The 288,358-nt window shown below is 41.0% G+C and overlaps 2 protein-coding genes across 4 annotated transcripts; one reads left to right on the top strand and one right to left on the bottom strand.

The window, feature by feature from the left end:
• Positions 1 to 110,143: 110,143 nt before the first annotated feature.
• LOC124607388 (UV-stimulated scaffold protein A-like) lies at positions 110,144 to 237,067 on the top strand. Of its 3 annotated transcripts, none has more exons than XM_047139705.1 (14): positions 110,144 to 110,414; positions 110,604 to 110,847; positions 122,311 to 122,439; positions 153,601 to 153,711; positions 153,900 to 154,119; positions 154,379 to 154,499; positions 167,054 to 167,323; positions 186,144 to 186,272; positions 186,358 to 186,641; positions 189,769 to 190,082; positions 199,209 to 199,401; positions 207,296 to 207,442; positions 235,974 to 236,122; positions 236,918 to 237,067. In XM_047139705.1, exons 2-14 carry the CDS (start codon positions 110,726 to 110,728, stop codon positions 237,018 to 237,020), a joined length of 2,292 nt encoding a protein of 763 aa, XP_046995661.1. In that variant the 5' UTR covers positions 110,144 to 110,414; positions 110,604 to 110,725; the 3' UTR covers positions 237,021 to 237,067. The 3 variants fall into 3 exon arrangements, with proteins under 3 accessions (XP_046995661.1, XP_046995660.1, XP_046995662.1); XM_047139704.1 differs by having other exon boundaries at positions 110,144 to 110,332; positions 110,453 to 110,847; XM_047139706.1 differs by lacking the exon at positions 122,311 to 122,439 and having other exon boundaries at positions 110,147 to 110,847.
• A 23,799-nt stretch (positions 237,068 to 260,866) lies between these two features.
• Positions 260,867 to 266,831, bottom strand: LOC124607389 (ubiquitin-like domain-containing CTD phosphatase 1). Its single transcript, XM_047139707.1, has 5 exons — positions 266,600 to 266,831; positions 266,277 to 266,458; positions 265,700 to 265,888; positions 261,908 to 262,066; positions 260,867 to 261,823 (listed from the first exon to the last, which is right to left on the bottom strand). The coding sequence occupies exons 1-5, from the start codon at positions 266,757 to 266,759 to the stop codon at positions 261,500 to 261,502; spliced, it is 1,014 nt and encodes a 337-aa protein (XP_046995663.1). The 5' UTR covers positions 266,760 to 266,831; the 3' UTR covers positions 260,867 to 261,499.
• Between the last annotated feature and the right edge of the window lie 21,527 nt (positions 266,832 to 288,358).

Here is a 288,358-nt window from a genome sequence, read left to right on the forward strand (position 1 = left end):
CACTCAACAACCGAGCTAGGTTAATAATTGGCTCCTTTTACTGACCTCCCGACTCAGCAGCATTAGTGGCAGAACAACTGAGAGAAAATTTGGAATACATTTCACATAAATTTTCTCAGCATGTTATAGTCTTAGGTGGGGATTTCAATTTACCAGATATAGACTGGGACACTCAGATGTTTAGGACGGAGCATCGAGTGACATTATACTGAGTGCGCTCTCCGAAAATAACCTCGAGCAATTAAACAGAGAACCAACTCGTGAAGATAACATCTTGGACCTACTGATAACAAACAGACCCGAACTTTTCGACTCTGTAAGTGCAGAACAGGGAATCAGTGATCATAAGACCCTGAATATGGAAGTTAATAGGAATATAAAAAAAGGGACGAAGGTTTATCTGTTTAGCAAGAGTAATAGAAGGCAGATTTCAGACTACCTAACAGATCAAAACGAAAATTTCTGTTCCGACTCTGACAGTGTTGAGTGTTTATGGATAAAGTTCAAGGTAATCGTAAAATGCGTTTTAGACAGGCACGTGCCGAGTAAAAGTGTGAGGGACGGGAAAAACCCACCGTGTTTCAACAACAAAGTTAGGAAACTACTGCGAAAGCAAAGACAGCTTCACTCCAAGTTTAAACGCAGCCAAAACCTCACAGACAAACAGAAGCTAAACGATTGCAAAGTTAGCGTAAGGAGGGCTATGCGTAAAGCGTTCAGTGAATTCGAAAGTAAAATTCTATGTACCAACTCGACAGAAAATCCATAGAAGTTCTGGTCTTACGTTAAATCAGTAAGTGGCTCGATACAGCATATCCAGACACTCCGGGATGATGATGGTATTGAAACAGAGGATGACACACGTAAAGCTGAAATACTAAACACCTTTTTCCAAAGCTGTTTCACAGAGGAAGACCGCACTGCAGATCCTTCTCTAAATCCTCGCACAAACGAAAAAATGGCTGAAATCGAAATAAGTGTCCAAGGAATAGAAAAGCAACTGGAATCACTCAACAGAGGAAAGTCCACTGGACCTGACGGGATACCAATTCGATTCTACACAGAGTACGCGAAATATCTTGCCCCCCTTGTAACAGCCGTATACCGCAAGTCTCTAGAGGAACGGAAGGTTCCAAATGATTGGAAAAGAGCAGAGGTAGTCCCAGTCTTCAAGAAGGGTCGTCGAGCAGATGCGCAAAACTATAGACCTATATCTCTGACGTCGATCTGTTGTAGAATTTTAGAACATGTTTTTTGCTCGCATATCACGTCTTTTTTGGAAACCCAGACTCTGCTCTGTAGGAATCAACATGGATTCCGGAAACAGCGATCGTGTGAGACCCAACTCGCTTTATTTGTTCATGAGACCCAGAAAATATTAGATACAGACTCCCAGGTAGATGCTATTTTCCTTGACTTCCGGAAGGCGTTCGATACAGTTCCACGCTGTCGCCTGACAAACAAAGTAAGGGCCTACGGAATATCAGACCAGCTGTGTGGCTGGATTGAAGAGTTTTTAGCAAACAGAACACAGCATGTTGTTATCAATGGAGAGACGTCTACAGACGTTAAGGTAACCTCTGGCGTGCCATAGGGGAGTGTTATGGGACCGTTGCTTTTCACAATATATATATAAATGACCTAGTAGATAGTGTCGGAAGTTCCATGCGACTTTTCGCGGATTATGCTATAGTATACAGAGAAGTTGCAGCATTAGGAAATTGTAGCGAAATGCAGGAAGATCTGCAGCGCATAGGAACTTGGTGCAGGGAGTGGCAACTGACCCTTAACATAGTTAAATGTAATGTATTGCGAATACATAGAAAGAAGGATCCTTTATTGTATGATTATATGATAGCGGAACAAACACTGGTACCAGTTACTTCTGTAAAATATCTGGGAGTATGTGTGCGGAACGATTTGAAGTGGAATGATCATATAAGATTAATTGTTTGTAAGGCGGGTGCCAGGTTGAGATTCATTGGGAGAGTGCTTAGAAAATGTAGTCCATCAACAAAGGAGGTGGCTTACAAAACACTCGTTTGACCTATATTTGAGTATTGCTCATCATTGTGGGATCTGTACCAGATCGAGTTGACGGAGGAGATAGAGAAGATCCAAAGAAGAGCGGCGCGTTTCGTCAGAGGGTTATTTGGTAACCGTGATAGGTTACGGAGATGTTTAGCAAACTCAAGTGGCAGACTCTGCAAGAGAGGCGGTCTGCATCGTGGTGTAGCTTGCTCGCCAGGTTTCGAGAGGGTGCGTTTCTGGGTGAGGTATCGAATATATTGCTTCCCCCTACTTATACCTCCCGAGGAGATCACGAATGTAAAATTAGAGAGATTCGAGCGCGCACGGAGGCTTTCAGACAGTCGTTCTTCCCGCGAACCATTCGCGACTGGAACAGAAAAGGGAGGTAATGACAGTGGCATGTAAAGTGCCCTCCGCCACACGCCGTTGGGGGGCTTGCGGAGTATAAATATAGATGCAGATGTGATACGCAGTAGGTAGGATTTTATCATCCCACATTCGTATCTAGATTATCGAGTGTTCGAGACAGTAGAAGGCTGAGTAGTTCTAGAACCATACGCGACTGGAACAGAAAAGGGAGGTAATGACAGTGGCACGTAAAGTGCCCTCCACCACACACCGTTGGGTGGCTTGCGGAGTATAAATATAGATGTAGATGTGATGCGCAGTAGGTAGGATTTTACCATCCCACATTCGTATCTAGATTATTGAGTGTTTGAGACAGTAGAAGGCTGAGTAGTTCTAGAATTTACACAGTAATTCGCGAATCACTACACTACCACACTTTTGTTATTTTCTAAATTACTGACAATGTCTTCCGTTTAGGTCTGTATAGCTTTTTTCGTGCTTTGCCCACTATGAAAACCATGTTGGTAATAACTCAAAAGATTGAAGGTGTCCAGGCAGCTTATGAGTCTGATTTTCATCAGTTTTTCAAAGATTTTTGAAAAAAGATTGAAGAAGGGATATAGGTCTGTAGTTTTCTATCTTACACGCATCTCCACTTCTGAATAGTGGTCTAATATTAGAAATTTTCAGCCTCTGTGGGAACACGAATTTACTAATTCATAAATTGGCAATGTTTACTAGTTGTTTTAAACTTTATGTGGCAAGTTTTTGTATTAGTAGCATTGGTACTTTATCCATTCCTGCAGACCTTTAAGTGCTTTCAGCATTTCATGTTCGTAAGTGGGACTTGTTCTCATACTGCTGACTTCTTTTGGTGCTGTTATTTTCTTTTGTTTGATAAATTTCATGTTTAACTTCTCAGGTACACTTAGAAAGAAGTTATCACTGTAATTGGGCAAGGCTTCCTTCTTTTTCTAATGTTATCAGTAGATTTAAGTACAATGACCTGCTCTTTACAGCTTTTTCCTTTTCTCTTTTAACAATTTCCCATGTAGTTCTCGATTTATTGTCTGACGTCCTTAGTAATATATCTTTACTTAGTGCTTTTGCTGGATTCATTGTCTTTCTACATATATTTTTTGTAATCTCTTACATATTTTTTTAAATTAGGGTCATCCAAGTTTTCATTTCAGAGTTGAGTCTTTCATAGTCTTGGAATAATTTTTTATGCTAGATGTAATCCATGAATTTATATGTCTATGCCTCGATGAGCTGATTTTGACTTATCTTTTTGGAAAGCATACTTCAAAATTTATCATGAAAAGAGAAAAGGAAACATTCTATGCAGCATTTGTTTTCGCTTGTGACAATTCTTCTGTCCAGGATTGGTTAGTCAATGTGACAGCAGACTGATTGCAATTTTCATAGGGGTAAAATTCTTCTGTTCATATGATTGGACTTGTGAGAACTTTAATGATAATTGCAATGTGATCATATATTGCTAGGTCAGTATTCATATCTTTTGAATCTGAGTTTTGTATATTGGAAAATATATTGTCTGTGAGACTTTTTAAGCTGTTTGGGACTGTTTTAGGGCAATTTGTATTGGAATATAAGTTGTAACTGTGTAGAATATTGAGGAAGTGAATATTAATTGAACTATCTACCTACATACTAACATTAAAGTCCCTACATGGATCGTCTTGTTCATGTTTTCTGATCATTATCAGATGTTGAGCAGTGCCTCAACCTTATTTAAAATAATTTCTGGGTCACCATATGGTTATCTATACAGTCACATGACATTCAGTTGAAGTGCTGTAACCTCAAAATGTTTTTTTTTTACACTCAGTGATTCGACATTTGCTTATTTTTTCACCTTAGTCCTTGATTGTACATAAATGCAGACACCTCCATTTTTGGCTTCCTTCCTAGAAGAGCCACTAAAAAAGCTACATGGTGGAATACTAATGTTTTCTAGTTCATAACTTTTGCATCAATTTCTTTGAATACAACACAAACATAAATGGCTTCTTCTCAACTTCTAGAACTTTATTTTCGAGACACTGTAAAATAAAGGTAAGTACTTTTAAGTTCTTACAGCTGGGTTGAGGAAAGTTCATACTTGCATTGTCTAGCGTTACTAGCTTCTTCGTGCTGAGGCTTCATACCAAAAATCCGTTTGGAACAGAGGTTTCCTGCATCTCGTATTTCTTCCTGCTAGATGTGCTGATACTGGAATTCCTGTTGAATCTGATGACATGGTGACTGTTGGCACATCATTCGACATTCTTCTTGTTAGTGATGTAGTTGTGTGTTACGTAGCTGCTTCTGATAGTGATGAAGCACTTGCGGAGGCCCCTGTCCTAGACGAATCATTTCCTTCAGCTGCTTTTGTGGGGAGTGAAGATTCTTGTGCTGGGCCTGTCGTCGGTGATTAAGTTTCATTTTCTTGTTGGAAATTTTCAGTTGCTGGGTTTGGCGGTGGAACTACCATGGTCAGGTTATTGTTGTCTTTAACTGCTTTCACTATATTGAGGATTTCTCAACTCGTAAATGATTTTCCTAGTTTATTTCTGTATAGCCCATGCCTGGTAAAATGACTTCTTCCTGCAGTTGGTACTTTCACATATGTGGCGTTCAGGAGATTCGGCAAATTTTCTATTGGTAACTGTTATTTCTTTGTTGACACACGAGTTTTCTATAAGATCATGTCTTTGTGGAACGCCAGCAATAGAGAAATTAACATTTGTAATTTTCTGTAATTTACTTCTTAGTGCTTTTGTGGTGAGCGTGCCCTAAGTCCTTCAAACATCATTAGCACTTCCTATTATAATACAGTTGCTTCCAGGATTCAGAAAATTTTCATAGTTTCTTAGAACTTCATGTAAGGGGCCACCTGTTCGTTATTCCATTAACCTTCGACACAGTTTTTATGTTACACATAAGGTCAGTTAAGCCCTTTCCATGATCACCCAAAACATTATACATTGTTTAATTAATGGCTGCCACTACCCAAAAACTTCACCAGGCGCTGCTTTCGGTCTTACAACAACACACAGCTTCATTTCTTTGTTAATATATGCAAAATGTTTGCACTGTGGTAAAATTGATTTTGTCTTCAACTACATAAATGTTCTTCAACTCATTGTAGCCATAAACAATTCTTGCAATCACATATTTCTATAAACTTAGTTCAGCATCGTATGCACAATTCAACCTATCCCAGAAATATTGTGACAGATGTGACAGTGAATATGAATTTGCAGGGTTTAATACTACTACAAAGATATTGAATATATTTTAAAACTAATGTTTTCATTATAACGATAATAGATTTTTGCTTTTGACTTTGAGTGCAGATGGATAGTTTCATGTTCCATGGATCATTTTCACGGTACAACTACATCTACATCTACATGGTTACTCTGTAATACGCACTTAAGTGCCTAGCGGAGGGTTAGTTGAACCATTTTCATACTACTTCTCAAAAATTGTGATGATGTGGAATAAGTCATTTTGCAAATTAGTTTGCAAATGTGCCTACAAGCTGATCATTTACATGTGTTTTTTGTTTTCTGTTTTTTGTTATTATTATTATTATTATTATTATTATTATTATTATTATTATTATTATTATTATTAAATATATGAATGTGAGTTACTGATTCCTATCCACCACCTTTTTAACATTACACTAACAGAAATTCTTCTGTGGAATGGAAGGAACAATCAATGAGAAACTTTCTCAGTTCGTCTTCAAATTTTGTTTTGTTGCCTATCAGACATTTTAAATCACTGATTAAGTGACCAAAAAGTTTAGTCACAGCGTTGTGCACCGCTTTTTGCGCTAAAGATAACCTTGTTGTGGAGTAATGAATGTCACTGTTTCTGCTGGTATTGTAATTATGTACATCATTATTCTTTTGGAACTGCAGTGAGTTATTTACAACACACTTTATGAGAGAATAAATACACTGAGGGGTGAAAGTCATGGGATGCTTGCTAATATAGCGTCATATCTGCTTTTGCACAGAATAGTGCAACAGCTTGATGTGGCATGGGTCAACAAGTCGTTGGAAGACTCCTGCAGAAATACTGAGCCATGATGCCGCTATAGCCATCCATAATTTTGTGCATGAACAAACCTCTTGAGTGCATCACATAAATGTTTGAAGGGATCCATTAGGGCGATCTGAGTGGATAAATCATTTGTTTGAACCTGGTGACATGGCGCATTCTCATCCCCAAAATTTTTATCATGGTTTGAGAACAAGTAGCCGAACATAACCATTTCCAGTTAATGACTGGTTGAGTTGGACCAGACGACCCAGTTCATTTCATGTAAACATGCCATATACCATTATGGAACTGCCATCAGCTTGCACAGTACCTTGTTGACAATTTGGGTCCATTGCTTCATAGTCTCTGTGCCACCCTCCAACATTACCATTAGCTCTTACCAACTGAAATCTGGAGTCATCAATAAGGTTATAGTTTTCCAGTAGTCTAGGATTCAACCAGTGTGGTCACAAGCCCAGAAGAGGTGCTGCAGGCGATGTCGTGCTGTTAGCAAAGGCAGTCACGTTTGTTGTCTGCTGTCGTAGCCCATTAACGCCAAAATTCAATGCACTGTCCTAACGGATACGTTCGTCGTACATCTCAATTGATTTCTGCGGTTATTTCATGCAGTGTTGATTGTCTGTAAGCCATGACAGCTCTACATAAACGCCATTGCTCTGCCATTCCGTTGCCTGTGTTGATAGGTAATGCCTGCAAATTGGTATTATCTGCACAATCTTGACACTGTATATCTCCGAATATTGAATTCTCTAGCGATTTCCGATATGTAATGTCAAATGGGTCTAGTTCCAACTATCATTCAGTGTTAAAAGTCTTTTAATTCCCATCGAGCAACCATAATCACGTCGGAAACCTTTTCACATGAATCGTCTGAGAACGAATGGCAGCTCACTAATGCACTGCCCTTTTGTACCCTGTATACACGGTACTGCTGCCATCTGTATGTGTGCATATCGCTATCCCACGACTTTTGTTACCTCAGTGCATATAGCATTCGAAGTTGGAAGACCATTGTGAGAAGATTTACAGATCTAGTTCTACTGAACAATCATGATGTCAAACTGTGCTTGAGAAACAATGTAATCAAGTTACAGTCATTAGTACATAATCAGTTTTCTTCGCCAAGATTTCCATTGTACTTAAATGTGCCTAATACTAATCAGGATACTTAGAGCATCGCCTGGCGCAATTTGGGCACCCTGCTCAATATTGTTTTATATTGTGCTGTCCACTGCGCGTATTATGTGAAGAAATTTTTTCTGCATGGCATAAAACAGCATTAGGTTTTAAGTATTTCTTTACAGATAGTCATTACTGTAATGAATTTGTATCATAACAATGTGTTATTTCACCCCTGTGTATATTCTGCAGCAGCGCAGCCACAATGCCCAGTACTTTAAATAGATGTCTACATGACGATTGTGTGTGAGCAACATATATTATTCTTACTGCACGTTTTTGAACAACGAAAACTTTCTTAAAGGCGAGTCACTACAGAACATTATTCCATATGAGATTATTGAATAAAATATGCAAAATATATCCGCTTATTGATTTGTCTCTCCCCAAAACTTTCAATGATTCTAAATTCAAATGTGGCCAAATAAGTTGTTTTGGGAGTTTGTTTCCACACTATTTATTATTCTTTCATCTCATGTTACAATCGTCGTTGGTTTAGTTCATCTAGATGTGATGAACTGAATATGTTGTGGCTCTTGCAGTTTAAAGAAGAAGGCCATAGTAAACAAAAATAATTTTTGGTTGTTAATGTAACGAAGGCCACAGTGGGCAAACGTTGTCAGCAGTATGATTTGGTTGCTATTAAAAAAAATGAAGTCAGTCATTCCTTGTAACCTTGTGCTTTAATATACTCTTTTAAATAGAGGCAATCTCCAGATTTTACGAGTTACCTTGGGTTATGGGCCCAGTTGTGCTGTATATATGGAGAAACTGAAAAATGTTAATTTTCGAGTTTAAAAAGGGTGTACTTTTTTTCCGGAAGAAGGTTTTTGTTATCGTTTGTTGAAATATGGCTTCAGCAGCAGAACATATAGTATTAAACAGTGTGCTGGAATTAAATGATGCTACAGGTCTTCCATTATGGGACTAGCAAATAAATGTTATCTTCACGTCAAAGAGCCTTGGCGTTTACATTACCAGGAGCATCAAGAAAGACGAAAACGGAGAACACTCCATAGTGAGAACAAAAACACACATTTTCAAACTACTATATTTTGAGAATCGTAGATATGTATGTTAAGACATTCGTCCTTACCTATGAAACGTCTAAAGAAATTTATGATACACCTAAAGCAGGTTTCCACATGCATGAATTTCTTACATGCACATCTTCCCACCATCACCTGAAAAAGTCAGCTTACCTGTGGAAACACCCTACTTCCGCACTGGCATATCAATCTATACATGAAGGTGGGTTTCCACAGGCATGAATTTCTTATGAGTGTGTCACCCCTTCACTACCCTTACATGCACATCGGCATTTCCACGTGCGTCTGCTGGAAACACTACTTACGCTACTTTCAGGATGGCAACAAGCGACAACATTCGGACAAAGGTGTGCAGCTCTCAGACAAAGAGCTTATAGAGGTGTTGACAAAGAAAAAAATTGATCCACATTTATTGGATATGGAAATGGCCATCTCATAGGAATCGTTTAGGAACTTCAAAAACGCTAATAAGCATTTGGTGGGGACGACTTACATGTAAGTTGGCATGACAGTGTGCAAATATGGTGTTTCCACATGTAAGTTGACTTAAACAAGTGGTGAATGGGGATGCAGGTGGAAGAAATTCGTACCTGAGGAAACCTGACAGAAGTTGCTAAAGTTGAAAGGCGTTCTAGTTTCCTGCACGATGTCGCTTCCCGCACCATCACCTATGAGGTTCAACAATTGCTGACAGGTAGATCTGCTCTCATTCTACTCTGGTTTGTTCCAAAACACATTGTTGTTGTTGTGGTCTTCAGTCCTGAGACTGGTTTGATGCAGCTCTCCATGCTACTCTATCCTGTGCAAGCTTTTTCATCTCCCAGTACCTACTGCAACCTACATCCTTCTGAATCTGCTTAGTGTATTCATCTCTTGGTCTCCCCCTACGATTTTTACCCTCCACGCTGCCCTCCAATACTAAATTGGTGATCCCTTGATGCCTCAGAACATGTCCTACCAACCGATCCCTTCTTCTGGTCAAGTTGTGCCACAAACTTCTCTTCTCCCCAATCCTGTTCAATACTTCCTCATTAGTTATGTGATCTACCCATCTAATTTTCAGCATTCTTCTGTAGCACCACATTTCGAAAGCTTCTATTCTCTTCTTGTCCAAACTATTTATCGTCCATGTTTCACTTCCATACATGGCTACACTCCATACGAATACTTTCAGAAATGACTTCCTGACACTTAAATCAATACTGGATGTTAACAAATTTCTCTTCTTCAGAAACGCTTTCCTTGCCATTGCCAGCCTACATTTTATATCCTCTCTACTTCGACCATCATCAGTTATTTTGCTCCCCAAATAGCAAAACTCCTTTCTACTTTAAGTGCCTCATTTCCTAATCTAATTCCCTCAGCATCACCCGACTTAATTAGACTACATTCCATTATCCTCGTTTTGCTTTTGTTGATGTTCATCTTATATCCTCCTTTCAAGACACTGTCCATTCCATTCAACTGCTCTTCCAAGTCCTTTGCTGTCTCTGACAGAATTACAATGTCATCGGCAAACCTCAAAGTTTTTATTTCTTCTCCATGAATTTTAATACCCACTCCGAATTTTTCTTTTGTTTCCTTTACTGCTTGCTCAATATACAGATTGAACAACATCGGGGAGAGGCTACAACCCTGTCTTACTCCCTTCCCAACCACTGCTTCCCTTTCATGTCCCTCGACTCTTATAACTGCCATCTGGTTTCTGTACAAATTGTAAATAGCCTTTCGCTCCCTGTATTTTACCCCTGCCACCTTTAGAATTTGAAAGAGAGTATTCCAGTCAACATTGTCAAAAGCTTTCTCTAAGTCTACAAATGCTAGAAACGTAGGTTTGCCTTTCCTTAATCTTTCTTCTAAGATAAGTCGTAAGGTCAGTATTGCCTCACGTGTTCCAGTGTTTCTACGGAATCCAAACTGATCTTCCCCGAGGTTGGCTTCTACTAGTTTTTCCATTCGTCTGTAAAGAATTCGTGTTAGTATTTTGCAGCTGTGACTTATTAAGCTGATAGTTCGGTAATTTTCACATCTGTCAACACCTGCTTTCTTTGGGATTGGAATTATTATATTCTTCTTGAAGTCTGAGGGTATTTCGCCTGTTTCATACATCTTGCTCACCAGATGGTAGAGTTTTGTCAGGACTGGCTCTCCCACGGCCGTCAGTAGTTCCAATGGAATATTGTCTACTCCGGGGGCCTTGTTTCGACTCAGGTCTTTCAGTGCTCTGTCAAACTCTTCACGCAGTATCGTATCTCCCATTTCATCTTCATCTACATCCTCTTCCATTTCCATAATATTGTCCTCAAGTACATCGCCCTTGTATAGACCCTCTATATACTCCTTCCACCTTTCTGCTTTTCCTCCTTTGCTTAGAACTGGGTTTCCATCTGAGCTCTTGATATTCATACAAGTCGTTCTCTTATCTCCGAAGGTCTCTTTAATTTTCCTGTAGGCGGTATCTATCTTACCCCTAGTGAGATAGGCCTCTACATCCTTACATTTGTCCTCTAGCCATCCCTGCTTAGCCATTTTGCACTTCCTGTCGATCTCATTTTTGAGATGTTTGTATTCCTTTTTGCCTGTTTCACTTACTGCATTTTTATATTTTCTCCTTTCATCAATTAAATTCAATATTTCTTCCGTTACCCAAGGATTTCTACTAGCCCTCGTCTTTTTACCTACTTGATCGTCTGCTGCGTTCACTACTTCATCCCTCAAAGCTACCCATTCTTCTTCTACTGTATTTATTTCCCCCATTCCTGTCAATTGCTCCCTTATGCTCTCCCTGAATCTCTGTACGACCTCTGGTTCTTTTAGTTTATCCAGGTCCCATCTCCTTAAATTCCCACCTTTTTGCAGTTTCTTCAGTTTCAATCTGCAGTTCATAACCAATAGATTGTGGTCCGAATCCACATCTGCCCCTGGAAATGTCTTACAATTTAAAACCTGGTTCCTAAATCTCTGTCTTACCATTATATAATCTATCTGATACCTTTTAGTATCTCCAGGGTTCTTCCATGTATACAACCTTCGTTCATGATTCTTAAACCAAGTGTTAGTTATGATTATGTTGTGCTCTGTGCAAAATTCTACCAGGCGGCTTGCTCTTTCATTTCTGTCCCCCAATTCATATTCACCTACTATGTTTCCTTCTCTCCCTTTTCCTACACTCGAATTCCAGTCACCCATGACTATTAAATTTTCGTCTCCCTTCACAATCTGAATAATTTCTTTTATTTCATCATACATTTCTTCAATTTCTTGGTCATCTGCAGAGCTAGTTGGCATATAAACTTGTACTACTGTAGTAGGTGTGGGCTTCGTGTCTATCTTGGCCACAATAATGCGTTCACTATGCTGTTTTTAGTAGCTTACCCGTACTACTATTTTTTTATTCATTATTAAACCTACTCCTGCATTACCCCTATTTGATTTTGTGTTTATAACCGTGTATTCACCTGACCAGAAGTCTTGTTCCTCCTTCCACCAAACTTCACTAATCCCCACTATATCTATCTTTAACCTATCCATTTCCCTTTTCAAATTTTCTAACCTACCTGCCTGATTAAGGGATCTGACATTCCATGCTCCGATCCGTAGAATGCCAGTATTCTTTCTCCTGATAACGACGTCCTCTTGAGTAGTCTCCGCCCGGAGATCTGAATGGGGGACTATTTTACCTCCGAAATATTTTACCCAAGAAGACGCCAACATCATTTAATCATACAGTAAAGCTGCATGCCCTCGGGAAACATTACGGCTGTAGCTTCCCCTTGCTTTCAGCCGTTCACAGTACCAGAACAGCAAGGCCATTGTGGTTAGTGTTACAAGCCCAGATCAGTCAATCATCCAGACTGTTGCCCCTGCAACTACTGAAAAGGCTGCTGCCCCTCTCCAGGAACCACACGTTTGTCTGGCCTCTCAACAGATACCCCTCCATTGTGGTTGCACCTACGGTACAGCTATCTGTATCGCTGAGGCACGCAAGCCTCCCCACCAACGGCAAGGTCCATGGTCCATGGGGGGGTAAAACACATTTGTTTATGTAAATGGACAGTTAGCGCTGTGCCAAAATCATGGGCTCAGTCTTAAACTAAGTAAATAAATACTCTCTACAGTGGCAAAAATGTGCTTAAACAGTTCGATAGGAGTATCATTCTAGCATTCAGAAACTCCATATTATCTCTTATTTATAACGAAGTAACAAACCATCATCTGAAGTGACAAAATGGATTAAAAAGTACTTTACAGGTTGAGTCACGAAGATATGCAGATATTTTAATATGTTATTCTACAAGTAAAACTAAAAAAAAGGTTCATATAATAATAGGTCCACAAATGTTTAGTTACAGAGCTAGGGCTAACAAAAGATTTTGCCTGAAACTTAACACCTTCGCTAATATGAAGCTATCACAAAAATGTATGAGGTTAAAGTTAAGCACGATTTCAGTCTATTTTGTTGTTATTGATCTGGTGACCCTAATAAAACATGTCCCAGACGTGTATCTGCAGTAGTTTTCCAGAACATCCAGAGAATCAAAGATTATTATACAAGTAAATTTGTTTACTTTCAATTAAGAAGTAGAAACATTTATGTCATTGTTGGCAACTGTTAGTGAGTTGTTTCAGTCGTTTCCTAACCTTGAAACGAGCTAGTTTTCTGTATTTTTCAGTGAAAGAACATAATAAGAACAGTGTATTTAAGTGAAACCACATAGTAACTATTGAAATTTGTGGATCATTTATGACATAGGGATGCCTTTGAAATTTACGACGGAGAAATATGACGATGTGGTCTTTATTTATGGCAAATGTGATGATAATGCTACGCCTAAGTTAACGAATATCGCATACATCATTCAACTCGAAGGATTCCGAATGCACAAGCCATTAGTGGTGTATTTCGAATGTTACGGGAGACAGGTTCTCTACCTAGCGTTCGTAATCAGTACAAGGGCTCGATAAGTGAAGACGATCATGAGGATATTATGGATGCTGTTCAAGGTAGCCTGAGTAGCAGTTCACGATGTATCTCTCAACGATTAGGCATTTCTCAATCTAACGTATGGCGTACACTGAAGTACAATAATCTGTATCCTTCCCATAAACAAAAGATGCATGATTTACATCCATGAGATCCTGCCCTTCACTTGGAGTTGTGCGGCTGATCAAATACTAATTGGCAGATCAATAACAACAAAATAAATGGAAATTGTGTTTTAGTTTAACATTGTACAGTTTTTCGATGCTTTCATATTAGTGAAGTTGCTAAATTTCAGGCAAAGCTTTTATTAGCTGTAACTCCATAACTAAACATTCGTGGACTTATGTTTGTATGAACTTTTTTCTTTAGTTCTATTTGTAGGATAACACATTAAAATATTTCCATATCTTCGTGAATCACTCTGTATTGACACTGAGAATGTTAGCTTACTGAGGTTCATGTGAATGCAGAACAGTCAATGCTGTACTAGTATTTTTTACTTCAGTATAATTAAAAGACCACAGGTTGAAAATACCACTACAGTTGTAAGGTTCTTTTATATACAACAAGACCATTTTCGGGCACTTTTACACCCATCTTCAGGTGTCATAACTTGGTGCTGTGACTCCGAGCGCAGTAGTGGGCGAGTACAAGACGAGTTACAGCACTAAGTTAAGACACCTGAAGATGGGTGTATAAGAGCCTGAAACCGGTCATGTTCCAACTAAAAGAACCTTAAGATTGAAGCGGTATTTTCAACCTCTGGTATAATGCTCAGCTGCAGATATTCCTCCAACAGGATTGTTCATAATGAAACTAATTTTTTGCTCTAGTGTTTGAGAGTATGCATTGCTATGAAATGGAAATTTATTAGTGGCTTTAGAGATTTAAAAATACTCTTGACCCTCATTAAAATCCTCTGTAAGTGTAACAGTTTTCATATTGGCACTGTCATTGAGTAATGACAGTTCTGCACTGAAGTACAATGCTTGGTTACGAAATTAAGTACCATACCGGTAAAGCAAACAAATATATATATAACAGCACCTGTGACCTGTCAGAACCTTGACTAACTCTGGAAATAAAAACAAAGCTTAACTGTTGAGACAAAAACTTTACTTTCTAATGTATCTTCAATGTATTTCACATAACACTAATATTTAGAATTAGTGCTCTTCAGTATGCAATACGAATACTGCAGTGACTCCAGTTGTCAGATACTTCAGTGTTACTTGTAGTTTTAATGTGAGCTACCGTGATATTTCGCATACTTCTATTACGCCTTATTACAGAGCCAGAAATGATGTTCAAAAAGATTTCAAAAATTATGTTAGTGATTCAAAACTGATTTTCAAACGAAACTTCGTCCTCGTCACGTAAAGCCCTTATTTTAACGTATTTTATGTACCCAAACAGTACCTACGAGACACCCATTTCCATATGCAACATTTCACATGCCACCTTCTTGACAGTCGCTTGTCATTTCCGAAACAGGCGTGTGGGAACGCTAACATACATGTAAGGATCGTGGTAGGGAATGAACATGAAAGAAATTCATGCCTGTGAGAATCAAGCTTTATGAACATACATCAGAATAATACAAGCCAACAAATGACACAAGTATTTGAAGAGTTCTATAACACTGAACGTGACAGAAATCTAGATATGATGTCCAATATTGATAAAGTGCAAACCTTATCATTCAGATTGTACTGCCTGTGGGAGAATATTGACGAAACTGCATTGATCAAAAGGATGACAACAAAGCTGTATGATTAATATAAACATTTTGGAAGTACTTTGAACTCTACTAGCAAGGAGGAGAAAGTGTTGGAAAACATGAAATCAAGACTTCAAGCTGCAGAAGACAGAATGAAGAAAAAAGAAGAAATACGTGTTTCGTTCAAAACTGCAGCCTACAAGAAGAAGATAAAAACATAATTTAAAAATAGCGATATCAGTAAAGTGCTTTGGTTGTGGATGTGAGCGTAAACAAAAACTTACAAAACTTTAAGGGATGTAAATAATCGAACTTGATGAGATTTAATTGGATCTGGAGGAGTCAAAGTAATGTAATACATATAATTTTGTTTTTGTCCTGTTACAATTGTAAGGAGTAAAACGCACCCCAAAAGGTAATTTGGCATACTAGGTGTATAGGGAATTTCTTTGAAACCATGATATAGACTGATCGAAAAAAATCGCTACACCAAAAAGTAATTAATGTGGAGTAAAGAAATTTTGTGAATGTATTTGTCTATGTTGCGTGTTTAAGTAAACAACATTGAAGATCACAGGTTAATGTAAGCATGAGATAAGCTACTGCACATGTGAAATGCTGGTACTTTAATAACACTGAAATGGTTAATATTGAACAAAGTTCCAGGGCCCAATGGAATCCCGGAATCCCTATCAGATTCTATATTGAATTTGCAGCTGAGTTTGTTGCTCTTCTAACTATAATCTATCGTAGATCGCTTGAACAAAAAACTACGCCTAGTAGTTAGAAGAAAGCACAGGTAACACCCATCTACAAGAAGGGAAGTAGAAGTGATCCACAAAACAACTGAAACAACTGTCCAATAACTTTAATATCGATCTGTTGAAGAATCTTACAATGTATTCTGAGCTCAAGTACAAACAGATATCTTGAACAGAATGGTCTCCTTCATGTCAACCAGCAACGATTCCAAAAGCATCGATCATGTGAAACCCAACTCGCACTTTTCTCACATGACATACCGAAAGCTTAGGATCAAGGTAGTCAGGTAGATGCTGTACTCCCTGATTCCTAAAAAACTTTTGAGTCAGTACCACAACTAGGCTTATTGCCAAAAGTTCGATCGTATGGGGTATCAAGTGAAATTTGTGACTGGATTAAGTACTTTTTGGTAGAGAGGACACGGTATGTTATCTTGGATGGAGAGTCATCCTCAGGTATAGAAGTAACTTTGGGTGCACCCAAGGGAAGTGTGTTGGGACCTTTGCTGTTCATGTTGCATAGTAATTACCTTGTGGACATTATTACTAATAACCTTAGACTTAACGTAAATGATGCCGTTATCTATAATGAAGTACTGTTTGAAAGAAGCTGCATAAATATTTAGTCAGATATTGATAAGACTTCAATGTGGTTCAAAGACTGCAATAGCTTTAAATGTTCAGAAACATAAAATTTTGTATTTCGCAAAACAAGAAAAACATAGTAGCTGTGACTGTAACATCAATGTGTCATAGATGCAATTAGCCAACTTACACAAATACCTGCGTGTAACACTGAAGGGATATGAACTGAAATGACCACATAGGGTCTGTTATGAGTGAAGCAGGTACAGATTTCGGATTATTGGTAGAATGCTGAGGAAATGAAATCAGTCTACAAAGGAGACTGCTTATAAATCACTTGTGCAACACAGTCTAGAACATCGCTCAAGTGTACATGACCCATATCACATAGGACTAGCTGGAGATACCGAATGCGAACAGTGATGGGCAGCACGAATGGTCACAGGTTTGTTTGACCTGTGGGAGAGTGTTACACTGATGCTGGAAACGGTGAACTAGTATGCTGTTGCAAATAGACATAAACTATTCCGAAAAAGTCATACATGAATGTAACGAGGACGCTAATAACTGATACAATAGAGCATATCTTCTGCCATGCACTTTGCGGTGATTTGCAGAGCATGGCAGTTCCATGTCTGTTGCACTTGATTGGTCAATACAGGAACAGTTATTGCTGTTTGTGGATGACGCTGGACTTGTCGTGCGATGATATCCCATATGTGCTCAAATGTAGACCGATCTGGTGATCGAGCAGGCCGAGGCAACATGTCGACACTCTTTAAAGCATGTTGGGTTACAAGAGCAGTATGTGGGCGAGCGTTATCCTGTTGGCAAACACTCTTAAGAATACTGTTCGTGAAGTGGAGCACAGTAGGTCGATCACTAGACTGATGTACAAATTTGCAGTCAGGGTGTGTGGGATAACCACGAGAAAGCTCCTGCTGTCACAGGAAATTGCGCACCAAACCGTAACGCGAGGTGTGGCACCAATGTGTCTAGCACACAGACAGATTAGTTGCAGGCCTCAATTGGCCTTTTCTAGGCAACACACGACCATCGTTGGCAGGAGGCAGAACTAGCTTTCATCAGAAAAGCGAAGAGATCTTCACCCTGCTCTCCAATATGCTCTCGCTTGACACCACTGTAGTCGCAAATGGCGGTGGTTTGGGGTCATTGGAATGCACACTACAGGGTGTCTGGCTCAGGACTGCCTATGAATTAACTGATTTGTAACAGTTCGTTGAGTAACTGTGGTGTCAACTATTGTTCAAATTGCTGCAGCAGATGTAGTACAATGAACCAGAACCGAGTGCCAAACATGATGGTCTCCCATTTTGGTAGTGCCACGTGGCTGTCCGGAACCCTGTCTTCTTGTGGCCATACATTATCGTGAACACCGCTGCCAGTAATCATGTAAATGGGTACATTCATGCATAGTCTTTTTGCAGTGTCGCAAATGGAACATCCAGATTCTTGTAAAACCGTTAGATGACCTCTTTCAAACTCAATGAGTCTTTGTTGACTTAAAGGCATCCTTGATTAAAATCAACTCACCACATTCAGTCTCAATGGTAACAAATGCTCACGACCGCTGCAACGTGATTTAAAGAAAACCTGATTTGCATTCTCATAGACCCGCCACTAGCTCGACTCTTATGCAACTGGCGCGAAATTTGAATAGACATCATCTTTCACATGCAGAAACACACCAAACAACTTTTGTTTATGTAGCACGACTCCTTCCGGTGTTTCGAAGTTTTTTCCATCAGCATATAAAAAATGTGTTTCACATAAAAGTCGAAATTTAATTAACATTTTTGAAAACTGTAATCAACTTTTGTAATAATGTGAAATTTTGCGAAATACCTGACCACAATTAATTAATTATGAAAAATGAAACATTTGTTGCAGCATTAATTAAAGAAGCTTCCCAACAAATCCATCCATTGAAATAAAAGCTGCTTTTTGAAATAAATTTTTGGAAAATAAGCTGCGCAATATGTACTTGGGTATTTTTAACATACCTGTATTTTGTTAACTGAATTAATAAGTAATTCATTAGTATGATGCAGAGTCATTATAATAATGACCATCTGTAAAGAAATACTCAAAACCTAGCTATATGAAATTTCCTCACACAATACACACACTGGACAACACAACATAAAACAGAATTCAACAGGATTCAAGGTATCCTGATTTGTATCAGACACATTTCAGTATATTATAAAACCTTGGCGAAGACAACTGATTATGTACTAGTGACTGTAGCTTGAATATATTGTTTCTCATGCAGTTTGACATCGTAATCGTTCAGCAGAATTAGATATGTAAATATTGTCATAAGTTCTTCCAACATCGATTGCTATACACACTGCGCTAACAAAAGACGTGTGATAGCGATAGGCACATATACAGATGGTGGTAGTATCACGTACATGGAGTATAAAAGGGCAGCGCATTGGTGGAGCTATCATTCCTACTCCAGTGATTCACGTGAAAAGGTGTCCAACATCATTATAGTTGCACGACACGAATTAACAGACTTTGAACAAGGAATGATAGTTGGAACTAGACGCATGGGCCACCCCGTTTTGCAGATCGTTAGGGAATTCAATATTCCGATATATATAAAGTATCAAGAGTATGCCGAGAAGACCAAATTCGAGTCACTACCTCTCACCATGGACAACACAGTGACCGAAGGCCTTACTACCGAGAGTAGTGGCGTTTGCGTATAGTTGCAAATGCTAACAGATGATTAACACTGCGTGAAATAACCGCAGAAGTCAATGTGAGACTTAAGACGAACGTATCCATTAGGACAGTACGTTGAATTTTGACGTTAATGGGCTATGGCAGCAGACGACCGACGTTACTGCCTTTGCTAATAGCACGACATCACCTGCAGCCACTTTCTGGGGCTCGTGACCGTATTGGTTAGAACCTAGAGTACCGAAAAACCATGACCTCGTCAGATGAGTCCCGATTTCAGTTGGAAAGAGCTGATGATAAGGTTCGAATATGGTACAGAGCCCACAAAGCTATGGACCCAAGTTGTCAACAAGGCACTATGCAAGCTAGTGGTTGTTGCATAATGGTATGGCTGTGTTTGCCTGGAATGAACTGGGTCGTCTGATCCATCTGAACCAATCATTGACTGGAAATGATTATGTTCAGCTACTTGGAGACTTTGCAGCCATTCATGGACGTCTGTTCCCAAACAAGGATGTACTTTTTACGGATGATAATGTCCCATCTCACTGGGCCACAACTGTTTGCAGTTGGTTTGAAGAACATTTTGGACAATTCGAACGAATGATTCGTTCACCCAGATCGCCGAAGATGAATCCCATTGAGCATTTATGGGACATAATTGAGAGGTTAGTTCGTGTACAAAATCCTGCAGTGACAACAATTTCGCGATTACGGATGGCTGTAGTGCAGTATGGGTCATTATTTCTGCAGCGGATTTCCAACGTCTTATTGAGTCCATGCCACTTTGAATTGCTGCACTACACCAAGCAAAAGGAGGTCCGGCACGATATTACAAAGTATTCCATGACTTTTGCATCTCAGTGTACATCCAAAAGCTGTACCTCTCCTGTGGAGCGTTTTGGGATCAGCAGATGAGCAAGTTCCTTGTCCCTAGGTATGATGACCAAAACGCTTTTTTCACTAGACCACCGCATGAATCTAAAAATAATATTTTTTTTTTCTTTCTCCAGAAAAGAAAACTTGTCAAATATCTTTTGACAGGGTCAAACGTTAGTTTAACAGATACCAACGCAGTCACAAGACCATTTGGGACTTCAAAAGTAGATTTCCGAATTCTCAGTCCAAGCTCAACATTGGCTCCTTTTAAAACTCTGAAAAGACCGGTGGTCAATGTGAAAGTACTGTTTTGAGCCTTGTATATGAGGAACTCAACAGGATAGATAGAAATGTTATATATATATATATATGTTGGGAGAACTTTGTGAGAAGATTTTCAGATCTAGTTCAATTGAATGATTACAATATTAACCTGCACTTGAGAAACAACATAATCAAGCCTCTTTGCTGAGGTTTTGCAATGTACTGAAAAATGCCTGATACTGATCAGGATATTTACAGTATCAACTGGCAGAATTTGTGCATCCTACTAAATTTTGTTTTCTATTGTGTTGTCCACTGTGTATATTATGTGAAGAAATTTCGTTTATTTCATTTTCAGGTGTAAAAATAGTGTTATTTTTTAAGTATTTCTTTACATATGATCATTATTGTAATGATTTTGCATTATAATAATGAGTTACTTATTATTTTCAGTTAACAAAGTAGAGGTATGTTGAAAATACCAAAGCAGTACATTGTACAGCTTATTTCCCAAAATTCGTGTATAAGAAACTAGCTTCATTTCACGTGAATGCCTATGGCATGGAACCTTTTTTGATTTATTCTGTAACAAATGTTTTCCATTTTCAAAATGAATGGTGGTGGGATATTTTGCACAATTTCAAATTATCACAAATGTTGGTTATATAGTTTTCCAGAACGTTAATTACATTTAAACTTTTGTGTGAAACACATTTTTATATATCGCGAGTTCGAAGATATTCCCTCTAAACCTAACATGCCAAATTACCGTTTTGGTTGAATTTCATCCCTTAAAAATGGAACAGGTCAAAAATGAAAAAACACTTGCTGCATTGTTTTGACCACTATATATAACCGAAAAGTTTCATCAAGATGGTTTATTTACACATGGGAATGATCCCTTGTTACCAGTAACAAGAAAAGAAAATGCTCTACATGTGGTAGATACCTTCTGGGAGAGTGATTGGCAATGAAGGAACTGCCTCCATGTACATACTGCAAAAACACAAATCATGCATTTGAAAAATGTTACTACAAAGAGGAGCATCAGAATCTGAAGAAAGCACCAACAACAGTTTTTCTTTCAGAAGTACTTATGCAGGAAATCAAGAACAGAAGATTAATAAAAAAAGACATTAGGTGTGCTCTGAACAGTAGAAGTAATGAGCTCATGTCACATGAAAGGGAATTATGTCAAATATGAAGAGCTGTGAAGGTATAAAAATTAAGATTGCAAACGAAATTTCATGTGTTCTAACGTTGCTGGAAAACTGTCTTACAAAAGGTATTATTGAGAAATGTTTAACATGTGTTCCTGGAAAATCAAGACAGCTATTGTCAGCAAATGCCGTTATTAACAGGAGGAAGTAGCAATGTTTGAGATGGTAAAGGTGAATATTGTAAAAGATGGCGATGTTGTTTTGGGAGACAACAAATCGGGAAATGGATTGTACATTATTGACATCAAAAGTTACTGTTCAAAGAAGCACTAATGACACAAAAGAAGGAAACAACTCAGTGGCAAAAAATAGCACATCTAGATTTCAGTTACCTGAGGAAAATAGCAGAACTATGTGATGCTGTGGACAAAACTGTGTCAGTAGAGAACATGTTTTACAAACATGTATCATGCCAAAATAAAAAAGAAAACCATTCAACACCATGCTGCATAGAGTAGCAAGACCTCTGACAATAACTTTAATATGTTTTCTAAAACTATCTTGAACTAGTTAGACAACCAACATACTATGGAAACATTTTAAACCTTGTAGGTACAAACAGGCCCTTGTCATTGTAGAAATAGGCATTAGTCATCAGAGTCATCATGATGTCATCACAGCAACGATGGTTACTAAAGTTAATAAATCAGTCAAGAATGGCAGGAGAGTGTTTACGATAGGAAAAGCAGACAAGCAATTGTTAGCATCCTATTTAGATGGTAAATGGACACGATTTAGCTCTAGTATGACAGATGTAGATGGATTATAGGCGAAGTTTAAACTGATAGTAAATCACGTTATGGAGAAGTAGGAGCCAAGTAAGTGGAGCTAATTCGGAAAATGCTGAGGAAATAGAGACTGTTGTATTCTCGGTTCAAAAGAGTGAGTGCAAATGTTGACAGGCAAAACTTAGAAGAAATTCGTGCATACGTAAGAAGAGCAGTGCACGAAACATACGAGTATATAACCAATATGGCACGACTCCATCACTCCCTTACGAAAGCGCATTCCAATGAAGATAAAAATAAATAATGTCAACTCACAACCAGCGAGAAAGATTCACAAAGAAAAACAGGTAAAGAAAAATTAATAAAAGCAACAAGATCAAATAACACAAATAGAAACTTTAATAGAGAAAGGAGACCTTTAAAAAGCAACAGACAAAATAGAAGACCTTCTAAAAAATTAAGTGATACAAACAATCCCAAAAATAAGGGCAGCAGAAAGATAGTTCGCTGCTGAATGCTATAGCAAAAGGAACACTGTTCTAAGAATGCTCCACAGATTAAGAAACCAGCATGACGAGGAAACATGCAAACTATACTCAGAAGAGAGGAAAATCCACAAAAAACTAATTGAAGAGAAAAAAAGAATACATAGAAAGAGATGCAAAAAGAAAAGGGGATGAAGCAGCGAAAGACCCATTCATAGCAGTAAGACCAAGAAGACAGACTCATACGCCAAATATAGAGATGAAGGAATGGGAAAACCACTTCAGTAAGATACAGAACAAACGAGGAATCCAAACACCCCCAAAGAAAGAGGAACAGCATCAAACAAAGGAAAAAGACAATGTATGTAAAAGAAGTAATAAAAACACTGGACCCAATAATATATATAATGAACATATACAAGATGCGAAAGAGTCTCTCCGACACATATGGATCAAACTATTCAACAAATGCCTGGAACTTGGAAGAATTCCGACCCAATGAAGACACTCGATAACAAAAGTTGTCTACATCATTGGAGGAGACCCAATGGACACAAACAAGTACAGAGGCATACCCTAGAAAATACTCAGTTCAAGATGTTTTCAAAGATAATTACATAAAAAAATCAAAGCCTGCATGGACAGTCACTTTGAGAACCACAAGTGGGCTTCATATCTGGAAGATCAATACTTACAGCAGTCAGACTTCTTCTAAACAACATTGACTAAGTGCTACGAAAGAAATGAACGTTTTACACAGTGTTCATAGGCTTTACCAAAGCCTTTTACATACTGGAAAGAGATCTCATAGTCCGAAAACCGGAAAACACAATAGGAGAAGATAGTGTATGGGCAAGAATAATCAAGTCCAACCATAAATACAACTTAGTCACAATATCATACAACCGCTCCTTTGCAAACCTCATTTTGCAATCAGATGAAGTCTTACAGGGTGCCCAATGAGCTCTTTGCTGTACATTCTTGCCACTGAATAAGTTCTGCAAATTGGAGAAAATTAAGGTGTATACATATATGAACATGCTGACAACATAGCTGTAGGATCAACAGATAAACAGAAGCTGCAGAAAATCATTGAGAAAATAGATAAATGATGCAATGAACAAAAACTACACATACACATAACAAAGAACGAAATGATGATTTTCAGAAATGGAGGCAAAACACCTAAGAATGCGGAAATCAACATCAAGGGCAAAAATTAAAAATCTTTAAATACCCAGGGGTGACACTGCAACAAACAGCCAATTGCTTCACAAAACATACAACAGAACGTGCAGCCCGAGCGGTAATAGCAGTACAGTCTAGAAATGGCCATAAAATTATTGAACGCAAAAATCTTGCCAATCCCGGAATGCGGATGGAGGTTATATGGGACCACCTGACAGAAAAAAGTCTAGAAACGCTAGGAATGGTAAAATCGACTTACCTAAAAAGATCACTAGGTCTCTCAAACACAACAAGATCTAGACTAGTGTACCTGCTAGCGAGGGAGACATTCGTAATTGAAGACACCAAACTTCGATATATGATGCCACACACCAAGGCTTCCAGAAATCAACTGAAGATCATGGAGTATAAACGAGAAAAAGTATGACCAGAATTCTATGACACTGAAGCAATGACGAACCACTCCATGGAATGCACCAAACTTCGAACTGCGACATGCCATAACTAGATTATCTATTCATGGCTTTCATCATCTAATTTCCAAAAACAAAAATTATCATGATTCAACCACAACTGTGAACTGTGTAACGAAACCTGTGAATGATATCACTTAGAACTGTGGAGTAATAGAGTGAATTGTATAAATGAATATGCAAAAATGAAACTGTAAAATGTTAAGCAAAGTAGCTGTATGTGGCTATTTGGCTGCAATTTTATTAAATAAAATAGAGCATTAGTAGGGTGCAGCATGACACAGCCTCTTCGATTAAACGTCTAGATGTTATGTTGCAAAGTGATGTCAAATAAAATGAGCATATCAGTTTGGTAGTAGGCAAGGTGAATGCTCAACGTCATTTTATTGTGAGAATTTTGGCAAAGTGTCATCCATGAAGGATATGGGGTATAGAACACTAGTGCGACCCATTCTTGATTACTGTTCAAGCGTTTGGCATACTACCTGATCGGACTGAAGGAAGACACTGAAGCACTTCAGAGGTGGGCTGTTAGGTTTGTTACCGGTAGGTTCAATCAATATGCAAGTATAACAGTGATGCTTTGTGAACTCAAATGGGAGTACCTGGAGGGAAGATTATACTCTTTCCACAAGTCACTGTTGCTCAGATTTAGAGAAATAGAGTTTGAGGCCGACTGCAGAATAATTCTACTGCTGCCAACATACATTTCACATAATGATCACGAAGATAAGACACGAAAAATTAGAGCTGGTAAGAAGAATTTTAGATAGTCCTTTTTCCCTTGCTCTATTTGCGACTGGAACAGGTAAGGAAATGACCAGTAGTGGCACAAGCTACTCCCGCCATTCATCATACAGTTGTTTGCTGAGTATGCAAGCAGATGTAGTTGTAGATGTTGAGATTATTCACGTCTATTAATGTGGCAAGGTCCACCAACTTATCTCACGGATGAATATTTTTTAACATGTCTTGATGATTGCATACATTTCTTAAAACAGTATCTTCTGCACGCAAAAGTTGGAACAGAAGACCATACCAACGAATATGTAAGTGAAAGTGAATCTCATTTCAGTCAAAGACGGATAAAGTATGATATGGCAGAGGAGGAGAGTACAGAAGTATTGACTTAGAAAGGTGTAGTGATCAAATTGACAATTTAAAAAATCTCCTGAACTGAACGGTAAGGCAGGAAGAATAACTCTTACTATCATGAACAAAGTAAGGGCCCTGTTGATTGAGTGAAAAGTTGTAAAATGTGGGGCTATGCAGTCTTGACTATCGCTTATCTCATGAACAGAGGTCCTACAGCTGCAGTTGATGTGACTCCAGCGAAAATTTGTTGTGAAAGAAAACTAAATTCGTCATGACTGATGATCTTTGGATCTGTTGTTTTCATAAATCAATGTGGATATTTAAAACAAAAAAAATGTAAGAGGAGGAAGAGGTGTTCTTGTAAGATACACAGACGATGGCTGTGTTATATACCACCCTAAGACTGGAAAATTTTCTGAAGCAAGACCTGTTGAGTTTACTCATAATATGAAGAAAAAATAAGAAACCAAATAGGAATGAATAAATCTAGCTGTAGAAAACCATATTTTTGAAAGGGGATGAAAGAAGACAAGTCTTTGAAGAAGGAAGTAGACTTTAAAGAACAAGAAGACAGATGAGAAGATTTTGAAGATGAAGAAGAAAGACGAATTAGAAGTAGGAAGGAGAGAGACTTCAGAAGAAGATAAAAAATGTATCAGAAACCATGTTGTCAAATAAATTTGCCAAAGAAATATGATGATTAGCTCATGCTCACATACAAGGAATGCACTGAACGTGAGGAAAAGGACAATTCATCAAAGGCTATAAACAAATAGAAAAAAATCATTGAAGAAAAATGAAAGATGGAGTCTGATGGACAAAGAAACAGCCTGTGGAAAAGATGTAATTACAGAAAAATGGGTTGTCAAGAAAAAGGATAATGGGAGGTACAAAGCTATACTTGTAGCAACAGAATGTCAACTGAGTCAAACAAAATTGTATTTTAAATTTATTTTTAGTACTTTGGTAAGAAACTAATTCCTTGGAATAACTATTTGCGCTTGCTGCAGAAGAAAATTTGATAATTATGATGATTACGATTGATGTCCAAGCAGCCTTTCAATGTATTCAACAGAAAACAAATTATATTTACAATTTAACGATAATTTGGTTTCAACAGTAATATTTACAATAACTATTTAATGTTGAACAAATAAGAAACAACATAGTAAATAACCAAGACACTGATCATGATATAAAAATTTAAAAAAATACTTGACAAGTCGAACCTTCCTGGCTTTTGCTTGTGCAAACTCTTTCACACGATCTGTGTAATTTAAGTCCTCCAAGCTCGTGCTCAATCGATATTGTTGCAAGATCATTCAAACGAGTTTGGCTCATCATTGATCGGAGGTATCTCTAATCAATTTCAGTTTTGAGAAACTCCTCCCTCCACTCGCAACTGTCACCGGGAGTGTTAGGAGAATTCTCAGTGTAATGTTAACATTAGGGCAAAAATTATGTCTTCCTATAAACTTCAGAGTCTCTTTTGGACCTATTTCAGGTTTCAACAATGTTGAAAGCACTTTTAGTTTTTCCCTCAACTCCAATGCATCAATGTCGCTTGACTCATGATCTTTCAAAATCGCTGAGAGCTTGTACACTTTGCGTCCAGGCTGTCAGTAGGTGCATTCTTCAGCTTGCTGATGTCGTAGAGAAAATCAAAATAATCACAATGAGATTTCAGTTGATTGAATCTCTCGTCCAAAGATGTGGTTACTATATCTAAAAGATAATAGTATAATTCAATCTTGCAGCGTTTTGTTGGGTCATCTATTGTCTCATACCTTCCTTCATAGGTAAAGTGTATTGGTTTTTTACTTCGTTGCCGGGAAACACTTATCTGTAGCCAATTCTTTGGAATCCGTCAAGAAAGACACAAACGTTTCTTCTGTTCTGCAGGTCTCAAAATATGCTTTCGTTTTTTCAAGCATTTCCACGGCCTCAGAAACATTTATGTCAATGGTCTGGAGGGTCCTAGTGACTACACTGATGTGAAGCAGAACGTCGCACCAGATTACCAGAGAAGTGAGAAAGGTGTAATTTTTTATTTGATTCGCAAGTGACGTTGCTTCGTGAGCGGTCATGCCATCGGATTCTTCTGATACCTGAACCAGTGCATCATAAACGCCTCCAATTTGAAGGCTCAGGGGAGTAAGTGCATCGATGCGACTTTCCCACCTAGAATCGCTCAGTGGCTTCAGCGACAGATTAGACATCCCAACGTCAAACGGAGGACGAGAAGAAGTCATACAAGCTATTCACTGTCGAAAACATGGAAACAGCATACTTAGAAGACACAGCAGCATCGTTTACATCAAGATTCAATGAGTGACTGCTACATGGTACATAAAATGCTCTCTTGTTCATTTCTGAAATTCTTTTCTTGGGACCAGACTTCTTTCCTTTCACGTTTGATTCATTGTCGTATCCTTGCCCTCTCATATTACACAATAGGATTTTTTATCTTCCACAGAACTGAGTACGACCTGCGTCAAAGTGGAGCCTGAAGAATCGGACACTGGAAGAAATCCCAGGAAATGCTCCCGAATTCGGACATCGTATACCCCGTCGAGTCTTTTCTCCTTCACGAAATGTACCACAACTGTCATCTACTCAACTTTTGAAATATCTGGTGTGCAGTCTAGAATTATACTGTAATACTTTGCAGATTTCATCATGAATAGAATGTTGTTGGTTATAGATGATCCAATAAGACGAATTATTTCATTCTATGTTTCTTTTCCAAGATAATGATGACCCTTGTTCTCACCTTGCTTTGTTTTGTGCAGGTGCTCCATCATCACAGTGTCGCACATTCCGAATAATTCTACGAGTTTCAAGCAGTTTCCGTTGTCAGGCTGAATGAGTGTATCTGTACTTCCTCTCAAAGGCAGACACTGCCGACCCAGGAAATGAACTGTTGCTATTAAGCGCTCAAGAACATTTTTCCAATGTTCGCTTTCAGTATTCAGAAGCCTTTGATGATGGGCGTCGACAGTTCGTGACTTTTTCAGTCCATCGGAAAACACGATCCGCTTTTTATGTGAATTCAAATGCTTCTACATCTACATCTACATCCATACTCCGCAAGCCACCTGACGGTGTGTGGCGGAGGGTACCTTGAGTACCTCTATCGGTTCTCCCTTCTATTCCAGTCTCGTATTGTTCGTGGAAAGAAGGATTGTTGGTATGCCTCTGTGTGGGCTCTAATCTCTCTGATTTTATCCTCATGGTCTCTTCGCGAGATATACGTAGGAGGGAGCAATATACTGCTTGACTCTTCGGTGAAGATATGTTCTCGAAACTTTGACAAAAGCCCGTACCGAGCTACTGAGCATCTCTCCTGCAGAGTCTTCCACTGGAGTTTATCTATCATCTCCGTAACGCTTTCGCGATTACTAAATGATCCTGTAACGAAGCGCGCTGCTCTCCGTTGGATCTTCTCTATATCTTCTATCAACCCTATCTGGTACAGATCCCACACTGCTGAGCAGTATTCAAGCAGTGGGCGAACAAACGTACTGTAACCTACTTCCTTTGTTTTCGGATTGCATTTCCTTAGGATTCTTCCAATGAATCTCAGTCTGGCATCTGCTTTACCGACGATCAACATTATATGATCATTCCATTTTAAATCACTCCTAATGCGTACTCCCAGATAATTTATGGTATTAACTGCTTCCAGTTGCTGACCTGCTATTTTGTAGCTAAATGATAAAGGATCTATCTTTCTGTGTATTCGCAGCACATTACACTTGTCTAAATTGAGATTCAATTGCCATTCCCTGCACCATGCGTCAATTCGCTGCAGATCCTCCTGCATTTCAGTACAATTTTCCATTGTTACAACCTCTCGATACACCACAGCATCATCCGCAAAAAGCCTCAGTGAACTTCCGATGTCATCCACAAGGTCATTTATGTATATTGTGAATAGCAACGGTCCTATGACACTCGCCTGCGGCACACCTGAAATCACTCTTACTTCGGAAGACTTCTCTCCGTTGAGAATGACATGCTGCGTCCTGTTATCTAGGAACTCCTCAATCCAATCACACAATTGGTCTGATAGTCCATATGCTCCTACTTTGTTCATTAAACGACTGTGGGGAACTGTATCGAACGCCTTGCGGAAGTCAAGAAACACGGCATCTACCTGTGAACCCGTGTCTATGGCCCTCTGAGTCTCGTGGACGAATAGCGCGAGCTGGGTTTCACATGACCGTCTTTTTCGAAACCCATGCTGATTCCTACAGAGTAGATTTCTTGTCTCCAGAAAAGTCATTATACTCGAACACAATACGTGTTCCAAAATCCTACAACTGATCGACGTTAGAGATGCTTGGTAGACTTCCCGTGACTTTCGAGATACGAGGCAAGGTGCCCCCAGTCGCTTATACCTGTAAAGGATGAGCCAGACAATAAGGGATTTTACTTTATTATATGAGCCTCCAACTAGTAACTTCATTACTCCATTACGGCCAAGCCACGGCCGGCAGTGTTAGCTGCCTGTAAATTCTTTCGTCCCACGGTCTAGTAACAGGAAGTCAGCACCGAGAAAGGGCACCTTGTTCACGCGCCTCTCTCGTGTGCTGACGAGGTAACGCCACCCCAGGCGTCGCTTAGCAGGCAACGCTCTGGGAAGTTCCATGCCGCCCGCACGGTTTGCTCGGTCCTGACCAATCACGGTGGAGGAAGCCGCGTGGTGTGTCGAACATACCCGGCCGCCCGTCGCCGGGCCCGCTCTCTTGTATTCTTGCTCACCCGCGAGGCGGATGCGCGCCCTGTAGCATTGAACATCTCCCGCTTCTCCCGGTGCTGCGGCACTGTGGACTTAGTTTTGGCAGACAACAACTTTCGGTAGCTTCGCGAACAATGTTCGCCAAATTGTAAGCTCTGGCTCACCCTCACCTCCCTAGGCCTATGTAGCCCCTTTTCATCATGCTTTAGCCAATAAATGGCCTTTCTCTAAAAATTACTCTACTATTCCATAACGCCCACCGCCTGCCCATACCCGCCATCCTGTACAATTGGTGTCAGAAGTGTGGATCCGTTCCCGTAGTGACTTTGTCGCTACACTAAATTTCTCCCGGCAAGACGCCGTACACTTCGCGCATGGAATGCGCCAACCGGCCGCCACGTGGGCCGTGGCTGCTCCACTAAACACGCACAGGGCGCGCGCTGCAGCGAGGCAGCCCACGCTAGTCAGCCACGTGAGCCGCACGCCGCCGCGCTGCCCGCTGCCTGAGTTCGAGGGGCCTGCGCTGCGCTGCGCGACCTGCCGGGCCGCCGTCATCCGCCGCTGTCACCGACGCGCCAGGGGCTGCCGCCATCGCCGACCGGCCGAGCCAGCGCCGTCCGCCGCCAACACATTTGCCGCCGCCCACGGGTCCGGACGCCGTCGCCGCCGCCCGCCGACCACCGCTCGCCGCCACTGCACCATGCCGTCGCCGCCACCAATGCGTCGCACCATCGCCATCACCATGTAAGTCGCCGCGATGCTTACAACTATATCTTCGACGATCTTCCGCCGCTGGATTGAGAATCTTTGTGGCCGTCCTTTTTTTGTAACAATCATTACTTTTTTCTGGTCACTAGCGTCCCATAAAATTGTAAACATGCCGATAGGGACACGAGCGACGGAACGGGATACCCCCGTAGAGGCATCTGTCTCGCAAGACCCGCTCGAGGCCATAAATGCACAAATGCGCCAGTTATTCGCACAAAATCAGGAGCTACTTGAGCAAAACCGCGTCTTGAAACAGACGCTGGAAGCTAGTGCGCGAACTTCCATACCTGTGGCTAGCTCCACCCCTGTAACTAATGCTCAAACAGAGGCAACTAACACTAATTCTGTCTCTAATACAAACGCCACAATTTCTGCTAACATGGCGACTGTAAGCAATTTTCCTGCGGCTGATTTCATTCCCACCTTTTCTGGGAAGTCCCACGAAAATGTAGCTATGTTCTTACAAAATATTCGTGATGTGGGTCGCACGTGTGCCTGGCCGGATGATCTATTGGTCAATGTAGCCAGACTCAAGTTGACAGGGGAAGCCCGAATGTTCATAGAAACAGTGGACGATTTGCGTGACACGCACGAATTTGAAGTATTGGCCCGCGGATTGACTACGCGTTATTCCGATACCAGAGGTACCACATATTACAGAGATCAATTATCAACCCTTAGGCAGAAGCCTAATGAGGATTTTGATGCCTTTGCAGATCGCATACGAGCAGTGTCTTGTCGTACCTACAAGCTAGGTGAAAATGCCAGTGAAAACAGAATTTTGCGCTCAGAAGCCGAAGCGCGTGCAATTGATGCATTTGTTCGCGGTATTGACCCCCGCATCGGAGGAGAAGTCAAAGCTGCCTCCCCCACTTCTCTGTTTGAAGCTGTTCGTTTGGCAATGCTTCGCGAAGAGGTGTTGCGTTTTTGCGCTGCCGCCCCGCGCCCATCGGACCCAGTACCGGTCCTAGCAAAAGAAGTATTTTGTCAGCGTTGTGGGAAGCCCAACCATACGGCAATGCGCTGTCGCGCGCCGTATTGCACTATTTGCCAGACAGTAGGTCATGCTAATAATGTTTGCTCCACAAAGTCACTATTTTCAAATCAGATGCGCGGCCACCGCCGCAACGCGGGGTCGAATCAGGGAAACGCTTGGGGGGCAGGTTCCGCCACCCACCCGCGCCCCCGACAAAAATAATACACCCGGTTAGGACCGAAAAATGTAAAGAGGTGGAACACGTTAGTCTATTTGGCGTACTCGGGAACAAATCAGTTAGAATTTTAGTTGATACTGGTGCTCAAGTTAGTGTATTGTTTGTGGAGAAAAATGATCGAAGGGTGTTACAGCCACCCCGGTACCATATCAGTGGCCTTGAAGAGTCATGCTCCACCCGCAAGGGCATGTACCTTACGTGACGCGGCTGGCATCCGCGCGGTCCCTTAGCTGTCTGTGTCGTTTCTTCACTTTTCCGTTTCGCGACGTAGTCCATCCTACCCACTTTGATCTGTCAACTTTCAACAGACACAAAACTATTCAGCCCAGACTTTGATCTTCCATCTCGAAGAAGAGTTCACGAGAACAGTGTTCCGTGCTCTCTGACGACAGCTGATCAGGCAACGTCAGACGCGAACCGCGTCTAGCCCGCAGCTAAACGCCAGTAAGCGGAAATCTCTGTTCAAAACCTTGAGCCTTCTTTGTTTTCCCGTTGTATTTTCCGAAGGAATACCGACTATTGAAGTAGTAGCATTTAACTGTATGACGTGTCCCAGGACACTGCGATACAAGCAAGGATAGACGGAGTTTTAAGCAACCAGCTGGGCCCGAGGAGGCCAGCACTACGGAGTTACAGAGACGGCGAGTTTAGTCGCAAAATGATGAAGACGGCGAATTTGGTCGCAAAGTAAAGTTAGTCGCAAGATGTTGAGAGGATAAAGACGGCGAATTTGGTCGCACAGTAAAGATTTTTTTTTTAAGTGAGAGAAGCCGTGTTTTAGGAAGAAGTAAGTAGCAGCTATCTTGCAGTCGCAGCATTGTCATATACACAGTTAAGTAGGCGATAACGTCGTGTCAACGATGCGCCGTGCGCTAAACCTTCATAAAGGAAAAGTCCTTCAGAAATTACGCTCAAATTATATTGTAATCCAATTTCTTACGCTTTCTGTCTCCACTATGGAAATCTCTAGATTCCCTTCGAGTTTTGTTTCTCTCCTTTCGCTAGCAACAGCGTTGACATCCTACGACACAATCTATGTCCCACCTGCACCAAACTGGTGTCACTTTTCTTTGTCACTCTCACTTTATGGTGTTTTGCAAATGTATTGATGTATGAGAAACTTCCTCTCACAATGTAAATGTTATTACACGTAGAGGGTCAGCCCAAAGACGCACTTAACTTTCTTTGTTTACCGATATGGAATATGCAGTAAATTTAATATGATATTTGTGTACCTCATTTTTATATTTCCATGTTTATGTAATAATTATGTTTGGGCTAAAATGGATTTCATAGGACCTATGTTACGGGGTTGTGAGTTATCTGTCACTTATAAACCAATTTACTATGGCATAAAGTAATTTTAAAAAGTAGCCGCTGTAACAACGCATCTAACATGATGTCACGAGTAATCCCACTTCTATTTTGTTGGTCATTGTTGAAAAAAAAAACATATCGATTACGCATATCTATTCCCCTTTATTCAGTAATGTTATACCCCTTTTTGTGACATTTGTATTCATCACCTCTCACTTCGAAGCAGATAAATACGCTCATCTGGCGCAGGAGCCCAAGAACATGTGGAGAGAGCGTAAAATACAGACAGCGCAGTGAACAGCGTCGGTAAGCTTCATCGTTCTCTCTCGCTCTTACACCTGACGCTTGCTTCCTGCACGTAGCCGCCTCGGCTTCGCTTCTCAGCTGCCGCGTGCAGCCCCGACGCCGCGCTGGCCTTGGAAATTATCTGCCGCGCGCCTGCCTGACGTAGCGCGAGATTGGCCTTGCAGTCAGCTGCCACTCTGACGTAGCCTCCGCGCAGATCTTCAGCAAACGGTTCCTGTTGGAACACCATTAATAACCTTTCATGCCACTACGGCTTACTTAGTATTCACACCCCTTTAATTATGTTTTTTATACCTGAAAGCCTATTCATGGTTCCTCTGTCAGCTAACTTGCCAGCTTTATCTAATAAATCAAATGATCACCTATCGTCAATTGATAACTTGCTAAAACATGAAAAGGACAAATTTCTTACGTTCGCCTGTTGGCACTTAAATGAATGGTAAACAGCCACAAACTAAACTCAACAATAAAGAGAAAACAAGAACCTATCAGGCATGTGCCCTCCCTTAGTTTTAAGAGTTCAATACTAATATTGGAGAAACTAGTGTAGTGTAGTGAAGTGTTTCCTTAGTAATAACTCCCTTTTCAACTGTGTTTTGAAACGTGTGAATCTCCCCTCACACTCCCCCTGCGCTGAGTTCCAGTGCACGGACCTGGCCACGGCCACGGCCCCTTCCCGCCGACAGCCTGCGCGCTGCCCGCTGAGGACAACACACCACACCGCCTCGCGCCAGGCGCCCCCGCCGTGACTCATCAGTGGTGATGTGTTTAAATTTTCAACTTATTCTAACAAAAGCAAAAAAAAAAAAAGACATTTTTACCTCAACTTAACAACAAGAATACTTGACATGTTTATCTAATTCACACTGCTAGGTTTTGTTCTAATTTTGTTTTGATATTTTATGATGTTTTGATATTCTATGATGATTTGATGTCTTATGATGATTCTTGCATGCACACAATATTATTGATGTAAGTCCCTTTGTGACCCTTAGGAGGTCTTTAGAGTCTCTACATCCTCCCGTAGGTTAAGACCCCTGCCGTCTTCCGTGAGGGCTATTCTTAATCAAGTAATGTTTACTTTGTTTTGCAAGCTAAATTTGTTTACATTCAAATAATAATTACATTGAGCGAATTCACATACGTTCTCCGCTCCCACGGAAGGGGGAGGAATGTAAAGGATGAGCCAGACAATAAGGGATTTTACTTTATTATATGAGCCTCCAACTAGTAACTTCATTACTCCATTACGGCCAAGCCACGGCCGGCAGTGTTAGCTGCCTGTAAATTCTTTCGTCCCACGGTCTAGTAACAGGAAGTCAGCACCGAGAAAGGGCACCTTGTTCACGCGCCTCTCTCGTGTGCTGACGAGGTAACGCCACCCCAGGCGTCGCTTAGCAGGCAACGCTCTGGGAAGTTCCATGCCGCCCGCACGGTTTGCTCGGTCCTGACCAATCACGGTGGAGGAAGCCGCGTGGTGCGTCGAACATACCCGGCCGCCCGTCGCCGGGCCCGCTCTCTTGTATTCTTGCTCACCCGCGAGGCGGATGCGCGCCCTGTAGCATTGAACATCTCCCGCTTCTCCCGGTGCTGCGGCACTGTGGACTTAGTTTTGGCAGACAACAACTTTCGGTAGCTTCGCGAACAATGTTCGCCAAATTGTAAGCTCTGGCTCACCCTCACCTCCCTAGGCCTATGTAGCCCCTTTTCATCATGCTTTAGCCAATAAATGGCCTTTCTCTAAAAATTACTCTACTATTCCATAACGCCCACCGCCTGCCCATACCCGCCATCCTGTACATACCGTTCTTTGCAGTGTGTACTGTAGATGTCGAAAAAAGTTTGCAACAAAAGCAGAACACAGCGTCCTTGCTCTTTGAGTACACCAGCCAATGTCTATCTGCTCTTTCTAAATTCTTCAAAGAACAGCTGTAGCGCAAAGGGCTGAAACGCTGGTTCTCCGCGTTTTTAGGAAAATTTTCAGGTTCCTTGATGCTCTCAGGAGGACCTCGCATGAGCAAAGTCGTTCAAATGCAGTCGGTAATAACTTCTGGCCATCTTCCAGGATCTGAGTCAATTGTATCTTCCAGTTTAGGCTCGCCTTCAATCCCTTCTCCGATGGTGAGTACCTCGGCTGATGTTCCTCCGGTATTTTCCGAATCGGGTCGCCTAATTTCAGTTCTGCCTGATGTTTCAATCTCGGAGCTTTCGTCACAAAGCAGATCTTGAGTCCAGACGAGGTCTGTTGAACATGTTGTGTACGGCCCACCTTCAGCATTGCTACTGTATGCGGTGGTCGCAGTACTGTGTTCGTCATCTTTCTGCTCATGTCCAGAAGATAAAGATGTAGCTGCAGTAGCTCCACTAAATTCTGTACTTTCAGAATCTATTTTTCCAAGCGCCCGTCTTTATATTCACTGCCAGACAGTCTTTCTCTACCGTCGGACATGTTTCGATCCAGCCGGTAAAGAACGCTTACCTGAAACTAACTGTTGATGTCAGTGAACTAACTTTATTTGCAACAAACTTCGCACACAATTTCCTGATATTCCACTGCACGTAAACGGAAAATTATATTACTGTAGGATACACTATTCAGGATATGACGTCATAAGAATTGAGCCGCGTGAAATTGAATTTCAGGCCGAATTTCACTACAGACGCATGTGAAACGGTCAAAGAGTGAGGCGGAAGACAATCGAGAGAGGAAGAATAATAAGGTGATGGAGTAACATAATAATGCAATAAATACACACCCAGGCATCGACGGGTAGTAACGCTAGTCGAAATACACTCCTGGAAATGGAAAAAAGAACACATTGACACCGGTGTGTCAGACCCACCATACTTGCTCCGGACACTGCGAGAGGGCTGTACAAGCAATGATCACACGCACGGCACAGCGGACACACCAGGAACCGCGGTGTTGGCCGTCGAATGGCGCTAGCTGCGCAGCATTTGTGCACCGCCGCCGTCAGTGTCAGCCAGTTTGCCGTGGCATACGGAGCTCCATCGCAGTCTTTAACACTGGTAGCATGCCGCGACAGCGTGGACGTGAACCGTATGTGCAGTTGACGGACTTTGAGCGAGGGCGTATAGTGGGCATGTGGGAGGCCGGGTGGACGTACCGCCGAATTGCTCAACACGTGGGGCGTGAGGTTTCCACAGTACATCGATGTTGTCGCCAGTGGTCGGCGGAAGGTGCACGTGCCCGTCGACCTGGGACCGGACCGCAGCGACGCACGGATGCACGCCAAGACCGTAGGATCCTACGCGGTGCCGTAGGGGACCGCACCGCCACTTCCCAGCAAATTAGGGACACTGTTGCTCCTGGGGTATCGGCGAGGACCATTCGCAACCGTCTCCATGAAGCTGGGCTACGGTCCCGCACACCGTTAGGCCGTCTTCCGCTCACGCCCCAACATCGTGCAGCCCGCCTCCAGTGGTGTCGCGACAGGCGTGAATGGAGGGACGAATGGAGACGTGTCGTCTTCAGCGATGAGAGTCGCTTCTGCCTTGGTGCCAATGATGGTCGTATGCGTGTTTGGCGCCGTGCAGGTGAGCGCCACAATCAGGACTGCATACGACCGAGGCACACAGGGCCAACACCCGGCATCATGGTGTGGGGAGCGATCTCCTACACTGGCCGTACACCACTGGTGATCGTCGAGGGGACACTGAATAGTGCACGGTACATCCAAACCGTCATCGAACCCATCGTTCTACCATTCCTAGACCGGCAAGGGAACTTGCTGTTCCAACAGGACAATGCACGTCCGCATGTATCCCGTGCCACCCAACGTGCTCTAGAAGGTGTAAGTCAACTACCCTGGCCAGCAAGATCTCCGGATCTGTCCCCCATTGAGCATGTTTGGGACTGGATGAAGCGTCGTCTCACGCGGTCTGCACGTCCAGCACGAACGCTGGTCCAACTGAGGCGCCAGGTGGAAATGGCATGGCAAGCCGTTCCACAAGACTACATCCAGCATCTCTACGATCGTCTCCATGGGAGAATAGCAGCCTGCATTGCTGCGAAAGGTGGATATACACTGTACTAGTGCCGACATTGTGCATGCTCTGTTGCCTGTGTCTATGTGCCTGTGGTTCTGTCAGTGTGATCATGTGATGTATCTGACCCCAGGAATGTGTCAATAAAGTTTCTACTTCCTGGGACAATGAATTCACGGTGTTCTTATTTCAATTTCCAGGAGTGTATGTTTACTCACTGCACTGCGGTTGTCCATTTCAAACAACTGACACTCGACATCTGTCGTAATTTCCATGTGTCACTTCTCGTGTCTGATTATGGAATAAGGGGTAACAAATTAGTCATCGCCGTATCACTTCACTTTTCTTCTCTTTATTTTCATTCTAGCTATTGGGACGACGGGTGCCGACTTGCCAATTTTTGAAATAACGGTCATAAGGAAAATAAAATTTCCTATTCTGCAATCTTGAAGGAGAAAAATTCTAACTAATGGGTAACGTGCACGCGCAATACTAATTGTACGTTATATGGAAAGCACCTACCTACTACATCCCAAGTTGCAAGAAATTCGGATGCACCAATTCTTCCGTTCTTACGAAACGCATTGAAAGTGCTTCTGACCAATCTTGATTCCCTCGGCCAACTACCGAAATGAATTCTGTAATTTTCGTTCTAGAGAACGCGACAATACCTATTGCCCGGAAAGGCAAAGTGGTGACCCGGCAGTGCCACGAACTAAGTCACGTGACGAGGTACACCGAGGCTACGGTTAAACTAGCGCCCAAGGAGAAGAAGCAAGAAGCTCGCAATAAGTATGTGATCGATGATATGGATAAATGTATTGTCAGGCAGTAATTTCTGTGGCATTGCGAACAATAGAAACAAATACGAACTTGCGAAAATTGCACAACTTTTGTCAAACAGAAATGAGTTTCAAAGCTAGCAAGGAAACCATTAGAAGCAATGTTCTGTCTATGGATTTTCGATTTAGAATGCGTCAAAAATAGCGTTTTGTTTTGTGCGGACGAGAGGGCATTGTTGCTAAAAGGCCATACTTTGTCAGGTTTTCTACATCTACATGACTACTCTGCAATTCACATTTAAGTGCTTGGCAGAGGGTTCATCGAACCACAATCATACTATCTCCCTACCATTCCACTCTCGAACAGCGCGGGAAAAACGAACACCTAAACCTTTCTGTTCGAGCTCTGATTTCTCTTATTTTATTTTGATGATCACTCCTACCTATGTATGTTGGGCTCAACAAAATATTTTCGCATTCGGAAGAGAAAGTTGGTGACTGAAATTTCGTAAATAGATCTCGCCGCGACGAAAAACGTCTTTGCTTTAATGACTTCCATCCCAACTCGCGTATCATATCTGCCACACTCTCTCCCCTATTACGTGATAATACAAAACGAGCTGCCCTTTTTTGCACTCTTTCGATGTCCTCCGTCAATCCCACCTGGTAAGGATCCCACACCGCGCAGCAATATTCTAACAGAGGACGAACGAGTGTAGTGTAAGCTGCATCTTTAGTGGACTTGTAGCATCTTCTAAGTGTCCTGCCAATGAAACGCAACCTTTGGCTCGCCTTCCCCACAGTATTATCTATGTGGTCTTTCCAACTGAAGTTGTTCGTAATTTTAACACCCAGGTACTTATTTGAATTGACAGCCTTGAGAATTGTACTATTTATCGAGTAATCGAATTCCATCGGATTTCTTTTGGAACTCATGTGGATCACCTCACACTTTTCGTTATTTAGCGTCAACTGCCACCTGCCACACCATACAGCAATCTTTTCTAAATCGCTTTGCAACTGATACTGGTCTTCAGATGACCTTACTAGACGGTAAATTACAGCGTCATCTGCGAACAACCTAAGAGAACTGCTCAGATTGTCACCCAGGTCATTTGTATAGATCAGGAACATCAGAGGTCCCAGGACGCTTCCCTGGGGAACACCTGATATCACTTCAGTTTTTCTCAATGATTTACCGTTTATCACTACGAACTGCGACCTTCCTGACAGGAAATCACGAATCCAGTCACACAACTGAGACGATACCCCATAGGCCTGCAGCTTGATTAGAAGTCGCTTGTGAGGAACAGTGTCAAAAGCTTTCCGGAAATCTAGAAATACGGAATCAACTTGAGATCCCCTGTCGATAGCGGCCATTACTTCGTGCGAATAAAGAGCAAGCTGTGTTGCACAAGGACGATGTTTTCTGAAACCATGCTGATTACTTATCAATAGATCGTTCCCTTCGAGGTGATTCATAATGTTTGAATACAGTATATGCTCCAAAACCCTACTGCAAACCGACGTCAATGATATAGGTCTGTAGTTCAATGGATTACTCCTACTACCCTTCTTAAACACTAGTGTGACCTGCGCAATTTTCCAATATGGAGGTACAGATCTAGTGAGCGAGCGGTTGTATATGATTGCTAAGTAGGGAGCTATTGTATCAGCGTAATCTGAAAGGAACCTAATCGGTATACAATCTGGACTTGAAGACTTGCCCATATCAAACGATTTGAGTTGCTTCGCAACTCCTAAGGTATCTCCTTCTAAGAAACTCATGTTAGCAGCTGTTCGTGTTTCAAATTCTGGAATATTCCATTCGTCTTCCCTGGTGAAGGAATTTCGGAAAACTGCGTTCAATAACTCCGCTTTAGCGGCACAGTCGTCGGTAACAGTACCATCGGCACTTCGCAGCGAAGGTATTGACTGCGTCTTGCCGCTTGTGTACTTTACATACGACCAGAATCAGAACGACCAGTAGTTTACTAAGATGAAACATGGATTCACACGCATTATACAGTAAATAAATGTTGTCAAAGTGATACTGTGCGAGTAGTATTGTCAAACAAAAGTGCTGGTCAGAGTTTAATTGTTGTTAATGCAGGCGGAGACAGGTGTTTCATGGCTCATAAACCAAAACATCCGACTATCACTCAGAAACGGATAGCAAAAATTTTCAAAAATTCGTCGATACACAACTTATTCCAGGCTTATTAGCAGTGCCTTTATCCCTTATAATTACTTGCAGCGTATTTACCTATTCGGAATACTTCTAGCCATTGTAGGTGTAGGACATGATTGACTGTTGTAATGTTCAGCAATTTTTTTCCATAATGTGGGAAGGATAAAACACTCATAAGCTGCCATTGAAGGGCTTAGCAAAATTGCTTCAGGCTTAACATGTAACCGCAGTATCGAACATTGCATTCGAATTTCCAAATGAGATTTCGTCTTCTGCAAAACTAGTTGTGAGTAAACGCATGGCAGATAACAGGCTGGCAGCGCTCCACTCAGAAGAATACTGGCGTGTAAGCCAGACTGCTTCCCCCTCTCTGTCCCTCCGGCATAAACACGACAGTGCTGCCACAGTGGCGAGGAAGAAATTAGTCCTCCTCCCTCCCCTTGTTGAACAGGGGCAGCCAGCAGGTAGTCGAGGTACCACGGCACAGTTCCCGAAGCCCCTCCCTCCGAGGTTTGGTTTGAAATCTCCTCTTGGGGATAAATGTTGAGTTTGTCCTATAAAAAAGGGGGGAGTCAGATTTGCCGCCCCCCCCCCCCCCTCGGTAAGTGCCACCCCGTGAGGCCACACGTTTTGCATGTGCCTTGTGCTGGCCCTAGGTGTAGCACATGTTTTGAAGCTTTTATGAAGACAGTGGGATTTGGTACAAGTTTATCTGGGAGAGAGACTTGGAACTGTCTGTCCTTAAACTTTCTTCTACCATTACTGAAAATAATATAGGCACTACTCTCATTACTGAAAATAATATAGGCACTACTCTGACTTATATGGTATATAGCTTGTTGGCAAATCATTGGAATTAAATCCATTCCTATAAGTCACATGATATGTGGCAGGACTGCTGTGACTATCATATACTTTATCAGCCTTTGACTGTGTGCCTTGAACTATGGCCATAACTGCCAATAATCTCTGTTGTACTGTCATTGTTTGTGCAGTCACCTGGAGTAGGGGGACAAAGCCGCCGCCACCCCACGTTATATTGTTGCCAAATTTATTCAAGATGGCGGATCCAAGATGATGGTGATAGATGTGGCAATGTCGCTATGACGTCATGGGAGAAAGTTCAAATTTTGGCGGTAAAATGGGTCAGTTAGGCTACCTACACTAACCTAACCCCCTCCCCTCAACCCTCCCCTTCTCCCCCTCCCCAAGAAAAGGGCTGGAAGTTCAAATTGTGGTGGGAAAAATGTTCAATTGGGCAACCTTCACTAACCTAAGAAACTGGCACGAAAGTAAGTCACTTGCGCTACATCCGCTAACCTAAGTCATCCGACCACCACCTCTTCCTTGGAATTGGCAGGCAAAGGACTCAGCCTGTACTGGGCTGCTGGATAGGATGGATGTAAGCCTTTATTTTTCATGCAGTGTTTATTTAAACAATTCGAGTTGTCGTAGGCAGTAGCTCCATCCAATGTGTTCAGCATCAGGTCCAGAGTCCTACTAATCTAGTACGCAGTACCGCCACCAGAGAGCATTGTCATCCCACGGCGGTCTGGTGAAAAATGGCGGGAAAAGGACTCAGTCTATGTCCAGCAGCTAGGGAGAGGAAGGAGAGTACTTCGATTATTTTGGAACAACTTATTTAGGAGTGAATTTCATATAGTTTATTTATTTTTTATTATGCTAATACAAAACACTCACCCTGACGTGTTGGGAGTCACAGCACATAGTCTACAGACTTGCAAACTACTCGCAAATCGTTGAAATAAGTACACTAATGTACAGACACGAAAACAACTCGTAAATTGTTAAAATAATGCTTGTACAACTCTATGCAAACACGCTCACTAATTATAAACTGTTGAAATAATGCATTGCGCAGCCCACAGACATATTAACTAATCATAAAATTGGCGAAATAATGCATGTATAATGCTCTGCAAACATGCTCACAACGCTTAAAGAGCCAAAATAATACAGTGCACAAACACTCACTGCATGTAAGAACGCTGTCGAACCATCGTTAAGAAAATCAACCGTGACATAGCAGCAAACTGTTCCCTACAGAGGGCCCAAGGGGCACATGCCTGGGCAATGTGAACAAGTCAGTCCAGCCTGTGAGATGCCTCCAGCCGCACACGTGTTTACCTAACCACCATTGCTAGCACGATGACGCAGAGATGTCTGACTAGTGACTCACCATCTGAAGCGCAGCTAAAAGGTTATCAGTGTTATACTGACGTCACATGTCTATGTAAGTAAGAACCAAGTCTCCCTCTGGACGTGCCATAAAAAATCTTTATCAATGCTTTCAGAAACTGTATACAAAAGTAGCCCAGAATAACACAGGTCGCATTCTTCCTAGCTGTCCTAAAGGGGCAGCCAATCCATTGCATATCAGCCCCTTCCCAGAAATCGTAAGTGTCACAGAAATAGTTGACGGTTGTTTTTGTTGTTGTTGTAGGAGCTTTCCCGATGTCACTGCTTGTCTGCAAGGAAATTCTTGTCCTAACAGAACCTGTCTACGAAAATAGCCCAGAATAACACCAAATGCATTCTTCCTGATGGTCCTAGCGAGGCATGCCATCCATCACAGGTTACCCTTCCTGGAAATCGTGACATCATGCTTTCAATAAACGTCTCTGAAATGGTAAACGTTCTCACCGGTATGTAGAGGCTCCTGTGACCCAGAACAAAGGATGTCTTGTGAATGAATGGAGCATTTTGATTGGCTCTTACTGAATTTACCTGCAAAATTACAGATGCTACTGGTGTGGTAGCACTGTCTACCTTTTTTCCTGCAGACAAGACTTTCAGTGGCAAGAGTGTTTTGCACAGATCGACATATTGCACTGACAGTTAAACCTCACAAAAGTGGTCTACGTATCCTCAGATACGGAAAGACACTTCCTAAATTACACTGCTCGGTCACTGATGACAGAAGCTTGAATATTTCAATGTGAAACTAATCTCCAACCCGGCTATATATCACCACATACCGTTTCAATGTAGTAATCACACAATTCGTGTCCTGCACCATACAAAATCACCACTTCTGCATCTTGCGTTTAGCCATCAACCATCAGACAGTCGTACATATACCGCTAAGACAGACAGCATAAGCACATGCACCATATGCAGGATGATCGGCGTGGAAAGATCAATATTTTACACAGTTATGTTACATGAACATAGGTCCGCAAATGCTTCATTAGGGAGAGGTATGGGAGTATTGGGATAACAGGGGTACTGGGGCACTCTGCATTGTTGCGAGATGTATCCAAGATGCCGGCAATGACGTCATCAAAGTTGGCGTCATGTAGACTTGGCAATAGCGCATGATGTCATCCAAGATGGTGGCCGCGACGTCACTCAAGATGGATGATTTTGGCGGGAAGTTTGTATTTTGGTAGGAAAGTGCCACGATCCCCCTCCCCCCGAAAAAATGCAGGAAGTTCATATAGGGAAGAAATGGGGGTTACTATACTTTCAACTATCTAGTTTCAACCACTTTTCAAGGTCATCTGTATTCTGAATGGAGAAAGTAGGATGACCTTGAAAAGTAGTTGAAACTAGGTTGTTGAAAGTATAGTAACCCCCTTTTCTTACCTATATGAAAATTACAAGTCATTCCATCACTAACTCTGTAAACAGCACATCTGTCGGACAAATGTGTACATGGGGATTGCAACGCAACACAAACTCCTATCACTAGCTTAGTTATGATGCTGAAGTCTCGATTTTACAACCTACAAGCGATAGGGGGGATGGAATACATCACATAAATCTAAGTTCGTTTAGAGGACTGTGTCAAGGTTCATCAAACATGAGATGGAAGTCCTCTGATGACCAACAGGTTTACAGTTAACGATGAGAGGCACCCACATGCCTTGCTCATACTGTGGCATCAAGCAGTCAGGCCTGCAAGATGAGTGGTCTGCCAAGCGAGTGGATTCATTCTTATTTATCGAGTAACATGAACTCTAGTACTCACACTTAAGTTACAAGTTATCCTCCTATATGATTAATACGCAACGGAAACACACATCTGACTATCAGTAATTTACAGAACTCTGACTGGACACTACTGGCAATACCACATTTTCTTTTTGTCTTTTATTTAACAGCTTTTATCGACACGTGACCACCGCACTGAATATGAATGGCGCACACATTATAAATTCGGGACATTATTACAACATACAATTCGAAGGATAAGTCACCAATATTTTTCTTTCCGCTATCTTATTTATTCCGATAAATTCTCTAACCTAAACACACAAATTCTATAACCTACAACAATAACACGTGAGAAATTCCGCCCAGTGGGCATGGCTTTACAATGGTGAATCTCTATATTATGGTCTCGTAGTTATTTTTAACGCTACAGTGCACTTTCTGGATAGGATGGTGGATCTTTTATTATACCTCACGCTTCGACTCTCACAATCATCATCACTAAACTTTCCTCCAGACCGAGCGGTACCAAAGGAACAAGCATAACCCACTAATCTTTTGAAACTACCTCACTACTCTCCCATGCAAACCACACATACCCAAATTACATGACATACACCACACTACAACATGAAATACTACACAGAGAATAGTCACAACATTATCACTTTCAGCTTTCCCACTTCAATTAGTATTTATCCCAGTTTCACACGACACTGCTCCACTTTCTAATTCTACTTTCCTACTATGAACTCCGGAGATATTTGCACACCTTCCTGTGCAATGCAAGCCAAGTGGCGTTGCTGGTTAGACGGCCGACTCACCTTGCTTCTCTCTCAGAGTTTGAATCAAGCGTCACACGGAATCATATCACGCAAAGAAATATTAAGAACATCACACACGCGAGTCCTCAAGTGATACCATGGACGAGTACTTCTCTTTATCTTTTGTCTCATACACAGTTTGAGACTCACACAGTACTCACCACATGGAAGTATTCGTCTCTAATTTCAAGTCCTGCACACGCCATTTCCTAAATATTTCAACTTATGGTACACACGCTATTTCTTAAATATTTCAACTTATTGTACACACGCTATTTCTTAAATATTTCAACTTATTGTACACACGCTAGTAATTCAGCTTAACTTAAGCACACGGAAGTATTTCAACTTAATGCTACACGTGGTTTCATTGTGACCGTTGGTCACTTCCGAAGATTCCTACAATCCCATTAATATTACCTGCCTGACATTTAATTCTCCCCACAAAAGTTCCTGAAATAGAGAAATTAATATTTCAAACTACTCTTAAATATTCCACATGCATACCATGTCTCCACTCTTTCGTCATTACGGAGCACAACTAAAACAGGTCTTAACAGCACAAGATCCAGCGGCAGAGTGCCGAAACATGGCCATTCTCTGGGTCCTCTCCCATCTCTGTCGAGGTGGGGGAAGCACCTTGCTATCGTATTGGTCAGCCACATTTCAGGCGCTCAAAGCTCTGTTAAATTTCATCTCTTTGGTCCCACCAAAGGTGGCCAAAGGATCGACTCAAAGATGATCATATATTCACATTCACTATCTGCGGTTAGCAGACGACCATACATTCATTCATTTCACAGATCTCACCAAACTGGATGTAGGGATTTATTTTGTGGGAGTGCACATGTGATCAATTAAATAAATAAATTGTCATTCTCTCCCACACTGGTATCCGGCTTCGCTGTATTAATTGAAATTGAGTTATTTTACAAAAAAATGTGTTGTTCTGACAAAAATAATGAAGTATGTTGTACCTATTTTCAATGTCGGGCGGTACTGTACCCTTTCACCACCGGCTACCCATGCAGAAAAAAATGGCACGGTACTATCTTTGCAATGCGAGGGTAGTTCCGAACATTTTTTTAAGAAAGCTGTATTAGAACAAACTTAGCAAGTCATCAAAATAACCAGGAGGAGACCTTAGCCCCTGGTGACCTCAAATTGACGACCAAATGTTGTTACTTTACCAAAGTATTGACACAGTTGTTCCATTATTGTACTCTCCACAATCCGGAGTAACGTACACATACAAGTTTGCAACAATCCACATGACACATAAAACATTGCATCACACAAATAAAAAATAATGTTGAAATAAAAATTTGCTTAGTTACTGGGATCTTCGTTATTTTTATGAGTAATCCAAACTTCACTAATTCTATGACAAAAAATAAAAAAAATACTAATTGTACTCATGAAATTTTAAGTAGCTCACCGTCCAAACACAGAACAAGTAATCTGACATTCATAAATTGCGTTGTAATAATCTTTACACGGCAATGTCTAAATACAAAACAAAATCAACAAAAGGAAAAAAAATTGCGTACACTAGTTACACGTAGAAGTCAGGCTCCATATCAATACACGCAATAAATAGTTAGCAATAAGTGCTTGAATCCACCAGTAGGTCTCGTATCTTTCTCTAGTGCTCATTTCTCTGTTGTCACACATTTAGACGACAAGAACTTGCATTTCGACTAGCCTTCGTTACACTTTAATGTGAAATATCACCACTGTGACAATAAAATAAGTGGCTTCAGTCAACACACCAACAAGATCATTACTGTCCACGACATCAAAATGAATCAATTAATTCCGATATTTGTTGTGCAATGCAAACTCTTCTCCCCTGTGACAACTTTACTGATCAATGCTACAAGAGCCACTACGTTAGTATTATGCCACTGGCTAATAATTAAAGCATCATTGTACCAAATATTCTAATAAACATACTATGTGAACTTGATAACCCAGAACAAACAAAAAACAAACATTAACTATTCTAAACACTAATGTTAATGAAATACAATTACACTTGTTGTCCCTTCAGGAATGAAACATATATAAAAAAAAACATTTACACAATTACAAATACATTATTCCCTATCTTGCGAGTCACATGGAAACATTTCATTCTGTGATTTTCTTGGGGTCAAAAAGTCGCTGATAGTTTTCCTAGAAACACTGTCTCGGTGTCAAAGCTCTCCCATGGTTTCCCAGACGAAAGTCTTTAAGTCACTCAAATCGGCATTTTGAACACGCACTGAACAGTAAACTGTATCTCACATTAAACACAAATGTCATAGTCACTCTCAGCATACCATCCTCACGAATCTGTTCGTCCAGAAATGGTCCTACAACTACTATTACCCACGGTTCTGTCCTTTCAGTTCATGGTGTAATTAAAAGTCGTAAGTTCCAACAAACAGCACTTATTCCCGCACCAATTAAAGAAATGTCTCCTACTACAGACGCAAATGTCAATGTCCCACTCTAGTTTCTTGCGTTCATACAATAATTAGTCACCAGACGACAACTGTCCTCTTCAAGAATACCAAGCGTCCCACATGCAATTCACAAAGCACACTTAACAAGTCACTGCCAAAAGTTTATGGATCCCACCGTTCAGTGGTCAAGACAAAACAAAACAACAAAATCTTTTCCACCACTCACAACGTGGGAACACCAGTCTTTCACTTTCCACCTTATGGAGACATACGAGCAGTCATCTTGCTTCACGGCTCCACAGTCCAGTACTAGTTAATAGTTGCTGGTAACAAATGCCCGCCGGGCTCTGCCGCGCATCGTCCTTTCTGCCGTGGCGCCGCTGCGCGCGCTGTTGAACATAAGAAACCACCCGCTGTTGCCTCCGCGGGATACTTTCCCCAGTCGTAAGGGTGGCGGAACTTATGAATGGCCAGTGGTACGTGCGTGTCGCCCCAGGCCGTTGACCTGCTGTAGCGGGCGTGTGGAGTGTACCCCATCCGGCAGTGGAGTGGGGAGTGCCGCGGCTCTGCCGCCCGTCGCCATGGCTACGTCAGCTCGGCCCGCTAGCGGTATGGGCGTTACGACACCCAATCAATCAGACCCTTCCATGCATCTCGCAACATTACAGACAAAAGGATATATTTAAATACTCATTGATTAGATGTATGATCTATTAGATACATTGGTAATAAAAGAATCTTTGTTCTAAAAAACATAAAACTATACACCCTAGTTTTCTACACGTACATCAACATTTATCCCTTTTCTATATACAGCCCACACTTGCGCTGCTGATTGTACCTGTCGTCCCTCATACAAAACATGAATGTGTAAAAAAAAAAAAGGAATAATAAACAATCTATACAACTCATAATTACAATATAAAATAGTAGACTACTCTAACATCCTATCACAATAAACATTTTAGAAACTGGTGACTCTAAATCTACAACATACAATGCACCTTTGTGCTTGTGACAGACTGAAATTAGTATCTCTTTATATATTTTACCTTTTTTTATTATATGTAACAACATTTCTAGGACACGTATGTACCATCCACATGATGTCAGATCCTGACCTGCCATCGAGGTTCATCCAAATCAAACAATACACAATAATGTTTTAGTTACATATTGGTAGCATCCCCTTTACAGGAGTGTGCGCATTGATCACACTACTCTACGACTCTCACTCACCAGACATCACATTTTCCTTCTCATTCAATCCATTAATACACTAACAGAATAGGTCTAGAAGTCAGCTAACCTTAACACCACCACACTCACGACAACACACCATACCTTTGCGCCCTTATACTCATAACACCACCACACTCACAACATACCATACCTTTGCTCCCTTATACTCAACCACATAACACATGAAGCTGTTTCGGAGATAGCATTCCAGTCTCCGAATTCGTCCTTTCACTCTGGCACCTCTCTCCATTGGCTTACCTCTGCATTCGCTTTACCGACTATTCCTCCTGCTAAATATCACTTTAGAATTGCGACATTTCATCTAAGAACAAAAATACACAAATTATTCAACCTGCAAAATAACTGTACACATTCTTGGTACCGTTTTGATTAGTTACACTGGTACCAGGCTTCAACAACAACAACAACAAATATTATTTTTGCCAAATCGCAAATGTTATGCTAAGAATTAGATCTACACTTATATTACATCTTACGTCAGTATTCCACAACGTTCACCATCTGGATCTCATACTCCCTTTATGTCCTTTCACATTGTGCAGTTGTCCTCATCTCTTCATTCGTATTTCGGCTCTCCGTCCGTCCATTACTCCATCATTTCCTGGTCTTCCTTCGCCATTGACATCAATCTCTATTGCAGCATACACAGGCCTCTCTGTAACATACAGCTAAGACATCTCCACATTATTAATTCTACTCACCTTTATTTACCACTGTTTCATCACGTCGAATCTCTATTTATTAATCACACTGCTTCACGTCGCTTCTCTCCTTAAATATCACCTTTATCCACTACTATTTACCACGTCGCTTCTCTATCTACCATCTTTATCCACTTATTAATCATCATGTCGTTTCTGCTTTATCCTTATTCATATGACAAAAAATACGTACATACACCACTCTGTTGACTCCTGTTCATGACTCATTCGACCAGTCTATTCCTTCATACTTCCTGACATCCCGCCTGAAAATTTTTATGTTCGATTTGACCCTGCACAACGTTACACACCACAAATAAATACACTGACTATCTACCATAACTTGCCTACTTTCGATCTATCCTTCACTTTTCCATAATTTGATGTTAGAAATGTGATGAAGCCCACGAGATTGTTTTCCCTTGATCGTCTCAATCAGTACAGCATTTCCATGGACAATCCGCCTCACTCTGAATGGTCCACTTTACACAGTAAAGGATTTGTTAGTTAGGAATCTGTGCTAACATGAAAATTAAATGTGTGCAGAGAATATACAAGCAGGGAGAGATGGGCAGCCCAAGTGTTAGTAACTTTGGTGCTAGTGGCCTCTTTCACTAACACCAGATTCCGAGCAACCATACGCAGCACCTCATTATAAATGTCACCACGACAATGACATCTGATGGCATCTAATTTAAAAAACTTCGATCACATTACTGATGTTACCTGTAACAGCAGTATAAACGTACCCTATTCCATACAGATCACAATGTTTACTTTTTACATTACGTGCTAGGTACCTGCAATAGTCAAACCGCACTAATTAAACTGGACTCATTGGCATTATTACATAACATTTTAGCAGCTGGTTTCTTTGAGGAAACAGTCTTTTTACTTTACTGTTCCAAATAAAAATTTTCAAATTTTGCTCTGAGAGACCAGCCTAACAGATGCCATTACTGGTGTTTTATTCCCTGATCAGAAGTATGGTATTTGCATTCCTACATATCAGTAGAGTATGTCTGCTACATAGACAATTTTCAGTGCCAGCTGCATGTGTTTTAAGGCAAGATGCTAAGGGCTGATATGTTGGATTAGTTTCTCCTATCCTTCAATCCATTATGACAAGAATGAAACGCCAGGATTCCATGCTCTCCTGTAATTCTGATAGTTTCTGCCGTTCCTATCCTCGACACTATGTGACCTATGAGTCGTGTCTCCGTTCACAATGTTGCTCTCATTACCCAGTTCCTGTAACATGTGCTGAAATGACGCGGAATCATCTAAGCCTCTGCCTGCTATCACTATATCTCTGCGCAATTTCACTGGCAACTTCGCTATACAGATCCTTATGAACTCCCCAGGTTCGTATGGCACATCCAAATACCTATTTAGTCTCAGCATTTCCTGATAGCACGACACTGGATCTCTTATACCACCTTCGTTACAATTTGGCATCATCAATATGCTTTGCGTAACCTGGTCCTGCTTACTTTTCGAGCAGAATTCATTTAAATAGCTACTACAGTCTTTAATAACTTCCTGCATTTTCGCTTTAGCCTCGTCCCTCAAATGGTTACACACAAACTTCATTTTGAGGAGCGGTCTCCACGATGAAGGTAATGAATCTTGAAATTGAGACAGCTTTGGACTATACCCAGTTGGGTCTGCCACCTGTTTTATCCGACACAACCGTTCTTCTGACTCTCTGAATTCGTCTTCCTCTTTCTGCCTATTTTCGTTTTTTGAATTTATCTCACTCTCCCTCTGCAGTCTACCTGGTGGTGTTTCACCTTCGCTTCTGCACGCTAATTGCAACTGTGCTAGTTCTTCCCTATGTTTCCTATTTGTTTCTAATTGTGCCTCTTTAAACTGTAATAGTGATTGTACCTCCTCCTGGTCGGCATAAACCTCTCGCTGCATACTGTCAGAGCCTGTCTCCCCTCTTATACTGATCTTTTCTACATCTGCACTAATCGTATTCATTCTGACCACTACCTCTTTGATCCGCTCATCCGGCAACACGTCCCTACGCTCAGTAGTATCACTCTCTATTGCAAATACTTGTACCTCCAAATTATTAGCTTTTCCTTTCACGGCGTCACATACTTCTTTCAACGCACCCAGATTCTTCTCCCCCTCATCTAACCGATTATTAACTGCGGGCAGACGCTCATCGATAACTGTGTGTAGCTTCCTCATTGCCTCTTTATTTCCCTTATCCAATGCCTCCATGCTTTCCTCACTATCTTTATCCATCGCTTCCCATCTTTCCTTATTACCTCTACGCATCGCGTCCACCATTTCCTTAAACTCCCTATCCATCTTCTGTAAAAACTGCAGTATCACATTGTCATTTGCTACTTTCGACGCGCTCACCTCGTTCGCCTGTGAAACCGTAGCTTTGCTAAGGGTAGCTGCACTTTCACTGCATACCTGACCTAGTCCCGGCTCGCCCGCGTCGTCGGGAAAAGCCCGCGTTTGTGGACAAAGCCCGCCGCATAAAGGATCACCCAGCAGCGGTCCACTGAACAATTCAGCCCCTTCGGAGTGTTTGTCTTTCTCGCTCATTAACCCATGGTCAACAGCTACTTCCTGCTGCACTGCTACGTTCACCCCAGAATCACTATTCTCCATGGTGACTACACTTTTCGACTGCGACCTAGTTACTACGGACATTACGCAAAAAAAATTATGCAACGATCTTCCAGCCTCGGACGATATAGCAATTAATTACATAAAAAAATAAAAGATCCTCACCAATCCAGAAAGAAATTGCAAACAGAGAATATTTAACTTCTTAGTGCTATCACAATACATTCCTTAAAAAGAAATCTTAACAGCAAACCCTAACAGCAAAATATCCTGGCAAAAAAAACATCCTGGCCAAATTATCCTGGCAAAAAAATATCCTGGCAAAAAAAATATCCTGGCAAAATATATCCTGGCCAAATTATCCTGGCAACAAAATATCCTGGCAACAAAATATCCTGGCAAAACATCCAGGCAGGGTCGAAATTATGAGAGGCACCCACATGCCTTGCTCATACTGTGGCATCAAGCAGTCAGGCCTGCAAGATGAGTGGTCTGCCAAGCGAGTGGATTCATTCTTATTTATCGAGTAACATGAACTCTAGTACTCACACTTAAGTTACAAGTTATCCTCCTATATGATTAATACGCAACGGAAACACGCATCTGACTATCAGTAATTTACAGAACTCTGACTGGACACTACTGGCAATACCACATTTTCTTTTTGTCTTTTATTTAACAGATTTTATCGACACGTGACCACCGCACTGAATATGAATGGCGCACACATTATAAATTCGGGACATTATTACAACATACAATTCGAAGGATAAGTCACCAATATTTTTCTTTCCGCTATCTTATTTATTCCGATAAATTCTCTAACCTAAACACACAAATTCTATAACCTACAACAATAACACGTGAGAAATTCCGCCCAGTGGGCATGGCTTTACAATGGTGAATCTCTATATTATGGTCTCGTAGTTATTTTTAACGCTACAGTGCACTTTCTGGATAGGATGGTGGATCTTTTATTATACCTCACGCTTCGACTCTCACAATCATCATCACTAAACTTTCCTCCAGACCGAGCGGTACCAAAGGAACAAGCATAACCCACTAATCTTTTGAAACTACCTCACTACTCTCCCATGCAAACCACACATACCCAAATTACATGACATACACCACACTACAACATGAAATACTACACAGAGAATAGTCACAACATTATCACTTTCAGCTTTCCCACTTCAATTAGTATTTATCCCAGTTTCACACGACACTACTCCACTTTCTAATTCTACTTTCCTACTATGAACTCCGGAGATATTTGCACGTCTTCCTGTGCAATGCAAGCCAAGTGGCGTTGCTGGTTAGATGGCCGACTCACCTTGCTTCTCTCTCAGAGTTTGAATCAAGCGTCACACGGAATCATATCACGCAAAGTAATATTAAGAACATCACACACGCGAGTCCTCAAGTGATACCATGGACGAGTACTTCTCTTTATCTTTTGTCTCATACACAGTTTGAGACTCACACAGTACTCACCACATGGAAGTATTCGTCTCTAATTTCAAGTCCTGCACACGCCATTTCCTAAATATTTCAACTTATGGTACACACGCTATTTCTTAAATATTTCAACTTATTGTACACACGCTATTTCTTAAATATTTCAACTTATTGTACACACGCTAGTAATTCAGCTTAACTTAAGCACACGGAAGTATTTCAACTTAATGCTACACGTGGTTTCATTGTGACCGTTGGTCACATCCGAAGATTCCTACAATCCCATTAATATTACCTGCCTGACATTTAATTCTCCCCACAAAAGTTCCTGAAATAGAGAAATTAATATTTCAAACTACTCTTAAATATTCCACATGCATACCATGTCTCCACTCTTTCGTCATTACGGAGCACAACTAAAACAGGTCTTAACAGCACAAGATCCAGCGGCAGAGTGCCGAAACATGGCCATTCTCTGGGTCCTCTCCCATCTCTGTCGAGGTGGGGGAAGCACCTTGCTATCGTATTGGTCAGCCACATTTCAGGCGCTCAAAGCTCTGTTAAATTTCATCTCTTTGGTCCCACCAAAGGTGGCCAAAGGATCGACTCAAAGATGATCATATATTCACATTCACTATCTGCGGTTAGCAGACGACCATACATTCATTCATTTCACAGATCTCACCAAACTGGATGTAGGGATTTATTTTGTGGGAGTGCACATGTGATCAATTAAATAAATAAATTGTCATTCTCTCCCACACTGGTATCCGGCTTCGCTGTATTAATTGAAATTGAGTTATTTTCAATGTCGGGCAGTACTGTACCATTTCAACGATCGGAAGAAGACAGTGCTTTAAACTGCATCAGAACACACAGCTGTATACGAGTAGAGTGCAGGCTATGTCACGTGACTGATGCATCCGGATAGAACACTGGAAAAAAATTGATATGCAATAACTTCTCCTTCTCTAGAATGAATCAGTCAACAATTAACTCATACCTCGTTACAGCTCTGTCTCAATCGATCACCCCGTCCACTCTCTGCTATCCTTTAACGCACATACAAATAAGTTTAGAGGTGAATGGTTCTCTATCCTCCTGAAACGCATCAAATACAGTAGTCAACTCGCATGTATCACTGGTGCCTCAACAGACATACAGTATAATACTGCCTAGACGGAAAAAAATGGACTACCTCCCTGATTCCCTTCGTTTCTATGTCACCGTTTTCCCAGATTCCTCCTGATGCCTCATACTTGTTCCCATGTACAAATTGTTCTGTGCGAACCAGAAGATATGCAAGTACTTCCTCAATTTTCCAGCACTTCGGTGTATATTCCGCCAATTTATACCTATTACCTCGTCATTTTTCGCAATTGTATCCATTTTAGGGCAGGCCTACCCATGCAATCACGACATAACATCTCGTTCTGTGTTCTAAAATTGCATGTAAATGTAGCTCAGCTGCCAACACATAGCCCAAATGCCTGATCGGGAGGCATAATATAGCACTGTACTCGGCTGTATCCAGTCAACTCCACATTCAGAGAGCGTTTGCTCTTTTTTCTGTATGTCTGTGTACATGCATGCCTCACAGACGGCTCCTGGGATAGCGGATAGCGTAACACTAGAGATCTGGGAAGCTAATGTACATTTTTCTTCTTATGACCTCAATCGGCACATCATCTACTACTACTGTTTGTGTTCTTTCTCAGTCAGTCATCGCCTATAACTCAGTGGATATATCGCAGGACCTCTGATATGGTATCGAGACAGAATGCGCTAGAAGTACTACAGAATTATCTAGCTTGGGCGGTGTGAGGGAGTCGCAAATACCGCTTACATACCACGTTACTTAGCGGAATCACCTTGAAAATGCGGTAATTTTATCACGAAGTTGCATCGTAGGCTTATAATACACATTCCTATGATCACAGTCGCGGTATTTGTCCGGAGAAAACCACCTCATTCAGAGGTAATGTCGTACCTCGATTCGTAAAGCAGCTATAGCTTTTAACATGGATACCTGTATGCACTTGTAGAACCAAGATCGCTTGTGACAGTAACATGCAGTAGTTGTTGCGATCGGGTTTTTCTTTAATATATCCCCGATTACATCTCTCTTTCTAAGACACAGTGGTCGCACTTGCAAGAAAAACATAAGAGATATGCGCACCTGTCATTGATTTTCGGTCAGTATTATTTCGTGTTGTAGGCAATGAGTTATTGATGAAGTATTATACTTACTAGTAAGGGATGCGTCATATGTTCACATTTGAGCATCAGGTTTTATAAAGTATGTGTTTATGGGAAGGAAATGATTATGTCCAGTCGTAAGGAGGGTATGGATTTGACTTGGAGTACTGTGATAGCAGGGTGTATTTCCAATACTTCACTCATTGTCGAATGCTGTTCAGTTGAGACTGCGATCGTAACAGTTCACTGTAAGTATAATGATAAAACATATATGTGATGGGTTTTCCAGAATGATTCCATGTATGCATTGCCTGTGGTGGTAACAATTAACGTTTGCCATTAACGGCAGCACCTGTCCGAATACATAGGCCTGTTGGAGGAATGTATCTGAGTTAACTTTGCACTCCTCTAGACTAATACTTAGTATGTGTTGGGCGGCTTTCGTGATCAAGTGGAAATTTGACAAGATGGTGCAATTGCCCTGGACCGTTATTCCCTCCCATGTAAATTGTTTGGTTGACTGCTTCTGCACATTTCGTGCCTTTATTTAGTTGAGAGAAGATCGATTGTGGTGTGTGAAAGACGCATTTGCCTGTTCTCTAGACATGGGAAAGACCTTAGTTGGCTTGTAAATTATAGGGATGATTTGGGCTGTGTTACATCACCGACTTCGGTATTCGAGAGTGGAAATATGAGTTTTCTCTATTTGTTTCTTGTTACTCAGTGGTTTACATCACGCTGCACCTCGCTAAAGTTTGGGGTTTGTAGAGAAATAATTTCCTGTTTATATCTTGGGAATTATATTGCGTTAGCGATCGGTAGGAGGCCGCCTGGTGCTGGATATCGAGAAATACCGCGAAAATCGTATAATATTGTGATGAACCATGCGAAAATACGTGTGTTCTTGTAATCCTCGAGTCTGGGGATGTCTGTAGAAAACCGAGCAGGTTCGGAGCGGAAACAGTAATGCATTTGTGCCGAAGGTAAACGATCACGAATTTGCAGAAGAGTTCTGACATCGACTTTGTTCCACTTAGGGTGCTCTGATGTAAAAGGGATGATTTTGTATTGTGCTGAATGTAACGTCTGTAGAAAGAAAGAAAAGGCTGATGGTACTTCCCTAGGACTGGGAAGCATCGTGAAATATAGCCTGTGTGAGAGTAGGCATACCATAATTTTTTCAGGTGCTGTACAGATATACAAGATAATTACACTGTTTGTGTAAAATGTGTATATGTTGTATTGTTAAGTTACTGTAGCTCACTTTGTGTAAAATGTGTATATATTGCATTGTAAAGTTACTATGGTTTGTGTTATGGCATGAGTAGAGAGGATGACTGTGTGTCCTACGGTAAGAATCTTTCCGTATTTGATGATATAGTATGGCAGTTTGTATGATTCAATTGTCAGTGCAATATGGCGATCTGTGTAAAATAACCACTGAAAGCTTCATCTGCAGAAGGAAAAAGAAAAGGCAGACAGTGCTTTGATATTGGCAGTATCAGTAATTCAGCGTGTAAATTCGATAAGAGCCAATGATAATGCTCGATTCATTCACATCCTTTGTGTTGGGATATATGAGGTGTGACAACAAAGTAATGAGACTGATTTTCTTTGCAAGATGTGGCGACCCTGCAGGCTTGTGTAGGCACAATGTCTTTGACCTTGGTCTATAAGCTGCTTCTAGTCCAAGCGGCACATCGATGCAATTGCTCAGTCGTGAGTTGTACTGTAATAAGTTAACACATGTTTGTGTCTCTCGTCACGGAAATGGAACCGCATAATATTGCGCAATGGTATTCCATTTCTTTTTGCGTTAAATTGGGTGAAAACGCGACGGCAACTTACGGTAAACTTCAGAAGGCTTTTGGAGAGGAGTTTATGTCAAGAGCTCAAGTTTTTCATTGGCATAAAATGTTTAGTGAAGGCAGAACGAATGTTGAAGAGGAAGACCGCATTGGACAACCATCAACCTCACGGACGGATGTCAACTTGGCCAGGGTGTGTGAACTCGTATGATCTGATCGAAGATTATCCCTGAAAATAATTGCAGAAGAACTGAACATCAGTCGAGAAACGGTTTGTCTAATAATAACTGAACATCTTGGTATGAGAAAGATTTGTGCAAAAATTGTCCCCAAAAATCTCACACCACAACAGCGAGAAAAATGGGAAAATGTGGTAGCTGATCTGTTAGAGCAAACGGAATTCAATCCAGAATTGTTGAGCCATGTTACCACTGGCGATGAAAGTTGCTTGTCCAGAGACAAAACGCTAAAGTTCGCAGTGGTGCTCAAAGGGATCATCCAGACCAAAAATAGCATGCATGTCAGAGTCAGAAGTGAAATGCATGCTTGTGTGCTTCTTTGATTCCAAGGGAATTGTTCATAAAGAGTGGGTGCCTCCTGGACAAACAGTTAACCAATATTACTACAAAGAAATTTTAGAAAGATTTCGTAAAAGAGTTCTTCGTGTCTGTGTCAACATTGTTGATAATTGGGTTCTGCATCACGATAATGCGCCATCCGATTCTGCTCCGTCAGTACAGCAATTCTTAACCTCAAAACAAATTTCAGTACTACCACAGCCACCTTTTCACCAGATATCGCTCCGTGCGACTTTTTTATATTTCCAAGAGTCAAAACGGCGGTCATGGGACACCATTTTCAAACAATACAAGCTGTCCAAAAAGCTGTGACGAAGGTCTTGGAGGATATTACAGAAGATGAGTTCCAGAAATGTTACCATCAATGGCAGAAGCCCTGGAAAAAGTGTGTGCATTCAGAAGGTAACTACTTTGAACGAGACAACTAAACTTGACTAAAACGGTAAGGAACATTTTTTTTTGGTTAAACGGGTAGTGTCATGTCACACTAGGAGCAATGCGACCAGTGCTATTCTGTCATCTGTGGTGAAGACATCTGCTGCTCGGAGGTGTCTCGTATGAGCAAGTCTTGGAATTCTGCGATGTCAGTATAAGCGTGACTGTATAAACGAAAATACAGGCAGATGACTTTCACCTGTGTTCAGCAGCGGCTCGCAGCTGTGTGCGCCCCTTGGTGCATCTGCGGTTCCACGTGGTTTCTAATTGAATACGTATTTAGATACGAATTTCTGAGGTGTCAAGTATGAATCAGATGTCGCCGTCTCATTCTTGCTGGACCCGAGCGGGGGACGGTGCGCAGTTTGACAGCTGACGGCCACGTCACTTGACTCTCTAGTTGACAGGGTGTGTGTGAGGGGGAGGTGCTTGCACACGTTGATTGCATTATTTTGCGAGCTGGCCTGTAGGCTGTGCCGTGCACTATTTGGACAGTTTACGAGTACTGAGCGCCGGCCGCAGTGGCCGAGCGATTCTATGCACTTCAGTCTGGAACTGAGGGACTGCTACGGTCGCAGGTTCGAATCCTGCTTCGGGCATGGATGTGTGTGATGTCCTTACGTTAGTTAGGTTTAAGTTGTTCTAAGTTCTAGGGGACTGATGACCTCAGATGTTAAGTCCCATAGTGCTTAGAGCCATTTGAACCATTTGAAGGAGTACTGAGTGTGTCTACACATCACCGTGCTGCATTATTTAGGAGTAATTTGCAGGTCTGTACTTAAATTATTTCGGAAAATTAGGAGTTGTTTGCGTGTCTGGAGAGCGTTATTTAGAAGTAGTTTACAGGTCTGTGGGCAGTGTGAAATGACCCCAAGCATGTCAGAGCATGTGTTTTGTGTCAGTGTAATAAATATACTCCATCCCTAAATAAATTGTTTCAAAATAAATAGAGTGCGGCCCTTCCTAACTCTATACAGCAACCCAGAGTAGGCTGTGTCATTTTCGCACCATTTTCCCCCTCCAGACCACCATCTTGTTGGCAGTGCTGTGCACTAGGTCAGTTGGAGTCTAGATCTCGTGGTGGAGAAGCAGCCTGCAAAATAAAGACTTATGTCCAGAGTTGTTTGTCCCAGCATTCCCCCCCCCCCCCCCCCCCGCAGCCCTCCCCCCCAACCATCTTGGATTAAGGATGACAGCACCCTTTGCTGGTGGTACTGAGTACTAGGCCTCGTGGTGAACACATTGTATGCCACCATCTTCCATAACGGTACTTGTGTCATCACTGACGTCACGACAGCGCCCTCTGGCGGTGGCGATATGTACTAAGTCAGCTGGAGTCTGGATCTCGTGGTGAACATATTGGGTGTCGCCATCTTGGATTACAGTGCTTGTGTCATCACCTGACGTCATGGGAGCGCCCTCTGGTGGTGGCGATGTGAACTAAGTCAGTTGGACTCTGGACCCAGTGGCAAACACACTTGCATGAAATTGGTTAAATAATAAAGACTTACGTTCAAATCCTTTTCCCGACGAATCCTAGGAGAAGGTGGCAGTCAGGCGACTGAGGTTAGTACAAGTGTACTTTCTTTCACCCCATTTTCTTAGCTTAGTAGAGATACGCGAATTGACCTTTTCTTATGGCCAAAATTCAAACTTGGTGCCAGTTCGTGGGAAGAGGTGGTGGTCGAGTGACTTAGGTTAGTAGAGGTAGGCCAAGTGAGCCATCTTCCCGCGATTTTCTTTGCTTAGTGGAGATAACCGGGGTGTGACGAATTATTGTGTTGAAATTTGAACTTCCCGCCATTTTTCTGGGGGGAGGAGGGGGGTGTGGCTCTTTCCCACCGAAAAGCCGCCATCTTGGATAACGGTACTTGCGTCATCAACTGACGTCATTGTCGCCATCTTGGATGACGCCATATGCTGTTGCCAGTTCTATACACTGCCATCTTGGATGACATCATCGCCGCCATCTAGGATACATGCAGAGTGACGAACAACGAATGTTGTCCCAATACTGTATTGGGGCAAAGAGATTATAGAAACAATTGCGTTGTTGCCAGATGTATCAAAGATGGCGGCGATGACTTTAGGTACCCATGTTAGGTCCGTGAGGAAGACTGCGTTCGATGTTTATGTGCATTATTTTCGCAAAGAGGTTCTGTTAGGGCAATAATTTCCGTGCATACAAGCTGAGACAACACGAAAACTCCTACAAAATTGGACGTTACGTATTTTTTTCTGGGGGTGGGGGGGGGGGGGGGGCTGTGCAATTTACCAGAGTTCGACTTGGCTATTATTTTAGATAGCAGTGTGGCTTCAATATAACATTGTGAATGTTGCTAGATGTGCTTGCGATGGTAAGTAGATATGCATGGCGAAGCGACAACCACATGTCATGCATGGTCTGGTAGAATGGCTAAGGAGAAAGCAGCTTGTGCTATTCTGGAATGGATTTCTGCAGCATATTTGCTGGACCGCTGTTAGAGCGAGTGTAGCTACTAACCCATGTGCACAGCCAAGTTTGAAGCCTCTCAGCTCTGTAAATAAGTCTTCGCTCCTGTCTGATTGCGTCATCAATGGCACTTAGATGCAACTTTCACCTGCGTTCGGCGGCTCACAGCTGAGCTCCCGCCCGATCATGTCAACATGAATGTCTAGGTGAACATGTATTTAGATATGAATTTCTCAGAAATCAAGTATGAAAGGGATGTGGCTGCCTCATGCCTGAGGGCACCTGTGTGTGGTTTGACAACTGATGGCCGCGTCACTTGGCAGGGGTTACTGCTAACCTCCTATGGGCTCTAGTGGACAGGGGGCGATGTCTGCGTATGTTGTTTGCATATCTGTTGCATTATTTTGTGAGCAGGTCTGTAGGCTCTGCTATGTGTTATTTGGACAGTTTACGAGTACTGTGTGTGTTACACATCACTGTGCTGCATTGTTTAAGAGGAGTCTGGATTTCTGTACTTAAATTATTTGGGTAAATGAGGAGTTGTTTGCATGTCTGGAGAGCGTTATTTAGGAGTAGTTTACAGATCAGTGGGCTGTATGGTGTGACACCAAGCATGCGTTTTGTATCAGTGTGATAAACATAATGCATTCCTAAATAAAATGTTCCAAAATAAATAGAGCGCACTCCTTCCTTACTCTTCCCAGCAGCCCAGCGCAGACTGAGTCATTGTCGAGCCGTTTACCCCCTACAGACCACCATCTGGGATGAGGTCACAGGAGTGATGACAGTACCCTCTGGTGCCAGTAATGTGTACTAGGTCAGTTGGAGTCTAGATTTCATGGTGGAGACATTGCCTGCAAAATAATAAAAACTTATGCTTAGCATAGGCAGAGTCGTTTTCCTGCCATTTTGCCCCACCATCTTGGATGACGTCATGTACTGTGCATGTCATGCACAACATCGGTTGGTAAGGGGACGTGGCGGTAGGTTGAGGATCGTGGTGACAGGTGGGCGTGGCGTTTGCAAAAATTCATTCCAAGTCCACAGTAGCGCACTCTGGTGGTCTCAATATGTACTAGGCTTTGTGGTGAACGCATTGTATGCCACACTCTTGTATAACGGTACTTGTGTCATAACCTGACGTCCCAGTAGCGCCCTCTGTACTAAGTCAGTTAGAATCTGGAGGTCTTGGTGAATACACTGGGTGTCGCCATCTTGGATTACGTCACAGGTGAGAGCGCCCTCTGGTGGTGGCGATGTGTACTATGTCAGTTGGAGTTCAGACCTCATGGTGAACACACCTGCATGGAATTGTTTAAATAAAGACTTATGTCCAAGTCCTTTTTCCCACAAATCTTTAGGAGGAGGTGGCGGTCGGGTGGCTGAGGTTAGTACCAGTGTCTTTGCTTTCATGCCATTTTGTTAGGGATATGCGAATTGACTTTTGTTTACGACCAAAATTCAAACTTGGTGCCAGTTCTTAGGAAGGTGGCGGTGGGATGACTTAGGTTAGTACAAGGGACCTATCTTCCTGCAATATTCTTAGGTTGGTAGCGAAACCCCAAGTGACCTTTCTTAGTGCCAAAATTCAAACTTGGCACCAGTTCGTAGGAAGAAGCGGCGGTCAGGTGACTTAGGTTAGCGGAGGTAAGCCAAGTGAGCTATCTTCCCACAATTTTCTTTGCTTAGTAGAGGTAACCAGGGTGTGATGCATTATCCTGTTGGAATTTGAAATTCCTGCCATTTTTCTGGGGGAGGGTGGTGTGACACTTTCCCACCAAAATTCAAACTTCCTGCCAAAATCGGCCCATGCGCTGTCGCCAAGTCTACTTGCCGCCATCTTGGATAATGTCATCGCCGCCATCTTGGATACATCTGGCAACAATGCAGAGCGTTCCCATAAACTCTTTGCCCCAATACTTATGGGCACTGAAAGGAACTGTAATTCTGCAAAACTGATGTGCACAATGTGAACGTATACGCAATACAACTGGAACATAGCGTGATATTCTTGAAAACAACGTTACAGACAAGCTCAGTTATGTTACACATTTTTACATAATGTTTATTTACTTTTCATTTAGTACATAATGCATTACAGCACACATGTTACATGTATACATTTGATAAAGTCGTACCATGTCGTTTACAAATGTCTTTAACACTTATCGCACAACCGGTGGTAGGCAGAAAACATCTTCCGAGATTGTCCTAAATGCTTTCTCCGAAAATTATTTCGAGCAGTTAGTCCACGAACCCACGCGAATTGTAAATGGTTGCGAAAACACGCTTGACTTCTTAGCCACAAACAATCCAGAGCTAATTGAGAGCATCAAGACTGATACAGGGATTAGTGGTCACAAGGTCGTTGTAGCTAGGCTCAATACCGTTTCTTCCAAATCCACCAGAAACAAACGCAAAATAATTTTATTTAAAAAAGCAGATACAGTGTCACTAGAAGCCTTCCTAAGAGACAATCTCCATTCCTTCCGAACCGACTATGCAAATGTAGACGAGATGTGGCTCAAATTCAAAGATATAGTAGCAACAGCAATTGAGAGACTCATACCTCGTAAATTGGTAAGAGATGGAACTGATGCCCCATGGTACACAAAACAGGTCCGGACGCTGTTGCAGAGGCAACGGAAAAAGCATGCGAAGTTCATAAGAACCCGAAATCCCGAAGATTGGCTAAAATTTACAGACGCGCGAAATTTGGCACGGACTTCAATGCGAGATGCCTTTAATAGGTTCCACAACGAAACATTGTCTCGAAATTTGGTAGAAAATCCGAAGAAATTCTGGTCGTATGTAAAGTACACAAGCGGCAAGACGCAGTCAATACCTTCGCTGCGAAGCGCCGATGGTACTGTTACCGACGACTGTGCCGCTAAAGCGGAGTTACTGAACGCAGTTTTCCGAAATTCCTTCACCAGGGAAGACGAATGGAATATTCCAGAATTTGAAACACGAACAGCCGCTAGCATGAGTTTTTTAGAAGGAGATACCTTAGGAGTTGCGAAGCAACTCAAATCGTTTGATATGGGCAAGTCTTCAAGTCCAGATTGTATACCGATTAGGTTCCTTTCAGATTACGCTGATACAATAGCTCCCTACTTAGCAATCATATACAACTGCTCGCTCACTAGATCTGTACCTCCAGATTGGAAAGTTGCGCAGGTCACACCAGTGTTTAAGAAGGGTAGTAGGAGTAATCCATTGAACTACAGACTTATATCCTTGACGTCGGTTTGCAGTAGGGTTTTGGAGCATATACTGTATTCAAACATTATGAATCACCTCGAAGGGAACGATCTATTGATAAGTAATCAGCATCAGAAAACATCGTCCTTGTGCAACACAGCTTGCTCTTTATTCGCACGAAGTAATGGCCGCTATCGACAGGGGATCTCAAGTTGATTCCGTATTTCTAGATTTCCGGAAAGCTTTTGACACTGTTCCTCACAAGCGACTTCTAATCAAGCTGCGGGCCTATGGGGTATCGTCTCAGTTGTGTGACTGGATTCGTGATTTCCTGTCAGGAAGGTCGCAGTTCGTAGTAATAAACGGTAAATCATCGAGAAAAACTGAAGTGATATCAGGTGTTCCCCAGGGAAGCGTCCTGGGACCTCTGATGTTCCTGATCTATATAAATGACCTGGGTGACAATCTGAGCTGTTCTCTTAGGTTGTTCGCAGATGACGCTGTAATTTACCGTCTAGTAAGGTCATCTGAAGACCAGTATCAGTTGCAAAGCGATTTAGAAAAGATTGCTGTATGGTGTGGCAGGTGGCAGTTGACGCTAAATAACGAAAAGTGTGAGGTGATCCACATGAGTTCCAAAAGAAATCCGATGGAATTCGATTACTCGATAAATAGTACAATTCTCAAGGCTGTCAATTCAAATAAGTACCTGGGTGTTAAAATTACGAACAACTTCAGTTGGAAAGACCACATAGATAATACTGTGGGGAAGGCGAGCCAAAGGTTGCGTTTCATTGGCAGGACACTTAGAAGATGCAACAAGTCCACTAAAGAGGCAGCTTACACTACACTCGTTCGTCCTCTGTTAGAATATTGCTGCGCGGTGTGGGATCCTTACCAGGTGGGATTGACGGAGGACATCAAAAGAGTGCAAAAAAGGGCAGCTCGTTTTGTATTATCACGTAATAGGGGAGAGAGTGTGGCAGATATGATACGCAAGTTGGGATGGAAGTCATTAAAGCAAAGACCTTTTCGTCGCGGCGAGATCTATTTACGAAATTTCAGTCACCAACTTTCTCTTCCGAATGCGAAAATATTTTGTTGAGCCCAACATACATAGGTAGGAGTGATCATCAAAATAAAATAAGAGAAATCAGAGCTCGAACAGAAAGGTTTAGGTGTTCGTTTTTCCCGCGCTGTTCGAGAGTGGAATGGTAGGGAGATAGTATGATTGTGGTTCGATGAACCCTCTGCCAAGCACTTAAATGTGAATTGCAGAGTAATCATGTAGACGTAGATGTAGATGCAGAATGTTGTACAGTTCACAGAACAGGTTCGAATATTCCACCGTGAACGTCAATGCACTTTTGTGTCCTAGCGATGCAAGTTGTGTTGCTTGTTCAGTCGCCTATGGTTGGTTCCTAATCAATTCAGCAGCGTCCATGATGCGACAAAGCAGTTCAGCTCGTAGATTTACTTTCACTTGGTGCACCTCTGATTTCATCCAACCCCATAAACAGAAATCAAAAGGTGTAAGGTCAGGTGATCCTGGAGGCCAGTCAATAGCACCACCATGGCCAATCCAGCGATTATGGTAGGTGCAGTTGAGATGGCCCCACACATGTAAGGTAACATGTGGAGTGGCACCATGATGTTGAAAGTACATTCCATTCGCTTGGCTAAAGGAAAGTCTTCCCATAGTTCCTCAAATGAATTTTCCAAAAAATGCAGGTACTTCTCTCATCTCAATCTCTGATTGATAATAAATGGACCTATCACTAGATTACTGATCATGCCGCACCAAAGATTTATTGCAAACGGAATTTGGAAAATGTTATCCACTGAAGCATGTGTAATTTCCCGTGACCATAGATGATTCTTTACTTAAAACTTCCGGGCTGATAGGCCGTGTTCGAAGTTCGCCGCTTTGCCTCCGAGGATGTCTCCCGCAGTCGGAGACGAAACGTCAGGAGACAGTTTTATACTTCGACCACGGCCTATCAGCCCGGAAGTTTTAAGTGAAGACAATACCGGCCGTGAAAGCTTACATTGCATAGATGATTGTTGCGTGTGCTGTTTATTCCATGTTGTGAAAACTGGGCTTCGTCAGTGAATAGTATGTATGGAAGCAAATGACTATTCTCAATTACCCAGTGACAGAATTTAGTCGTTGGGCATTGTTGCCAACATGGAAATTTTGGACGTACTGTATATGAAATGGATACAGGTTTTCCGCATGTAATGGTTCCCTCACACGTGTCTGTGGGACATTCAATGCAGGGACATTTTTCGCATGCTCATACTTGGACTTTCGTCAACACTTGCGATAATTTCTTTGCACGCTCGGGTGAAAACTGTCTACTTGGAAGAGAGCCTGTTGCACGCAAAGTGATAAACACTTTGGTAAACACCCTGCGATCAGGCAATCGCCGAGTCGGGAAGCGCCTTTGGTATTCTTCTCTTGCAGCGGTAGCACTACCATCGCAGAATCTATAAACATACACCATATCTGCACACAGCACAATCAATGTTCTCTACACCAAAAAAAGACAGGAAATTTGTAGAACCAGTCAACCGGATAATTAACATGGGAGGGAATAACGGTGCAGCACAAACATACGTCCATATTGAATCTTCTCAAATTTCTGTGGGGAGCACATATGATAACGAAGGCTGTACAACACATACTGAGTATTAGTTCGCTATTGAGCCGTCTATAGGACGACACAGTTAGGTCAGCTCCTTTCCTGCACCCCAAGAGGCCTTTCCATTCGGACAGCTCCTGCTGTTAGCCAGAAACATGAATCTTTCACGCCACAGGCCATCACCGCCGCGTGCCACGCAAACCCCAGACAGAATCGCCCTAGGAAACCAGGTACACACATGACTACGAAGGCTTTCCCGGCGTAATAATTGATAATATTCTTCTCGGGTATGCAGCCGGATCATAACGTCTTCATGACACAATATTTCCGCGGTCTAACTGGCCGCCATCTTCAGGTGAGAGCGCTGGTGCACAATCTCGCCGGAAACTGACTTCCCAGCGCAAGCGGCAGCCCCTATATAGGCCGCAGAAGACCCACAACGCGTGCACGAGAAGGTACCGTAGCTGCCCTCTAGCGCAGTAAACATGCCGCGCCGCCAGTGGTGGAAAGAGGCGAAATCGAGATATCGCTGTCAAAAATAAAAGAAAAAAATTTTTATTCCGACGATTGAAACACAGACCTTTGTTTTTTGATGTCAGATAACACCGGGTCCCAAGTCTTACTTAAAAGATAACCCTTGTCTCTATTAATAAGATTGTCAGATAAACGAATCTCTATGGATTCTTTTAAAAGACAGTCCCAATAGCGAGATGCAGGGGCAACCATTTGTGTCGCATCATATAGCATTCTGTGTCCCTCGGTGAGACAGTGCTCTGCCACTGCGGATTTCTCAGGTTGAAGCAGCCGTGTGTGCCGCTGATGCTCAACACATCGGCCCTGAAAGGTCCGGATTGTCTGACCAATATAAGCCTTCCCACAGTGGCAAGGGATCTTGTACACACCGGGCTTCCTCAAACCCAAGTCATCCTTAACAGAGCCAAGAAGCGCTCTAATCTTGGCTGGCGGACGAAAAATACTTTTGATATGATATCTTTTTAGAATTCTTATGCTCCCAGCAAAAGGCAGAAATAGTCGCCAACCTTTTTATGGAAGATTTGGAGGACATGGCGCTGAAGACGGCGTCCTTAAAACCAACCTGTTTCTGGAGATACGTTGACGACACGTTTATGGTGTGGCCTCATGGGAGAGAAGCTCTTGACCGCCTCCTAGATCATTTTAATTCCCTGCATCCTAGCATCAAGTTTACCATGGAGGTGGAAAGTGATGGAAAGCTTCCTTTTCTGGATGTTCTGGTGTACAGAAAGGATGACGGGACACTGGGACACAGTGTTTATCGAAAGCCTACGCACACGGACCGTTACCTGCATGCTTCTAGCTGTCATCCATCGTTCCAGCATACGGGGGTCCTGCAGACGTTGGCGAGAATAGCTTATGCCATTTCAGATGGAGAAAGCTTGACACAAGAATTGGACCACCTTAAGGTTGTGTTCAAGCAGAATGGCTATACAGATAAACAGATCCGTCGTGCTTTCCAGTTTGGACCATCGCCTGAACCACCAGAAGATACCTGCAAATCGGTGGCTTTTCTGCCTTTTGCTGGGAGCATTTCCTCGAAGATAGGAAGAATTCTAAAAAGATATCATATCAAAAGTATTTTTCGTCCGCCAGCCAAGATTAGAGCGCTTCTTGACTCTGTTAAGGATGACGTGGGTTTGAGGAAGCCCGGTGTGTACAAGATCCCTTGCCACTGTGGGAAGGCTTATATTGGTCAGACAATCCGGACCATTCAGGGCCGATGTGTTGAGCATCAGCGGCACACACGGCTGCTTCAACCTGAGATATCCGCAGTGGTGGAGCACTGTCTCACCGAGGGACACAGAATGCTATATGATGCGACACAAATGGTTGCCCCTGCATCTCGCTATTGGGACTGTCTTTTAAAAGAATCCATAGAGATTCGTTTATCTGACAATCTTATTAATAGAGACAAGGGTTATCTTTTAAGTAAGACTTGGGACCCGGTGTTATCTGACATTAAAAAACAACGGTCTGTTTTTCAATCGTCGGAATAAAATCTGTTTTTCTTTTATTTTTGACAGCGATATCTCGATTTCGCCTCTTTCCACCACTGGCGGCGCGGCATGTTTACTGCGCTAGAGGGCAGCTACGGCACCTTCTCGCGCACGCGTTGTGGGTCTTCTGCGGCCTATATAGGGGCTGCCGCTTGCGCTGGGAAGTCAGTTTCCGGCGAGATTGTGCACCAGCGCTCTCACCTGAAGATGGCGGTCAGTTGGACCGCGGAAATATTGTGTCATGAAGACGTTATGTTCCGGCTGCATACCCGAGAAGAATATTATCAGGTACACATATGTTTGATTACTATACTTACAATTAAATATTACGATTGCGATCTCAATTAGACGATATTTGACAATGAGCGAAGTATCGGAAATAGCCTCTGCTTACAACTGCGTCACTGTAAATAGAAATGTCTGTACCATTCTTATGACTTGACATACTTTTAAAAGTAAAATAAAAGCCTTCCAGTCCCTTTGCTACCACAGTATTCCACGTCAAATCCATACCTTCCTTGTAACTAGACATACTCATTTTCTTTGAACATGTCAGAACACACGCACATACTTTATAAGCCTGTTGCTAAAGGCGAACCTATCACACATCCCCTACTACTAAGTATAATACTTTACCAATAACTGATTACTGACGATATGTAACAATACTGGGCGAAAATCAGCGATGGGTGGACATGTCTCATAGGTTTTTCCTGCGAGGGGTACCACTGTGTCTTAGAAAGAGAGGCGTAATAGTCTTACAAACCACCAGATGTTAAAAACAAGATCGCAACGACCAAGTTACTATCACAATCGGTCTTGGTTCTAGAGGTGCTCACAAGTATCGCTAACGATATCCATGTTAAAAACTATACAAGCCTTATAAACGCAGGTATGGCATTACCTCCGCATGAAGACGTTTTTCCAGACAAATACCACGATACTGAATGTGGACTGTGATCGCCAGAGTGTATATTATCAGACCAACAGTGAGGTAACGCGTCGCCGACGGGTTCAAACTCGTAATAAAATCACCAAATTTATAAAGTGATTCGGTGAAGGAATGCAGTATGAAGCCGGTTTTTGCAACTCCCTCATGCCACCAATAGATATGTCTCCAGTACTTGTAACGCATTCTGTTTCGATGGCATGTCAGAGGTTCTGTAATATATCCACCGGGTTATAGGCGATGGTTGATTGAGAAGGATCACAAAAAGTAGATGGTGTGCTGAGTGAGGTCGTAAGAAGGGCACACAGGCTTTTCCAATCTCTAGTGTTACGCTCCCCAGTAGAAATGCTGTCTGCGATTTGGAATCAAGTCTTTCCATTCAACCACATACCTGCAATGTATTCTATGGAGAAGTCCTTTAACGATTATAGCCACTAATGAACTGTATTTGAGCATCTTATATCTCGATAAAAGTAACCTTTTTCAAATCTGTCTGTTACAGTGAAATTCCAACGTGGCTTTTTAGGCAGTCCCTACACCTCTTGCAACTGCTGCCATTCCTGCAGCTTTGCACATATGATCGTTCCAATTGAAGTTGGAACTCAGCAAAAGTCGGAGAGAACTACATCTACCAACTTCTGCAACCTGTGTAGAAATAGAGTGACCTGAGTTAGTGTCACAGGACTGTGTATTGACCATTTGGTGGAACTGGGAACATGATGTCAAAGCTCCACCAAATGTTTATGATGTGGAAGGTCAGTGCAGATCGAAGCCTGATCCTGCAACATGAGGTACTATAAAAGACATTACAGGAACTGGGAGAAGGACGATGATTTTGCTACTGCCTTGTGGTGCATCTCCAAACTACACACAGTACTGCAGTCCAAAGCAGATCCACATCCTTCAGGGCCCATTCACGTCTATCACCCCAGCATGCTTTCATCGTTATTCTGTACCATCCAACAGAGAAAAATTACGAACTACGAGGGCCACTCCAAAAGAAATGCACACTATTTTTTTTTAAAAACTCATCTCTTATTCTACATGTTTGAAAGTTTTACAGTGTGTAGATACATCCTTTAGGAACAATATATTCATTTCTCCAGATAATTACCATCCCTCTCAACTGCCTTACGCCATCGTGGAACCAGCGCCTGCATACCCGCACGGTAAAATTCTGGACCAACCTGTTGAAGCCACTGTTTGGCAGCATGCACAAGGTAGTCATCGTCTTCAAACCTTGTTCCACGAAGAGAGTCTTTCAGTTTCCCAAAGAGATGATAGTCACATGGAGCCAGGTCAGGACTGTAAGGCGTGTGTTTCAGTGTTATCCATCCGAGTTTTGTGACCGCTTCCAAGGTTTTTTGACTGATATGTGGCCGTGCATTGTCGTGCAACAGCAAAACATCCTGCTTTTGCTGATGTGGTCGAACACGACTCAGTCGAGCTCGAAGTTTCTTCAGTGTCGTCACATATGCATCAGAATTTATGGTGGTTCCACATGGCGTGATGTCCACAAGCAAGAGTCATTCAGAATAAAAAAACACCGTAGCCATAATTTTCCTGCAGAAGGTGTGGTTTTGAATTATTTTTCCTTGGGTGAATTTGCATGATGCCATTCCACTGATTGCCTCTTCGTCTCTGGTGAAAAATGATGGAGCCATGTTTCATCACCTGTCACAATTCTTCCAAGAAATTCACCTCCACCATTCTCATACTGTTCCAAACGTTCGCTGCATACCGTTTTTCTTATCTTTTTGTGAGCCACTGTCAACATCCTGGGGACCCACCTGGCACAAACCTTTTTTAACGCCAACACTTTCAGTATTCTGCAAACACTTCCTTCCCCTATCCCAACGTAGCGTGACAATTCGTTCACTGTGATGCGTCTTTCAGCAGTCACCAATTCGTTAACTCCCTGCACATTGTCTGACGTGTGTGCAGTACGAGGTCTGCTGCTGTGAGGACAATCCTCAATATTGCCGTGCCCGCTTTCATCACGTAACCAGCTTGCCCCCGACTGTACTGTGATCGACAGAAGCATCTCCATACACCTTTTTTAACCTCTTGTGGTTGTTTCCCACTTTCTCGTTTTCACAGCACAGGAATTCTATGACAGCACATTGCTTCAGACGAACGTCAAGTGTAGCAACCATCTTGAAGACATGCTGTGAGGACGCCACTCACGGGAACAGTTTGAACTACACTACTGGCCATTAAAATTGCTACACCAAGAAGAAATGCAGATGATAAACGGATATTCATTGGACAAATATATCATACTAGAACTGACATGTGATTACATTTTCACGCAAATGGGTGCATAGATCCTGAGAAATCAGTACCCAGAACAACCACCTCTGGCCATAATAACAGCCTTGATACGCCTGAGCATTGAGTCAAACAGAGCTTGGATTGCGTGTACAGGTACAGCTGCCCATGCAGCTTCAACACGATACCACAGTTCATCAAGAGTAGTGATTGGTGTATTGTGATGAGCCAGTTTCTCGGCCACCATTGACCAGACGTTTTCAATTGGTGAGGGATCTGGAGAATGTGCTGGCCAGGGCAGCAGTCGAACATTTTCTGTATCCAGAAGGGCCCGTACAGGACCTGCAACATGCGGTCGTGCATTATCCTCCTGAAACTGTTCAAAGTGCCATCAATATGAACAAGCGGTGACCGAGACGTGTAACCAATGGCACCCCATACCAACACGCTGTTGATACACCAGTATGGCGATGATGAATACACGCTTCCAATGAGCGTTCACCGCGATGTCGCCAAACACATATGCGACCATCATGATACTGTAAACAGTACCTGGATTCATCCGAAAAAATTACGTTTTGCCATCGTGCACCCAGGTTCGTCGTTGAGTACAACATCGCAGGCGCTCCTGTCTGTGATGCAGCGTCAAGGGTAACCGCAGCCATGGTCTCCGAGCTGATAGTCCATGCTGCTGCAAACGTCGTCGAACTGTTCGTGCAGATGGTGGTTGTCTTGCAAACGTCCCCATCTGTTGACTCAGGGATCGAGAGGTGGCTGCACGATCCGTTACAGCCATGCTGATAAGATGCCTGTCATCTCGACTGCTAGTGATACGAGGCCATTGGGATCCAGCACGGCGTTCCGTATTACCCTCCTGAACCCACCGATTCTATATTCTGCTAACAGTCATCGGATCTCGACCAACGCGAGCAGCAGTGTCGCGATACGATAAACCGCAATCGCGATAGGCTACAATCCGACCTTTATCAAAGTCGGAAACGTGATGGTACGCATTTCTCCTCCTTACACGAGCCATCACAACTTTTCACCAGGCAACGCCGGTCAATTGCTGTTTGTATATGAGAAATCGATTGGAAACTTTCCTCATGTGAGCACGTTGTAGGTGTCGCAATCGGCGCCAACTTTGTGTGAATGCTCTGAAAAGCTAATCATTTGCATATCACAGCATCTTCTTCCTGTCGGTTAAATTTCGCATCTGTAGCACGTCATCTTTGTGGTGTAGCAATTTTAATGGCCAGTGGTGTAAGTTTGAAAACAAGAAGGAAGGATGTATCTACACACTGTAAAACTTTCACACATGCAGAATGAAAACTGTATTTTTACAAAAATAGTGTGCATTTCTTTTGGAGTGACCCTCATATAAAAGCTCCACTAACTTCGTCCGATAGAGAACTTGATTAGATTTTTACCGCATTTCTCTCTTCCCATGTATCAGAAACAAATACCGTCTGCACGCTGACATCGAACACATAAGGCGATCCTGTTAAATCTACAGGTATTGATCCATTGCACAGACGAGTGTAAAGTTTCATTGCCACTTACTGTAGGAGGATCACAGACTATACAATAAGTCGCAAGAGACGCTCCCTGTGACATTGTGTCATTGTTTGAAACATTGTTTTTTCTGGCTTTGTACACTGCCATACATTTTGTTTTTTCAGCCACGACTATGAGGTCTGTGTCAGGTTCTAAACTGATATTAACACATTCTGATCCATTGCCTCTCACAGAAAACTAGACATTGCTGCAGCTACCAAAACGCACACACACACACACACACACACACACACACACACACACACACACACACACACACACAGAATGATTTTAAAGAAAAGACAGTTACAACATAAGGAAACTGGAATAGTTTTGCGACGTTATGGAGTGTTTCCAAACTGCTCTCCGAAGGTGATTGGCGACCCCTACATTTGAACTTATCTGTCACAGTGACAGGATAGTTGGTGGCTCTGTGTTCCGTTTCGATTGATTCCTCATACTGCAGGCATATACACGACCACTATTTCGGTGCTAGCCATCCCCAGAAGGTGTTGCCCCTCCATCAACACTCTTTATCCATCTCAAACAAGTGATGTCAGTCAATCATTATGTGGTAACCAACAGCGTGGAAGGATGAGATGGAAAACAAACCGTCGATGTACTGTAATAGTAAGCATCACAGTTGATAGTGTCAAGCAATTTTACAGTAATTTCAACACCGACCAGTGATGTGATAGCATTCTTCCCAGTTTCAGTATCATCGCTAAACTGCCCCCCTCCTCTGCTTTGCAAGTACCATTCCGAATATAGACAGATGACTGTGCAATACATCCATTCATTGTTAATTATCGAACATATACATCATGAAAGTATACCAGACAGCGATCTACATATTTCTAGCGCATAGTGCTTGATTTACGATCGCCCTCTATGCGGATAGAAGTCACAAGGCATTCTCGCATACTTAGGATAAAGTTAGACACTGAAAGCCCCCCTCGCACTGTCTTTGTCCAACCCGCCCTGCAGCACCGTTACTGATTTAATCTGCAGCTGACGAGAAGTAGACTGCTACATTCCGTGTCTCGTGAATAAATGGAGCTTGCTGCACCCATCCAAGTGCATAAGATTTTTCTGCACATGCGTGCACGTCGAGGGGGTTAGCACCTCTTATCTGTGTGTTGTAGTAGATTTGAAAGTGTTGTGATGTAATGGCAGAGAGTTAAGAAGAACAAGAAATGGCTGGTTTTTATGCATGATGGAACTCCAAACAGATGGAGCTTAAAGCATTTATGTAAATCAACTACGCTATCAATTCTAAAGTATTGTTCTAATGTCTGGGATCAGTACTGGGAAGGTACTGACAAGAGAGAGCATGAACACATGCACTCCTAAGGCTATACAATTCTGCACTTAAAAATAGCTATAATGTTTGATCGCATCAGTTTCCGACATATTAGTCATATGAATGTAACGCTGTTAATATTCCAAAAGTGCATGACATACACCCTTCTTGCAGGTTTCTCTCCGATAAACTATGGTAACAAACTGTAAAATGAAAAAACTACTTCCTTAAAATATCAGTTCTGTGTGATGCAAGCACAATGTAGCTTTCCAGAGGTGTATAGCGTCCATTGTTCACAACCAACCACAGTTCAGAAATCATACTATGCTCACAACAGTCCTTTATAAAATGATCGTTAGTAATGGAGAATACCTCTTACAGGGAACAGGTAAACGGATAGCAGAGGCGTTTGACAAGTGAAATTAGACATCATGCCGCCACTAACTCTGTAAACAGGACATCTGTCAAACAGATGTATACACGGTGATTGCAGTTTCTTATAAACACCTGCTAAGTTAGAGTCACCTTAGTTATGAAACTGAAGTCTCGATTTTATACCCAAGATGCGACAGGGGAATGGAGTACGTCACATAAATCGTCGTTCGTTCTTGTAGAGGAATGTGTCGAATCAGGATGGTCACGTTTCATCAGACATGAGATGGAAGTCCTGTGATACTGAACGTTTGCTGTTAACAATCGCAAGTTACACACAGAACACGTGGTTGTTTATGAGGCTATGCCACACGACTGATGCATCCTGACAGAAAAACGGAAAAAATGGTCAAATGATCTGCAGCGCCGGTCTTAGTGGCCGAGCGGTTCTAGGCGCTTCAGTCCGGAACCGCGCGACTGCAGGTTCGACTCCTGCCTCGGGCATGGATGTGTGTTATGTCCTTAGGTTAGTTAGGTTTAAGTAGTTCTAAGTTCTAGGGGACTGATGACCTCAGATGTTAAGTCCGCAGCTCGTGGTCGTGCGGTAGCGTTCTTGCTTCCCGCGCCCGGGTTCCCGGGTTCGATTCCCGGCGGGGTCAGGGTTTTTCTCTGCCTCGTGATGACTGGGTGTTGAGTGATGCCCTTAGGTTAGTTAGGTTTAAGGGGCTCCGGAAAGACTCAAAATCATGAAAAGTTCAATTTTTACTTTTCTGAATCTGCAGACTATTACCTTTTAATAGATATATAATTTATTCAATTCCGAAGACTACAACTATTTTTAATTTTTTTTTTTTGAAATGTGTTCTACATGGGCGTGACCCACTGTGGCGCTGTTAAACTGCTGTCAAATGGTGTTATTATTAACGTCCGTGTTCATCAGGTACATTTTAGTCTGCCTCATGCAATAATGGAGGTGATAAAACCTATTTTCAGAGACTTAGCAGCACCTGAACTGTTGAAAAAGTGTATTCACGGAAAAACTCAAAACTCCAATGAAAGTGTAAATAGTGTTATATGGTTGAGAATCCCCAAGACTGTATTTGTTGGAATAGAAACACTTCACTTTGGTGTGTATGATGCTGTTGCGACTTTCAATGATGGCAACATTGTAAGGTGCAAGGTATTTAGAAATATGGGAATGAAGATAGGTTCTAACATGGTACGAGCGATGCTTGCTTTAGACAAGGAACGCCTTCGGGCTGCAGACAGGGCTGTAAAGAGTCTAGAAATACAAGCAAGAGTAAACAGGAGGAGGAACAAGAGGAAGCTGGAGGAGGAATTTGCAGAGGATGAAGATAATCCATCCTATGGACCTGGAATGCACTAAAAAGTTAATCCAATCTTTGTCGCTCGATTCCCAAAACTTTTATTTTCTCATACTAATTAAATGTTTTCTAAGGATCTTCCAAACATATTTGTTTCAAACTTTCAGTAAATGTTACACAGTACCTTCTGCATAATTTAACACAGCCTTTTTCCAAAATACTGTATATTTTTGAATATATAAATAAAAAATTGCAAAAAAATGTTGTGAATTTTCATTACAATTGAAAAAAAATCACCTTTAATAACTGAACTAAAATTTTGTAAAATCCCTGTGTTAAGTTGTAGCCCATATTCCAATAAATAATCTGTAAAAAGTTCAACTTCCTACCTCATATACTTTGTGAGGAAAGGTGTGATTTATAAGCGTTATTTTAACATTGCAAGTATAGGGCGTTCCGGAGCCCCTTAAGTAGTTCTAAGTTCTAGGGGACTGATGACCATAGATGTTAAGTCCCATAGTGCTCAGAACCGTTTGAACCATTTCAGATGTTAAGTCTCATAGTGCTCAGACCCATATGAACCATTTTTTTTAACTGCATCAACATCTCCCTCCCTCTCCAGAATGCATCATCAGTCTGCCATTAAATCGTATCTCGTTACAGCTCCATCTCAACCGATCGCTCCATCCACTCTCTGTCATTCTTTAACAGAAAAATTTGGAAATTTGTGGTAAGGTCTTATGGGACCAAACTGCTGAGGTTATCGGTACCTAAGCCTACACACTATTTAATACAACTTAAACTAACTTACGCTAAGGACGACACACACCCATGCCCGAGAAAGGACTCGAACCTTTGACGGGGAAGCTGCGTGGACCGTGACAAGACACCCTAGACCGCACGGCTACAACGTGCGGCATCCTTTAACGCAGATGCATGTAAGTTTATAGAGTTAGATGGTTCTATGTTTTTCCTGGAAAGCGTCAAATACAGTAGTCAACTCGCGTGTATCACTGTTACCCCGACAGACATGCAGTAGAATGCTGCCTCGACGGAAAAAAGTGACTGTTTTCCTGTTCCTGGTGCTTCCATGTCAATGTTTTGTCGGATTCCTCTTGCTGTCGCATACTTGTTCCCATGTGCAAGAATTGTTCTGCACCAACCAGAAGACACGCATGTACTTCCTCAATTTCCTCCAGTGTATTTTCCCTCAATTTATACGTATTTTCCGTCATTTTTCGTAATTCTGTCGTTTTAATGTCACCTCTGCCCATGCGAACATGACATCACTCCTCGTTCCATGTTCTAAAATTGCTTATAAATATAGTACAGCTGCCAACACCTAGGGCAAATGCACTATTTTTCTGATCGGTCTCAAAAATCGTCGTATCTCATAAGCGGTTCAAGATATCCAAACGACGTTTTTTAGGAAATGACAGCACACAGAAAGGACTATATTATCATATGACTAACAATCGATATGTTTTTGTCAACCGCGTGAGCAGAGCGAAAACAAGACTCCCTATAAATTACACCATGACCTTTTATCCGAATTTTCAAAGCCAAACAAAGAGAGAGAAACTGGCAAATGGGGTATCAAAGTTACCAGCATGACGTCTAGTTATGCATGAAAATACTTAACTGCTTGAAAGTAATCAAGGTAATTAAAGCAAACTTAATTAATGAGTCGAGGAAAAATTGAAATATTGCACCAAAGGCTGCTGCCAAGCTATGTAAATGAAGTGTCGAAAAGTTCATCTGTTCGAGGCCTAGCTATTTTGCACATAAAGAGATGCATTGGTGAGTGTTTAAATGTCAAAAAGGCTTTCTTGGTATCAGATGCCAAAGTTAGGATTTTCGAGAACAGAAGGCGTTAGGTGTTAGGAAGGCAAATGAGGTGTCAGTAAGATCATGCTTTCTGAGTAAAACATGAAAATAAAAAATGAAAGAAATCGGTCATATCTTTTGTGAAATGGTTTGTGTAATAGAAATAAATAGATCAGAGAAACATTCTACGTGTCTTTGAATGGTGCTCGAAATGACTCTACTTACGAATACGAATGACCTGTGATGGTAGTAGACTATGAAAAGTAATGAACTCTCTCAGGTGAGTGTATATGCAGAGTGATGATTCGTTGAACAGCGTTGTCAAACAGATTACAAAAAACTGTACCAACGCCGTTCGAGGGAGCTATATAATCGAAAATTGTGGAAGAAAATCTATAGATTCCCGAGATCTAAAGTGAAGTAGAAATTACAGCCTCTGTGAAATATTTGCGCTTTGTTTTGTTCTAAAACAGCGAACAGCTCTCACTGACATTATTTTTTATCACTTACTTCCTGCCGTCTCTCTTGTCTGCATGGAAAGCAGAAGGTGAAAGCATTCGTCGATGTGCAACTTAGATTAATTACACGTAATTCAAAACTTAATATACTTGGTTGAACAATACTATTATTCCTGCCCTGAACTTGTTTTGGCTGTATTTTACAGGGTTGTAATCGGAGAGCGAAAACGACCTTAGTGTTAGTATTCAGTGACACCGTTGATCGGCCGCCGTTGCTGCATCCTGAAATGCATATTCCATGGTCAATAAAACGAACCTACCTTTTTTCAAAATTTGGTTTTCGAAGACCGATTCATTTAAAGAAACATTATGTTACAGATCTCCTAGCAACAAACAGACCTGAGCTTATCGAATCAGTTAAAGTAGAGGAAGGCTGTGATAGTATGACTATGGGTTTTACAAGGAATGTTAAGAAAGGTACGAAGATATATTTGGTTAGCAAGAGTGACAGGTTGGAAACCTGCACAATATTTGAGTAGCCAACCTCAAATATTCAGCGACGAGGACGAAGATGAGGAGCACAAATGGAAAACATTCAAAAGCATCGTTCAATATGCATTAGACAGGTGTACTCTGAGCATGGTCTCAATGTTTGGGAAAGACCCACCGCGGTTTAACAGCCATGTTAGAAAAATGCTATGTAAACAAAGAGAACTTCAGCACAGATTCGAGAGAAGTCAAAACCTAGCTGACAAACAAAAACTGAACGCAGCAAAACTGATCGTGTGGAGAACAATGAAAGACTGTTCAATGGCTTTCAAAATGAAATTTTATCAGCCGAACCCTAAGAGTTTTGGTCTTCTGCAAAACCAGTAAGCAGGTCGAAATCTGTTATTTAATCACTCAGTGACCATATGGGCACCGAAACGGAAGATAACAGAACGAAGATTAAAATAATGAATTCGATCTTCCGAAATTGTTTCACTGCGGAATGTCGTAACAAGGTTCTTCCTTTCAGTCATTGTATGATCACGAAATAGAAAATCATCTACAATCGTTTAGTGGTGGAAATGCATCAGGACCAAGATGATATACCTGTAAGATTTTACAAAGATTTTGCGAAAGAACTTGCTTCCCTTCTAGCACCAGTTTATCATAGATTACTGGACCAATGAAGGGTAGGTATGTATGTATATATTGAACTGGGGACCTAGAAACGACGGAGAGGCTTCGTCCCCGCCGAGGCAGATGGAAATCCGCCTTAAAAGCCATCCACAGGGTGGCTGGTGCACCGGCCCTCGACGCTAATCCGCCTGGCGGATTCGAGCCGGCGACCGGCACGCCTTCCCGCTCGGGAAGCAGTGCGTTACAGCACACGGACCGTGCTGTCGAACGTTAACGTTGAGCGTGCCAAAGTTCAACGTGCTGCTGAACGCTCAGGAACGATGCTACTTGTGCATACGGTACGTGGGCGCCAACGTGGTATACATGATCGCAACGCACTCCAGCGGCAGTTGAGGGATGTTTGTAGTTCGTAAATCACACTGTTTACTCAACGGGCCCGCATAAAATTCCCACGTTAGCTCTATTAAAACACACATTTCTTCCATCGTCCACGAAAAGGAAAGTACCATGTGCAATCAATAAGAACACAGGCTTATAAAAGTTCCATTACAATCAGCGCGGTACAAAGTTGGAATACTTCTCCACTTAAGAATAATAAATAATGTTTATTATATCATCATTCCCACATTTTAGTAAAACTCCAAGGTCAGTCTTACTTGATCACTGTTCCTACCCAGTAGCTGAATCTTTGTAACATGTGAATTACGAAACGTAAAAGAAAAAGGAGCAAAATATCTTTATACAACTAGCGCATGCTGTCTAGTAGATTAAGCCAATCGAACAAAGTAACCCCTCAAAAAAAGGTGAACTTATATTTACATAACATCTAATATTATAGTATATACTTATATTAAACTAATAATAAAGTATCAGAACCTAATAAAAACGTTACTGTTAGGGAAAAAATTTGGTGGTGTGAAGACGCGAACCACTACCCCGACAAATAACTCACTACAACACAGTGACTCTACTCATTACGCTTTTTTAAAAAAAAAAATCTCATTTTGTTCGTTTTCGTTCGTTGTATCTGCACGAGACGGACGTCAAAAGACACCCGTTTCAGTTCGTTGTTGACCCATTAACTCAGTTTTTTTTATTACAGAGGGCAGCTAGCCCTTGGACCAAACACGCTGAGTTACCGTGCCGGCTTACGCTCAGCCAACGACGTAGCCATTGTTTCTAATCATAGTACGTTAACCCTTGCTAAAAACCTTAATCGTAGATATGTTACTAATTGAAATTTAAATATAACAAGTTGTACAAAGAACTATGCGTTTTGAGTGAATCTTCAGTGTGTCGCTGCCTTCAAATAGCCTACTCTCATAATACATAAGTTACAATAATTCTTTTCCAGGAATATGATTTTTCTCATTATTATATTGGAACGAATCGCACAGGTAACAACGGGTTTTCCAGTGATTCTCAATTTGCTGGTGCTCAGAAACGGCATATATAACATATAGGCTTGAAATGAATGCCAATATGGCGCCTCAAAACTGTTGACTCTCTACTGAAGAGAGACGGCTTGCGTGTGACATAGGTGGCGTTGTGCCATCTCATTGGTCAACGCCCAGACGCACGCTCAGAATATCTGACAAGCCAGATATTGCTCTGCACGCTTGGAAAGACTCCCGAACGTGCTATTGCATGCTATGACGTCAGAAACTCGGCACGCTCAACGCTCAACGTTCGGATGCACGGTCCGTGTGCCGACGGCTTTAGACCGCACGGCTAGCCAGGCGGGCACCAATGAAGGGTAGCTAGCTACAAGAAAAAGGCACAAGTCATTCCCATTTCCAAGAAGCGCCGTAGGCCAGATGCACGTCATTATAGGTCTATATCGCTGACGTCAATCTGTTGCAGAATTATTGATCAAGTTTTAAGCTAAAAAATTATGACGTTTTTGGAAAAATCTCCTCTTTAAAAACCAACATGGATTCTGCAAACAGAGAACTTGCGAAACTCAGCTCGCTCTGTTCCTCCATAATTACCATAGCGATGTAGACACTCCGGCTGATTCCGTTTTCCTTGACTTCAGGAAAGCATTTGACATCGTCCCGCGCTGCAAATTAGTGAAAGAAATGCGCGCTCATGAAGTACTGGACCAGAGTTGCGAGTGGACTCAAGATAGAACTCAGCACGTAGTCCTTAACGGATCATCAGATGTAAAGTCAATTTGCCAAGTATCCCAAGGAAGTGTGACAGGACCGATACTGTTTATGTAAATGATCTAGTGGAAAGCGTCGGAAGCTCTTTAAGACTGTTCATAGATGATGCGGTTCTGCATAAGAAAATAGCAATGCTAGGAGACAGTATCAGTTAGTGAATGACCTGCAGAGGACTGATGAATGGTGCAGGCTGTAGCAGCTGACCTTGAATGTGAACAGATGTAACATATTGCACATACACAGAAAAAGAAGCCCAATATTGTATAACTACCCTATGAATGATGAACTGCTGGAAATAGTATCTACCATAAAATATCTAGAAGTAACTATTTAGAGCGATCTTAAGTGGAATTACCACATAAAACAAACAGTAGGGAAAGGAGATGCCAGGCTGAGATTCATAGGAAGAATCTTAAGGAAATTAACTCATCCACGAAGGAAGCTGCTCATAAGGCTTTCGTTCGGCCAGTTATTGAATAATGTTGATTAATATGGGATCCTTACCAGATAGGACTAATATGAAGAGCTAGAAGGGATCCAACGATGAACAGTGCGTTTCATCACGTGATCGTTTAGTCCACAAATACCAGAACACATGGTAAGGGTCATGTGCAGGTGGGCTGTGAGCTGTAATGTCACTGTGAACCCTCCCACCATGCTTAACTGAATTGAAGCTTATAGGCACATGACGCACACATGTGTAACTGATACGCAGTTACGAGTGTATCGAGATTTTCCAGGTTTTAGTGTATTATTATTGTTAAGCTTTATGTTAGTGATACTACTTTTTCTATGATCTTTTACAAATTTTGTTAATAACTTCGAGTTTTCAAAACACTGAGGCTTAAATCAATGAAACTTGGTAGGACGCTAAATTTCCTGACTCTTCTTTTTAATAGTGACGTCACTGGGAAGAAGATGTTTCAATACCTCTCTGACAACATTTTATAAGAGAGGCAACGTAAGATCACAGCCTTTGCAGTATCTTCAGATGACCACTAAGTACACTGTCATTTCATAACCACTTGTTATTGATAGTCAGATAAAGTGCCCTGAACCACTTCTTGAACTTGTTTTAATTTCATGTAACTCAGCGCCGCATCAAGATAGAGAGACGATCCTGTAAATATGCGTTCGTTTGCCTCAGGTATTTTGTTTCTGGCTCCATAATTTCTAACTGTCGGCGTAAGCACGCACTGTCGCATTTACAGCAGTGTTTGTTTTCACCGTTAATGTTTTGTCTAGTAGTTGGTTGGTTGGTTTGGGGGAAGAGACCAAACAGCGAGGTCATCGGTCTCATCGGATTAGGGAAGGACGGAGAAGGAAGTCGGCCGTGCCCTTTCAAAGGAACCATCCCAGCATTTGCCTGGAGTGATTTAGGGAAATCACGGAAAACCTAAATCAGGATGGCCGGACGCGGGATTAAACCGTCGTCCTCCCGAATGCGAGTCCAGTGTGCTAGCCACTGCGCCACCTCGCTCGGTTGTCTCGTAGTAATTTCTTCATTAGTTGGTTATCTATTCACTTATTAAATATCTTCTACTTCTTTATGGTAGCTTAGTTTTTGCGCCCATATATTTCTTTCATTATTAGGCTCATTACTAAACCCTAAATCAGCACTGGAGGAAGCTAGATTTAGAGTTAGAACAACATGAGTTTTCAGCTTGCGTTTAGAAGGAATATTCAGCGGTTCACTTTCCAAATCCCTTTCATAATCTGAATCAGTAAAATATACCGAGCAGACACAATCATTTTCAACTGAAAGCGAATCTGCACATTTACAAGCATTTATCCGTTTTCGTTTCGTCTCATTGTTTTTAGCGAATATAAGAAACTTAGTTCCTAAATTACTTAGTTGTCTGCTGTGGTTAGTACAACTGCTAATTGCACACCAAACGTTATGACAAATGAGGGCTACTGAATGCTGGATAGGTGCACTCTATCAACAGCGACGCGTCTTGCTACTACACATATGCCTCGTGACCATTACATTTTATTCTATTAACCGTCATTTAGTCGGTGCGAGAGCATTACAGAGATGCTCAGCGAACTGCAGTGGTAGACGTTACAAGAGATACGTTGTGCGTTACAGAGAGGTTTGCTACTGTAATTTCGAGAGAACACTTGCTGGGAAGACGCGGACAATGTAGTACTTTCTCCCACATGCATCTCGCGACATGACTACGATGAGAAAATTCGAGAAATTAGAGCTAATACGGAGGCTTACTGATGTACGCATGTAATCGCCAATCGCGACTGGAGTAGGGTAGGGGAGATCAGTTAGTAGTACCCAAAGTACCCTCCTCCACAAACCGTTTAGTGGCTTGCGGCGTATGATGTAGATGTCAATTATACTGATTCATCTCATTACTGTGATCAAATTATTGCAATATAAAGGAAAGATTTTGAATTGGAAAACATGAAGTTTGCCGCATAACAATTACTTTTATTCATGTAATCGAAATGTATTCAGATACAGCAGAAGTGTTTTCCAGTAAGGAATTAATTTCAAATTGAGAATAGCTTGTGAATGACTTGGTTGTATAGACTGAAGATCGTTTAGCTTGCAAGCTACATTGCATATATTCAGCACAGCGCCAGGAATCTAGCTAGGAGAATTCAGTATTCAGGAAGGCTCAGTACAGCCTGTGAAAAGCACACGTTTAGCAATGAAAGTTTAAAAATTTGTCTCCTTTAGCTTGATCTCAGCATACCAGAAATTCTGAAAAATGGAATACTGTAGTTCAGAAGACAATCTAAATACTCACAGGGAAAATTGTTCAAAAAATGAACCAGTTTAAGTTATAGTACCCAGTGAAGGTGAATACATATGATATCTATACCATAAACAAACAATGCCTGTCCCATTTTCAAACTGTGCTCATTCTGAAAGCTTGCTTTTGAAGATGGATACTTGTAAGCCAAATCCAAATGTATAATATGCAATGAAATATTAAGAACATGAGCCATCAAGTTTTAATTATATATATACTAAGATGGTATCCGTTCTTTCAGACATGTCCGAAAGAACAGATACCATCGGTGACCATGCAGCTCGTTAGAATGAAATTACAATGAAATGAACACCCTTAGCTGCTTACAGGCGTTGATATATGTCAATGGGGAGAGATGAAAATGTGTGCTCCGACCACGACTAGAACCCGGGATCTCCTGCTTACATGGCAGATGCTCTATCCATCTGAGCTCAGATGGATAGAGCATCTGCCATGTAAGCAGTAGATCCTGGGTTCGAGTCCCGGTTGGGGCACACATTTTGATCTGTCCCCGTCAACGTATGTCAATGCCTGTAAGCATCTGAGCTCAGATGGATAGAGCGTCTGCCATGTAAGCAGGAGATCCCGGGTTCGAGTCCCGGTCAGGGCACACATTTTGATCTGTCCCCGTTGACGTATGTCAATGCCTGTAAGCAGCTAAGGGTGTTCATTTCATTGTAAGTTTTAATTGATTTGTGAAATATATTCTTGGTCGTTACTAAGGTACAACGTTTTATAGGGGTCCTCATGCACATCAAGTGTTTACTCAATTAGTAAAAAAAGATGTTGAAATAACTGGACATGTATACTCACAAACTGAGCCAATAAACGAGGTAACAACAGCGCAATAATCAGTTCATTCCAAAGCAACAATGTGCAATGTGTGTAGCACCATTTATGTCTGAGAATAAAAATATACTTGATCATGATCACCTCACTGGGAAATACACAACTCAATTGCGAAGTGAGTGTAATTTTAAACTTTAACAACCAACATTTCTTCCTATCTTCCTACAGATCTCACTAACTATGATTCACATGTGTTTGTATAAAAGCTTAGACAAGATGAGACAGAAATTTATATGATAGCAAATAGTGAAGTAAGTAAGCAAACAAGTAACTTAGAGATGAGTTTTATTGATACCTTTAGATTTGTAGGTCATCAATGGACGAGCTATCATCAAATTTATCAAAAGAGCAAATGATTGACTAAACAATTCCTTAGTGATGACTAGTGATTTTTGAGAAAGGTGTGTGCCATATGAGTATTTGGATAATTGGAATAGATTCAGTGAAACGCATCTATGAAATAACTCTATAACAAACTGAATAAATGTAGTGTGCTGATGATGACTTCAAGCATTCATAGTTAGTATGGAATAAATTTAATATAAGAGATGTGGGTGAATACCATGATTTTTATCTAAAAACTGATGTTCTGTTCTCACCATATGTATATGAACAGTTTGAGATACCTGTGTGCAGTCATATGGATTAGATCCTGCATGGTACCATAATGCACCAGGATCACCATATGATGCAATGTTGAAAATGTCTAGACAACTACTTGAACTTTTACGTGACTATGACACGGTTTTAATGATTGAAAAGGCAGAAAGAGGTGGCATATCACAATGTTATAATAGTTATGTTGAAGCAAATAATAATTATTTAAAAGATTGTAATCATAACGAAGCATCAAGTTATTTGATGCATCTTGATGCAACTAATTTATATGGTTGGGCAGTATCACAGGCTCTACCTTATAGTGACTTCAAATGGCAAGAAAGATTATATATTGATGTGACAAAGTTACCTGATGATCCACATATTGGATATACATTTGAAGTCGACTTTGAGCATCTAAAGGAGCTACATGATAAAAATAAGGATCTAACATTAGCAACAGAGAGTGATCACAAATTACTATTCACTGCAAGGTGTCAGTTGAGCAATTTAGTATACTCCTGAGATGCTATTAAACTATTGCAGGTGACATATTTATAGAAACCTCCCCAAAAGAACACACAAATGAAAAGAAAACAAGGTTGTACAACGGATAACAGCTTGTCTAATGAAATTGCAAGGGGTAGTCCAATTAAGCTCAAAAGTATGGGTACCACACCTCATGCAGACATAGTGATAATGGGATCCATCAAACTATGGAAGGAAAGTAAAGATCACTATTACAGTCTGATTTATTAGCAAAAAAAATAAAATAAAATGAAAATGTGTTATCCATTAACTCAAAAATACAGTCAATTATTAAGCCAAACAGGTGAGTGGATACATGATAGAAACAACATAAAACTGTGTCATGAATATGATCAATGCTTGTGGAGTAAGTTAATGAGTTAAAGAAAGGCCTTGGAAAACCAAAAACAACCACCTGTACTCACGCCTAAATGCTTGGTGGGAGCAGGTACATGGCTGTGAAAAATAGAGCAGCAAAACGAAACCCTGATGCAAGATAAATGACTTTCTGCTGGCCTCGTCTTGGTGGATGCATGTGCAACTCATGCTTACCACTCTATGATACAGTAGAAGATGTCTTCAACAGTGGCTGCAATAAGTTGGACACATCTCACTCTGCAGCTCTAAGACCAGGCATACTGTCTCAACATATGCAGATTGTGTTGTATGATGTCGCTGAAGCAAGTGTATTCTATGATGTTCCAGAATAAAGTGCATTCTTACTCGCCTCTACCAAATTTAGCTGGTTCTACCAAAATCAGAATCAAATGGCTCTGAGCACTATGGGACTCAACTGCTGAGGTCATTAGTCCCCTAGAACTTAGAACTAGTTAAACCTAACTAACCTAAGGACATCACACATATCCATGCCCGAGGCAGGATTCGAACCTGCGACCGTAGCGGTCTTGCGGTTCCAGACTGCAGCGTCAGAACCGCGCGGCCACTTCGGCCGGCTAAAATCAGAATCTTTCCACCCAATTTACTTCAAGCCAATCTCAGATCTCCTTACAAAATTTTGAACAAATATTCCAGCCACCCTCCTCTGGGCCTAATGGCTGGTCTCACACTCAGAGCATCATATTTTCTCTGGTTCTTTAGGTTTTTATCTTTGCTAAAAGAGATTCTTTTCACTTCATACACGGTGAAGTTTATGACGTTCTGGCTACCTTCGCCAGTCGCTCGTGTTGTGCTCAGTTGTCAGAGCATTGTTCCCTGCAATTACCTGCCTGAGACTCTGGCTTTCAGCAGAAACATCTTTACGATTCATGTGGTTCCCCCTAGTGACTCTTTCCTTTCACCAACTAGCTAAAAGCTTGAAGGCTCCTTCATCATACCAAAAGGAAAAGAGATAGAGCTTATTAGAATGGCAGTAATTGGGAGTTGTTATTATTACTTTTAACTTTCATGCAGCAGTAATTTGATTTGCTAGTCTGTTATGCATGGCAGTTATGGAAAAAATTTGCCACATAACATTACCCCTTTTCTGTATCCAAAATGTATGCTAATATAATTGTGCTGAGACAAATCTGTACTACAGGTACATCAAACACTTATAGTTGAGGTAGAGGTACTACTTTCATTTTATTTTGCACAATCATCGACTGATGTGCTTCACACCACATGTTATGGGTGGAAATGGTTGACTGGGTGCCAAGGTGGCAAACAATGAAATTCACATATGTACTTAACTACACTCATTTATGTTTGCTGGCGTAGAGATAAATTTGTTTGTATTACTTTTAAGTAAAATGAACAAAGGCTAAGAAAATTCCACACACACCTACTAATTCTTTTTATAATATTCATAAGAGAAGGCAGTGCCTTGAAACCTCACTCACATGTGTATGGCTTGCTGCTCAAATACACTCATACATAGACTCAACTGGACAGTTACTTTTTAGACATTCACACATACATTATTACAAATTGCAAATCTGTCACCATTTTGGAAAATTATCGTATTGACATGGTTCATGACAAATACGCTGAACATTTAGCCACTTATAAATACACTGACCTATATAAGCACATACAGTTCACATTCGTAAGGTTAGAAGACAAGTCTGTACAACAGTTCTGACACTGTTGACCAGATGGAAGTATAAATTTATAAATTGTCATATATGTTTAATCATACAGTCATGGCTTCAATTGAACATGTATCCACATAGATAACAATGTTGAATTTTAGAACATCAGAAAAATACTTATGTAACAGTACTTGTCACTTGTTGAGCAGTTTCAGGGTCAAAATTGTGAATTAGTTTCAAAGTTGTTACATTAAACTGGACAAGATATGACATATCAGATCATGCATAACAGAATGTCATAAAAATACAACACTGTTAATGATGCATGTCAGTATCATTATGTTAATTAATGTCTGAATTGGCCTACAGGACATTTTCTGAAAAAAGGAACAGTTGTTGGGAAAAGCATACATTTTACATATCACAGCAATAGCTATTTCCCTGTAAATGCAGAAATAAAAACATAAAAGAAAATTAATACACTTTACTGTTCTCAGACAAACAGAATGTTTATCACAGGAATTGTTTTGATCAATAGTTCAACACATGAAATGACATATTTGCAGAATTATTAATGTTCCCAGAAGTTTTACAGTTCTTCTCGCAGATGTGCAGTGCCATTTATAAGCTAAAATTAAGAGTTCCGTCGATTCACATGCAGCACACCTCGATTTTAGTCAGCAGGCTGGCTAGCATAAATGTTCATGTCCATAGCCTTCTCGCTATCAACAATTGAATCAATCTCATCTCTACTACGTTCAGTGATTGTCAACATGAAGTCCACAGCTCCCAGGTCTAACTTATGACCAGTGTCCCAATAGTTTAGTGAGTAACATGAAAAGTCTGTATGCACAACTCACAAAAATCGTTACTGAGGTGAATGGCATGGTGATGCTCAACCTCACACATAAGCAATAGGAAAATTTTTTACGTCGTCTGCTAATTCAATGTGGTTATATTTGTGTTATGTGTTCCATGGACTATGTGTACAGCCTAGTAAGAGTACAAGGTAAGTGTTACATGTGATGAATAATGTTCATTGGTGCAGCATGTATTTTTGTGAGCAACAATAATAAATTCAGTTTCTGTTTTACTGCAGACCCCACACTGGTCCACTGATGTCCCGGGTCTACTCAAAGCCTCCCTAGTACTTAATGTTGTGGACATGGATAAGTTGACCTCCAAACCACAGCTTCTTGTCATTGTCAGCCATCAACATGGCTGTTCAAAATGGGGTTAGCAGATAGTAATCTCTTGATGTGACGTTGGCCAGTGATTGACTGTGAGTCACCCAATAGTAGGAACCAGTCCTTTTTACAACAACATTTGAATCTTTTACTTTCTTGGAATTCTGAATGCAAGCTGGCCACTCTAATTCACAGATAACTACTTTGAAACACGCAAGATATACAAGAATAACTCGTGATAGACAATGCAAAAGAACACAGAAAACTCTATAATGATATTCAATACAACAACTTCATATTTCGTAAATTTGTTTCCTTACATGTGCCCACAACCTTCCTCTCCCTCTACTTTCAAGTTTTGTTATTCGTTACTAATTTGTTTCATCCATGGGTTGTACTTCTCATTTTCTGTGATATTCAGTATTATACTTAAGGACTTCCTCCAGATGAAAGTCGCATCCACTACGGACAGTATAATCAAAATGTGGTGTCACCGCCAGACACCACACTTGGTAGGTGGTAGCCTTTAAATCGGCCGCGGTCCGTTAGTATACGTCGGACCCGCGTGTCGGCACTTTCAGTGATTGCAGACCGAGTGCCGCCACACGGCAGGTCTAGTCGAGAGAGGCTCCCTAGCACTCGCCCCAGTTGTACAGCCGACTTTGCTAGCGATGGTTCACTGTATACATACGCTCTCATTTGCAGAGACTACAGTTTAGCATAGCCTTCAGCTACGTCATTTGCTACGACCTAGCAAGGCGCCATATTCAGTTACTATTGATATTGATATTGTGAATTGTGTACCTTCAAGAGCGACGTTCATCATTAATGGATTAAAGTTAAGTAAAGTTAAGTATCAAACTAATTACGTCCGCTTTCTGAATTCTAATTCCTTGTTATGTTCCAGACCTCAGGTCAGTATAGTTCTTCCCTCCTCACGACAGGCTGCGTGAGCTACAACGCGTGCATTTCGGCTTCCACTAGTAACACGGTGTTGGCTCTTCTGCCAACCACAACATTGGAGACGAGTGTAAAAACGGTGTTTGTATCTATACTGTCCTGATTTAATTGTGTAGTGGCTTCCCCACAATCTCAAGATGTACTGTCCGAATTTTATCGCTTACAGAATCAGCAGACGCAGGCTGGACAGCTCTTCCAGGGTCAACGTGCAATACAAAACGATGGGACAGCTCCGCTCCACTGCTAACGCAGCCACAACACGCTGTTGCACCGACCTTCAGACCTTTTGCTGCTGCACTGGAAAGCTGGACGGAGTGGTCACGCCAATTTTGATTCCATTTCGCCGCCTACAGAATTCAAAGAATGAGTGGCAGCCTTTTCTTTTGTCATCCGTTGGTGTGCAAACCTACCGTGTGATGGTCAACTCTGTCCTACGAAGAACTTTTGTCTGCATTAGATGCATATTTCAAACAATCAGTCAATGTAGCTGCGAAACGGTATACCTTCTTTTGTACAAAACGTACGGCAGGTCAGACTAATCGGGAGTGGGTTGCAACCTTGCAAGGCCTTACTGGGGATTGTGCTTTTGAGTGTCAGTGTGGACTCCCACATTCAGATACTATGGTACGTGATGCAATTGCACAGAACGTTTCTGATGTTCGTATAAGGGAACAGATTTTGAAACTAGTCAATACCTTCCTTCAACAAGTGCTGGTCATATTGGATCGGCAGGACACACTTGACTTTGCTCAGGAATCATTAGAAACTTCGCCAGCCATGTGTCAGGTTAATCGGCCCGCCGGGCGAGCTGCACGGAGCAGTAAACAGCCCTCGCGTCCGGCCGCGCCACTGCCACCAGGCCAACACCAACTCAAAGGAAGGCCTCAGCGCTTGTTGGTGACGTCACGTCAGCTAGGCACGGCGAACGCTAGATCTGTTGCAGGCAGAAATGCCTGGGCGTTCTTATCACTATAAATCTCTTATTTTTGGACAAAATGTTTTGTATTGTTTTGGATTCTGCAGTTATATTTAGATGAAAGATTTTCTTACTATCATAAAGCTACAAATGAAGATCATAGTTCTGTATTACTGAATCCTGTCGAAACAAACGTAGATCAATATGAGAAGATGCTCTGCCCCATTGCAAGCTTCAGAAATTTTACATTCAAGTAACTATATTCACTTGATCCATTTTGCTATCGAAACTTACCCCAACCCCCTTACAATGAACTCGTTTCTTTTATTTATTTATATATTTTCGTTTGACATCGTCACTGGAAATGTGAAGTAATTTACATGTGTAAATGTCCAACTGTTGCCAGTCATTAGATTACAGTCATTTTCAACGAAAGGAATTCTAAACAGAAACAAAATAGCTTCATACATCGAAAACACTGCTGAGCTTAAACTTTTTAAAAAATGCACATCAGAAAAGATAAATATTCCCATCTTGCAACTGAAAGGAGAAACTTTATAAGATAAAAAAAATTTGTTTGATATAACAAGTATCTCTCTTCTGTTCCCCACCCCCTCCCCCAACGTGTGCAATCGCAAGATATTTCATTGACATTCAGTGCTGCTCACACCATAGTCAACCAAGATACCTAAAGAAGAGCACCAATATGTTCACAGTTTCTTGTAAAAGCAACCCAGTACAAACGTAACTTCCTCAGATTTACAAATAAGGTAAAGAAGCACGAATTCTGTTGATGCTGGACCATGAAGTTGTTTTTGTATGTCAATCCTTAAAACAGGTGGAAATTTAAGTTCAGGAGTACACTATTTGTGAAGAAGTGTAATGAATTGCACAATTAATTGATTGCAGAAATCTCTCAGAACAATGTGTGTTGGTCAACTACCGCCAATAGTTTCACATTTTCCTGTGTCAGAGAGGGAGACACTACCATTATGAGTATGCCTGCAACAGACCTGGCATTCGCCGTGCCTAGGTGACGTGACGTCATGAACAAGTGGCGAGGCCTTCCTTTGAGTCGGTGTTGGCCAGGCTCGCAGCCACGTGTGCCGCACCGGCAAGCAAATGCAGTGCTTAAATCATGCCCGCGGTGCGCTACTAAACATTCGCGTGAGAATCGCCCGTCACGCCAAGCTATTTGCTTTTACTGTAAGAAAAAAGGACATGTTCAGAGTGTTTGCCAGAAAAAGCTCAGATCAGAAAATCAAAACCATTCCAGGCCCTTTGCTTCGCGCCAGAATCGGAATCGAACCAAGGATACTCAGGCTCGTGAAACTTCGCCCATGGAAATTCATATCGTTCATTCCACTCCATCCAGTGCCACACTCTCTAACAGTGACTGTGTTCGTCCCACAAATAGTGTGCGTCGACATCACCGGAACTCCTGTCAAGTCGCAAGTGATTTTGTACCAGTGTCAGTTCACATTGCACGAGACAGTCGCTCTTGTCGTCAGCAGGACAATAAACTTTTTGTAGACTTGGACATTAACGGCAAAGTGATACCATTCCAGCTCGATACCGGAGCTGCAGTTTTACTGATCAATCAAGACACTTACAAACAGCTGGGCACACCTCCGTTGCGTGCCGCAAATGTTACGTTAACTAGCTATTCAGATCAAGAGATCCCTGTGTCAGGACAGTGCAGCCTTCTTGCAACATACAAAGGACAAACAAAACTTGTGTCGTTTTACGTCCTTTGTTCTTCTTCTGCAGTGAACTTGTTTAGTTTCGATTTATTTCAGTTGTTTCACTTGCCTATAGTAAATCAGGTCCTATCAGTGAACCAGACTATGCCTCCAGACAGTGTTTCTCATCTTTGTGAAGAATTTGCAGACATTTTTGCACCGGGCCTCGGTTGCGCTAAGAACTATAAAGCACATTTGGAACTGAAAGTAAACGCGCAAACGAAATTTTTAAGAGCGCGCAATGTTCCCCACACATTGCGTGATGAGGTCGCAAAAACATTACACGATTTGGAATCACAAGGTGTAATTGAACGTGTGCAGGCTTCTCTCTGGGCATCACCCTTAGTAATTTTGCCAAAACCTTCGGAAAAATTGAGACTTTGTGTGGACTTCAAGGCAACAGTGAATCCACAACTAGTGATTGCAACTTTTCCTTTACCCCGCCCGGAAGACCTTTTTGACAAACTGTGCCCGGGCAAATACTTTTCGAAGTTGGACCTAGCAGATGCGTACTTGCAAATACCAGTGGACGAAGAATCCCAGCGCGTTTTGGTGGTTAACACGCATTTTGGTTTGTATCGATTCAAACGACTGCCATTCGGGTGTGCATCTGCCCCTGCATTGTTTCAGCAATATCTACAAACTGTTTGTGCGTCGGTCCCTACTACAGCAAACTATCTGGACGATATTGTGATCTCCGGAAAGACGGAAGAAGAACTTTTAGCCAATCTCAGAACATTATTTCAGGTCTTGCGACAAAATGGTCTTTGCTTACGGAAGGACAAACGTGTGTTTTTTGCTCGTGACTTGCCATACCTGGGCCATGTACTCAATGCCCAAGGCATACACCCCAGTCCCGTGCACCTCCGTGCCATACAAGACTTGCCTTCGCCGCAGAGTTTGAAGCAGCTACTGAGTGTGCTGGGAAAAATCAACTCTTACCACAGATATGTGCTGCATGCCTCTTCCATTTCAGCTCCGCTTCATCGTTTACGCCGTAAAGGTGTTCCGTTCGTCTGGACGACGGAATGCGAACGCGCCTTTCGCCGGTTGAAATCGGCGTTGCTTTCCAATACTTGCCTTACACCATTCGATCCCCGGAAGCCCCTTTTGTTGATGGTGGATGCATCGGATTTCGGGATCGGTGCTGTGCTTGCGAACAAAGATGGCTCGCACGATCGCCCTATTGCCTTTACGTCCAAATTGCTCTCGTCTGCGCAAAGAAATTATTCACAGATCGAGAAAGAAGCATTGGCTCTCGTATTTGGTGTTACAAAGTTTCATGATTTCTTGTATGGTCGTCACTTCACCATCATCACAGACCACAAACCTTTGACATCGCTTTTTCATCCGAACACGCCTGTACCTCCACGTACAGCGCAGAAATTCATCTGCTGGTCTATTTTCCTCTCGCGGTACCGCTGCGATATCTTGTATCGGTTCACTGCTAAGCACGGAATCGCCGATGCGTTGTCCCGTTTGCCTGTTGCTGAGGATAGGGCATTCGATTCCTCCAAACTTGCTTGCGTGTTCATTGATTCGGAAACCGATGACGTGGTCGAATTGTTTCCGATTGATTTTCGTCGTGTAGCTACAGCCACAACTGCCGACCCTGTCCTTGCTACCGTTCCGAGTTTTGTTGCTACGCAATGGCCCTTGTCAAAGTCACGGATCGGGGACACGTTGGTTCGCCGATTTTTTGCTCACAAGGAGAGACTTTTTGTTCGACGTGGTGTTTTGCTATTGCGTTCTGATAATGATCAGTCCAGGGTCGTGGTACCACGTTCGTTACAGTCCTCTGTCTTAAAGCTTCTCCACCAAGGTCATTGGGGTATAGTGAGAAAGAAACAACTTGCTCGTCAGCACTGTTCTTGGTTCGGAATCGATGCCGCGATTGCGAATACGTGCTTTTCTTGCATGATGTGTGCCGAACAACACTCAGCACCACCGCGGAAATTCTTTGCATGGCCAAAAGCCACTTTCCCTTGGCAACGCTAATACATCGATTTTGCTGGTCCATTCTGGAATGCTCGATGGTTGGTTGTGATAGATTCATTCAGTAATTTTCCTTTTGTTGTCCAGATGTCTTCCACAACATCATCTGCCACCATCCAAGCGTTATCTGCTATCTTTTGCATTGAAGGTCTTCCACAGACAATTGTTTCCGACAATGGCCCACAATTCATGTTCACAGAATTTCAGTCATTCTGCAAGGCCAATGGTATTCAACATCTGACGTCCGCGCCGTTTTCGCCGCAGTCAAACAGTGCCGCTGAACGATTGGTCAGGACTTTCAAGTCACAGATGTTGAAGTTGAAAGAGTTGCATTCTCGGGAGGACGCGTTATTGCTCTTTTTGTCCTCGTATCGCTCTCAGCCCCGAGATGATCGCTCGCTGGCTGAGTTGCTCCACGGTCGCCATCAGCGCACCTTGATGTCTTTGCTACATCCGCCGCATCCGGTAGCTGTGCAGCGGCAGACACCTGCTTTTGCCCCAGGCGACGTTGTCTACTACCGCCACTATCGAGGTTCACGGCGTTGGTTCGAAGAGCGCATTCTTCGCTGCCTCGGACGCGCTATGTATCTGGTTTTGGGTGCCTCTGGTGAGGTGCGCCGGCATCTCAATCAGCTGCGCCTCTGTCGTCGCACGGGATCTGCCACTCCCCGTCTGCTTTCAGCGACGGTGCCGTCCGGTCAGCGTCCCGGGGACCCATCTACTGACTCACCTCAGCCCCAGGTGTTACCGACGCTGCCTTCCATTTTGTCCCATGGCGACACGCCGCCGCCGCCGCCTGTTCTCCCGCCGGCGACGCCCACAGTGGACGCGTCGCTGCAGTCGCCGGGCGTCTTCCTGGGTCACGCGCCGCCAATCACTCCCCGGGACCAGTTGTAATCCGACATGGAACTCTTGCCCGCTCCGGACCATTTGTCGTCTTCGCCCGTCGGGTGCCCCGGCCCGATGGAGGTCGACCCTTCGGCCCCTCCTGTCTCTCTAAGGGCGCATACACCACATGTTGGCGTGCACTCTGGAGTAGGTTTTCAGGCGTTCCCTAGCTCCCTGCGGTCCGAATGGCAGGGTGCGGGTGGCACAGCCTCGCCTGTTGTTAGGCTCCCCACCTCGTCGCATACCTCAACATGGCGGACGGAGGCCTTATACCACAACCGTACGCCGATTTGCGGGGGAGGAATGTGGTGTCACCGCCAGACACCATACTTGCTAGGTGGTAGCCTTTAAATCGGCCGCGGTCCGTTAGAATACGTCGGACTCGCGTGTCGCCACTATCAGTGATTGCAGACCGAGCGCCGCCACACGGCAGGCCTAGTCGAGAGAGACTCCCTAGCACTCGCCCCAGTTGTACAGCCGACTTTGCTAGCGCGACGTTCATCATTAATGGATTAAAGTTAAGTATCAAACTAATTACGTCCGCTTTCTGAATTCTAATTCCTTGTTATGTTCCAGACCTCAGGTCAGTATAGTTCTTCCCTCCTCACGACAGGCTGCGTGAGCTAAAACGCGTGCATTTCGGCCTCCACTAGTAACACGGTGTTGGCTCTTCTGCCAACACAACACAAAGCACAGAAGACTCTTGCACACTCTGAATTTTGTATGTATGCACTTTCTCATGAATTATCACATCTACCATCTAGATATTAAAAGTTCCTAGCTTGGCATGACTTCACATCCGTAACTCTCCAAATCACTAACCATACTTAATAATTACCTCGTTTCTATTAACTTCATTTGCATATGGAGTGATCTAGCGACTGGTAAATCATTTGACCTATGGTTATGGCACAGAGCGACTCTGCTACAGGTCACATTTACGTAACATTTCTTGTTTATGGCGCTACCTTGTGTCTGACAAATAACGAAAAAGAATGAAACAAGTCTTCCTTACACAGTGCGACCTCGCAACTGTAACTTACAACACAAATTTCGACTGGTTGAGTGCTACCTCACATCTGTATTTTACATTTCCCGGTACAGTGCGACCTTGGCACAATCACTTTGTCGAACTTTTTGATGCGTAAAAATTGTAACTTTCTCCAGTACATCACCCGATCTTGTGTTTTAATTATATGTTAGACTGTCCATAATTCCACAAAGGCAAAGTATGCAGAGTCTCACTTCAGCACCACTCTACTTCATCATGCAAAACACCCACATTCCTAGTACGGAAACCTTTATACAGCACATGCAGCTTGTACATCTAATACTCAAACTAATACATTCAACACATGCATTTTGATATCACTCGCAACTAACAAACTTTCCAAATCTCTCATACATTTATCACCAAATTGTCCCTTCCTTCATACAGACGTCTGCTTCAGATGCTCTAAACACTTAATAATTCGCGTATGGAAGATCACATTTTCTCATTCACTCCTTGAATCCTAATTTCCCCATTAGTTGATGAAATATACATTCGTCATACACGCCTATGCCGGCTAATACGATTTCTCTCCTCACTCGTTATGGTTGTTACACAAAACAGAGTTGTATAATATTCTTTGCGATAAACGATTCGTGATCGGTGTCGTTTCTCAAAAACATACTTTTAAAATACGCTCCTGGACTGTTACATTCGTTGTTTAGGTACTTTGGTAGCATGAGTAGGTCCCTTTCCTCTCCATCCTGCTCTACCTGCAGCCAGTATTCTTCCAAGTACTCCTAACGAAATGCATCATAAATACGGCATGCATCTGCCCTAATTCTCATAGTTGTAGCTGGTTCTCCATTAAGGTGTGCACATATGTAACTAATTGTTTGAGCATGCTACTATGATGATGGCAATATGCTGTTGAAGTGACTGATCCAGATTTTTGGGTTTAGGTTACCGGACTGCTCTGAAAAATAACTTATTTTCTGTTTGTTTATATATTCTCTGCATACAGTTTCCTCTTTGATATTTTCTTTGTTGCAATCATTTGTCTTGAGTGTCTGTGTAGTGCAATGACTACCATCATTTTTCTCATCCCTCTCACATGTATTTTCTGCCTAGTGCTTCTTACGTTTCTGTCAGATTTCATAGCATATCATCCAGAATACCTGCCTCATCTTTCCGCTTCTCGCGACTACTCAATCAACTTCAGATTTAGTCTGATTTCATCTATAATATTCATCAGAATCTCAGTTTCACTCATTGTGATCTGCACTTCACTTGCAAATCTGCGTCGGTGGTGTGGTGCTCTTCTAATACCGATTCTACCTTCTAAATAGACTCTCACAACCTGACAGCAGCGCCCCTTACTTTCCTTTTCGAGGTCAACGACACATCCTTCAGTTTGCTTCCCATGTTCCTCCAAAACTTCCTGGGTCTTCTTGAACTGTTCCATGGTTTGTATTTCCAATTTGGCATTATGTTTTTCCAACACGTCACCTTGCCTTTCTAGTAGAGTCCCCTGCTCTTCCGTTGCCCTCAACAATTTATCATTCTTGGTGTTTTGTGCCTTGTTTTGAATCGCCAGGTTTGACCACAGTTCGTCATTTTTCTGGTGGTTTTCCACATCGTGCTCTACATTACTTTTGATATTTTCCACTATGGTGCATGAACACTTCCATTATCAGTTTGGTGAGCAATTCAGGATTTGTGACTTGACCAGTTAACCATTGATTACCAAAGTGCACGTTTCCTGCCTGGGATACTGAACTCTCGCACAGTGTTCATATGTCTGCAGAAAGCTCTTTAATTCACTTGTCTATTCATTAAGGATAAATTTATATACTTCCTACAGGAAGCTTGTTAACCAGTTGCCTCTCATAGCATGACTCGTTCAGCGTTTGCTTTCAGTCCTCCACTACTGAACACTTCAACCTTCTTTTCACGTATCAAATATTGCATCACACTTACACTACCCTGATATAACAACTGAATGAACAATAATACCCCATATCCAGCGATGACAACGACGCAAACGATGCACAAGACCACAAAGTGAAACATAAATGTATTAAACGAAAAACATCCCTGACAAATTCAGATTCTAATGCTGGTATTGGCATTTTGTACACGCGATGCAAGTTACCACAAAAGTTAATTGCCAATAATTTACATATCTGCATCTATGTCTACATATATAGTCCGCAAACCACCATACGGTGCGTGGCTGAGAGTACCTTGTACCATTACTAGTCACTTACTCTCCTGATCCACTCGGAAATAGAGCTATGGCAAAAAGTCTCTGTATGAGTCCTAGTTTCTTGGATCTTATCTTCATGGTTCCTACGAAAAATGTACGTTGATGGCAGCAGAATCGTTCTGCAGTTGGCCAAAAATGCCGGTTCTCTAAATTTTCGCACTAGTGTTCCTTGAAAAGAACGTTGCCTTCTCTCCAGGATTCCCATCTCAGTTACAGAAGAATCTCATAACATTTGCATATTGTTTGTACCTACTGGTAACAAAGCTAGCAGCCTCCCTCTATATTGCTTCGATGTCTTCCTTCAATCTGACTTGGTGGAGTCCCAAACAATCGAACAGTACTCAAGAATAGGTTGCACTAACGATCTACAATGTGTCGCTATAATATAATGGGACTGATGCTGTCTCAGAGTAAGTATGCATGTGCAAAAGATAAATGACCAATAACTGTGAAGTGTGAAGTCTTCGCAGTAGAACGCGGCATTTCTGGGGTCTGTAGGTAAATTAGTGTGCTCATGGCCTTTGTTTGTATTGGAGCAGTTTTTTTTTTGCCAGAAAAATGATAAATGCAATAACAGAGCAACGAACTGACACGAAGTTTCACGTGAAACTTGGAAAGACTGCTACTGTAACACATCTTTTAATAAGAGAAGTTATGGTAAAGACTGTTTATTGCTTATGTGAGTTTTTTACTAGTTCAAGTGTTTCCAAGATGGCCTAGAAAACGTTGAAGGCAACTCACACTCGAGACGCCCTTCAGCATCAAAAACGGGTGAAAATATCGAAAAAGTAGGTAATCTGATTCGATTTGACTGTCAGTTAAATATTCGATGGAGTGCTGAAACTGCAGGAAATGACAAAGAATGTGTAAGGCAAATTTTACTTAACCAATGCCAATTAAATTCATTGTTCTATGTAATTTACTATTATTGAACAAACAAGTTTTATAATCATGAAATATATACAGTAGAATGAAACAAGATACCATTAAGTAAATTATAGTTTACTATGGGTACATTTGAATCACTTTCTGTATGTTAATTGTCCTTCTCTTGTTAGAAGTAGAATTAATCGTAATTTATATATCATATTTTACTCTATGTTACACATACTGTATACGTCTGTATGTCGCATTATGTTGGCATTTTCATCAATATGTCATCATAATCAATATGTTATATTTTACTTCGGTTTCATCTATATGTTAATAACCCCACATCATCACTAACACGTCACTGTCATCAATGTAACTATTGTAGGTAACATCATTGTCAGTATATAAAATAGGCATAATAGGTACGTTAGATTCATTCAACAATATGCTGATTATCTGGGTGTCTAATTACTATTGTCAGTCTAATCATTTTGATCACTGATCAGATGTCAGTGCATCAAAATCAGGTTGCACCCAAAGTGGTCGTTCTTGTCAGGTGCCACTGTTTTGAACAGCATAGGCACTGATATATTTCGATGATAAATTTCTATAAATTGCCCAGAATCGTATTGAAAATGGCTCATTTTGGATGTAGGCATAGAATAAATAATACACATCTACTGCTGGCTTAGCTGTTCTTCAAATGTCTTCAAATAAATTACGATGTCATCCAGAAGGCAAAAATATGTGGTCCATTTAAGATGTCAAAGTATGTTGTCCATCATACTTACAAAAGTGGCTGGAACATTACAATCTGCATACAACATAACTTTAAACTCATAGTGGACATAATGAGTTATGAAGCCTTTTCCCCTTGATCCTCATCATCCTCAATTTGCCGGCAGCCAGCTGCGTGTCCATAGTTGAGAAATACTTTGCTCATTTCAAGGAGTTTGGGGTGTTATCAGTGCATGGGACTGGATAGACATCTTTCTTCAGGACTTTGTGCAGTCGATGCAGGAATACCAAGTACCATCTGTCTTCTACACAAGAACTACAGGATAGGACCAAGAACTCTCTGAAGTTCAATAATATTATCTTGCGGCATTTTTTCCAGTTCCTCTCAGATTATCCGTCGTTCAGCAGCTGGCACTCCATATGAGCCCTGGATAATTGGTGGATGATCCCTGTTGTTGATATGATGTTTTAGCAGGGGCCATTTGGTCTCTCTTTTCTCCATTCTGGATTTGAAAGCATCCTAAAAATGACATAGAATGGCTATCACGCGCCGAGTTTGTTCCTCAGTCAGGCCACGTTCTATTGGAATATGATAGTAGCTTCCTCTCCTGCATTGTGTGTAGTGGTAGCGGAGCATGGGTCTTCATTGATGTTAATAAACTGCCCTTTCTGGAATGGTTTAGCTGTACCTACACACAGACTTTAAGGGATGACTTGTAGTTGGTTGCGACAGATTCTTCTTGACGACCTACAGCGCTTATGATCGTGACGATTGTGACAATCTGTCATGTAGATTTCTTTTGTAAGTCTGAGTAGCTTTTACAGTCTAGAAAAGCTTCACAATTTAACTGAGCATCTTGACTGAGGAATGGAACTTATTTTGGTGATGACGGCAGAGTAACATCTTCAATGGCAAATGACTGGACAGAGAAGTCTTTTTTGTTTGTTATATGTGCTAGTTGGAATAGTTTTGTCAGTCTGGAATTCTGATCTTCCACAGTCTATGATTGCTTGCAATGCCTGCAAGAATCCAATCCGGGAATAACGTTATGATTACATTCTGTTAAAATGACAAATTCCAAGGGCTATGTTGTGTCATCGATAGTTATTCTTACAATATATATTCCTGTCAGTTGGATGTATTTCCCATTTGCAACTTTCAGCAAAATCGCTTTCACATCATGGAACATAGCCTCCTTAGCTGATAATGATCTGTCATTACAGAAAAGAAAGCCAATGAGTTCACTAGCACTCAGACAGGTTGACCTTCAGTGACACCCCCAATGAAATTTCTTGAAACCTTGGTGACTGCCCAAGGAGGATTTGCACCTGTGTTGGTCTCACTAACATAGATGGTCGTCTCATTTAGTCTTCCTGAAGTCGGCAGCTTGGCGAGCGACTGGTACCTCTGTGTGGTGATGGGGAACAGTTGTGGCCTGTTGGAGAGCGACCTGGTCCAGGGTGTGGTGAAGGCCTTTGTCCCGCTAAGCCGGCTGAAATAGTCTGTATTTGAAGAGCATGAATAGAAATGTTGTCATGGTTGACGACTGACGGTGTAGTAGTCGTCGAACGATCGCCTTCTTTCCCTGCAGTAGTGTACAACATGCCCAGGTCGTTCCTAGTGGAAACAAACTACCATACTGTTTTCTATCTTCTAAATGTCTGTTCTTCGACAAAGCGTTACACTTAGTTTAAAAATTGGTTGCATGTTCATTGGTTGGGTGCTAGATTGTCGTTTGGTGTCTCTAGCAATCATTCAGAGTCTGTTCTGGTGGTTTCTCTGGTTTCTCTGGTGATGGAGATTGGTGTTAGAGACCAATTTATATTTTCTTGAACATCCTCTAGTACCTCTTGACATAGCAGGGCGAAATTCATGGCTGCTACCTCCTGCTTACTCAGTCTGACACTCCTCGTTGCCATAAAGTGCTGTATCACTTCTCTCACCACCTGGTGTATGAAGGAGGTGAAGTCATGCGGTCTTCCACAAATGCCATAGAGACGATATTTGGCATTCGATCATACTAATTTCATCGATTCTTTCTGTTCTGGAACTGCTTGATGAATTCCTTGCTTGTTGTGACATCCTTTACCCAAACAGATTGATATATGTTTTCCACACCTCATTTTATCAAGTGCGAGCTTTTGTCAGCTTTTGTCATATCTTCATATCTGTATTCATAACGTGACATAGGTACAAAACTTTCTGTATGTGTGTCAAAAGCATCACCAAGTTGCATAAAATGTATACAATGAAACCCAATATAGAATAATAGATACAAAGCTATGTAAAGATTACAGTGTATCAAGTATAAAAATAGGAAATACATATCATGATTTTAAGCTAACATTTCGTGTGCAGAAATGGGAGACATCATTTGCATCTGGCTTCGCTGCCATAAGGTTCTCTATGTGCCTTTGGTGGGGCACACTGGACAGGTGTACATATGAAGCGTGGTTTCTAGTAATCTGCATTCACAGAAGTTAGAGTCTGTGGGGTAGCCCCACTTATTGAGTGTATCTCTCAATCTTATGGTGCTCGTATGTAGTCTGTTCAGTGCTTTCCAGGTTCTGCAGTTTTCATCGCATCATGGTGATAGTTCCTCTTTCAGCTCCATCTGGCCTTGATATGAGGTCTTCCCCCAAAGGATCACTCTTGTTTTAGGTTCTTCATAATCTTCTGTCGATCTCAGGAAACTTTGCCTTGATTTTAATTACATGTGAGCTGGTTGGAGACTATAAAGGTGGTGGAATTCCAGTTCTGCTGATTTAAGTCTCTCTTTAAATGCTGCTGTCTCTCTACAGATGGTTGGAGGGGTGATGCCAGTTAGGTGCTGGATCTTGTCCAGAAGTGTGGGTTTCAGACATCCAGTGATGATCCTGCTTGTCTCTTTCAGGACGACATCAACTTGCTTTGCGTAAGGAGGCACAAATATTCTCTGTTGGAGTTACAGGGGGCGACTGCTGAGGTTTTGAGGACTGTAGGTTTGGCTCCCCATTTAGAGCTTATCAGCTTGTTAATGATGTTATTTCTTCTGATAACTTTTAGTTTGGCGTTAAGGTAGCCTTTTTTATGTTAGGGCCCTATCTAGTGTTATACCTATGTATTTGGGTTTGGGGCAATGCTGTAATAGCTTACCCTTCCATTCAATCTGTAGTTTTCTGTCAGTCTGCTTGTACCAAAGGTGGAAGGCACATGTTCGTGTTTTCTCTAGCTTTGGCTTCAACTGATTGTTTTGATAATGCACATCTAGGGCCATGATAAGACGGTGTTCCACCTCCTTGAACGTTTTCCCTTGTGATGTAATTGCCCTGTCATCTGTGTAGATGTAGCTATTTGTACCCGAAGGTAGGGGCTGATTATTGGTGTAGATGTCGAAGAGTAGAGATGCCAACACAGTTCCCTGTGGCAGGCCAGACCTGTGGTTTCTCTATCTGCTTCATTTTCCCTGTAACTCCACTAGGAACCTCCGATTGTGGAGCAGATTTCTAATTACGTTTTTAAGATTAATGTCTTTAGTTGTAGCATATACCTTCTACATCAGGAGTCAAAGATTAATGGTGTTGTATGCAGACATAAGGTCATGAAAATGACACCCATTACAAAGCCCCCTTCGAAACCATCCTCAGTTTGCTGAGTTAGATAGAGCACATGTGCAGTACAACTTTTTTCAGGATGGAATCCAGTTTGTTATGGCATAAGGACGGGTTCCATGGCCAGTGTGAGGCAGTTTTGTATCAGTCTTCTTAAAATTTTGTATGTATGTGATAGCAAGAAGATTGGGCGATAGCTCTTTGGGTTGCTGGTTTCTTTACCCAGTTTAAGAATAACTATGATCTTCGCTTTTCGCTAGATGTTACGAATTTTGCACTGTTGTAGACAGGTGTTAAAGATGTCCATTAGCTGCTGTTTTGCTGTCAGGTCGAAATGTTTGATCTGCTCAGTCAGGATGTCATCCAGCACCCCTCCATGATTTGCATTTCTTTATGGCATCATTCAGCTCTTATGTGGTAAAAGGGGTGGACAGATGGTCGTTTCATTGCCCTCTATTCGGTTAATATTGGTTCCATTTCTAGGGGGCATTTGATTGGCTTGCCATTCTTTAGGAGATGAGTTGTTGTTTGGTCTGCCGTTACGTTGGCATAGGCTCTTGGGTGAGCTGGATCACTGTTGGGGTGCTTCAGTAGCCTCCACATTTCATAATTTCTTTTGCTTCTATCGATTTCCTCCATTAGTTTGATCCAGTTCTCTCTCTTGGGCTCTGATATGCAAGTGATCAGTTGATTCCCTGCCTCTATCGTGCCTTCTCCCAGCGGATTGACGTAGAAGAGTGTTAGGTAGTTTTACAGTTGAGCTTTCATTGTTGTTGTTAGACCTTCGATATGGTGTTGCAACCTCTGGGGATGGACAGTCATGACCATTTTTTAACAATTTCCACAAATCTGTCATATGAGCTTGGGTTGGTTATAATTGTATCCAAAGTATTATCCAGTAATTTCTGAAACTTGACCTAGTCAGCATTTTTAAACTTGTATTCGCATTTGCAGGAGGATGGTAGGGGGTCTGGCTAAGCAGTAACCTGATACATAACTGACCAGTGTTGGATGTTTGGGATACATTGACATACTCACTTCACACATTGGTGGTTTATCTGATTACTCACAAGTATCAGATCTTGGTTATAACCTCTGTGCCCTCTAGCACTATTGAAGGGGGGTGGTAATTTATTATCATGTAAGAGAACTAGACTATTAACATCTCCCCACTGGATCACTGCCTCCCCATTCTTGTCATTGTCAGGGTACCCCAGACTCTGCTGTGGCCACTGAAATCCCCAACCACAAAATACAGGGTGTCCGAAAAGTCTTTCCCTGATTACATAAATTGATAACTCAGGCTAGAAGTAAGATACAAATATGAAACTGGTGTCTAATTGTTTACAAACTATCAAAGTTTTTTTCACACATCAGTAAACTTCCACATGAGCTCCCTTGGTAGCACGTAGCACATCTAGGCGATATTCAATTTCCGTCTACACATTAGCCAACATCACTGGAGGGATCGATTCAACGACTGTGGTTATCTGTTGCCGCAAGGTTTCAAGATCTGGTACACGTGTTCGTTAGACCTCGTCCTTGACGTAACCCCATAAAAAGAAGTCTAATGGGGTTATGTCAGGAGAGTGTGGAGGCCAAACTGTTGGCCCATCACGACCAATCCATTGCCCAGGAAAGGTCATATCGAGGTAGCCACGGACGTCCAAACCCCAATGAGGCTGTGCACCATCTTGCTGAAACAAGACATTGGGGTGATACTGAAGCAGCTGAGGAACAGCATACAGTTGCAACATGTCCAGTTACACTGCAGATGTGATGGTAGCCTCAGCGAAGAAGAATGGCCTGATAATTCGATCGTGCAATAGCACACACCAAACATTCACCTTAGACTGCCTCTGGTGCACTCCATGACCTCGCCAGGGGGATGTGAAACCCAAATGCGCACATTATGGCGATTCACTACTCCACTGACAAAAAAGGTCGCTTCGTCGGAAAAGGCAATTCGTCTGAGATAACCATCATCGTCCTCAATACGTGATAGCATTTCGACTGCAAAGTCATATCGACATGTACTGTCATTGGGCAACAAGGCCTGAACGATTTGCACTTTGTATGCATGAAACAATAAACGTTTGTGTAAAATGTCATGGAGACAGCTTTTTGGCATCTGTAAGTCACGTGAGGCCGTGCGCACCGATTTCTTCGGACTTCGCAGAAAAGACTGCCTTACAGCTTCCACCCTGTCTGCTGAGGTTCTTGGTCGACCAGACCTCGGAAGGTCAGCAACCGATCCTGTGTTCTTGAACCTCTCATACCAGGCTTTAATGCTCTTGACATCAGGTGGATTCCTTCCAAATGTTGTCTTGAAGTGTCTCTGGACTGTGGTTGGTGATCGTGTCTCATGGTACCACATGACAAACTGTGTCTTCTCCTGATTGGTTAACATGGCTTCTTGGGCACTGCACCTCATCCACTACTTATGTACTGCGAACCTAAAACAGAAAAAAAACTTTGATAGTTTGTAAACAATTAGACACTAGTTTCATAATTGTATCTTACTTCTAGCCTGAGTTATCAATTTATGTAATCAGGGAAAGACTTTTCGGACACCCTGTATATCTTTCCAGTGTCAAGTGAGCAGACCTCATTGGTCTTAATTTCAGTGTGTGGCGATTTATACACAGAGGTAATAGTGTAGCTGTTCAGTTCAATTCTTAGTATCTCAGTTTCATTCTCCTCAGCTATATTAGTTGACTGGACCTGGATTTCACACTTAACAGAAACTGCACTCCCATATTGTTAATGTGGCCTTTTGGCAGTAAGCCCCATGCTTTGAATTCTGGGTCTGTTTGGGTAACTATCTCTGCAGTCTCCTGTATGCATAGGGCATCACAGTCATTTTGTTGACATAGTTCCTGCAACAGTTTTTCCTTGCATGCAGATATGCCCTCGATATTTGCAGAGATAATAGCCTTATTTGGACTTGAAAAGGTCCATTGTGTTAAATACATATTCCTTTTGTTTCGCTTTTGGAGTGAAAGGATCATCCAGCTGAAGCTGTTGCCCAGGGGAGCCTGAATGTGTCATTAACACATTCCTTGGGGAGGCTCCTTCTATGTCCCCCATTCTGTATGTAAGACAGTGTCATTTCCCCATGACGATGGGTCCTATTCTTCAATTGTTCCTCCGCTAAGTGGACTTGCTGCCGATTGTCGCCAAAAGTTTCCTTCGGTTTGGACTGAAATTATCCCAGCTATTGAATTTCTCCTTTTGTTGTAAACCATTGCTAGGCTTGCCGTCCAATTAAAAGTACACATTTGCAAACATATCATGTCATTCCACCTGTTGTATTTGACAATTAGATTGAATTTTTTTCAGTCATTTCGTTGGGTCATGACAAGCATCTCCAGAAAACACTGATTGAGGCCTGAGATGCAGCTGACTTACTGTTAACTAGGAATCCATTGGTTTCCTGAATATACAGATCGTAGGAACGATGTACTGCTTGTATTTCGGTTCCTGTCCATGTAGGCGGCGGCTTTTACGTTGCTTAATTGGAATCCCGATGATGAAGCACATTTTAAACAATGTCACATCCTAACCACAAGTCGAAACTCAAAAGCAGGGTCGTCAGTGATTTATACAGACACTGAATATACAGAATGCTGTATTTATACGAACATCGAATATTCCAGAATATACAAACATTATAAACATATTTCACGAATCTCCCAGAAATGATAAATTCCAAATAACAAATAACTGCGGGTGGTTGGGCTTCAAATGGCGATCCACAGCATGTCAACCACGTTAGCCAGTAGGAAACACTGCGTGCACCACATACCTGAAAGCGAAAAATAATTTAGATTTTACACTAACAGAACACAATTCGTCAAATAACCTGTTTAGGTGAAAAAACTGCAGTATAAAAGTGTCGTTTCTGTCATAATATGCTATGTAGGGAAACACAATGGATAGGGTAAACGATTGGCTGTTTGTATTCCCTTATAAATATTGTTTGACGTTTGTGAATGTGCATATTTGCTTTAGCAAAGAAATGTCGATGTTTTGAAATGTTTCACTTCTCAGCAGTTTACCATGCAAAACTGATGAAGAGCATCCGTTCTATGGGCTATTAATAAACTTTATCATTACTAGTTCCATAACTGTGATATATTCTTACGTTCAGTTCACTTATTTCTAGTGTGAATACGCCACTTTAATGGTGACGGTGTATTCCGTTCCGTTCTGTGTGAATCGACCTCAAGATATATCATGATTCTTTTTTTCGCGTAGCAAATGACAACAATATATTTCCTGGCTATCAAAACATCAAACAAGTGCCTGCCATAACTGTTTCGTTGTTTGTTATGTATCCATAAAGGACATTCTTGTAAATTCCATGCTCAACAGTGGGCGAAACTGATCGTTGGTTTTTTGTCAATGTATGTATATATAATTTATGGCTGTTTCGCATTTTGAGAAGGAGACGAATAAGTGCGGTTTCGTTCCACCGTAGAGTCAAGTTTTCTGTATTTGAGATGTGTATAAGAACTGTCAACTACAACATTGCCGTTGCATATATGCACGGAATTGCTGGATGAGTACACCTTCAAGAGTGCTCAATTTTTCAGATTACGTCACAGATAAGTCAAATCGAGTGGAACCTGCTTAAAAGAAAACCATGACCAAGCAGTCAGATAATTAGAAACGAAAGCGCCTAACATTAATAGTTATTAACAAAATTATATGTGCAATGGCAGAACGCTTGGACAGTGATATGTGTGGACAGTTGGCCGAGAATGTTGAAATATTAACCCACAGTGGCCAGAAAACATTGGACGAATCAAAGCTTAAGAAAATTAAACAGATATGCAAGTGAGTATTGTCAAGTTTTATGTCAGTCATTTGTTTGTTTAAGACTAGGGAATGTATGGCAACAATATCACCAGGCGTGTTATTAAGAGGTAGCAATATTAGGTCTATGCACACAAAATGTAAAGAATGGGCTACACACTTGCACTGTTTTACGACGTGCCCACATAGTGTGTTCGAATGTAATAGATGATTAAGATTTCTTTTTGTATCGACGTACAGCAAAAGACTTGTAATTAGACCTATAATTTTTTCCGTGCAAGGCTGTAATAATCCGCGCTCCAGCTGTGTGAATTAATTTTTGACCTCTTGTTAGAAGTACGGTTTACGTCTCGTATAGAGATGGTTTTCTCCAACTGATTTTATGTGTTTCTTGTAGCTTTCTGGGCAAATTTTGTTCTGTTTCAGACAGCGTGACGTTAGGCACTATGTGGGAGTGAATGTACTAGGACAAATTGTTTGAACTGTGCGTATCATACCATTCAATTTTTCTGGGGGGGGGGGGGGGAGGGGGACTTTTTTGATGCACCAAGAGCATTATTAAGATTCATATGCTCTCGGCAATACATTATTCTGAACATATCAGGGTGTTAAGTTGCCTCTGGCAGGGTTCAAGTTCCTTGAAGTTCGTAGTGTGTCAACTAGGTGTGGGACAGTCTTCTGTAATTGTACAGTATTTATGTGCTTCAGCAACCACTTTTTTAACTGCGGTGGGATATTTAGCGTTTTAGAGAATAGGGATCTGGGCCAGCCTCAGCATCAAGATTGTTGGCACACCAGCGAGTTTGGTAACTTGCCGATAGTGAGCAATCTCAGTGACGCCTAGAAAATTGCTTATATTTCCAGTCATGCTTATTGGGACAGTACTGGGCACACTCACCAAAATGACAGTGATTGGAGGGGGTTGACCTGTTTGTGTTGGGCATATAACACATGTTCAGTTATAAGGACAAGAAAGACAGGTATCCAGTGCTGTCCACAAAAACTACAGACTGTTTTAACATAATTCAAAGGTGCTCTAATAGAATGACTTATTTTTCATCAGCAAGGGAAATGAAATGGCAACTTGTAGAAAATGTGGAATAGGTGTATACAAGCTGGAATTGTCAGAATCTTCATTGCTGGTTTGGATGACATGCCTTGGCAACTGGTCTACTAGGTGTGAAGAATAGATTCCAGATGTGTCTGCCAAAGAGGGAATGAAAAGAAGCTGGGGTTAGCAGTAGGATTTTAGGATTTTGTGATGAATCAAAGATGGCGTGTAAAGTAATATAGCCCATAGTGGTTGCTATATAATTTCCATATATCTTAAAAAATGTGAATGTTTTATTTTATTTATTTTGCTTTGATCATTAATCACAATAGTACCCGGATGTGTCAGATACATTACAGGTATATTGTACACATATACTGCTGAGCCAAAATATTACGACCCTTGATTAATAGGCTGTTGGACCTCCTTTGGAACACAATGAATCAGTAATTTGGCATGGCATGGATTCAACAAGTTTTTGGTAGTATTCCGGATGTATGTGATGCCAGATGTCATTTAATTCCAATAAATCACGGCAATTTGTGAGCACAGATCTGATGCATTCCATTGGTTTCAGTTCAGATGATGTTGGTGGCCAAGACATCTGCATGAATTCTCTGTCGTGTTCCTCAAACCACTTTAGTGTGATTCTTGCCTTGTGAGAAGGACAGTTATCTGATAGCAGATGTCATCACCATCAGGGAAGACAAAAAGCACGAAGGGATGCAGGTGGCACTCAATAGTGTTCTCATCTTGTGACTTGGTATAACAAGAAACTTGATTCATCCAACCAGGTTATGTGTTTTCATTGACCTACAGTCCAATCTTGATGATCCCATGCCCATTGCAAACTTAATTGATGATTACATTGGGTCAACATGGGAACACATAGGGGGTTGTCTACTGCAGAACCTCATATTTTACTGTGTACACATACTTGTGGTTTCATCAATGTTTAACCTGTTTAGAGAAATGGTCACAACAGTATCATGCGAAGAGGTGACCATCTTCACTGTTTCAAAGATGTTTGTTCTAAAGTGCTGTGTCATAACAATTTGCCCTTTTTTTGAAAGTCGTTTATGTCATTGGATTTCATTGTTTGTGACCATATTGTCGCTAGACTGCTTCTCCATTCGTCTCTGCTTCCCTTATATATTTTACTTAGTGTGTCACCTGCCACTATGTGGCATTCACACTTGTAGTGGGCAGTTGCTATAATGTTTTGGCTCATTGGTGTATACAAAACTTGTACAAACTTGTATTGGATTAGGCGGGGATGGGACAGAAGTCGGCTGTGGTCTTTTCGGTGAAAGCTTCCCAGGCTCCACTTGTGCTGCTTCAGGGAACCATTGAAAACCCAAGTCAGGAAAGCTAGATGGGAGTTTGAAACTCATTCCCCTGAATGAGAGTCCAGTGCCAGAACACTGCACCACTGCTCTGTATTTTATTTGGAGAGCAAACCTTCAATTTAACTACAAACATTAGAGCCTACAGCTAGCTTACATCATGCAGGAATAGAACTAATGTTACTGGCGTATGGAACTTTGTTGCGAAAAAGATGAACACATGAACACATACCAACGTTACTTCCTTTGAAGCTATTCTTGTAACTTTTTGCGAAAAAGATAAACATATGAACACATACCAACATTACTTCCTTTGCACCCATTCTTGTAACTGATTCCCTTCACTGAAATGATGTGTTGGAACTTTGTCAGAAAAAGATTAAATGGAAAACCAACGGCAGAAATTGACCTACAGCGTAGAAACAATTCTGAAGTAGAGGCGGTTTTTAGCTTTAATCTAAAAGTTCTCCAACCTCTTGTATGTGTTGGGAGTAGTTTATGAAGTATGGCACCAATGTAGCTCACATGCCTTTGAACGTGGGTTGTTCTTACTCGCTCTACGTGGAGGGACCCACAGTTGTGTGTATTGTGCCTTTGGAGCTATTCCAAAAGTACACAATGCAGTACGTACACAGGGTAGCATTGCTGCAAATACCAGATATACTGAAAAGTAATGCTCACAAATACCAGTGAATATATTTGTAGGAGCCATCAATAAAACCAGAGACAAGAACAAGGGCCAAAAGCATTTGGTTAGAAATTTTCATCATATGGAGGCATTTTTCTCTCTGTCTATACTCACATTTGCAAAGACAGACAAAAAGGAGCAATCTTAGATGAAGAAAAGCTCTGTGCCTGTATAAAAATCCTAAATCAGCTAGGCCAGAAATGGGGCCTCACATACAACTAAGGAACTCTGTTTCTGAGAGAGCTCTTTCCACCAACGTGGCTTATCATCAAGACTTGACTGAAGATAAAACAGTCTGCTAAAATCATGACAAAATTTTGTGGAATATGAAAGGATTCATTGTTTTTGAGAATAAAAACATCTTTGCGGGAGGAAAAAATTCTTTGCCCAAAGAAACCCCAAGGAGACTGAATTAAGAAATTGCAAAAATGGTTCAAATGGCTCTGAGCACTATGGGACTTAACATCTATGGTAATCAGTCTAAGAAATTGCATTTCACCCGCACAATGTGAGCTGTAAGCTGCACAGATGATGATCCGATGATGTGGATGAATATGGGCTGTATTGTGCCAAATAATTCACTTCGTGCCAAACGTATTCATCACTAAATTACAGGAACTGCCTGTAGAATATGTATGTTACGGAACCCGTGCACTCTCACCAGACCTATTTATCAGTTAAGAACAGTAGCTGGTCATGGAATATGAATCATGCTCAAGAGAAATAGACAACTTAACTTGTCATATTGTAATTCCTTAAGATATAAATGCTGTGGGACTTTGAACACTTATTCTTGGGGGTGAGCTACAGAGCACTGTTTTTTGTGCAGGACACCTATGGGTCATTCCATGTCAATTCAACCAATTTGATTAAATGTTCCAGCTGATAGTCTCAGATTTGGCTAAAATTTAGCGCACCAATGGTACCAAGTGTGGAACACTCGTGTACAAAGTATTAGTTTCCCCTGCCAATTAGTTCCAGAATTATGACTTGTGAAAGAAAGTGGCGTGACCCGGAAATTGCAACCCGCATCTGGCAATCTATCTTTAGACTCAACTTCAGGTCTTAATAACTTTGGAACTATTCCACACAGTCCAGTGAAATTTTTACAACCCAGTAACATGCACTTAGAGAACACATTCTATGAATCAAAACACCAACAACATATTTCTGAGGGAAAATAAAATTTTCCAAAATGTGATTAAAAAAATGAAATATGTTAAAAGGTACGTATTGTAGGTGCCCTCTATGCCAAGTATAATTCACTCAAAAAGGGTATTCATTTTTTTGTGGTAAGCTTAACGTGGCTTAAACACATATAGAACTCATCTTGCCCATACCAGTCACACAAACAGAGTTACATGCACATGAAAATACAGCAATTTGAAAAATTACCTGAAAAACATGGATTTTCTAAGTGTGGTAGCACAGAAGGGGCAAGCGATATCCAAGCCAAATTTCAAACACTGCATATGTAGACTGTATTATAATGTGTGGCAAAATTTCAACTTGTTATTGCAAGGCATTTGTGTACAATAAAAGTTGACAGAGATGTATTTGGTTACGTTTCTTTTAACACGATTTAGCAAGTAATAGTGATGATGCAGATAGCTTATTTCAGATAAAGCTGCAGCAATTGTTTGGAACTATTAGGCACCAGAAAGTTAAACAATGGAAGTTTTCAGGGACAGAATGAGTCAATGTTAGGCAGGAACAACAAAGGAAACAAGCAACAATTACATGTTACTCATGTTTTTAAGATTCTAGTTCAGACTGGTTAGTACTGTTGTGGAAAGTCAGTATGGAGGCAGAAGAGTGTACTAGTGGTGCTTTTGTTCAAACAAGTTGCAGTATTGGTAGAGCACAAGCATCTGAATGTCGTAAAACAACATATGGAACAAAATGTGGCATCCACTTTGTAATGTATGATCTGGATGAATCGGACCAAGATTTGTTGCTATGTAGATCCAGGATACACCCTGTGGGCACAAGAAGTACAATTCCAGGAAACTTTAGTGTTTGTTATCATCATATGAAAGTGTTTCTGGATAAGTATTCTTTCCTACAAAGAAGTTGTTTTGATCCATTTTGGATTCATAAGAAGACTGTGAAGTGTAGCCTCAGAGAAATTGATATAAAATCAGTATTGAAAGTGAATCAGTGCATGGGACTTAACATGAAACCAGGATAAAAGTTATATTGCAGGTGTGTTATACTGCTAAAAAATGAAGAATATTCTGATAATTTACATGACAGTGACGAAGAGTATCAGCCACCTACAACCACAGCGGATGAGTAATTAAATACTTCAGTGACTGCTCTTGGTTTGTCTCCCATGAAGACACACAAAGTTGGGAAAAGAGACAGGCCCAGCTGTGGTAGAAGAAAACTACGAGAACCTCAAATGGAGTTAAAACACAAAATGCTGACACACTAATGGTGGAAGAGGAAGAACTATCTGTTCCAAAGGAACAGAAATTGTGCCAGAAATGCTCTGATTTAGACAAAATTGTGCAGATATGAAAGAAAAATGTGCCATATCCACACGCCAGAAAAAAGTAGCAATTCTTTCCCTTGCACTTTCCAGCTGGTCTGTTGACTACACTGTAAAGGAATTCAATGTTTCTACATATATGGTTGTAGATGAAGATGAAAAATGGGAGATACGATACTGCGTGAAGAGTTTGACAGAACACTGAAAGACCTGAGTCGAAACTAGGCCCCGGGAGTAGACAACATTCCATTAGAACTACTGACAGCCTTGGGAGAGCCAGTCATGACAAAATTCTACCATCTGGTGAGCAAAATGTATGAGACAGGCGAAATACCCTCAGACTTCAAGAAGAATATAATAATTCCAATCCCAAAGAAAGCAGGTGTTGACAGATGTGAAAATTACCGAAGTATCAGTTTAATAAGTCACGGCTGCAAAATACTAACGCTGTTCTTAACAGACGAATGGAAAAACTTTTAGAAACCGACCTCGGGGAAGATCAGTTTGGATTCTGTACAAATGTTGGAAAACGTGAGGCAATACTGACCTTACGACTTATCTTAGAAGAAAGATTAAGGAAAGGCAAACCTATGTTTCTAGCATTTGTAGACTTAGAGAAAGCTTTTGACAATGTTGAGTGGAATACTCTCTTTCAGATTCTAAAGGTGGCAGGGGTAAAATACAGGGAGCGAAAGGCTATTTACAATTTGTACAGAAACCAGATGGCAGTTATAAGAGTCGAAGGACATGAAAGGGAAGCAGTGGTTGGGAAGGGAGTGAGACAGGGTTGTAGCCTGTCCCCGATGTTATTCAATCAGTATATTGAGCAAGCAGTAAAGGAAACAAAAGAAAAATTCGGTGTAGTCATTAAAGTCCATGGAAGAGAACTAAAAATGTTGAGGTTCGCCGATGACATTGTAATTCTGTCAGAGACAGCAAAGGACTTGGAAGAGCAGTTGAATGGAATGGAGAGTGTCTTGAAAGGAGGATATAAGATGAACATCATCAAAAGCAAAACGAGGATAATGGAATGTAGTCGAATTAAGTCGGGTGATGCTGAGGGAATTAGATTAGGAAATGAGACACTTAAAGTAGTAAAGGAATTTTGCTATTTGGGGAGCAAAATAACTGATGATGGTCGAAGTAGAGAGGATATAAAATGTAGACTGGCAATGGCAAGGAAAGCGTTTCTGAAGAAGAGAAATTTGTTAACATCGAGTATAGATTTAAGTGTCAGAAAGTCGTTTCTGAAAGTATTTGTATGGAGTGTAGCCATGCATGGAAGTGAAACATGGACGATAAATAGTTTGGACAAGAAGAGAATAGAAGCTTTCGAAATGTGGTGCTACAGAAGAATGCTGAAGATTAGATGGGTAGATCACATAACTAACGAGGAGGTATTGAATAGAACTGGGGAGAAGAGGAGTTTGTGGCTCAACCTGACAAGAAAAAGAGACCGGTTGGTAGGACATGTTCTGAGGCATCAAGGGGTTACAAATTTACCTTTGGAGGGCAGCGTGGAGGGTAAAAATCGTAGAGGGAGGCCAAGAAATGAATACACTAAGCAGATTCAGAAGGATGTAGGTTGCAGTAAGTACTGGGAGATGAAGAAGCTTGCACAGGATTGAGTAGCATGGAGAGCTGCATCAAACCAGTCTCAGGACTGAAGATAACAACAACATATATGCTTAAAGCAAGCTAGGAAAATAAAAGCAACCCAAGGAGTGCTTCCACAACTTCAGCAGTCTCAGGGTAAGCAATTGAGTTCAGAAATAAAGGTGCTAGTGTTGGAGTTTTATGAAAATAATGACTACAGCCGAATAATGCCTGAAAAAAAAAGACTATGTAATGGTGAAAATGGGAAATGTATGTGTACAGATGCAAAAAAGACTGTTGCTATGCAACATATCAGAACTATATGTAGAATTCAAGGAAAAGTATCCCAATACCAAAGTAGGTTTATCATCGTTTTCCAGTCTTCAGCCAAAATGGGTTGTGCCTGTAAATGCAAGGGGCACACACAATGTTTGTGTATGTGAGACCCATCAAAATGCTAAGCTGATGTTTGCTGCTATAAAGGATTCTGGTCTGGATTACAAAGGTGCAATGAAGCTGCTAGTGTGTGACATCAGCTCGTACCAGTGCATGATACACAGGTGTGAAAAGTGTCCTGGTAAGGCAAATCTTGTAGAACACATGAATAACAAACTATATGGTGAACTCCTTATGGATGGCAATGGACTTGTTTCTTATAAACAATGGACACACATGGATTGCACAAGTCTTGAAACAAAGCAAAGTACTGTGGAAGATTTTGTTGAAATGTGTTATCAAAAAACGGACAAACTGACCACACATAGCTTCACAGCAACAGCACAATCGGCTTATCTCCAGTTTTGTAAGGATAATTTGAAACAAGATGAAATTATAGTAATACTAGACTTTTCTGAAAATTATGCATTTATAGTTCAAGATGCCATCCAAGGATATCATTGGGACAACAGTCAAGCAACTCTCCAGCCATTTGCGTTTTACTGTAGAGGTGAATCAGGTGATGTGTCTGTCATGAACCTGTGCGTTTTTAGTGACTGTTTAATTCATGATGCCATTGCAGTTCGTGCCCACATTCGCACTGTCATGGCATATGTGAAAAACAAGCTGCCTCGCATACATTTTGCGAAATACTTCAGTGATGGGGCAGCTGGCCAGTACAAAAAGAGTAAAAAGTCTCAAAAATTTATGCATGCATTACCTTGATATTCAGATTCACGCAGAATGGAACTTTTTCCCAACAAGTCATGGTAAAAATGTATGTGATGGTATTGGTGCTACCATTAAGCGCATGGCATCATGAGCTAGTCTGCAGCACCCTACAGAAGGTCACATTTTAACACCTCTTCAATTATTTACCTGGGTACAGAAAAATATCTCTGGCATACAATCATTCTATGTTTCGAAAGATGAGGCGAAATCGGTCGAAGAGTTGCTAAAAAGCAGACTAGAACATGTTAAACCTGTTGCAGGAACAAGGAGCCATCATCACTTCTCTCCAGCGGACTCTGACAATGTGCAGATGAGCAGACTGTCCGGTTATAACTATATGTTCATGCACAACGTGTCTCTTCACAGTGTGTCTGACTCAGGATTCAGAAGCAAAAGCAGCAACATACAACCAGGTTGCTGTGTTATTGCTGTTTATGATGACAAATGGTACTTAGGATGTGTTGCAGAGTGCTGTGAAGCAGAAGGTGATGTATTTGTGAACATCATGGCACCAGCAAGATCATTTCATTGGCCACATTTGGCAGACAGGTGTTGGATTCCTTTTGAACATATTCTTATGACAGTTCCAGTTCCTACCACAATGTCAGGAAGATAGTACAATTTGCCACTCAGTGTACGGAGTACAGTAACTAAAGTGTGGGAGAACTTCTGTTCGAAGCACAATTGACTGGTGTTTAGCAGTTAAGATGCAGTAAACATTAATGATAGGTTGTATTAATCTGTCTGTATGTTGTTGCTTAGTGATTAAACAGTTGTGGGAGAGGATAGGAAGAGGCAGAACAGTTTACGATATGTTTTTACAAAATTGTGTTGTGGAACAATGGCCACATCACCAAATACATCTGTCAACTTTTATTGTACACAAATGCCTTGCAATAACAAATTGAAATTTTGCCACGTATTATATTATGGTCTACATATGCAGTGTTTGAAATTTGGCTTGGATATCACTTGTCCCTTTCGTGCTACCATACTTAGAAAATCCATGTTTTTCAGGTAATTTTTCAAATTGTTGTATTTTCGTGTGCGTGTAAATCTGTTTGTGTGACTGATATGGGCAAGATGAGTTATGTGTGTGTTTAGGCCACATTAAGCTTACGACAAAAAAAATTTATACCCTTTTTGAGTGAATTATATTTGGCGTAGAGGGCACCTGCAATATGTACTTTTTAAAATATTACATTTTTTTTAGTCACATTCTGGAATTTTTTATTTTCCCTCAGAAATATGTTGTTGGTGTTTTGATTCATGGAGTGTGTTCTCTAAATGGATGTTACTGGGTTGTAAAAATTTCACTGGACTGTGTGGAATAGTTCCAAAGTTATTAAGACCTGAAGTTGGGTATAAAGATAGATTGCCAGATGCGGGCTGCAATTTCCGGGTCACGCCACTTTCTTTCACAAATCATAATTCTGGAACTAATTGGCAGGGGAAACTAATACTTTGTACACGAGTGTTCCACATGTGGTAGAATTGGTGTATTGAATTTCAGTTAAATCTGAGACTATGAGCTGGAGCCCCTGGTTGAACTGACATGGAATGACCCATATAACACCATTGCTTTCAGCTTTTGACCTCTTCTTTTGCTCACCTGGTTGTATATCTTGTGTAAAGGTGATACCAGTATGCATTCAAGTGACCACTTCCCAATATGGATTTATTTAGCTGAAAACTCGGTGTCTAAAAGGGCATTGTATCGATGGATGGTTGGTAAAGCACATTGGATGCTACATAGACAGCTGGTCATTTTGGGACAGCACAACAGTGTGTGGAACATGGTGAATCATGTTACCAATGTGATAGCCACAATCTCATAGTAATTGTGTCACTTTAAAAGATATTCAATATCATGACTGACTGAGGAACATTACTCTGCAATTATGAATAAGTTGACGACAGTCAGCAGCTCTAAACCATCACTGGAAACATTTACAGTCTTTCTTGTTGGAAGAGCAAAAAAATGTACAGTAACTGGAGAAAGTAGGAGATGGGTGGGATAGGAGTTAATGAATTCAGACTATTTTTGCGTGATAGGGTGGTAACCTGCCAGTTTTGCCGAGCCATTGGGATGTTACTTTCATGGAACCAATGAAAGGCAAGAAAATGAATTTCTAGCGCTGAAACAGAAACCATTCTCTTCTTTGCTGTTGTCAAAAATATTTGACTGTTTTTCACCACGAATATGACATGAATTATGAGATCATGGTTTGGCTGGGACCTAATAGCACAGCTTATTGCTGTGAGTGAAATGCACCACAGTTAAATTTTAAATCATCATTGTCACAAATATTTGACTCCTTTTTTCCAAGATCATAATGGACTATGCCCTTATGGTTAAGTTGGAGCATTACACTTTTGTTGAGAGTTCGTGAAACCAATGCCAACATCATTAGTGCATGCAACACTTGAGTACACCACTGGCTCTGATCTAGACTTTTACCTCTTATTCACCCCACTATAGTATGAAGGTCAATCACAAGGATATTTAGCTAGGATGGGGGTGCTGTTAACTTGCGTTAATTAAGTGGCCCAGGAAACTTGTTAGCAATATGCAGGAGCCCACATTCTGGAATCATAAAGAGAATGTTGGGAGAGAGTGATTTCTTTCTCAGTTTCAGAGATCTGGAGGCAGTTTGTCCAAGGTATACATTGAACCTGGTCTGTTAGTTAATTAGTTAGTAGTTTCATGTTCCATGGGTCATTCGTATGATAAATTGTAATGATGTAAAAGGAGCCATTTTACATTCATATCACAAGTATAAATATGGCCAAATGCTGAAAAATACATAAGCTTTTTGTTTTATTATTATTATTATTATGATTTTGATCTGTTATGATTATTGTTATTATTATTATTATTGTTATTAAATATACAGATGTGAATTAGTAATTCCTACCTACCTACCTACAATTCTTGTATGGAATAAAAGATGTTGTCAAGGAAAAACTTTTTGAGTTTGTTTACAAATTTTGCTTTGTTGTCTGTCAGACATTTTATATTACTTGGTAAATTATCAAAAATTTTTACTGCGGTGTTGTGCAAATCTCTTTGTGCTAAAGACAACAACCTTGATGTGGGGTAACGAATGTCATTTTTTCTTCTGTTATTGCAATTATGTAGATCATTGTACCTTTTGAACTGCAGTGGATTATGTACAACAGACTTCATGAAGGAATTTTTTAAGTTAAGCTATGAAACAGTAATCAGAATGCCCAACTCCTTAAACAGTTGTCTACAAGGTGATCGTGGGTGAATGCCACATATTATTCTTACAGCATGTTTTTAAGCAACAAAGACTTCCTTTCTTAAAATGAGTTACCCCAGAACAATATTCCATATGACATTATCAAATGAACATATGCAAAACATGTCAACCTACCAATTTGTCTCTCCCCAAGATTCGCAATAATTCGCAGTGCAAATGTTGCTAAACTAAGTTGTTTTTGGAGTTCCAAAATATTCGTTTTCCAATTTAAATTCTTGTCACTATGGTCACCTAAGAATTTGAATTTCTACCCTTTTTATTATTTCCTCACAAAGTGTTAACAAATATCATTTGTTTAGTACCCCTACATGATCTGAAATAAGTAGGTTGTGTCTTTTTAAAATTGAGGGTGAGAAAATTATGAGAAAACCAATCAATAATACTTTTAAGAACCTTGTTTACCATTTCTTCTGTTGCTGTATGTATGCCTGGATTGATTACATCACTACCGTCATCTGCAAAAAGTGGTAATTTCGTCAATTGCTGTTTCATACTCGTGAAGCATTGTGTGTTGGCTCTAAAAACTAGGGGACTTGTCACTTGCTTCCCCAAGCGTGTCACTGAACTCTAAATACCTTACACAGCTGGAGGGTGCATTACAAGTCCCTTTGACATATAAGCCAAAGCAAGAACAAACACGATTTATGGGACATAGTACTTTGTAGAGCAACACGTAAGATACAGATTGTGGGTGGCACCGAACACATTGACTGGACAACGGTAATATGGGGTAGAGAACAGGCCGAGCACTTGTTTGCAATCGCGTAAATGAAACTGTTTACTTGACAAGTAACCAGAGCACAACAGGGGGCTGACCCAGGTGGCCTCTATAAGTGAGCCTGTACACTTTGTGGATGCACAGTCTCTGAAATCATGCACATCACCCCTTCTAGGGGGGTGGGAAATGATGACACAATGGCTTGACCCCTGTTCGAGAAACCTCAAACCTGGGTACTCAATTGATGGCTGAAAAAATGGAGATTTGTCAAGATTGCACTTGATGCCCACAGACTGCATAACAGAAAACAGCGATTGGAGATTGCTAAGGTAATTGTTGGTGGAAGAACCCAAAACAATGACGTGCAGCCGGACACAGAGACTGTCAGCCCTTCAACAAAAAAAACTGAAAAATTGTGGATGCGCTAGTGATGTGAAAAGGCAGGTGCTGATATTGCTATAGACTGAATGGTATATTGACATCAAGAAGGCACCTAGTGGCCTCGTCCAAGGGGAGCTGGAGGTATGCTTCTAACAAATAAATCTCGGGAAACGTATTGCGTGCCTGATAATTTTGCAAGCAACTCATCAGAGTGGAGCAAAAGATATGTATCTTACATGGACTGTGCATTAATCGCGATACTGAAGTCACCGTAGAGGCGAAGCTGACTCATTAGTCTCTCAGTGACCATTGGTGTATCCTGTTAGCTGGAAGAAATAGACTGGATGACATTGAGCGGTACCAGATGGCCCAATTCAGCCTTGACACAGTTGCGCAGTGTGACAGGTACCTGTCGTGCCCAAACAAAAAGGGCGGGTGGACTGTTTTGTGGTAATGAGGCCTGAAAACTGGTAGCACTACCAAGCCCAGGGGAAACAGAAATGAAAACTCAGAGTAGAGGGACTCCAATTGCTGATACAGAACATGATATGACAATAAATTAACCTCATCAACAGTGGAGAAACTGTAAGCGATAAACACATCTAAACCAAACACATCTGCAGTATGGGAGTGATCTACAACAATGGAGGTGAGAGGGCAGACAACGTATTTGTAAGAGACAGGAGTGGAAAATTGACCTAGAATTGGAATCTGTTGTTTATTGACCTAACCAACTTCCTTGATACCTGTGTGAGGGGAGGGAGCCCAGGTCCACATGTTTGTGTGTTTACTTAAGTCACTGCAACTCCTGTGACAACTTGCATTTTTAGCAGTCTATTAAAAACTACCAAGTCAGTAAACAATGTGTTTGGGGAGACAGCTGTTGTAGAGAGAATTTATGTCCATCGGTACCACTGTGTTCACTATGTTTGAAGAGGAGCAACACACTGATGCAATTTGGCCTTTCTTTTAACCCTTGTTGCAAACAGCCCAACACTTAGGGCATGCAGCATGCCTGTTGGATAAAGCAGTATGGGCGAGACAGAAAGGGGGGCGGTCAGGTCAAGCGTCTGCTGCTGTGATGCGGCCTGTTGTGCTGTGGCCGTAACCACTGCTGCCCCATGTGACACTGAGTAGAAGATTGTACTGCTGCAACGGTTTCCCCATCATCCTGAACACCTGCAGCGTGCCTAACAGGGGTTGACTGAGCAACTTCAGATACCTCCTCCCACACAGCAATCTGTGTGGCTGCGACCTACGACACTTCAAAGGACTGTGCTAAATTGAGCACATCCACAAGCATCAGATTCTCAGATGAAGTGCTTTTTCGTGGACTTCCGTATCCAGGGCCAGACAAATAATAACATCACCCACCATGTGATCAGCATAAGATTCATAATTGGTTCTAGAGACAAATTTATGATGACAGCTCAACCCATGTAACTCTGCAGTCTAGGCTTTGTATGATTGGTTTGGGCATTTCTGACAACAGTAAAATTCTACACGTGTAGCAATGACATGCTTTCTGTTGCAGTAATAAGTTGAGAGAAGCTTGCACATGTTATCAAATGATAAGCTGGCTGGGTCTTGTAAAGGCGGAAGTTGGCACAAAGATTGATAAATGTGCTGCAAAAGCCAGGAAAGAAAGGAAGCATTAATCAGGTTTGCATCAATCACACAAGAAACCTGGAAGTGCTGGTGTAACCATGTCTTGTAGGAGCCCCAATCTTCAGCTGTTTCATCATATGCCGGAAAGGGCGACAGTTGCACTGATGGGAGAGTAAGCTGATGTGAACACACAGAGGTCACCTGACTGCAATCAGTGGTGAGAGCCTGCTGCTGTTCTGCGAAAGCTTGCTGCCGGTCAGTGACATGTTGGAGTACTTCTTCCATCAAGATGTTTGTTGGGTGATTTCGCACTGACGCTAACAGGCAGAGAAAACATAACCCTCACTAGTTGCCAGGTTTGCTATAGCAGGAACAAACTCTATAGAGCAACAAATAAGACACCGGTTGTGCATAGTACTGAACACAATGGCTGGACAACAGTAATAGGGGGTACAGTATAGGCTGAGCACTTGTTTGTGATCGCTTAAATAATACTGTTTCCTTTGCGGCTCACCAGAGCGCACCAGGGGGCCGATTCAGTGGTCCTGTGAACTGTATGCATTTGCTATCTGTGAAATGGTGCACGCCATGAGTAGGAAATGTACATCAATTTCATATGAGCATTCTTGGACATTTGGGATCTGTGTAAAAAAAACTCTGTTCTGCAACATATTTATGCATTGTTTGTTCTTATAGCAGTGTGGGAAATATTAAATCAGTTGATGGTTATTTTCATACCATTATGGCGTATGGAATCTTATTTTGGGGAGATCAGCCCCTAGCTAGAAAAGTGCTATATGCGCAGACAAGAGACGTAAGTATCATGAGTGGAGTCCACTCTAGAGTCACTTATAGATATCTGTTTAAGGAACTTGAAATCCTCACATCCACTGCAGAATATACATTCTCCCTGATGAGTTTCATAAGGGAAAGAAGGCTGCTTTTTAATCCTAGTAGTGTTTATCATAGTCATGATACTGGAAGAAGAGTGTTTACTGGCTGCTTCCCTTTTCTCTTTATTGATGTTGACAAATAGTTTATTCTGCAAGAATATGCGATTTCACACATGCAGCCATTGCCTGGCTTGATAATATTGGTTGTGTCATGTTATGCATAAAGTATTAGTAGCAATGGACAGTTAGGAACAGCAAAAAATAGTAACCATTCATTACATAGGTAAAGAAAATTCCTTAAAGTTGTTTATATGTTGTGACACTATTTGAAAGTAAGTCGCGTGCCCAGTACTATTAAATCGCAGTGCATTTTAAGAACTATGCTTTGTCCTACTTTTGCGCTATGGGAGAAGCCACCAGCACTACATATAAATTTATAGGAAACGTGTTGGCCTTTGACTGAAAATATCGTGTTATGCTTTCAAATGGGTCATTAATTCATTAGCTTGTCATATAGATATGTTCAGAGATTATTTTACAAATTTATTTCATGGCAAGACTACCCAAATTGGAGCAGTACATGTTCTCATCAAAGAAACTATTTCAGTTAATACTCTGTTCATCAAAAACCATCAGTATAGCTTTCTCTCTTAAATAATATAAATAGAGCTTCTTTATTTATCAGGTGAAGTCCATAATACTATAAATTAAGTTGTTCTGGTGTAATGGTGCTAGTGTCCGCTAACCAACAATGCTTTAACAGCAGAGCTAGACAGATTCTTATCTTTTGATTCCGTATCACAGGAGGAAGTGAACGTAAAGGAAACCATAACAACTTGAAATTAACAGTTGATATATTATTTGAATGGATCAAATACACTTACTAGATACATACAGCTTCAACAAGATGATAATCCCATCATTTAATCAGATATTCTGATACAGAGATGTTCTCTCTCTCTCTCTCTCTCTCTCTCTCTCTCTCTCTCTCTCTCTCTAAGCACAGCAGCCATATCAGAATGAACAAAAGTTAACATAAAATAGAAGGTTTATAAGAATCTCTGCCCACATTACTTTCAACAATGTTCTGTCACTGTCACACGCCTTTGTTTAGCATAACACTTTACACTGTATTTCATTCAATATTTATTGAATTACCAGGGGATGGCACAGTTGCCATCTGAAAAGTTCGGCTAACAATTTCTGACATTGATTGAAACTGACTTTTCATAGTGTCAGACACTGGTAATTGTTTATAAGATCATACTATGACATTGTACTAGCAAGAGGGTGGTTTGAAAAGTTCTCGGAATCACCACAACAGGTCAGCGCTAGCGCAACGAGTTGTTCACGTGATATTCATTGGACTGGTGCCTGTTAAGACGTGCCACATCAGTGCTCTTGGAACAAAGCTGTGGTGGTGACATTGCTCTGTTGTTGTTCCCATGTAGTGATTTGTGAAGGTGGAAAAAAATTGATATTCGAGAAAAAAAATTGAGATTCAGGCAGTGATTAAGTACTTTGTAAAGAAAGGTATGAAAGCAAAGGACATTCATGCTGATTTCCGAAATACACTGGGGGACTCTGCTCCTTCATATTCAACTGTTGCCAAGTGGGCAAATGAATTTAAATTTGGTTGGGAGAGCTTAGATGATGATCCGCTAAGTGTTTGGTAAAGATGTTTCACTAATCCAGAAATCATTGCAAAAGTGCACAAAATGGTCATGGAGGATCGCCGATTGAAAGTGCGTGAAATTGCTCATGCTTGCCAGATGCCATCTGAAAGGTACATCACATTTTAACTGAAGAATTAGAAATGAAAAAAATTATCTGCAAGAAGGGTGCCATAACTCTCGACACATGTTAGGAGAAACGAACAAGATGTTTTGCACTTGTTTGTGACCACAGATGAAACTTGGGTGCACTACTATAACCCAGAGACAAAACAACAACCAGAGAAGTGCTGATTCTCCACCACCATAGAAAGCAAACACAATTCCTTCTGCGGGAAAGGTCATGGCATAAGTGTTCTGGGATGCAAAGGGGATTCTGTTTGTAGATTATCTCCCCACTGGGCAAACAATTACTGGAGAATACTATGCTAACCTCTTGAACAAATACCGAGCGAGGTGGCGCAGTGGTTAGCACACTGGACGCGCATTCGGGAGGACGACGGTTCAATCCCGTCTCCAGCCATCCTGATTTAGGTTTTCCGTGATTTCCCTAAATTGTTTCAGGCAAATGCTGGGATGGTTCCTTTCAAAGGGCACGGCCGATTTCCTTCCCCATCCTTCCCTAACCCGAGCTAGCGCTCCGTCTCTAATGACCTCGTTGTCGACGGGACGTTAAACAACACTAACCTAACCTAACCTTGAACAAATTGCAACAAAGGATACACGAAAATAGGCCGGATTTAGCAAGGAAGAAAGTCATCTTCCATCAAACAATGCGCGCCCGCACATGTGCCATTGCCATGGCACAAGTACACTAAGGTATGAATTGAATTGTTGACACAGATGGCTTATTCATGTGATATGGCTCCGCTAGACTTCCATCTCTTCCCAAAACTGAAAATTTTTTTTGATGGACGAAGATTCACTTCAAATGTAGAATTGATAGCCAGAGTTGACAACTATTTTGCAGGCCTGGAGGAAACTCATTTTTGAGATGGGATCAAGGCACTGGTACATTGTTGGACCAAGTGCATTAATCTATTAGGAGACTACATTGAAAAATAAAAAAAAAGTTTTAGTGATGTAAGTCCTTTTTTTCTATTACGTTTCAAGAACTTTTCAAACCACCCTCGTGGTTACATTATACAGAATAATAATTCACTAAGTTTGTAAATGAACAAGTATTATTATTATTTCTTTACTTTCTCAGACGTTAAGTCTGGTTAAAAATGGAAAGTGACGCGGACCTTGATCAAGCGTGACTTCCTTTTAACTGTACGGTATATATTATATTGCATTTAGGAACTTTCGAGTAATTGAACATGTATCAATAATTACGGATTTCTGTAGTTGTATATATAAGTTTGGATGTAGCTGTATTGCATTGATGTACTGGTGGATATTGTGTGGTATGACTCCTGTAGTTGATAGTATAATTGGTATAATGTCAACTTTATCCTGATGCCACATGTCCTTGACTTCCTCAGCCAGTTGGATGTATTTTTCAATTTTTTCTCTTGTTTTCTTTTGTATATTTGTTGTATTGGGTATGGATATTTCGATTAGTTGTGTTAATTTCTTCTTTTTATTGGTGAGTATGATGTCAGGTTTGTTATGTGGTGTTGTTTTATCTGTTATAATGGTTCTGTTCCAGTATAATTTGTATTCATCATTCTCCAGTACATTTTGTGGTGCATACTTGTATGTGGGAACGTGTTGTTTTATAAGTTTATGTTGTAAGGCAAGCTGTTGATGTATTATTTTTGCTACATTGTCATGTCTTCTGGGGTATTCTGTATTTGCTAGTATTGTACACCCGCTTGTGATGTGATCTATTGTTTCTATTTTTTTGTTCCCAAAGTCTGCATTTATCTGTTGTAGTATTGGGATCTTTAATAATATGCTTGCTGTAATATCTGGTGTTTATTGTTTGATCCTGTATTGCAACCATGAATCCTTCCGTCTCACTGTATATATTGCCTTTTCTTAGCCATGCGGTGGATGCATCTTGATCGATGTGTGGCTGTGTTAGATGATACGGGTGCTTGCCATGAAGTGTTTTCTTTTTCCAATTTACTTTCTCCGTATCTGTTGATGTTATGTGATCTAAAGGGTTGTAGAAGTGGTTATGAAATTGCAGTGGTGTAGCCAATGTATTTATATGAGTGATTGCTTTGTGTATTTTGCTAGTTTCTGCTCGTTCTAGAAAGAATTTTCTTAAATTGTCTACCTGTCCATATTGTAGGTTTTTTATGTCGATAAATCCCCTTCCTCCTTCCTTCTGCTTAATGTGAATCTTTCAGTTGCTGAATGTATGTGATATATTCTATATTTGTGGCATTGTGATCGTGTAAGTGTATTGAGTGCTTCTAGGTCTGTGTTACTCCATTTCACTACTCCAAATGAGTAGGTCAGTATTGGTATAGCATAAGTATTTATAGCTTTGGTCTTGTTTCTTGCTGTCAATTCTGTTTTCAGTATTTTTGTTACTCTTTGTCTATATTTTTGTTTTAGTTCTGCTTTAATATTTGTATTATCTATTCCTATTTTTGTCTGTATCCTAGATATTTATAGGCATCTGTTTTTTCCATCGCTTCTATGCAGTCGCTGTGGTTATCCAATATGTAATCTTCCTGTTTAGTGTGTTTTCCTTTGACTATGCTGTTTTTCTTACATTTGTCTGTTCCAAAAGCCATATTTATATCATTGCTTTGTTCCAAAAGCCATATTTATATCATTGCTTTATTATTATTATTATTATTATTATTCATCAATACTTGCAGTATGGTACACATTTGCTAGGGACGAAAGTTATTAAGCTTTCCCATTTGGCATGGCCAGAGGAAAAGACCTCCAGCAGTCAAAAACCTGGACGGAAGACTTCAGACTGCCAATATCTGTGTTTCGCTTGTTTTTAATTTCACGAGGTTGATATTACAGTACATGAATGGTCAGTTATTGATGTGCTCATTGCACCCTTTTGGTAAAATAATCATTCATATTTTGTACGACACACATCAATATTGGTGGTTACTTGACATACTACATCAGTACGTTACAATTGGAAACAAATGAAATCAGTCATATTCTTTACATAATACATAGAAAAACACAGACATGTATGGAGAATCTAGATTTGTACAACTACCCCTTCATGTTTTGAACATCACCAAACATCTAACACATTGAAATAGTTTGACAGTTTGTATTCATGGTTATGCTGCTACAATGCTTGCTATGTAAACAGCATGCTGCAATGCCTCCTCCTCCAGCACAGTGATCACATGCCCATCATGGTACGCGTAGTCGCAGTGGTGAGTTTAGCGGGCGAATTTACATATGGTGGAGGATTGACTGGTTGCGCTTGTACATGAAGGCTGGCAGTGCGGTAGTCAGCTGTGTCCTTCACTTCACCTGGATCAAGTACATGCAAAGAATGTTGGCAGTATCAGCATTCTACTAAAATGCAAATGTTTTATAGCTGTAAGAAACATGGCACATAATCACATTAGTACACTATGAGGACGTTCACTAATTGTGTCGTTTCAACTCAGTGTGTTGTCCATGGCTGTCTTTTGCTAATCTTGCCAGTTCATTCTGCTTTCATGTAATGTTGCCACACAATGTTCGTACATTTCACCAACTGGCCATAGATGGTTTAATTTACGGACGCCAAGCAAAAAAAATGTATTTGGTCCATCACGCATCCCACGGGCATATTTTGTATGCTTGCACCATGATTCACTGTGCAACAAAATGTCCAGAATCCATAATGTCAGTTCATTCGCTCACAGGAACAGTCTGACACAAGAGTCGCACCACATCAGCTAATTTCTGTCCTTTAATGCATCGCACTATGGGAAATAATCACAGTTTTCACATTAGACACAGGCTGAGACTCGGGATTCACAATTTCAACCAATGCATTTTAACATAGCATCACATTTATCTTCACATTTTCAGTTGAATTGTGCTTTTCTTTCAACCATGAACGTTATGGGGTGTTAGAAGTTTGGCTTCTTAGCCTGTTTGCTTGTACACTTCACTCCTGTTGACTTGGAATTACTTATGCATAGCCTGATTTCACAAAGACTGTGTGTGCAGTAGCCACCAGAAAGATCACGGGAGGCGCACATCAGCACGGCGCGTCACGGACGGTAGTTGCCGCAAGTAGAGTCCCGTCCACCAGAGGGCACGCGAGAATTCGGGCGCGACCTCTGCCGGCGTTACAACAACAACAACAACAACAACAACAACTACTACTACTACTACTACTACTACTCAGGCAGCATGGGCTGTGCCCAGTCAGTTAACATCGGGCATGCCTAGGACACAGTCCCGGTGTATGCTAAGTGAAGTGCTACGTAAACGAGAACAGTGTTACTACACAATTGGCGACGAGTAGGGTCGTTCTTTCGTGTGTTGCGTCGTTGTTCCGGTTTCGCAGCTTCTCCACGGCATGGGGGATTTAGTGCGGGTTTTGGTTGAGCAGCAGACGGAGCTCATGGCCACCATGAAAAAAGTGCTTCTGGCGTTGCTCTCCACGCAGTCTGCTCCAGCGTCGTTCCCTCCTCCCTTTCCCCTGTATGACGAGACGGCAGAGGATTGGGATGGATATGAACATCGCCTTCGGCAGCATTTCCAGGCGTTTCATGTTGCCGATGCGGAGGTATGTTATGCTCTCTTCTTGTCTTGGATATCTCCCTCACTGTATCAAGTTTTGCAGGAACCCTCGTCCTTGTCTTTTGACGCATTGTGTTCATTGCTGTCTTCATATTATCGCCGCCGCACGCATGTTGTGGCGGCTAGGGTCGAGTTCTATCAATGCAAGAAACAGCCCCATCAGTCTTACCGGGCGTGGGACGCTACCCTGCACGGTCTTAGTCGCAAGTGTCATTTTGTCACAGAGCAGTCGCGAGAGTCGTATGCCCACGTTATGGTACGCGACGTCATTGTTCGTTCAGCCCCTGATAGGGAGGTCCGGCAACAGGCCCTGCAGTTAGAAGACCCTTCTCTTGGGGAATTCCTGTCCATTGCTCAATTGTATGAAGTCTCTCACGCCGCAGGTCAACAGCTGGAAGCGTGATGCGACGTCGCGGCAGTTCAGGGCGGCGCGTCTGCGTCCACTGTGTCTGGGGTGGACGACATGTGAGCGGTACAATCCGACCGTTACGGCCGCTCCCGCACGGCGCGTAAACAGAATTCCGGCCGCCTGCCCCTGTTGCCGTCCTGTGCGTCGTGCTATATACATCATGATCGGTCAGAGTGCCCCCAGCGTTGGACCGTTTGTCGCAAATGTAATAAAAAAGGTCACATTGCTAAAGTTTGCCGCTCAGCCTCAAAAGAATCGAAGGAAGCAGGTACAGAGGACATGGACATTGGCATTCAGGAAGTTTCATCGGGCCAGGCTCCCAACGCATCGGCACGCAAACTCTTTATCGAGGTGTCGGTTCAGTCGCGCCGGTTACAACTGCAAGTAGATATGGGCGCGGCAGTTTCGTTGTTGAATGCACAAACTTATTCCGACCTTGGATTGCTCCCGTTGGCGCCAGTTTACCGGCGTCTACGCGGTTATGGTAAACAGTTCATTCCCCTACTGGGTCAATTCACTACCGACGTGACTTACAAATCAGTCACTCGGCCTATTACTTTTATTGTTGTCAGTGATGCGAGCTCCGCTAACCTTTTTGGCCTGGATGCCTTTCAAGCTTTTGGTTTTTCTATCGCTGACACCATACAGTTGGTCTCCGAAGATGTTCCCTATCAATCATTGGAATCTTTGATCTCAGACTTTCCAGCTATCTTTGAGGAGGGCCTCGGGCGTGTTTCAGATTTTGAAGCTCACTTAACGTTGAAGGCGTCGGCTCGCCTGTGTTTTCAACGCGCGAGGCAGATGCCCTTGGCTCTCCGCCCTCAGGTAAAGGAAGAGCTAGACCGGCTGACAGCCCTAGGGGACGTTCTTCTCATTTCTTCTAGTGAGTGGGCTTCGCCCCCCATTATTGTAAGGAAGCCCTCGGGAAAATTACGTCTTTGTGGCGATTTCAAGGCCACCATTAATTCCCAATTGGCGGTGGACACCAATCCTTTGCCTCGTGCTGATGAATTGTTCTCCGCCATGGCGGGAGGCCAATATTTTTCGAAAATCGATCTTTCGGAGGCTTATCATCAGATACCACTTGATGAGGACTCCAAACGGCTGGCGGTCGTCAACACCCCGTTTGGCCTTTACCAATACCAGCGGTTGGCCTTCGGAATATCCAGTGCCCCGGCGATATTCCAGCGTTATCTTGAGCACATCGCGTCGACAATCCCTCATTGTATTAATTACCTGGATGACATAATTGTCACAGGCCGCAGCACGAAGGAACATTTGCACAACCTTCGCACCCTATTTCTCAAATTCAGGTTTGTGGGCTTGTGTTGCAACCTGCATAAGTCAAACTTCTTCCAACCGTCCATTGAGTATGTGGGCTACACCATCTCTCGGCACGGCATCCAGCCACTAGGAAGTTTGGTCCAAGGTATCGTCGACCTTCCTTGGCCCGCTTCGCTGAAAGAGTTACAAGCTATTTTAGGCAAGATAGCCTATTACCAGCGGTTCATTTCCAGGGCTTCCACCGTAGCCCGCCCCCTGTACTGCCTTCTGCGCAAGGGTGTTCCTTTTGATTGGTCGCCTGCATGCGAGCGAGCGTTCACCTCGTTGAAAGGCCTCCTCATGTCAGCGCCTTGTTTGGCTACTTTTGACCCCCATAAGCCGTTGGTCTTGGCTACAGATGCTTCGCAGTATGGAGTGGGGGCGGTCCTGGCCCATCGCAACGCAGATGGTTCCGAGCAACCACTGGCATTTGCGTCCAAAACTCTTAGTCCTGCGCAGGCCCATTACTCCCAAGTGGAAAAAGAGGCTTTGGCCATTGTCTGTGCTGTTACCAAGTTTCACCCTTTCTTGTATGGCATGAAGTTTCAGTTAATCACTGACCATAAGCCGTTAATATCGTTATTTGGCCCCGCCTCTCAGATTCCGGATAGGGTGGCCCACAGACTACAGCGCTGGGCCTTGTTCTTCTCTAAGTACCATTATGACATTCATTTTCGCCCTACCGGACTGCATGCCAACCCGATGCTCTTTCCCGTCTTCTGGTGGGCCCGGATCCTACGTTCGATCGAGAGGAGATTATGTGTTTTCATTTGGATGTGGCGTCCCGCCAAGCGGTTCATGGCTTCCCGATCACAAGTTCTCGAGTCGCCAGGGAAACGGCAGCTGACCCGGTTCTCCGGCACGTAGTTCACCTCATTCAGCAGGGGTGGTCATCCCGCCCTCCAGGCCGGGCCTCGGACCCTCTTCGTAATTATTTTATTCTATGAGACCGCCTCTCGGTCTTGGAAGGAGTTCTCCTTCTGGCTACCGATGATACAGCTCCTCGCGTGGTTGTTCCTGCAAGTTTACGAAGGGAGGTCCTCACGTTATTACATGCGGGGCACTGGGGTGTTTCCTGTACTAAAACCTTGGCTTGCAGACATGTGTACTGGCCCGGTATTGACAGAGAAATTGAGCACTTGGTGGCCGTCTGTTCCCAGTGTGCGAGCCAACAGGTATCTTCCAGGGCAGCGTTCTCTTCATGGCCGCCGGCAACCCAAGCATGGGAACGTGTTCACATGAATTTTGTGGGCCCGTTTCTCAATCGCTTTTGGCTCATTGTCATTGATGCTTATTCCCGAGCCCCATATGTGGTTCGCTGCTCCTCAACCACTTCAGAAGTTGCAATCCAGGCACTAGCAAAAATCTTTTCTGTGGAAGGTCTGCCAATCACCCTGGTCTCGGACAATGGACCGCAGTTTATTTCGCAGACCTTCCAGGATTTTTGTAGGCGCTTCGGTATTCGGCACGTTTGCTCTCCCCCCTTCCATCCACAATCGAATGGGGAAGCCGAGCGCATGGTGCGCACATTTAAGACTCAGATGAAAAAGTATGTGCATGAATTTCCTGCGGAGGAAGCATTGACGTTTTTCCTGACGGCATACCGGACCACACCAATGGTAGAATGCAGCCCCGTAGAGCTCCTCCATGGGCGCCAACCTAGGACTCTGCACCTCCACCGGCCTGGCCCTCGCCAGTCTTCGCAAAACGGAGTACCTGGCTTTCCACTGGGTATGTCGGTCTGGGCTCGTGGGTTTGGTCGCAGTCCATGTTGGGTACCGGCGGTGGTCCTGCGCCGAAATGGCCGCCGGCTCTATACCTTGCAGGCGGGGGACCGGGTGGTACGTTGTCACCAAAATCAGCTACGTCCACGTTTGGGCACCCACCCTCCGACCTCTCGGACACCGGCTTCCCCATTGCCGGCACCCGTGTTGGTTTCTCAGGGGACGTTACTGCCTCTCCCCGCTGTGACTCTGCCGCACTGCGATGGTTCTCAGCCTTGGCAGCCTCCAGTAGCTCCAGCACCGGCATCGCCATCGTTTGAGATGCCCCAGCGAGAGCCGGCCCCCCTAGCAGGCCCGGTTTCTCAGGAGGCTGGTTCACCTGTGGTCGTCCCTTCCCTATCATCTCCGCCACTGGGTCTTGCCCCTCCCGAGGTGGAACAGGATCCGGAGTTCGACAGCTTGTCGCCCGTTCTGTCCCGGGCTCCGGTGGTGGGACGACGGGGGCCTCTTCATGTGGATCACTTCCAGCCGTATTCGAAGGTTCCGGCTCGAGGGTTGGCAGATCTCCTCGACTCCGGCCTTCCAGTGGATGTGGAGGTCATCACTCCTGCCTGACGCTCCACCTTCCGACGCAGTGGATCGCAGTGGCTTCACCCCCCCCCCCCCACCCCCCCCCCCCGAAGGAGGAGGAGTGCAGTAGCCACCAGAAAGATCGCGGGAGGCGCACATCGGCACGGCGCGTCACGGACGGTAGTTGCCGCAAGTAGAGTCCCGTCCACCAGAGGGCATGTGAGAATTCGGACGCGACCTCTGCCGGCGTAACAACAACAACAACAACAACAACTCAGGCAGCACGGGCCGTGCCCAGTCAGTTAACATCGGGCATGCGTAGGACACAGTCCTGGTCTATGCTAAGTGAAGTGCTACGTAAACGAGAACAGTGTTACTACAGTGTGTTTGTAGCATATGTTCCATTTAATGTATTTTGCATTTGTTTATTGAATTACTCAGGGTACGTGTGCGTGTTCCTTTTTCTTTCTGTAGCAAATGCCACAAATACTGACTCCTGCTTTCGGGTTTACATTGACCTAACTTTATCCAAATTACAAAAAGTGCTTCATGCAGTTACAGAGCTATTCACTCATAATAGGTTGTACTTCAACAGTGCACAGTGCATTTCTGTTTACACTAAAATGCATTCGGACAGTACAGTCTGTACTTGGGTACATTATTATACAGATGTTTGGGTCCAATGGATAAATATTAATTCTGCTACATCTACTAGGTTTGAGGATAGCAAACATTACTTTATTATTACTACTGATGTCAAATAAGCTTAATGTGCAACATCTCGTTGCTTAGAATCTTTATCAGAATTTTCCTAATGGTCAAATGAGATTTAATCTTGAGTACATCGATATTCTCACTTCTACAAATTATTAGTGATTACTAGGTACTACTGTGGGCTAACTAGGATAAGAAGTACCAAACGTCATGAGACATGAGAACTAAAAGAAAATATTAAAACCATACATCTGTGTATAAAAGACAAACAACATTATTCAATATACTTTTTCAAATCCTTAGAAGGATATAACCCTTTCGTGTTCACTGTTATGGGACAAGCTAGTCTGTAGCTGCCCCCACCCCACCCTACCCTCTCCCACATGATTACCCCTGGTTACCTGGTAAGGTCCAGCATGAAGTATTGCCATTTCTTAGTTTGGTGCTTTATGCTGGACGACTTCGGAAGAGTCCTCAACAAGACTAGTTCACCTATGGCATAGGTTGAAGTCGGTTTTTTTAATTGTATTTGGCTTTTCAATTGTCAGCCTGCTTGGTGAGGTGCACTAATGTGTTATTTATTTTTGTACTTACATCTGGTTCCAGTTGAGGTAACTTTGGAATTGGGTTGGTCCAGCTGTCTTCTCTCATGGGGTATAATATGTTGAAGTGTGTACTAAATTATTAAACATTTCTTCAAACGGCTGAACATACTTGACCCATTTTGTATGTTGCCTGTGAGCATAAATTCTGATGAATTTATTAAGCTACTTGAACATCCTTTCAACTGGGCTACTTTATGGGTGGAAACAAGAGGTCAATACCTGAGTTATCTCTTGTACAAATTGCTTCCATTTTGTGCTGACAAAATGTGATGCGTTATCAGATGGCAAGCCTCTGGTTTTCCATTATTTGCTATATAATCAGTCATTATTCTCCTGATAATCAGGGTGGAAGTGGTAGTTTTACTTGTAAATAATTTTAAGTAGTTGGAGATCACCACATGTTAAGTGCTTTACACCCTAGCGAGTGGCCGGGAGTGGCCCACAGATGTCTATTGATGATGTTGATTCTAATGGTTTCACGGGTTTTGTTGGACGGAGTTCAGTTTTCGTGGATACATTTGTACGTTTGGCCTTATGACAGGTAACACATTTCCTTACCAAATTACACACCCTCTTTTTGAGGTTAGGATAATAACAGTAATTGGAAATTTTCCTGGTGCACTTTTAAATTCCAAAGTGCCCTCATGTGTTGTGGGTGCACCAGATCAGATTGTAAAAACGACTGTGACAATACACAAATACATCAGTTGTCATCCAGTACTTTTTTTGATGGAGTAGTATACCATTTTATATATAATAATGGTTGGCCAACTCATCACGTGGGTCACTTATTAGCTTCAGAGATGAACTTTGTACAAGTGTTAACAAACCCTCCCCCCCCCCCCCCCCCCCTCCCCCCGGTCCCCCTGCCCCAGGGGACTGGCAAGTCTTTTGTGAATATATGCTTGGCATACAGGGGACCTCTGCCCTTGCAGTACTCCTTCCCTTGGGGACCAAGTGTTGTGTACAGTTGGGACATTGAAATGTGTGAAAGAATTAGAAGACTTGGGTGGATTTTGTTTTGTCTTTTCCTCATTTCTTGTTCCGACTTCTCCTGTCCTTCCTGTGCTTCGGCATTTAAGGCCCCCCTTTTTGCCTTTCTTCCAGCCTGTGTGTGCCTGAAGGCCAGCTCATGCATTTGACAGATAAAGAGTGACTGAGTAATGCGTAACACCCGCCGTAAAGGCCAGTCCTGTGGAGGGGTGATTGTCTGAACTGGCACCTTCTCTACTGCTAATTGGTCCCTCTGTGTGGAGTTCAGAAGGTATGACCTGAGTTGTGAAAAATCACCTACGGCGGGTGTGCTACCATTTGTGGGGGTCGCTCAGAAGGAAGGAGCACGCCATTGTAGATGTTGGCAATCATGAGGGATTCACCCACAATGAGTACAATAGCTCCACCAAGGCAACCTCTGTCTAATAAACAGAAATGGAATGAGCTCAAAGAAATGACGAATCTTCCAGTTGCACCCCGCTACCTCATAGTATCATGCACAGGAGGAGACAAGAACTTTCCTACAGTGAACCCTTTCATCATTCTGAAAGGTATGGGTACAATTGCAGGCTCACTAAAGTCCTGCATTTGCTTACACAGTGGACCTTTGCTTTTTGAGACAGACAGTGCCTTTCAAGCCCAAAAACTGCTTTAAGCTACACTCCTCCATGGATACCCAGTTCGTGTAGAGGCTCGTCAAACACTGACTTCTTCATGTGGTGTCATATACACTCGTCTGCTCGATAGTACGACTGAAGAAGATATGCAACATTATCCATCTTATCAGGGCATAACCACAGTCCATCAGATTTTGAAGAGGGTTGATGCAAAGTTACTGGCTACCCGTACCTCTTTTGTTATGTTTGATCAACTGAAGCTCCTGTCGATAATCGAGGCAGGCTATGAAGTTATCAATGTCAGACCCTTCATACCAGACCCAGTGCATTGCTATCAATGTCAGCATTATAACCGTAACCACATGTCCTGGAAAAACACCGCCAGATGTGTAACTTGTGACAAGGATGTGCACGAGGGAGATTGCCCACCTCCTCCCTGCTGTGTCTGATGCACTGGCAACCATACCACTTCAACCTGTGACTGCCCTGTGTACCTTGATGAGCTAGCCAGTCGGGAGATCTGGGTGAAGGAAAAGGTACCCCCTCAATATTGCTCGCAAAATGTTAGCTAGGCGAAATTCTTACATAGCAATAACTGGCAGTTACAGTACCATTGTCGCTATGTCACGGCCTATAAAAGATATGGCCATGTAGACCTGCAACCTCCAGTTCAGTGCCATGGTTGTGAAGTTATGCAGTGCTGCAGTGACATCCTCATCTCCACCCACTACAGTTGCTCATAACAGCAAAAACCATTCGCCCACACCGACAATGGAAATTTAAAAAGGAATTCTCCAGAGATGACTTCTTGCACACCTTAAGTCAGCAAACATCTGGGTCCACACCTGACAAATGCAAAGGTGCTAAGAAGTCGACCAGAGACAAACGTTCTTCCCCTTCTCCAACTCGGAGATCCTCTACAACAGTGACACCACCTGACACCTCAGTCCGGCTGCCTCCATTTCATCAGTGTGAATCACCCACTGATTCTCCACCTTGGAGTCAGCTGATTGACCCAGGGAGGTTACTGGCACATTTGAAGAAATAATGGAACAGGATCCTCCAACCTCAGTACCCTGTAGTAGTACTCAGCCGAAATCTGGCACTCAGCAGCCACCAGCCACCATAGTAATTGCCTCTTATAAGAGGAATATCTCCTTATCATCTAATGTGGCTTTTCTCCAATGGAACATTCGTGGCATCAGATCAATGGGGCAGACTTACAGTTGCTAATGGGATCGCAATGCCCAGTTGTCTTATGCCTCCGAGAAATGAAATTACGCCCTCAGGACCACTTTGACCTTTTACATTTCACTCCAGTACGTTTCAAACTTCCTTCCGAGGAAGGAACTCCAGCTCAGGGAGAGTTATGACGCTCATTTGGAACAGCATCCATAGCCAAACCATTTCATTGAATACCCACCTACAAGCTGTTGCTGTCTATCTTTCTCTCCCAAGTTATAACTTTTCGCTTTGTAATATCTACATACCCCTGTCATCTCATCTCACCAGGGCAGACATACTGTAGCCTACCGCTCAGCTCCCTCAATCCTTTTTGCTACTTGCCAACTTTAGTGCCCACTGTCCCATTTGGGGCTCTCTGAGGACCTGCCTGAGAAACACTCTCCTGGCAGATATTCTCTACTAGCTTGCTCTCATTTCTGTCAACACCGGGGAACCAATATTTCTTTTAGATTCTACATGTAATGTTCTCACACCTGGATGTCTCGTTCTTTAATGTGCAGTTTGCCCACCATCTAGAGTGGTTCGTCTCTCTGACATATACTAAAGTGACCATTTTCTGTTCATAGTTCACCTACTAACTCTTGCCCCGTGTGTGTGTGTGTGTGTGTGTGTGTGTGTGTGTCAAGACCAACTGGCAGCTTTACAAAGCTGACTGGAGGCACTACTCATCACTGGCAACCTTAAACAGACAACATTTCCACAGGAGTGATGATCAGGTAGAGTACCTTCTGAAAGCTATCCTTACCGCTGCAGATTATTCCATCCCTCGAACCTCTACCCTGCTTTAACGTGTATCAGTCCTCTGGTGGACTGAGGAATTCCACGCTGTGGTTCTTGTGCAGAGATGTGCTCTCTGTGTCTTTCAATGCCATCCCACAAAGGAGAACTGTGTTAGTTATAAACAATTACATGTAAAGTGCCATTGCATTATCAGAGATAGCAAAAAAGCTAGTTAGAGCTCTTTTACTACTTCTTTTAACAGTTTTACTCCCTCTTCTGTTGTTAGGGTTAACCTAGATTGTATTTCTGGAATCGAGGTGTCTCTCCCAGTTCCTGCCGTGAGTATAGCGAATGATGCCATTGTGGGCCCTATTGATATTCCCAACACTGTGGGTCAATACTTTGCAGAGATCTCGAGCCCCGCCCATTACCATCCCACCTTCTTACTTTGGAAACAAGTGATGAAAGAGGCACAGAATCGAGGATGGTACAATACTTTTTTTACTTTGAAGGAGCTCGAACATGCTTCTCACCTCATCACGATCATCCTCTCCAGGATCAGACAATAGACATTTAGATGGTGCAGCATCTCTCTCTTGACAGCAAGTAATTTCTCCTTCCTATGTATAATCGCATCTGGACAGATGGCATTTCCCAGACATTAGTGTGAAGCCACTGTATTGCCCATACCCAAGGCTGATAAGGACAAACATGTTGCATTCAGCTACCACTCAATTTCCCTCACCAGCAGTGTCTGCAAGATGATGGAACGCACTGATGCTCAAATTGTTATAGGCACTGAAAGCTGGCTAAAGCCGGATATAAGGTCAGCTGAAATTTTTGCGAAGATCCTAACGGTGTTCCGAAAGGATAGGCTAAACATGGTTGGCGGTGGCTTGTTTGTTGCTGTCAGAAGTAGTTTATCTTGTCGCGAAATTGAAGTAGATACTCCTGTGAGTTAGAATGGGCAGAGGTCATTGTTGGCAACTGAAATAAAATAATAATTGGATCCTTTTATTGACCTCCCAGTTCAGATGATACAGTTGCTGAAAGGTTCAAAGAAAACTTGAGTTTGATTTCAAACACTTACCCGACTTGTACAATAATAGTTGGTGGTGACTTTAATTTTCCCTCGGTATGTTGGTGAATATACATGTTTAATTCCTGAGGTACGCATAAAATATCATCAGAAATTGTGCAAAACGCATTCACTGAAAATTATTTCGAGCAGTTAGTTCATGAGCCCACGCGAATAGTAAACAGTTGTGAAAACACATTTGACCTCTCAGCAACAAATAACCCTGAGTTAATAACGAGCATCAAAACCGATTCAGGGATTAGTGAACACAAGAGTTGTCATAGCGAGATTGAATATTGTAATCCCGAAATCCTCGAAAAATAAGCGAAAAATATACCTGTTCAAAAAAACAGATAAAAATTCACTTGACGCCTTCCTAAGAGACAATCTCCACTCATTCCACATTAATAATATAAGTGTAGACCAGATGTGGCTTAAATTCAAAGAGATAGTATTGGCAGAAATTGAGAGATTTATACCAAATAAATTAACAAATGCTGGAGCTGCTCCTCCTTGGTACCCAAAACTGGTTAGAACACTGTTGCAGAAACAATGAAACAAACATGCCAAATTTAAACAGATGCAAAATCCCCAAGATTGGCGATCTTTTACAGAAGCTCGAAATTTAGCGCGGACTTCAATGCGAGATGGTTATAATAGTTTCCACAACGAAACTTTGTCTCGAAACCTGGCAGAAAATCCAAAGAGATTCTGGTCGTATGTGAAGTATGTTAGCGGCAAGAAACAATCAGTGCCTTCTCTGCATGATAACAATGGAGATACTATCGAAGACAGTGCTGCCAAAGCAGAGTTACTAAACACAGCCTTCCGAAATGCCTTCACAAAAGCAGACGAAGTAAATATTCCAGAATTCGAATCGAGAACAGCTGCCAACATGAGTAACGTAGAAGTAAATATCCTCGGAGTAGTGAAGCAACTCAAAATGCTTAATAAAAGCAAGTCTTCTGGTCCAGACTGTATAACAATTAGGTTCCTTTCGGAGTATGCTGATGAATTAGCTCCATACTTAACAGTCATATACAACTGTTCGTTCGACGAAAGATCTGTACCCAAAGACTGAAAAGTTGCACAGGTCACACCAATATTCAAGAAAGGTAGTAGGAGTAATCCACTAAATTACAGGCCCATATTGTTAACGTCGATATGCAGCAGGATTTTAGAACATATATTATATTCGAACATTATGAATTACCTCGATGAAAACGGTCTGTTGACACAGTCAACATGGATTTATAAAACATCATTCCTGTGAAACACAACTAGCTCTTTATTCACATGAAGTGTTGAGTGCTATTGACAAGGGATTTCAGATTGATTCCGTATTTCTGGAAGGCTTTTGACACTGTACCACACAAGTGGCTTGTAGTGAAATTGCGTGCTTATGGAATATCGTCTCAGTTATGTGACTGGATTTGTGATTTCCTGTCAGAGAGGTCACACTTCATAGTAATTGACGGAAAGTCATCAAGTAAAACAGAAGTGATTTCTGGTGTTCCCCAAGGTAATGTTATATCCCCTTTGCTTTTCCTTATCTATAAACGGTACCGGTAAACAGATTTTGGAGACAATCTGAGCAGCCGTCTTTGGTTGTTTGCAGATGATTTTGTCGTTTATCAACTAATAAAGTCATCAGAAGATCAAAACAAACTGCAAAACAATTTAGAAAAGATATCCGAATGGTGCGAAAAGTGGCAGTTGACTCTAAATAACGAAAAGTGTGAGGTCATCCACATGAGTGCTAAAAGGGAGTCGTTACACTTCGGTTACACTATAAATCAGTCTAATCTAAAAGCCGTAAAGTCAACTAAATACCTGGGTATTACAATTAGGAACAACTTAAATTGGAAGGATCACATAGAAAATGTTGTGGGGAAGGCTAACCAAAGACTGCGTTTTATTGGCAGGACACTTAGAAAATGTAATAGACCTACTAAGGAGACTGCCTACACTACACTTGTCCATCCTCTTTTAGAATACTGCTGCGCGGTGTGGGATCCTTACCAGGTAGGACTGATGGAGTACATCGAAAAAGTTCAAAGAAAGGCAGCACGTTTTGTATTATCGTGAAATATGGGAGAGAGTGTCACAGAAATGATACTGAATTTGGGCTGGAAACCGTTAAAAGAAGGCGTTTTTCGTTGCGACGGAATCTTCTCATGAAATTCCAATCACCATCTTTCTCCTCTGAATGTGAAAATATTTTGTTGAGACTGAGCTACGTAGGTAGGAACGATCACCACGATAAAATAAGGGAAATCAGATCTCATACCAAAAGAAAGGTGTTCATTCTTTCCGCGAGCTATAGGAGACTGGAATAATAGAGAATTGTGAAGGTGGCTCGTTGAACCCACTGCCAGGCACTTAAATGTGATTTGCAGAGTGTCCAAGTATATGTAGATGATCAATGGTTGGCTGGTGTGGTGGCTTGAGTCTTGGAATTTGCTAACAAATGCACAGTGTGGATTTCAGAAGCACTGCTCTGTGCTTGATCATCTCATCACCCTGTCAATCCATATTATGAACAATTTTCTGTGGAAATGCCAGATTGTAGCTGTGTTTTTCGATTTGGAAAAGGCTTACAATACCTGCTTGAGGACGGACATCTTCCATACAATGCTCACATGGGTCTTCTGAGGGCACCTGCCCCCCTATTTTATTCAGGAGTTTTTAAAAGATTAGGTTTTCAAGGTACATGTGGGTTCCACTTTGTCGAACGCTTTTATCCGGGAGAATGAGGTGCCTCAGGGCTCTGTGCTTAGCATAGCCCTCTTTGCCTTAGCAATTAACCCTATCGTGGACTGTTTCCCCCCAGGCATCTCAGGTGCTCTTTTTGTTGATATCTTTGCTATCTACTGCAGCTCTCAGTGGACATGTTTACTTGAGCAATGACTTTAGCTATGTATTCACTATCTGTACTCGTGGACCGTCAACAATGGCTTCCACTTTTCACTAGAAAAACTCTGTCTGAACTCCTGGTGACAGTATAAGGAGTTTTTCCCACTGCCCTTGAATCTTGGTGCTGTTTGTTGAAACCGTGAAATTCGTGGGTGTCACACACGGTGTTTTGCTGCATGGGAAATTAAACAGCTCCCAACAGCTCGGATGACTTCCTCTTCGCCTCTTTTGTTGTGAGGAGATACTTTTAGCTAGGCTGCATATTGGGCACTTGTCATTTCAGTCTACGCCATTTGTTAAGTGGAGACTCTGCACCACTCTGTGTGTACAGCAACCAACCTTTGACAGTCCCCTATTTTCTGACCCAATGCCTATTTTATAACCATTTATATTTTAATGTATGTTTGCCATCTGAATTATCAGATTTCTCGCAGATACAGCATTAGCTGTAGATCATGTTTTAATTTTTATTCATCGTAGTACGAGGTGCATTCAAGTTCTAAGGCCTCCGATTTTTTTTTCTAATTAACTACTCACCCGAAATCGATGAAACTGGTGTTACTTCTCGATGTAATCGCCCTGCAGACATACACATTTTTCACAACGCTGACGCCATGATTCCATGGCAGCGGCGAAGGCTTCTTTAGGAGTCTGTTTTGACCACTGGAAAATCGCTGAGGCAATAGCAGCACGGCTGGTGAATGTGCGGCCACGGAGTGTGTCTTTCATTGTTGGAAAAAGCCAAAAGTCACTAGGAGCCAGGTCAGGTGAGTAGGGAGCATGAGGAATCACTTCAAAGTTGTTATCACGAAGAAACTGTTGCGTAACGTTAGCTCGATGTGCGGGTGCATTGTCTTGGTGAAACAGCACACGCGCAGTCCTTCCCAGATGTTTTTGTTGCAGTGCAGGAAGGAATTTGTTCTTCAAAACATTTTCGTAGGATGCACCTGTTACCGTAGTGCCCTTTGGAACACAATGGGTAAGGATTACGCCCTCGCTGTCCCAGAACATGGCGGTTACCCGAAATTTTTTTGGTGGCGGTGAATCTGTATGCTTCCATTGAGCTGACTAGCGCTTTGTTTCTGGATTGAAAAATGGCATCCACGTCTTATCCATTCTCACAACCGACAAAAAGAAAGTCCCATTCATGCTGTCGTTGCGCGTCAACATTGCTTGGCAACATGCCACACGGGCAGCCATGTGGCCGTCCGTCAGCATTCATGGCACCCACCTGGATGACACTTTTCACATTTTCAGGTCGTCATGCAGGATTGTGTGCACAGAACCCACAGAAATGCCAACTCTGGAGCCGATCCCCCAAAACAATTCTCTCCACTTTCTCGATTATGTCGCCAGACTGGCTTGTGCGAGCCCAAGGTTATTTCGGTTTGTTGTCACACGCTGTTCTGCCTCCATTAAACAGTCGCACCCTCGAACGCACTTTCGACACATCCATAACTCCATCACCACATGTCTCCTTCAACTGTCGATGAATTTCAATTGGTTTCACACCACGCAAATTCAGAAAACAAATGATTGCACGCTGTTCAAGTAAGGAAAACGTCGCCATTTTAAGTATTTAAAGCAGTTCTCATTCTCGCCGCTGGCGGTAAAATTCCATCTGCCGTACGGTGCTGCCATCTCTGGGACGTATTGACAATGAACGCGGCCTCATTTTAAAACAATGCACATGTTTCTATCTCTTTCCAGTCCGGAGAAAAAAATCGGAGGCCTTAGAACTTGAATGAACCTCGTAATATGGCAAAGAAAATTTAATTTTCAACCATTTGAGTAACCTCCTCATATGGGAAGTGATCTTGTTTAGCTATCCCCTCTACTCCAGTCGAGTAGGCTCCGAATATTATTGACATCAAATTCATTTGGGAATTGACCATTTGAAGTTATGACATGGGAGCGAATGGCCTCAGCTGTTTTGCATTCTAAAGCAACAACAAACCAACAAAGGTGAGACATCCTACAATCGATTGCTGAATCAGTTATTCCCACAGAGTAACATACAAAGTGAGTTGGCAGTTTATTTGAAAGGCCTCAGTAATGTAAAGGAATTGATTTCATTCATTTGTCTGAGCACTGTACAACACAGAGGTAGAAAATTTTTAGGAAGTGCTTATAAATTGGCTACCTGCTCTTGTAAATCGAATATTGATTGAGGAGAAGTCATCACATTTATTAGGACAATAAATTAAATAGTAATTTGTGGAAAATAGTGATATCAATGTAGATTGAGATACAATAGCAGATGCTTGTGATTTAACATTGGATGTTGAAATATCTGTTATTGATATGGTGTATTGGACCCCCTCACCCCAGGTAACTGGCAAATTTTTATGAGACATTTTGATGCCTCAGTGTGCTATCTGTTGGACAGAAAGAAGGTAGTATTAATTTGTGATTATCTTTACTGTATATTTCTTAAAGGAATCTGACAGGAAAATTGATCTAGACATGCTTTTACTTACTTCGAATTTAGTAATAGACATAAGTTTTCCTATTCGAATAGCTCCAGAGGTAGTGTCCTGGTAGATGTTGAGTTCATACAACTAGCAAAAGGTAAATAGACCTATGCCTATCTTGCAGTAAATGGGTTGTCAGATTGTGGTGGACATTTTCTTGTGTTACAAAGCATAATTGTATTTGGAGAAAGACTGAAATATATTAATTGAATAATTTAGTTATGAATAAATTTGTTTCCATTTTGATCAAGCAATTAACAACATTGGATTCCTGCATGTATCAGAGCATCCTCAGAATAAAAGGGGTTGTTAAAAAAGAGCCAGAAGCATTTTCATGTTGTAAACAGTAATGTAAAATCGTAAGAAACGCTATAAAAAAAAATCAAAGAATGTGCACAAACTACCAGACAATAACAACAAATCAGTGTGGAATATTGTTAAAAGAGAAATAGGGAAAAAGCCATAGAAGATGATGGTGTTAGTATTTAAGAGAATGGTAACATTGTAAAAGACAGTTCACATGACTCAGATATCTTTAATAATTACTTTTTAAAAGTTCCTTAAGAAAATTAGTTCAAGAAATTGAGAAGAGAAAGCAAACAGTAGCTCTGTACTGAAGAGGCAAGACCTCACACATCCCCATTCAAAGTAAAGAAAAACATCATGACCATCAAAAGTTGAGATTCATATGAGCTAATCTAATATCCTCAACATGACACAAAAAAGTGAGGCCTTTTAATACGTAATGTTCCTTTGTCACATATTTAATACATCATAAACTGAGAATATTTTGTAAGACAGATTAAAATGTGTCATTGGTAGGTTTTCTATAAGAGGGATGACTCCAAAGGTAATGGTAACTACTGACCAGTATCACTCCTTACAAAAGTTTCAAAAGGTTTTGTGAGTGGAATATACTCAAAGCTTTCGTCCATGTGTGTAGTAATGGCATACTTGAGTTAATCACAGTTTGAATTTAAAAATAACTGGTCTAATGAGGCAGTTATTTGTACATTCACTGAACACATAATATGGTTTTTAAGTGACAAAATATCACCAGTTGGGATTTGTGACTTATTGAAAGCCTTGGATTGTGTTGAACATAATATTCTAATAGAGAAGTTAAGTTTTTCTGGGATGCATGATTCATCATCTTCCTGGTTTAGTTTCTATTTAAGAAACAGTATGCAGAAAGTTACATTAGAATGATTAACACAAAAAGCGGACCCATATTGTTTGCATGGGAAGAAATCACAGGGAGTGTTCTACAAGGTTCAGCCATTGGCCTGTTACTGTTTTCACCCTTTGGAAATGAAGTACCATTTCATTCGATTCAGGAGGCAGAATTCTTTCTGCTATTGTATAAGCATTATGTATATGCATGAAAACTTAGTTGAGAAAAACCATATAGCAGGCCTGCTAATATGTTGAGGCTTAAACACTTTTGCCACCAGAATAATTGCCAACTTTGGGACATCGAAATAAGTAAATTAACATATTTTCATGTATTTCTGCCCTACGGAATATTATGCTGGGGTAGCATCTCACTTGAGTAAAAAGTTTCATTGCACGAAAGAAAGTAATTAGAACTAGGTATGGGCTTTACACAAATCCATCCCATAGACACCTATTTAAGCAATTAGGAATATTATCCACTGCCTCACACATTTATTCACTAATGAAATTTGTTGGCAACAATCCATTGCAGTTTGTTAGTAAGTGATATATTCAGAAGTACAGTGCAATATAAGAAAGAAGAATTCCCCACACTCCCCTTTACTTATTCCATCTTTGGCACAGAATGTGGGCAGAGATTTTCATGTAATCATTGGAGAGGTACTAACTTAGTTAATCATTTTTTTAAAAAAAAAAAAAAAAAAGGTTCAAATGGCTCTGAGCACTATGGGACTCAACTTCTGAGGTAATTAGTCCCCTAGAAATTAGAACTAGTTATACCTAACTAACCTAAGGACATCGCACACATCCATGCCCGAGGCAGGATTCGAACCTGCGACCGTAGCAGTCGTGCGGTTCCGGACTGAGCGCCTAGAACCGCTCGGCCACTGCGGCCGGCTAATCATTTCAGTTGGTGCTCTATTGTGTTTTAACAGCAGCACTAAAAACATTTCTAAATTATCATTATCTTCTGTTATTAGAGCCTGATTCACCAACCACTGCTAGAATTATGTAGCATCCACCTAGTTTTGGTTTGATGTGACATTATACCAGTGAAGTTCAGGCCCTCTCTTCTAACCTGCTGAATACGGTAATTTGTTTCTGCACATTACCCCAGTGAAGTAATGGGCAGGAACCCAGTACAAATCAACAAGTAACAAATTTTTCACACTCATCACTGTTCACCTTCTTTTACCCGGCCTTTCAATTACTTAATCGATTCTTTTCAAAATATTATATATGGGCAGGTAGTCAGTAGAAGTCCCCCCTCATCTCATGACTTTATGGATAACACCTCATCAAATGGCTTGATCAGCAGAGGTCTTTTATGCTGTATAGCCTTTTACCTACTTAATCATATCCATTAAGTGAATCGTTTCCATTAAGTGCTATATGAAATTATAAAAGAAAATGTTAGTTTAACAATTTTGTGTGTTGTAGCTTGAAGACAGCATTATGTCTCAGATTGGCACTTAACTACAGTCAGTGTCCATCCCAAGCCTGCTGTCTGATGCGTGGTAACTGGACTAAATGATTGTGTCATCTTCGGAGGCAGTTGTAAAAAAATTGTATGAAATCAGCAGAAAGAATCACTTGTGAGTTCCAAGACGTTACCAGCAGTCCAGCTAGCACGACGACTATGCAGAGAGTTAGAAAGAATAGGGTACAGTAGTCAAGCAGCTCTTCATAAGCCGCACATATCTGTAGTCAGTGTTAATCAACGCTTAGTCAGTGTTAAGTGACCCTACAGGTAGTGTAAAGAGTGATGCTACTTGTCAATGGATGACTGGAAATGAGTGATATGAAGTGATGAATTGTACTGTATTGTGTGGTGAACCAGTGAAAGGGTTTGGGTTTGACGAATGCCTGTAGAGTATTACCTGCTATCATGTGTAATGACAACAGTGAAGTATGGAGGAGGTGGTGTTATGTTATGGGATTGTTTCCTGCGGTTAGGGTGTGGTCCCCTTTTCGTGGTTAAGAAAATGCTAAATGTAGAAGGATGTGAACACATTTTACAGCATTGAAGGATGTGAACACATTTTACATCATTGTGTACTGTGTACAGTGAAGGAACAATTCACAAATGATTGTTGGTATCAGCATGACAATGAATCCTTTCTTAAGGCAGTAGCTGTGAGCCAATGGTTTGTGTATAATAATGTTTCTGAAATGATCTGGTCTACGCAAAGTCCTGACCTGAAGCCAATGGAATGCCTTTGGGATGAGTTAGAATGTTGACTTCACACCCCTATACCCCATTGTCCAATATCACTACCTTCTCTGGATATCAGCTTTTGAGGAAGAACGGGCTGCCATTCCTCCAGATGTTCTGACACCTCATTGGAAGTGTCCCCACCAGATTTCAAGCCATCATAAAGGCTTAAAGTGGACACACCCCATTTTAATACCCACCAGCCCACCGAATAGGTGTCCACATTTGTTTGATCAGGTAGTGTGGTAGTGTACACTATGTGATCAAAAGAATCCGGACACCTGGCTGAAAAATGACTTAATAGTTTGTGGTGCCCTCCATTGGTAATGCTGGAATTCAGTATGGTGTTGGCCCACCCTTAGCCTTGATGACAGCTTCCACTCTCACAGGCATACATTCAGTCAGGTGCTGGAAGGTTTCTTGGGGAATGGCAGCCCATTCTTCACGGAGTGCTGCACTGAGGAGAGGTATCGATGTTGGTCGGTGAGGCCTAGCACGAAGTCGACATTCCAAAACATCCCAGAGATTAGATTAGATTAGATTAATACTAGTTCCATGGATCATGAATACGATATTTCGTAATGATGTGGAACGAGTCAAATAGGATTCAGGTCAGGACTCTGTGCAGTGTAATCCATTACAGGGATGTTATTGTTGTGTAACCACTCTGCCACAGGCCGTACATTATGAACAGGTGCTCGATCGTGTTGAAAGATGCAATCGCCACCCCCAAATTGCTCTTCAGCATTGGGAAGCAAGAAAGTGCTCAAGATCAATGTAGGGCTCTACTGTGGTAGTGCCATGCAAAACAACAAGGGGTGCAAGCCTCCTCATGAAAAACTTGACTACACCATAATACCACTGCCTCCGAATTTGACTCTTGGCACTGCACACGCTGGCAGATGATGTTCACTGGGCATTCGCCATACCCACAGCCTGCCATCGGATCACCACATTGTGTACCGCAATTCGTCACACCACATAATGTTTTTCCACTGTTCAATCGTCCAATGTTTACGCTCCATACACCAAGCAAGGCATTGTTTGGCATTTACTAGTGTGATGTGTGGCTTATGAGCTGCCACTCGACCATGAAATCAAAGTTTTCCACCTCCCACCTAACTGTCATAGTACTTGCAATGGATCCTGATGCAGTTTGGAATTCCTGTGTGATGGTCTGAATAGATGTCTGCCTATTACACATTACGACCCTCTTCAATTGTCAGCGGTCTCTGTTAGTCAACAGACAAGATTGGCCTTTACGCTTTTGTGCTGTACAAGTCCCCTCACGTTTCCACCTCACTATCACATTGGAAACAGTGGATGTAGGGATGTTTAGGAGTGTGGAAATCTCACGTACAGACATATGACATAAATGACACCCAATCCCCTGACCACGTTTGAAGTCCGTGAGTTCCGCGGAACGCCCGATTCTGCTCTCTCACTATGTCTAATGACTACTGAGGCCGCTGGTATGGAGTACCTGACAGAAGGTGGCAACAAAATGGACCTAATATTGTGAAAAACTTATGTTTTTGGGGGTGTCCGGGTACTTTTGATCACTTACTGTATTTTGACTTCCGAGGGGGGGGGGGGTGGGAGAAAGAGGGAGAGGGGGGGAGAAAGAGGGAGAGGGGGGGGGGGAGAAAGAGGGAGAGGGGGGGGGGGGAGAGAGAGGACAGAAAACAGGAATCTAGGTCCCTAGTGTGGAACATGGTAACTAGAATGAAATTTTCACTCTACAGCGGAGTGTGTGCTGATATGAAACTTCCTGGCAGATTAAAACTGTGTGCCGGACTGAGACTCGAACTCAGGACCTTTGCCTTTTGCGGGTAAGTGCTCTACCAATGGAGTTACCCAAGCATGACTCACGCCCCATCGTCACAGCTTTAATTCCGCCAGTATCTCGTTTCCTACCTTCGAAACTTCACAGAAACTCTCCTGCGAAACCTTCTGTGAAGTTTGGAAGGTAGGAGACGAGGTACTGGCGGAATTAAAGCGGTGAGGATGGGGCGTGAGTTGTGCTGGGTAACTCACTTGGTAGAGCACTTGCCCGCGAACGTCAAAGGTCCCGAGTTCGAGTCTCGGTCCGGCACACAGTTTTAATCTGCCAGGAAGTTTCAATGACTTACTGATGCAGCACTTATGGACATAAAAATGAGAAGGAAGTGAATGTTTAACTTCCTACTTTTTTAGTGTCTTTGGTGAAGTAAAGGTAGTAAACAAAAATACCCCTTCTCTCTCTCTCTCTCTCTCTCTCTCTCTCTCTCTCTCTCTCTCTCTCTCTTTCAAAACACTGTAGCCAGCCACTACAAGTCATGTTTTTGGGTATGCTGTCATCCCTGAAATTAAGGTTGTATTCAAATCCCTGAAATGATTACATTCTTTATTTGCTTTTTCTGTTATTCAGGTTGTCAAATGGCTATGTGAAACATACATATCATTTACTGTTGTGCCAGCTTGAGAAGCAGCATTCAGAGGTTCGGTTTAGTGCATTCCAAATTTGTGATGTACTTTTCAGGTAAGCAACTCGGTTTATTGTGCTCTATATGTCTGTCCATCTATATTTTCCTCTCTCTCAAATAATGTTACAAAGCATACCTCACTGTTGCAGAATCTGTCTAAAGTTGACAAATCAGTAGTTATATTTATTGCTCTGTGATATTTTAAAGTGAAAATTGTCATCATATTTTTATCTCCTTCTTTAAGGAGGTCTCACTGCTTTCGGGAACTGCTTGTGTCAGAAATGCAGCGGGTCTTGGAGCTTGCCGCTGAAACAAATCCTGACAAGCCTTTGCCAATGCCAAAAACTGTAGCCAAAGATTTAAAGCTTTTTGCATTGAGAACAATCCAACAATGGAACAAGGAATTTGGGAGTGGTTACAAGAAGTTGCAGCTTGGATTCAATTTCTTAAAAAATTGTAAGAAGGTAAATTAGTGTTCCATTTAATAGCTAAAAGCATAGTGAACCTATGCTCAGCATAGTCCATGGTTCTGTTGTTATAAATTTGTAATCTGGAGAATACATTCATAGTCTTTATGTTTTGCTGATGACAAATTTATGGTTTGCTGTAGTAGAATGGTGTCTTTAATTTAGAAGACTGGAATGGATCTTGCCAGGACTTTTCACATCATACACTATTAAAATGATATATTGTCTGGAGATTAGTATGTATTGTGTGTTTCAGGTTGATTTTGATACATTGGAGGCTCAAAGCAATGCAGAAAGGTTGCGGCAGGAAGAAGAAGAACGCCGAAAAAATGTTCAAAGTAACAAAAAACTGAAAGCTGTTGCTCAGGAATACTCTGGTTTGTATAGTGTAATATCTGTAACATTGAAGAAGCAAGAGCAGAGAATTGGACACTCCAGCAGAGATTCGTTTTGATATTGCCATGTGATGCATATGGGAGTCATATTGTTGTTAGCTTTTCTCCCTTTATGTTAAGAATGTAGTATTGTTGTGCACTGTTAATATGGAAAAGAAATAGTTCTCTGTTATGAACCACTTTATGAGATGTGTTTGGGACATATTAATGTTTATAGTTTCATTGGGTTCCGTACTGTCCTGTCCTATTCCTATTTGAAAACTTGTGCAGGATGCAGATTTTTTGGCATTGCAACTCAACAAAGGGCCATAAGCATGCTAAAGTTTTTGTGTAAAAAGTAAGCCTTTCATAGGTCATCTGCAGTTTTATTGAACAGGAATCAGAGAGAGAGAGAGAGAGAGAGAGAGAGAGAGAGAGAGAGATCCATTTGTCTGTTTCATTTGCTACATTTTTGTATCATCTCCTTTTGTCAGTTAAATTCAATATCTCATTTGTTATCCAAGGATTTCTTCACTCTTTGTCTTTTTGATTAGCTGTTCCTCTGCTACCTTCATCATTTTATCTCTCTGAAGCTATCCATTCATCTTCTACTCTGTTCCTTTTCCCCTCTTTCAGTCAGTAGTTGTGTAATGTTCACTTTGCATCCCTGGTCCTTTCAGCTTATCCAGGTCCCATCTCCTTAATTTTTTTTTTTTCATTTTTCTACAATTTCCTCAAGTTTAATCTGTAGTTCATAACCTGTAAATTTGGTCAGAATTTACATTTGCTAGTGGAATTCTAGTAGTTTAAAATCAGCTTTAAAATATCTCTCTTACTGGAAATGATTGTATGGCATTGTTGGCAGGGAGGCCCCATTTGGGGAGATCATATCCTTACTCTGTTGTGGAGTGTGTGCTGATATGAAACTTCCTGGCAGATTTAAACTATGTGCCAGACCGAGACTCGGACTCGAGGCCTCTGTCCCAAGTTAGTCTCGATGTGGCACATAGTTTTAATCTTTCAGGAAGTTACACGCCTTACTGTTACATAACGTATCTGTATCTGTCTGATGCCTTCAGAGGTCTTCCAAATCCTGTCCTCAATCTATGGTAGCCAACTGTCCCCAAACTCTACACCAAACAGTTTCTACTCCCTCTTTCCTATCACCGCCTCCAAATTCACGTCCCCTCACCCTCCCTGTGTGCTGCTCTCTGCCAACACATCCATTGGAATTTTCCCCATCTTTGCTCCTTTCCTTTTTCACTTGCATCCTTCTCCCTGCTCCACAGCTTCCTGACGCAGCAGCTGCAAGCCTTGTTTTGCCACTGTCTAGTTCCTGCATGCTCCACCAGATAGTGTTCTTCTCTCCTCCCACTCTAACACTGCAATCACCCCCCTGGTCCAAATTGCTGCATTTGTTCAATACAACAGTTCTGGTTGAACCATCCAGAGATAACGGTCATATTTGTGTGAGGTGTGCTTGCTTGTGTGAACATGTGTGTGTTTTCTTTGCTGAAGAAGGCTTTAAACAAGAGCTCAATAGGTAACAGTCTTTTTGTTGTGCCTGTCTGCATCTCAATGTCACCTTTATGATGAGTAGCAGTCTGTCCCTTTCATAATATTGTTGTTAACCCTCTTTGATTTTGAGAGTTGATGCCTTGCACTCATTTGACCAGGAATCCTTTTCTTTCTGCCACTACACTTCATTATTCTCCCTATATCTCATTTTAACATAGGCATATCTCTTTTCAAATCCTCTATCCTTCTACAGCATTGAAAGATTTAACATTTCATGTGTTACTCGATCAAAGAATACCAGATTTTTTTTTTCTTCTTCTTCTTCTTCTTCTGATGACAGTACCCAGTTGAGTGGTACCACCCAATGATCCAACTGGCAGACTATTTTGCTACGAATTTTTCTTCCTAAGAAACCATGCAGTAGAGCTGCATGTCCTCAGAAAATATAAAGGCTGTAGTTATCCCATTGCCTGTAGTTCTGTCACAATACCAACATTTAAAAACCATGTTGACTAACGTTTTAAAGCAAACTCCATCAATCATGCAGATTATTACACATACAACTATCAAAAAGATTGCTGTTAGTGTTACAGATCTGTTTAAGTTTGGGCATTGTTTCTGTTTTGTACTTATTTGAGTATTCTGTTGATGACATCGTGGTTTTTGCCCCTCTCCAGTGTCAGAGTACTTTTGTCAGTGCTAACAGCGTATTTTATCTTCCATTTGAAAATTTGTGTTGCATAGATACCTCCAAAACATCATCTATGTTATTGCATAGTGACTCTCAGTTGTCCTGATTGTCTTACTGTAAAATGTATTAGGTGCGACACAACATACTAAATTTGTAGACATATTTTAGTGCTTAGAGCTGTATCTGTCGCATCAGTGGTGAGCCCAGAATTTGCCTGATGCAATTTAATGAAATCATGGAAAACCTAAATCAGAATGGCCGGACGTGGGTTTGAACAGTCGTCCTCCCAAACACGTGTCCAGTGTGCTAACCACTGTGCCACCCCCTCGGTTTAGAAGAAAGCCTTTTGGACACCAACTCAAATGTATAGCAGTCTGTTTGTTGTGCCTATCTGTGACTCAGAGTGTCTTCCCTGTACGGTGTGTAGCGATGTATCCTTTTTGTAATATACTGGATTTTCCATTGTTAGATTTTTAATGTTCTTTCACTCTAAAGGATTCCACACATCACTGGTCAGTAACTTGAATAGTGAATTAGAAAATTTCAGATTCATCATATGGGACCTTATGATTGTTAATTACATACATACAGTACATTTGCATTTTTATAAATCACGTTAAGGAGCTCTCAGGCTAAAAGCCTGGCCGGTATTTAATGTTCAGAAAGTGCAAATCCCAGTAGTGCTGATAGAAACACTTAGGTATGGATAACAGCGGCAATGCATCGTGATATGGAAGCAGTGAGGCCTTGGTAGGCAGGAGGGAGTTGGCACCACATCTGCACACCAAAGTCACCTAATTCCCATGGGGGGGCATGAGCTTTGAAGCCACATTCAGACACATCACAGTTGTGTTTGATCAGGCTCAGATCTGGCAAGTTGGGGGGGGGGGGGGGGGCAGCAGCACATAAATTGCACCTCACCAGTTTTCCTTTAACCCCTCCCACCGTACTCCTGGCCTTGTGACATGGCTCATTATCTTGTTGAAAAATGCCACTGCCATTGGGAAACATGGAAACATGATCGTGGTGAAGGGGTGTATGTGGTCTGCATCCAATGTACCATGCTTCTTGGTTGTCGTGGTGCCTTGCATGAGCTCCACTGGACTCATGGATGCCGATGGATGTTCCCTAGAGCATAATGGAACTGCCAGGAGCTCGTCTCCGTCCCACAGTATATTTGTTGAGGAACTGTTCTCCTGGAAGATGATAGATTTGCTCCCTCTCATCAACATGGTGAAGAAGGTATTGTGATTCATATGAAGGTACTGGGATTCGTCAGACCCTGTATTGCTCTGCCACTGCACCAGTATCCAGTGCTGATGATCACATGTCCATTTCATTTGTAGGTGTTGATGTTGTGGTGTTAACATTGGCACACGTATGAGTTGTCGGCTGCAAAGACTCATTGTTGGAGGTGTTCAATGCACTATGTGTTCACACACACTTGTATTCCATCCGGCATTAAAGTATGACATTAGTTCCTACACAGTTCGCCATCAGTCCTGATTTACCAGTCTGCCCAGCCTGTGACGTTTGACATCAGTCATGAGGGGTCGCCCCACAGTCCCATTATGTCTAGACGTGGTTTCACCATCTGTCAAAGACACTCACCACAGCATTCTTCGAATACCTGACAATACGTGTGGTTTCTCAAATGATGTGGTTTCTGAAATGATCGTGCCACGCCTCGAAGGCATCACAATCTGTCCTTGGTCAAACTCATCTGATAGGTATACCTGCTTAAAGGAAGTCACTCTAACTAAGGACTCGCCTTCAGAGGACGTCATGTTTGTAAGTACAGAAGGAATTAGCATATTTCATCAAAATATAAGAGGTGTTAGAGATAGAGTTAGTGAACTGCTTATAGATGTTGACTCTGAAATTATTGGTTTATTGGAGCACCACTTAAAGAAATTGACAGTTTAGAAGCTTGCTTTTCCAGGATACAGATTAGCTGCCTGTTTTTCAAGGATTTCCTTGCGGGATGGGGGAGTGGCCATGTACGTAAAAAAAACAGTATTCCATTTGAGTCCATAGATGTATCATGGCACAGCACTGAACTGATTTTTGAATGTTGTGCTGGGGCAGTTGAATTTGGTGAAACCAAACTTCTAATTGTTGTTTATAGGTCCACTAACTCTGGCTTCAGGGCATTTCTGCTCAAGCTAGAGAGGACTCTTCATTCACTTTATAGGAAGTAGCAGAAATTGGTTATATGTGGTGACTTCAGTATTAATTTCGTATATGATTTTGCAAGGAAAAGGATATTGGTAGATCTCCTAAATTCATATGATCTGATGCAGATTGTGGTTTTATCAACTGGGGTGCAGGGGAACAGTAGCACACCCATAGACAGTGTTTTTATTTAGTCTTCTTTACTAGATGAGCATTCAGTTAGTAAAAGGATAAATGGCCTTTCAGACCATGATGCACTAATTTTAACACTAAAGGGCTTTTGTACTCAAACAAATGTCACTTATAATTACAAACTATGTCAGAAAGTTGTCTGCTTCTGTAGCGTAGCAGTGGCATTACCACCTACCACGCAGAGGGCCCAGGTTTGATTCCCGGCAGGGGACTGGGTGTTGCGTGTCCTTCATCACCATTTTCGTCATCATTGACTCGCAAGTTTCCGAAGTGGCATCAACTAAAAAGGACTTGCAATATGGCGGCCAAACTCCCCAAAAGGGGCTTCCCAACCAACAATGCCATCTGATAATTTCATGTCATGTCGGAAAGTTAATCCAACAGTAATAGAGAGTTTTTTAAAACTCATCAAGGAACAAGAGTGGCAGGATGTTTATAGTGCTGATAACATAGATGACAAATATAATGCTTTCCTCAATACATTTTTTATGCTCTTTGAGAGTTTTTTCCATTAGAACGTTCTAAATGGGGTACTAGCAGTAAAAGTCAGCCTGACTCGCTGACTAGTGGGATAAGGATATCATGTATAAAAAAGTGGGAATTATATAAAAATGTTAGAAGTAGTCATATTCGAGCTACAGTAGCTCATTACAAACAGCACTGTAAGGTGTTTAAAAAGGTTATTAGGAAGGCAAAGAGTATGTGGTATGCAAATAGAATAGCTAATCCATAGGATAAAATTAAAACCTATGGTTAGTTGTGAAGGAAGTGTCTGGTCAGCAGCACAAGGTCGACAATATAAAGTCAGTTCATAGTAACAATGTTTCTGTTTCTGATAAATCACATATATGTACAGTATTTAACAATCATTTTCTGAGTATTGCTGGTGAATTAAATAAAAATTTAGTTTCAAAAGGGAATCATATAACTCTCTTGGCAATTGCCTTTTTGAGATTGATGTCTGAAATACTCCTGTGTGATACAGACAAGGGGGAGATTGAGTCAACAATTAAATCACTGAAGACCAAGGACTTTCATGGATATGATGAAATGCTGCACATGTTAGCCCTGTATTTAGCCATATTTGTAATTTCTCCTTTAGGAATGGTCAGTTTCCTGAATGATTAACGTGCGCAGTAGTAAAGTCGCTTTATAAAAAGGGAGAAAGGGATAATGTAGACTATTTTAGACCTATTTCTATGCCATTAGAGTTTGCTAAAGTTATTGAAAAGGCTGTGAGTGTAAGGATAATTCATCATTTTGTATCACATGATTTGCTATCTAATGTACAGTTCAGCTTAAGAAGTCATTTAACTACTGAAAGTGCTATATTCTCTTTTCTCTGTGAGGTACTGGATGGGTTAAACAAACAGTTTCGAATGCTAGGCATATTTTTTGATTTAACTAAGGTGTTTGATTGTGTTGATCACAAAATGTTGCTCCAGAAGTTGGACCATTATGGAATACGGGGAGTATCTCACAATTGGTCCACCTCGTACTTAAACAACAGACAGAACAAGGTCATTATTTACAGTGTTGAGAATGGCTGTGATGTGGGGTCTGAGTAGGGTACAGTCAAGTGGGGGGGTGCCCCTGGGATCAATGTTGGGGCCACTCATGTTCCTTATTTATATAAATGATATGCCCTCTAGTATTATGATCCGCAGCTCGTGGTCTCGCGGATTCGATTCCTGGAGGAGTCAGGGTTTTTCACCTGCCTCGAGATGACTGGGTTTTTGTGTTGTCCTCATCATTTCATCATCATTCATGAAAGTGGCGAGATTAGACTGAGCGAAGTTTGGGAATTTGTATGGGCGCTGATAACCACGCCGTTGAGCACTCCACAAACCAAAACATCATCATCATCATCATCATCATCATCATCTAGTATTACAGGTAACTCTAAAATATTTCTATTTGCTGATGACACTAGCTTGGTAATAAAGGATGTTATGTGCAGCAATGGCTCGGTTTCAAATACTGCAGTTCATGATTTAAGTTCATGGCTTGTAGAAAGTAAAGTATTGCTGAATCACAATAAGACACAGTTTTTACAGTTTCTAACACACAATTCAACAAAACATGACGTTTTAATTTCACAGAATGGGAATATGATTAGTGAAACTGAACAGTTCAAATTTCTAGGTGTTCGGATAGACAGTAAACTGTCGTGGAAAGCCCACGTTCAGCATCTTGTTCAGAGACTTAATGCTGCCATGGTATCTGAAGTGAGTGATTGTTCGACACGAAAATTAGTCTACTTTGCTTATTTTCATTCACTTATGCCCTATGGTATTATATCTTTGGCTAACTCTTCCCATTATAAAATGATATTTTTGGCTCAGAAATGGGTGGTTTGGGCAATAAATGGTGTAAGTTCACGAACCTCTTGTCGACCCCTGTTCACCAATCTGGGTATTTTCGACATTGACCTCTCAATATATGTATTCCTTACTGTCATTTCTTGTTAACAATATTAGCTTATTCCCAAGAATGAGCAGCTTTCACTCAGTTCATACTTGGCAGAAATCAAACCTGCATTTGGATCGGACTTCCTTAACTCTTGTGCAGGAAGGTGCACAATATACTGCTGCATCTATTTTCAATAAGCTACCACTAGAATTCAAAAATCTTAACAGAAATCCATGCACTTTCAAATCAAAACTGAAGAATTTCCTCATGGGTCACTCCTTCTATTCTGTTAAGGAGTTTCTTGAAAAAATTAAGCTGACTCTTGTTGTAATGTTGATTGCATTTACTTAAACTTATGGCTTGACTTTTTTTGGGTTCATAAACATTTTATTTTTATCTGTTTTTACTTTTATGTTGTAATTTCGTGTACTGACATGTTCCATGACCTTGCAGATTTGCTCCTCAATTTCATCTTACGGAACTTGACATGTGAATAAAAATCAATTCTGCACATGAGCAGCAAGCTCACTGACACTATATGCATTGTGCGCGTGTCTGACTAGCAATCGTGCCTCGCCAGATGTCACTACTATCACATGGAGGGGTTTATATCGGTAGTAGATCAGTGGTCATAATGTTCTGGCTGATAAGTGTATAATATGTCACTAGCAGCTTACTTTTCCTGGGAGAAAAAAGGAATTGGTTGGAGGAGGTTATAAATCGTGGAGGTGACAGGTCACTAATATACTAAGGTTTTCTGAAAACCATCTTGAGTAGCTGGTTTGATAACCTAGATACAATGGAAATTAGTGATCATGGTGTTACCTTAGTGAAGAAGGTTACTAAAAGTAAATCCATCAATTAAACTAGGAGAGTATTTATGCTGGAAAGAATAGATATAGTTGTTAGCATCATTCTTGTCCATAATGGACACAATTTATAGTTCCAGTATGATAGACTTTGAGGAATTACAGGCAAAGTTTAAAGAGATTTAAACCAAGCTTTGAACAAGTGTGTGCTGAGAGCTTTAATGACAAAATTTCTGAAAATGCTGAGAAAACAGAGATTGTTGCACTGTCAATTAAAAAATTGCTGAATTATCGATAGGCAGAAGTTTGTAGAAATTTATGCATCTATAAAGCGGTCTGCGTGGGAAGCATACAATAACTTCCACCATCAAACCTTAGCAATAGATCTTGCCAGAAACCTGAGCAAGTTCTGGTGCTAGATAAAAGCACTAAGCAAGTCGAAGGCTTCTATCCAGTTGCTAGTCAACTGGTTTGGTGTGGCAATAGAGGATAACAAAAGGAAAGATATAGTCTTAATTGTAGAGTTTAAGAAATCATTCATGCAGTGCGATCATAAAGACGTGGTCATTTGACTGTTGCACAGACTCCCATCTGGAAGGCAGAATAACAAGGATCCCTGGCATAGAGAATCAACTGAAAGAGTTGAAAACAAATGAGTAGTTAGGTCCAGATGGAAACCCAATTTAGTTTGACAGAGAGCACTATATGGCAGCGGCCTACATTTGTCATGAATCTCTTGCAAGGGACGAAGTCCTAAGTTTAACTGCAGAATAATTGAGGTATTCTAAACTCACATACAATAAAATTCCTTGAGACAGAAAAGCTTCTGTTCACAAGTCCACAGCAATATAGAAGGCATCACGCTTACAAAACTCAGCTCGCTGTTTTCTCACATGATACCCAGTGAACATTGGATGAAGGGCAACAGGCAGATTTCATATTCCTAGATTCGAAGACAGTGTATGAACATTTCACCACTGCAGACTGTTAACCAAGGCCCAAGCATATGGAATAGGTTCCCAGATATGTGAGTGGCTCAAATACTTTTTAAGTAATAGAAAGAAGTACTTTGTCCTCAACATCGAATGTGCATCAAAGACAAGGGTATTGTCTGGAGTGTCCCAGGGAAGTGTGATAGGACTGCTCTTGTTCTCTATATACATAAATGATCTCACAGATTGAGCGAGCAGCCATCTTTGACTATTTGCTAATGACACTGTGGTATAAAGGATAATATCATTGTAGAGTGACAGTAGAAGGATATGGGATGTCTTAGATAGAATTTCTACTCAGTGGCGGCTTGCTCTGTGCAGAAAATTGTAAGTTAATTCAGATGAGTGAGAAAAACAATCCTGGAATATTCAAACATGTTATTACTGCTGTGCTGATTGACATAGTCACGTCGATTAAATAACTACATGTAATGTTACAAACTGATATACAATGGAATGAACATGTAACAATGGTAGTAGGTAATAGGGTAGGTGAATAGTCAACTTAATTTTATTGGGTGAATTTCAGTAAAGTGCTGCTCATCTATAAAGGAGTCTATGTAAAGAACATTAGTGTGACCCATTCTTGAGTGCTGCTAGAGTGTTTATGATCTCTAGAAGGTTGGATTGAAGGTAGTCATCAAAGCAGTTCATAATCAAGGTGCTAGATTTGATCGGCACTTGAGTGCCCTGAAGGGAATAAGACATTCTTCTCGCAAAACATCATTGAGAAAATTTGGAGAACCAACATTTGCTGCTAACTGCAGATTGATTGTACTGCTGCCAATGTACATTCTGTGTAAGGAATTTGAAAACAACACAACCTTCCTAATTATTTCTTGTATATATTCGAATCTGTCTTCCTGTACATTACTTGCTCCCTCTAGTTCCCTGGAAGCTATTACCTGCAGTCTTACAGACACCTTCAGATTAGAGTCTTTTAAATATTGCTTTCCTTGCTGGTTCTCGGAAAGGAGGGGCTTAAGAAACTGAATAATAGAATAAAATTCTATTGAATTTCATATTAAAAAAGTGGCAGGTTAGTGTAATGGAGGAGTTGAGAAGAGTGATGGAAAGAGAGGATTTCTTGAAGAGCAAGTTCCCATCTACAAGGAAAACTGGTGCTGGGTGGGAGGAACAAACGACTTATGCTGTACAGCACTCTAAGCGACTATATACTGAACGTCCCCAAGACAGGGAGGTCTTCTGCATCCATTTGTCATTTTGACTGATAATGGTCATCCCTGTATGAAAGCCATGCAATAAACACATGCCAGGTGGTTAACAACACTATTAATAATAAAATGTTCATGGGTTTCTTGCCTGTCAGTTCCCAATGCGTTTGCTTAGCTTCAGAAGGTAAACAGTCCCCTCGAGTGTATACCCTCTTAAATGTTGCGCACATTCTGCGAATTAGCACAGCAAGTAATCTGAGAAAGATTTATTGCCTTGACATGCAGTGAAAATCCTTATTTGCATAACATAAGTGCTTAATAATAAAATGTTCATCTTTCTCTGCTTTTATTATTGTGTCACTGCATGGAGCAAGTATTACGATGTGGAAATTTATAGGGTTAGGGACCTTGGGCCCTGGGTAGCATTGGTGGGGTAGGAGTGACATACAATTTGGAAAGTGTGTTGTGGATGTTAAGAAGGTGAACGAAAGTGACAGCGCATGGTCTGCAATGCTTATTTTGGGCAGGTAAACTGACTTAATGACCTGACAGAATAGGTGTAACACACACATACATATGTCATTAGTACTTATTCATCCCACAACATAAGCTTCTCATTTTACTCCCCTCGCCACCACCATACATAATGCAGCAGGATGTCAACTACTATGATGTGCATAGAAATGATGATATCCCTTAGAATTATATTTGCAGCAAAGAGAGAAATGGGGTAATCATCAAAACCATTTGGATGCTCTACAGGCATGAAATTCAGTTTTACAAATAAAACAAAATTGTGGAAAAAATCAAATCAGTTGACAATTAGAATTTACAGGTTATCTGAACGATTCTGCATTTGTGCAGCAACACCATTAGCACCTGTTGTTTTGTTGTGGAATGCCATGTGACATTACATCAGAACAAAAGAACAGTAACACTTTAAATGTTCAGCCTGAGGACAAGTCAGAAACATACGGCAGTTTGGCGTAGAAGAAACAAGTGTGTTTGAAACTATATCTGGTGAAATGACAGAACATTTTGTTGATGTTACAGTTACTGTTAGCCATAAGCCAGCAGTTTTGACGAGGGTAATAATTACTGAAGGAGCAAATTTATTGTTACATTGAAAAACTGTCTCATGTCTGTCATATTTCTTTGTTGGGGCTTGGATCAGAACAAAACAAAGATTGCATGGATGTTGGCATAGTTTTGCCCTCAACTGAAAGTTGTTGGAAATGCTTGTTCTTAATTGAAAGGGTTGGCAGAAGAAACTGTTAACCCAAAAGTGTGCGTTTTGGGTTACTGCATTTTATATGTTCAGTTAAATTTGTCAAAGGCTAGCAGATAGATTCAATTAGACAAAAGAATTTATAGCAGTATGTACGTAGGTACTTGTTACCAGCATGTGGAGAATTTGAAAATGTGACAGACAGCATTATTGGGCTAATTGTTACTAAATTGGGGGTGTGCCATTCCTCCTGCCAACTACTTCCATTGTTCAAGATAAACATTAACGTTACTTTAAAATACTAATGAAATGTTAGTAGAGAGTTGTACTATTGTCTCTCAAGTTTTGTGAAGAAGTTCCTGGAAATAATAGCAAAACGAGCATTTGTCACTGTTTGATGGATTGATGGATTGACACTGAAAGTAATTTGTATGTTCCATGCTACTCATCCTTGTGGAATGGTTGAACCTGAGAATAACAGGTTAGCTGCTGGGTTACACCAGCTGTACTCTTACTTCTTGGTGATATTCGTACAGAGGGGATGAATAATGCTGTCACCAAGCACTAAGAGACCAACTTTTTGCTCCACTTGAATCATACTAGTTGAACCATTAAGATATACGTTCTTGCATGGGTGGACCATAACTATTCTTACATTTAGCAACACCATTATAGGTGATAAAAATGAAACATTTCAATGGTTTGAGTGGGCCTTCGGGAGGATTTTTTAACACACATCTTGGAAATAGGGGTTATATGGAAAGCTTTTCAGTATAATCTTAAACAGGTAAGCACTTGTTTTGTGTCAAAATGTGCTTGTTTCAGTAAAGCATAAATTACAGATATCTGAGAAAGTTTCCTTTTGTACACATACAAAGTTCCGGAAATGCTTATTGTAGGTCAACACATATCAGAGTTCATTAAGGTGTTGCCACATACAGAGACCTTATGGACTTTGGGACTGTGGATGTACAGGAAGATTGAAGAATGAGAGAGTCTAGAACACACAAAATATAATTAAAAGGATAAACAATGGAAAGTAAGGATGGAATAACAACAATGTAGAAAAGATGGATTGCCACTCACCACATAGAGGAGACGTTGAGTCGCAGAAGGTGCAATGAAAAAGGCTGCTAAAATATTGAGCTTCTGGACGAAGTCCTTCTTCTGAAGTGGAAAACACCCCCCCCCCCCCACACACACACACACACACACACACACACACACACACACACACACGTGGCCACTATCTCTAGTGCTGGAGTCAAGGACCCAATTTGGTGATTTGTCAGGTATCACATGAAGTTACTGTTAATTTGCACTGTGGGGGCTTTCATTGTCTATATAATTTTATTTGTGTTTCAGATATGAAGACTGATATCTCCGATACAATAACAGCTTTAGACAACTGCATCTCATTGATTTTACCTGAACCAGAAAATTTTTTTATAAATGAAGACAAGGAAACTGATTCTAGCTTTGCATTGGCACCACAAGAAAGCATCAAGAACAGTGACTTGAAGAAACCAATCTTGCCACAAAACTATACAGATGAGGAAGGTTGCTATAACAATGAACACAGAGCTCATGGTCTACTTAGTGGAAACTACAAAATAGAAGTTGAATTAAAACCAGGTATTGTATTCTTTAAATTAAATAAATCTTAGGACAGTTTCTTTACTCTCAGTATTTGTCTCCTATCGTAACCTCATTGTTTGGAACACTTACAAACAGCATTTCCAATTATAGGTTGTAAGCTTGTTACTCCTCTTAATTGGGAAGAAGCACTTTATAATCTTGCTAAAACAAAAGAACACAATTGTGTTTGTGTGTAATAATGTAATGAAAATACCTTCCTTAGTATGATTACTGGTATGCCCAATAAGTAGAATCATATTATTTCGTAATATTTAAATTGTCAGTTAATTGCTCTTAATAAAATAACTTTTTAGTTTTAATGAAATTGGCCAGTGGTATCTTTCAACACATTTGCAGCTGCTCAGTCATTTGGGGGAAGAAAGTGTATGTTCCCATTTAGTTTTAGGAAGGCCATATGACAGACACATTCATTGGAAGATTCCAAAGGAAATTTAGTAATCCATAAGAGATAACCTTAAAAAACTCATTTGATGACTCATTCTTGAGTAGTCTCGGATCCTTACTATGTAGTTTTAATAGGGGAGATAGAGAATATCCAAAGACTTGTAGCTGGTTTCATCAAAAGTTTCTTTAAAACATGTAAGAGTATCTTACCAACTTGACTGGAAAACACTGTAAGAGAGATCTTCTGTGTCGTGGAGGGATTACTTTTGACCACTCAGTTTGAGAACCTGAGTGTGTATGTGCAAGCCATGAGCAACTGCATTAATGGTAACCTGACAAAATACAAGCATTTCAGCTAAGTGTCAAGATATCTGTTCTTGATGTACAGTTAAAATCTATGGTTAGAAGTGAACAAGTCCAAAAAATTCAGCAATTACAAACAGTCCTCATGGAAAGAAAAAATGTCACAAGTGGTATGTAAAAAAATTTAGAGGGCTACTAAATATTTGAATGCACAATGTGTTTACTGTTTATCAAGTCAATGCATTTGTTGTTTATCAAGTCAGTGAAATGACGAAGGCCTGTGTCTTGTTATATAACTGCTAAATCTTCCAGGAAGTGATTGCAGCTTAGGATTGTATTTTAAAGATTTCTTCAAAATATACTAAACTGAAAGTCCATATCAAGTGATATGTATGCTATAAGATAATAAAGGTCTTTTGGTGATAAGGCGTAAAATTTAATTGATTTTCAACAAATAATTCCTGCACCAGAGAAACTTAAATAAAATATTGCATTCTGCAACTACAAGGCCCTATTAACCATCACTTATAGGGTATATGCAAAGGATACTGGCCTAAAGGATTAAATTTTTGAGGACTCACATTCTGTGAAGAATCAGGCAACATATTACTTTCCCTCACAAAATAGCCATAGCAAGAAAATTTGAAGAAAGTCGTAGTTACAGGTACTGACAATCAATTTGCCCCATTGTTTGGGAATGGACTAGAAAGAGCAAATACATTGAATCCAAAAACCTTCCTTTTTTTTTTTCATAAATACATAGAACATTAATACTACCCTAAATATGAGGTGTGTTCAAAAGGGAACCGAACTTTTGAAATAGCGCGCCAACTAGCAGAGAACACCTAGTGGCAGGTTTAGTCAACAAACTGCCTGCCATTTGCCTCGTGTCGCTTGGACAAGTAGCAAGCGAACCATAGCCACTAAAGTAAGCACGTGTACAGCCTGCTCTTCTGATTAGTGCAATGAAGGAGCTTGAAGAATGTCTGTGTGTGTGTGTGTGTGTGTGTGTGTGTGTGTGTGTGTGTGTGTGATAGATAGAGAGAGAGAGAGAGAGAGAGAGAGAGAGAGAGAGAGAGAAATTCTGCTACATACTTAGCAAAACTCTCACAGAGACATTTCAAATGCTTAGCCAAGCATTCGGGGAGGGGACTGTAAGAGTCACATGCAGTGCTGCAAGTGGTTTAAATGTTTTCATCAGGGCAGAATGTCTGTCTTTGATGATTCCAAGTCTGTACGTCATTCAGCATCAACATATGATAGTCATGTGGGTAGTGTTCATTCTGTGATTCATGGAAATTGTCATTTTAACTTTTTGCAAAGTTGCTGAGGAGGAGGGCATCAACGTAGGATCGTACCATCAAATTTTGAATAAAAACTTGAGATATGTCATGTCAGTGCAAAATTCGTACCACATTTGTTGATTGAAAATCAGAAACAGACCCGTGTTGAAAGGTGCAAGGAACTGCTGGCCGCTGTTAATGACAGTGAAAACTTTCTTAAGAACTCAGAACAGGTGATGTGACTTGGGTGTACGGCTATGATGCTGAAATGAAGATGCAGTCATTGCAGTGGGTGGGCAAAGAGTCACCTCGTCCAGAAAAAGCACACAAGAGTTGATCAAAGATCAAGGTGATGTTGGTTGTGTTTTTTGACTACAAAGGCATTATCCATCATGAATTTGTGCCACACGGTCAGATGGTAAACAAGGAAATCTACAAAACTTAACCAAATTACAACTACTACCCTGGAAAATATTATATAAATCCTCTTATGTGTGGTTAAAAACTCCTCCTATAAAACTTGTCATACTAACGAATAACCCCCCTGCATGTTTGAGGGTTAGAATAGGGTTGAGGTATTCCTGCCTGTTGTAAGACGCAACTGAAAGGATTCTCCCGCTTTTCAGCCCAATAAGTTCTGGTCCCATTTTAGAGTTTGACTTCACACTTTCAAAATCCTACAGAAGTTCGGGCCATTTGGGGAAGGACACCTTATATATTTCCATTGCATGATTAGATCTTCTGCACTTATTATTGTCATGGCTTGCAACTCCACCCACAATTCAGCTATTTGGGTGAGGTTACCTACTGGGGTACGTCATCTTCTTCTGTTGTCCACTGTCCTCTTTTGCCCCCATTACAATATTGGATTTCTGCGCACCCAACATCCAGCACAGTAACCAGTTTGTTGTGGTGGGGTCATCATGTACCCATTTTCTGGTAGTCTCCCAACAACACAGGGATCACACTGCTGATGCCTGAGCACCAAATTCCCCATATATGCCAAGGAATAGATGCCCATCTTCTTGGGGCATTGGGATTTCCGGCAACAGCCATTGCTCCAGGTGGCTTTTGTTGTGACTGGGTAGCGCCCGTGGGGAGAGCCTCTAATTGGAGTGGATGGCATCAGGGCAGATGACCCACAATGAAGCGGATGAAGTTATCTTTTGCTGGGGAGCGAATGGCCCCAGCTGTCTCTAAGAAAGGGAAAGTTGAATTTAATGCTGACCCAAAATCGTTCCCTTCCCTAGCTACACCATGGGAGGAAAGTAGAACTATGGAAAAGAGAGAGCATTATTTGCCAAGGTATTTAGTCTGCAGCAGGACAGATGGAGACTCCTTTCTGGCTACAAAGCCTCTATTTTTTTGTCGAGCAGGACAAGTTTGCTGTAGTGGCTGCACTGTAGAAAATGAGAAATGGTGCAGTCTTCATCCAGGCAGCATCCCCAGCCCAAGCCCAGGCATTGATCACCTGCTGAGCCGTCTGGATCCTTCCCTCCACCACCAGCTTTTCTGAACTGTGCAAATGGGAGTTATCCTTACTACACATTCTCTGACCCCTTAATTATGCCAGCTTCACAACCTACTATAACATACTGTCTCCACACCCTCCACCCAACAGTTTCCACACCCTCTGGTCTATCATCCCCTTCCCATTCGCATCTCCCACCCTGTTTATTTGCGGCCTTCTGCCAACACTACTGGTTGTCTTTCAATGCTCCTCTCCCTTTTTGCTCCTTTTTTCCCCACCTCCATGTGCCACAACCTCCTGATGCTACACCTGGGTCTGTCTTGATTACACAAATTTTAGTTTATATTTAACAATTTCGGCTGTTACCATCTTCAGATCTGTTCCAAATAAAAAACAATGGTGTTCCCAGCTAAGTTCAGTTAACTGAAGCAAAATCTATAACAGGCCTGGTGAGACATAAGAAAAATAAAAAATATTTTTACGATTATTAGCAATATATATGAGCCGTACATACCATAGAATATTCTGATGTATGTATCAATGCCAGAATCTGTACATATAGGTACATAGTAAGTGCTGGTGATGACCAGGATGCATGTGGTATTTATACAAATAACTAAGGCTAGCAGGGGGCACTGTAGCTAGGGTACATGAGTAATTATTGGTGAGGAGGCAGTGCCTTCTTCTGCAAGCTCTGCCACAGGAAAAAAAGAATTTCATACAGAGAAGTTGAATCGGCGCCATTGAGATCCCACTCCAAATGTGTTATTGACTACAGAGTTTTTCATTAATAGTCACTATTTTGATAATTGCCTTACACTTAAAGTTATGGTTCAGTTGTTTTGTCATGCTGGAAGGTTTTGATTTACAGATGTGATGTTATTTTTAAGCTTTTTAGTCTGGCTTTTACACAATTGTATGTTGTTTATTTTTTGGGGCTAGGAGCTTCCCACTATTACTCTCTGGACGTTTTATGTGTATTTTAAGTATGGATTTAATTCCAAATATTGTATGTCAGTTCAAGTTTTATTATCAGACACTCATTTTTCCATGTGAAATAATTTTAATTAATGACTACGCATACTGCATTTTAACTATTAAATTTACGATTCTGCTCACTCGTGTGCCCTACTGTAGTGCCTTCTGCTGACCTCAGTTATTTGTATAAATACCAGACACATCCAGATCATCACCAGCACTTACTGTATACCTACATGTATAGATTTTGATGTTGATATGTACATCTGTGTCAGTATATTTTATAGTATATATGACATGGAATGCATGACTGTTAAACATACAATTTTTTAAAACATTTTTTTTACAGGGTGGTCCATTGATAGTGACCGGGTCAAATATCTCACGAAATAAGCATCAAACGAAAAAACTACAACGAACGAAACTTGTCTAGCTTGAAGGGGGAAACCAGATGGTGCTATGGTTAGCCCGCTAGATGGCGCTGCCATAGGTCAAATGGATATCAACTGCGTTTTTTTAAATAGGAACCCCCATTTCTTATTACATATTCGTGTAGTACGTAAGGAAATACGAATGTGTTAGTTGGACCACTTTTTTCACTTTGTGATAGATGGTGCTGTAATAGTCACAAACGTATAAGTACGTGGTATCACATAACATTCCGCCAGTGCGGACGGTATTTGCTTCGTGATACATTACCCGTGTTAAAATGGACTGTTTACCAACTGCGGAAAAGGTCGATATCGTGTTGATGTATGGATATTGTGATCAAAATGCCCAACGGGTGTGTGCTACGTATGCTGCTTGGTATCCTGGACGACATCATCCAAGTGTCCGGACCGTTCACCAGAGAGTTACGTTATTTAAGGAAACAGGAAGTGTTCAGACACATGTGAAACAGTAGCAGACAAATTGTGCGAGAATCAGGAATCTCAAAAAAATTGGTGCTGATAATGCTACATCAACACCGATTGCATCCATACCATATTTCTATGCACCAGGAATTGCATGGCGACGACTTTGAACGTCATGTACAGGTCTGCCACTGGGCACAAGAGAAATTACGGGATGATGACAGATTTTTTGCACGCGTTCTATTTAGCGATGAAGCGTCATTCACCAACAGCGGTAACGTAAACTGGCATAATATGCACTATTGGGCAACCGAAAATCTACGATGGCTGCGAGAAGTGGAACATCAGCGAACTTGGCGGGCTAACATATGGTGCGGCATTATGAGAGGAAGGATAATTGGCCCCATTTTATCGATGGAAATCTAAATGGTGCAATGTATGCTGATTTCCTATGTAATGTTCTACCGATGTTACTACAAGATGTTTCAATGCATGACAGAATGGTGATGTACTTCCAACATGTTGGATGTCCGGAACATAGCTCGCGTGCTGTTGAAGTGGTATTGAATACCATATTTCATGACAGGTGGATTGGTCGTCGAAGCACCATACCATGGCCGGCACGTTCATCGGATCTGATGTCTCAGGATTTCTTTCTGTGGGGAAAGTTGAAGGATATTTGGTATCGTGATCCAGCGACAACGCCTGAAAGCATGCGTCAGCGCATTGTCATTGCATGTGCGAACATTGCGGAAGGCGAACTACTCGCTGTTGAGAGGAATGTCGTTACACATATTGCCAAATGCATTGAGGTTGACAGACATCATTTTGAGCACTTATTGCATTAATGTGGTATTTACAGGTAATCACGCTGTAACAGCATGTGTTCTGAGAAATGATAAGTTCACAAAGGTACATGTATCACTTTGGAACAACTGAAACAAAATGTTCAAACGTACCTACATTCTGTATTTTAATATAAAAAAACCTACCTGTTACCAACTGTGAGCCATATGTTTGTGACAAAGCGAAAAAAGTGGTCCAACTAAAACATTCATATTTCTTTACGTACTATATGAATATGTAATAAAATATGGTGGTTCCTATTTTTAAAAACACAGTTGATATCCGTTTGACCTGTGGCAATGCCATCTAGCGGGCCAACCATAATACCATCTGATTTCCCCCTTCAGGCTAGACAAGTTTCGTTCTTTGTAGTTTTTTCGTTTGACGCTTATTTCGTGAGATATTTGACTCAGTCACGATCAATGGACCACCCTGTATACCACCAAGCCTTTTACAGATTTTGCTTCACCTAATTGAGCTTAGTTGGTTACATCACTAGTTTTGATTTAGAATAGATCTGAAGACGACAATATCTGAAACTGGTAATATTGAATTGTAAAATTTGTGTGATATTCATAAAGACTGATTTTTCCAAATAAAGTGCCACAATAAGTGTGTGGACTCATTTACTGATTTTATGTCTTCAGTTGATAAATGTGTTCTTCATTCACTGTACTATGTTGCACTGCACCAACAATAACAAAATGTTCATTAGTGAAATAAACAGTTTCTTCCTTTAAATTTAAATGATCAGTGCAATCTAGTACCGTTTTGACATCAGTATTAGTTACTTCTTCCCTTTTCTCAAATAACTTGGTATGTACATCAGAATTATTGTTGAATCTTAATAAAATCAATTCACTATTAAGTGGCTTGTCTTTTCCCCAGAAGCCTTTTAGTTTTTGCTTCCTTCTTTGTGTTTTTAAATGCTCTTTATTGTTCATATTATTTCTCAACTTATTTCCCAAATTAGAAGTCTCATGATCATTTCATCCTCTGGCTATATGTTGGTTATTATCACTTCTGTTATCTTTTGAGCAGTTAGTGCTACTGTTACAGTAGGATTACTACTACTGTTGTTATTATTCAACCATTTAAGATAATTTTTTACAGTGTCTATTTGCTCTAAATATTCTAATAGTGATGAAATCTTTCCCCAATCCTTTCCTAAAAGCTGGTCCTCTTTTTGCTCTCCATGATAGTTTACTAATATTTACCCCAGTAAATGCTACTCTCTTAGGTTAGATTTACTTTCATTCCAATTGATCCATAGTGAGGAGGTTCTCCTGGATGTGGAACATGTCAGGGTCTTGTTGGGTCTTGTAAGTATTGTTAAGTATTTTGCTTTATTTAAGTGCCACTCCACAAACACTCTATATCCTTTCCAATAATTACTGTTACATGGCTTGGAACGTGTAATTCTAGATGTAATTTTTTTATGCGCCCTTGCTCCAGTAGTTGGGCTTAAAACCGATTACAAAATCATGATAAGTGGTAAAATCTTCTAATTTGCAACAGTCCCCATTGTACTTCATCTCCACTTATACAAATCTTATCTCACTGTAATAGGTCATTGTTTCACGTAAAATTCCTTTGAATGTTTTGAGAAATAATACTGGCTGTTTGTCTCCTGATGGTGTAAAGTTAGGAAGTTTGTATTTTAGTCCTTTACTTAATAGAGCAGTAAAATCATCACTATTATGTTGCATTCCACTTTTAGCTATTAAATTCTCAACTTCTTTCATTACTATTTGTCATGTATAATCTAGGTTTAAACTGTTGCTATGTGAAATGTCTTTTGTAATTTTGTATTAACATCATTCTGTGTTGATGCCATTATTGTGGTAAGTGATATAAGGATTTATCCTCAAACAAATCTTTAGTTTTACTGTGTGCTGCATCAAGGAAATCTATAAGTTTACCATATAATTCTTTATTTCGATGTTCTTGTTCTGATTAGAGTCTTTATAGCCTAGGTTGCATTTCATTAACAATTAATGAAAATTTATCTGTTTTCCTATCAGAAGGCTGTTGCAAAATATTTTTAGTTTCTAGTAATTCTCTCATTAAAATTTAAGTCCTTGTAATTAAATCATCCTGCCCTAATTTAATCTTGTGTAAATGTTCTTTTTTACTGTCTAGTTTTTCTTCTGCAATCTCTAGGCATTTGTCTATTTCTGCAACGTGCACCAATGACACCGGTAGCTTGGATTCTAAGGTCATCCTCGGTTCATACATGTGGCTGGTGTACGTGGTGAAGACTACTGCAAGGTGCAAAAGAGCCTGCATTTTGCTGTATTGTTCCCAGAGTTAATCGGGGTCCTTTGGTTTGGAGCTGAGTGGAGGGTCTCAACCAAAGGCTTCGCCAACTCTGTGACAGTTTTGGTTGCGGATTTCTAGACCTCCGTAATCAATTCGAGATTTATAGGACTCGCCTTGATAGCTCAGAGGTGCACTATACGAAGAAAGCAGCTACTCGGGTAGCAGAGTATTTGTGGAGTGCACATGGGGATTTTTAGACTAGATGGTAGTTCAAGATACTCTGATGAAAACTTGCCAGTCAATAAGCAGCAAGGAAAGTCAGACCGCATTCAGAGTAAAGTCACTTTGCCTGTCAAAATTTTTCAGTAAACTGTCAAAGTATTCGAAACAAAGTTCCTGAATTTACTGCCCTCCGGAAAAACCCTTGCTCTCAAATTATTCTTGGGACCGAGAGCTGGCTGAAACCCGAAATGGAAAGCTCTGAGATATTTAGCGAGTTGTGGAGCATATATCAGAAAGACAGATTAGAGGCCATAGCAGGGGGAGTGTTCATTGCAGTTGACGAAATAATGTCTCTGTTGAGGTTGCACTGGAGTGCGACAGTGAAGTTATCTGGTCATGTACAACAGGTGTAGGTGAAACTGGATTAATTGTTTGATTTTTTTACTGACCACCCGATTCTGCCGTAACAGTTATAGAGTCATTAGGGATTCATTTTCGGGGGGTGGGGGTGGGGATGGGATACAGACAGACAGTCGTGCAAAATACTTATGAACGTGTTTTCTGAAAACTGTCTTGAGCAGCTAACTCGGCAGTCCACATGTAATGGAAAATGGAAGTATCTTAGAACTTGTAGCTACTATAGAAACAAAAGTTAGTTATCATGATGGCATTGTAGCAACTTTGGTTATGAAGGTTATTAATTCAGTGAAGAAGGCTATGAGAACATTTCTGTTAGATAGAGCAGATAAGCAGTTATTAGCATCTCACTTAAAGAGTGAATTGACATCACTTACAAGGGAACCTCCCCATCACACCCTCCTCAGATTTAGTTATAAGTTGGCACAGTGGATAGTTCTTGAGAAACTGAACACAGATCAATCGAGAAAATAGGAAGAAGTTATGTGGAACTATGAAAAAAAAAAAAAGCAAAATATACAAACTGAGTAGTCCATGCGGAAGATAAGCAACATCCAGGAGAGTGTGAGCTCAGGAGCGCCGTGGTCCCGTGATTAGCGTGAGCAGCTGCGGAACGAGAGGTTCTGGGTTCAAGTCATCCCTCGAGTGGAAAGATAAATTTTTTTTTTATTTTCAGACAATTATCAAAGGTCAGGCACTCACACATAATCAACTTCGCTCTCCAAAATTCCAGGACATGTTCAGATTTTCTTGGACATATGCAGGATTTGACGGTCTACACACGGAAAAATTTGAAAACGTTAAAAACATATGTTTTGACAGAGCACAGGGAAAACTGTGTGACTGTGAAACTGTTGGATTCATTTGTTGCAGTTTATATGACAAACTCTTATGTTTTCATCACTTCTTTGGGAGTGATTATCACATCCACAAGAAAACCTAATCGGGCAAGGCAGAAAAATCTTTTTACCCATTCGCCAAGTGTACAAGATAGGTGGGTCGACGACATATTCCTGTCATGTGATGCACATGCCGTCACCAGTGTCGTATAGAGTATATCAGACATGTTTTCCTGTCTAGGAATCAGTTGACCTATGATCTTGTGATCAAATGTTTTCGGTTCCCATTGGAGAGGCACGTCCTTTCGTCTACTAATCGCACGGTTTTGCGGTGCGGCCGCAAAACAGATACTAAACTTATTACAGTGAACAGAGACGTCAATGAAGAACGGACAGATCATAACTTTGCGAAAATAAAGAAAGTAAACTTTTCACTCGAGGGAAGACTTGAACCAAGGACCCCTCGTCCCGCAGCTGCTCACGCTAACCACGGGACCACGGTGCTCCTGGCCTCACACTCTCCTGGATATTGCCTATCTTGCGCATGGACTACTCAGTTTGTATATTTTGCTTATTTTTTTCATAGTTCCATACAACTTCTTCCTGTTTTCTCGATTGATCTGTGTTCAGTTTTTCAAGGCCTATCCACTTTGCCAACTTATAACTAAATCTGAGGGGGGTGCCATTGGGAGGTTCCCTTATTAGTTCCAGTAAGATGAATGTAGATGGATTTTGAGGAAAGTTCAAGCAGATTTTAAATTGTGCATGGTAAGTGCGTAAAGGATGGGAAAGACCCATCATGGTAATTCAGAAGAAGTTGAGGTAGCAGGTGCTGTTGTGTTTTCAGCTCAAACGGGAATGCTCAAATGACAACATGTACAGATTAGTAGAGATTCGTGCGTTTGTGAAAAGATCTATGCACGAAGTATACAATAATTACCACTGTCATATCTTAGCAAAATATCTGGAGAGAACGTGAGAAAATTCTGGTGCTGTGTAAAATTGCTAAGCAGGTCTAAGACTTTCATTCAATCCTTTGTTGACCAGTGTGATGTGGTAGTTGTAGATGGAAAAACGAAGGCTAAATTTCACATTCAAGAAATCGTTCTCGTAGGAGAATTGTACAAACGTGCACCGTCATTTGACCATCGGAGAGTCTCCCATATGGATGACGTAGTAATAACATAAATAAATGTAACATATTGCACATACATAGAAAAAGAAATCCACTACTGTAAGCTACACTATAGATGACAAACAGCTGGAGACAGTGTCTGCTGTAAAATATCTAGGTGTAACTATCCAGAATGACCTTAAGTGAAATGGCCACATAAAACAGATAGTGGGAAAAGCAGATACCTGATTCAGATCCATCGGAAGAATCTTAAGGAAGTGTAACTTGTACATGAAAGAAGTGCCTTATAAGATGCTTGTTTGCCCGATTCTTGAGTATTATTCATCCATCTGGGATCCCTATCAGGTAGGAGTGATAGAGGAGATAGAGAAGATCACATTTCGTCACGGGATCATGTAGCTGGTGAGAGAGTGTTACAGAGATGCTAAACAAACTCCACTGGCAGACATTGCAAGAGAGGTGTTGTGTATCACAGAGAGATTTAGTGTTGAAATTTCGGGACAGCACTTTTCAGGAGGCGTCGGACAACATATTACTTCCCCCAACATATAGCTCACATATTGACAACGAGAAGAAATTTTGAGAAATTAGAGCCAATACAGTGGCTTACCGACAGTCATTCTTGCCACCCACTATTTGCCATTGGAACAGGGTTGGAGGGCTCAGATAGTGGTACCAAAAGTACCCTGCACCACAAACCATTAGGTGGCTTGCGGAGTAGGACATAGATGTAGATGAATATTTGCAGTATTTTATGGGGCCTACAGAACTTTACTCGAAACCTGTTTGATACTATGTCACAAGATGTAATCACTCTGTAACCACATTTTTTAATTATTTCTGTTTTTATTGAGACCCTTTATTTATAACTACCTTTCAAATGTGTTATAATAGTTCAATGTACCTCAGCTTGCCAAAAGGTCTTCCCAGCTTTTCAAATGGTCTTTATAGGCAGTTTTCTTGTACTAAAAGGTCATACATTTGTGATGAAGGCATCATCCTGTGATAGCAAGTACCAGGTAAAATTGGCTCTCACCATGAAGTACAATACAGCAAACTAGACGAGCAACCCACTTATCAAAAGGTGATGTAAATATATAGGGTCACAGTTGCCATAATAATTTGTTTTACCATTTCCATTTCAACTGTAATGGTATGATGGTAGATTCATCACTTGATTGCCAAAACTGAATATACTTTTGATTAACCTGCATGACTGAGACAGATAGTAATTAAAAATAGTTTCATATGAAATTAGTATGCACATTGATCAGCATGCATATGGCTGCATGGTATCTGTAATGAGCGGAAAAAGCTCCTTTGCACAGAATCTACATCTACATTTATACTCCGCAAGCCACCCAACGGTGTGTGGCGGAGGGCACTTTACGTGCCACTGTCATTACCTCCCTTTTCTGTTCCAGTCGCGTATGGTTCACGGGAAGAACGACTGTCTGAAAGCCTCCATGCGCGCTCGAATCTCTCTAATTTTTCACATTCGTGATCTCCTCAGGAGGTATAAGTAGGGGGAAGCAATATATTCGATACCTCATCCAGAAATGCACCCTCTCGAAACCTGGCAAGCAAGCTACACCGCGATGCAGAGCACCTCTCTTGCAGAGTCTGCCACTTGAGTTTGCTAAACATCTCCGTAACGCTATCACGTTTACCAAATAACCCTGTGACGAAACGCGCCGCTCTTCTTTGGATCTTCTTTATCTCCTCTCTCAACCCGATCTGGTACGGATCCCACACTGATGAGCAATAATCAAGTGTAGGTCGAACGAGTGTTTTGTAAGCCACCTCCTTTGTTGATGGACTACATTTTCTAAGGACTCTCCCAATGAATCTCAACCTGGTACCTGCCTCACCAACAATTAATTTTATATGATCATTCAACTTCAAATCGTTCCGCACGCATACTCCCAGATATTTTACAGAATGAACTGCTACCAGTGTTTGTTCCGCTATCATATAATCATACAATAAAGTATCCTTCTTTCTATGTATTCACAATACATTACATTTGTCTATGTTGAGGGTCAGTTGCCACTCCCTGCACCAAGTGCCTATCCGCTGCAGATCTTCGTGCATTTCGCTACAGTTTTCTAATGCTGCAACTTCTCGGTATACTATAGCATCATCTGCGAAAAGCCGCATGCAACTTCCGACACTATCTACTAGGTCATTTATATAGATTGTGAAAAGCAATGGTCCCATAAGACTCCCCTGTGGCACGCCAGAGGTTACTTTGTCTGTAGACGTCTCTCCATTGATAACAACATGCTGTGTTCTGTTTGCTAAAAACTCTTCAATCCAGCCACACAGCTGGTCTGATATTCCGTAGGCTCTTACTTTGTTTATCAGGCGACAGTGCGGAACTATCGAACGCCTTCCGGAAGTCAAGGAAAACAGAATCTACCTGGGAGCCTGTATCTAATATTTTCTGGGTCTCGTGAACAAATAAAGTGAGTTGGGTCTCACACGATCGCTGTTTCCGGAATCCATGTTGATTCCTACAGAGTAAATTCTGGGTTTCCAAAAACGACATGATACTCGAGCAAAAAACATGTTCTAAAATTCTACAACAGATCAACGTCAGAGATGTAGGTCTATAGTTTTGCGCATCTGCTCGACGACCCTTCTTGAAGACTGGGACTACCTGTGCTCTTTTCCAATCATTTGGAACCTTCCGTTCCTCTAGAGACTTGCGGTACATGGCTGTTAGAAGGGGGAGCAAGTTTTTTCGCATACTCTGTGTAGAATCGAATTGGTATCCCGTCAGGTCCAGTGGACTTTCCTCTGTTGAGTGATTCCAGTTGATGTATGACACCATTTGTATTGCACTACAATACGATATTTTGTCATTAATCAGTCCCACACAGTTTGAGAACTTTCAGCGCATTCTAACATTGTCAACAATACATAATTAGTTGTTGGTTCATGAAGGAACTGATGATGGGGTGTATCCCACTGAGTTTAACATGTCCTTTGGATAATGATACAGATTGTACATTTACGAACAAAGTACTGTATTCACACGAATCTATTGCGGTGTAGAATGTAACGTGCATTCCAATTTTAAAAATTAAAATCACAAAAAGTAGTTTGTTGGTGTATCACTTATAGGTTAAATTTGTTTTAAGCGACAGTGGATGTTTACGTGAACTGTCAAAACAACTATAATTTTTAAGTGACCCATTGCTAAATGACGAAGTTGTTACTAAAAAAGAATGCTTAACTTGATTACCTACATGACATACAAACAAAAATATAAAAAATTACAGGTGTTACTCATCATTATTCACTAATGTCATCATTACTGATATCCTTGGAGGAGTCTACGTCAGAGACAGATTCATTTTCTCTTTCCTCATCATCCTCAGGGCCGTTCCAGAGTGCATCATCTTCACTGCTGCCCAGAATGTTTGAAATATAGCTTTCTTGAATGATTTTACAATCATTGGTGGTTCAGTGCTCATCCAGGCAGCCGAAATCCAGTTTTCATTGTGTGCTGCAACACACTTAATTTTTCCTGTATGGATATGTTCACAGTTTGGTTTGCGAAAGCATTTTTCATACTGTTCCTGAATGTAACCTTTTAAATGTTTACTTCTACTAATGTCCAGCAGTTGTAATACGGAAGTCTTTCCACCAGGAATAATAACTTGGTCACTGGCTAGGCTGTGAATCTTCTTTTTTGTGTCATCAGTGAGATGACCATCAAATGCTTCAAGGCAAAACATTGGTGGTAGTTTTGAAAGCCCACCGAGAGGGAGTTCCCTTATGTTTTGGAGCCAGTCAAGCATTCTAGTTTCAGTTATCCACCCATTCTTCTGATTTCAAACAATGATGTCATCATAGAACAGCTTTTCATTTTTAGCTTGTTTTCCACTTGAAGATAAGAAAGGGGGAAGTTGGCACCCATCTGCCGTGTTTGTCAGTATGACAGCTATGTGCTGTTTTTCACGCCCTGACGTTTCGATGGTAACTGCTTTTGTTCCCTTCTCCTCGATCATGTAATTATGTGGATCAAACCAAATTGACGTCTTGTCAGCATTGCCTATCTGGCACATCAGAAAATTCTTCTCTTTACGAAGTGTGATGACATACCGCTGAAATTCTTGAAATTTTTCTTACAAGACTTTGGAAGCTTTTGGTATACTGTTGTATGGCATTGTAGACATAAGCGATCAGTCCATCCATGGCTAGCCGTAAACTCTTGCATTGATAAATTAAGAACTGCACCCACCTGTTTTACTTTTTCTTCTTGTGTCACTCGTCATATGTTGCCCATTCTTCTTCCTTTCACAGACAAGTTCCAGAACTTTTACTTCAATGTCAGGATGTCTTCTTTTGCAAGGGACAGTGAATTTCTTTCTAGCTGTGGTACTTGCAAATAATGCCAATTTCTGTTTCTTCAATAAGTGAATGTTACTCTCAGCCACATTGAACTCTTGTCACGCCCTTTTGTTACCACATTTTTCAGCATAAAGATTTACTTTATGCATGAATGTAGCATCACACAATGTTCTTTACTGCTTGCCTTCCATTTTATGACTACCTAATGCAAACACATCTACACAGCAATGGGCTAACAATAATGTAACAAAGTTGAGAATCACAACAGTGCATTGTGACATAAGGAACAATACCTAAATTTCAGTGTTACCATGAACGATGGATTCAAGTTTGTACTTGAATGTAATGGGTTTTTGAATCAAATGCACACCCCAATTTTGAATACTGCATATGATTAAAAAAAGTGCCCATTAGATTCACATAAATACAGTAATTCAGCACAGTTGGTAGCTTATAATGAGTTGATTACATTACAAGTTGGCAGTGGCAATCTGAGAGACTTTTCCTAGTAGGACCATACCACGACCCAAGGAAACAAGTTAACTGGATCACGTACAGGGCTTGGTATTCCTCAACAATTTTTAATTTCCACACTTCCTCCTTTACCAAACTGGCAATTCTTGCAACCCTCAGGATACATCCTATCAACCAACCCCTTCTTGTAGATTACTTATGCCATAATTTCCTTTACTCCTTAGTTTTACTAAGGATAAAGTAAAATGCAAGAAAATAGTAGAAACTGGAATGAAAATCTCAAAAGAATGAATGGAGAAGGATTACCGATTACTTCTCCAGACAAGGTGATTTAAGCCAGTTGGGAGTAATAGTCAAGGAAGACTGGAGAAGCAGGGGGTACCATAACAGGCAAAACAAAAAGAGGCTTGTATATTCGCCCAAATGCCACACTTGCAACAGTCCTTAACATAAAGTCTCCAGACTACCTGGATGAATTTAAAACTTCTGCTTTTGCATATTACAACTCACTGTTCCGAGCCATACTGGTGTGTTTACCTCTGAGAGAGATTCCTGTTACTAAGTGCTTTTCCTTGACCTCTCCCCCCTCTCCCCCTCTCTCCACCCATTCTCCCCCTCTCTCCCCTAGTCTCCCCATCTCTCCCCTACTCGCACACGTATTAGCACCTTCTCTGGCCACTGAAGCCATTACCTCAGTGATCAGCTTATGGTCAAATGTCGTGTGTGTGTGTGTGTGTGTGTGTGTGTGTGTGTGTTTTTCTACTTTGGCCCCCTCCACTACATATTTGCCTTGCCTGGCAAGACTGCATGTACCTACAAAGTGGGCAACACAGTAAGGGAAGTAAAGCCTTAGACACAGCTGACAACTGTCCCTTACCAGTCAACTCACTGAAATGTAAATAAGAATATTATTTTAATTGAAGCATAGACTGTGTCATCCACCTCCCTTCACAACTTGCCCTCCTGTGCTCTACCCCATTCCACCTCTCTACACACACCACCTCATACTCTCACTGCTACCTGTTACTTTACTCTAGCCCACCCAATGTCACCTGTCTCTTTCTCTCACTGAGAATCTAGCCTCCCTCTCTCCCTCCCCCCCCTCCCCCCCCCCCCCTCTCTCTCTCTCTCTCTCTCTCTCTCTCTCTCTCTCTCTCTCTCTCTCTCTCTCTCTCTCTCTCTCCCTCTCCGTCCCTACCCCCTCTGTCTTTGCTTTCTCACCACCCAATCCAATGGAAATTGTTCTCTTCATTTCATATTTTCAGCTCTCTTTCTATTTGTTGAATAGTGATCAATCCTCATAGTACGTATTGCATTGCCTTCTGGGTTTTCCATAAATAGTTACTTATATTCAAAATTGTCAGTGATGAACTAGAGAAAGTATTAACCTATAACTCCCAAGCTTTGACAGAACACATTAAATTTGTCATCTTCTCATGAAGATGTAACCATATCTTTCAAATCTGGTGAGGCGATACAAATTGTTACAAGTGGAGGTATATCAAATTAGTTTGTAAAGCACAAAATGCCTGTGACATGTAGGACACAAAGTGCTGTTGTCCACTGATTTATTTTAGTATCCTGTGTTTTTAGAAGTGAAAAACTGAGAGAGTTCCATCATGTGAGATAGTTGCCTGACACTGTGGCAAATAAAAGGTATGTCATTGTATCTTCCTGTGTTTTAAATATATTTTCTGTCAATCATGACTAAGCCAGTTATAAACACAGATCTCCCTACACGAAGATAGGTGAACGAGGCACTCTTAGAAATAGTCACATATGAGTATTCTTTTGCAAATTCACTTGCTGTCTCAGTTCAAGAACAAACTGTAGCAAAACCCAGAAATTTAATTCACAGGAACATCCCAGTAGCAATTGTAAGCAACAGTATGTCATGATATGCATCTGTACCAGTTACCCCACTGAAGGTAAAAACTTCAAGGGAGAATAAAAACATTTGAAAAAGCTTATAAACTATTGTACAGCAAAACTGCTGTTTTGTCTGACAATGACCATTCCATCAAAATGTTAACCATTGAAATTGGTAGTTTCCGTGCCTGCACATAGCCTACTGGTAGTAATTTATGCGGTCATCTGGCTAATGAATGCAGTTCTTTATTTAAATTTCTCTAGAAAAGAATCGTGTTTCCAAAATTAATGATATTTTCAGGTATTGTTAACAAGAGATATTTATTGCATGGTCCTGTTGAACATGATATGCCTTTGACTTTTTCTGATCTTTGACCTGATTTACCCAACCAGTTATAGAAGAGCTTATTGTTTAATATAGACTCTGAATGACGGAACTTTCGCTTGCACAAGACATTATCCAAAGGTGACAGGAACTAATTACAACTGGCAGATGAAATCCAGTGATCAACTGAGGATTGACCACCAAGTGCTTGTATTTGTATTCTGACAGGCACTTAACCACTAACCAAAAAGTTGATATAAAACTTATTTCTGTTCCATTACTTACACACAGAGTTAGTTGCTATAAATGGGTAATTTCCTAGGCAAAATATTTCACTATGTACATACTTCTTGATGATGCCACAGATCCTTACCAGAATCAGGAAACTATATGTTACACAGTGTTGAAAAGAATAAAAATAATTTGTCGTATAAAGCGAAATCATTAATTTTTTTATATGTTGACAAGGGGATCCTCAGTGATGGGAAATTTTGTGTTTGCTCTCAGTATGCTGTTGATTTACATTACATTACAGTAGACAAGTGTTTTCACTATATTTCTTTGCGTTTTATCATCCTGTAAGAATATTATCAGTGGCTGCCACTAGAATAACTGGTGCTCCGTAGAGAACGTCTGTTGTATCAAGAAAAATATATAACATGGTTGTTAAACACCAGTTAATTTCCTCGTACAAGTGGATGATTAGGTGTGATTGTGATTTGATGACTTTTTATGGTAGCGTTTTATTTAGAATATTATTTTTATACTTCAGATATTGTAATCAATGAAACTTCAGAGAATGCAGCAATTTTTGAGAATGCAAAAGGATTCTGGCAGCTTATTAATAACAGATACTTGCCTGCTGTTAAAAATTGGATAAAAGTCATCACTAAATACTCAGGTACGGCTGTAACAGTTAAGCAAAATGTTCTTACCTTTTAAGTTTTTTACTTCTACCTGTACTCATGACATTAATTTTTTGTCAGGAAGTACTCAGCACTTAAAGGAAATTATAGATCTTAAGCAACGTTTAGAAGCTGTACTTAATAAATGGTCAGAACTTAAAACAAATTTGAAATCTGTGAGTGATACTGATGAAAGTGATTCTGATCTTGAAGAAGTTGAAGAGAAAGAAGGTTATGAAGAAACGGTGAAGGATCAGACACTAAGTGAATTAAATTTTGAATTAAAAAATGATGTAAAAAGTACTGTTACAATATCTAAAAGGAAGGCTGGTGACTGGAATATATTACAAGAGGACTATGAGGAGGTACTTGTCTCTTTTGTGACTTACTTCTGTAGTGGATAACTGAAATGTGATTGTGTTATATGTTACTGATGAAATTATTTTCAACAACCAGTTACTGTTTAGGCTTGAAATTTACTTTCTTTCTTTAGATCGTCTTCTTATGTTATCACATCCATCTTAATAAAATGTATATCTAAAAACAAAGATGATGTGACTTACCAAACGAAAGTGCTGGCAGGTCGATAGACACACAAACATACACACAAAATTCAAGATTTCGCAACAAACGGTTGCTTCATCAGGAAAGAGGGAAGGAGAGGTAAAGACGAAGGGATGTGGGCTTTAAGGGAGAGGGTAAGGAGTCATTCCAATCCCGGGAGCAGAAAGACTTACCTTAGGGGGAAAAAAGGACAGGTATACACTCGCACACACAAACATATCCATCCGCATATACACAGACACAAGCAGACATTTGTAAAGGCAAAGAGTTTGGGCAGAGATGTCAGTCGAGGCAGAAGTACAGAGGCAAAGATGTTGTTGAAAGACAGGTGAGGTATGAGCGGCAGCAAATTGAAATTAGCGGAGATTGAGGCCTGGCGGATAACGAGAAGAGAGGATATACTGAAAGGCAAGTTCCCATCTCCGGAGTTCTGACAGGTTGGTGTTAGTGGGAAGTATCCAGATAACCCGGACGGTGTAACACTGTGCCAAGATGTGCTGGCCATGCACCAAGGCATGTTTAGCCACAGGGTGATCCTCATTACCAACAAACACTGTCTGCCTGTGTCCATTCATGCGAATGGACAGTTTGTTGCTGGTCATTCCCACATAGAAAGCTTCACAGTGTAGGCAGGTCAGTTGGTAAATCACGTGGGTGCTTTCACACGTGGCTCTGCCTTTGATTGTGTACACCTTCCGGGTTACAGGACTGGAGTAGGTGGTGGTGGGAGTGTGCATGGGACAGGTTTTACAACGGGGGTGGTTACAAGGGTAGGAGCCAGAGGGTAGGGAAGGTGGTTTGGGGATTTCATAGGGATGAACTAAGAGGTTTCGAAGGTTAAGTGGACGGCGAAGACACTCTTGGTGGAGTGGGGAGGATTTCATGAAGGATGGATCTAATTTCAGGGCAGGAATTGAGGATGTCGTATCCCTGCTGGAGAGCCACATTCAGAGTCTGAATTTTGTGTGTATGTTTGTGTTTTTTTGTGTGTCTATCGACCTGCCAGCACTTTCGTTTGGTAAGTCACATCATCTTTGTTTTTAGATATATTTTTCCCACGTGGAATGTTTCCCTCTATTATATTAATAAAATGTATGTTTGTCTAGTTTAATAGAATACAGGAACTATAAAAGCAAACATCAGGTCATTCAAAACCAGTTGAGTTGAGGGAAGCAAATTATGTTTCAAGACCTAAATAATGTCCGGTCATTATAAATTCTCATAATTATTTACACACATAAAAAAAAAAGTTTTGCATCACCTTGATTCTGAGAGTTCCATAATATGTACAGAAAATTGGAATAGAGAGCAACATAAACATCATTTCCGCCATTTTTAACATGAAAACCCCACATTGCATGTTGTACCACCATACAGCAAGACCTTCATAGGTGGTGGTCCAGAGTGCTGTACACACCGGTACCTCTAATACCCAGTAGCACATCCTCTTGCATTGATGCATGCCTGTATTCGTCATGGCATACTATCCACAAGTTCATCAAGGCACTGTTGGTCCCGATTGTCCCACTCCTCAATGGCGATTCGGTGTAGATCCCTCAGTGTGGTTGGTGGGTCATGTCGTCCATAAGTAGCTCTTTTCAATCTATCCTAGGCATGTTCGATAGTGTTCATGTCTGGAGAACATGCTGGCCACTCCAGTTGAGCGATGTCGTTATCCTAAAGGAAGTCATTCACAAGATGGTCACGATGGGGGTGCGAATTGTCGTCCATGGAGACGAATGCCTCGCCGATATGCTGCTGATATGGTTGCACTATTGGTCGGAGGATGGCATTCAAATATCGTACGGCCATTAGGGCGCATTCCATGATGACAAGCAGCGTGCGTCGGTCCCACATAATGCTATCCCAAAACAGCAGGGAACCTCCACCATGCTGCACTCGCTGGACAGTGTGTCTGAGGCATTAAGCCAGACCGGGTTGCTTCCATTCAAGTCTCCGATGATTGTCTGGTTGAAGGCATATTGGACACTCATCGGTGAAGAGAACATGATGCCAATCCTGAGCGGTCCATTCGGCATGTTGTTGGGCCCATCTGTATTGCGCTGCATGGTGTCATGGTTGCAAAGGTGGACCTCGCCATGGACGTCGGGAGTGAAGTTACACATCATGCAGCCTATTGCACACAGTTTTAGTCGTAATGCAACATCCTGTGGCTGCACGAAAAGCATTATCCATCATGGTAGTGTTGCTGTCAGGGTTCCTCCAAGCCTTTAATCCGTAGGTAGTGGTCATCCACTGCAGTAGTAGCTCTTGGGCGTCCTGAGCGAGTTAGGTCATCGACAGTTCCTTTCTCTCTGTATCTCCTCGATGTCCAAACAACATCGCTTTGGTTCACTCTGAGATGGCTGGACACTTCCTTGTTGAGAGCCCTTCCTGGCACAAAGTAACAATGGGGACATGATCGAACCATGGTATTGATCATCTAGGCATGGTTGAACTACAGACAACATGAGCCACATACCTCCTTCCTGGTTGAATGACTGGAACTGATCGGCTGTCGGACCCCCCTCCATCTAATAGGCACTGCTCATGCATGGTTGTTTACATCTTTGGGCGGGTTTAGTGACATCTCTGAACAGTCAGAGGGACTTTGTCTGTGATGCAATATCCACAGATAACGTCTATCTTCAGGAATTCGTGGAACTTGCATAATGCAAAACTTTTTTTGATGTGTGTATTTTGTGATACAGCGTGTGTCTAATTGTGGCTAGACTGGAATGAAATAGAGAGAAAATTATCCAGCTGTGTTAACTTCAGATATATTTTGGAAATACTCATTGTGTTTTCAGTATTAGAATGGAAGAATTTGTGATCATTTGAGTTGTTAAAAAAGGAGACTGTGTGGATGCCTGCCAGATTTAGTTCTCTCAGCTTAGTATTATTATTGAATTGTGAACATTATTCTAGGATCCTACCACAGCAAAATCAACCCTAGTTACATTAAATAAGGCCACTGGAAATACCATGCTGGCTGGCAAGCCTCAAGCAAATAAGAAGAAGAAAAGTGGCACTATTCAAGATGCTAAACCTTGCACTTCAACGTCAAAAGATAATGCACAGTCTGTAACTTCATATGACGTTACACAACCATCAACATCGGGTGGTGCCACAGAAAGCCAGTCTCGGAAGCAGCGGCTGTTAGAAGTTGCTCCTAAGCTTCCTTTTGATGTTGACTTGTATCACTGGGAGGATGAGAATGTTGCAGTACCAACCATGTTCTGGTGATTGTTCTAGTGTATAACTTTTGTAGTACTTAACGTGACGTCTGCCAGTACTGAAGTTAGCAAAACTATTAATAGCAAACAACAATATGTACTTTTTTGTTATATATATGATGCACACGTAATCCTTTTGCGTAATTAAAAATCAAATTGCAAACAGAAATGAAAATTAGTAACTAACTGAAAACAAACAAATGATAAAGAACATCTTACAGAACTACAGGTATTTGCAATTGAACTTAAGTGCAAAGAAGACTGCACTTTTCTGGTATTTACTTTAAAATAGTTGTCTTAATCATATAATGTTTTGTACTTAAAGTTCTTTAATGTATTTCTCTTTAGTATTATGTCCATTGACGAGGGTCCACAGCCCATTGTCTAGTATGCACCTCTTAGACTAGTTGTTAATGTTGCTGCTTCTAGATTGTGGGATCCAGGGTTCAATTCCCGACTGGGTCGGATAATTTCGTAGCTCAGGGATTGGGTGTTTGTGTTATCCTAATCATTTCATCATTCTCATTGAAACTTGGGTCGCTCAATTGGCATCAAATAGAAATACTTGCCTTAGGTGACCAAATAATCCCAGACGGGGTTGTCCGGCCAGTAACGGCGTAGAAATATTTCATTTCCGTTGACAGGGAAAAAGTCAAGAGGCACTCCCACTAGAATTTGTACACCATTAATCAGATTACACCTGCATCTAAATGATTAACTCTGTAATTCACAATTAAAAACCTGGCAGAGGGCTCATCAGAGCACCTTCAAGCTATTTCTCTACCATTCCACTCTCATAAACAGCATTCAGGAAAAATGAACAGCTAAATTTTCCATGCTAGCGCTGATTTGTCTTACTTTAAGTTCACTGGGAAAAAAGTAGAAGTAGTCACCCGATTGTGCACCCACAGAAGAATCATCAAGCCTTTACAGATGGTGCAGCGATCGAGTCACTTACGGTAGTGACCAGTGGAACATGTATGTTTCAAGTGGACATTCATTTTTCATGTGGATGTTGCACATAAACATGGCTGACTGAAAGGATGTGACAGAGTGACCAAAAAGTGCAATCGTGTTGGCCACACCGGTGGCCATATGGTGTGTGAAGTTGCTGGATTTTGTGGTGTTTTTCTGTGGACTGTTCAGTGTGTCTACAAGCAGTAGTGTAACACATGTGACTACAAAACATGACGTCAGAATTCTAGTCGGAAAAAGATGCTGACTGAGATCAATTGGAGATGCATTTCACAGCTTGTGAATCAAAATCACTTCCAAACCTGGAGGGAACTGCTGCTGGCAGTGAGTAAAGATCATCCCAAACTGTTAGTGAGAGAACATTGCAATGGGAACTGCATGCAATGAACATTTGGAGTCGGTCACTTCGGGAGAGGCCATTGCTCACATGGGCACATAAAGATGACAGCAACAAAATCCATTGGGCTGCATGAAAGTGTGAATGGTTTTCTTAACACTCCCCCACCCTATTACATCTGAATTGGCCTGCAAAAATCACCTGACTACAACCCCGTAGATAATTGGTGGGAAATGTCGGAACAGCAGGTAAAACTCTGGCAGCAGTATCCCCGCAATTTGGTGGAAGTGCACAATGAAGTCCTCAAGGAGTGGTCTAACTTTGATGTGATGTGATGTAACTGCATAACCTTGTGCACTCATTGCCTAAACAAATCAAGGTGGTGGACAAGCCCAGGGGCAGAATTACATGGTATTAAATGATGCCTATATTGATTCCTCAAGGGATGACTAATTTTTTTCCAGGTAACTTATTATGATAATTTCTTCATATGTAGGTCAGCGCCAAGAAGATATTTTCTCATTCAGAGGAGAAAGTTAGTTGCTGAAATTTGATGATGAGATATTGCTGTTTTAACGATTGCCACCCCAATTCGCGTGTTGTATCCGTGGAACTCTCTCCCCTATCTTAGGATAATACAAAATGAGCTGCCCTTCTTTGAACTTTTTCTATCTCATGTGGATCTCACACTGCACAGCAGTACTCCAGACAAGGACAGAAAGGTGTAGTGTAGGCAATCTCTTTAGTAGACGTGTTGCTTTTTCTAAGCATTCTGCCAATAAATCCCAGTCTTCGTTATGCTTTCCCCACAACATTATCTGTGTATCATTCCAGTTTAAGGTATTCTTGATTTTAATCTCTAAATACTTTGTTAAATTCACAGTTTCTAGATGTGTATGATTTATTGTGTTTAGAGTCAGTTGCAACTTTTTCATGCCATATAGATTTGCTGTCTAAATCATTTTGCAATTGATTTTGATCATTTGGTGACTTTGTTTAGACTGGTTTGATGCAGCTCTTCATGGTATTCTATCTGTGCAAGCCTTCTTTTGTGAATAACTACTGCAATCTACATCTCTTGGTATTCCTCTATGATTTTTACCCCCCACAGTTCCCTCCAGTACTAAACTGGTGATCCCTTAACGTCTCAGAATGTGTCTTGTCAACCAATCCCTTCTTCTAGTCAGTTTGTGCCACAAATTTCTTTTCTCCACATTCTGCTCATAATCTCCTCATTAGTTACATGATTGACCCATCTAATCTTCAGCGTTCTTCTGTAACACCACTTTTCAAAAGCTTCTATTAGCTTTTTATTGAAACTTTTTATCACCCATGTTTCACTTCCGTACTTGGTTACACTCCATACAAATACTTTCAGGAGAGACTTCCTAACACTGCAATCTATATTCGTGGTTAATAAATTTCTCTTTCCAGAAATGCTTTTCTTGCCACTGCCAGTCTGCATTTTATAGCCTTTCTACTTCGGCCATCATCGGTTATTGCTGTCAAAAAATAGCAAAACTTATCTACTGTTTGAAGTGTCTCATTTCCTAATCTAATTCCCTGAGCATCACCTGATTTAATTTGACTACATCCAGTATCTGATTTGCTTTTGCCGATGTTCTTCTTATAATCTCCTTTCAGACACTGTCTATTCTGTTCAGCTTCTCATCCAAGTCCTTTCCTGTCTCTGACAGGATTATAATGTCATTAGCAAACCTCAAAGTTTTTATTTCTTTTCCCTGAACTTTAATTCCTACTCCAAATTTTTCTTAGATTTCCTTTTCTGCTTATTCAGTGCAAAGATTGAATAATGTTGGTGTAGGCTACAATCCTGTCTCACTCCCTCCTCAACCATTGCTTCCCTTTCGTGCCCCTCAATTCTTATAACTGAGCTTTCTCTAAGTCTAAAACTGCTATAAACATAGGTTTCCTTCCCTTTATCTATCTTCTAAGAAAAGTTGTAGGGTCAGTATTGCCTCGCGTATTTTTACATTTCTCCGGAGTCCAAAGTGATCTTCCCTGAGGTTGGCTTCTACCAGCTTTACCATTCTTCTGTAAAGAATTCGTGTATTTTGCAACCATGACGTCAGTACCTGCTTCCTTTGTATTTGAAGTTGCTATATTCTTTGTGAAGTCTGAGGGTATATAACCTGTTTCATACATCTTGCACACCAGATAGAAGAGTTTTATCATGGCTGGCTCTCACATGATGACTTTAGAAGATGGTAAATGACAGTATCACCTGCAAACGACCGAGGAGGGCTGCTCAGGTCATCTCCTAAACCAATTATATAAATCAGGGACAGCAGATGACCTATAACACTTCCTTGGGGAACACCAGATATTACGTCTGTTTTACTTGATGACTTTCTGTTGCTTACTGTGAACTGTGACCTTTTTGACAGGAAATGATGAATCCAGTCTCATATCTGAGATATTACTTTGTAAGCACGCAGTTTGATTGGAATTCACTTGTGATGAATGGTGTCAAAAGCTTTCTGGAAATCTAAAAATATGAAATCAGTTTGACATCCTGTGTTGAAGCACACATTCATGAGAAAGAAGAGCTCCTTGTGTTTCAGAAGAATAATATTTTATAAATCCATGTTTATTATGTCAATAAATCATTATCTTTGAGGTAATTCATAATGTTCGAACACATTGTGTGTTGAAACTTCCTGGCAGATTAAAACTGTGTGCCGGACCAAGAGTCGAACTCGGGAGAGTTCGCAGGAGAGCTTCTGTGAAGTTTGGAAGGTAAGAGACGAAGTACTGGCGGAATTAAAGCTGTGAGGTTGGGGCATGAGTCATGCTTGGGTAGCTCAGTTGGTAGAGCACTTGCCCGCGAAAGGCCAAGGTCCCGAGTTCGACTCTCTGTCCGGGCCACAGTTTTAATCTGCCAGGAAGTTTCATATCAGTGCACACTCGACTGTAGAGTGAAAATTTCATTCTAGAGACATTGTGTGTTCCTAAATCCTACTGCAAATCAACATTAATGCTAAGGGTCTGTAATTCAGTGGACTACTCCTGTTTTGTTTCTTGACTATTGATGTGACCTGTGCAACTTTAGAGTCTTTAGGTATGGACCTTTGACAGTGACTGGTTGTGAATTATATCAGATACTCTGAAATAAATCTAATTGATATACAATCTGTACTGGTATAATTGCCTTTATTAACTGACTTGAGCTATTTTTTACACCAAGGATATGTACTCCTGGGTTGTGTCTTGCCCCTGGTGTACTTTATACATGATGGGAATCTCTGTGGCTCTTCTGCCATATTTTGAGACAGTTTCATTGTGGAAACTATTAAAAGCATCTCACACTGAAATCCATGCTAAATTTTGTCTTCTGTAAAACTTGGCCACTCTTTAGGATTTTCCATTCTTTTAAATTTGGCATGCTTTTTCCATTGCTTCTGCAACAGTGTAACGATCTGTTTCGTGTACCATGGGGGATCAGTACCATCTCTTATTAATTTATTTGTTATAAGTAATTCTGTTACTGTCAGCACTATTCCTTTGAATTCAGACACATGTGGTCCATGCTGTATTGTTAGTTAAGAAAGAATGGAGATCATCTCTTAGGAAGGCATCAAGCAGAATTTTTATCTGCTTTTTGTAAACAGATATATTTCCCATTTATTGTTGGTGTGTTTGCATGTTATGATATTCAGTCTCGTTACAGTGACCTTGTGGTCACTAATCCATACAGTAATGGTGCTACCTATTTGCTCAAGATTATTTGTTGTAAAGAGATCAAGTATGTTTTTGCAGCCATTTATGCTTCAGATGGGCTCCTGAACTAATTGTTCAAAATGATTCTTGCAAAACCCATTTTGTACAATTTCAGACGTTTTTTGTCTACCATTGACTTTAAACATGTATTTTTGCCAACATATGGAGGATAGATTGAAGCTACCACAAAGTACACTATGTGATCAAAAGTATCCGGACACGGGCTGAAAATGACTTGCAAGTTTGTGGCGCCCTCCATCGGTAAAGCTGGAATTCAGTATGGCGTTGGCCCACCCTTAGCCTTGATGACAGCTTCCGCTCTCACAGGCATACGTTCAAGCAGGTGCTGGAAGGTTTCTTGGGGAATGGCAGCCCATTCTTCACAGAGTGCTGCACTGAGGAGTGGTGTCGATGTCGGTCGGTGAGGCCTGGCACAAAGTCGGCGTTCCGAGACTTCCCAAAGGTATTCTATAGGATTCAGGTCAGGACTCTGTGCAGGCCAGCCCTATTTCGTGCATCAACTCCGCCACAGGCCATGCTTTATGAACAGGTGCTCCATCATGTTGAAAGATGCAGTCCCCACCCCCGAATTGCTCTTCAACAGTGGGAAGCAAGAAGGTACTTAAAATATCAGTGTAGGCCTGTGCTGTGGTAGTGCCATGCAAAACAACAAGGGGGTGCAAGCTTCCTTACAAACACGACCACACCGTAACACCACCACCACCTCTGAATTTTACTGTTGACACTACACATGCTTGCAGATGACGTTCACTGGGCATTCGCCATACCCACACCCTGCCATTGGATCGCCACATTGTGTACTGTGATTTGTCACTCCACGTAACGTTTTTCCATTGTTCAATCATCCAATGTTTACACTCCTTACACCAAGCAAGGTGTCGTTTGGCATTTACAGGCGTGATGTGTGGCTTATGAATAGCCACTCGACCATGAAATCCAAGTTTTCTCACCTCGTGCCTAACTGTCATAGTACTTGCAGTGGATCCTGATGCAGTTTGGAAATCCTGTGTGATGGTCTGGATGGATGTCTGCCTATTACACATTACGACCCTCTTCAACTGTCGGTGGTCTCTGTCAGTCAACAAATGAGGTCGGCCTGTACACTTTTGTGCTGTATATGTCCCTTCACATTTCCACTTCACTATCACATCGGAAACAGTGGACCTAGGGATGTGCTGGAGTGTGGAAATCTCGCATACAGACAAATGACACAAGTGACACCCAATCACCTGACCATATTCGAAGTCCAGAAGTTCCGCGGAGGGCCCAATTCTCCTCTCTCACTATGTCTAATGACTACTGAGTTGCTGATATGGAGTACCTGGCAGTAGGTGACAGCACAATGCACCCAATATGAAAAACTTATGTTTTTGGGGTGTCTGGATACTTTTGATCGCATAGTGTCTATTGTATGAGTGGTGGATCTATTTGAAATGAGACTAATTTTTTTTGTAACTGTTAAGCAACTTTGTTGTCTCAACTGGGGAACTATCTACTTCAATTTCACTACAAGATGAACTACTTCTGACAGCAATAAACATTTCACCAACAGCTGTAGTTAATCTATCCTTTCTGAACACTGATGGGTTCTTTGAAAAAATTTCAGCTGATATTATCTCAGGCCTTAGCCATCTTTGCATACCTATAACAATTTGAGCCTCAGTTGCTTCTGTTAGCATGTGGGGCTCTGGTTCTTTCCCATCATAGCTGCAACAACTTACAACTGCAGTACTGATTGTTGCTAGATCTACTCTCATCCTGCACCCTTTTAGACTGTGTCCTTGCTGTAGTTTCTTGAGATCCTCCCCACAGCCCCCACTACCCATTTAGCACCTTCCTATCTGTGGTGGAACCCTGGCACGACTCAAGGAATCTGAAGCATATATGGTCACAGAACCGTCCGAGCCTCTGATTCAGACCCACCACTTGGGTCTATATCAAAGCTCCACAGTCAGTCCTGTTGACAGTGCTGTAGATAGTGAGCTCCACCTTCATCTCACAAGCAAGACTGACAGTCTGTACCTCTTCTGTTAGCTGCAAGAAACCAAAGAGAATCTCTTCTGATTCAAAGCAAATCTCTTCTGATTCAAAGCCACACACGTCATTAGTACTAACATCAGCCCCCCAACTGAAGTTACCTGCACCCTGTCCTCTTTATAGTTCTCAGACACATACATTCCACACCTAGAATGTCTCCTCCTGGTATACATACTTAAGAAGCCCCATTAGATGCCAAATGTTGGAGCTTCCAACTATCGGTAATCCCACCCTTTGTGACTGCCTAGATCTTGCAGACCGAAAGGCTTCTGCTTAAGTGGGGCAAGTGACTGCATCTGGTGCAGGATGTTGATCAGACACAGACACCACCTAAAACCATTTCGTCAGACAAACCAGGGAGGCCCTCTGATCAGCTCTCCAGGAAGTCTTTCACTGCCTGACATGTCGTTGGACGACATCCCACTCGATTATGGGTGAGGGGTCAGCCTCAGTGCAAGCAGTACCCAGTATGGCCGCAATAGTGGACCAATCGGGGGACATGTGGGATGTGCTGGACATCCTTTGGATCACCACATGTGGCATCCCTCATAGTGATGCTGATTGGCAACAGCTGCAAGCAGGTTGACCAAAACCAGTACCGTATGGAGCTGTGAATGAAGGGTTGCCAAATCAGCTTGCATCTGAACACAGCAGTAAAGATGGTGGAAACATCATAGATGGTTATTGAAATAAAAGAACTGTGCCTGATAAATACACAAACGTGCATGAAATTTAGGAGTTTAAAGAGCACAGAGGAAATTCAGAATAAGTCACTTACAAGATGCTGTATCAACTCACAAATTAAGTGGTGTACTTTGATGTGTTAAGAGGATACATGGGCAGAGACTCCCCAAAGTTATGGAAGAACTAAAGATGGATGGGAAAAGACCTAGAGGGCGCCCAAGAACACAGTGGAAAATGGGAGTGAGAATATCTGTAGAAAGGAGAGGTGTGACCTGGCAGCAAGTGGAGGATGAAAAGTGGTTGGAGGACCAAGCCAAATGGAGAGGACTCGTCAGCACCCAGACCCGGCAGTAGCTGGAGTGGGATTCGGATATAGATAGATAGACGTAGATGTGCTGCTTTCTTACTGGGGCCTCATTTTGCATTTGTTATTTGTTTGCTTCAAATAGGATAGTTTAGTAAAATACCCATCAAAATGCCAGGAGTTAAATTTTCCATAGTTTCTGTAGTCACTTCAGGCAAATACTACAATGGTTTTAAAAGGAGGTCATGACTACTTCCGTCTCCCTTCATTCTTGATCTCATTTTGTCTTTAATGACATCAGTGCGACTTTAAATTTGAACTGTTCTCCTTTTCCAGTCATCATCTTTTATTGGGGTGGACGGTTTTGTAATTAGTGTATGCTCCATTATTAGCTTTGAGGAGTAGTTGTTGATGCCCAGCAACCAGCAAGATACATTCCTCTTACATGAAGCCACTGCGTGGCTTGTTGAATGCATTGCCTTGCGCACTATGGATGACTCTGGGACTGGATTGAGCATAGAGAATGATTCTTACTATCTGTTCACATGGCATTCCCCTAGAACACATTATAAACCCATTCATATTGTGGAAAGAAACAGATACGGTGGTGTCAGCTCTTTTGCCTGATGCAGTGTCATTACTAGCACATACACCATTGTGTGTACTGTGACTGCCTAGTTTACACAGATGATGTTCCCTGTCACTCCAAAACAGAACAGCCCTTCCCCATAGATAATTTTCCCTGCATGCACTTCAGAGACATTATCTCTGTATTTGTGGAGCCTCACAAGTAAGCCTGATTTGCCAAATTTTGTTCATTATGTAATTGTTATATCACTCTATATAATTATTCACTTTGATTGTGTTTGTCATATAGTTCACTTAATAATTATTGTAATTATAAATTAATATCATGTGTACAAATAATCCACTAAAAAGATATATTGAAGAAAATAAAAATAAATAAATAAACAAATTAATATGTTATGTGTGTGTTAGTGAGTATGAACTAATTAGAAACCTTTTTGTTTAGTGTGAAACCAGATGGAGCAAGATTTTGGTCAGCAACTTCAACTGATGAACTCGAAGAGATACCAGTGCCAGAAGGTGCTGCCACCTTACGTACACGTGTAATAGAGTTCACAGGAAAGTATGAACCTGTGAAATGGGCTTGCAGAGCACCCCTTCCCACTGGAAAGCTCTGTCCAAGAAGAGATAGATACAAGGTTAATTTCATCAATAAATTATAATTAACCCCACTTTGACACAGCTTTGTTAAATCCATTATCTCTAAATCTGAATTTTTCCTTTGGGATTTTCAAGAATTTAATGTGATATTACAATATGGTAATATGCAGTAGAATGCAAAACTGCTCTGTCTTTGATTCCTGCCACAGGATACCACCATCCTCAATAGAATCAGTCATTTCTCGTCATCCGACCTCCCCCTCCACCCCCCACCCCACCCCCCTTCTTTGCCAATTTCGTCTATGTTCAAGACCCCCCCCCCCCCCTTTGATGACATAATCTATCTTCCACATACCTAGAAACCTCTTGTCACTCCCATCAGTGCCCAACTCCAAAACACCTTCTTCAGACCCCAAGTACTGTCATTAATCTATCCTCTAAAAAGCTGACCACTTCAAAAGTTTCAATCCTCTAAAAAAAGACTTGCCTTTAGTCCCAAAAACCTAGTTTAATCGTGGTGTGTTTGTTCAGACTCTTCTTTCCTTTGTTTCCTTCAGTGAAAATATTTCTGCACCACTCACTCTACTGACAATAGTCAATCCAAAACACAGATTGATCCATGTATTACACAGTTCCAGTCCATATTCATATGTGATATCTCCCCACCCCTCAACCACCCTTTCCCGTCCCTGAGCACCTACTGGCTCTTACCAGAAATTTCACAGTTCCATTTGAGCTCCCCCTTCCTTCCTCAAATCTCGTCCCATTGATTTCAAGATTCCATTATGAAACATTATTTTGTTGAAAATTGACATTTTGAGAACCATGGCTGTAATGCTTGCAAGGTTTATAATTGGAACAGCAACCAGCCACAAGTATGGTTTAAAAAGATTGATTTGAATCAGACCATGACCAGTTTGATTTCTTACAAATCCATCTTCAGATGGTTGTTACAGGCTTTGTTGTTTTCTTACTGGGGCCTCATTTTGCATTTGTTATTGGTTTGCTGCGATAGGATAGTTTTTATTCACTGTTTAGTAAAATTTACTACAGATTTAGATCTTTTGATATCTATCAAAACATTTATGTAAGGGCTCTTAGAATTATTGTAGTGTGAAATGTTGCAAAAACCTATGTGGTGTGTGATTCTGATTGATGAAATCACTGTGTTTTTGTTATGAATTACAAAATCAACATGCTTGTGGACGTGTACTATGTGAATGCTGTTCAGTTCACTGGAATACACTTTATATGACACCATTCTCTGTTTAATGGCAACACACACTCTAAACATTTACAGACCATGATCCAGCTTCACATAACATAAACAGTATTTTCAAAGGCGTTAACAGTGATAAAGATGTTAGGTTACTTGTGGTGCGGTAGTGTATGAGTACAGTAAAATATGTTTTTCTAGCAATGTACTGAATGGTTAGAATTACATATGCAAAGGTTATATATAAACAATACCAAGTACTGTCTACAGTACATAGGCACAATAAGATAAGTTTTCTATTATAGTGCTAAAGCTAGGTTTGAATATTGAACCTATAGCTGCACTTTACATTATAAATAGTTATGTTTGAGTACACCTGACTATGAATATAATTTAAGTTTTAATTTAACAATGAAGATATAAATAATTTAAACTGTGTTTATACAAGATGGGTGAATAATATTTTTATAAAACCAGTTTTAAAGTACTACAGCTATTTCAAACTATATGAATGTTATGCTGGTTTAAACAAAGAGAGGACCTCTCAGATATTAGATGTGGAGGTGGTGGATGATTCTGTTTGTTGATTCAAAATGAGATTGGGAAAAGTGTTCTTATGTATATGTATTTCAATCTTCTCTACAACATTCATTGTGCCACCCTTAACTGTGAGGTATAAGATCTGTAGATTGTTTTCTATATTGCCTACTGTGTAATTATTTTCTGCAAGATAGTTGGCAAAGGCTAATGTGCTTAATTCATCTCCCTTCACAGTCTGAGAACCCCCACATACACCCATTGTTTTTGTGCTTACCAAGCTTCACAAACTGAACTACATTGATTGAGGTCTAGTTTGGATTCAGGAAGTGGGAGGGAACTATTTGATGTTCGAGACTCGCAGCATAAAGGGTGCTATGAATTATCAAGAATATGTAAAACTAGCTTGTTAGTTGTGAAGAAGTATTCATGTATCCTCCGGAAAACCTTGAGAGATGTAAAATGAAAGGCTAAAAGACTGATAAAAGGACTATACACAAGACAAAAACTGGTGCCAAGATTGACAAGGAAGAACCAGGTGAGAAAAGTATTTTAAGTGGAATTAGATAAGGAAACGTTTATTACAAATACTTTTCAATCAGTATTCTTAGAAATTAATTTTGAAGTGTTAAGAAAAGCAGGAGATGAAATGATAAAAATGAGTAAGTGTGCAGGTGATGAAGCAAGTGTGCCAGAATCAGAGGAATAATTACAGTGTATGTTTTAAAGGTTGTAAAAGTGAGAAAAGAATGTGGAACGAAGAAAAATGCATGATACACCAAAGTGAATAGTATTTAGCATTGGGAGGAAAGCTCTTAGAACAAGTGACATCTCCTAGGTACTTAGGAAGTTTAGTGATGAAAATGGAACTGTGTGCACTTCTGTCTCTAGTCACTGTGAACAGTAGCTGTGTGTGTGTGTGTGTTCTATTTCTGAAGGAGGATTTTTTTGTACAAAAATTTAAACGGTTAGCAATCTTTTCTTTGTGTCAGTATGCAAATCGGTGCCACCTCTTTTTCTGTGTCAAAGACACTTATACCAGTAATACCTCCATTTTTATAGCTATCACCTTTTTGTCATCAAACAGTGTTTCCCCATCAACTGATGCTACTTTGGAAGCCACTTCTGCAGTAGTAAACAGGAGTTAATCCAATATACTAATGACTTCATCAGAGCTTTCGCAGACAAATTTGTGGCCACTTGTCCATAAACAGATCTTCCACATCATTTCTTACCATCACCCAAATAAAACTTCTTTTGCTGACAGACTGCTGATCAGTACTGTCTTTAACATGCTTTTTCGCCCATGTGTCGATATCCTCAACCATGCCCTTTCACAAACATTACCTATCCCGTCAAAGGCAGGGCTGCCTGTGAAACCAGTCATGTGGTCTACAAGCTAAGCTGCAACCACTGTTCTACATTCTACGTGGGCATGAGAACCAACAAGCTATCTGTCCGCATGAATGGCCACTGAGAGACAGTGGCCAAGAAACAACTGGACGACCCTATTGCTGGGCACTCCACTCAGGACAATGTTTTTCGTTTCAGTGAGACTTCACAGCCTGTGCTGTCTGGATCCTTCCCACCAACACCAGCTTTCCTGAACTGTGCGGGTGGGAACTCTCCCTGAAATACAGCCTATGCTCCCATAACCATCCTGGCCTCAACTTTCGTTAGTCTTTGTCTTTACCCATCTAGCCCCTTCCCTGTTCCCAGTCCAGCACTACACAGCCCTCCATTCCACTGACGCAACCAGTCTTCTTACTTCTCTCATTTTCTGCTACCCTCCCTCTCTCCCCCTCCCTCCATCTAACCTCCCCAATACATCTAGCACCCTACTCTCCGCCTCATCCCTGCAAGCTCCCACTAGCAGCATTTTACCATCCCCAACTCCTAACCTGCTATCCTTTGCCCTCCCCACCCCAGGCTCCTCCTTACCCCCATCCAGTTGCCTTTCCCATCAAGCGCTGCTGCTCACAGTCTGGCTTCAGCTGCCAGAGACTTTTGTCACGTGTGTGTGTGTGTGTGTGTGTGTGTGTGTATATTTATTTTGTCTACTTTCGACACAGGCCTTGTTGTTGGCCGAAAACTCACTTTCTGACAGTCTTTTTGTTGTGCCTATCTGCGACTGAGCATCTCTACTATATGGTGAGTAGCAACTATCCGTTTCATAATATTGTTACATTCCATCTAGGACTTTTCATTGTTTGACCATGCTCTTTGCCAGTTATATTGTCTCAATCTCATTGCCCACTGATATGAGGGATGACCTATTCAAGATTATGCCTTCTGTTCCTCTCCAGCAGTGTAGCATTCCATCATCCATTCAGACATTCCATCATCCATGCCAACCAGCACGGATTTCAAAAACATAGATCATGTGAAACCCAACTTGGATTTTCCTTACATGACATACCGAAAACAGTGGATCAAGGCAGTCAAGTAGATGCAGTATTTCTCAATTTCTGAAAAACATATGACTCAGTACCATATCTGCATTTATTATGAAAAGTACAGTTGTATGGGGTATCAAACGAAATTTGGGATGGGATTGTGAACTTTTTTCATAGGAAGGATGCAGCTAGTTGTCTCTGATGGAGAGTCATTGACAAATGTAGACATGACTTCAGGTGTACCCCAGGGATGTGAAGTAATCCCCTACTATTCCTGTTGTATGTTAATGACTTTGTGGGCAGTATTGATAGTAACTGCAGACTTTTTGCAGTGAAGTGCAGTACAGTGAAGTACAATCTAAAAGAAGCTGCACAAATATTCAGTCAGATCTCGATAAGATTTCAAAGCAATGCAAAGATTGGCAACTTGCTTTAAATGTTCAGAAATGTTAAATTGTGCACTTCACAGAATGAAAACAATATGGTATCTTATGACTACAGTATCAGTGAGTCGCAGTTGGAATCGGTTAACTAATACAAATAGCAGGGTGTAACACTTCGTGGGGCCTGAAATGGAAATGATCATATAGGCTCCCTCATGGGTAAGGCATGTGGTAAACTTCAGTTTATTGACAGAACACTGGGTAAACGCAATTAGTCTACAAAGGAGATTGCTTACTACAAATCACTCTTGTGATTCATCCTAGAATATTGCTCAAGTGTGTAGGATCCCTACTAAATAGGACTAACAGGGGATATTTATTGTATACAGAGAAGGGCAGCATGAATGGTCACAGGTGTGTGTGATCTGTGGGAGAGTGTTATAGAGATGTTGAAAGAACTGGTTGCCACTTGAAGACAGACATAAACTATTGCAAGAAAACCTGCTTACAAAGATTCAAGAACTGGCTATAAATGAGGAGTCTAGGAATATACACATCCCCCTACAATTGTGAGGTCAAGATCAGATTAATCACAGCCTGCACACAGGCATTTTAAACTTTCTTCCCATGCTCCATACATAAATGGATTTCAACAAAACTTTATAACGGGTACAGCAGTGTAGGAAATTATAGGTTGCTAATTACCACAAAAATAACACACTAAGTTGCAGACAGGCACAATTAAAAGATACTTACACATAAGCTTTCGGCCACAGCCTTCATCAAGAAAAGAAAATAACACACCATTCATTCACACAAACAAGCACATCTCACACACAAATGACCGCAGTCATGTGCATGAGGTGTGCTTGCTTGGTGAACGAACGGTGTGTTTATCTGTTTCCAATTAAGGCTGTGGCCGAAAGCTGATGTGTGAGTGTCTTTTAATTGTGCCTGTCTGCAACTTAGCGTGTTATCTTTACAGAAAGTAGCTATCTATCTTTTCCTACATTGTAGATATTCCTACCTTGAGTTTCCGTTGTTTTATAACTGGTACAATGTGATGTAGCCTCTGCCATGTGCTTCATGGTGGTTTGCAGAATGTATGTATAGGTGTTGACGTATCTGTGACAATTAAGCAGCTGTCTATCTACATCGAAGGCCATCACCATACTGTTGCTATGCAGTTGCTAAACGCACTGCACTTGGAAGATTTTAACAGCTGGTTCAACACCTATGCCATTTGGTTCTTATCCCACCACCTCCTCCAGATGCAGCATGTATGAACAGTATGGTTGAAAAATGTTATTGCATGTCCCTAGCATGAACCTCTGCTGGTCCCTGTGTTCAGTCACCACAATCTGACTGTTACCCTTACACTCTGTCAATCCTGATCCTCTCCTGCCGCAATATTTTACTCTCTCTGTCCCTCACCCCCCCCCCCCCCCCCCCCCCCCCTTCCCTTTCACTCCCATGCACACTTCAGTTTTGTTATTGGTACCAAAATTAATCCATGCTTCCCCACTGCCACTGAACGCTTCCCCACTGCCACTGAACTCAATGTTCTCTTCTTCCTCTTGCCTCCCTACCTACTTCTTGCATCCATGTAGTTATAGCTATATCTACATGCCACTTGGATGCATGGTGACGTGTACCTTGTGTCACTACTAATCGTTTCCTTTCCTGTTCCACACTAAGAGTGGGAGGAAAAAGACTGTCTATATACCTTTGTATGAGCCCTAATTTCTTTTATATTAGCTTCACAGTCCTTACATTAAGTGTGCATTTGTGGCAGTAGAACCGCTGTGCAGTCAACTTCAAATGCCGGTTCTCTAGATTACTCAGTGGTGTTCCTCGAAAAGAACGTCACTTTCCCTCCCTATTGTCTGACTTGTTTCTACTCCCAACATCCATTTATTAAGACAGCAGCACATCAACAGGCAGTGTTGCCTTGGAAAAGAATATTGCATGTGCCTTTGTACTAAAACCAGACGAACAGAAGGTTATCCGATATTTAAATGTGCCACCCACAATTCATGTGTGCATGAGTTCTTGGTGGTCCATATGTTTATACACTATTGCCAGCATTGAATTTCCATTCTTGTAATATAATAGAATAAAGAGAACCTCCACATTTACCTCGTGAGTTCTAGTTCCCCTCCTCCCTCACATGTTAAAAAGACAGCTATTTCAAAACCATCAGTTACTTTAGTTTTGAATGAGGATTGTCATTTATTGCAGATATATGAAACTATTGTTTTCTAATTGGTCAAGAGTAACAAATACTCTATACATGTAGCGTATTAAACTTCCTTATAAATAAAATTTCTTTGATATGCCTGTTCTGTGACTTATTTTAAACTGCTGAATGTCCTCAACTGAATTGGGCTGTGTAGAACACTTTATTCAAGTGAGGAGAATACTTTCATAAAGAGAATTTAAATGGTTAAAGTTTTAATGTAAAGATCTGTGACACACATTTGACAAAAGAAAATTATTTTGCCAACTATAAAATTATTTTATCAGCTATTATCTGTTACACAGTCTCCCAGTAGCCATTTTAAAGTGTTAATGTCCACACTTGGATCATCTCTTTACTAATCAAATATGCTGTAAAAAGTTTTGCAAATTTCTTCGTTTCTGCAAAACATGAGACCTTCTGTCCTATTGAGTGGACAAGAAAGGAAAGTACTTTTGTATGATATTCAAACTGTTAAAAATTTCCAGCCTTATTTTGCTGTAGTATGGAGTGTTGATTGTGGTGTGTGCAGGCGAATGCTGTCTTCAAGAACAACACATTTTTTCTCACCAAACTCTATTCTGTATAATGATCATATACTTAACTTTATTTTTAAGCCTGTCCTCTGAGTTTTCTCAATCAAAACGAAAAAAAAGGACTGAAATGTTTACCTATAGAAATACTGCAAACAACAATTTGACTGGCAGTAGTTGGATCAGTTAAACTATGTCAACATTCAAAATCCCCTGAATAAGATCACGATTCATTTATGTGTATTGTACTGTGTTAGCACCGATGACTAAATTTCGCATAACTTTATGCCATCAAAAGCCAAAAAATTTCACTGTGGCTGTTCTACTGAAGTGCGATTTGTAGAGAATTTGTTGCTGTTGAATGAATGACAGCAGTTGAAGGTGGTACCAATCTGTGGTACTTTGGTCCATACATTCTTATTTTTTTCCGTTTTATTTATAAAATGACATTTGCTAATCAATACGGTGAGCTCTTAGCATTTTTTACCATTTACTTACATCCATTCATTTTTAAATTTATTGATCATTTAACTTTATTCATTTCTGTGTACTAATACACACTATTGCTGAAGTTGTTAATTTCAGTTATTCCAATAATTGATTAACCCAACAATGTCGTTCATTTCAGTGTCCATTCCACGGACCAATAGTGCCTCGGGATGAAAAGGGTCAGCGCACAGATGGTCAGCCTGATGAAAAATCAGAAGCTAATACTGATGACACCAATAAGAATGTTCCTGATTGGCAAGACCCGCAGCTTCTTGAAGACATTAAGGTAAACTGGTAGCACAGTGCATCAAATAAAAGTTACCAGTGAGGCAATGTTTTAAGAGGAGGCAGAGGAGGAATCATATTAGAATAATGTAGATAAATTCAACTATAGCAGAGAAACCTGTTTTGACAATCATTTCAATTCTTTGTGCAAGAAGTACTTATATTGCAACACACACAATTTGTCAGAGTTTTCTTTGTTAAAAGCATTGAATTGTAATGTGTGCAGTTGTCAGCTGTGGATTTTTGGGCAACAATTGGCTTGTGTTCAACCCCTCTCATAAACCAATCAATGTATTTAAAGGATCTGTAGACTCTTATTTCTGGGAATTCTGTATATTTTAAAGCTGCTTCCATTGGGAATAACTACAAAAACTTCAGAAGACAAATTTTAAACAATATTTTGTGTTGTTTAGGAGCTATGATTCATATCTGAAACGTTTCAGTGCAATGTATGTCAATGAGCCACCCTAGAAGGCTCACAACTCTTATTGTGTGAATGTGCTGGGCTACTAAGAGGCACAGGCCTTTGCAGCACTATTTCTCTTTCTGTGTTGCAACCCTGTACATGTACTATCCCTTTCCCCCTCTGCCTTTCAATCAGATGGTCTTTCTGGTGTAGACCCCACTTGGACCTCGTACACAATTTAGGACCCTTGTGTTCCATTTCACTCCCAGCACTTTCTATGCCTCCCCCTTGATAAATACATGGTCCCCATTGTTGGGTTGACATGCCACCACTTTTCCAAATTTTCCAGAAGTGCAGATTGTGCAGGGAAGGTCGCCCAATATGGAGTCCCACCTTTGTGCCTTTCCACCTTAGCACCTTTCCTTTCCAGTAAGCTAGTACACCCAAAACCCAACACGATAGCCATCCCATTGTGGGAGGTTCGTCAAGTATCTGCATGATAGTAGTCACCTGACCCCACAGGGATCACACTGTTGGTGCTTGAGCTGATACCTCCCAGTGTATGCCAAGGAGTATGTGCCTGTCATGACTGGGGCTTGGAGACTCTGAGAAACAGATTACTGGCCAGGTACCCATTGCTGAGGCTGGGTGACACACATGGGGATAGCTCCTGTTTGGTATGGATGGCACCTTGGCAGATGACTTGTAGATCAAGCTTTTCTCCCACAGGTCGTCACATGGCCCCAGCAGTCTCTTCAGAAGCAAAGAACTCATTCAACACAGAGGTATGGAACCCCAAAATGTTTCCTTCACAGGCTATGCCGTCAATTTTGATTGAAACAGCATCGCCTGCCCAGTCATTGGTGTTGCTTGCTTGTGTCAAACTGGGCTACATTCTGATGACTGTCTCTCCCCATAATAGTCTAAATATGGTTCAAGGCATAATTTTCCATCGTGACCTCCTCCTGCAGTCCGATGTTGAGTTACACACCAACTTGGAGCAAAGGGCTGTACACGTCGTCCATTTTGTCCATTGGGGGCCAGAGGACAATAATGTTGCTACGAGGGTTATTCCAAAAGTAAGGTCCGATTCGCCGTAACTATTGAAATTTGGCGCCAATGACAAAACACGCATGCGCGCCGACTCCCGGCAAGCCTTGCGCGTCAAACGCCGCCATTTGCTTTGTTACTGTTGCTGAGTGTAGTTCACAGTGTCACTTTACAATGTTTAAGACAATTGATCAGCCCGCCGATTGTGAAGTAAGGGCAGTGATACGGTTTTTGTCTGCAAGAAACAATTCAGCGGCGGAAATCCATCGGCAGATTACTGAAGTGTACGGTCCTAACATAATGAGCGACAGTAAAGTGCGAAAGTGGGTGCGAGCTTTTAATGAAGGACGGGATAATGTGCACGATGAACCACGGTGTGGCCGACCATCAGTGATTTCAGACGATTTGGTCAATGCGGTTGACAAAAAAATTCGTGAAGATCGCTGGTTCACTATTACAGACGTAGACATGCATTTTCCGAATGTGAGTAGAACAACTTTGTACAGAATTGTGTCTGAACATTTGAAGTTTCACAAATTGTGTGCCCGTTGGGTTCCCAGGCTGCTTACTGAGCCCCAACGAATGGAAAAGAATGGCTTTTGCTCTTGATTTTTTGGAGCGATATCATAAGGAAGGTGACAGTCTTTTAGACAATGTTGTCACAGGGGATGAGACATGGGTTTCTCACATCACTCCAGAGTCTAAACGTCAGTCAATGCAATGGCGTCACACGTCATCGCCAGTCAAGGTCAAGGCAAAGCAGACAATCTCAACACGTAAGGTTATGGCGACTGTGTTCTGGGATAGACGTGGAGTATTGTTAGTCGACTTTATGGAGAGAGGAACAACGATTAATAAAGCCGCCTACTGCGCTACCCTGACTAAACTTTGACGTGCAATCCAGAATAAGCGACGTGGTCTTTTGTCGTCTGGAATCTTGTTGTTGCATGACAATGCCAGACCCCACACTGCAAATGAAACGCAAGCTCTGATCAAGAAATTTGGATGGGAACAGATGGACCATCCTCCTTACAGTCCGGACCTGGCGCCAAGTGATTTCCACCTGTTCCGTTACTTAAAGGAGTTTCTCGGCGGCAAGCGCTTCGACACAGATGATGAAGTGAAAGAAGCAGTTAAGGACTGGTTATCGTCACAGGCGGCCGATTTCTATAACATGGGCATTCAAAAGCTTGTTGAACGATGTGACAAATGTTTAAATAAGTATGGAAGTTATGTAGAAAAATAGATAAAGATGTAAGGAATGTAAATAAAACAATTGTTTTGAAAAAACATTTTAGTTTTGATTTTTTTTTTTTATAACCGGACCTTACTTTTGGAATAACCCTCGTACTTTAGTCTTCATCTGGGCATATGGGGGCGATTTGTTGCCTGGAAAGGTCAAGATGATGGTATACTGGTGCAGCATGAAACTGTGTGTCCCCCATTCCCCCCCAAGCAGTACTACAAAATGTATTAAATTCTGGCACATGTTGTCTTCGTGTTGCAACACCAGCCCAGTCTGTAGGAATTGAGGACGAATGTTACACGCGAATGTTCCTAGTGCTCCTCTCCCTATCTGCATCAACTGTGGAGAGCGTCATTGTCCCTTGGTGGAATCTGGAAATCGCTGAGGCCATTCGAGACCATAGGCAGTCTCTCCAATGACATAAGCAGTATCCATCATTCGAGCACCTGATTGCCTTTAAACGGCTCTATGCCCAGATCCAATACTTAATAAAATGAAGTAAGCAAGAATGCTGGGAATGGTATGGTTCAGCCATTGGACCATGTACGCCTCCTTCGCGAACATCTTCCTTTGCATTATGTTCAAGCCTTTGTGTCTGAGAACTATCAACCTGTCTTTCATGTCCTTAAACAGCAGATTGAGCAACTGCACTTTATCTTTCACTACAGGCCACTAGAGCCTATAATGCTCCATTCAGTGAGTGGAAATTATTCAGTGCCCTTGCCTTTGCCCTGATACGGCCCCAGGACAAGACCGCATCCACAACCAAATGCTCAATCACTTTTAGTGGATAGTCAGTGTCATCTCCTTACCATCTTTAACTGCATATGGAGTGAGAGCGAAAGTGAGCTCCCCTCTCAATGGCAGAGTAAAGGTGAGCTCCCATCTCAATGGTGGGAGAGCATCATCGTCCCAGTAGTGAAATTGGGAAGCTTCCCCCAGAGATGGACAGCTATTGCCCAGTTAGTCTCACCAATGTTCTCTGTAAGTTGCTCAAATGCATAATGACCTGGAGGTTGTGTTGGCTCCTTGAGTCTCAGGGTCTTCTGGATCAGTAACAGTGCGGTTTTCACCAACGCCTTTCCACTGCTGATAATATGGTTTGTCTGAAGTTTGCCATCCACACAACTTTTGACTGACGTTAATACCTTCTTGCCCTCTTCATCGACATGCACGCTTATGACATCACTTGATGACATAACATCCTTGCTGCCTTACGTGAGTGATGTTTCTGGGACCCACTTCAGATTTTTGTCCAGAACTTCTTGTTGCACCATACTTTCCATGTTCAAGTTAACGCTTCCCACAGTATCCCCCCACCCTCCCAATATCCAAAGAAATTTTGTTCCCCAGCACTCTATATTAAGTGCCCCCTTCTTTTTAGTGGTCATCAATGGTCGAGCAGCAGCTGCGGGGTTTTCAGTATTACCCTCCTGGTCTGTCAACGATTTTTGCTTTTACTGTTTCTTCTCTAGTGTGGACGTTGCTGAATGCTTACTGCAGCTTGCCATTCAAAATGTGCAATCATGCACAGCTTTCAGTTTTCCGCTACTGAGACTCATGTTGTGCACTTCTGTCACTGTCGTACTGTTCATCCACAACCAGAACTTCATCTCAATAACCAGTTACTCAATGTGGTGGAGACTTACCACTTTTTGGGGCTGGTCCTTGATGCCTGGCTGACTTGGCTTCCCCATCTTCGTCAGCTTAAGCAAAGGTGCTGTCTACACCATAATACACTTCACTGCCTCAGCTGGAATGCAGACTGCATTACCCTTCTGCAGCTTTACAAAGCTCTGATCCATGTCCTGTCGTCATCATGGGAGTCTGCCATATGGTTGGCATCACCCTCACCATTGCAGTCTCTAGAGCCAATAAATCAATGTGTGGTCCAACTAGCAACAGGAGCCTTTAGAACTAGCCCTGTGAACAGCTTACTTATGCAGGCTGGGGTTCCTCCACTTTGGATCAGATGCCAACAACAGCTACTCAGTTATGCTATACTTGTTCGCATCTCCTCTAAGCATTCAAACTACCATGTCCTTCTCCATAGTAGGGAGGTCCACTTCCCACAACAGAGACCTAGAACTGAGGTCTCAATTGCTCTGCTCTGAACTCCATTTCCCCCACTGTCTCCTCTTGTCAGGTAGGTGTTTTTTTCCACCTGTTCCTGCCTGTCCTCGATGTATGTCCAGGTTCGGAATTGGTATACACTTACAGCTTGATGGCCAGTGGATGAACTGGTTTTGCGTACACACATGCAAGGTGTAGTGAACTACTCTCCTTGCCAAGAGGATGCAGTGTCTTCACTGCTGAATTGGTGGCCATCAAACGAGCCCCTAGCCAAGCTCTTTCTTGCACTGGCATGGTGCTTCTAATCTGCAGCGACTCCCTGAGCAGCCTTCAGGCTATAGACCACTGCTACAATGTCACCCATTAGTCACGACTATCCAGGATCTTCTCTCTAACCTCCATCAAGCTGGATGGCCAGTTGTCTTTTGTTTGGACTCCTGGACATGTTGGGATCTCAGGGAATGAACATGTTGACTGCTTGGCATGGTTTCCTACCAGGATGCTGAGTTTGGAAATGGGGGTTCAAGAACTGGATCTTCGGTCAACTCGACGCCATCAGTTATTGGATGTCTGGAACTCTGAATTATTCGTCCTGGACTCCCCAAACAAACTGAGACTCCCCAAGCAAACTGAGACTCCCCAAACAAACAGGGCAGTAAAGCAGACCACGACCATGTGGCAGTCCTCCCTTCATGCTTCCCACAGGGATCCACTGTCTTTTGTCAGCCATGCATTGGCCACACTTGGCTGACCCATGGCCACATTCTCTGACCTGAGGACTCACCTTACTGCCAATGTAGTACCCACCTGATGGTGGCCCACATCCTAGTAGACTGCACAAATTTTTCTGCATTGTGGCGATATATTAAACTTCCTGACACACTACCTCTGGTGCTAGTGGACGATGCCAAAGTGGTTTATGTGATTTTACGTTTCACCTACAAAGGTGGTTTCTATTCATCTCTGTGAGGTGGGGCACTTTAGCCTCATGGACTGCCTTAGTGTTTCGAGAGGCAGCCCTTGCCTGCTGTGGCCAAGGTCACCATGGCAGCCCTTGTTCAGTGGTCAGGCCCTTTCCGCTCTTTTATTCTCGTTGTTCTTTTATATTTACCATTTTTAATTTTTCATCTTTCTTAAACTTTTGTCATCTTGTCTGTGTTGCTCATTTTCTTGGGGGCACCGGCTAGTGAGTAGTACTGGTGGGGTGCAAAGAGTGCGCCTCCCACCACATACCATGCTCTGGGGACCTCCAGTTGCATTCTGGGCAAGCAGCTTGACCACCTTATCCTTGTCACTCCCTTCCCAATTCCTTAATTTTAGCTCTCTCTTATTGTATCTTGCTTACAATTGGGCTTCCCAGGATTTGCCTTTTGTACCCTTCTTTTAAGCGTTACTTCTGGTTCAATACATGTAGAATGAAGGGACTGATGACCTCAAAGTTTGATCCCTTTAACACCAACAACCAAACAAACAAACAACCAACAAACCATATCAATTAACACATACCACTGTCGATCATTATACTTGTTACTTGGTGCAGCAATTACTTTGACAGTATCATTATGTTATAAATAATTACACTTCTTAAACTGTTGCTTTTATGCATTACAAAATATTATTTTACCAGAAAATGGGACTTTTTTATACTGAAGCTCTCACCTGTAATTAATGAACTATTGTGTCTGTTTATACTTCTTGAAAACATAATGCTTCTAAAATTCAATAGGTTTCCGCCCTAAGAGGGGTGTTCAAAAATAAACCGAACTTTTGAAATAGTGCACCATCCAGCAGAGAGAGCACGTGTTGTGGTTACTGAGTGCACCTAGCTGCATGTTGAGAGAGAGAGAGAGTGATTTCAAATGCTTGCCCAAGCATACGGGAAGGAACGTATGAGTCGCATGCTGTTCTATGAGTGGTTTAAATGTTTTCAACAGGGTAGAATATCGGTCTCTGATGATTCCATGTCTGGACGTCCTTCCATATCAGCAGATGATGGGGCCATGAGGATAGCGTTCATGCTGTGATTCACAGAAATCGTCGTTTAACTGTTCGAGAAGTTGCTGAGGAGGAGGCATCTGCATAGGATCATGCCATCAAATTTTCAGTAAAAACTAGTCAGTTGTAACAGGCACTACAGTGCTAAAACCAGTTGATTGGTATGCAGTGTAAGGAGGGTAGTTTTGATGAAGGTCCACCCTTTTGCGATCAGAAAGTGATTAGAAAGAATATCTGGTACTACTAAATCTGCGGAAAGACTTATACTGTAGAAACCCTTTCATTAAGACTGTAAGGAGCCAAATTTCTGTAAGAGCAAAACCCTTTCAGTAGTTACTCCATTATCTTTAAATTTTAGAAAACCTTCAACTTCTTTAATCCCTTAAGTGGGTGTTGTACATGCACACATCTTTGCACCTCAGTGAGTAGTTTTCCCTATCACAGACTGGTGCAGTCGTACCATGTACCTAGCTCACTTGTGAAAACATTTCTTTGTCAATTTTTATTTATGAACCAACTTTAACGTGGTTGATAATCAAATGGAATCTTTTAAAGAGGCAAATGATGTAGAATTCTGCCCACCTCACAAAGACTCGGTTTGTTTTATGTGTGAAGTACATTAAGGCAGGGTGTTACATGTAAAATAACTTCACATTCACCAATCATTTTCTGCTACTAATCTATCATGTCAGCATGGACACACTGTTTTGTGGGAATAGCCAATGATTTGCACTTATGGATTTAATTACACCCAGAATGTTGAGCAATCCTCAAAAGAAAGCATCTGAAACGGGTGATCACCAAATGTGCTCTACCAAACCATTGACTTATCAACACCAGATTCTTCTCACCATTTAAGAAGTGTGTCCTTTCCATGATGGAGTGAGCTCTGCTATGAGTGACATGTGCAGCTCTGCAATTTTTGCAGCTATACGATTTTTCCAATGCTAACCAGCTGCAGAGACCCTTTGTAATTGTTTTGGTAGGGAAATCAAAATATCACGACATTGTTAAAGAGAGTGAAATATATTTCTGGCATTAACTTGTGAACGCTGTGTAAATTGTACCAACAATTCCACTATAGCATGGGAGACCATCTAAAGGATTTCTAGTAGAGAGGAAGGTGACCAATTAAAGGCCCAATAAGAAGTAGTTATCTTCAGAGAGACATAGTGCGTATGATGGTTGAATGTTTCTCTGGGATGAAAGCTATCACCAACCTGGATTCATCCTTCTGTCACTGCCAAGCTATCTATGAGGAGAGGAATTGAAACTTTTTTTTGGACAACAAGGGAATTGTAAATAAGTTATACACAACTGCAACCAGTCACTTTTTTCAATAATAATGCTTTAAAGTGACTGGTTGCAGTTGTGTATAACTTATTTACATTAATATACAGTCACGGTTCTAAAATATCCGTAATGGATAAGCATAACAAGGGAATTGGATTTGGCACTGTTCGCAGCACCACATAGGGCCAGTAAAAAATTTGTCCTGCCCTGATCACTACCATTTGGGAGACAAAATTACTGTAGACGTTACAGGAGAAGGACCATAGTGTTAGCCACTAGCTACACAAGAAAGATATTGGAGTGGACATTGAATCATTATCTTGTCGGCATTCTCAAGTATAGGCACCTTCTAAGTGGTTTTTTGGTTTGGGTTCTATCATTGATAACCTGTCTCCGGTGGAAGCAGCTATACACCACACTTTCCTACACAAACTATTACAGGTAGGTGTGTTTTTCCATCTTCATAAGGACTATAATAATACTTCAAGGCATAGTATTTTTGAAAAACTGCATCAGTGCATTTTTGGGAAGTCCAACATTATTATATGGCACTTCCTTACTTGGTGTGTAAGATACAAAGTCAGGGAACCCCTTTCCACCAAGTCAACATTTTTATCTTACCATTATGTCCATGGTAAGAATGCCAGTATATTGTTCCTTACTTGTGGATGATTTCACTCTTCCTCATACCTTCTAATAACAAAATGTCATCTCTCAGATTTTCATGGAGTGATTGATTAATGGTGTGCTTCCAGGTGTTACACCTGGTTGTTTCCATTTTATGCACAATATTTTGATGGCTGAACCAGCAGTCTTATTAAGGTGCTGTGAATTTTGCTGATATGTGTACTTGATGCCTGGACTAGTTTGAGTCCAGGTAGCGAGTGCACATAACATCAAAACAAGCAGCACCTGGAGAATAAAGCTGGGATGGTCAGTGAAGTATTGTACACAAAATGGAAACAACTCATCAGAACACCTGGAAGCACACTATTACCAACATACCAGTTGCTAGTGATGTAAATGGGCTTGGGGGAGAGGACTGTGAATAAAAACTTCACATTCTTAAAAGGGAAAACAGTGTTCAGTGACATCCACCATTCACAGTCAAGAGACTTTGTGGTGATGAAAATATAGTAAATTCGTGATACAGTAACGTATTAAATTCCTTTCATCATTCTTCATAGTTATTTTCATCTTGTAGTCTTAATTTCAGTTTGATACAGATTCATAGTTAACTTTTGGGTCAGCACATGAAAGGGTTCATGGGTGACAAATTCATAAAAGAAAATAATATTCATGATTCTTCTTTATATTATAAATGAGTTCCACTGGATTATGTATTTCATCTGTTTATTACAAAATCATAGAGAAATGTGCTTTGTGTGGATGTCAGGATTGAACTGAAACAAACTAAATGCTACAGCTTTGTGTTTTTCATTTATATACACCCTTCCGTGTAATTTTTGTTGTTGTATGCTCAAAAGGGACTCCTTCAACATGGGTGTGGTGTTTAGAGCTCCATAATGTACTTGTTGTGATTGAAGGCATCCGCTGGTGAACTTGCAATTCCGCACATTGCCGGAGGAGTGCTTCAAACACATAAAAGTTCAGCGCAAACAAATATTTGTATCAACATATAATATAATATTAAAAAATGTAGATCTGTGCACTATTTTAAACATTCCCTTTAACCTCCCATAAATAAACTAAATGGTTGCTCATTTAGATATGATGGCAAGACTACACTAAATTTTGCACCTGAAGTGAAAATCTTGAATTTAATTATGCAAAAATTTGGCACCCTCACATATGCTGTCCTATATAAATAAGGGAGCATGTTCCTATTTCTTAAGTAATCTTAATTCAAACATCAAATATTACATTAGAGAAATTATCTTCTCCATTTATATATTTGAACATAATCTTTGTTTGTATTTATTTATTTCAGTAATTAATTATCCAGCCACTTAAAATACTCAGCTGTTACACTTTCCTTTTTAAAAGTTACAAGTTCCATTTATGTCAAGTAAGTATGTAGTTCCCCCTTGCTTTTGTCAAGTAACCCTATAGGTTTCAACAAAACAGTTCTGCTAATTGAACCAACTTCGTTATTGTCAAAGTATTCCCTTAAATCGGAATCTTTGGTGTAATACAATATTTATTGTTATCCTTATTTGATCTTTGAAATGTAAAGAATGCCAGTACAACTAGATCCTACTTCAAGGTATCTGTCACACACAACTGCAACGATCTATTAATTATACATGGTGGTCAGAAACAGTTTGCAAATCTTGTACAGGTGTTGCTGGGGGAGGGGAGGGGAGAGGGGGGGGGGGGGGTTAATGCTGAGAAATAATTGTTAAGAAAAAATTTGATACATTGCGCCATTGCGTTTCTGTGTTATTTAGCATTTAAGCCGGTCAGTCTGGTCTTCGTATGCACAAGTTCAAGCACTTGTCAAGAGACAGTGTTGCCAAATGTTTTCTTTTGGTTTCCTCAAACCAAAGGAATGTAGTGTATGCTCACCTAACTTAAATTTATCACTTACGGAGAAAGGCATATTTTAACTGGTAATGAGAATTTCAACAAATGGTAGCTTATGGACCCACAGATGTTTCTGCATTACTGCGCTTTAGCACGTACAAGTGCTTAAATTTGTGCATGCAGTGACCTGATTGGTTAACTTCAATGCCAAATAACTCGGAAATGGTGCAACTCCCCCTTGCCCCAGTATGGGTGTCCTTGCCCAATGGAGTAAAAGTTGGAAATCTGTAATGTAGTCCTCTATTGTTAGATCTAATTCTTTTCTTGTCCCGTGAGTTGCTCATTCAAAATTTAAATATGTATTAATTCGTAATTCCTCTGAAGTATACCTTTTATCCCTTTTAGTATTTAATGTCGATCCCATATCTGCCTGCGCATTAGTATGTGAATACAGTAACTTATCCTCCAGTAAACCTTTGTTTTGATGATTTCCCCTCACTGCTTGAGGGTCCTATATTAGCTTCTAATTTTTCTAACTGAGGTTGCAATTAATTTATAATTACAGAAGACATAGCAACATTCATATTTGTTACTCTTTCCAAAGTACCATTTGTGTCTAATAGTTTCTATTCTAATATACCTACTCTATTCACAAAATTATCCACTACAGATTTAATTGTACAGAAATGTTCTACATGTACGTCTACACCTACATAGATACTCCACAGTATACTGTGTAGCCTGTGATGGAGGGTACCCTGTACCACTGTAAGTCATTTCCTTTCATATTCCATCCACAAATAGAGCAAGGAAAAAATGTTTGCCTATATGCCTCCATATGAGCCCTAATTTCTCATACCTTCTCTTTATAGTCCTTACATGTAATGTATGTTGGAGGCAGTGGAATCGCTCTGCAGTCAGTTCCAAATGCCAGTCTTATAGATTTTCTCAATAGTGTTCTTCAAGAAGAATGTCGTGTTCCTTCCAGGGATTCCCATTTGTGTTCCTGAAGCATATCCGTAACACTTGTAAGTTGTTCGAACCCACCAGTAACAAATCTAGGAGCCGCGTCTGAATTGCTTCAATGTTTTCCTTTAATTGGACCTTTTATGGATCCCAAACATTCAAGCACTACTCAAGAATAGGTCACGCTATTGTCCTATGAGCAGGCACCTTTACAGATGAACCACACTTTCCTAGAATTCTCCCAATAAACCAAAGTTGACCACTCGCCTTCCCTACCACAATTCCCATATACTTGTTCCATTTCATATTGCTTTGCAACTTTATGCCCAAATATTTAAATGAGGTGACTGTGTCAAGCTGGACACTACTAATGCTGTATCCAAACATTTCAGGTTTGTTATTCTTACTCAACTGCATTAGCTCCCATGCCTTTTCATGTTGAGCTAGCTGCCATTCATCACACCAACTAGAAATTTTGCCTAAGTCATCTTATTTCCTCCTCAGTCACTCAACTTTGACACCTTACCGCACACCACAGCATCATCAGCAAACAACAGCAGATTGCTGCTCACACTGTCTGCCAAATCATTTATGTATATCGAGAAAAATAGCAGTCCTATCACACTTCTGTGGGTCACTACTGATGCCACCCTTGTCTCTGATGAACACTTGCTGTGAAGGACAACTTGCTGGGTTCTATGTCGCTGAGCCACTCACATATCAATGAACCTATTCCATATACTCGTACTTTCTTTAATTGCCTACAATGGGGCACTGTATCAAACACTTTCCAGAAATCTAAAAATATGGAATCAGCCTGTTTGCCCTTCATCCATAGTACACAGTGTATCACATGAGAAAAGGGCAAGCTTGGTTTCATACTGATTCATGAATCTAAGATTCTTGGTCTCAGCAAAATTTATTGTATCAGAACTGAAAATGTAGTCAAGGATTCTGCAGCAAACCAATGTTAAAGATACTGATCTGTAATTATGCTGGTCCATTCGTTACCCATCTTATATACAGGAGTAACCTGCAATTTTTTCCAGTCACTTGGGACCTTGTGCTGGACGAGAGATTCGCAATAAATGCAAGTTAGGGAAGGGACCAGTGCTGTAGAGTACTCTTTGAAAAACTGAATTGGGATTCCATCCAGACCTGGTGACTTACTTGTTTTCAACTCTTTCAGTTGTTTCTCTACACAAGGGACGCTTATTATTATGTCAACTTTACAGGAGTTTGTTCGATGATCAAATGATGGTATGTTTGTGTTATTCTCCTGCATGAACGATTTCTTAAACGTGAAATTTGAGACTTCAGCTTTCATTTTGCTGTCCTCAACTGCCACACCAGATTGATAAGCAAGTGACTGGATGGAAGCCTTAGACCCACATACCATGATAAACAAGTGACTGGATGGAAGGCTTAGATCCACATACCGATTCCCCCCCTCCCCCCCCCCCCCTGTCTAATCTTTTTCTAAATATGATGGTAATAGTATGCTTCATGCATAGATCTTTTCACAGACGTACAAATCTGTTCTAACATTTGCTTGTCGTCATTTGCATCTTCTCTTTTGATCTAAGAGTAAAACAGCATTTGCTTCCTCAGCTGTTTCCAATCTCATTGTTAAACATGGCAGGTTTTTTTGTCCTTAATCCACTTACTAGGTGCACAATTCTCCAGACCATGCTTTATAGTCTGCTTAAAATTTGCCCATAATTCCTCTGTGCCAATCATACTGGAAGTAAGCGATGTCAGTTCACTGTCTAAGTGGGATACCAAAAACTGCTTAACACTCTCGTAGCCTTCTTAACTGATTCATTAACTTTTGTAACCATAGTTGCTATAACAACATCACGGTTTCCTTTTTTATTTGTCATTAATGAACTTAATTTTCTCAACAATTTTTCTTTCTGATCAAACTTCACTTCGCTGTTTGCCAAAGTTAATTGAGAAATCACTCACAGTATATTGTATCTTAAAAGAATATAATCCAACAGATTTTAATAAAGTGAGCTCTGCAGGGAAGTCTGTCGCTGAGCAGCATTGCTGAATTGCCTCTGTGCTGTCTGGCTGTAACTCATAGTATTGCATGTTGTTTGCTGCATGACAACTGCATACTGTGCTACCTGGTTGCATTGGGTGCAAACAGTTTATTGCAGATTGCAGGCTTTCAGTCAATACTAAATTTGAGAGAGCATGGCTACTCTGCTACTGCTTCTTCGAACGTTTTAAGCTAATCACATTGCAGTTTCTGCATACATTCAGTGAACGTATAATGGATGTGAATCTTCAGTATTTGATTTTCACATGCAATGTTTCATTAAGTTCTTCCTTATGATGTACAAAGGCTCAAAATCTTATTTGTAAATATTATTTGTTGCTACATACCATTTGATTATGTTTAGTGGTGTACTAGTCATCTTTTTCATTTCCATGACAACAGCTTGTTGATTTACATTGTCAAGCAAAACACTTGTTTTTAGATAATAACAAATATTTAAAAATAATTTTCAGTTTTGATATAGAGTTATTAATAACATTTAGAGCCAATAAATATATTTTTATATCATTTTTAAATATCGTTTGTTCTTCTGCGGTGTAAACTGGTCTCAGTATGTTGCAAAAAGCCGTGTACAAAAGTACAGTTTTTCATGGAGTCATATCTCAAGCTCTGTTGATCACAGAGATAAAGGATAAAGTGTTTTGGATAGCTATTGGCTTAGCAACAATTTGTATACCTATTGGAAGAATGGGTATACTGTAGCTATCCTAAGCTACAGGTCGAAATTTAAGCATCACACAGTTCCTCCAACCCAAGCAAATTGAGCAAATCAGTTAGTTCTTTTGAACTAGGTGTGATGTGGGCTGGCCCCTAGGCAAGTTAGAAAAAAACCATTTGTTCATGGGCACTTCCTCAGAAAACCCCAAAAGATCATCATTTTTGGGTACGAAAACTACCAGTTGTGAAATTGGTGACTTCTATAATTTTTATTCATGGCAGATCACCAAATTTTTTGCCATGTGTTCTAAAGCTGATATTTTTGGGGGGGCTTCGATTTTTTTTCCCCAATATTGTTATCCATTACAAAGATCTGGTAGTTCAAAATTGCTGTACTTGTGCATAAAATCACAGAAACTGGTTTTTAGCTGTTTTTGTGCTGTGCACCACAATTATCTAATTAACTAACCATAGCAAATGGCACAATTTGAATGGTACATTCTTAAGACATTCATCTATAAGTGTCATTTTCCTCTTTTTGAAAATCTGTATCTGTTATCATGATATACACAGAAACCCATGATTATGGGTACCAAAAGTACCAATTGTGTTTCTGTTCATGTCAGATCATAAAAAATTTTATCATGTGTTCTTAAGATAATGATCTTGGAGGACCTTGAAACACTTTTTTCCTATATCAATATGTGTTACAGAGATCCATAGGTTTAAAATGACCGTACTTATATGCATAGTATCCAGTCTGAGGAGTAAAGGTAGTCTGAAGTGACATACTGGGCACATGGCAAGGGTTCTGAGATCATCCTATGGGTTCCAAGATCATCAGACTAGGTTTTTAGTCAGCAGTTTTCCACAAATAAATCTGTATGATGCTCTGTCTGAAAAAAATTACATAGAACTGGGAAGGCTGCAAATTCAGTAAAATATTTCTGAAAACATTTTTACTGTTAATACAAATCATATCAGGTTTGAACTGAAACAAAGTAAATGCTACATCTGTGGGATTTTCATGTGTACACACTCTTCCAAGGTAATTCTCTTTGTTGATGAGCAAAGTATTCCCCCCCCCCCCCCCCCCCCCCCAAAAAAAAAAAAAAAACAATATAGTAGTAACTTTATATTATGCATACCTATTTGTTGTTTGTGTGTGTGTCAAATTATATTTATAAATGTGTCAATTTATTATAGTGTGTCTACTAATCTACCCTTCTCTACCCCATGTAGCACCTTTATAGATTTTGTGATGCTAAATGAAGATTTATAGTTCTCACTTTCATTTGTGTGCTTTCTGAAACTGGTGGAAAAACATTTACCTGTTTGCCTCACATAGAAATTTTCATATTCACCACATCTGATTTTATAATTCGCTGATTGTGTAAATGGTTTTGTTTTCCGGGTTGTGTGTGTGATTATTATCCCTACTATGGTGTTCGTGCGGTACCTGATTCGTACTTCAATTTTACAAAAATTACTGGCTGTTCTGTCTGAGATGCCATTATAATAAAGTAAAGCAATGAATTTCATTTTTTTCTGGTTGTGCTTCCCTTTTTAATGTTATTTCTTTATGTATATTGTTGCTTTTGTAATGTACAGGGTGTTTCAAAAATGACCGGTATATTTGAAACGGCAATAAAAACTAAACGAGCAGTGATAGAAATACACCGTTTGTTGCAATATGCTTGGGACAACAGTACATTTTCAGGCAGACAAACTTTCGAAATTACAGTAGTTACAATTTTCAACAAAAGATGGCGCTGCAAGTTATGTGAAAGATATAGAAGACAACGCAGTCTGTGGGTGCACCATTCTGTACGTCGTCTTTCTGCTGTAAGCGTGTGCTGTTCACAACGTGCAAGTGTGCTGTAGACAACATGGTTTATTCTTTAGAATAGAGGATTTTTCTGGTGTTGGAATTCCACCGCCTAGAACACAGTGTTGTTGCAACAAGACGAAGTTTTCAACGGAGGTTTAATGTAACCAAAGGACCGAAAAGCGATACAATAAAGGATCTGTTTGAAAAATTTCAACAGACTGGGAACGTGACGGATGAACGTTTCATTGTTGTATGTGTGTTAGCTATTGTCCAGTGCTGTATTGAATAGAATGTTGTGTTGCACAGTTTGTGAATTTCGAGATGGCAGCATTAGAGGAGCAACATGTCTGCATTAAATTTATCGTGAAACTCAAGAAAAACTTTAGATACACACCAAATGATGCAGAAGCCTACAGTGATGAGTGCTTTAGTCGTACTTGGTGTGACGAATGGTTGACACAGTTTAAAAATGGCCGGAAGGGTTCCTGAGGAGAATCATAACTTGTGATGTGTGATGTGGGTGTGTGGTTATGATGTTGAGACCAAAGTTCAATCTTCACAATGGGTAGGGAAAGGCTCTCCAATACAAAAAAGAGCTCGAAAGGTCAGGTCAGATGTCAAAGCCATGCTTACAGTTTTCTTTGACTTTGAAACATTAGTTCATGAATTCATACTACAGGGACAAACTGTTAATCGGAGGTTCTATCTGGATGTGTTGTGACGCCTGCGAGAAAGTGTGAGAGTGGGACAGCCTGAAATGAGGGGGGACCTTTCATGGCTCTTGGATCGTGGTAACGCACCTGGACATTCATAACTGTTGGTGCGTGACTGTTGAACAAAAAACGAAATTGGTGTGCTGCCTTATTCTCCGTACTCTCCTGACCTGACCCCTGTGGACTTTTTTTTTTTAATTTTTTATTTCCAAAGTTGAAAACACCATTGAAAGGATGAAGATGTGCAATGATTGACAAGATAAAATGAAATTAATCGACTTCGCTTCAAGCGATCCAGCAAGAGGCATACCAAGACTGCTTCTGGAAGTGGAAATGGCATTGGGAGCGTTGTATCAATTGTGGAGGAGAGAATTTTGGAGGATACCATGCACAATAAGTAAAAGATAAGTGTAGAAAAATTTTGTGGTCAAAGTTTCTGAATTTTTTGAACAGACCTTATATTGACATTATTCCGTCCTGGATTCCTCATAGTTTAAAATCTTGTAAATACAGCATATGAATGTACCCATTGTTAATCCCACTGTAAATGGTTCTCATTCTGTTGTATTATGTTTTGTAGATGCTTGAAAATGGCTTAATGCCAAAATTGCAATTGCAAAATAAATTTCTAACAGCTGAAAGCTAGATGAAAACCTTTAAAAAATTTTCTCTTGTGTTGCATTATTCAGTTCAGACTTCTTGCACTCCATATTCACGTCTAACTCCAAGGTCATGACATGACAGGATAGTGTTTGTGGGTGACAGATTCTTAAAAAAAATATTCTTGGTTCAGTTTTGAACTTTAGTTAATTATTATTCTTCCTTGTAGTACCAGTGAGTTCCACTGGATTATGTAATTATATCTGCGTATCACATAGTCATATACAAATGAGCTTTCTATGAGGATATCAGGTTTGATCTGAAACAAAGTAAATGCTACATCTGTGGGATTTTCATGTATACACACTCTTCCAAGGTAATTCTCTTTGTTATATGCTCAGTCTTCACACATTTGTTGTGATGTGGAGATGTCTGGTGATGAACTCCGAATGCTGCCCAAGGAGTACCTCAAGCAGATAATTATACAACTGTACTAACGTATATCATATTAATAAATGTGGACCTGTGCACTATTTGAAACATTCACTTTAACTTCCCGTAAAAACCACATGATTACTCATTTATAATATTTGACTATAAGGATTTAACAGTAAACCTCTCGCTTTAAATTTAATTACGCAAAAATTCAGTACCCTCACACAATGCATACTTAATCCACCAAAGTTGAAAATAAAGGGTACCAACATGGTATTATGGCATAACGTGAGGTTCTTCCCCCTGTGGTTCTAACAAAAAATTTAAAACTATTTGCCTGAAGCCAGTTGATGTCAAAGGTCTTAGCCACAAGTCCTCCAGTGCAAGTAGAATGTGATTTTAGAAGGCTTTTGTGTGGGCCCAGCTGATTATGGGTGCAAGTGCACAGATAAGTGAGACAAACATTTGAAGATCATTGGTGGTAAAACATGAGCAGACCAGGCTGGCTACAAGATCAGCTCCACCCATAATTTCCACTGTGCTGAGGCTGGTAAGCCATGTGTCTGCTTGGTGGCAACTCCTAATGGTGCATTGTGCATATAAGTTTTAGTCTGATCCCCAGTCACCAGTATTCCATATGGTCGACTTCTGCCCATGTAAATCACATTCGCAAATCACACATTCAAAACAGTGTGAAATCTGCTTCAAAATAAACCGTCACTCACTTATTGCGGACTAAACTGCAGTTCTTAACCAGAGCTGGAACCAGCTGCTTCCTCTCCAGAATGAGTCTTTGGCTCTGCAGTACTGTCTCTACTTTTTTGCAACTTCCTGCCAGATTAAAATTGTGTGCCAGACTGGGGAAGGCGAGGTTCTGGGTTTGACTTGATATGACATACATTTTCAATCTTCCAGGGAGCTTTAGGTGCACACTCTGGTGCAAAGTGAAAAACTCATACTACGAACAATGCTCTACGCTGTGGTTAAGTCTTTTTACTGCAATGTCATTTCTCCAAGAGAGATAGTGCAGCATGGTATGCAGGAAAACATCTTTTAAGTTTGGACAACAGGAGAGAGGTACCAGCATAAGGGAAGCTGTGAGACTGGGTCACAAGTTTTGCCTGCATTGCTTAGTTGGTAAGAGCATGGACTGTGAAAAGGAAGGTTCCGTGGTCTCGCACACAGTTATTTTGTTGTCACCATCATTAACTGATTGAGAAGATCCTTGGTTAAGGATAATATCTCACCTTCATATTAGCCTTCAAATACTGATTTCTTAGATATGTTATGTGTGGTAAAATTGCTAACTACATTGAAGATCCAAATCTTTTGCTCACTATTTGCTGGCAGTTTTGTACTTTTTTTTTGCACAACAGAGCTGTAGGTATTTTCTTCCAACAATCTGTAGATAGATACCATTTGGACTGGAGATTTGTCCATGTACTTTGAGGCTGCATACAATAAATAAAAAGCAGGAAAGGATAAGCTAAAGAATACAAACACTTGATAATGAGTTATACAGATGGCCTAATGAATTAACGGTCGTTTCGTGTAGGATGGTAGCTTGTTGGTCAATCACTACTTCACTTTCTACACAATACGACATTATATTAATATTATTACATTATTAACTTACATGCTGTTTTGCTAGAATCTGCTATTTTATCTCCATATTAATGAGATGTTTCCTACAAAGAAACAATCTATTTTGGTTATCTTCTGTAGCCACATGTGCAGCGACTCCTCGCCCTCCGCCCCTGCGTGTGTAACAAAATTATATGTCTTAATGTACATTTTTTCAACACAAAAAAGAAATTCGGTTTTTAATATTTTATTAATTTGGTTTGAGAAAAGTAGTCAAGTATCACCTATTTTTAAAGCTTATAGAAAATTGGATAAAATTATACAAATTTCAGGTCTGTAAGTTGAAGAGTTTGTGAGATATTACCATTTCAAGGTTTGAAAGTGTGACAAAAATTGTCAATTTTGGAATGTTTAAAAATGAGTAATTCACAAACTAAAAGGTCAAAACAATTTAATTTTGAGTTTCACCCTATTTTGATAGGTAGAATAAAATTACAGAGTTATAAATCACCAAGTCCATATTTATTTGTATTTATTTTTTTACTTGCCAGTTTCACATGGATTATCCTCTGGCAGAAAATATTCTGAGTGTATTATTTCACATTTTATATTTTATTTTACAGCTAAATTCCACCTGCATAAGTGATACTTATCAGCAGAAAATTGTTGGGGATATTCGGCTTGTGCCAAAAAGTATCAGGTTCAACGCATATTGCACCATTAACTATATGTGAATGCAATACTGCAATGAAATTAGAGATGCTACTGTTCATGTACATCTCTTCATTTGAGTAATGATGCCACAACAGGCGATGCCAAAATGCTAATTTGGCAAGGAAAGACAGATGGGCGCCCATTTTTTTCTTTATTTGGTTCTTTTATTTAGCTTCACCAACTTTGACGACTTGCAATTCTTCTTACAGCATTGCAAATTAGTTTCTCATTACGGGTAATGTTTAGCTAGATGGAGAACTGATATTCAAATTTTTCTACTGAAAAATACAGTTAGGGGCCTATTGCTTTTCATCATTTCTTATTTCATTTAACTATTATTAAGTGAAACCATTCTGGGTGTTGAAAATTCAGTGGGTGTTGAAAATTCAGTGATAACCTAAGATCATTGTTTGATAGAGTATTACATGTTTGAAAAACTTGAACATTTTGATGATAGTAATACTCCTGTGCATTCTGCATGAGTAATACTCCTGTGCATTCTGCATGTAAGTAGGAAGGTAGCAGGTTTACTGGCTAGGAATGCTGGAGAGGGGGTGGCAGGTGCATGGGTTATGCATGTGACACCTGTGTCTCAGAGCCAGTGAGGTGCGGCACGTGATGAAGGTGACGTGAAGATGGGAGTTGGGAGGTTGTTGACAAGACAGAGGAAGGGGGAGCTGTTGGCGGAAGATGTGGGTACAGTGGATTAATGGAGATTTGAGGCCAGGAGGATTATGGTAATGAAAGATGTGTTGTAAGGATAACTTCTAACTTACATATGTGTAATGAATATAATAGAGGGAAACATTCCACGTGGGAAAAATATATCTAAAAACAAAGATGATGAGGCTTACCAAACAAAAGAGCTGGCAGGTCAATAGACACACAAACAAACACAAACATACGCACAAAATTCTAGCTTTCACAACCAACGGTTGCTTCGTCAGGAAAGAGGGAAGGAGAGGGAAAGACGAAAGGATGTGGGTTTTAAGGGAGAGGGTAAGGAGTCATTCCAATCCCGGGAGCGGAAAGACTTACCTTAGGGGGAAAAAAGGACGGGTATACACTCTCTCTCTCTCTCTCTCTCTCTCTCTCTCTCTCTCTCTCTCTCTCGCACACACACACACACACACACACACACACACACACACACATATCCATCCGCACATACACAGACACAAGCAGACATTTGAAAAGGCAAAGAGTTTGGGCAGAGACGTCAGTCGAGGCGGAAGTAAAGAGGCAAGGATGTTGTTGAAAGACAGGTGAGGTATGAGCAGCGGCAACTTGAAATTAGTGGAGGTTGAGGCCTGGCGGATAACTAGAAGAGAGGATATACTGAAGGGCAAGTTCCCAGCTCCGGAGTTCTGACACGTTGGTGTTAGTGGGAAGTATCCAGATACCCCAGACGGTGTAACACTGTGCCAAGATGTGCTGGCCGTGCACCAAGGCATGTTTAGCATTACATATGTGTAATTCAGAAAAGCTGGTGGTAGACAGGAGACTCCAGATGACCCAGGTAACTGTAGAACAGTTTGCTTACATTTTGTCCACATAAATTTCTTGTGTTAATATTATTATAGTGCGTTTAAAATTAGTTGTGACTTTTGACAGTTCCGTGTGGAGTGAGTGGAGGGAAGCACAGTTGCCAGCGTGCACAGAGTGAGTACGTCAGCTGCTGACCACAGTACATCACCTAGCCTACTCTGTGCAGTACCTGTCAGGCTCGCTTGACTGCGCGAACAGCAAACCGCCCAAGCTGGCCGATCTGTTATCTTCCTCAAACAACGTTAAAGAAACTATTGGGTAAAACACTGTGATTCTAGCGCATCTTATAACTTAGTTCGTCAGCTTAATGATGAACTGCCTGTCACATCGCTAAAGATCATAGTGGGATGTTTTGATATTAGGTAACCTACTGCATTAAATTCTTAAAGTTTGCAGTCAAAAACAAGGGTCACTATGAATTTGCATTGGGTGCATGTTTTAAATCATATGTTGCTGTGTATGAAATGTAGATAACATACTGAGCTATTCTTTAAACTTGGAAGGATATCGATATCTGTTTCCAGTCTCGAGAAAATGGAATGTATGTAAAGAGTGCTCTGTCACAAACACATGCATCCAGTGAAAAAGCCAGAATTAAATACTCCCAAATCTCTCGTATCCAACAAACAGTCTGAGATATCAAAACAAGATTTTTGGCAAATGAAAGCATGCAAAGAGGAGAATATTTTGCCATATGATTAATATGTAAAAATTCCCTGTCTACCATGATATTTAAGCATCTACAGATTTTTTGCAATGAAATAATTTAATTTTTAAAGACCATTGATAGCTGGTGAAGCAAGAATTGTTGTGGGTCTTGCAACAGTCTAAGTGAAGAATTTACTCGTTGATTTTTATATTGAGAATGGGCTTTTTCGTAAACTATTGACCTGTCCTTAACCTCAGTTGCTAGTTTCAGCAATGTCTCAATTTCTTTTTCAACTACATTAGAATGTTAGGGACATTAGGGACACACTGGTGTGTTTTGGCAAAAGGAGGAGATTTTAATATGGTCACAAGAGAAGTTACGTATTACTCAAAACTCACCCCAGACCTTCATTAATCCCACTCCTAAACTACCGTCTTGGTATGGCTAACCACTCACCCCTTGAGACCAGTCCTGTCCTGTGGTGTAACATTTGTAATGGCTTCTTTTGTGAACATTTCAACATCACGGAGCTAATTTTTCTTTCTTTCTTTCTTTCTTTCTTTTTTTTTTTTTTCTCCATGTTACTTTTCATCTAGGCCCATGTAGTGGCTAGTTCTTCAGCATGGTAGCATGGAGTGTTCGGCTTGTACAGCACTACAGGTTCCATTAACCTTGCCTTACGTATGCTACGTTCAACTTCTACCAATAGAACATTTCTTTCTATCCAGAGAAAAATACCTCTTTCCTTCATTTCATTCTTTGAGCTATATCAATCACAACAAAGTGGTATAGTGCATTGTCTATTACTATTGCCAGATTAGGAGGAATATTTTGCACAAGAACATTATCTTCATAGCTGGTGAATGAGTTTTTGGACTACAACTTTTAAAGCAAACTTCATGTTCAGATGTGCTACACCATTGTTACTAATGTAACGCCAACACAAAGCACTTATTCAAAGTAACTGATGGCTGCAGAACACTTCAAAGTCAGAAAATAACCACCTTACAACGAGAGCTGATGAACGCAGATATGCATGTAACACACATCACATGGTTCTGTTCACCCATGGCATGGCAACAAGGGTGCTTTACTAACTATACCAGTGGGGGCGTGGTAGGAAAAGCTGGCTCACCATTGGTGTTACCTAGGCAACAGTGTCACGTACCCTCCGGTGAGCCAAACATCAAAAGTCGCAACAAATTTGAAACACACTATAGAAGCTCGTATCTGCATTCCTGTAGTGTTAATGCACTTTGTGGAAAATAAGCACCCCCTGGGCATCTCTGTGCACTGTGTCACCAGTGATTCATAAGGCAGACTATGGAGGATCAGGAGGATCAGTATAACTGTGTGAAACGCCCTATTGTTGCTTCTCGTGATGTAGTGGTTCAGATAAGAGTGGGGAATCACTAGCCATTCTTCAGTTTTCAGACGTTTGTTGAAGAGAAGGGCACGACCACAATCAGGCGATCTACCTTCCCCCACGCTTCTACCCTTCACTCTGTTACACCCCCAGAACATAATTTATCCCTTAAGATGGCTCCTAGTGCACTTAGACATTGTTCACCCATTTAATATTTGTTCTTAACCCATTTCACCTAACAATGAACTGTATTTTTTTATATTTTAAATATGAACATAGACTTCTGCGGCCATTGTCACAATCAATATAATTTTTCTGGGTTTGTGACCGCATTGTCAATATGTAAAACTACCGACGTTTCAGTCACTATTGCAAGTGACCTCCTTTGGAGTGTTTTGGTTTACTGCCAAATGAGAAACCTTTGTTTCTTATATACATGCAGACGTGGCTGTTATCTAATTCTGATAGGATGTTAAGGATGAAGGGGAAAGGCATTGGAAGTTCTTTATTGGTGTTTTTATTATTTCTTTTCATTGGTGGAGACTCAACATTTTGGTTGGTGTTTGCATTACTGCTTGCGACGGGTGGAAATCGGCGAGCGGAAGGAGGTCACTTGCAACAGTGACCGAAACATCGCTAGTTTTACATATTGACAGTGCAGTCACAAACCCAGAAAAAATTTATCGACTAACTTTGTTTAGAGAAACATTTTCGCTAGAAGTGGCAGTTTCTCCTTTAAATGCTCCCCCATCCCAATGCTCACACTCCACCGGTGAGGATTTTAGTATGTTGTTCATAGTGCTCTTCAGTGACTGAGCTATCATGCTCCATTCCTAGATCACTCTAACAGAACTTTCCTACTATATTTATTTCAACACTTAGTCATCTGTTTGTTTAACACACAAATAAAGGTCTCTGCTTAGAAAGGGCAATCAGACAAACAAAGAATGCTAATAAAACTGGTCACAAGGGTTATTAGAATCTTAAGAAAGTTTGTGAAACTAGAATATCTAAATGGAGAAATTTAAAGGATGCAGGTAAATATTTTAGGAACCAGTGAGATGCACTGTACTGTTCTACAATCATCTGTAGACTGAAAGAGGAGATATTTTGAGTGGGAAGAATAGGGCTATTGTAGGCATAATAATGAATAAGAAAATTAGTGGTAAAGTGTTATCTGCAGTACCGAAAAGAATAGTGATGATGAAATTGAATGGATATCAAAGAGACATTGTGATCATATAAGTATACGTGTGAACCACTGATGTGGATGACAGTGTATTTAAAGTTATTTGTCATAATGTTAATAAACATGTAAAACATGACAAATGGGAGGAAACTGAAATGTAGTCATTGGTTAAAGGTAGGCAAAAAGAGAAAATTCTGTCTTGGCAAGCAAAATGAGAACAGTAAAAAGAGTTCTGTATTGTAGACGAGTTTGTTGTCAAAAATTATCCCTTTGAGTGCCCCTTGTGAAGAAAGTGTGCATACACAATGCTAGGGGATCAAGGAATATAACTGATTGACTATATTTTGTTAAAACACAGAGGAGGAATCAAGTAAAGGACTGCAATAATTATTCAAGAGTTGACAGACACAGTAATTGTAAACTAGTTATGAAATGGCAGTTAAAATTCAAGTGATTAACGATAAAGCTCCTGCTGGAGACTAGGCACGTCCAATGAACCAAAAACTCAAGACTGCTTTGTAAAATGCAACAAAGTAAATAATTATACTCCAAGGAATTCTATTTCACATCTCATCAGAAAGCAGAACAGTTTTAGCCATTCTGTACAGTCTCCTTCCATTAACTGCTGGCAGCCAATAGGATTTGCTTGAACATGTAAGACAATCTGTAACACACCATTCAGGTTCGTAACAATAGGTTAACGTATGTTGCTGTTTCTTTTATAATACAGTACAAATCATATTAAAATGACAAATGTTATTGTAAAAAATTGTGCTTAACATCTTCACAAAAATATGTCAGCTCTACTGCATCTTTTGTCAGGCTCAGTCTGTCTTTCTAGCTGTGCAACAGCTGACACAAAATTGTGAGGTGTTTATGTACAACTTTTCACAATGATATTCGTCTTTTTAGAGCGATTTGGACAGTATTGTAAGTATTTTTCTTTAGGAGATGATTGTCTTATAATAGCTCGATAAAAATCAAATGAAACATTTGTTACATTTCTTGTATATATAATATGATGTACCATAACCATATGAGCGTGATTGCTGATCACAGCAACATGGTTTGGTAATGTGGTTGGCATCTTCCCCACCTCTGCTACCATACATTAAGCAAACCTCATCCTCTCCACACTTCCTTATTGCTCTTTGTCTGCACAGAGCTACCGCTGGTGTGATGACCACTATAATAGTGTGGAAAACTGGTGTACAGACCGCAAAATTGTTATAATAAATGCAACAGAAAAGTTAGTACTTTTAAAAAAGCAAATAAGAGGCGGCATTTGATACTCGTGAGATACTGCAACTGATAAAGAAATGGTTAAAAAGTAAAAAATGATTAAAGTAAACAAGCACAGTACAGGTTACTCATTTATGAAATAAATTTGAAATGTAAAATTGATAAAAAAGAATGGATAGAAAATAGATGTCATGATATAAGTATAAAATTGTACCAGGGTAATGGAGATGCTGCACATGTACTGAAAGCAGTCACCTGATGCAGCACAGTCATTAGAAATGAAAAAGGTATTTAGGTCATGGGAGCAGAAAGTAAGGCAAGAAGATGAATATAGTACTTGGAGAATCTTTATAACTGACCAGGAGAAATTAGGCCAATTGAAAATGAGGACACAGTTCAGAACGATGACGGGAGATTCAATTGATATCTGTTATGAGAAGCATGCAAGTACTATGCTTCTGAAGAATGAAATTAATTACAGCTTTAAAAGGGTGACCTTTTTTTTTGTATAAAGCAGACTATAGTAGTCAACACTGTCAGATCGGTATAAATTGTCATAACCAGGATGTTGATTGCTAACACTGATATTTAATTTGCACACTGAAGTGGCTGTGAGGGAAGGACTGACTCGATGTGGAAGTTGTTAATCATAGACAGAAAATCGGCACGATATGAAAACTTAGCAGTGATCACCAAAGTCAGAAATTGAGTCAGGTACTTCAAGAAATACGCTGAAAAGCAAAGAAACGTGCACCTGCCTAATATTGTGTAGGACTCCCGCGAGCACTCAGAAGTGCCGCAACACGATGTAGCATGGACTAGACTGATGTCTGAAGTAGTGCTAGAGCAAATTGACACAACGAATCCTGCACGGCTGTAAATAAATCCGTAAGAGTACGAGGGGATGGAGATCTTTTCTAAACAGCATATTGCAAGACATCCCAGATATGCTCAATAGTGTTCATGTCTGGGGAGTTTGGTCGCCAGCGGAAGTATTTAAACTCAGAAGAGTCTTCCTGGAGCCACACTGTAGCAAATCTGGACATGGTGAGGTGTCGCATTGGAATGCACAATGGACATAAATGGGTGCAGGTGATCAAACAGGATGCTTAGGTATGTGTCACCTCTCAGTGTAGTATCTAGATGTATCAAAGGTCCCATATCACTCCAACTGCACACACCTCACACCATTACAGAGCCTCCACAAGCTTTAACAGTCCCCTGCTGATGTGCAGGCCCATGGATTCATGAGGTTGTCTCTATACCCATACATGTGCATCCACTCGATAACATTTGAAATGAGACTCGTCCAACCAGGCAGCATGTTTCCAGTCATCAACAGTCCAATGTTGGTGTTGATGTGCCCAGGCGAGGCGTAAAGCTGTGCAGTCATCAAGGCTACATGAATGGGCCTTTGACTCCGAAATCCCATATCAATGATGTTTTGTTGAATGGTTCGCACGCTGACTCTTTTTCATGGCCCAGCATTGAAATCTGCAGCAATTTGCGGAAGGGTTCACCACTTTGTCATCATGAACCATTCTCTTCAATCGTTGTTCGTCCTATTGTTGCAGTATCTTCTTCTGGCCGCAGTAATGTTGGAGATTTGATGTTTCACCAGATTCCTGATATTCACGGTACACTCGTGTTGGAGATTTGATGTTTCACCAGATTCCTGATATTCACGGTACACTCGTAAAATGGTTGTATGGGAAAACCCCAATTCATCGCTACCTCGGAGATGCTGTGTCCCATCACTCATGCGCCGACTTTAACACCATGTTCAAACTCACTTAAATTTCGATAACCTGCCATTGTAGCAGCAGTAATGGTCCTAACAACTGTGCCAGACATTTGTCTTACATTGGCATTGCCAATCGCAGCACCATATTCTGCCTGTTCGGTTTTGACATCCAAATAAACAAAAAGGAAATTAAGATAATGGCATGTGACGCAAGTGGACATGGTATATGGCTAAATTTTAAACATCTATAAAAGACTCTTAAATTGGTACATGATGTTTGCTGTCTTGTAACTGGAATAGATAAAAAACAATGCAGCAAGTTTTGAACGAGACAAATGGTCTTGCTGCTTAAATCAACACTTGCAGCAAGGAATTAAATTAAGCATTGTTTGTTATTTACAGAAATGATTGTTGTAGCAGTTGTTGATTATTGTACTGTTGTTGGCTTCAGCTGCCAAAGACTGTGGTCATGTGTATGTGAGTTTTGGCGAGTGTGTTGTGGTGTCTATTTTTGACAAAGACCTTTTTGACCAAAACCTTATTGTGTGACATTCTTTTTGTTGTGCCTATCTGCAACTCAGCATATCCACTATATGGTGAGTAACAACTATTCTTTTCATAATATTGTTGAGTATTGTATTATCTACACCAAATGTTCTTCTTTCAAATTTTTAAGGAGGCAACAGGGATTGATCTTAAAATGCCAGAGAAGCGAAAAAAACAGAGCACGAAAAAAGAAAGGAAAAAGAAATTTCCTGGCCTAACTGATATAAGTGAAAAACGAAAGTCTTCATATGAGCGCCTTTCAAGGAAGATTTTTAAGAAGTAAGTATATTAAGATGAACCTTTAAAACTACACTCTTGGAAAAGATTACAATGGTTTTATTGTGACAGTTCCAAATAAGAGCTGCAAAAAACAATATTTATCAGTGCAGAAGCTATAAGGGACATTTTGCCTTAAGTATATTTTTGGCTGTAAGAAACATAAAAGTAATTGTTCAGTGTGTTCAAATGTGTTTAAAAACTGTACTTTCCACTTAGTTGTTAAAGTATTGGAGAAAACATTGAAAAGTCCTTGTAAGACATTTGCTGTCTAATATCCCCCATAGAACTTATCGTATATTTCAGTGAACTTTACTTTATGTATACAGGTAATAATGAAAATGAATTAAAAGTGACACTAAAGGCCACATATATCTGCATTCTGTGCAGAAATGTTGCAACACATCCTGTTGTCAGTGACTACCCCAGACATTTAATGCAGGAAAATACACAAGGCATACAGGTTGATATTAATCACAGGAAGGCCTTTAATGAATCACTCAGTTACCAGATCCATCTTTTTACATTAACAAATTAAGTATACACTACAATTCTTGCTTCCTTCCATGGGTTTCAAAAACCAATGGAAGAAGAAGAAAGATGAGCATGTCATTATGTATGCAAAAGAAAATCATTAACCAAAGGTTACTTTCAAGGCTATGAAATTTAGAAAGTACCATATTATATATTTTCATCCAAACTCGAACATTTATAATGATGAAATGTTATGCATGAAAGTAAAATCGGACACACAATTATCAAAAGTAATACTATGTTTTTGCCGCAAATGTGTTGCAGGTCTTCAATGAAGAAAGTCGCGAAGGCCTTGGATCAGCTGGATCATAAACGTTTTCGTGACAAATATGGTGATCAGTTTCATTACATGTATGGCACTGCCTGAAAAAAGATGGCATATTATTGAAGAAAATAAATAGTTTTAGAACTTCAGATTGTATTAATTTTATTATTTGTATTTTTGTATGTTTAAAGCACAGCTTGGATGTACCACTATCTATATATTGATACATTTTACTCCAAGTTATCCCTGATATTTTACGTGTTCCATAAATCACTTTCTTGATAAACTTTAAGATATAAAATACACCAATTAAACAAAATTTGAACCTTCTTGATAGATGTAAACATATGTTGTTACTTTTTGGCTGTTTACTAGTCCACTATTACTGTTCACATCAAAAGTTACCACAACAAACTACACATACATATACAGGTTGATTCGAAAAGGAAGAACAGATTTCAATTGTTTAATCCAGACAAACTATGAAAGGTGGAAACACATTGCACATGTTGCTGGATGGAGGAAGTTTTGAAGTTTTATGTTCACACACACACTCGCCAGAGCACCATGTGTTGCTTGAGAAACATCAAAACGATAGGCCATTTCATTCCACACACAAATCAACCAGTCCCTTTTTATTGAATTGACAGCGTCAACGTTTATGTTTCTCGACTCTTGGGACAAAGATGGTCTTTTATGTACACACAGAACAAAATCACAAGGTGTGAGATCTGGTGACCCGGTCCACCTCTTCTAATCCTACGTTGTGGGATGGTGGTGTTAAAATAATGCTGCACCTCAAGGTGCAAGTGAAGTGGGCATTAACATATGTAAAAATGAGCTAATTGGAATTTTTATGAAGTTGAGGAAACAAGCAATTTTGTAGAATGTTCAGACATGACATACCTGTCACAGTCTCCTCCACAAAAAAGAAAGGTCCATGAACTTTGTGAACAAAAATGGCACAAAACACATTCAGTTTCAGTGAGTCCCTTTCATGTTCAACAATGATGCTAGGATTTTGTGACCTCCCAAATTCTTACATTAAAATTATGGCAGTTTACTTTATCTGATAGATGAAAAAGTTGAATCATCCAAAAAGATGAGTCATTTGGAAAAAGTATTGTCTGCCATATCCTGGGGAACTGAAAAGCAAAATTCATGCCTTGTTATGTTCGCCAGAATACAATTGCTGCAGTAACTGCAATTTGTAAGGCTTCATATAGATGTGCCTTTTCAGAAAACACCACACTGTTGGTCGAGGAAGTTGAAGTTCCTGGCCTGCCCATTGGACTTCCGAGGTGTCCATGTGAACGCATCTCAGATATACTCAACACTTTCATCAGATGTGTGTGGCTGAACAGTGCTCTTCCCTTTGTTCATGCAACCAAATTCCAAGAATTTTGTATACCAGCCATAAATCCACTTCTGCAGGGGTGGCTTCTTGTTGAATTGACAGCAGAATACATGTTGCACATGAACAATGGGTCGACTTCATTCAAAGTCCAACATACAAAATGATTTCTGTTGTGGTATAGTCACCTTGTTGTTACAAACAAACTACAACATAGCTGTGTCCAAACTTTGAACCTTCCTTTATCCAGTGACATGCGCAGTGTGTTTCTATCTTTTATAGTTTGTCTGTAATTAACAACTGAAATATATTATTTCTTTTCGAATCACTCAGTAAAACATACACTGCTGAAGTTCACCTCTACAAGGAGTCTTCCGTGGCAACAGCACTAAGGAAAAATTGTTTTTAGGAAGGTAGAATTAGCTTTCTGATCTGGCAGATCAAATTAATTTGAACTATATACTATCTCAGGTTTTCTCGGCATGAACGATAAATGGTGTGGTTCCAAGTATGCTGCCAAATTTGTCAAGGATAAAAACTAAATAGCATTTGCAAGTACTGAAATGGTAAAGGTGATGCATCTTTCCCAACTACATATTATGCAGGATGAGGTTAAGAAGGAAATCAATATTCTAAACACAACACTAGAGTGGGACAGCAATAAAATTTAAAAAAATGAAGTTCTCCAATTATTCCATGGACAGTGTACACTATATATGTTCACACATTGCAGAATTTTAATTAACTGTCATTAGAGGACCATAGAAGAGGCTAAATTTTCACATATTTGCATCTTCTTTTGCAGTGTGAGGGCATAGTAACTCTAAACAAGCTATTAAAAGTTTCATTGTTCACTTGCAGAAAATTGATGTAATCATCAGGTTCCGAGTGCAACGTTTCCAAAACTCAGCATATGCAAAGAGCGTCTGCTTCAAAAGTGAGGTTAATTTGACCTACTTTGTCGGTATGTGCGTGGGCTTGTTTGACAAATCCATGGTTAGATAAGAACAAATTCAGTAAACAGATTTGATCTTTATGAGGGTCTTAAAGGACTACCCATCACCACACCAGTGCTTTATACATTGTATCTCCCATTGAACAATTTTTCTTCTTTAGGCCCAGCCGTGTAATATATGTCTGAAAACGACATGATTGTTAGAGTAGATAAACTAAATAGCTGCTTATAACAAGTCATCTCTATTTACAACAGACTGTTTCACCTTAATAACCATTTTCAAGTACGTCTAGATTGATGTGACGTCCATATGGCATCATTAGTGGACCGTTTCGTAACTGTCACTGCTTTATTAAGATCGTAAATATTGCCAAAATGTTGAAATTAAATGTTAGTTGTGACAGCAGTTTGACAGTTCCACATAGTGTCGTAAGAGTGGAACTGTCAAACTCCTCTCACGTTGTAACTTACATTTAATTTCAACATTTTGATACTTTACAATCTTAATAAAGCAGTGACAGTTACGAAACAGTCCACTAACAACGCAATATGGATGTCACATCAATCAAAACATACTTGAAAATGTCAATTAAGCTGAAACAGTCTGTTTTAAATAAAGATTACTTATTATAAGCAGCTATTTGGTGTGTGTACTCCAACAGTCCCATTGAACAAGAAAAAGTTGATGTCAGAATGTGTTTAAAAAAATTCTGTGAAAGAATCGTCAAACTTTTCTGTGGTTAGTTCGAAGAATTCAAAAAGTGGGATTCTTGTAAAGAGTAAGACTGCATTGAGACTGACCATGATATCTGTATCTCAGAGCTGTAACTGACTGGCAGTGTACAAAGATAGCAGAGTTGCAAATGTGGTGTTCGCAATTTCCCACATATTTTCTGAGAATGTGTTTAAAGTATTTTGCCAGCTGGTACGTAGGTGCACCAGTATTACTACTGCATCTAAAGGAATTCCTTCCTTGGGTACCTTATGAAGGCCATGTAGTTGTGGTGGCACTGTTGTTCATGTCCTAAGACCCTTAATGATGTTACGTGGCAAGGTAGACTTATTGAGGAGAGAACCTACATCTGCCTGTAGGCAACACCAGAAGATTAAAAATCACCTTACTGAAGGCCACATGTGACTTTAGGATCATATCGTTTCGTTTGTCAGCTGGCATAATTAGTTTCCTTGTCTTCCCGAGATTTCTCAATGCAACTCCTTCTCACTTGGAGATGTTGGAGCTTAATTTTGGCATCTTGGTGAGTGCTCTACAGGTTTTGTGGGGAACCTCGTCTGCTGCTTCCATTGGGAGAGAAGCTGCTATTGGTAATATTTTTGGAATGGGCACAAAATTAGCCCTTTAGCAAGAATGTTCATTGTATGAGAAAGTCAGATTAGAAGGGTGTTGCAGTCAAAAATAAGTTCACGTAAGATATAGGTTGATATTGAGACGAAGGAAGGGAAGCCAAGACTTCCCTATCTGCCTTATGCTGGCCCAGTATCCGGAAAGATGAGTACAGATATACGGCATCCAATGTTTTTCCATTCCCGCAATTAAGATAGAAAGTGATGTTTGTAATGTTAAAGACAATCTATGTCTTCAAAAGCTGTATGTGTATCACATTCCTTGCACATGTGGAGTGTCTAATGTGGGGTAGATAACCAGAACAATCAAGGTGAGATGCAAGGAACTCAACTAAAAAGCCAAACAGATCAGCTGTTGCCTAGTATTGCCTAGAATATAATTGTGAAATGAAATATTATGAAACTATTATTGTGGAACAAACACCAAGTTTTTGGGATAACATAAATAAGGAGTCTATCGAAATAAAGATGTCAGAAAACCTAATAAACAGGGACAGAGGTTTCACACAAGGCTTGGGGTCTGGCAATCAATTTATTAAGATTGTATTGGCCACCACATCCACCAGAGCTGGAAAATGCCGAAAGAATTTGCATTTCACAAAATATCAGTGTGGATTCTGAGAAACAAAAGAGCATCAAAGGGTGTAGTGGGCAACAGGAATCAAACGGGGCTATAAATTGCACAATAGTTTACAGTTTGTTTGGAGCCAGGCAGCAGGTACACATACCAACAAAACTTGCAGCACCTGAAGAAGACAGCTGTGTCAGTCATCAAAATATTGTGCATAAAATGGAAACAAGAACTCAGCAGAACACTTGGAACCAAACCATTAATTTGAACTACATTAGAACTATTGTCTTCAAATAAATTCTGAAATTCATTCTGAACTTCAATCTTATTTTTCATTGCGGTTGTTAACCCTTCATGATGGGAACCTTGCATGTAGCTGGTAACTATAGTTGAATTCTTTTATCTTGGCGGCTCGCGCATGCCCGCCCAGACGTGGGAGATTGCTGCGTTGCCAGTTGCACACGACGCACGCGCCAATAGAAACAGCGCCATAGTATAGTATAGTTCGCAAACTTAGGTTTAGGGGGGAGCACGCAGTTTATGAAGTAAAGCCACCACGACCGCATTAACCCTTTCGCTGCTACAGAGACGTGCTTCCCGCATTCAGCGCTGTGCGCGATTTTGTCACTGCACTGCTCGCCTGTGCTGACACATGGTGTTTCCGACTGCTTTGACACACTTATCATTCGATTCCACAAAAACTATTTGGCCCAAAAATTTGATTTTTACACATCTTCTTGACTGATACCTTCCCCCCACTTCCTTTGACTGACTGAAGTGCTTTAAAATAAAGCCAAACGCGCCTGGCGTAAATAAAACTTTTATTACAGTCGCGAAAGACGGAATATTTCTCAATATTACATACGACATCTATGTGGTACTTAAATTAAATGAGATATTGTTATACAGTAAATTTTATATGAAATTTAGGTACCTTGTCCACATTTCATTCTCAACATTGTGGCAACTAAAATCGACCATACGGAAAGTATACCCTATGGACTTTTACCTCTGCAAACTCTTCAAAATTTCGTGCAATGGTTTACTACATTTAATGCTGCACAATAACTGGGTTGAACATCGAAACAAAATTAAGTCATTTATGGGGGGGAAGGTATCAGTCAAGAACATGTGTAAAAATCTAATTTTTGGGCCAAATAGTTTTTGTGAAATCGAATGATAAGTGTGTCAAAGCAGTGGGAACACCACGTGTCTGCACAGGCGAGCAGTGCAGTGATGACAAAATCGCGCACAGCGCGGAATGCGGGGAGCACGTGACTGCAACAGCGAAAGGGTTAATGAAGAGACAAAGCACTAGAAATTTCAAAAAATTGCATTCAAACGAATAAAATTCATGAAATAAGACACTTCGATATTGTTTTAAAAGAAAAAAAAAATATTTAGCACCGCACAAGGTTTGAACTCTTTCCCTTTCGTTTACTAACCCAACGCCTCAACCGTTACGCTAGCGCAGCTCGTTCTATAACGTTTCTACATAAGGACTCTAACACGTCACGCAAAATTCTGACAAACACTGTTGGTATGCCTATGAATTACTCGCACTTCGTCGAAGTACAATAGGAAATAAACAATTACCGCTGTTCTTTATTGCGAAAAAGCGGTTCGTGAAATTGATACAAACACCTTTCCTTGCTATCGCCTGAATTAGGAATCTTATTGCTTGTTTGGTTTAATTAATTAATAGAAAATGAAGCAGTTGGTATAAAGAATGGTTTTTCCAAACTTTCAAAAATCAAAGTCTGCTATCAAGACTTTGCTTTTGTTCTATTACTTTGTTTATGACTGAAAGTTTCTAAAACTGAAGACACTCGTCCGTGCTCTGCTCTGCAGTCAGATCTGGCAACATCGTTCTCTGTTCATTGGCTGACTGTATTTTTTGACGTCAGATGCGCAGAACGAACCTAAACTCGGCCGCCAAGATATATGACGCGCACTTTAGCGGACAGCAGATGCTACTGGCTGGCTGGGCCACTTGATCAAGCAGTTCGTAGCTGCATGTGCCCCGATTTGATTTTGCCCAGTTGTTGTTGTTGTTGTTGTGGTCTTCAGCCCCGAGACTGGTTTGATGCAGCTCTCCATGCTACTCTATCCTGTGCAAGCTTCTTCATCTCCCAGTACCTACTGCAATCTACATCCTTCTGAATCTGCTTAGTGTATTCATCTCTTGGTATCCCTCTACAATTTTTACCCTCCAACACTAAATTGGTGATCCCTTGATGCCTCAGAACATGTCCTACCAACCGATCCCGTCTTCTGGTCAAGTTGTGCCACAAACTTCTCTTCTCCCCAATCCTATTCAATATTTCCTCATTAGTTATGTGATCTACCCATCTAATCTTCAGCATTCTTCTGTAGCACCTCATTTCGAATGCTTCTATTCTCTTCTTGTCCAAGCTAGTTATCGTCCATGTTTCACTTCCATACATGGCTACACTCCATACAAATACTTTCAGAAATGACTTCCTGACACTTAAATCTACACTCGATGTTAACAAATTTCTCTTCTTCAGAAATGATTTCCTTGCCATTGCCAGTCTACATTTAATATCCTCTCTACTTCAACCATCATCAGTTATTTTGCTCCCCAAATAGCAAAACTCCTTTACTACTTTAAGTGTCTCATTTCCTAATCTAATTCCCTCAGCATCACCCGACTTAATTCGACTACATTCCATTATCCTCGTTTTGCTTTTGTTCACGTTCATCTTATATCCTCCTTTCACGACACTTTCCATTCCATTCAACTGCTCTCCCAAGTCCTTTTGCTGTCTCTGACAGAATTACAATGTCATCGGCGAACCTCAAAGTTTTTATTTCTTCTCCATGGATTTTAATAACTACTCCGAATTTTTCTTTTGTTTCCTTTACTGCTTGCTCAATATACAGATTGAACAACATCGGGGAGAGGCTACAACCCTGTCTCACTCCCTTCCCAACCACTGCTTCCCTTTCATACCCCTCGACTCTTATAACTGCCATCTGGTTTCTGTACAAATTGTAAATAGCCTTTTGCTCCCTGTATTTTACCCCTGCCACCTTTAGAATTTGAAAGAGAGTATTCCAGTCAACATTGTCAAAAGCTTTCTCTAAGTCTACAAATGCTAGAAACGTAGGTTTGCCTTTCCTTAATCTTTCTTCTAAGATAAGTCGTAAGGTCAGTATTGCCTCACGTGTTCCAGTGTTTCTACGGAATCCAAACTGATCTTCCCCGAGGTTGGCTTCTACTAGTTTTTCCATTCGTCTGTAAAGAATTCGTGTTAGTATTTTGCAGCTGTGACTTATTAAACTGATAGTTCAGTAATTTTCACATCTGTCAACACCTGCTTTCTTTGGGATTGGAATTATTGTATTCTTCTTGAAGTCTGAGGGTATTTCGCCTGCTTCATACATCTTGCTCACCAGATGGTAAAGTTTTGTCAGGACTGGCTCTCCCAAGGCCGTCAGTAGTTCCAATGGAATGTTGTCTACTCCGGGGGCCTTGTTTCAACTCAGGTCTTTCAGTGCTCTGTCAAACTCTTCACGCAGTATCGTATCTCCCATTTCATCTCCATCTACATCCTCTTCCATTTCCATAATATTGTCCTCAAGCACATCGCCCTTGTATAGACCCTCTATATACTCCTTCCACCTTTCTGCTTTCCCATCTTTGCTTAGAACTGGGTTTCCATCTGAGCTCTTGATATTCATACAAGCCGTTCTCTTATCTCCAAAGGTCTCTTTAATTTTCCTGTAGGCAGTATCTATCTTACCCCTAGTGAGATAAGCCTCTACATCCTTACATTTGTCCTCTAGCCATCCCTGCTTAGCCATTTTGCACTTCCTGTCGATCTCATTTTTGAGACGTTTGTATTCCTTTTTGCCTGCTTCATTTACTGCATTTTTATATTTTATCCTTTCATCAATTAAATTCAATATTTCTTCTGTTACCCAAGGATTTCTACTAACCCTCGTCTTTTTACCTACTTGATCCTCTGCTGCCTTCACTACTTCATCCCTGAAAGCTACCCATTCTTCTTCTACTGTATTTCTTTCCCCCATTCCTGTCAATTGCTCCCTTATGCTCTCCCTGAAACTCTGTACAACCTCTGGTTCTTTCAGTTTTTCCAGGTCCCATCTCCTTAAATTCCCACCTTTTTGCAGTTTCTTCAGTTTTAATCTACAGGTCATAACCAATAGATTGTGGTCAGAGTCCACATCTGCCCCTGGAAATGTCTTACAATTTAAAACCTGGTTCCTAAATCTCTGTCTTACCATTATATAATCTATCTGATACCTTTTAGTATCTACAGGGTTCTTCCATGTATACAACCTTCTTTCATGATTCTTAAACCAAGTGTTAGCTATGATTATGTTGTGCTCTGTGCAAAATTCTACCAGGCGGCTTCCTCTTTCATTTCTTAGCCCCAATCCATATTCACCGACTATGTTTCCTTCTCTCCCTTTTCCTACACTCGAATTCCAGTCACCCATGACTATTAAATTTTCGTCTCCCTTAACTATTTGAATAATTTCTTTTATTTCATCATACATTTCTTCGTCATCTGCAGAGCTAGTTGGCATATAAACTTTTACTACTGTAGTAGGTGTGGGCTTCATATCTATCTTGGCCACAATAATGCGTTCACTGTGCTGTTTGTAGTAGCTTACCCGCATTCCTATTTTCCTATTCATTATTAAACCTACTCCTGCATTACCCCTATTTGATTTTGTGTTTATAACCCTGTAGTCACCTGACCAGAAGTCTTGTTCCTCTTGCCACAGAACTTCACTAATTACCACTATATCTAACTTCAACCTATCCATTTCCCTTTTTAAATTTTCTAACCTACCTGCCCGATTGAGGGATCTGACATTCCACGCTCCGATCCGTAGAACGCCAGTTATCTTTCTCCTGCTAACGACATCCTCTTGAGTAGTCCCCGCCCGGAGATCCGAATGGGGGACTATTTTACCTCCGGAATATTTTACCCAAGAGGACGCCATCATCATTTAACCATACAGTAAAGCTGCATGCCCTCGGGAAAAATTACGGCTGTAGTTTCCCCTTGCTTTCAGCCGTTCGCAGTACCAGCACAGCAAGGCCGTTTTGGTTATTGTTACAAGGCCAGATCAGTCAATCATCCAGACTGTTGCCCTTGCAACTACTGAAAAGGCTGCTGCCCCTCTTCGGGAACCACACATTTGTCTGGCCTCTCAACAGATACCCCTCCGTTGTGGTTGCACCTACGGTACGGCTATCTGTATCGCTGAGGCACGCAACCCTCCCCACCAACGGCAAGGTCCATCATGGTTCATGGGAGGGGGGGGGAGTGGGTGCCCAGTTAAGAGCATCATAAATGCTGATACTGTTTTAACTATTTGCTAATTCTTTAGTATTTTACTTTGTTGACATTTAATATTTGAATTATACTCTACATTCACCATTGTAAGTGCTGAATTATAATGACACACACTGTTTTTTTTTTTTTTTTTTTTTTTACCTACATTGGTGCTGCAGAAATGTCGAAGAGAAAAAAAGGTAGTGAAATGACAGTTTTGTCATGAAACAATTGATATCGCAGAAATAAACATAATTCTATGTTAATTGTATGCTTTCTGTTTGAAAACTATCAACAATTACATTACAAGCCATACACAGATCATTATTGCTGGGTCAACATCAGGTAACATAATTTCCACATTGTACAAAATACTGTATAAGAAATCTTGCCACTTGCAGAAATGAACTTTGTTTTCTTTATGTTTCCATTTCAAACAAAGAATAGGTAAATTATATACATTATTCATGAATTGACATGGTAGAAATGAACTGTTTCTGCAGTAATATTATGCACAATGTTCACAAAATTATGTATTACTTGTCAATGTGAAACACAGTGTCTGCTGCTTATCTTTGATTTTTATATGCATATATAGGCATAATATTTTTATACACAATGGTGATATGACTTACGTGTCAGTACCAGGGATATGTTTTTGACTTCATTACACATAGCTGAACATGGAACTCACACTGTTTGCTTGCAGTCTCTACAACAAATTTTTGTCTGATTTCGTACTTGGGCAATTATCCAGGGAGATGAAGTCCAACTGTCAGCCTGTTGCAGGACAACAATTCGGCTGCAACCTCCACTTGGACTTATTTCATTAACTGTGTTTTTCCAATATTTCCTGAATCAAGCCCAACTGGAAATTTGCATAAGTCAGTTTACCAGATGACCAATTTGTAGACAAAATGCATTTAGACCGAAGAAAATTTTTCAGTACAAGTTGGTGCTTTTCTTGACTCTTTCCACAGTTTTAGTCTGCTGAATGGAAACTTGACAGCATGTAGACATACCTTTTGTCACACTATTTCATTGCCAACATTTGCTTTGAAACATTCCTGAATGTCATTTCTCCTTTTTGCAATTTGTCTGTCATTTTTGGCATGCCTTTTTGTTGTCCCGCAATGTGCTGCACATGTCAATTGCCCCATCATACAGTCAACAGAAGAATGTTGGGCTCATGCACCAATTATCACAAAATAATGTATGCCCCTTCTGAAAATATGGCTCCCTTAGAGTTGCGATGACTTATCCAGAGACTCTGAGATTGTGTTTGGCGATATCTGTGTCACTTCCGCAACAAATGTTAGAAATCCAAAGAACATCTCAAATCAAAAACATTTGATTCCAAAATGATTTTGCTTTGTTGGGATAAACTGTTTTACTTTTGTCTCCCTTTGAACAGAAGGAGTGACTCATCCATGTACATCCATAATGGAACGAAGTTTGAACAAGTAGTCTATTGTTTTTATGCTATTATCACTGAAGAGTAAAAAATCATACGACAGAAAAATATCCTGTCTCGTGGAAGAAATTGTGAAAAAAATCAGAGTACCCCGAAGTGGACATTTTGACTGGTACTTCGATACTGATAATTTCTTTCTCCTTTGTCATAATTTAAGACATAGCTATAAATGCAAATAATTTATTTGGTGTCAGGTATGTCGACTCTTTCTTCGTTCTGTTAGTCAGATGTTAAGAACTTAGAGTAAAATATCTACATGTTTCGTTACAAATATGAGCCACAATTTGATCAGCTGCAAAGAGGGCGAAAAAGCTAAAGAAACTTCTTGTATCAACTGCACTTTTCAGTCCAGATACGGTGGACAAAAGCTGGTGTTCTTATGGTGTTAAGAATTTTACTTGACCACACACATTCTGTTTTATATGCTGATGCATGGTTCCTTCTTCACTGTCATCTTCTTCTGATGAGTTGTCTACGTTCCTGGGTCTGGTACTGTTGAAGAGCCAAAAAATTCTGATGTGCTTGAAGACATTGGTATATCTGAAGTCATTGATTGGCTAAAGCACTTTGTTGTGGTAATAAATCAGTGCAAGGTTCACTTTCACTGCTGACCTCAAATTCAGTGTCTAATAGCAGATTCAAAGTTTCTTCGTCTGTTCATTTTCAAAATAAAATTTTACACAACAATAATCTGTCAACAGCCTAGGAAGGAGGCAACACAGATTGTTTATTTCGACAATCAATGCGCCTCTGCTGACACTACACTGCTAACTGAATCCCCAAGATCCTTTGCATCAACCACGGTGCTAGGTGAATGCCCAAGAAATATAATGGCAATACACTGCACTACAAGGTTCCGGGGAGCCTGCTAGATAACATCAAGGACATTGCTCCACAACAGTTAAGCTTAGCAAAATGGTAAACAAGCAAGGTAGGCTGGAGTGCGATAGCAGTTCACCAGAGGGAACATCTTTCCACCTAACTTCTACAGCAGTCCACCGTCTGTGTGACCAATTACAGTGGACTTTTACAGTAGTCGACCTTATTTACAGGATTAAAATCATTATAATCCAATGCACAGTTCATACAAAGCAGATGAAAACTTGACATGTTGCACATACTTTTATTGATTCAGATATTGCAAGAAAAGAATTTTTATACAAATTTGGAGAAATCAAAATAAATTCTTGTTTTCCCCAATATAACTTTCAGCTGCCACCTAATTTCTATAGTGGGAAGAACTTAGCACCAAAATTTGGGCTGCACTTGGCAAGATTAAGTGTTATCCTTGTAACTTGATAATTCTCCAGGAAAATATGTTGCCTACAATAATTCAACATCATACAGATTATTTTGAAATAGAGTGGAAGAAAAAAGGAAAATTGTAGAGTGATACAAGAGTGCAGACAGGGGCACACACCGTTTCAGCTTACACAGTAATTAATAATGTTATACTGCATATGGTGTTCCAATGAGAACTAACAACTTCTATACTTGTGCCAATGGTTGTGAACTGGTGGGGAAACTTCAACATTTGTAGAAATAAACCACTGTTTCTTGCTGAAGGGCTGCCTTTTGAGGTGTTTATGTTTTATTAAAAATACATAGTATTGCCAGTCAATAAACAGTAAAAGAGATATGCCCCAGTCATGAAAGAATGCATATGTTTATAATTGGAGCCACGAATGATGGCGGACAAGTTTAGGCATATTCTGTGCACCTACGTCATGCATTCTCCAACAGCCAATGTGTGTGCAGTTGTATTCTGAGTGTGAATGTCGTAGCCAATGTGATAATTAAATGTCCTTGCAATGAGTTATGTTGTTGTTGTGGTCTTTAGTCCTGGTTTGATGCAGCTTTCCATGCTACTCTATCTTGTGCAAGCTTCTTCACCTCCCAGTACTTACTGCAACCTACGTCCTTCTGAATCTGCTTAGTGTATTCATCTCTTGGTCTCCCTCTATGATTTTTACCCTCCACGCTGCCCTCCAATGCAAACTTTGTGATCCCTTGATGCCTCAGAACATGTCCTACCAACCAGTCCCTTCTTCGTGTCAAGTTGTGCCACAAACTTCTCTTCTCCCCAATCCTATTCAATACCTCCTCATTAGTTATGTGATCTACCCATCTAATCTTCAGCATCCTTCTGTAGCACCACATTTCGAAAGATTCTATTCTCTTCTTATCTAAACTATTTATCGTCCGTGTTTCACTTCCATACATGGTTATACTCCATACAAATACTTTCAGAAACGACTTCCTGACACTTAAATCTATACTCAATGTTAACAAATTTCTCTTCTTCAGAAACAGTTTCCTTGCCATTGCCAGTCTACATTTTATATCCTCTCTACTTCGACCGTCATCAGTTAGTTTGCTCCCCAAATAGCAAAACTCCTTTACTACTTTAAGTATCTCATTTCCTAATCTAATTCCCTCAGCATCAGTTAATTTGACTATATTCCATTATCCTCAGTTTGCTTTTGTTGATGTTCATCTTATATCCTCCTTTCAAGACACTGTCCATTCCGTTCAACTGCTCTTCCAAGTCCTTTTGCTGTCTCTGACAGAATTACAATGTCATCGGCGAACCTCAAAGTTTTTATTTCTTCTCCATGGATTTTAATACCTATTCCGAATTTTTCTTTTGTTTCCTTTACTGCTTGCTCAATATACAGATTGAATAACATCGGGGAGAGGCTACAACCCTGTCTCACTCCCTTTCCAACCACTGCTTCCCTTTCATACCCCTCGACTATTACAGCTGCCATCTGGTTTCTGTACAAATTGTAAATAGCCTTTCGATCCTGTATTTTACCCCTGCCGCCTTTAGAATTTGAGAGTATTCCAGTCAACATTGTTAAAAGCTTTCTCTAAGTCTACAAATGCTAGAAACATAGGTTTGCCTTTCCTTAATCTTTCTTCTAAGATAAGTCGTAGAGTCAGTATTGCCTCACGTGTTCCAATATTTCTACGGAATACAAACTGATCTTCCCCGAGGTCATCTTCTACCAGTTTTTCCATTCGTCTGTAAAGAATTCGCGTAAGTATTTTGCAGTATGAGTTATGTAGTGTATATTTCATTTGTTGCAAGTTGATATCACTGATGGTGGTGGTATGCGAAACTTATACGTGAGTGAGTGGGAGACATAACTAGCCGGACACACTCTTTCTTCAAGCGCAAAACACGTGCATGCTTATACCACAAGCGTTGCTTGAACCTGGCAACAATGCAATCCCTGTCAGTGCCTGGACCTGTACAAACCTCCATTGTTCTTGAATTGGACTGCAGTAGTGACTGTTGCTTGTGACAAATGTTACATATTAAGTTTTTCTGGCTCTCTCTTCCAAGCAGAAGAATATCACTTTTTTCTAATGAATCCATCCTTTTTTGGCAGTGGACAACATGGGTCATCTTTCCCTTATGTGGTGAAATCTCTTACAAAACAATGTCAACAGTTGACTTCACAATAGTCTGCATGCTTTCATGCACGGTAGTTGTGATAGCTATGTTGAGTTACACTTAGCCTGCTTAGTTAGTTCCCATGTTCCACACAGTAATAGCTCTGAATAGTAAATGTTAAGAATAAGAAATAATGGCTGGAAAGTGCTGATATTGGCCAGTAATTGAGGTCAAGAGGACCACTGTATGACAAGGCTGTGAAACTGTAAAAAGGTGGGTTTGGTCGAGAGAGAAAATAACCCATAGTCAACAAATTATAAGAAATCCAGCACCTGGTGGTGTTCTTGACTGACTACTGTGGAAACTGTGGCACCATTAAAGCAATACCTGTGCATCACAGCAAGCACAAGTGGGGTCTAGGAGAATAAGCTATTAAAATATGATGCTGTGCAGACAGCCGATCACATTGTTTTGGACTGACTTGAAAAGAAGGCACTTAGGTGACCTTAAAGCCCTCCATATAGCTCATGATGCAGTTTTCTGGATAACTTCCTTTAAATTTTTTCTCTTATAATAAAAGGTGGTGATTTTTGTGTGAAGTCTATCTGCATATAATTTTTTTTATTTTAGTGTCAGGTAACAGACATTTGTATTTCAAAAATTGAAACTCCGTTTAGGAATAACAACAATGTAGGAAAAGATAGACTGCTACTTACTCCAAAGACGACACATTAAGTTGCAGACAAGCAAATTTAAAAGACACTTGCACAAAGCTTTCAGCCACCGCCTTCATCAGCAAAAGAGAAACACACCCCTGCAAGCACACCTCATGCACACAAGACCACCAACTCCGACAGCTGGCCCGAGCTGCCGGTCAGGTGTGCTTTTCTCTTTTGCTGATGAAGGCTTTGGCCAAATGCTTTGTGTAAGTGGCTTTTAATTGTGCCTGTCTGCAACTTAAGTAGCAATCTATCTTTTCTACATTATTGATACTTGAATTTATTTCTGCTAGTTGCCATGTTTTCACAATTGAGACACAAATGTGGATGTGGCGGAAAACTGGGGTTGACCTCTCCTGTCTAGCTATCTGCATTTAGATTGCCTGTAGTTTCCCTAAATCAATTTATGGCAACAATGTTCTGCTCACTCTATGGAAAGACTTATTATTAACAGCATGCATCACCAAAAAGTCTGCTGTATTGTTGCAACTGACTAACGGAAACATAAATTGCAACCTACATCCATTTGAATTTACTTATTGTATTCGAGCCTTGGTCTCTCTCTATAATCCCCACCACAGACACAAAGCACATGCGCTCACTTGCTTTCTTCCTCTATTAAAAGATAATTATTTCTTGATGCCTCAGAATGTGCCAACCAATCCCTTTTCTTCTTCTTCTTCTTCTTCTTCTTCGACAAGTTGTGCCATAAAATTCTTGTCTTTCCAATTCAGTTCAGTACCTCTTCATTAGCTACTCTATATACCCATATAATCAACAGCAGTCTAGTCTTCTGTACAACCACATTTCAAAACCCTATCTTTTTGGGTCTGTACTGTTTATCATCTACCTTTCACTTTCTATTTAGGCTACACTGTTGTCCCCAATGATATTTAGAGACTCCTGTTGCTCATCATCTCCATGACTGGGGATGCAAAGTAAATTCTATAATTTTAAATTGTTGGTAATTAAGATAAACACTATGAGTCTCCGAATAGCAACTAAACACAATGAAATTGAAAGTAGCATGCTGTTAAATTCCTGCACAGTTGAAAATGAGGAAAGAAGTCTGAAATATGATGCTGTCTGTACAGATTAAAGTGTATAAAAGAGTGTAAGAGACGGAAGAATCTTTGGCATCAGAAGAAAATTCAAACTATGGAGAATGTATCCTGAGCAATGGCCACATATGTGCCTTTAGTGTGCTTAAATATGTGAATGGGTTGCTAATCTGACGAGAGATGTTGTCTCGTCAATACAATGGTAATTAAATATTAATTAATTTCCTGGTAGTTCTGAAAGAGACAAGGACGAAGAAAAGAACAACAAAAATAATAGAATGGAAGACACTCCCTCAATTAACTGGAACAGTATCACCAAGCAGAAACTAGGATTACCAAACAGAACTCAAATTTCATACAAAAGCATGTTTTTTTAACAAGTAGCCAATGCAACTTTTGTTTGACTTATTCCACATCATGGTATTTATTGTGAATACAAGCTATAGAAATGTTATCTCTATTTCCTGTGTTGAACAATGCCTTAGGACACTTCCTATGATTTTATGTACTTCAATTGGCAGTGAGTTTCTGAACATATGCAGAAACTATTTTTAAATGTTTCCTACGTCGTCCTATCAATAAACATTAGCATAAATGCAGCTTGCTATTGAGTCTTATTCTTCATTTGTTACAGATATGCCACTTCTCAGTGGTTGGTTGGATTAAAAGAGGGGGGGAGGGACCAAACTACGAGGTCATCAGTCCTTTGTTCTGAATAAAATAATGCCACAAGTGTGAGAGTAAAACACACAAGACTGACAACACAAAATGAAATGAAAGGAAAGGAAAAATCTCAAGAATGATGAAGGGCAAAAAACACGTAAATGGACAAAAGGGGGACAGGAAAACCACAGAAACACAAGAAAAGGGATGAAAAGAGTAAAACAAGAAAGCAAATGACCACGACTGGCTGGCCAGCTGCTCTGTAACACATCAAAACCTCCACCCTAAAATCACTAGGGTGGAGGACATAGAGGGACAAAGGACTTGCGCTAAAACTTACATAGTATTATAAAACCCACCCTCATGAATAAAATGTAAAACTAAATCAGCCAACGAGCCATTGTCAGACAAAATTAGCGGCAACGAGTCCGGTAACCCAAGATTCCGACACTGGACAGTGAAAATGGGACAGTGCACCAGAAGATGGGCAACTGTCAACCGTGCGCCACACCGACACTGGGGCAGGCCTCCACGGCACAAGAGGTAACTGTGGGTCGCCCAAGCATGGCCGATGGGGAGCTGGCAGAGAACACTGATTCCCTGCGAGAGGTCCGCATGGAAGACTTCCACACATTCGTAGTCTCCTTAATGACACACAGTTTGTCGTTTGTACTGTTACGCCATTCCATCTCTCAAAGCCGAAAAACCCTGCGGCGTAAGTCAGAACGCAGGTCAGGTTCAGAGATGCCCATCTCCAGAAGTGGTTTCCATGTAGCCCGTTTGGCCAGCCTGTCGGCAAGTTCATTGCGTGGGATTCCTACGTGACCTGTGGTCCAGACAAACACCACTGAACGACTGGACTATTCCAGGGCATAGATGGACTCCTGGATGGTCGCTACCAGAGGATGATGAGGGTAGCACTGGTCAATAGCTTGTAGGCTGCTCAAGGAGTCAGTACACAGGAGGAATGACTCGCCTGGGCATGAACGGATGTGCTCAAGAGCACGAAATATGGCTGCCAGCTCTGCATGAAAACACTGCAGTCATCAGGCAAGGACTGCTGTTCTATATATCCTGCATGAACATAGGCAAAGCCAACATGACCATTGAGCCATCAGTGTAAACCACTTCATGGCCCAGGTACATGTTGAGAATCGAGAGGAAAGGACAGAGGAGAGTCGCAGGGTTAACCGAGTCCTTAGGGCCATGTGAAAGGTCCATGCACAGCCGCGGCGTACACCATGGAGGTGTACGTGAATAGACCTCAAGTATAGATGGTAAAGGGAAGGACTCCAGTTCAAACAGAAGGGATTGCATGCGAACCGCAATCGTTAGCCCTGACCTGGGCTGCCAATGCGGGACACGGGCTGCTGTGGGTGGGAAAAGGAGATGGTAATACGGATATGCAGAACTATGAACGTGTGCAACATAACTTGTAGGCAATTGTGCCTGCCTAACCTTCAATGGAGGGACTCCGGCCTCCACCAGGACACTGGTCACCGGACTCGTTCTAAAAGAACCTGTCACTAGGTGAACGCCACAGTGGTTCACTTGGATGAGTAAATGCAACACTGAGTGCGCCATTGAACCATAAACAACACTCCCATAGTCAAGGTGTGATTGAACAAGGACTCTGTAGAGCTGCTGCAGCGTACAGCGATCTGCAGCCCAGTTGGTGTTGCTAGGCAGCGGAGGGCATTGAGGTGCTGCCAGCATTTCCACTTAAGCTGACAAAGGTGAGGTAGCCAAGTCAATCGGGCATCGAAAACCAGTCCTAAGAATCGATACGCCTCCACTACAGTGAGTGGATTGTCAGTAAGATAAAGTTCTGGTTCCAGATGAACGGTACGACACCGACAGAATTGTCTGACACGACTTCATGGTTGAAAACTGGAAGCCATGGGCTAGAGCCCATGACTCCACCTTGTGAATGGCTCCCTGAAGGTGTCACTCAGCAACACCAGTACTGGAGGAGCAATAAGAAATGTAGAAGTCATCCACATACAGAGAAGGCGAGATGGATGGCCCTACAGCTGCCGCCAGACCGTTAATGGCCACTGAAAATAGAGAGACACTCAATACAGAGCCCTGCGGGACTCCATTCTCCTAGATATGGATGGAACTATGGGAGGCACCAATTTGCACACGGAAACTACGAAGCAACAGGATATTTTGGATAAAAATTGGGAATGGGCCCCGCAGACCCTTCTCGTATAATGTGGCGAGGAAATGATGTCACCAGGTCATGTCAAACACTTTTTGTAAATCAAAAGGATGGCAACCAGGTGTTGGCATCTGAAAAAGGCTGTTTGGATGGCATACTCGAGGGACAAGATTATCAGTGGTAGAGTGACCCTGGCAGAAGATACACTGACATGAAGCAAGTAGAGCCACGAGACTCCAGGACCCAACCCAATCGCAACTCCAGGACCCGACCCAATCACCAACACACCATACGTTCCAGCAGCTTACAAAGAAAGTTGATGAGGCTGACGGGCTGGTAGCTATCCACATAAAGTGGGTTTTTACAGGATTTGAGCACCAGAACGATGGTGCTCTCCCGCCACTGCGACGGAAAGACACCATCGCACCAGATCCGGTTGTAGATGACAAGGAGATGTCGCTTGAAGTCAGACAGAAAGATGTTCAACATCTGACTTGGATCCAATCTGGCCCAGGAGATGTGTCGGGGCAATGTGCCAGTGCACTGAGCTCCCACTCTGTAAATGGGATGTTGTAGGATTCATTGTGATGTGTAGTGAACAAAATCACTTTCCCTTCCAGCCGCCGATTGAGAGTGCGGAAAGCTGGGGGATAATTCTCTGACGCAGAGGCTCGAGCGTAGTGCTCAGCAGTCGCGTTTGTGTCAGTAGATAACACGCGATTTATGTTAACACCGGGAACATCTGTTGGGGTTTGGTACCCGAAAATCTTTGCCCAGACTTGGGAAGGTGACTTACGGCACCCAATGGTTCAGACATATCTCTGCCAATACTCCTGCTTCCATCGTTTGATAAGATGGCGAATGCGGGCACGGAGCCATTTAAAGGCTATGAGGTGCTCCAGGGAAGGGTGCTGCTTATGCTGCTGTAGAGCTCGCCGATGCTCCTTAATTGCTTCAGTGACTTCCAGTGACTTTCAAGGAACTGCCTTTCATCGCAGGCACCCTAAAGAACGAGGGTTTGCATTTTCTGCCGCAGAAATGATAGTTGTAGTCACCTGCGGAACCATCAAATCGATGTTACCGTATGGGGGAGATCAAACAGTGACAGCAGACGTGAAAGTTTCCCAGTCCACCTTGTTTAAAGCCCAGCTGGGCAGGCGTCCGTGGGCCTGACACCGGGCCAGGCAGTGACAGGAAGATGGGGAAGTGGTCACTACCACACAGGTTGTCATGTGCTCTCCAGTGTATAGATGGGAGAAGGGCAGAACTGCAAACTGAGATATCAATGGCTGAATATGTGCCATGTGCCACACTGAAATGTGTGGTGGCTCCATTAAGAGGCAGAGGTCGGTTGTGACAGTAAATTTTCGACATCTCTGCCTCAGCCAGTACGCACAGTGCCACCCCACAAGGGGTTATGAGCGTTTAGGGAGTTGATCAATCGGTGCAGCCAATGTGTTCAGGGGTACTGCACCATCTGGAGGAAGATATATGTTGCAGACAGTTATTTCCTGCATCGTCCTTATCCTGACAGCCACAGCTTCGAGAGGGGTTTGAAGGGGCACAGGTTCACTTCATACCGAGTTGAGGACATAGATGCAAACTCCACCTGACACTCAATTATAGTCGTTATGGTTCCTGTAAGATCCTTTATAGACGCGGAGGGCAGGGTTCGGCATTGCTGGGAACAAGGTTTCCTGGAGGGCAATGCAGAAAGCAGGTGTAAAGCATAACAGTTGCCATAGCTCAGCCACACGATGGAAAAAAACCGCCTCAGTTCCGCTGGAGGATGACATGATTGTGACGCTGGGAAGGCATGGAACATTCAATTAGGCAGTTTACGCCTCAGGGTCACCTGCTGCCACTGGTTTATGTCCTGAGCAGTCTGTATCCATGGTGTCTGAGGGTCTGGCTAGATCTAGGTCCTCAGTGGATGTGAGAATCTCCACCTCATCATCAGAAGCAAAGCTTGTAGGTAGTGGTGGTCCTAGCAAGAGGTGCCGAAGAAGACTTACGCTTCTCCAGCTGTGAAGTGGGGACTGGTGTCCCCCATGGTTGGGGGGGGGGGGGGGGGCAGTGCTCCCAAGGTAGGTCGTGTGGGAGCAACAGGGAGGGAAGTGTGCCCCCCCACCATCAAGGGGGCAGGTGTAGTATTCCAGCTCGGATAGGGCTACAACTGTTCTCATAGCAGCAGCGTAAGAGGTGGTCATAGCCGCAGGATGTAGACACTCAAATTTCCTCCTAGCCCCAGGGTAGGTCAGTCAGTCCTGGGTCTCGTATTCCCTGATTTTCCTATGGCACTATAAAATTCTGCACTCTGGCGAGCAAGGGGAAAGAGGCTCTCTGCAGTTGACACAGATGGGAGGCAGGGCACATGGAGTATTGGGATGTGATGGACGTCCACAATCTCGAAATGTGACGCTGGAAGTACAGCAGGAAGACATATGGCCGAACTTCCACCATTGCATAGGAGGAGGGATATATGGCTTTACATCACAGCAGTAGACCATCACCTTGACCTCGGGTAATGTGCCACCCTCAAAGGCCAAGATGAAGGCACCAGTAGAAACCCGATTATCCCTCAGACCCTGATGGACGCGCCAGACAAAATAAACGCCTCGTCGCTCTAAGTTGGCGCGCAGCTCGTTGTCGGACTGCAAAAGAAGGCCCCTGTGGAACATAATACCCTGGACCATAATTAAGCTCTTATGGGGTGTAATGGTAACGGGAACATCCCCCAGCATGTCACAAGCAAGTAATGCCCGTGACGGCAGAGGATGCTGTTTTATCAAGACTTACCCTGACCGCATTTTGGACAAGCCCTCCACCTCCCCAAACTTGTCCTCTAAATGGTCTACAAAAAAACTGTGACTTCATCGAAACAAAGGAGTCTCCATCAGTACATATGAGGTACCGGGATTAATAAGGTTCGCTGCCATCCTTAGCTTTGTGTTCCTCCCATGGTGTGGCCAGGGAGAGGAATGATTTAGGGTTGTACTTCCTGGCATTGTACTGAGACTTAGAACCCTTAGAGACTGCTGGTGTTTAATTACCAGCAAGTGATGACGTGGTATGCTTCATTGCACGTCATCCGACAAGGGGCCCTCCCCATGGGCGCCACCCAGCCGCAGCAAAGGCCACGTGGTAGGATGGCCATTGCCGGGAGTCCCGATGCCCAAGGGTGACAGACTACTCTTTGGCATATGTGTGGAGTTAACAGCGCAGGCAACAGCAGAGCGATCCCTGTGTTGTCAGGGGGCTACAACCAACAGGGTAGATGGCAGGCCCACCACAATGGACTGGCTACTATGCTGGATATCAGGTGCAAACAAGTCCATGGCCATTGTCGGCGCAGAAAGCGACACTGCATAGTGCATGGTGGAAAATGCACCCAGGAAGGTGTCCTCGCCTAAGAGATGGGGAATGAGCGGGACTGCAATGCGAGATGAGACAGCAGGTTACAGATCCCTAGGCATGACGGACACCATGCACCATGTTCAGGCGCCCTTCCCCAATTGGCTCACTCTTCGGAAAAATTTTGAAGGATGGAGGTCAAACCCTACAGGGGACAGTCACATAAAGGCCGAAATGTGTGACTCCTTTTAGTCGCCTCTGATGATAGGTGGGAATACCTCGGGCCTATTCTTACCCCTGGACCTGCAGGGAGGCACCTCTCAGTGCCTCATGGGCGTGCACAGAGCAGTCTCTATTTCCAATAAAAGAAAACTAGCGTATATGACCAGCACTCAATTATTATTGAAAGATGAAGTTATAGAATTGTGGGCATAGGGGATTTTTTTCTGAGAGGGGTGATTAATGTGTGGTAATGTCACTCACACCTTGTTCGTTGCTCAAGGCTGGAAAAATACAATTATGTACGGATCCACTGAATGGGTCAAGTGACACTTCTGCATAAAAACACTAATCAGTTCTCCGAAGAAAAACAAACCTCGTAATTGAAAGTTTTAATTAAATGCATTAAAAGAACATCAACATTGAAGCTGAATGTCACACCCAAACATATACTTGTATTTCAAGGTTTCCCCAGCGCCTCAAAGTTGGCAGTTACTTTCACTCTCATTAAAACTGAAATAAAAGAATTCCAGGGTAACAGTAATGAATAGGAATCACGAAATGGAAGACTGGTTTATATTTAAGTAAATTAATAAACCAGCCCACTGACATGTATTTTACCAAGGCTCTCGCTGAACTTCTCTAATGTCTAACACTTCTTCCAAACTTTTAATCATACCTGAAAGAAATAATATGCATTTTTGTTACTTTTTTTGAATTTATTTCACCTCTTCACATTCATTCAGTATCTTTACAAAATAAACTTAGAAAATCTGGACAGCTGTAAAATTAATCAACAATTAAAATTAAGTAACAGTAACACTGCTAATGAAACTCCTTTAACATGCTTAATTTTTAACTATAAAGCCAGGAAATATTTACTGTATTGTGAATTGGTCCCATGCCATCAGCTAAAACAATATTCTTTCCATGTCGTATTATACCTTTGTGATTTTGGATTTTTTGCCATCAACTGCTTATACAAATCTAGTTCTTCATTCAAGAACTTTTGGCAGTTTGAATTCTGGTGACAAGTCAAACTGAACATGACAAATGTAATAAACGCATCTGGAACAGTCTTAATATGCCTCTTGTGGAGCTTATCCTTAGAGACTTTTCCCCATGCAGTACAAATCTTTTGCAGGTAGACTAAGGACTGGATTATTCTTTGTATAACAACCCATCTACGTGGAAAGGCAACATATTATGAAAGCAAGGTATACACAAAGTGCTAAAAAATATGACCCAAGAATATCTTTTCAAAAGAGGTTTGAATTATTATACAAAAATCAACCATGTAGAAGTACAACTTCCACTTCCTTTGATGTTTATTTAAACTATTCATAACAAATTTATCTCTATCATCCAAAGCTAATATTTGCACATTATCCATTCAGTGTCTTAAAGTGTCCTGCCCTAACACATGGTTTTTTTTTTTTTTTAATTATATTTGCACAGAATGAGATACACAAATTCCAATTCAAAGAAACAAGCACAAAAAGAAATTAAAGTTCACTTACAAACACCATTCAAGATTACTTAGGCACAAATGGTTTGTCGGGAAGTTAAAAAGGCAGAAGCAATTTTACAATTCATTTCTTGCCAAGGTTCAAATTGTGACAGTCTACATCCAGCTTAAATAAACTGATCATCATAATAACACACACTGAAAACTGCCTCAGAAAATAAATTAAAGTGCAAGTATGGCTAGGGTTTTTTCTTCCACAAAACTGACAGCATGTATGAAAAACCAGTGACTGAGTGTACTCTGTTTTCATATACATCTGGTATTTGCACTAAAATTACAATATTCCATCACAGAAACAACTTAAAATCTATGCAGTTACTAAGAATTGTTGTCCAGTTCTACTTTTCTTCGCACAATATTCCAATGGTCATTGTTGAATTGTGCCTCTCAAAATCTACACCACTAACAGACACTGCTAGCTGGTATCAGCACTGTCTCCACTTCCCAAGGATTCATCTTTTTTAGCTGTTACCCCTTTGTGTTTCCTACGTTTATATTTTTCCCAGTGTTTATGTTCCAAACTTGATAAATCTTCCTCGTGTGCTATGTCTTGCAGGTATTTTGCAAGCCGGAGGAGTTCTCGATCCTTATCTCTATTCAAATGAGCTTGCTTGAACGGCCGTATTTTTAATCCATTATGAGGATTCATTAAAAAATTTCGTCGTATATCATCAAACATTATAGTATTTTTAGAAGAGTACTGATCAAACTTTCCCCAAATAACACCAAGTGGTTTCACCTAGAATCACAAAAAATTGCACCAAATAAAATTATCAATTCAATGACAAGAAAAGGACACAGTTACACAAGGTAGTTCACTTACCTGCACAACTCCGTATTTTGGAGTGTGTACTGATATCATTGCTAAACTATCTAAATAGAAAGCAATTTTGTAATCAGGGTGAGTTGACACACCAAGAAGCTTCATTTTTTCTTCTATCCACTTCATACTTGTTGCTGACCATATAACAATATCATAGTCCTGTAATTAAATTTGAATAATTAGCTACTTTTCAGTCCAAATATCTATGCACTGCGGCAGCAGAAAGTATTTTTGTAACCATTTCAAAACTAACACCTTTTCCATAGTTCCCGCTACCTTACAATTACAAACAGCACAGAAACAATTCAGGTCAGTGGAAAAATGCTCCTCTTGGAGCACAAAAGGCAAATATACTCTTGTTTAAAAGACTGGCTGAACAGTGGGATATAAACTGCCTAAGTCTACTTTCCTCAGCAACTTTAAAAATTTTACAAAAAATTGTGGCACGCAAACATATTTGTGCTCTTTTCGACATGCAACTCACCTCTCACTCCCACAAGCTCCCCTACCTGTAACTCGTTCACACCCATCCACTCCCACTTGCCCTCTCTCACTCATTCAGCCTAGCTCATTGTCTTTGTGTCACTCTTGTCACTGTCTCCTGTCTCACAGACACTGTCAGTCTCCTTTATCCTGTCCTACTAGTACTACTGTCTCCTCTCAAAGTCACTGTCTCCCTCTTGCTCTCTCGTACTGCTACCATCTCATTTATTCACTCCCACAACTGCTGTCTCTTCTCACAGCCACATCTGTCTCTTCATCATCGTCCCTGTCGTAGACTCTTGTCCCTCACTATCACTGGCTCTCACTCTATTCCACTTTCTCCTCTTTCTTCCTCTCCAAACAGCACTGTCTCCTTCACTCTTTTCCTAGCACTTCAACTATGTTTCACTGCCACTGTGTCCCTATCTTACTCTCACACTACCATTGCCTCCTCCTCACTTTCTATACCACAACCGCCTTCTACTATCTTCCAAGATTTACTTACTTTTCCATCTCTTTCCCACTGGCACTGTCTCCTTCTCTGTCAACATAGAGGTTTTGTGTGTGTGTGTGTGTGTGTGTGTGTGTTTTACCTCACCAAAATTTTTGAAGTTGCTAAGGAAGGAAGAATGACACTTATAAGAGGATATATTCTGAGTAGTGAAGCAACTTAAATCACTCAATAAAAGCAAGTCTTCATGTCCAGACTATATACTAATTAGATTCCTTTCAAAGTCTTTAAACAGGAGTGTATTCACCATTTCATGCTTTGATAGGAGCATTTTTCCATTGTTTCCCATTTTTTCCCTGCATTTCACTCTCAAGGAAAAAGACAATATGGGCTAGTAAAATTTTTAAAATTTTTTGGCGACTCTGAAATACCACGAAACTAATTTTACACCTCACACTGGATTTTACATGCACAAAAATTTTGGATGTGATTTGGTACCACTACATGGGGTTCCCATAAACCTTCTGATAGAGAAACTTTACAGTGCATTTCTACATGGTACATCATTTTTACCAACTATGTTTTTGCCTCACACTGGACTTTATGTGGATAACATGGGTAACTTTGAACTTCTGTACCACGGAAATGGATAAAGATATCAAGATAATTTTCAATGTTTTTCCCAAGTTGGGGATCTTAGGAATATATTGTAAAAATTTCAGTCATTTGCTGTTCATAACTGTCTTGGAATCTGTGGCTTGGTGTTTGTGCGAAAACATGGTTAATAAAACAACTTTTTTGGGGTTTTTCTAAGGAAATGTCCATGAACTACTTGTGCTTCCATAGGCCCCTTAAGGCCCACATTAAACCACATCAAATGCAAAGAAGAATCAAACAATTTGCTTTATCTGCCTAAGCAGGAGGAAATGTGTAATATTCATACTCTGACCTTGTACTGTAGGACTGGGACACTACAGTGATCTTTCTGTTGGGAATATAGTTATAGTTCTAATGATTAAATGTAATAACCATTTGTTAGTGGCTGTGATGGGTAAGGATATGGCTGTGTTTTTACAGTAATGTGGTCTAATAGAGGAGTGTGTTGTGAATTGGTGAGCACACCTGTCTTTCAAACTGGGAACATGAAATTGTGGAGGTGGCATTGGGATGTTTGGAGGTCTACTAGGAGGGGTTCCTGGTTCGAGCAATCTAGTCGGGCCATGTAGGACATTGTTCTGGTAGCATACCATTGTTAATTTTTTGTGTCCATGCGATAAGTGTGCCTTGAACTGGTATTATTATTATTATTATTCCCGCCCCCCCCCCCTCCCCCGGTGGTGTATATTAAATTTATTAAGTACAGGGGGTTTGATGAATCATAGTTGTGGAAGGCTAAGCATGGGAGGCATGATCATCCTGAGGAAACATGGGTATGAGGGGACTGTTGATTCCAGGGGTGGGTGTCCTGATGTGGTTTTTAGGGTGATGTTTGGAGGTGTACTAAACAGTTTTCATCGAGTTAACAGAAGAGTGTATTGAAGAGGAGTCATATAGTTTCTGACTTTCTTTCTTCATACAGGGATTTGAGTATCAGGGGTTTTCAGCATTTAATGGTATATAATAACGTACAGTTTAAAAATCATTCAGTGGGGGCTTGTACAATACTGGGTTATTGGGCAGCTGTGAAGTCTGTTATAGGAAGGTGGAAGTTTTTTTTTCTTTTCCTTTCTTTTCTTTTGGGGGGAGGTATTTTCTTGGGAAAGGATATCAGTTGCGATGGGTGGTGTTCAGGGAATATGGTTAGACAGGTGAGTGTTTTAGAAATGGTTATTTTGGTGTGTGTGTGTGTGTGTGTGTGTGTGTGTGTGTGTGTGTGTGTGTGTGTGTGTGTGTGAGTATTAGTAGGTATTATCATCATTGAGTGTGGTCTGATGTTTTAGGTGTGTGGGGTTGGTGGTATCATGGATTTTGACTGGGATATATAGGTCAAGTGAAATTCCAATTACAGGATGTTACGAGCTATATGTGGGTTCATTGTAATGCAGATATATAGTTCAAATGAAATATCGTGGTACTGGGTTTCCAATTTGTTTCTCGTACACCTGTCTTCATTTGAGCTGTACAGGTAAAGTGAAATTTGTGGTTCTGGTTCTCGAACTGTGTGTTGTTTTCTGGTATCACTGGTTTCATTTGAGCTACATACGTCAAGTGAAACTGACAGTACCTGGTTCCTGAGTTGTGTGTGGGTTCCCGTATTGTGAGCTTCAAATGTTTTTTTGGTTGAGTTGATTGTTTAGCATTTCATGTGCTTTATTGTTTGGTTAATATTTGTTTTGGAATGTTGTGATTCTAACTGCTGCTTATGTAGTTTGTACCCACCCAAAAACCCCACTTCCAGCAGTTGTCACATTAGTTTCATTCTGATGCTCAATATAAATATTCCATTTGTTATTTACATTTGTTTGCCTGTGCAATGAGTGACATCATGGTTGCCATATTGTACACAGTTGAAATCACAACTGTCAGTAATTCCCTGATTGCTCAAAATGAGAACATCTCATTACGAGTGCGGCATTTATGCTGGCAGAAATTGACCGCTGATTTTATATGTCAAGTACAGGGTGAACCAGGACATGAGTAGTAGACAGACAAACGACTTTTAGATGTAATGTGACTGTAACTTTGATGGACGCTAAGTTGTACAAATGAAAAGTTCTCTCTCTTCAATGAATTTTAACACTATGATTTCAGACAGACAGGCAACACGTAACTACAACAAACTCCAACGTATCATTAATACATTTACTTTCCACACAAGTTTTAAGGTAATTCAGCTTCAAACTATTTTGACTACTCACTTGATACGCTGATGTTAGGAATTCATGCAAAAATGGCCTCATCAATTCATATCCAGTTTCTGCAGTTGACCGGTGATCAAACAAAGTGTAGTCAATATCTAGGACAAGTAGCTTTTTCCCAGCCCTTGGTGAGTTGAGAATATTAACTTTGTATTCACGGATACGTCTGTCAATTTTGGCTAGGTACACCTGTTAATATTTTTTACATACATAAGTACAAACCATGAATATGCCATTCAATATAATCAAGTATGCTATGATTTTATCCTTTAAGGACGGCAGTAATAATTTCATATTTCCAGGAAACAAAGTACAGTCAGAATTTTTATCACATAGTCCCCCTTAACTCGTTTGCTAATTATATTGTCATGCTTCACTAAGTACAATGCTTCACTAAGTATTTGAACTGCATATCTAAAAATTAAACGTCTGGCACTCATCTATATAAATTAATGCAAAATATCAATAGCCGTTGTCTTCGGAATAATTCTTTTCACATAATTATCACGATACGAATAATATTTCGCTTATAACAATATAGCACAAAATTACGTAACTATATTTGTTAACTACATACCTCTTTATTCTCAATGGCTACTTCTTCCTCTTCAATGTCAAGATCGTTAATGACTTCTGGTATGTCTTCAGGAGGAACACTAGCATCGGCAATATCTTCTTCAAGCGAACCCATCATCATTACTTTAAAACCTGGTTTCAGCTTCAGTGTCCCTATTTGGCAATCATCGCCAGGAATTTTTCCTGGAGAAATCCAATGTTAGGCGAGTTCACATACATATATACATTCTCTTCACCCAAAGTACCACAACCAGTATAGTGAATCTCTATACAAGAAAATGAAAACTTATACAAGCTCATGGAAACACACAAAACAGTTCCTACCTTTTAATTTCAAATTAAGGAGTTTCTGCCTTTCGGGGCGAACTCCCGTTTCCTTTTGTATTGCATTCTTTAAAGTCTGAACAGTGTCACTCTCCGAAAGATTATTGATACTGTACTCCTTCCCACTCCATTTCACAACAATAGTAACTTCGTTTTCCATGACGTTTCCCTATTCAGCAAAACAAATTTAAAATGCCGCCCTCCATCTATAACACATACGTACACATCAAAGCGCCCGACATTGAATACAAAGATCTTATTCGTGGTATCAAAGACATTCCAAAAATTTTAATCGATCATATACTAGATTGATAAATAAAACCCGCATAATTTCTGGACTAAGCACTTTAATTTTACTTAAGCCTCAATTGACAGCATTCTGTAATGTGCAAATAATCAAGAACATAAGTTTGCTTTGGCCATTAATAAAAATTATCGTTAGTAATTCTTCAATTCCGACACCATATTCTGTCTTGTCATACCCTTACTTTCATCGATCGGTACTAAGCTAAACGAACAGATGTGAAGTGACGGACAATTTGGATACATCCTGATATGACATGACGTGACTGCGAGTGTGATTTGGCCTTAAGTACTACTGCGAGTTTATTCTGGGTTTAAACTTAATGAGGTACCTTGAACAGACGGGCTTTCTCTGTGCCAATGAACAAGGATTCCGAAAACACCGATCAAGCGAAACTTAACTCCCGTTTTTCGCATGTGACATCTTGAAAGTCGTAGGTCAGACAATCCGGTAGAAGAAGTATTTCTTCCCTTTCGAAAAGCATTTGACTCACAACACCTACACTTACTATCGGAAGTCCGATCTAAAGTTGTATCAAGCGAAATCAGTGACTGTATTAAATATTTCTTGGTAGGGAGGGTGCAGCAAATTGTCGTGGGTGGCGAGTCATGGACATATGTGGAAGCAACTTCATGTGTGCCTCAACGAACTGTGTTGGAACCTTTTCTCTATATTAATGACCTTGCAGACAATATTAATAGCAGCCACAGACATTTCACAGATGATGAAGTTATCTACACTAATGTACTGGCTGCAAAAAGCTGCACAAATATTCAGTCATATCATGACAAGAGTTAAAAATAGTGCAAATGTCGGCATTTTGCTTTAAATGTTGAGAAATAAAAATCTGTGTACTTCACAAAATTCCAAAACGTAGTATCATATGACTACAATATCAACTCATACAAATATCTAGGCGTAATAATTTGCAGGGATGTCAAATGGAACAATCAAATCGGCTCCATCGCAAAAAAGCAGTCTTCAGTTACTTGGTAGGATACTAGCAAAATGCAGTCAGCATACAAAGGAGACTATTTACAAAACATTCATGCAAGCCAGCTAAAATGTTGCCCAAGTATGTGGGACTGGCACCGTTGAGCGTTTACAACAAGGAGTCAGAGGTTTGTTTAACCCATGGTTGTGCATCACGGAGCTGTTGAAAAACTGAACTGGCAGACTCTTGAAGACAGTGTGAAAGTGTACTTACAAAGTTTCAAGAACCAGATGCAGAATGTGGGAATATCTTACAATCCCCATGTATAGCTCCTTAGGGATGCATTTGAGCAATCATTCTTTCCACTTTCAAAATGTAGATGGAATGGGAAAAGCCCAATAATTTGTGCAATGAAAAGTACACTCTGCCAGGGTAGATTTAGGTGCAGAAATTACTGGTTTTGGCTGATAAAAGTAAAGACAAGGAAGAAGTGCAGCGAAAGGCTCCACAGGTATACAGAGCAATGATCATCATAAGGCGACAGAAGGAATAGGCTCTTGTTAAATGGTCAGGATTCCCTTCATGGTATAGCAGTTGGGCAGATGACGCTGATTTGCTATATAACAAGGCGCGAAAATCTCAAACAGCACTTTAGCATAACGTGCATGATAGAAAACACATCACCAGAGGTAGTGGTAACCTTGATAATCTGCGAATTGCACTTCATAGCCCCACAAATAACTATTATTGACCTGGCACTAAGCTTGACAAATGACTCACATGTAGTGACATGGAGATCTGTCTTTTAGAGATTTCACAATATCGCATATGTAGTAAATAAGGAACTCCCAAGACGTCACACTGCATACAGAATATTAGCCGACTGAGCCAAGGAAATACACTCAAGAAGAGATATTACTACTGGCCAGCTTATCACCGCACTTTAAAGTAGATAAAGCAAAGCACGAAAGTTAATTTGATATGAGGTTAAATTTTAGTTATGTTATGAATGCCGCTCATCCTCTGCTGAAGAGTAAGAAGAATGGCAAGTCAAGGGTGTTCTAAAAAATGTATTCAGTTATCACTGGCTTCAACTAAAAGATCCTCAAAAGGACAGCTGATTTAAACGTCCAGAGTTCTACCACTGCCAAGCTCATCAGGGAGATTCCTTCCGTTCTTAATTCCAGTCCTGGCCGGGTTATCAATTGTTGGTTCCATGGCTAGCAGTGCGGCAGCTATCGCCAGAACAGTGTAAAACTGCAAACTGCCAGACAGACCACTTACAAGTATCGATCTACTTAAATTCGTCAAAATGTTCACTATCCCAAAATTTTGTGGAATATTGATGTGGAATATACTATCTTAGAATATGTGAAAATCTAATGACGTACATATTCCAAATAGCTCCGTAGATGAGGAAGAGGTTGAGGAAATGTATGAAGAGATAAAAGAAATTATCCAGATACTTATGGGAAACGAAAACTCAATAGTCATGGGGGACTGGAATTCGATAGTAGGAAGAAAAGGAAAAGTAGTAGGTGAGTATGGACTGGGGGGAAGGAATGAAAGAGGAAGCCAACTGGTAGAATTTTCGACAGTGCATAATTTGATCATAGCTAACACTTGCTTTAAGAATCATGAAAGAAGGTTGTACACAAGGAAGAGACCTGGAGACAGCAGAAGGTTTCAGGTCGATTATATAATGATAACACGGAGATTTCAGAACCAGATTTTAAATTTTAAGATGTTTCCAGGGGTAGATGTGGACTCTGACCAAAATTTATTGATTATGAACTGCAGGTTAAAACTGAAGAAACTAAAAAAGGCAGGAATTTAAGGATATGGGGCCTGGATGCACTGAAAGAACCGGAGGTTGTAGAGAGTTTCAGAGTGATCATTAGGGAACGATTCACAAGAACAGGGAAAGGAATACATAGAAGAAGAAGGGGTAGCTTTGGGGGTTGGGTTGTTTTGGGGAAAAAACTAAACTGCGAGGTCATCGGTCTCAGGGAAGGACGGGGAAGGAAGTCGGCCGTGCCCTTTCAAAGGAATCATCCCGGCATTTGCCTGGAGCGATTTAGGGAAATCACGGAAAACCTAAATCAGGATGGCCGGACGCGGGATTGAACCGTCGTCTTCCCGAATGGGAGCTTTGAGAGATAAAATAATGAAGGCAGCAGAAGATCAAGTACGTAAAAAGACAAGGGCTTGTAGAAAATCCTGGGTAACACAACATATATTTAACATGAATCCTTTACAGAAGAATGGAAAAACTGGTAGAAGCCGACCTCAGAGAAGATCAGTTTCAGTTCCAGAGATATGTAGGACTATGCAAACCAATCCTGACCCTACGACCTCTCATAGAAGATAGATTAAGGAAATACAAACCTGAATTTATAGCATTTGTAGACTCGGAAAAAGCTTTTGACAATGTTCACTGGAATATTCTCTTTCAAATTCTGAAGGTGGCAGGGGTAAAATACTGGGAGCGAAAGGCTATTTACAATTTGTACAGAAATCAGATGGCAGTTATAAGAGTCGAGGGGCATGAAAGGGAAGCAGTGGTTGAGAAGAGAGTGAGACAGCATTGTAGCCTATCCCCAATGTTATTCAATCTGTATATTGGGGAAGCAGTAAAGGAAACAATAGGAAAATTTGGAGTAGGAATTAAAGTTCAGGGAGGGAGAAGAAATAAAAACTCTGATATTTGCTGATGGTACTGTAATTTTGTGAGAGACAACAAAGAGCAGTCAAAGTGAATGGACAGTGCCTTGAAAGGAGGATATAAGATAAACATCAGCAAAAGCAAAACGAGCATAATGGGATGTAGTCGAATTCAATCAGGTAATGCTGAGGGATTTGGATTAGGAAATGAGACATTTCAAGTAGTAGATGAGTCTTGCTATTTGGGAAGCAAAATAACTGAAGATGGTCGACGTAGAGAGGATACAAAATGTGGACTAGCAATGGCAAGAAAAGTGTTTTTGAAGAAGAGAAATTTGTCAACATCGAGTATAGATTTAAGTGTCACAAAGTCCTTACTGATAGTATTTGTGCAGAGTTTAGCCATGTATCAGAGTGAAACATGGATGATAAATAGTTTAGGCAAGAAGAGAACAGAAGCTTTGAAATATGGTGCTACAGAATAGTGCAAAGATTAGATGGGTAGATCGCTTAACTAATGAGGAGGTATTGAATAGAACTGGGGAGAAGAGACTTTGTGGCACAACCTGACTAGAAGAAGGAATCAGTTGGTTGGACACATTCTGAGGCATCAAGGATCACCAATTTAGTACTGGATGGAAGTGTGGGGAGTAAAAATCGTAGAGGGAGACCAAGAGATGATTGCATTACGAAGATTCAGAGGTGAAGAGGCTTGCACAGGATAGACTAGCATGGAGAGCTGCATCAAACCAGTCTTTTGACTGAAGACCACAACAAAAACTGATGGGTGTGTAATTCTAAATTTAAATGTCGTGGGAGGACCTGAAACTCATTGGGTTGCATATGTTAGAAAAAGAACTCAAAATAGTGGTTATTATTTCGACTCATTAGGTGATTTGCAGCCGCCAGAATAATTACGCCGTTACTTTGCCGGTAACCATACATTTTACAATTTTCAGCCCTACCAAACTTTCAATACGTATCTCTATGGACAACTACGTCTCATGTTCACTCTTACAGCTACAGGGAAGATATAAAAACGGTAATCACTTACGTTTGCTCGTCAGTTGATCTTGAGAGGCGATGTTATACACTTTGCCTTTAAATGTCTGATTGCCAGTACTAAGCGCAAATTACATCCTACAAACAAACAAACCAAAGTATGTTGCAATAGTGTGCTCATAGGTTTAGAAACGTACAACACAATTCCAAATATCACTGTATCAAACTGCAACCTACATCTGGGCAGTAGTGAAGCTGGCAAGTACACTAGTGTCAAAAACTATAGCAACAAACTGCTAGTTCTCCGTCCTGTGTCTAATTCACGATATAATCACACAAATTGTCAATAGATGTTGTTAAGATCGTGTTCTGTACGGAAGATGGCATTCCAACCAATGGACAACCACGCCAACAATGAAATAAGGGCACCTATCAAGCGGTAGACCCACATCCACAGTCGCTGTGTACACAGTCGGAGATGGTGCAGTAGGGCACGGAGAAGATGGTATTCTCTGCTTTGGAGGACCATAGGAAGAATAAAAGCAGGACAGTCGCAAACCGATGTGGTCCAACGGCTTAATGTGAATCATTCTGTTGCTTCTTGGATGAGGCGAGAAGCCAAAACTGTATCCTGGAGATCAAGGCAGAGCTGACCATGTGTGACATCAGAAAGAGATGACCGTTATTTGGCTGTAAGGGCACGACAGTACCGCCTTATTACTGCACTGCAACTGGCATCTGACCTCACAGCATCCCATGGACGTATTGCATCGAAGCAAACGATGTACACAAGGCTTCAGCAGACTGGCCTTTATTGTTGGAGACCTGCTGTCTGCTTACCTCTGCCATGTCTTTGCAGAAGAGAACGTCTAGAGGGGAACAGTCAACATGCCACCTGGACAGTTGAACAGTGGGCCAATGTTCTTTTCACAGATGAGTCCTGTTTTGGTCTGGAGAGTAATTGTGGACGGATTCGCATCTGGAGGGCGCGTGGAACACGATTTCGGGCCGAAACATTGTGGAAACAGAATGTCTGGTACCGTGTGGAGATCCTGGGGTGTCGTGTGCGCTTGTTGCGAGGTGCTGTGGGCCCTGACTTCGCACTGATGGACGATAATGTTTTCGACTTCATAGAGCATAGGTGGTTAATGTTTCTTTGGAAATGGAAGGTATTGCACGCATGGCGTTTCATGCTCACTCTGCCTATTTGAAACCCATAGAGCATGTCTGGGATGCACTAGGGAGACCATCACCAGCTCTCCAAGACTTGTGAGCATCTCTGTAGGAAAAATGGGCATTATTGCCTCAACATGAGATTGATGACATCATTCATCGCATGTCCCATCGTTGTCACGCCTGTATTGGTTCCAGAGGTGGTCACACCCATACTGAGCACATTAACGAGTTGCCAGACTATGCGTGCAAATCTGTTAAGCTGGAAAAAAATGAAAAAGTCTTTCTGTGCCATTATGTATGTTGCAGTTGATTTTGTTCTGTATTCTTCATATTGTTTCTCTTCACTATCACCTGTTTATACTGTTTCGTAGCAAAATAAACGCAAACTTGTAAGATATCCGTTTGTTACTTTAATTTTGGACACCAGTGTATATCATGACGCATACAATAGTGATGATTTAAACGACTATTTAAAACAGGAAATACCAGGTTTCGAGCACACTTAAATAAGAAATAAGAACGACTGAGCACATGATAAACTTTACAAAGGAAAATTCAATTGGATCGTTACTACGTTTCTCTAAGGATTAAATTACGCAAAAAGATTATAAAAAAATGTTATGTCAGCTCATTCAGTAGATATACTACCAGTTAGCACAATTCGAGTCTAGTGCAATGTTGCCACTAATTCACTTCTCAGCGACAAACTGATTCATAGCATCTACGACGCGTTCTTCCCTTGAGCAGATCTGGGATATAAAACTGTGGAGGCACTAAGTAGGGCAGTTTACCTACCAGTGATCGTTCAGACATTAGACCATCGTGGGTTGATGACTGTGGACCACAGCGAGTGTCTCGTCAATTTTCGGGGTGAAAAGATAGTGATACGCTTTCATTTGAAACGGAATGGGCGTATGTTACAAACTGGCATACACAGTCAGCAGTATTTCACTTTACAACCAAAACATAACGTCTTAACGCCGAAGAGCCGCCAATTCCTTAACTTGCTAGGCTTTAAAGTGCGCAAGAACAATACCATCACTTAAAATAACCACTCCGGTGGAGTATAAAGAACGAATCATTCATCAAGGACACTTCTCGCACAAACCATTTGTATCAGCAACTTTCGAGGGCAATTGTAAGATCCACATTGTGATCCAACACAATGATACTTTGACCATTTCAAGCAGGAGTTTATTGTACTTGGAAGGTGAATCCGCTGAAAAGTATGGGACTCCCATGACAGCATCTCCTCTTACAAGTAACACATTCACATTCCTGGTTCAAGTGATGTGGTGAAGAAATTGACCACAGTAGGAATATAGATATGAAACCAACCTTAAAAACATTCGTTTCATGTCAAAATCGAATTTGAATGGTTTAGAAAATGCAAGGTGGTTCATGGATAAACCACCATCAGCGAATGGGTACAAGAGATTTAGTGCATGTATATCTCTCAAAATGCTTATTGGGTAGTTTGAGGTTATAAAAAGGATTCTAGTTAGTGTGAAGCAGGATCTTATATGAATAAGAAGTGAAACAGATGGTAACGCATGTATCCAAGGCGCCAATGGAGAAGAGACCAAGATTGTGCTCGAGAAATTAATTTGGGGGGGGGGGGGTGCTTCACGTCTCTGTAACCTATGAAGAAGCTTGAAACTTTTAAAAATACTTGGATATTGAATTTTTATGTAAGTATTTCTCTTACTTCTGTGTGTGAAGTGTGTGTGTGTGTGTAAATTTTTTGGATACTTATAGTATAGGATCACAATATCTATTCATGTATATGCGCCGACGGAATGCAAGTCAGATGATGTTTTTGCTACACACATTGTCGTTGGGTCTATGTAAATTTCTAAAGCTGCTGGTCGGCGAGTGAAACATGCGGATTTGTTGTTAATCTCTGAGTGTGACAGACAAAATTACTGCTGTATCAGAAGCATGTACCGCCTTCTCTCCTCCCAAATGAGGAAAAACAGTCATAAGAAGCATTTTTGCCCTAGGTGCTTGAACTCATTTAAAATGAATGAGTACTTAACAAAGTATTAGGTAAACCGCTCAGTCAAGGACCTGGACTGTCTTGTAATGCCTACAGAGGAGAATAAAGTCTCAAAGTTTGAGAATTTTCTCTAGAAGGAGTGAGAACCCTTTGCTATATAAGCTACCTTTGAATGTCTTCTCGCTCCTGTGACAGGCTCTGAGAGTGATCCTACTGCCTTTCACACCACTCTCACAGAACGACACATACCTTTTGCAACTACCTGTCAATTATTATGCTCATACGATTCAAGTCTTAATAATTTTGGTTCATACCTTGGGGATGAACCTGCAGATTGGTTGCTCTCTGAGCCTGAAAACCTAGCAAGGAAAGCTGATGGTATTTATGACAATATCATTCCTATGATCGAAATGCAGGTGGATAAATTTCTGTACAAGAATGCAGTTGACTGCTATATTTGTGGGCAGCCGTTAGATAAAAAAGTGGAAATACCACGAATGGATCATAGCAATCTAATTGACAAATTCTGCAGTGGTGCACACAATGCATGCAACTTGAATCGCCAACTCCCAGGACACATACCCGTTTTCATCCACAATTTACTGATTGCAGAATGAGCAGACATCCTACCTGACACCACTGGGATACGAGTACATTTCGTTTTCGAAAAGAATTAGCAAGAAAGTTACATTGAGGTTCCTTAACTCACTGAAATTCAAGCAGGCACCAATACAGAAATTTGCTGAAGCGATGCGTTATGAGCACTTACATCTCATATCGAACTGCATTTCTCGACTATGCATAGTTTCAACTCATAATGAAGATGGCGGTTTTCCCTTACGAATATCTGGATCCCTGGAAGCAGCTCTCGCGCGCCGGAGATCAACGCGCCGTGTTCTGTGTGTGCCGTCGTTTTGTGCTTAAGTGATTCAGTGTTATTCGTTTTGTGCACCTACGTTCACGTGTGACAATTTTCGTCTCTGTCTGTGTCCAAGTGTCTGAACAATTTTATCTTGGACTCTACGCTCGTGAACGGCACCTTGTATTTTAAAAAGTGTTTGTCTCCGTTTATATGTCCAGCATGTTTTTTCTCTAGATGTCTTCATTTGTATATTTGTGTTTCTCTGCGGCCAAACAGCGGCGTCGTATGCTGCTGCAGGCCTGCCTGTAATACAGGTTTCAAAATAACAATAAAGAAAAAAAAAGCAGCTCAACAAAACCACACTGCCTGACCTTACTGTATTCTCCAGCAAATTTTCATGAACAGCTGCATTGGTTGCAGAAGAAAGAGGAAGAGATTAGAGATTAATATATTGTCTACAATGAGGTAATTAGAGATGGAGCACAAGCTCAGAATAGGGAAGAATGGAGAAGGAACGTGGCTCTGTCATTTTGAAGGAATCGTTCTGGCATTTGCCTTACACAATTTAGGGAAATCTCGGAAAACCTAAATCTGGGTGGTTGAACGCAGGTTTGAAGAACCATCATCCTCCTGAATGCGACTCCAGTGTGTTAACCATAGTGCTACGCCCCCCCCCCCCACCCCCAACTCTGTCCCTGTTGCATCAGATGCAGTTTACAGGCATTTGCTAAGTGTATCACAGGAGTTCGATATCCTTAATTTAAAGGCATATGCGAGACTTTATATGGATACAGATGTCCACTTACTTGCAGATATTTTCCAATGATTCTGGAGTGAATGTATGGACACATAGGAACTGAATCCCGCCTACTGCCAAACTGCACCAAGGCTCTCATATACACTATGTTGAAAAGGGCACTTGTCAACTTTGAACTCTTGACTGATGCTGACATACTGTTGTTTTCCATATGAGGGATTCATGGTGTAGTGGACTTCATCAGTGTGCTCATATGTACACCAGTCCAAACACCCCATGAATGTGTGAACGGTTTAATGGTTCTGGTGATTTAATCTACATCATGTACTTGGGTGTAAACAACTTAAATGGGCAAGCCATGCAATAACTTCTACCAGTTTAAATGGCTGTATGACAAGGAATGCATCAGACTGCGTAAGAAAAATTGAACGTGTGTGGACCGATTGCAAAACTGTACATTCTAGACGTAGATTTGAAGCTCCCTATAAGTCTGCATGATGAGCCCAGTGGTTTACCACTGTGCCCAAAGCACTGAGATCCAGAAAACTGTTCTCACCCCAAGCTAATGACAATGCTGGAGGGGAAAACATGGTACATACCACATTATTATAATCTCCAGTAGTGTCTCAGGTTGAGGTTGCAACTGGATAGAGTCATCCACTCTATTTCTATCAAGTAGAGTCTCTGGCTTAAAGAATTCATTGATTTAAACACTGTAAATAGGGCTCTCGCGACGTTTACATTTGAGAAAGATTTTTACAAATCTATAAGCAACGCAATTTTCGACAAAACTGTGCAAAATCTTAAAGAATATCGCGAAGTGAACATAATTACCCACTGGACGGGGCGTTATGGCGCAGCAGATTATATTGCCAGGCCAAATTTTAAACAGGCCACAATATTCAACAAAGATTTCGTTGCTCTGCAGATGGGTAAGGTTTTGGTAGAGTTCACGAAACCTGTGTAAGTCAGTATCTGTTTGTTGGACCTATGCAAATTTCGCATGTACCAGTTCCTTTACTATTTTGCAGAACTTCACTCCACAAATTCAAATTTATTTTATGTAAATACTGACAGCTTCATCTACTGGGTGATCCGTATAAAAGAATAAGGTGCCACCCAGAGATATTCGACATGTCTGGTTATGCAGCGAGTAGTCCTTATGGTGTAACCCCATGCCAACAATATGGTTATAGATCTCATTAAAGACGAGGGAAATAGGTTGCTGATTGTGGAGCTTATAGGTGTCCAGTCAAAATCTGCACATACTGTACAGGCACAGGCGCAACCCTCAGACGAGTTAAGGATTTACAGCACGTGGTGTCAATGTCTTTCAGGGCTGAAGACTACTTGAAACACCTGCTTGACAGAGTTCTATCACCTGCTTCAGACATGGCATCACAGTTCAGCATTCAGTTGCAAAGACATAAGGAGCACACGGTATTCCAACTGAGACTTGATCTGTCTCAGCATGACGACAAGCAGATCATTTGTGCTGACAAGTTCAAAACCATACTGTATGCACACTATTCACTTGGGCAATAGTTTGTGTGTGTGTGTGTGTGTGTGTGTGTGTGTGTGTGTGTGCATTGTATATATGTGAAAAAATGTGTGTGCAGTTGTGAAATAGTATGACTTGCCTGTCATAATGTGTATAGGGGAGAGAGGGTACTTTGTTTCTCTGCACACAATGTGTGCATGTTATATCGTTTCTTGAGAGATGCATTGTTCTGTGCGCACCATGGGGGCATTATCTGTACAGTAGGTTAATTTCTACTGCTGCTACGTTTAGTTCAGTGATATGTCTTACAGGGTAGAGCTATAAATAAATAATCCGTACAAAAGTGTAGGTAAAATATAACAGTCTATCAAGTATGCCATGAGTATTCCAATTATGTCAAGTGTGGTTAAAATGTATATGTCTTTCAACTGTGTCATGAGTATTCCATGCTGTTGGAAGAATAGAAGTCCATCAGCTCTTTGTAAACTGTGGAAGCTGTTTGTAAATGCAGCCACTGAGTCATGTAAATTGTTGAGTTGCTTTTGTAAATATTGCATACAGTATTTGTACTTCGTTTTCTGTGTATTATGTAAAAATTTGATGCTGACCACAGGGTGGTGGTAGCCCAGCATGGACACATCAGTTACAGTGGGGCAGCAGCATCAGTGGTGGCAATACGGACATGACAGGGCTGTAAAGCCTTTCCCCTTACCTCACCAGTGTTTTTTTTTTAAATAAAAATGCAAGTGGATAGATCCAAACTTAGAGTCAGCAGTGATCATACATCTGCGAGTGAATAGTAGCTTGGAGGGAAAAACATGTCAAGTAGGGCAGCAGACATCCTCGGACCTGCACATATATCCTTTGTCTCAGACATCGTAGTGCCAGTATTCCAGAATGTGGATTATTATGTCATAGAGCCCATCCCCATGTCCCAAGAATGTGGCAGTATGCAAGAAGTCTAAACTGTTATAAAATTAGTTAGACAGGTCTGAGCTGGACTGTTGTGTTATAATTGGACTGTCCTCATATTCTAGCTCTGCAGCAATATACTGGTATTCTATGCTGTTACAAATACCTTGATAGGTCTGGGCTGGATTGTGACATCACAGAACCTGTCCCAATATTCCAAGTCTTGGATTCTGACATCATAGACCTTGTCCCAGTATGTCCTGGTCGCCATCTTGCATTTTTGAGTTTGCCGGCAATTTTTACTTAAGACAACAACTCTCCTTCCATAGGTAACACACTACCACAAATGGACTAGTTTTTGAACTTATTGTCAAAATAATTTTCCGCCTTTTATACACAGGGCACTTGACCTTTGTCGGATGGGGGAGGGATAGTGATGGGAAAGTCCCATGACTAATCGATTATGTCATCAGTGAATACATCGATGAGTACACTGAGCTGACAAAAGTCATGAGATACCCTCCAATATCGTATCAGACCTCCTTTGGCCAGCATAGCGTATCATCTCAATGTGGCATCGACTCAACAAGTCGTTGGAAATCCCCTTCAAAAATACTGAGCCATGCTGCACCTACAGATATTCGTAATTGTGAAAATGTTGTCTGTGCGGTATTTTGAGCATGAACTGACCTCTCGATTATGTACCCTAAATGTCCGTTGGGATTCATGTCAGGTGATCTGGGTGGCCAAACCATTTTCTCGAAACGTCCAGAAAATTCTCCAAACCAATTGCGAACAACTGTGACCCAGTTACATTGCGTATCCAATATATATATATATATATATATATATATATATATATATATATATATATATATATATATATATTGCAAATGGTAGGGTGAACATCCACAGGACCCAATCCACCCACACCATTATGCAGCCACCACAGGTTTGCACAGTGCCTTGTTGACAACTTGGATCCAAGGCTTCGTGGGGTCTGCGTCACTCTCTCACACACTCTTGACACTGTGGATATTGGAATATTGGATTCCCTAACGATTTCCGAAATGGAATATCCCATGCTTCTAGCTCCAACTACCATTCAACGTTCCAAGTATGTTAATTCCCGTCCAGTGGCTATAATCACGATGGAAACCTTTCCACATGAATCAACTGAGTACAAATGATAGCTTGGTCAATTTATTGCACTTTTATAACTAGTCTATGCGATACTACCGCCATCCATAAATGTGCATATCGCTATTCCACGACTTCTGTCACCTCAGTTTATAACTACTTCAGTATTCCTATAAGTTCCTTCATAAACTCAAGAGGAAATACTTTTTTATATTGCTGCAGTAAATAAAGTTACACTAATTACCTCTTGCAGACTGCAGTTGTGTGTTCAGTTAAATTTAAATTCTAGCTCAAAATTATTCCAAAGTTCTTAGCACAAAAAGAAAAAAATGTTATTTTTGTACTACATACATCAAAAAAGTTTTGCATCACTTCGGTTCCGAGAGTTCCGGAACCTGTACAGAAAATTGGAATAAAGATCAAAATAAACATCATTTCTGCCCTTTTATTGCTCATGAAAACCACACATTACATGTTGTACCACAATACAGCGAGACTTTCAGAGGTGGTGGTCTAGATTTCTGTACACACCGATACCTCTAATATCCAGTAGCACGTCCTCTTGCACTGATGCATGCCTATATTCGTCGTGGCATATTAGCCACAAGTTCATCAAGGCACTGTTGGTCCAGATTGTCCCACTCCTCAACGGCGATTTGGTGTAGATCCGTCAGAGTGGTTGGTGGGTCACATCGTCCATAAAAAGCCCTCTTCAATCTACCCCAGGCATGTTCAATAGGGTTCATGTCTGGAGAACATGCTGGAGACTCTAGTTGAGCGATGGTGTTATCCTGAGGGAAGTCATCACAAAATGTGCACGATGGGGACGTGAATTGTCGTCAATGAAAACGAATGCCTCGCCAATATGCTGCTGATATGGTTGCACTATCAGCCGGAGGATGGCATTCACGTGTCATACAGCCGTTACTGTGCCTGTGTGACCACCAGTGGTGTATGTTGGCCCCACAAAATGCCATCCCAAAACATCAGGGAACCTCTACCCTGCTGTACTCGCTGGACAGTGTGTCTAAGGAGCTCAGCCTGACTGGGTTGGCTCCAAACACGTCTCCGATGACTGTCTGGTTGAAGGCCTATGTGACACTCATCGGCGAAGAGAACGTGATGCCAATCCTGAGCAGTCCATTCGGCATGTTGTTGGGCCCATCTGTACCGCACTGCATGGTGTAGTGGTTGCGAAGATGGACCTCGCCATGGACGTCGGGAATGAGGGAATGAAGTTGTGCATCATGCAGCCTATTGCACATGACGTCCTGTGGCTGCACGAAAAGCATTATTCAACATGATGGCGTTGCTGTCAGGGTTCCTCTGAGCCACAATCTGCAGGTAGCGGTTATCCACTGCAGTAGTAGCCCTTGGGCGGCTGAGCGAGGCATGTCATCGACAGTTCCTGTCTCTCTCTGTATCTCCTCCATGTCCGAACAAAATCGGTGTGGTTCACTCCGAGACGCCTGGACACTTTCCTTGTTGAGAGCCCTTCCTGGCACAAAGTAACAAGGCGGACGCGATCGAACCGTATTGGCCGTCTAGTCATGGTTGAACTACAGACAACATGAGCCGTGTGCGTCCTTCCTGGTGGAATGACTGGAACTGATCGCATGTCAGACCCCACCGCCTAATAGGCGCTACTCATGCATGACTGTTTACATCTTTGGGCGGGTTTAGTGACATCTCTGAACAGTCAATGAGACTGTGTCTCTGATACTACATCCACAGTCGACATTTATCTTCAGGAGTTCTGGGAACCAGGGTGATGCTAAACTTTTTTGATGTGTGTATTTAGGATTAAAGGTGGAATAGATACACTGAATTGGAGTTATTATTCTTTTGTGAAAAACTGAGACTGCTTGCATTTCAGAAGGGTTAAGTTTCAAAGCTGTGTTTTTTGCCTATTATGACAAGGCTACTAAGTAATCATTTACATACTGGATAGCTGTGCACGGGTTTCTTGGTTTTGCATATAAACTTTATTTGCAATGGGAAATAGTAGTCAGAACATCACTGACCTATAAAGAGAAAAGTAATTGATCCAAAATCGTTCATTGTGGTTTTCCTGACTCTACATCCCTCCACTGTGACGGTTTCGTTCCGATCGTAACAAACTATTGACATGATGTAAGGTATGAATGGAACTGTTGTACAGCACTTGAAGAAATATTGAAACGTGAGAGTTTAGCAGGTACAGAGACGGACAGAATGAATAGTAGGATTTGAGTCACATAGTACAGCATCACTGTTGTGCCTATGCAAAAGAAGTATGGAGGCCCTCCATTGAGGAATGATGTAATTTTGGCTTCATGGAGTTCAAAGCATCGAACATTTACTGTCAAGGCGTATTTCACGAGTAACAACTCTTTCGTCCCCATTTCGATTTCATAAGACATGATAAAGTCCCAAATCATTAGACAATAGTACAGTGGGTGAAACAATATTTGACACCATTGCATTTTGTGCAAAGAAGAAAAGCGACGAATAATACTGTGGATCACAGAGCGCGTGGAGAGGGTGAGGCGACGCTCATCCAAAGCTCTCACCGTTATGCTGCCAAACTTGCCTTAGCGCTAACAGTGTCAGATCGTTCCCTGCGGTGCATCATCCACGATAACCTGCACTTCCATCTGTACAAAATGCAGATCATTTAGAAACTAAATGAACAAAATAAAGTTGCCAGGTAAAACTTCGCCTTGCCCTTACTTGAACTTTTAGTAGCTGACTCACAGATGTGAAACAACATACTAATCTCGGATGAAGCCCACTTTCGTGTAGACCGTGATGTACATAAACAGAATTACAGGTACTGGGAGCCATATATCCACGGTAACCTTCATCAGCAGCATGAGAAATCCCTGCACTGTGAACGTGTTCCAAAAAGACAAAGCTACAGCTCATACTACTCAACAGTCCATGAATGCCTTGCAGCATTATTTTCCTGCTAAATCAGTTTCGAGATTTGGAAACATTCATTGGTCAGCATGGTCACCCATGGTCACCCATGGTCACCTCCTGACTTCTTCTTGTGCAGATACAGGAAGAGTCACATCTTCATTTCATGACTAAACTCAGGGAAAGGAAACAAGCAACTTTGAAGGAGATACCCTGAACATGTCAGACTGGGTAAAGGTGTTGGACGTTCTTCTGTCTACCACAGTGCAGCAATTCGATGTGGCACATATTCAACAAGTCGTTGGATATCCCCTCCAGAAATATTGAGCCGTGCTGCCTCTACAGCTGTCCATAACTGCGAAAGTGTCAACGGTGCAGGACTGACCACTCAATTATGCCCCATAAATGTTCGATGGGGTTCATGTTGGGCTGTCTGGGCGGTCAAATCATTTGCTCGAATTGTCCAGAATAAACCAACTGCGAACAACAGACACACCAATACACCTCAGTCTATTGAAAACTGTTGTAATAAAAGGAAAAATGGTTTTGTGTTCACTGTACATTGTTATTTCTTGGTGTTTTTTTAAAAATATTATTGTTACATATCATCTCTTTCAATTTCTTTTTAGTTATTATGTAAAGTTAGAAAAAATGAAACTGTTCTGTTCAGATTTAATAATTTATGTCAGATTATGGGGCTAGGCCACGTATAAATGAGAAAATACAGATTTAAAAAAAACTGATTCAATCCAGTCTGAGCTGGTGCAAGAATTTTTTGTCGAAATGAGTTGTACAGCATGAATATGGCTACAAATGGAGATTGTAAAGCGAATGTTGATAAATTTGAAGGACCTGACTATTGAACAAAATAGAAATGGCAGATTGATATGAACTTGAACACATTATGATCAGTATGTGCAAAGTTCTAGTGAACAGAAGAGCGTGTATGCAGAAATACAAAAGAATGACATGAAAGCAGCAAGTCTGATAGCAAGTGCACTAAGCAAACCAGTTTCTGTGCTTGTTTTCACATGCTAAAACGCTAAGGAACTATGGGACAAATTATGTAAGCCATTTGAATGTAGCAGCCTGCAACACTTGAACATTTTAATTAAAATCTTTTCTCGGGTCAAATGCGATGAAACAGGAAATAGCTACATTTTTAGATACAAAGTAGTAATTGTAAAAGAAAGTATTATTTAATGAAAACTTACGTTAAACTGACATGTTCCACATCATTACAAAATCTTGTATTTATGATCTATGAAACAAATATTAATGTAATGTGATGTAATTTTATTAGCACACATGTTGTTAAGCTGAAACTTCCTGAAGATAAAAACTGTGTGCCGGACCGAGAATCGAACTTGGGACCTTTTGCTGAGCTGCTAAAGTTATGTGTAGATCTAAATGATGAATTAATAAAACACAAAGAAAATATGCTGTCCGACAGAATATTAGATGGTCGAATATATTTGATAATCCTAAAGATCTCTTAGACACAATACTAGCGGAAAATCAGAGTTTAAAATTACTTTCTGAAAAACTTTGTGCCACTGAATTGTGTGAACAAAATGCAATGAACGTGACTGCATTTGTCGTTTGTAACGCACTGAAAGAAAAGATGTCGAAATAGCGAGCAAAACAAAAATTTCCATGTAATAAATGTAAACAAGTAGTTCACTGGGCATCAGAATTATCTATTAGAAAATATACTAATGTAAATGAATGATATGATAATAGTGGTGCTACAAACCATATCACTCTAAATAAACAGTATTTCACGTTTTGCACTGAATTTGATGTTCCTGTGGTTTCAAAAAATGGTTCATGTGGCTCTGAGCACTATGGGACTCAACTGCTGGGGTCATTAGTCCCCTAGAACTTAGAACTAGTTAAACCTAACTAAACTAAGGACATCACAAACATCCATGCCTGAGGCAGGATTCGAACCTGCGACCGCAGCGGTCTTGCGGTTCCAGACTGCAGCGCCTTTAACCGCACGGCCACTTCGGCCGGCTCCCGTGGTTTCATTAGAAAAACAAGATACTAATATCCGTAAATGTGATCAAAGAACAGTCTATTCAGAAATAAGGCGAAACAGTGAACGCTACAGTGCAAGAATGGAAAATGTTTTATACATGCCTGATGCAAGTGCTCTTTGTATTCAGCCAGAGAGGCCTCATGTAGCGACTACAATATAAAGTTTGACTGTAGAAGTGATAGAATTCAGGAAAAAACCAGTGGCGATATCGTCATGACAGGTGTACTATGTTATACCACTTTGATCTATCAAGAGTGGCGTGGCAAGACGTGACTCTAACCTGTATAGCGACAATACCCCTACCTTCAAGATTTGACATACCTCGTCCTAGTCCTAATACAAATCGTTAAATTGTTGTCCAAGATGTTTAATCGTGTGAATATAATAGGAACTGTGCTTAAATGACACATCTGATTAAAACAGAAGTACATAGATACATGCCCCTATTACATCATACACTCTCTGTCAGTACAACTACACTCGTCAATAGTATTGTAATGCATTGAAGTGGTGAATGGTTAACATACTTCAGTATCGGTCCTTCTCGTTATAGTAATTAGGAGGTTGGGTTGTTTGGGGGAAGAGACCAAACCAATAACTTGCGCCTTTATGATGTTCTTATTCATAATTTCAGTGATTAAAACCTCTTAATGACAAGAAACAGCTTTATAACCCAAAGAATCTACAGGGTGAGTCACTAACTATCGTCACCTAGAATAACTCTGAAAGTATCATAGGACCTGGAAAGTTTTTGGGACAAAAGTTGCATGGGACAACGGGTGCCATAATACGACATTGGGTTTTTGTTGCTAGATGTTGTCGCTTCAGAGATATTAAGATCACTTTTTTAGTTTTTTTTAATTGGATGCTATAATTTCGAACTTATTTTCTAATAGCAGCTATCGACACAAATCCAATGATGTGTAACAGGTAGGTCTTTGAAGGTCAACGAATTTCACAAAGGTGGCATGAACGTCCATTTACAGAAGGTGTTCAAAGTGATGACAATTGGTATCAATGCAGAGTTGCAATCTTCTTATCATAGACTGAGTGGTATTCTTTATCACATCAGCACTTATCGAAGCACATGCTTTGACAATTCTCTCTCGAATATCTTCAGGTGGAGTTTGAATGTCTTTATAAACAATGTCTTTTAGAATTCCCTCAATAGAAAATCAAGAGGCATCGTAAGTCTGTCGAACGAACTGACCACGACACATCTCCACGTCCAATCCCAATTTGGGAATTGTCTCCGCAACTCATTTCTAGCAATTAGCGAAAAATGTGCCGGACACCCATTGTGTTGATACCGCATAAAGTTCCTTGTTCCTAAAGGTATTTCTTCCAATAACAGACCTAACATTTCTTGCAGGAATGTAGTGTTCTTCCTACCATTAAGATTGACTTCGATGAAATAGGGGCCAATAATTCTCTCCTCAAGAAACCTACACCATACATTCACCGAACAGCCAGGGTGGATTTTCAGTTGCCCAATAATGGATGTTATGCAAATTAACATTTCCATGGTTCATGAATGTAGCCTTGTCAGTAAATAAAATCAAATTAACAAATATGTCATCCCCCTGAATCTGAAGTTCAGCCCATTGGCAGAATTTAATGCAATGTGTACAATCTGTACCAGTTAATTCTTGGTGTTGATGATGATGTTTGGTTTGTGGGGCGCTCAACTGCGTGGTCATCAGCGTCCATACAAAGTCCTAATTTTTCCACAGCCCTATTTGTTTTTACACAGTGCATGATGATGATGATGACGATAATGATGATGATGACAACACAAACACCCAGTCCCTGCACAGAGAAAATCCGCAAGCTGACTGGTAATTCTTGGTGGAGACCGATATGGTAAGGATGATATTTATGGTGATGCAGAACGCGAACAACACTACTCTGGCTCATGCCTGATTCCCTTGAGATCTACGCGAACTAACACAAGGATATCGAACCACAGTGATAAGAGTACCATTTTCCGGTTCCTCGTTAGTAACTTTCCTTTACTGAACACGTTGCCGATGCATTAAAGATCCGGTTGTTCTCAATTTATCATACACATATCTAAGTGTACGACGTGTAGGGTAAGTACATTGAGGTTATCTTTATGCGTATAAGTCTGTAGCTCTCACTGAATTCCGTTGGCATTCTCCATAAATGAGAAGCATATCGACTTGTTCTTCGAAGGAGTACCTCATTCACATTCACTTGATTCGACAATACTAGTGTAGTATTGCGAAACCGTCGAATGGTGTTTACATGTCAATGGCACGTTAGATGAATATTCGGCGAATATTTACTATTTGCGCTACATACGAGAGAGAATTGTCAGAGCACGTGCTTCAATAAGTGTTGAAGTGAAAAGGAATACCTCTCAATCCATGCTAAGAAGATTGCAGCGCTGCATTATACCAATGGTCATAACAACGAACAACTCCTGTAAACGGACGTTCATGTCACCTTTTTGACCTTTGTTGACCTTCAAAGACCTTACTGTTACACATCATTGGATTCGTCTCGATAGCTGCTATCAGAAAATAAGTATCAAGCTAAAGAATCCTACTTTAAAAAAACAAAGTTGATCTTTTTATCTCTGACGCAACCACACCTAGCAACAAAAAACCAACTCATATTATGGCCCCCATTGTCACATCCAAAATTTGTCCCACAAACATTTCAGCTATAATCACAGTTTCTGAGTTATTCTAGGTGGCAATAGTTAGTGACCCACCCTGTATAACTATTGATGGTTATTTACGTTATTCACACTAACTATTGCCATAGTTTACTATGCGAAAATATTTTACTCACTACTGTAAAACAAAATGACCTAAAACGAGTAATAAATATTTACTATGCTCAACATTTGACTTATGTACAGTAAATCTCAATTTCGTACACCCTTGTTCAGTTAAATTTAATAAACCCTTTCTTACTACTATAATTCAAAATGTTCCAACCAAAGCTATAATTTGATTGTAAACCAGCCACATAGTGACAGCTATCTCTGCGATACTATTAATTCCCTTACGATCTGTAAACGTAATTTCTTATTGCCCATTTCCTTATTTATATCTCTTTAAACCCATGAAATAACCGTTAAGTGAATAAAGAAGTTAATACCATTATCTTTTTCTGAAGTGAAATCTAATTAAATCCTTTTTCTATAATTATCGATTTTAAATGGTGATAAAATCTCAATAAGACATTGACTCTTTGAGTAGCTCTTTGAAAACTGGAATAACTGTCTTATCTTTGGAAAAGTGACTTTAAACTACTTTGCATCAATGTATCTGTTCATTATTTACGCCACTTGCTTATCTTTCAGTGGGGATTCGAGCCTTTCCACTGTAAAATTTATTTCTGAGCTCAGAATTAAGTCTTACTTTTGTTTATTACAATCTAAGTACTATCTCACATACAACTTTCATGCAAACGAGTGACATTTAAAAAATCTAAGCCCCACACAAATCTTGATAGGACAGACAAAACAAAAACACAAACAAAAATCTTACATGCCACCACAACTTTTGTACTAACTTTAACACAGCAAT

This window comes from Schistocerca americana, chromosome 3 (assembly GCF_021461395.2).
Source record: "Schistocerca americana isolate TAMUIC-IGC-003095 chromosome 3, iqSchAmer2.1, whole genome shotgun sequence".
NCBI classification, from domain to species: Eukaryota; Metazoa; Arthropoda; class Insecta; order Orthoptera; family Acrididae; genus Schistocerca; species Schistocerca americana.

Coding starts and splice junctions, on each gene's coding strand:
- LOC124607388 (XM_047139705.1), top strand. CDS start 110,726: ATGGCAGAACGCTTGGACAGTGATATGTGTGGACAGTTGGCCGAGAAT. Junction 154,120..154,378: donor TCTTAAAAAATTGTAAGAAG/GTAAATTAGTGT, acceptor TGTGTGTTTCAG/GTTGATTTTGATACATTGGA. Junction 186,273..186,357: donor AGTCATCACTAAATACTCAG/GTACGGCTGTAA, acceptor ATTTTTTGTCAG/GAAGTACTCAGCACTTAAAG.
- LOC124607389 (XM_047139707.1), bottom strand. CDS start 266,759: ATGGAAAACGAAGTTACTATTGTTGTGAAATGGAGTGGGAAGGAGTAC. Junction 262,067..265,699: donor TCCTAACATCAGCGTATCAA/GTGAGTAGTCAA, acceptor ATTTAATTACAG/GACTATGATATTGTTATATG. Junction 261,824..261,907: donor CAAAATACGGAGTTGTGCAG/GTAAGTGAACTA, acceptor TTGTGATTCTAG/GTGAAACCACTTGGTGTTAT.